Here is a 271,383-nt window from a genome sequence, read left to right as displayed (position 1 = left end):
TTTGGTGTCCAAATCTTTCCCCTGAAAGTTTTGCCTGGTTACAAGAGATGGCCTGTTCAGGCTCTATAACTCCCATTGCAAAGAGTCTTATTTAGAGTCGCCTACATATATATTCCTGGGAAATTCCTTGTCCTGGGTTTCTAGCTTATATCAGAGATGCCACCCCATTCCAGTTGTCTCTTCCCATAATCTCTCCTGCCATCCTTCCCCAACCTTGGATTCTTTGTCAAAAATCAAGTATTATTCTGTTTCTATAACTAACCCCATCCAGTGCCCCGCCCCCCATGATGTTTATTCTATGTCTTATTCTCAGCGAAATTCATGTGTCCCAGTGTATACTTGAGTCTTTATTGTTATGTAGCTTTTGGGGGTTCATGGATTATATCATGTTTGTCTTTCTGGGTCTGGGTTACCTCCCTCTGGAAGATCTTTCCTAGTTCTGTTCATTTGCCTGCATATTTCATGATGTATTTTAATAGCTGAGTAAGTAATACACCATTGTGTAAATGTTCCACATTCTCTTTATCCATTCTCTGGTTGAGTGGCTTTAGAATGTTGTTTCTAGCTTCTGGCTATTACAAAAAAATCTGTGATAAACGAAGCTGAGTAAGTCTCCTTGTGGTATGTGGAAGATTGTTTGGGTATATGCTCAGCAATGGTATATCTGGGTACTTGGGTAGAACTATTCCCAATTCTTTTAAGGAAGCACTATAATTATTTCCAAAGTGGCTGTACAAGTTTGTACTCCCACCAGAAGTGGATAATTGTTCCTTTTGCTCCACATCCTTGCTAGCATGAGCTGTCACTTGTGTTTTTTGATCTTAGCCATTCTGATGGGTGTATGGTGGAATCTCAGAGTCATTTTCATTTGCATCTCCATGATGGCTAAGGATGTCAAAAAGTTCTTCAAGTGCTTCTTGGCACATCTGTACCACATTTTAAAAAGTGGGTTATTTGGTTTGCTGATGTCTAGTTTCCTGAGTTCTTTATATATTTTGGATATCAGCCCTCTGTTGGATGTTGGGTTAGTCGAGGTCTTTTCTTGTTCTATAGGCTGTCATTTTGTCCTTTTGGTAGTATCCTTTGCTTAATAGAAGCTTTTCAGTTTTACAAGGTTCCCCTTACTGATTCTTATTCTTAGTGCCTGAGCTATTGGTGTTCTGTTGAGGAATTGGTCTTCTGTGCCAGTGTATTCAAGTGAATCCCCTACTTTCTTTTCTATCATGTTTAGTGCATCAGGTTTTTTTGTTATTGGATTTTTTATTTGTTTACATCTCAAATGTTATCCCCTTCTCTCTCCGGTTTCCCCTCTGGAAACTCCCTATCTCATGCTTTCTCCCCCTGCTTCTATTAGGCCCTTCCCACACCCACCCACCTACTCTCGCCTCCCCTACACTGGGTCATTGAGCTTTCCCAGAACCAAGAGCCTCTTCTCTCATTGATATCCAACAAGGCCATCCTTTGTTACATATGCAGCTAGAGCCATGAGTCCCTCCATGTGTACTATTTGGTTGGTGGTTTAGTCCTTGGGAGCTCTGGTGGGTCTGGTTGGTTGATATTATTGTTCTTCCTGTGAGTTACAAACCCCTTCAGCTCCTTCAGTCTTTTCTCTAATTCTTCCATTGGGGACACGGGTTCTCAGTCCAATGGTTGGCTGTGAGCATCTGCCTCTGTATTTGTAGGCTCTAGTTCCCCGGCCAGCAGGGATTTGACAAGACCCTAGGGAAGGGGGCGAAAGAATAATAGAACAAGAGACACAAAGAAGAAGCACAAGTCTGAATATCTGATCTAGTGCTTGGACTTTATTGTTCAGGCTGCAGGTATAAAGGCAAGGAGGGAGGAGGGAATCAGGGCCATCCGGTAATTGTTAAGTTCTTTGCAGGCATTCCTAGCCCAAACCAGTTTCTCAAGAGCAAGAGGACAGTAAAACATTTGTTAGGCTCAAGTTGCTAATTTTCTCTCCCAGGCAGGAAAGCCAATAAGGTCTTCCTTAACTCAGGCTATCTTCTTAACTGGCATTTGTTCTAAGGAAGAAGGCAATAAGGCATTCCTTAACTCAGGCTATCTACATAACTGACATTTGCTCTCTCAGGAAGAAGGAAGTCTTGGCTCCCAACACTCTTAGCAAAGCTTCTCAGAAAGACAGCTATATCAGGCTCCTGTCAGCAAGCACTTTTTGGCATCTTCAACAGTGTCTGGGTTTGTTGTCTGTATATGGGATTGGTCCCCAGGAGGTGCAGTCTTTGAATGGCCTTTCCTTCAGTCTCTGCTCAAACTTTGTTTCCATATTTCCTCCTGTGAGTATTTTGTTTCCCTTTCTAAGAAGGACTGAAGTATCCACACTTTGGACTTCCTTCTTCTTGAGCTTCATGTGGTCTGTAAATTGTATCTTGGGTATTCTGAGCTTTTGAGCTAATATCCACTTATCAGTGAGTGAATAACATGTGTGTTCTTTTGTGACTAGGTTACCTCACTCAAGATGATATTTTCTAGTTCCATCCATTTGCCTAAAAGTTTCATGAATTCATTGTTTTTAATAGCTGAGTAGTACTCCATTGTGTAAATATACCACATTGTCTGCATCCATTCCTCTATTGAAGGACATCTGGGTTCTTTCCAGCTTTTAACTATTATAAATAGGGCTGCTGTTGAGAGCTTTGATCCACATTGACTTGAGTTTTATGCAAGGTGATAGACCTGCGTCTTGGACATATTGAAGTATGACCAGTTTTGTGGAGGGTGATAGACATACATTCTTAGACATATAGAAATCTGACCAGTTAGACCAGAACAATTTGTTGAAGATGCTTTCTTTTTTCCATTGTATGGTTTTAGATTCTTTGTCAAAAATCAAGGGTCATAGGTGTGTATGTTTACTTCTGCACTTTTAATTTGATGCTGTGGATGAACATGTCTGTGTTTAGGCCAATGCCATGGGGTTTTTACTACAACTGTAATGCAGTTTATATGTACTATCATAGTACAACTTAAAATCAGAGTGTGGGATACCTCCAGAGGTTCTTTTAATATACAGGAATGTTTTAGCTCCCCTGGAATTTTTTCCACGTGAAGCTGCATATTGTTCTTTCAATATCTGTAAAGAATTGTGTTAGAATTTGGATGATAATTGTATTGAAGCAGTAGATAGCTTTTGGTAAATGGGCGTTTTCACTATGTTAGTCCTAGAGCTCCGTGGGCAGAGGAATTCTTTCCATCTTCACATGTCCGCTTTAATTTTTTTCTTCAAATTCTTAAGCTCTTCCATACAGGTCTTTTGTTTGCTTAGTTAGAGTTACACTAAGATATTTTATGTTACTTGTAGATATTGTGAAGGGTGTTGCTTCTCTAATTTCTTTCTCAGCCCATCAATCATTTGTATTTATGAAGGCTACTGACTTTGGGGGGGGGGCTGTTGTTAATGTTGTCTGTAGCAATATAGCTGAAGGTGTTTATCAGATGTAGGATTTCCATAGTATAATTATTGTAGACACTTATGGATGCTATCATATCATCTGTGATTAGAGATACTGAGAAATCTTCCTTTCCACTTTGTATTCCCTTGATCTCCTTATTGCTTATTGTCTTATTGTTCTAGCTAGAACTGCAATCACTGTATTGAATAGATATGAAGAGAGTGGACAGCCTTGTATTGTCCTCAATTTTAGTGGATTTGCTTCAAGTTACTCTCTATTCAATTTGATGTTGGCTATCAGCTTGCTATATATTAGCTTTATTGTGTTCAGGAATGCAGCTTGTATCCCCGATCTCTACAAGACTTTTATCATGAAAGGTTGTTTAGTTTTTTTCAAAGCCATTTTCAGAATCTAATGAGATGATTGTATGATTTTGTTCTTTTGGTTGGTTTATATGGTGAATTCTATTAATAGATGTTTGCTTGTTGAACCTTCCCTGAATCTCTGGAATAAATCCTACTTAATCATGGTGGCTCATCTTTTTGATTCTAGGATTCAGTTAGAGAAAATTTAATTGAGTATTTTTCATTAATGTCCATGAGGGAAATTGATCTGAAATTTTCTTTTTTAGTTGAGTCTTTGTGTGGTTTAGGTATCAGAGTGACTGTAGCCTCATAAAATAAATTTGTCAATGATTCTTCTGTGTTAGTTTTGTGGAATAATTTTTATACTATTGGTCTTGCTTCTTTGAAATTCTGGTATTATTCTGTGCTAATACCACCTGGCCATGGGCTTGCTTTTGTAGAGAGACTTTTCATGACTATTTCTATTTCTTTAGGGGTTATAGATCTATTTAGATTGTTTATCTGATCTTGATTGACCTTCAGTAAGTGGTATCTATTGAGAAAAATGTCCATTTCTGTTACATTTCCAATTTTGTGGAGTACATGCTTTTGAAGTAAGACCTAATAATTCTTTGTATTTCTTCAGTGTCTGTTGGTTTGTCCCCCTTTTCATTTCTATATTTGTTAATATATATCTATATTTGTCAATTTGAATATTCTCTTTCTGTCTTTTAGTTAGTTTGGCTACAGTTTCTCTATTGTGTTGATTTCCTCAAAGAACCAAATCTTTGTTTCATTGACTCTTTGTCTTGCTTTTTTTGTTTCTATCTTACTGCTTTCAGTCCTGAGTTTATTTCCTGCCATTTACTCCTATTGGGTGTGTTTGCTTCTTTTTTGTTCTATAACTCTCAGATGAGCTGTTAAATTGCTAGTATGAGATCTCACTATTTTCTTATGAAGGCATTTAGTGCTATGAACTTTCCTCTTAGCACTGCTTTTATTGTGCCCCATATGTTTGGGTATGTTATGCATTTATTTTCATTGAATTCTAGAAATTCTCTAATTTCTTTCTTTATTTCTTCCACAATCCAGTGGTCCTTGAGTAGAGAATTGTTCAATTTCCATGCGTTTTAGGCTTTCTGTTGTTGAAGTCCACTTTTAATCCTTGGTAGTCTGATAAGCTACAGTACGCTGTTTCAGTTTTCTTGTATCTGGTAAGACTTGTTTGTTACCAAGTATATGGTCAGTTTTGGCTCAGGTTCAGTGAGGTGTGGAGAAGAAGGTATATTCTTTTGTGTTTGGGTAAAAATATCCTCATAAGGTTGGCTGAATTACAGTGAAAATTCAAGTCTTAGCCTCAGAGGGTGTCAGCAGTTAAAGTAAAGGCATTAATTGGCAAAGTATGGAATTCTATAACTTGGGATGGGGTTGTGTGGGAGGACCCTGATGAAGCTGAGAACTTTGAATCTTCAAATTCTCAAGGGTTTATCTTACCTGAGGAAGTAGTACCCTCAGCCCCACCACTTGAAATAATGCCTTTTTCACAGGGGGAAAATAATTTCTCAGAGTCTGATAATGCAACAGTGACTTTCTCTGAAGAAAATGCTGGACAAGACAATACTGATGATCCTCAAGGCCCAAGTTTCTTCTACACCTATAACCTGACGCAAGGCAAAGCAGGCCTCTGAAGGAGAGGTAGAAAGTGTAGTCCATGAGGAAATGCTTACACTACTAAGGAGCTTAATGAGTTTGGTAATTCATTCAAGCAGAAGTCTAGGGAATATGGGTGGGAATGAATTTTAAGGGTGTGGGATAATGGTGGAAGGAACATAAAACTAGATTAAGCTGAGTTTATTGACATAGGCCCTCTAAATGAAGGTTTTAGGTTTAATATGGAAGCTCACACAATTTTAAAAGGTGTCAAAAATTTGTTTGAATGGTTAACTGAGCGTTTATCAAAATATAGCCTACCTAAAGGAGTTGGAGATGTCTGATATCCCTTGGCTCAGTGTTGATGGAGGGATTTTAAGGCTCAGGGAAATTGCAATGTTAGAGTAGATATGTTGTGTGAAACCTAATCCTCCACAATGGGAAGACCCAGAAGCTATGTCCTTCATGAATCCTATAAGACACAAACTGGTGAGAGGGGCACCAGTGCATTTGAAGAGTTTTGTTCTTGCCCTTTTCCTTGTGCCAGACCCTAGGGTTGGAGATGGTGCTGCTCATTTGGATGAATTAAATGCAACAGGTTTAATTGGGGCCTGAGGTAGCAAGAGCCAGCTGGGAAAAAAATGAAAGGAGAAGGAGAAGGAGAAGGAGGAGGAGGAGGAGGAGGAGGAGGAGGAGGAGGAGGAGGAGGAGGAGGAGGAGGAGGAGGAGGAGAAGGAGAAGGAGAAGGAGAAGGAGAAGGAGAAGGAGAAGGAGAAGGAGAAGGAGAAGGAGAAGGAGAAGGAGAAGGAGAAGGAGAAGAAGAAGAAGAAGAAGAAGAAGAAGAAGAAGAAGAAGAAGAAGAAGAAGAAGAAGAAGAAGAAGAAGAAGAAGAAGAAGAAGAAGAAGAAAGAAGAAGAAGAAGAAGAAAGAAGAAGAAAGGGCTAGGTGGTAGTATTGAATCACCAGAGACAAGGTGATCACAGTTATTATAATGGGCATCCTAGACAAAACAATGTTTATAATGAACCAGCCCATAATGGTCAACACAGGAGAGGTGAAATTTCTGACTCATACACACCTTTGGTATTGGCTAATCTGTCATAATGTTTTCAGGCATGAAATAAATTTGAAGCCTATTGCATATCTGTTTGATCTGTATAAGCAGAAAAAATTTCAATCAAAGGAAAGAAAGGCTACATTGCAAAAGGCAATCTTGGCCAGTGAATCAATTTCCAGATTAGAGCCAGTTTGCAGACCCAGAACCCCTTGAATGAAGGGATGGCCAGGTTCCCCTGAGGAAGGATCTTGATAAGACACCTAAAAGTTTTGCTGTTAGCCTTTTTCCAGTTCTTTTCGAGAGGGACCCATAGCCTTTTACAAGGGTAACTGTACACTGGGGGAAAGAAAATAATCAGACTTTCCAGGGTCTGTTGGATACTGGTTCTGAATTGATGCTGATACTAAAAGATCCCAAGAAACATTGTGGCTCTCCAGTTAAAATAGGGGCTTATGGAGGACAGGTGATTAATGGAGTTTTGACTGATGTCCTACTCACAGTAGGCCCGGTAGGTCCCCAGACACATCCTGTGGTCATTTCCTCAGTTCCAGAATGTATAACTGGGATAGATACACTTAGAAGTTGGCAGGATTCTCACATTGGTTCCCTGACCTGTGGAATGGGGGCTATTATGCTTGGAAAGGCTAAATAGAAGCCTTTAGAGTTGCCTCTGCCAAAGAAAATAGTAAATTAATAACAGTATCATATTCCTGGTGGAATTGCAGAAATTACTGCCACCATCAAGGTCTTGGAAGATGCAGAGGTAGTGGTTTCCACCACATCTCTCTTTAACTCTCCTGTCTGGCCAGTGCAGAAGACAGATGGATCATGGAGAATGATAGTTGACTGTTGAAAACTAAGTCAGGTAGTAACTAGGAGTGCAACTGCTATACCAGATTTAGTTTTGTTACTTGAGCAGATTAGCACATCTCCTAGTGCCTGGTATGCAGCTGTTGATCTAGGAAACACCTTCTTCTCAGGTCCACAAGGACCATCAGCAGCAATTTGCTTTCAGTTGGCAAGGCCAGCAGTATACCTTTACAGTTTTGCCTCAAGGATATATAAACTGTCCTGCCCTGGGTCATAACGTAGAATGGATCTTGATTGTCTGTCTCCTTTCAAAAAATATCACATTGATGCACTGTATTGATGACATTATACTGATTGGGCCACTGAGCAGGTAGTAGGAACCACTTTGGACTCATTGGTAACACATATGCATACCAGAAGGTGGAAAATACATCCAACCAAAATTCAGGAACCATCTACCTCAGTGAAATTCTTAGGAGTCCAGTAGTGCAGGAAATGCAGAGATATTCTTTCTAAAATGAAAGATAAGTTATTGCACCTCACTCCTCCTACCACCAAGAAAGAAGCACAATGTTTAGTGTGTCTATTTGGATTCTAGAGACAGCACATTCCTCTCTTGGGTGTTTTACTCAGGCCCATTTACCAAGTGACTTGGAAAGCTGCTAGCTTGTGTGGCACCTGGAACAGGAGAAGGTTCTTCAACAGGTTCAGGCTGCTGTGCAGGCTGCTCTACTACTTGCACCATATGATCCAGTAGACCTGATGGTACTTGAGGTGTCAGTGGCAGACAGAGATGCTGTTTGGAGCCTGTGGCAGGCCCCTATAAGTGAATCACAAAAGAGACCTTTGGGATTTCAGAGCAAAGCTCTACCATCATCTGCAGACAACTATTCTCCCTTTGAAAGACATCTCTTGGCCTGCTATTGGGCCTTAGTGGAAACTGAATGGACACCAAGTTACAATGTGACCTGAACTGTGCACCCTGAACTGGGTATTTTCAGACCCTCTAAGTCAAAAAGTCAGATGTGCACAGCAGTAGTCTATTATCAAATGGAAGTGGTATATACATGATGGGGCCCAAGCAGGTCCTGAAGGCACAAACAAGCAAGTTACATGAAATTGCTCAAATGCCTATAATTTCTACCCCTGTTACAATGCCATCTTCTGCCAAGCATACACTATAGCCTCATGGGGTGTTCCCTATGATCAGCCGACTGAATAAGAGAAGACTAGGATCTGTTTTACTGACAGCTCTGCACGTTATGCAGGCACTACCCAGAAGTGGACAGTTGCAGCATTACAACCCCTTTCCGTGACAATCCTGAAAGATACAGGTGAAGGAAAATCTTCACAGTGGACAGAACTTCAGGCAGTACACATGGTTTTACAGTTTGTTTGGAAGAAGAAATGGCCAGATGTACGATTATTCACTGATTCATGAGTTGTAGCCCGTGGATTGGCTGGATGGTCAAGGACTTGGAAAGATCACAATTGAAAAATTGGTGAGAAAGACACCTGGGAAAGAAGTATGTAGCTAGATCTCTCCAAATGGTCAGAGAATGTGAAGATTTTTGTGTCCCATGTAAATACTCATCAAAAGGAGACTTCAGCTGAGGAGGAGTTCAAGAATGAAATGGATAAGATGGCTCATTCTGTGGACAGTCAGCCTCTTTCTCCAGCCATCCCTGTCATTGCTCAATGGGCACATAAACAAAGTGGCCATGGTGGCTAAAATGGGGGTTATACTTGGGTTCAATAATACAGGCTTCCACTTACTAAGGCTGACCTGGCTACAGCTGCTGCTGAATGCAAGATCTGCCAAGAGCAGATATGAAAACTGAGCCCCAAATAAGGCTCCATTTCTTGAGGTGACAAACCAGCAACCTGGTGGCAGATTGACTAGACTTTGGACAACTTCCTCCATGAGGAGGATAATGTTTTGTTCTTACTGGATATACTTATCTGGTTATGGATTTTCCTTTCCTGCAAGTAATGTTTCTGTCAAAACCACCATCCATGGATTTACAGAATACCATCATCATGGTATTCCACACAGTATTGCTTCTGACCAAGGAGCTCATTTCACAGCCAGAGAAATGCAACAGTGGGCTCACAATCATAGAATCCATTGGTCTTTCCATGTTCCCCACCATCTTGAAGCAGCTTGTCTGATATAAAGATCGAATGACCTTTTGAAGATGCAGTTACAGTGCTAATTAGGTGGCAGCAGCATGGAGGACTGAGGCAGAGTTCTTTAGAAGGCAGTATATGCTTTGAATCAGTGTCTGATACATGGTACAATTTCTCCCATATCCAGGAGCCACAGGTCCAGGAATCAAGGAGTGGAAAGAGGAATAGTTCCACTCAAAATCACTTCTACTGACTGTCTAGGGAAATTTTTGCTTCCTATGCCCACAACCCTAGGTTCTGCTGGCCTAGAAGTTTTAGTTCCAGAAAGGGGAGTGCTCCTACCAGGAGCCACTACAAACATTTCATTGAACTGGAAGTTCAGACTCACCCCTGGTTATTTTGGGCTTCTAATTTCCTTAAACCAACAGGCTAAGAAAAGAATAACAGTGTGAGGAGGGCTGATAGATCCAGATTACCATGAAGAAATTAAATTGCCTCTCCACAATGGAGGTAAGAATGATTATGTCTGGAGTGCAGATTACTTAGAGCGTCTCTTAGTACTACCATGTTCTGTTATTAAAGTCAATGGGAAACTACAACAGCCTAATCCAAGCATCAAGAATGAAGGTATGTGTCACTCCTCCAGGAAAAAAGCCAAGACCTGCTGAGGTGTTTATAGCAGATGGAGGAAATACACAATGGGTAGTAGAGGAAGGTAGTTATAAATACCATCTAAGGCCACATGACCAGTTGAAGAAACGAGGATTATAAAGTAATATGAATGCTTCTTTTTTATTTTGTTAAGAACGCATTTGTATAGCTGTTTGTGCTTTCCTCCAACATCTTAAACAATTGATATTTAAGTTGAGATACTAAAAGAATGTTCCCAAGGAACATTGCCCCATTGTAAATTTACAAATGCATTTGTACATGTATGAGGAATAGTTATATCATGTTAGCCAGATTCACGACCTTGTTATGGTGTCATGTGGACATGAGGTATTATTTGTGTCAAGTTGACAAAGGGTGGATTGTAATAGCTATTTTTGGTTGTCAACGGGACTATATCTGGAATGAACTACAATCCAGAATTGGAGGGTTCACCTGTGATCCAGCTTTTGAGACAAAAGATACAAGTTTCTGATCTTCTGATCTGGATCTTGGCATGGAGATCTTAAGGCATAGTGGCTTTTCATAGTGGCTTTTCATAGCCGCTATGCCCATGCAAGGTAGTACACACTTTTAATACTGGGAGACTAAGGCAAGGAAAAATCCAAGTACAAAGTCAACCCGGGACAAAACAAGTCCCAGATACAGGAATGGTAGTACACACCTTTAATTTGGGCCACACCTTGCGCTGGAGACGTGTATAAGGACATTGGAAGAAGGAAGATTCACTTCACTGCTTGCATTTACTTGCCAGCACATCTGTTGGAATCTACTTCTACAGAAGACCAGCTGAAACAACCAGCCTCATGGGTCTGAGCAACTACTAGATCCTGGACTTTCTATTCACAACTGACCATTGCTGGGGTAGTTGAACTACAGACAGTAAGTCATTACAATAAAATCCCTCAATATAGAGAAACATTCCATAAGTTCTGTGGCCCTAGAGTACCCTGACAATGTGCTTATGAAATCCAACTGTAAAAAAAAAATATATTGGTGGTACCAACATAAAAAGTAACCTCCAAGCCAGGCATGGCAGCTCATGTCTGTATTCCCAGTATTTGGTAGGCTCTGGCAAATTAATTGAAGCAGGCCTGAGATCAAGCCTGGTTATATAGTGCATCCCAGACCAGCCTGGTCTACAGAACTAGATTCTGTCTCAATCAATTGACCCATTAGATCAAGCATTAATCATATAATCAAATAATAACATGTCACTATCAGAACTATAAGTAAGCAAGTCTATGCTTTCTTTACGCTTTCTGCTGTGGGCCTAGCAGTAAAAATGAATAAGCTGCGAGTATATGCAAAAGCAGACTTTCTCACCTACAGTAGGGTGAAGGATGCAGACACAAGCGGAGGCATAGATACATCATATATCATACATCACCTTTACAAACAATCAAGCCTAGGCTGTGGTGTCAGTACATTATAGGAAAGTGGTCCATGGTTGAATGTAGTGGTGATGTGAGAATGGGCAGAAGGATAAAGCAAGCTCTGCAGAATTAGTCTTATTAACTTAAAAAAGAGTTCAAGTTCTGTGTAGGCACCAGTACAAATTCTCCATGTTCAATGAACTCTGTCTTCAACAATTGGGCCTCGATGTGAGTTTGAGGAGAGCAACCTATAATCTTGCCAACAGTCTGGGTTGTTTGGGATTCTCATTGGTCATCTTTAGTCAATGACTCAATGAGATATAATCCAAACCTAGTACTGGAAGCTTGACTTGGTGACAAGAGATGAGCAGTCAGGTCTCGGTCTGCCCTATTACTTAGTGATTTCATTTAAACCACCTTCAAATGTGGCTATATTTGGGGAGCTATGAGCAGTCAGGTCTCGGTCTGCCCTATTACTTAGTGATTTCATTTAAACCACCTTCAAATGTGGCTATATTTGGGGAGCTTCTAGTGTCTTAAGTTTCTATACCATCCCTCCAATGACCATCAATTTTAGCTGTCTCTCCATACTGACCTTGAATAGGAGAGGAACCATCCCATAGTCTAGACCCCAAACTAAATAAAATAGAAGTTGAGCTGAGCACCAATATTTATCTCTGTCTGCTTTCTGATGGTAGAAGCAATGTGTCCAATGTCCCATGTTCCTGATGCTGTGCTGTCTTCACTGTTATGGACTGTACCCTAGAACTGTGAATTCAAATAACATATTCCTTCATTATGCCCCTTTTATTATTTATTATATCACAGCAATGAGAAAAGTAACTGATACAGCTTCTACATTAAAAAAATCTTCCAGAAACTTCTGCTTTACTTTATTCTCTTGATAAGGCATTCCCAGAACACTAATGTTGGCACGTGTTTACCCACATTTAACTACATTCTATGCCATGCCACATAGCTTGGGAGGAACTAATAGTACCTTACAGTCTTTAAAGGAACAGGTCAACTAGACTGTTTTTAGTCGGAGGCTTGGGGGAGAAATTAGGAGGTATTTATGTCTAAAGATGACATACTTCTGCACTGGAAGTTGTGTAAGACTACAATGCCTACAGCAGTTAACAAATTTTGCTATGAAAAAGTATCTGCCGCTGGTCTAAGTGGATGGGATATGAGTCCTTTTTCAAAACAGCATCCAGTTTAAAATAGTATCATGGGAAGAAGAATGGGCAGATCTTTCAGATGTATATTCAAAAATGGTATACACTTTATAATTCTTACTGATAGGCAATGTAATATCATAGTTACCAAATTTTACTATTATATGTTATAAGATATTTTAATATGAATGAAGTAAAATGGTATCGACTACCAATTTACTATTCACCAATGACTGAGACTTTTTCATGCTTAAAACATGAAGAATGGATGTGGTCATTAAGTTAATAGACTTCTGTTTACCACTCCTATGATAGATCCCATTTCTTTAGAGACTATGGTAGTTTGAATAAAAATAGCTCATAAGTCTCTTGTAGTTGAATGCTGTCACCAGGGAGTGGCACTGCTTGAGAAGAATTAGAAAGTCTGCCCTCATTGAAGTAGCTATGGCCTTGTTGGAGGAAGGATATCAATGGAGGTGGATTTTAGGGTTACGAAAGCCCAAGCCATCACTATGTCTCTCTCCTTGTGCTGCTTGTCAGTCTGGATGTAGGACTCTTAGGTACTACTCCTCTGGCTCTGTGTTTACCCTCATGTCACCAAGCTCACCACTATGCTCCCAGCCTTGATAACAATAGACTAAACCTCTGCAATGGAAACCAAGGCCCTGTTACATGTTTCCTTTTCTCATCATCATGAGAAGTGATTTTAATTCTGATTCCTGCTTTTCTGGTGTGATGGGGTGTTCAGGGCTTGCTCTGATGGGGGAGCTGGGTTCTGATGATGCCAAGTAACTTTGGTTTCTGTTGCTTACGTTCTTGCTCTTGTCTTTTGCCATCTGGTTAACTCTAGTGCTGCCTGTACTTGCGGTCTCTGACTGAAGCCTGTCTTTCCAGTTATCTAGCTTGTGTCTGATCTCCTAGGGGCCCAGATGTCTCTGTGATCTTTTCCAGCTGCACTGATTATAGTGGTACCTCTAGGATGCCTCAGGATATGGTGCCTCCAAGGTAGTAGTCCAGCTAGGTGTCTGCTGTTCTGGGTGCAGTGTCTCCTCTAGAATATCTCAGGATATGTTGTCTGATGCTCTGAGTTCAGTTGTTCCTCTGTGGCTCTGGGTTGAGTGGATCTTCCAGTATGTCTCAGGTGGAATCCGGGGTCCACACAACAGCAGACCTGGCAGAGGTCTGATCCAGGCCTCAGATCTGAGAACTAGTTTCTAAGACACTGTTCAAGTTAGAGCACCTGGGATCCCTGCTTCCTCTGGGTTCTTGGAGGTTGGGGACAGAGCTGCCACCCAAGATCTGCTCAGTGCTCTGGCCCAGACCGGAAGGAACCAGTGTTCTGGGACAGGAGTGACTTCCTGGGTCCTTTTGGTTCCCAGTTACTCCCTGTTTAGGGCAGGCCCTGCTGTCAGCTTACCTAAGATACTGCCTGAGTTAGAGCACCTGGGATCCCCGCTTCCTCTGGGTTCTTGGAGGTTGGGGACAGAGCTGCCACCCAAGATCTGCTCAGTGCAATGGTTCTTAACCTTCCTAATGCTGTGACTCCTTAAACAGTTACTTAAACAGTTCCTCATGTTGTGGTGTCCCACAACCATAAAATTATTTTTTTGGTACTTCAGAGCTGTAATTTTGCTACTGTTATTAAGGGGTATGTAGATATCTGAAAAGCAGGTGGTCTTAGGCAATCACTGTGGAAGGGTCTTTTGACTCTCAAAGGGTTTGAGAACTTCAGGTTGAGAACCAGTGGTCTGTAGAATGAGGCTTTGCAATAAACTGGGTGATTCAAGGATGATTCTGCCAATGGTCTCTTGACACATCTTATCTAGACAACGAATTGACCTAAGTAAATGGTACCAGGTCACATGATTTTCAAAAGGATATTGTTTCTGTCTAAATTTGTTCACTTTTTCCTTTCTTTTTTTTTATATTTTCTTTATATTTCAGATGCCATTCCCTTTCCCCATTTCCCCTCCCTAGAAAACCCCTATCCCATGCCTCATTTTCCTTTTTGCTTTTATACATTTTTTGAAATGTTAATCAAAGGCTTTATAAGTTTGGTAGTGCTCAATCAGAAGTGTAACCCAATACCCAACCTAGTTATATAAACTATCTTTGACTGGTGGAGACACGTGAACATCTGCCTCCATGCCCCCCCTTCTCTCTCTCTTTCTCTCATCACCTAGCTTCACCCTTCCTGTTAAAATAAAACATTTCTCTCAAAATGCAATTAGAGCATAATTATTCCTAATTGTACCAGTGAGGTACAAGATAGTCATAATACCCAGTCCATCATTTTGTTGACTAACCAGAACCTCTGTCATCTCTCCTAACTAAAACACTTAGTTTTGAACCTGGCTTTTTTCTTGGCTTTAGAATGAATGTCAGCTGAAAAACATCGACTCAGATCTTTTCTCTCAAAGTAAATAGCCAGGATTGGCTATGAGACTATAGGTCTTCAACCCCGTCAGAAATCCAGAATGACTGAGTTAACTGAAATTATGGGAAGCACTAAGCATAGCTTCTAAAACTAAGCCAATTTATAGAGAGACTGCTGAACACCTGAAAAGCCCCTATACTACGAACATTGGAGCATCAAATCTTCAGCCTTCTGGCCCAGAATCATCTGACAGACCTTACTGATGCAGAATTATTAAGCGCTGATTACTCTGTCTAGGCAGATATAATCAGTCAACTATTCTGCAAGTGTGTCCTTTTCTGGACAGTAATTTGTCTGTAGATGGAAAGAGGCAATTCTTGCCTAGTGGCTGTCACCGCACAACTGGAGTAACTCCAAGGATGCTCAATTTCTTCTTAGAATCCACGACAGGAAGCTGTCAGGAGCAGACAGGTCTCTAATCAAAATGAACATTAATATAGAAATATTTGTAACGTCAAATCTGACGTTTTGAAAACCAACTATCCATGTAAGGTAACCTGGACTGTTGTCTGTTAACTCCTCTCAGCTATATCTAAATAAAATATAGAAAACACCCTAACAATAAACTCAAAGCCTTGAATTTGCTATAGTCCCTTAACTCATAGGCTAACCGTCCCAAATCAGTTTAAAAAGTTAAACAAGGACTGGGTCAAAGCCTTGTATTGCTAAATGTGTTATACAGGCACAATGCCCATGAGAGTATCAATATTCATCTCACTTTTATATCAATAAGAAGCTCATACCAATGAAAACCTTAAATTTGAAATCAAAGTAAATTTTGTACCATTTAAGAAGTTATAACTTCATCTTGATAATAATTATACAGATTTCTACCAATAGGTTATGGCAATGCAATAAGTCCTAGCTAATCCCCCCTGTTCCAACAAAACCACTACTTGTCCCTAGAAAGACAGACCATTATTAACCACATTAGTCCCCAAGCTCAGGGAATAGGGGCGCTGACTCTTCTTTAACTTCTTCAAGCTGATTAAGGGCGTTGAGATTTTAGAAGAGGGGTGGGGGGAAGAGTAAATTGATAAGCCTCTGATGCTGTGTCTTCACTGAATCCAGATGGAATTCCAGGACATCAGAGGTTTGGGCAGGTCTGCTCAGTATGCTTGATGAGTAGATACACCAAGGCTGTGTATTCTGCAATATACAATTCTCAGAACAAGTTTTAGTATCAAGAAAAAAAATTTTTTTTTCCTAGAGGGCTGACATTTTTTTAAAGCTGATGGTTCTAACGACTTTTCTTTTTTTTCCCTTTTTAAAATTGGTTGTAATATTTACATTTGAAATTTTATCCCCTTATCCCATTCCCCCCACCACCTGGAACCCCTTATCCCATTCCCCCTCTTTGTGCTTCTATGAGGGTGTGATTTTCCAGTTTCTATGATGCTGTTTCCATTAACATAAACTGCCTCCTAAATTTCTAAATCCTTCCCTTTGTGTTATTAAATATCCTATTTTTCTTTTTTTCTCTTTGTTTCTTTTTTTCCTCTTTTTTCTCCTTTTTCCCTTTTTTTCATCTCTCTCTTTTTTAAATTGGGTATTTTATTTACTTTTCAGATTTTATCCCCTTACCCCACTTCCTCCCACCACCCAGACACCTCCTATCCCACCCCCCTCTCATGCTTCTATGAGGCAATGCCCGTACCTATGCCCCCACTACCCCCTCCCCACCCTCACATTCCCCCCTACTCTGTGTTTGTTTTTTTATGGGACCAAGAAACTCCTCTCCCACCTATGCCCGACAAGGCCATCCTCCCCTACATATACTGCTGGAGTCATGGGTCCCTCCCTATGTGCTCCCAGGCTGGTGGTTTAGACCCTGGGGGGCTCTGGTTGTTTGGTATTGTTGCTTTCCTCCTGGGGTCACAAACCCTTTCTGCTCTTTCAGTCTTCTCTAAAACTTCTCCATTGGGAAACCCTTGATCATATCAGTGGTTAGCTGTAAGCATAGTCCTCTGAATGTTTTAGTCTTTGGAAGACCTCTAAGTAGACAGCTATATCATATTCTTGACAGCATGCAATTCCAGCCATCAACATCAGTGTCTAGCTTAGGTGACTGTACATGGGATGACTACCCAGGTGGAATGGTCTCCTGATGGCCCCTCCTTCAGTTTCTGTCCCAGGTTTTGTTTCTATATTTGCTCCCTTGAGTATTTTTGTTACTCGTCCTAAGTAGAACTGAGGCATCCCCTCTTGGTCTTCCTTCTTCATGAGCTTCATGTGGTCTGCGGGTTGAGTCTTCGCTATTCCAAGCTTTTGGGCTAACATCCACTTAACAGTGGGTAAATACCATGTGTGTTCTTTTGTGATTGGGTTAACTCACTCAGGATGATAATTTCTAGATCCATCCATTTACCTAAAAATTTCTCGAATTCATTATTTTTAATAGCTGAGTAATACTCCATTGTGTAGATGTACCACATTTTTTTGTATCCATTCCTCTGTTGAGGAACATCTTGGTTCTTTCCAGCTTCTGGCTATTATAAACAAGGCTGCTATGAACATAGCATATGTCCTTGTTATATGTTGGAGCATCTTCTGGGTATATGCCCAGGAGTGGTATAGCTGAATCCTCAGGTAATGTTATGTCCAGTTTTCTGAGGAAACACCAAACTGATTTCCAGAGTGGTTGTACCAGCTTGCAATCCCACCAACAATGGAGGAGTGTTCCTCTTTCTCCGCATCCTCACCAGCATCTACTATTACCTGAATTTTTGATCTTAGCCATTCTGACTGGTGTGAGGTGGTATCTCATGGTTGTTTTGATTTGCATTTCCCTGATGACTAAGGATGTTGAGCATTTCTTAAGGTGCTTCTCAGCCATTCGAGTTTCTTCTGCTGAGAATTCTTTGTTTAGCTCTGTACCCCGTTTTTCAAAAGGGTTATATGGTTGTCTGGAGTCTAATGTATTGAGTTCTTTGTATATCTTGGATATTAGCCCTCTATCAGATGTAGGATTGGTTAAGATCTTTTCCCAATCCGTTGGTTGTTGTTTTGTCTTATTGACAATATCCTTTGCCTTACAGAAGCTTTGCAATTTTATGAGGTCCCATTTGTCAATTCTTGATCTTAGAGCATAAGCCATGGGTGTTCTGTTCAGGAACTTTTCCCCTGTGCCTAGGTATTAGAGGGTTTTTCCCACCTTCTCTTCTATTAGTTTCAGTGTATCTGGTTTTAAGTGAAGATCTTTTATCCACTTGGATTTGAGCTTTGTCCAAGGAGATATGAATGGATTGGGTATAGTTGTCTGGGCTGGCATTTGTGTTCTCTTAGGGCCTGTATGATATCAGTCCAGGATCTTCTGGCTTTTATAGTCTCTGGTGAGAAATCTGGTGTAATTCTTATAGGTCTGCCTTTATATGTTACTTTGCCTTTTTCCCTTACTGTTTTTAGTATCTTCTCTTTGTTTTGTATATTTGATGTTTTGATTATTATGTGATGGGAGGTGTTTCTTTTTGGTCTAGTCTATTTGGGGTTCTGTAGGCTTCTTGTATATTTAAGGGCATCTCTTTCTTTAGGTTAGGGAAGTTTTCCTCTATAATTTTGTTGAAGATATTTACTGGCCCTTTAAGTTAGGAGTCTTCACCCTCATCTATACCTATTATCCTTAGGTTTGGTCTTCTCATTGTGTCCTGGATTTCCTTGATGTTTTGTGTTAGGAGCTTTTTACATTTCACATTTTCTTTGACCGTTGTGTCTATGTTTTCCATGGTATCTTCTGCACATGAAATTCTCTCTTCTATCTCTTGTATTCTGTTGGTGCTGCTTGCGACTATGACTCCTGATTTTTTTCCTAGGTTTTCTATCTTCAGGGTAGTCTCCCTTTGAGATTTCTTTATTGTTTCTCCTTCCATTTTTAGATCCTGGATGGTTTTGTGTAATTCCTTTACCTGTTTGTTTGTGTTTTCTTGCATTTCTTTAAGGGCTTCTACCTGTTTACCTGCATTCTCCTCAAATTCTTTGAGAGTGTTGTTTATGTCCTTTTTAAAGTCCTCCATCATCATCATGAGAAGTAATTTTAATTCTGAGTCCTGCTTTTCTGGTATGATGTGGTGTTCAGGCCTTGCTATGGTGGGGGAACTGGGTTCTAGTGATGCCAAGTCACTTTGGTTTTTGTTGTTTACATTCTTACCCTTGCCTTTTGCCATTTGGTTAGCTGTAGTGCTACTCGTACTCACTGGTTCTGACTGGAGTCTGCCTTTCCAGTTATCTTGGTTGTGTCAGAACTCCTCGGGGTCCGGATGACTCTATGATCCTGAGCTCCAGCTGCTCTGGGTACAGAGGCTCCTCTAGGATATTTCAGGATATGGAGTCTCCAAGGTAGTAGACCACCTAGGTGTATGCTGCTCTGAATGTAGTTGCTCCTCTATGATGCTTCAGGATATGGTGTCCCCTGCTCTGCAGCTCTGTGGGCCGTGTCCTCTCTAGGATGCCTGCAACTCTGTGGTTCTTGACCTCTCTTGGGTCCCTCTGCAGCTCTGTGGTCCATGACCTGTGACCTCCCTAGGGTGCCTCCGGACTCAGTTTCCAGAGTGGAGCAGATGGGCTGGGAGACTGCTCCAGCCACTGGTAATCGGGCCAGGTGCGGAAGGCTTGTTTACTTTTTAAGTTTGTTTGTTTGTTTGTTTGTTTGAAGACAGGATATCACCATTTAGCTCTGGGTGGTCTAAAACTGATAGAAATTAATAGAAGATTTCCCAGCCTTATACAGCCTGACAATTCCAAACAGCAGAGATCTTTGAAGAGAATTATCTCCACAAGTTAACAATGTAAACTCATTTTAGTGAATGGTCAAAGAAACTGTGAAAGGATTTTAAAAATGATAATAAACTATTTACATTTTTATTGAAATAGAGGTTAAGAGTATTTCTAATCATTTAGATGGAAAATATGATAATTAAATATATATCTTATATTAGAGATAGAATTATATTATTAAATGAAATAACCTGTGTGTGTGTGTTTATGCTTGTAGAAAGATTATTGATACTGACAGGTGCTCCATTGTGTGGGTCTCATAAAATCAATTCTTTTCAGAAGATCATTAATTTTGACCATATCCATCACCTGCTCTTTCTCTCTTTAGCTCTTTACCACTCCCCTTGTTGTTATAGACTCCTGCTTTCATGTCATCTATGGAGATAAATACATATGGTTTATATATGTATAAAAAATCTAGGACACACAAATGAAAAAAAAGTTGACATTTGTCTTTCTGGGGTTGGCCTATTTTACTTATAAGTGGATGGCCAGCTGGAGCCATCTTCCATCAAAGTCATTCTTTATTTATTGTTAATATCATTCTTTATGAACACAAGACACTCTATTTTATATATATTCCATGTTTTTATTATCCATTCATCTCTTACCTAGGCTGATTCTATACATTCGATTTTAAATGATGCTATAATAAACATGGCCATGCAAGTATTTCTGTGGGATATTGACTTAGAATCTTTTTGGTGGGGAATTGCACTGTGGAAATGTTAATTTACAGGCCACTAACAGTGCCTTTATAATTATATATTATATATATATTATATATATATAAATATATATAATATATATAATATATATAATATATGTTATATATATATATATATAATTATATAATTGTGCCTTTATAATTATAACAGTCCCTTTATAATTGCCACTATTTGTTATTATTTCTTGTCATTCCAATTGATGTGAGGTGGAATCTCAATATAGTTTTAATTTGGACTTCCCTAATATGGGTGTAATTTTTGTTTTTTGTTGGGGTTGCTGTGCTGCTGCTTATGTTTATGAATATTTTACATAATCTTTAAATTTTTTATTCATTTTTTTTTGGAATTTTGTACAATGCGTTTTGATCATTTTCATTACATCATCTAATTCCTCCCAGATTCAGCCTCTTCTTTCCTATGGATTCTTTGTATTCTATTGGTTGTTATTGGCTGGTTGGCTGGTTGACTTTGGCATCATAGGTTTTGGTTTGGTTTGGTTTGGTTTGGTTTTTGTTGCTTATGTAGTTGGTTAGCTTCTCTGTTATTGATTATGGAGGAGAGTAGTATAAGCATACATGTTTATAAAATGCTTTATGAATACTGATCCCAGTGCAGAGAAGCCAAGGCCAATTGCATTCTTGAGAGAATATCATTATCTCCTCGGTTCAAGTTCTAGGTTCTAGTTCTACATAAATAGTCTGTCTGGGAAATTATATTTGCCTCTTTATAGATAAGATAGAAATACAAAAAGCATGTTAGGGACATGAGAAGGGAAAGAACATCCTCATCCTGAAATCTTATTGGAACCCTCTCCGGCTCAGAATGAAGAGTTTCAGCACAATTTGTTGTGAAGATTACTAGCACAAAGAAACAAATCCTCTCGAATTTTATGTTAAACTATCAATAAATCAAGCTCGGGGGCTGAACATATATGACTTTTAATAAGTCCTTGTCTGTTTGTTTCCGGACACTTTCTGAGAATATCAGATGAGTCTCTCTTTTAAAAATCTTTCCTATCAGGATGTGCCTGAACACAAACTTTCCATGGGAGTAGAAGTATGAGAAGTTGTCCCACTGGAAATAGAATTGGTCATTGGAATAAATGGGCATTGTGGTTTGAATAGGTATGGCTCCCATAGGCACATGTGTTTGAATGCTTGGCCTATAGGGTGTGGCATTAGTAGGAGGTGTAGCCTTCTTGGAGGAAGTGTGTCACTGTAGAGGCAGGCAGGTCTTATATATGCTCAAAACATCCGCAGTCCAACAGCCTCTACCGTGTTACCTGTGGATCAAGATGTACAACTCTCAGCTCCTTCTCTGTCACTATGGTCACTGCTATGTTTTCCAGGATGATGACAATGGACTAAGCTTCTGAAACTCTAAGCCAGACCCAATTAAGTGTTTTCATTTATAACATTTGCCTTGGTCACAGTGTCTTTTCACAGCAATGAAACCATAACTAAGGTAAAAAAGCTCTTCTGTACATTCTGCCTAAGCACAAATAGATGGCAGTAAAACAGGATCACATATGTCTCAGCCTTGTGAACAAATATTTGTATTCCCCACAATAACAGATGCTGTAGGAGTTTCTTTAATATCTTACATTGTTTATTGTAATATCTAATCCCTGTTCTCCATTTTCTGATGAAGCTTACATAAACTTAAATTAATAGCCCATCTGTCACTCAAGATAACAATCCATTTTATTCCTTCCTCTTAGCTCCCCACTTCACCTGAATCTGTAATAGGAACCCCAGAAAAGAACTCATGGTTCTTGGATCACATATAAGCTTGACCCATTTTTCTGTCTAAGTGTATACTTTCTGCTTTACTGTACCATAAATAAATCTACCATTTCACTACCGCTTTTCTGGGTCTTGTTCAATTCTCTGTTACCTTTACAAAGAACTTGTAAATTACATCATAGAAGAAGCCCACATCACTTGTGAAATATACGTTTATGAAAAAAAATAGAAGATAGGAAACCCAGGAAATTGAAAATTGTTGCAATGAAATATAATTTAAAATAATTTTTGAACATTTTTTCTAAAAATTTCACACCATAAACACTGTATCTGTATAACTTTCCCTTTCCCTTTCTCACTCCAATTCTTCCTCTCTTCTTTCTTCCTCTTTTTCTCTTAAACTAATTCACTGTGTCATTCTGAGTATCTGAAAATATGTAGTGCTTACTAGGATGGACTCCAACTCACAGAGATCTGACTGTCTTTGCCTCCTTGGTGCTGAGGTCAAAGATGTGCAGCACCAGGCCTTGATAGAAAAATGTTTTTAAAACATGAGGAAGGAGGTATCTTAATTAGGGTTACTATAGTTAGGATGAAACACCATGAGCAGGAGCAACTTGGTGGAGGAAATGGTTTATTTTATTCACAGTTCCATATAAGCGTTCATCATCTTTCCCATTCCCCCTCGTCATGCTTCTATGAGGCAGTGCCCACACCTACCCCCCACTACCCCCTCCCCACCCTCAGATTCCCCCCCCCCCCCGACTCTGTGTTGGTTTTTTATGGGACCAAGAACCTCCTCTCCTACCTATGCCCGACAAGGCCATCCTCCCCTACATATACTGCTGGAGTCACTCTGGATTTCTGACGGGGTTGAAGACCTATAGTCTCATAGCCAATCCTGGCTATTTACTTTGAGAGAAAAGATCTGAGTGGATGATTTTCAGCTGACATTCATTCTAAAGCCAAGAAAAAAAGCCAGGTTCAAAACTAAGTGTTTTAGTTAGGACAGTTGACAGAGGTTCTGGTTAGTCAACAAAATGATGGACTGGGTATTATGACTATCTTGTACCTCACAGGTACAATTAGGAATAACTATGCTCTAATTGCATTTTGAAAGAAAAGTTTTATTTTAACAGGAAGGGTGAGGCTAGGTGATGAGAGAGAGAAAGAGAGAGAAAGAGAGGCGGGGACATGGAGGCAGATGTTCACATGTCTCCACCAGTCAAAGATAGTTGATATATCTGGGTTGGGTATTGGGTTACACTTCTGATTGAGCATTACCAAACGTATAAAGCCTTTGACTAACATTTTAAAAAAAATTGTATAAAAGCAAAAAGGAAAAGGGAGCATGGGATAGGGGTTTTCTAGGGAGGGGAAATGGGGAAAGGGGATGGCATCTGAAATGTAAATAAAATATAAAAAATAAATTTAAAAAGTGAAAAAAAAAGAGTTCATCATCAAAAGCAATGAGGTCAGCAATGTACACAGTGAAGAAACCTGGAGGCAGGAGCTGATGCAAAGGGATTCTGCTGACTGGTTTGTTTCACATGGCTTGCTTTCCTGCTTTCTTATAGAGGAGGACTAGCTCACAATAGGCTGGGATCACTTCCTTTGTTTACTAAAGCAATTACAATAAGTAAATATCCTTGTTAATGAATAACCTTCAATGAAAAGCTTTGGGATGGGGCATGAATTTCAGCCTCACTTGGAAGTTTAGCTAGGAAACACAATATTGTCCCTGTTGGGAAAAGACTTTCATCATCAGATTCGATGAACTTTTCACTCCTTTGCATCATCCATCTCTTAATGCTTCCTCTCTGTGTACAAGAATCAGGTAACTATTTTCTTTTATGGATGTTTATCTGGAAGTGAGTGGCAAATAAATACTAGGTTACAGGACATTCACTTTTACTCCAGTAGGCAAAGAGGAATGTATGCTAGGTTCAGTTTGTTTTCTATATACCTATATAATCACACCACTAACAAATCATATAATGTGAGCATGTTTGAAGCAATGACTATAAAAAATGGAAGAATGGTGTGAATGAAGTTGAGAACACAGCTTCTGAAGTGTGCACAACTTGCTCAAATTAGATAGTTTTCTCATTATCTGCTTTATGTAACAATGAAAGTAGAAGGTCAACTAGAGACCAGCCAAATTCATGTTCTTTTTAAAAATTAAACAACTGAATCCAAATTATTCTCCCCCTTTACCAGTGTCTGTGGATTCATCCACTGCAGTGTGTCGTGAAGTATGCTCTTAATTTGCAGATTAGATTTGGTCATGATAAATGTTCCTATGAGCATCTTTGTTCATATTTTTGGAGAAAACGTGTGCACATCTATGAGTTCTATGTTATGATTACTCTTACTGTTTGTAGAGATGCTTTTGTTCATTGATAAGTTGGTCCTCAGGGTTTCCACCAAGTGCCCAAAAGAGTTCAAATTTCCTTCAGCAGTGTGTGTGAGGTGTATTATTTCTATAACTTGCCAATCAAACTCGACATTATTCACATTTAATTTAGACATCTGATATATGTAGTCCTCTGTTTAATCTGTATTTCTTTGATAATCAAGTTGAACACCTTCAATGTATAAACTATCCAGAGAGGTGTGGAATAATATATACTTTAGGTTACATATGTACATATATATATATACATTAGGATTAAAATACAGATTTGGTCATATATATGTATATGTGTGTATGTTATTTATTTTATATTGGTTAATTTATAATTCTTATTTTATGCCCCTAATAAATATTTATTAGGTAATACGTGTTTAGAAACTTGATATTCAGTGTTGAAAAACATAATGTAGTTCTCTGCCCCCTTCCTAGTTCTAAGGATCCAGTGCAGTGCCTTGAATCTATTAGGCAAGCATTCTACCACTGATAATGTATATAGAATCTTCATTCATATTCCTTTTTATTGAAACACAGTCTCACTATGTATCATAAGTTAGTCTGGAAAGCATGATCCTCCTTCCTTAGTCCGCAGGAGTGTATTACCTTCTATTGTTCAGAAAAGGCAAATAAAATGTTAATCATTAGGGAGAGAGACATGTTATATTTGAATACACCACTGTAATATGAAAATATATATCTCTTAACACTGGCACTTGTTTTCAGAGTCTTCACAGAGGATAGAGCATAAGGATCATGAGATGGTTGCCCTGGGAAAAGTCAGTTTTCTTAGTCCCAATTTGATTTGCAGATGAAGACAGAAACCTATTCATTGATATGAAAGAGATTTAAAACTTTAAATTTGTGTTTATTTAAACATAAAAAAAAAACCTAAAAGAAACTGCAGAAACTATGTTGTTTATGTACATTTCAGCTGTGCCATAATGAGTTTCTGGCCACAAACACATGACACAGTGTTTTCTCTGCTTTCAAATAGGAAGAAGTCTTCTGGATAGGATAGGGATGTGACTATTTTGAAATGTAAAAACTCCAGTTGGCGTTAGAAGCTTGAGGTTGGGGTCTTGGTTCTGGGCACATAAAAGAGTGCAATTAAGAATGATAGGAAAGTTTTTTCATTCACTCTGAGACAAATGTGAAGATGGCTTCAGAAATAGTGATTTATCTATGTACTCTTTGAAATATAAATAGAAAATAATTCAGGGCTGGTGAGATGGCTCAGTGGTTAAGAGCATTGACTGCTCTTCTGGAGGTCATGAGTTCAAATCCCAGCAACCACATGGTGGCTAAAAAACATCCCATAATGAGATCTGATGCCCTGTTATGGGGTGTCTGAAGACAGCTACAATAAATAAATATTTATTTAAAAAGAAAGAAAGAAAATAATTCAATTGAAATTGTTTAGCAGTATTATTGGGGAGTCAAATTTCATATTACTGTATTCTCTTTTGTATGAGTCGGTGTTACCTAGAGAAACAGAACCTGTAGGATGAATGTGTATATTTTAGTTTGTGACTAGTTGAGATTCTAATCAATCATAACAGTAGTCTAAGAAAATATTTCTGGAGAACTTGTGCAATGCTTTCAAAATCTAGGTCACTTTTGGCATGTAGGAGAGCACCTTATATTCTGACTCATACAAAGATTTGTGGGGGTATTTGGGTGCCTATGAGATGGAATGGGCAAAGAACTAAGAGACTGAGCACTGTAGGAGCCAATGCGGGAGTGCCTGTTACATTGTTCTCTTGGCTGAGTGAGAAGCATCCCCAGCATCATACAGCCTGATGGCCAAATGACAGGGATCATTGAAGGGAATTATCTCCATAAGTTAGCAATGTAAATCCACATAAGCAAATGGCCAAAGAAACCATGAAAGGATTTAAAAACTAATAAAGTAATATAAAGTTCAATAAAATAAAGATTAAGATTATTTCTGCCAAACCATTAAGATGGAATTTATGAGGATGGAATGTCTATCTTCTATTAGAGATAGAATTAGATTGTTCAAGGAAATAAGCTCTGTGTGGTTACATTTATAAAAAGATTACAGTTATTAGCATATATTCATTATGTGGGTTTCATAATGACAGTTATCTTTTGAGTATGCCATGTAGTCTGCCCATATTCACGTCCCATAACCTCCCCTTCCACTCTCTTCCCCTTTTGTCTTCTCACTATTACCATTCCGTTCCTGCTTTCATGTCATATACAGAAATACATACATATTCTTTATATATCTCTATACAAAATCTAGGATCCACAAATGACAGCAATCTTGACATTTGTCAAGATTGGAAGCTGGCTTCTTTTTCTTTTATGTTGATGGATGGTTGGCTTCTTTATCTTTGAGTAAAGCCATTTTTACTTTATTCTTAAGGTCATTCTTTACAAATGGGTAATACTTTATTTTGTACATATTTCACATTTTTCTTATCCATTTGTCTGTTGATGGGTACCTAGGTTGATTCAATGGGTTTGTTTAATCAATGATGCTATAAGAAACATGGATATGCAAGTGTGCCTGTGGGACATTGACTTAGAATCTTTTCTGTGGTGAGTTCTACTATGAATGTACTGGTTTACAGTCACCAACAGAGTCTAAGGATACCTGTTTCCCTGAATAATTTTAAACATTTGTTGTCATTCCAGCTAAGGTGAGCTGGAGTCTCAGTGTAGTTTTATTGTTTACATCCATCATGGATAAGGATGTTTAATATTTTTCCCATAGGTTTATGGATTTTTGTACTTCATCTTTTAAAACAGTCAATGGCTCTTTTAGAATTTTGTACAAAGCGTTTTGATCATATTCGTCCCATCCCCAAACTCTTTCCAAATTGACCCTCCTCTTCCCTGCATGATTAGTTAGTTGGTTGGTTTGGGGGTTGAAGGTTTTGGTTTCTTTGGATTCATTTGTTTTGCTTGTATTTGTTGTTTGTATGGTTGGTTGGTTGGTTTGTTGGTTTGTTGGCTGGCTGGCTGGCTGGCTGGCTTGTTGGTTGGTTGGTTCGATTTTGGAGGAGAGTATTTGAATAACATGCTCTTGAATTGCAGGCTGACTACTCATTCTAGTGCAGGCCAAAGCAAGGCCAAATGCATTCTTCAGAAAATAGCATTATTTTATGTTTCAAGGTCATATTCCAAGTTCTACATCAATAATTTATCTGGGTGATTTTATTTACTTCTGTCTAGATAAGATAGAAGTATAGGAAGACGAGTGGGAACATGGGAAGTAAAAGGAACCTCTTATCTTGGTATCTTCTCTGGCTGAGAACAAAGCTTGAGAATTTACATTTGATAGTAAATGATACATTTACTAGCATAAAGATATGATTCCTTTCCTATATAGGTATTTTATGTTGAAATGGTAATAACCAGGCTTAAGGACTGAACATATATGACTGTGAGTAGAATTTCATCCCTTTTTCTAGACACTTTCTGAGACTCTCAGAAAAGACTCCTAACATTTAAAAATCATTCCTACCATGATATGTCTATAAGTAATTTGCCGTGTGGATTTCTCTATCATTGCGAGCTGCCCTGATTTAAGAATTCAACAAATATTGTCTTATCGTTTTCTGCTCGTTCTGAGTGATTGAATTAAGAGCACTTAGTCCATCCGTTTTCTTCAGGTTAAGTCAATAATCAGTGTTTAGGTGAAGAGTCTTGAGAGGAGGTTCAGGAAGTAAGAGCTAAGAGCATATTGTGTTCTACAGAAGGACCCGTGTTCTCTCCCAAGCACCTACAAATCAATCTCCAGGGGATCTATAAACCTCTCTTATCCTCTGTGAGTACATGCAATCAAGGACACATACCTCATGTCATAAGTATAATTAAAAAATAACAAATCTCTCAAATTTGAATTCAGGAACAGAAAAAACAATACAGTAAACTGAATAGAGGGACTGAGGTTTAATAAGAAAGTTTCTGCTTACCATGAACCAGATCCTGTGTTCAATCACAGCAGCAAGTAATACACACACACTACATACATACATACATACATACATACATACATACATACATACAATGCATGATGAGGAAGACTTCTGTCAGGAAATAGCTCCAACTATTTATAGTGGACAACAGAACCTGGGGAGACATGAGGAGGAGGTGCAGAAGAGAAACTATTGTGGGATCAGGGATGGACAGAGTGGTTGCTATTTTGTTGTTGTTGTTTTGGGTTTTTGTTTTGTTTTGTTTTTTTTGTTTCTAGTTTGGGTTTTCATTTGTTTTGATTAATCCTTCCCTGAAGGCAAGAACCAAGCTACCTATGAAAACTAAAATGTTGTGGATTTATAACTGTCAGAAGACCTCTGTTGCCATTGTATTCAACGCTGTGAGTCAGGTAATATTACACCTGTTATAGAGATGAAAATGGTGAGGTGCAGAAAAGTAAAAGATTGTTAGAAGACCACAGTCTTACAAATCCTCCCAGAAAAATCATGAGCACAGAACAAGCTGATGAACACAAAGTTTCTCTAACAAGAAACTTGCCTCATACATTTGAGAGGTTCATGATGCTTTTGTAGGTCACACCTACTATAATGAAGCCACACCTTCTAATTCCTTTACTGTAGTCTCACTCCTTGGGGACCAAACATTCAAATATATGAACCTCTGGAAGCCATTCTAATCTAGAACCTGCACACACTTCATATTCTAGCTCCTTACACTATGGCTGTATTTTATTTGTTGATGACTTTAAAAAGTAAATGACCACTTAACATTTATCCATTTGCTACTGGTTCTTTAATATATTGGTAGAATTTATCCATACTTTTAGAGGAAACATAGTTCATTAAATCTCATCTTGAATGAATTCTTTTGTGTAATCGTATAATTTATTTATGCAATATAGTTTTAATATATTTTTATTAACTATTTGAGATTTTCATATGATGTGTTTTGATCATATATACTTCCTCCTCAACCTCCTCTCCACCCTCACCTCCATATGCCAAAGTTATGGCTTTAAAAAAAAATGACCTACCTAGTCTAATGTGTCCTTTCATCATACTCATAAATGTGGGCCTGTCCACTGCAATGTGTCATAAAATATATTCTTAATTTGCAATTAAGTTTTCATCATGACAAATGATGCTCCTATGGACCTTTTTATTCATGCTTTTGGAGAACACATACATGTGCTTCTATTGGGTTTATGAGTAGCATCACTGCTCCTAGGGAATTATTATACTCAGTGATAAGTTAACATTAACAGTTTCTACTGAGTACAACAGAATGTACACTCCCTTCAGCAGTGTGTGTGTGTGTGTGTGTGTGTGTGTGTGTCTGTGTGTCTGTGTGTCTGTGTTGTATTGTTTCTGCATTTTCAAATGACATTGGTTGCCTTTCATTTCAGATATTTGGTGCATATGTAGTCCTTAACTTGTATTTCCTTGGTGAACAAGTAAAGTGACTTAAGTCCAAAAAAATAGAGGAATTATACCTTCTTTAGGTTACATATGTAAACATATTTATTAAAAATGTAATAGACCTTGATTTACATATATATGATTATATGTATGATAATAAATTCATATATACAATGTCTTGTATTAATTTATAATTCTTAATTTTTACCTTTAATAAGTATTTATTGGGCAATATGTGCCAGAAGCCATTTTATAAGGTAAATATTCAATTAAACAACATACCATAGCTCTCTTTTTTCCCTGTCTTACTTGTCTCTGTCTCACTGAGTCTCTCTGCCTCTCTCTGTCTCTCTCTCTGTCTCTCTCCCTCCCTCCCTCCTCTCTCTCTCTCTCTCTCTCTCTCTCTCTCTCTCTCTCTCTCTCTCTCTCTCTCTCTCTCTCTTAGGGTCCAATGCAGGCCTTTGAATGTGCCAGGTAACTGATTGATAATGTACATAGGATATCTAGAATTTTTTTCTTTTAGTGAGACACAGTGTCAACTATGTATCATAAGTTGCCCTTGAATGAATAATCTTACTTCCTCAGATTGGACTGTGTCATTACGCATGCCTCATTTTTTACTGAGCATAAGAAGCAACTAAAAAGGTAATCATAAGACAGAAAGACAAGTGTTATTAGAATACTCCACAGAAGTATGTTACTATATATCTATATATCTCTTAACAATGAATGTCATTTTCAGAGTCCTCACAGAGGATAAAGCATAACACTAATGAGACAGCCATCCTGGGAGAAAACGTGACCCTCTTCTGCAACTTCACAAGCCTGGCAAATGTTGAGCAAATCACGTGGCAGAAAATCCGAGGCTCCTTGCCTCAAAATATTGGCACTTACAGTCGTAAATATGGAGAAAAGATTCTCCCACCATATGTAAACAGGCTGCAGTGCAAGATCCTGGAACCCAGCGCCTCCTTCATGACTATCCAAGGAGTGACATTTGAAGATGAAGCCTGCTACAAGTGTCTGTTTAACATTTTTCCACAAGGCAGCCATGGAGGACAAACCTGCCTTACCATTTTAAGTATATAACCCCTTCTTGAAGGGTTCTATGATAAGGGGTATACATCGTGGAGTTATAGTTTTTAAGAACATTGTCCTGAAAATGAACGATAATGAAAAACTGATGGTGACAGGTCCAAGTTACTTAGACAGGAGAAAAGTAACGGAGACCTGTGGAGATTTTGTGCTCAGGTGGAATCTTTTTTCTCTGCACATCATTTCTTTACATTATGCTGCACTAGCTTCCATTAAATGGAGAAAACTCCAAAAAGTATCAGAATGTTGTTACTAAGACAAGATGAACATATAAGAAAAGAGACATCATAGGAAAAAAAAAAGAAAGAAAGACGACATGAAGCTAAGGGAATTAGGGTTGCCCAGTCTTCAAAAAAGCAAAATGGCACAGTACTAGTGAGAACATCAGAGTTCCTTATTATGTCACTGTAAGATGATTATTAATATTCTGTATCTATTAATTCATGCTGGAAATTAATTTGGCAGCAGTTATTTCTTAATCAGCTGGTTCCTCCAAATAACCACACAGAGAGCTTTTAATATTTTGAAGCATAAGCCTTAGTTAGGCAGTCTCTCAGCTGGGCAGAATCTCAACTAGCTTATCTAAGTTAACCCAACCACCTAACCCCAACCAGCCACATGGCTAGCTATACCATCCAGGCCAGTAGTCACATCGGTCTCTTCTCATATCTCTAAGAGAAAGGCCTTTCTCTTTCTTTTTCCCAGAGTTCCTTTCTCCCTCCCAGGAAGTCTCACCTTCCACTTCCTGCCCAGATAATTGGCCATTAGATTTTTATTAAAGTCAATCGGAGAATGCCTTAGGTAGGTGAGGAAGAACAGAGACACAGCTTCACACAGTGTACTCCAACATGTCTCTGTGAGTATGAAGTGCTGGGATGCATGTAATATAATTTATAGATGCATGGAAGTTGAGAAAGCAGTCAGTAGGCAGAGGAAAACAGTATTGGAAGTTTTGTGACATCTGTCAGGAGGTATCAGATAGGGATATATTTTCAGCATTTGTGTGTCATATAGAAATTGGGGAAATGCCATGCTTTCACAGCAGAGGGTTTGGGACGACTTGCTTTTGTAGTAATTTTCTTTCCTTCTCTTTGCCTCAGCTGTATCTGAACTAGTAACTGAACTGCAGTCTGCCCCTGGCTCTGAAGATCTTCATAACCTCCAGTGTTCAGCTGTGGGAAAGCCTGCTCCCAGGATCTCCATTTACCCTTCACAGGTCACAGTGAACCCACCACAGGAGTACTTTGCACAGAACGCCAATGCCACAGTGACTGTGACTAAAATCTACAACATCTCTCTGAAAACTGTGAGGTCCCTGGGTCTCCGGGACCTGGTTGTGTCCATGACTCACCCTGTGAGATACGAAGAGAAGATAGTCCCTCTGCCAGTCAATCAAACAAGTAAGTAAAAGTGACAGTGAAGTAAAGGGGACAGCTGGTGCTGGGGAAACAGCTTAGTCTGTAAAATGCTTGTCATGAAAACACAGAGCCCAAGTTTGATGCCCAGCACCCACATGAAAAGCCAGTCATGGAGGTGTGCTCGTAATCCCAACATGGCCAGAATTGACAAAGTTAGAAAGCACTTTTTGTTGATCTCTAACACCTACATCACATACATTTACACACACACACACACACACACACACACACACACACACACACGGAAAAGAAAGCAATTGCAGAGATATTTATCTTTTCAAAAAAAATCTATTATATGAAATAATTGTATAAGCCAGCTAATTTTAATAACAAAAATCAATATAAAACAGATGCATGATTAAGAAATCAAACAATGAAGCCAATTGTAGGTCCTATGTCTTTAATCCCAGTAGTTGGGAAGCAGAGGCTGGATGACCTGCTCAAGGCCAGCCTGATCCACATAGTGAGTTCCAGGACAGCCATTCGTAGTGAAACCCTGTCATTAGAAACAAAAAAACAACAAAACAACGAAAAAAATTAGACAATGTCAGCATTCTTTAACCATTCATCTTGGGGCATGCGGTTCTTTGCAGACAACTTATTTTTTGTTATCCACAATTTTCTGTTGAAGCCTTTTTAATCCTACACAGCGAATTATCTTTAGGTTTTCCTTTAGTTTAGGGTTGCAGATAGATTTATTTATTTATTTATTTGTTTATTTATTTATTTATTTTAGTTTTTTATTGATTCTCTGTGAGTGTCCCATCATGCACCCCAGTCCCACTCATGGCCCCATTCTTTGTATCCTCCCTCTACCCTTGCAACCTGTAACCCAAAAGAAAAGTACATAGGGTAAAGTAAAAAAAACAAAAACAAAAACAAAAAAACCCCCCAAAAAACCACAGAACATAAAACAACGTGTCATGGAAGCTGTAGTGTGTCAGTGTGTCACACACGATATGTTTTGTCCATATATTTTTACTTGCAAGTGTTCATTGCAATGAGTCGTTGGTCTGGTTTGAGGCCTCTGACTTCTGCTACACCACTAATACTATGTCCTCCCTGGGACTCCTCTTGGATATCCTGATGTTAGCCTGTGTCATGGAGATCCTGCAGCTTTGGAAATGCAGGATTGGCCCTTTCATGTTGTTTGAGCAGTTCATAGATGGGGTAGATGTTGGGTAAGACAATGCAAAGCTCTGGAACTGGGCCTGCGTGGTGGCTCAGTTAGTCAGCTCACCAGCTGTCCTGTGCCTACACAACCAGGGTGAGCTCTCCAGCACTGCCACAGCTAGATCACTCAGTGCTGCAGTCAGCAAGGTGTAGGGTCAACTCTCCTACTCTCCTGCCCTTAGGGCCAGCTCTCCTGTGCCCCACCCCCAACCAGGGTCAGCTGGATTGTGCTGTCCAGGCAAGGTACAGAGCCTGCTCTCTGGAGTGCTGCAGCCAATGGAGGGCAAGGACAGCTCTCCAGCTCTTATGACCTCAGGGACAGCCAACTTGCCTGACTCAGGTGAGGGGGACACGGCATCTCTCCCTCACCCACATTGTCTCAAGGCAGATGAGGGTGCCCACACTCATATCCCATCCATTCCCCTGCCAGCAGAGTCAGCTCTATTGTGCTGCCCTGGCAAAGGTTGAGCCAGCTCTCCTGAATGTGGTGACCAAGGAAGGCTGGGGCCAGCTCAGGATAATGCCTCAAGGGGTAGTCCAGACCAGGGATATCTGTATGGCCTTCCATGCTAACACAGGCCTGGGACATCAACACAGCCCCCAGTTGTCATAGGACCAGAGACTCAGACATGGCTCCCAGCAGTAACATGTGCTCAGATGGCAATGCAGGCCAGTCAGATCAGCACATCTTACCCACCCTCTGAGGTAGGATTGCTCTCAGACATCCACATGGTCTCTGGTGGAAGGCAGCTCAACCACAAAAATCCACTTGGTAGTAATCTGGTTGCATTCTACCTTGGTGGTAGCCTAGGCCAGGACCTTACCAAGGCCCATTGTTGCCCAGGCTCCTCACATCTGCCTGTTCCTCACTGCTGCTGAGTCTCCAATTCCACCTTTCTCTTCAGTATACGAACATTGTCTCCCTTCCCTACATTGAGTATTTCGTCTTTTTCATCTCTCCATCACATATTTGTCCATCACTGTGGTGTCGGGTGCTTGGGTGTTTTTCTTCCGGCTACCCCGACGTTTCTATGTTTTTAGAGGAATATTTCCATAGCACTTTAATTCATGTTAGGTAGTTTTTTCTTTCTTTTGTCAATATGGTGACACCATTGACTTTCCCTCATTTTTTTAATTTTATTTTTAAATTAGTATACAATGTTCTAGATAGTATAATGACAGTTTTGAACAAAGTGACATTTTATCATTTCCCTTCTTCCAGTTCGCCCACACCCTTGCTACCCCATGCCTCCTGCCATACAGCACACTCATTCCCAATTTATTTATCTCTGCCATAACTTAACTGTCCCTGTGTTCACACTTACCATCACAATTGCTCTTTGTCTCCTTACCAGGTTTCAGACTTTACACACAGTTGTTCTTGTTGATGTTTTATGCAGACACACAGACAGACAGACAGACAGACACACACACACACACACACACACACACACACACACTAGAATCCACATATGAGGCAGACATATAGTTTTTGTCATTATGAGTTTGCACTCACTTTGATGTTCATACTTTCCAGATCTATCCTTTTTTTCTACAAACTTCATGATTTTATTCAATTATAACTGAAAAATATTATATTGTGGGTATATATTATATTTTATTATTAGTTCATCTGTGGGTTGACAGCAAGGCTGTGAATATAGCAGCAATAATCATGGATGTACAAGTGCCTCTATGGTAGAAACTGGAGTCCTTAGGGTATATGCCCAGGAGAGTACAGCTGGATCATTTCATAATTCTTTTTTAATTCCTTTCAGAGCCGCCAAACCAATTTCCATAGTATCTGTATTATTTTCATCACCACTAGCAGTGAGTAAACATTCCTTTTACCACACATCCTCTTGACCATCTGTTGTCAGTTTCCTTCTTAATAGTCCTCTGAGTGAGATGGTGTGCTTTCTCAGAGTAACTTTAATTTACATTTCCCTGAATACTGAGGACATTAAGTACTCTTAAAAAAATACTTACCGGAGGGCTGGAAAGATGGCTCACTGATTAAAAACACTGGCTGCTCTTTCAGATGATGAGATTGGATCCCCAGTACTTACAGAGCAGCTGAAAACTTCAATTCCAATCTGGCCTTTTCTCTGGCCAAATATTGTTGTAGTCATGGCATCACTTTACGGCAATGGAACAGTGATTAAGACAAATAAATAATATAAATTTAATTGCATTAAAGTTCTAGTAAAAAGATAGGAAATCCAACTCTGGGGACCTCCATGTAGCACAGAGCTGGTCAGTAATTGGAAGGCTTTGCATGGTAGGATGCACCATGTGAATGGAAGGGAGCTGAAAATCCCCAGTGCCAGCAATGCTGTCACAATGACTTCTCCCGGTTATGATGACCTTAAGCTACTCACAAGGGACTGCCACCATGACCTAAGCATGTCTTATAGGTTGCACCTTTTGATATAGTTGCATCATCTTTCCTCTTGGTGAAGTTACCATACAAAGAATTAGATTATTAGATTTCACCATGGCATTTCCGTGTGTGTGTGTGTGTGTGTGTGTGTGTGTGTGTGTGTGTGTATCATTATACTTTATTCTCATCTGTCTCCCTCTTTTGCTGGCCTTTCCCTGTTGTCTCTGTGTTTCCTGTTCACCAGCTCCATTACTATGTTCTCTAATATCCAGCTTATTTCTATCACACTTAAGGTCTCAGGGTTTTCTAAGCTTCTATTTTCAGGTAAAGAGGAGTGGGGAGTGAAGCCAGAGGGCGTGAGAATGCTAGGCAAGGGCTCAAACACTAAGACGAACACGGGACACATCCCGAGAGTCTTTCTTCTTTCCTTTCCTTTCTTTTCTTTTTTTCTTTTTCCTATTTTCTCCTTCCCCCTACTCCCCCCCCCCCCCCCGTTATTAAGTTGTCCAGGTTGTCATTGAACTCACTCAGCTCACTCTGTAGTCCAGGGTGAGTTTAAAATTTTAATCTTCCTGCCTCAGCCTCTCAAGTAGCTTATATGACAGTCCTATTCCACTAGCCACCATTTCTAAATATCTCCTGTCTGAAGGTTATAATTTTTCATTTCTTTTGGTGGGACAATGACTATTATGTCATGAAAAGATGATAGTATCCATTCTTCTTACAATCCTCCTCACTCCTGGAATACCACATTGAATTTTATTATCTATCTAATATTAAAATCATTACATTACATATATCAGAAATTCTAATATTCACATCTTTGGGTAGCTTTCTTTGTTCCTTTACCTATAAGAGTCTAATTACATTGTTTTTCACTCTTTTGACTTCATGCTTTATGCTGGTTGTTTTTGTACAACTAGACCTTATCCATGAGAAACTGCAAACATAAATTAGTCTTCAACTTTGGTAACAGCTTTATTTAACTGTCATTTATACAGTGTACAACTAACTCACTGGAAGTATACAAGTTAATTATTTTTTAATATACTTACATCATAGACATCACTAAATCCACCATAGTATTTCTTTATGAGTTTTCAGCAAAAAGACCCATAGTCTTTTTTTCCCCTTGGAACTTTGTCTTTATTAAGATAGAACTTACCCTACTAAAGCATATGATTTAAAGTTTGCTGGTATTTTCTAAGTACATTGCAAAAGTTGCTGATGTCTAACTATAGGACATTTCTACCATTCTCTGAAGAAACCAAACATCTACCAGTGGCTAAGTTTTCAATGCCTGGAAATGAGTGGTCTTCTCATTCCCTGGTAGTCAATAACTTTTTATGCTAATTAATTTATCTATTGTATATAAATGCAATCATAGTATATGTTGCTAAATTGGGTGTGACTTCTTTCATGTATCAGAATACTCAAGGTTCATCCATGTGGTAACATGTATCAATATTTCCATTTTTATATAAGTAAAAAGTATTCTATGGTATAAACATACCATACTTCATTTATCTATGCTTGGATTGGTACATGTTTGGATTTTTTTGTATTTTTAGCTTTTGTGTAAAATTCATCTTGAGCATTTTCGTACAAGGTTTTACATAAAATATAAATCCTCAGTTCCCTGGTAATAATACACCCAGAGGTGAATTTATTGGTTACATGGTAAATTGAATGTTCCATGTTTTCAAGATCTACCAGTAGTCAAACTATTTTAAGTTTCTAGCAGTCATGTAAATCTGGTTGCTTTTTCTCTGCATCTTGATAATACTTTTAATTCTATTTTCAAGAATGAGTATACTTATCATAGCAATGGGTATGCCTGCCTGATAAGTATAAAATTCACTACTGTAGTGAGTGACTTTATCATATCCTTCTCCAAAGTACATTTGCTGTAGCTGTGTCTAAGTGTTTATGGTAGACAGTTTCCTTACTCCAGGTAAAAATAGATAGGGAAGATTTGGGGCTATGGCTTAGTGTACAGTGTTTGGTTGCCAGGGGCAAGGCTCTAGGTTTGATCTCTGGCACTGGAAAAAAAACAGAAAGAATAAAAATCATTTAACATATGACCCTGTCTTAGAAAAGCCAGGGCTCTTTCTGTTTAACTCTTGGGATGTAACTATGGAGATTTAAGCCTGAGGTAGATATCACAGCTCTTTGCCCTAGCAAATATTTACCTCCAATGTTTATTGTTCAATTTTATTGCTGACATTTCCGCTCAGCTTTCAGCAGCTCAATTTTAAATTTGAATTTAGTAAGTCATACTTTTGTCAGGCGAAATATGTTTCTAAATGTCAAGCTTGTCACCTGGATGCTTCCTCCTACGAGATCTACGTCCTATAAACGCTTTATGATTTGGTAAATTGTTGAGATTTTAAAAAAGATGTTAAAATAATGTATTCACATTTTTAATAGTCAAAAACGAAGTATGGATTCAAACTAATTTTATTTTGTGAAGTTAAAGTAGCCTATATTATATAATTTTACAACAACCATAAGACTTTGGTTTTGTCTATAAATTTTTGTTACCATGTTCATCCTCAATGTGCTCTGGGCCCTGATTTCCAGCAGTTTGAGACTGTGGCTTTCAATCTTCAGACCCTTAGATACTCTGTGGAAGTTGAGGAGATCCTGGCTTACTTACTGTTTTCCAGTGTTATTCGCAATCTAAGTTTGGCTTTCCTTTCATAATCCCTTCATGTTTGTGTAAATGCTATGAACATAATACGGATGTTCAGTTGTGGTAACTGTCTTAGGAACAGTTTTATTGCTGTGAAGAGATGCCATGACCTCAGTAAGTCTTCTAAATGAAAGCATTTAGCTGGAGTTTCCTTACAGTTGCAGAGATTTGGTTCATTATCAGCATGGTTAGGAACATGGAGACGTGTAAGCAAACATGGTCTTGGGAAAGTGGCTGAATCGCAGGGCGGTGGTGGCGCACACCTGTAATCCCAGCACTTGGGAGGCAGAGGCAGGCGGATTTCTGAGTTCAAGGCCAGCCTGGACTACAGAGTGAGTTCCAGGACAGCCAGGACTACACATAGAAACCCAGTCTTGAAAAACCAAAAAAAAAAAAAAAAAAAAAGGAAAAGTGGCTGAGAGTTCTAAATTGAGATCCATGGGCAGCAGGAAGAGAAAGACGCTGGCCCTGATGTGGGCATTTGAAACCCCAAAGCCCAACCAACCCCTGTGGGTTTTTTGACAAATGAGGCCACACTTACTCCAAAAAGATACATCTCCTATTTCTTGTTAAATAGTACTATTTCCTGTTGACTAAGCATTCAAATATATGGCCCTATGGATAGTAGTATGTCAACTTGACACAAGCTAATGTTGTGTGGGAGGAGGTAACCTAATGAAAGAACAGGCCTGCATAACAGGCTGTAGACAAGCCTATGTGACATTTTAATAATTAATGATGGGTGGGGTTGGGCCTAGTCCATTTGGGTAATGCCATCCATTGTCTAATGGTCCTTAGCTATATATAAAGCAGGCTTAGCTAGTCATGTACAGTATACCAGTAAGCAGCACCCCTCATGGCTTCTGCATCAGCTCCTGCTTCCAGTTTCCTGCCACATTTGAGTTCCTGTCTTGAATTCATTTGATAATGAATAGTGAAATAGAACCTACCTAACTTACTGTTTGCTCATCGTGTTTCATTGGAGCAATAATAATCCTAACTAGGACAAGTTTACATCAGGATAATAGTGTATCATTGTGATAGTCCTGGCCATGCAGTTTTTCTGGAGAATTGTGGAAACACTTTGGAACTTTGGGCTAACAAAGCCATTGACTATTGAGGGATCAGTGGGATACTTTGTAGGATCTTGGAAGACGAGAATGTTGAAAGTAGTGCAGACAATGAAGACTGTGGCTTGTAAAGTTTCAAAGGGAACATTAAAGCTTGTATCTGGGCCATTTGCTATTTTGAGTTGAGAATCTTTGTTTCTGGTTACCTGGGACTGACAAATCAGCTGTGATTAACAAGACACCAGAGCCAATAAAGTAAAATCTTTGCATTACTGGGACAATGTATACTGGTCAGCTGGAGTGAAGAAATTAGTGATTAAGAAGAGACCAGCATCACTGAGTTAAAATCTTCTGGAAGATGTTTCCTCAGATTCTGTACAAAGAAGCTGTCTTACAAACATGGCCAAGGTTGTACTCTGCACAGTCAAATGTGGCAATGTAACAGTCTTCCAGGTGGTACTGGTTTTGAAGGCATGAAGGGGTCATGAAGAACAGCTGATGATTGGCACTGTGTGGCAGCATGTTGCTATTGGTGAAAGAATACCCCAAATATAGCAAAGGACCTCATTATTTTGGAGATACCAGTACCATGGTTTGACCACCAAGAACAGGAGCAGCAGAGGTATGGAGCCAGTGGGAGCCTAGAAAACAAACCATGTGTGCTGCAGGTGGCAGAAGCAGAGAAGCAACTGAAGACCTCTGGAGGAGCACAGATTGTGAGTGAATCCCGGTCACTGGATGTTGAGTTATTCTCCGTTTTGTAATTCATTTTTGCTGTGATTTGATTGTGACTGAGCCTTCATTCTTCTTTCTTAAAATAGGAAAGTACCTAATTTATTTTGCTTTTTAAGAGTGCATGATTTTCTTTTCCTCTTAAGCACTGGACTTAGCTACATTACACTTCCTGGTGCTTCTCTCCTCAAACTGTGCACTGTGCGTTTTCCCTTGTTCAGCTTGATCCTTTTCATCAGAGATCTGCATAAAGAGCGACTACGATACTGAAATGTTTGTCATGTCAATTCTAAGGATTTCTGATGTTTTGAAAACCAGCTATCCATGTAAGGTAATCTGGACTGTTGCCTGTTAACTCCACTCAGCTATTTCTAAATAAAACATAGAGAACACCCTTATAATAAACTCCAAGTCATGAATTTGCTATAGTCCCTTAACTCACAGGCTGACCATCTCAAATCAGTTAAAAAAGTTAAAGAAGGACTGGGTCTAAGCTTTGTATTCCTAAGTGTGTTATACTGGTACAGTGCCTATGAGAGTAACAATATTCATCTCACTCTTATATCACTAAGAAGCTCATGCCAATGAAAACCTTAAAATTTGTAAACAAAGTAAATTGGTGCCATTTAAGAATTTATATCTTCATCTTGATATTAATTATACAGATTTCTACTAATAGGTTATGGCTATGCAATAAACCCTAGCTAATCCTCTCTATTCCGACAAAACCACTACTTTTCCCTAGAGAGACAGCCCAACATTTACCACCTTAGTCCCCATGCCCAGGGAATAGGGGCGCTGACTCATCATTAGCTTCTTCAAGCTGATTATGGGCGTTGAGATATTAGAAGAGGAGTGGGGGGGAGAGCAAATTGACAATCCTCTGATGCTGTGTCTTTGCTGCCTCCAGAAGGAATTCACGGACCTCAGAGGTTTGAGCAGGTCTGCCCAGCTTGCTTGTTGAGTAGATACACCAAGGCTGATCATTCTGCAATATACAATTCTCAAAACAAATTTTAGTATCAAGATAGTTTTTTTTTAGAAGAGGGCTGACATTTTATTAAGAATGTTGGTTCTAACCGCTTTTCTATTTTTCCCCTCTTTTATTGGATATAATATTTACATTTCAAATTTTATCCCCTTACCATATTTCCCCCACCACCCAGGAACCCCTTATCCCATCCCCCCTCCTCCTGCCTCTATGAAGGTGTTTACCCACCTACCCCCAGCCTCCCTCCCCACCCTCAGATCCCCCCCCTCAGTGCTCAGCCTTCAGGGTACTAATTATCTTGTCTCCCACCTATGCCCAACAGGGCCATCCTCCCCTACATATACAGCTGGAGTCATGTATCTCTCCCTATGTGCTCCTAGGCTGGTGGTTTAGACCCTGGGGAGCTCTGGCTGGTTGGTATTGTTGCTTTCCTCACGGGGCCACCAGCCCTTACGGTTCACGGTTCCTTCAATTTACTCTCTAACTCCTCCATTGGGAACTTTGATCAGATTAATGGATAGCTGTGGGTATCTGTCTCTGGGTATGTCCGACTCTGAGAGACCTCTAAGGAGACAGCCTTATCCAGCTGCTGTCAGCTTTCCCATCCTGACATCCCTATCAGCGTCTATTTTTGGTGACTGCCTATGGAATGAATACCCAGACGAAATGGTCTCCCTACAACCCCCCCTTCAGATTCTGACCCACACTTTGTCTCCATATTTGCTCCCTTGGTTATTTAGTTACTCCTCCTAAGAAAGACCTAGGCATCCTCACTTGTTCTTTCTTCTTCATGAGCTTCATGTCGTCTGGTAGTTGAATCTTTGTTGTTTCAAATTTTTTGGGCTAATCTCCGCTTATCAGTGAGTAAATACCATGTGTGTGTTCATTTTCATTAGAGACCTGTCTGCTCCGGACAGCTTCCTATGTTAAATTCTAAGAAGAAATTGAGCATCCTTGGAGTTACTCCAGTTGTGGTGAGACAGCCACTAGGCAAGAATTGCTACTTTCCTTCTACAGACAAATTACTGTCCAGAAAAGGACACACTTGCAGAATAGTCGACTGATTATATCTGCCTAGACAGAGTAATCAGCCCTTAATAATTCTGCAGCACTAAGGTCTGTCAGATGATCCTGGGCCAGAAGGCAGAAGAACAGATGCTCCAACGTTTTGAAGTAGAGCGAGTGTCCAGGTGTTCAGAGGTCTCTATAAATTGGCTAAGTTTTAGAAGCTATGCTTTGTGCTTCCCACAATTATAGTCAACTCAGTCATTCTGGATTTCTGATGGGGTTGAAAACTTATAGCTATTTACCTTGAGAGAAAAGATCTGAGTGTATGGTCGTCAGCTGACATTCATCCTAAAGCCAGGTTCAGAACTAAATGTTTTAGTTAGGAGAGATGACAGAGGTGCTGGTAGGTCAACAAAAGGATGGACTGGGTATTAGGACTATCTTGTACCTCACTGGTACAAATTGGCATAATTATGCTCTAATTGTATTTTGAGAGAAAAGTTTCCTTTTAACAGGAAGGGTGATGTGTAGGAGGAGCTAAGGTGGGAGGAGTACTGAGAGGAAGAAAAGGAGTAAGAAGAGGAGAAGAAGGAGAGGAGAAGCTAGGTGATGAAAGAGAGATAGAGGGGGGAGACAGGGAAGCAGATGTTCATGTATCTCCACCAGTCAAAGATAGTAGATATATCTAGGTTGGGTAGTGGGTTACACCTCTGATTGAACAATACCAAACTTATAAAGCCTATGATTAACATTTTTTTAAAAAATGTATAAATGCAAAAAGGAAAAGGGGGCATGGGATAGGGGTTTTCTAAGGGGGGGAATGGGGAAAGGGGATGGCATCTGAAGTGTAAATGAAAGATCTAATAAAAAAAAAAAAAAAAAAAAAAAAAGAGCGACTACGAATAAGCACATCCCAGAGTCAATACTAGGTTCTCTTGAAATCTACTCTTCCAATCCATTAATCCAAAGCCTTTCAATTCAGCCTCTGGCAAATATTTCATCTGGCAGATTTTAAGGACAAGGGCAAAAAGCAGCCACATTCTTTCCCAACATATCATAGTAATCATCTCTAGGCCTCTTCCTAATATTCTTCTCCTCTGAAACTTCTTGAGCTGCACCTCCACATTCCACACTGCTTCAGCACCACTCTCTTCCATGATCCTCCTAAGCCCAGCTTCAAGTGGTCAGGTGATCTTCTGGACTGAAGTCCCAAGGTCTTCCCTATTCCTCTGAGAGTCAGCATGGTCAGGCCCATCACAACAATACCCTGCTCCCTAGTACCCACTTCTGCCTCAGCAACTGTTCTATGACTGTGAAGAGACGCAATGACCATGGACACTCAAAAAAGACAGCATTTAATTGGGGCCTGTTTACAGTTTCAGAGGTGTGGTCCATTACCGTTTTGGCAGGGAGCACGGTGGCATGCAGCCACACCTGCTGCTAGAGAAGTGGTTAAGAGTTCTACATTTGGACCTGCAAGAAACAATTAGAGAGAGACACTGAGTCTGGTTTGAGCTAGCCCACCCTAGTGACACACTTCTTCAAACCAAGCTACACTTCTTCCAAGAAGGGCACAACTCCTACTTCTTTTTTTTAATTGGTTATTTTTATTTTATTTTTATTGGATATTTTATTTACATTTCAGATGCCATCCCCTTTCCCCATTTCCCCTCTATAGAAAACCCCTATCCCATGCCCCCTTTTCCTTTTTGCTTTTATACACTTTTTTAAAAATGTTAATCAAAGGCTTTATAAGTTTGGTAATGCTCAATCAGAAGTGTAACCCAATACCCAACCTAGATATGTCAACTATCTTTGACTGGTGGAGACACGTGAACATGTGCCACCATGCCCACCCCCTTTCTCTCTCTTATCACCTAGCTTCTCCTCTCCTTCTTCTCCTCTCCTTACTCCTTGTCTTCCTCTCACAACTCCTACTTCTTCTCAAGCAGTGTCACCGCTTATTGACTAAGCATTCAGATATATGAGCCTCTGGGAACCATTTGTATTCAAATCACAAGAGTAAGGGACATATACTTGTTACTCATGTAACACTCTAATACTGTATAATAATCTCTCCAAGGGATTTATACATTAACTACCAGTCTACTCATTTCATATTTCACTGTCAATAAAATAATTTGTTTTTTTATCAAGATTACCATTGCCTTCAGTCTAGTTTTAATGTGTTTCAAGCATCTCAAGTCTTCATTCTGTTAGCTTGTTCCTTATATGCACTACCCAACAATATGCCATTAATGCAAATGGCATTGTCTTCATGGATAATTCAGATATAATTTTGAAGTCATTCATTAGGAGCTCTTTCTATGAACATGGCTGTGTCCATTAACTTGCTTGATTTCATCATGATGTGCTGGTAATTATTATTACCAGTAATATGAGCAATGTAATAGCATTTAAAATAATATAAAATTAGAATAATATTTGAATACATTAGGAACAGCCTAATGAAGTCTCCAATCAGAAAATTTTTACCAAGTAAAGGGTTTTTCTGAACTTTTAAAAAGTCAACCCATTCCTCTCACCATAATAGTGTAAAATTCTCAGCTCTACACTTTATAAACTGGAAGAGAGTTTGTACTTTGTTTCTAGTTCCCTTCCAACCTTTTAATTTTAATCTGTGACAAAATACAGTGCTTTCTATAGTAACTACCTAAGAATTCAGCAACAGGCAAAACAGCCTTCATTATTCTCTGTCAAGAAAAAGGGTCTTCTCCCTTCTTGAATAAACTGGAGAGTTAAGACAACAGTGGATCTTTCACAATGTAGAGAAAGCCTCTAAATTCTTTTGTTCCATAGATCGGATTTTGTTAACTACCTTGCCAGGAGATATAGCATTTTGATATGTGAACCAATTATTTGGAATAACAAATACCTGTTTTAAATAGAGTGTTTATCTGGATTGCTATTGAACATCAAAGCTTTTACTTTAATAGCCATGATTTTTTTGTTGTTGTTGTTTCCTCATATTATCTGGGAGATTGTATAAACATTTTTTTTTCAAGCTCTTTCATGGACTTTTTTTCTTCTTTCAAGAAGCAAGTTTGTTTTTTCTTTTTCTATTAATTAATTTATTCATTCATTTTACAGCACGATGACTGCCTCCATCTCCCAAACACTCCCTCACACAGTCCCTCATGCATCTCCACTCCCCTTCCCCTTTGAAAAGGTAGAGCATCCCCCCTACCCTACATTTACCCCTCAACCCTGGCACATCAAGTCTCTGCAGTTAGGTGCATCCTCTCTCATTAAGTCCAGAAAAGGCAGCCCAGTTAGGGAAGTGGATTCCACAGACAGGGAACAGCTTTAGGAACAGTCCCCACTCCAGTTGTCGGGGAATGCATATGGAGACTGAGTTCCACATCTGCTACATATGTGCCAGGGGCCTTGGCCCAGTCTGTGTAGGCTCTTTTGTTGGTGGCTCAGTATCTGAGAGTCCCCAGGGTCCAGGTTAGTTGACTCTGTTGGTCTTGCTGTAGAGTTCCTATCCAGCCCCCCAAGGCTCTCAATCTTTCCCAAAGCTAGTTCATATAACTATCTTTCCCCAAGTTAGTTATGTGAACTAGCTTGGGGAAAGTGAGCTCTATCCAATGTGTTGGCTGTGGGTCTTTGCATCTGTTTTAGTCAGCTACTGGGTAGAGCCTCTCAGAGCACAGTTATACTAGGCTCCTGTCTGAAAGCATAAGAGAGCATTGTTAATAGGGACAGAGACTGGTGCTTGCATATGGGATGAGTCTCAAATTGGGCCAGTTATTGGTTGGCCGTTCCCTCAGTTTCTGCTCCACTTTTGTACCTGTATTTCTTTTAGACAGGAGAAATTTTGGATCTTGAGTTTTGTGGATGGGCTGTTGTCCTTATCCTTCCACTGGGGGGAGCCCTGCCTGGCTGTAGGAGGTGTCTTCTTCAGTTTCCATATCCTAACTACTAGGAGTCTCAGCTAAGGTACCTGCATTGACTCCCAATGTACTTACTCATCAGGGAAATGCAAATCAAAACAACTCTGAGATTCCATCTTACACCTATCCCAATGGCTAAGATAAAAACTCAAGAAACAACATATGCTGGTAAGGATGTGTAGCCGCCAGCGGCTACGGGTAATCGGGTTCACCTGAAAGGAAGGCTGGGAATGAAAGGGGAATGGAGGGTGAGAGAAGCATGGGGCCAAGACAACGTATTCTGATCAAGGCCCGAAGTTTAATATTTTGCTTTCACATATAAAGGGGGAGCCCCACCCTCCAAAGTCTCTTCTCGGTTCTGCCTAGGGGCTGGGTGAGGAGACAGTAGCCAGAAGGTGTCAAGGCAAGCTCAGCAGGCGGTCCATTCTTCTTAGCTTGGTAGCAGACTGCAGGGTGCCAAGACCACAATGCCTCCCAGGTCCTATTGGCTTGCAGGCCAGCTCAAGGCTGTGGGGGAAGGGCACAAGCACGTGGAGAAAGGGGAACACTCCTCCATTGCTGGTGGGAATCCAAACTTGTACAACCACTCAGATAATCAATCTGGTAGTGTTTTAAGAAAATTAGAAATAGTTCTATCAGAAGACCCAGCTATACTGCTCCTGGGCATATACCCGAGAGATGCTCCATCATACCACAAGGATATATGCTCCACTATGTTCATAGGAGCTTAATTCATAATAGGCAGAATAACCCAGATGTCCCTCAACTGAAGAATGGATACAGAAAATGTGGTTCATTTACACAATGGAATATTATTCAGCTATTAAAAATGAGGACATCATGAATTTTGTAGGCATATAGATGGAACTAGAAAAGTCATCCTGAATGGGTAACCTAGACCCCAAAGGACACGCATAATATGTACTCATTTATTTGTGGCTATTAGCTATAGTGTACAGGATTCCCACCATACACTCCATAGACCCAAAGAAACTAAAGAAGGAAGTTACAAGTAAGGATGCTTGAATCCCACTTAAAGGGGGGATAAAGTAGTTATAGGAGGTAGAAGGAGGGAGAGACCTGGGTGGGAGAGGAAATGAGGAGGGGAATCAAAGTGTTTGTTCGGGATCATGCATGGGAAGAGACAGGAGAGAGCGCCAGAGAGGAGAATGAATGGAAATCTGCAGCTGGGGGGGGGGGGGGGCATCTATAGGAGGTGTCAAAGAAGCAAGAACTTTTAATTTACAAATTCTTTTTTCAACATCACAGTGCAAGTTGTTCGTTTTATGAATTTGAAGACCCCCATACTCGGGAGACCCTTCCTCAATCTCAGGATATCGCGGCCACCCAAAGATCACAAGAAACCATACCTGGATGCAATCAGCAGAGGCTTTATTAGGGAAGTTAGCCGGCGGTCAAAACGACAAGCTCTTTAGCTCCAAGAGCAAGGTTTTGGCCCAGAGTGGTGGGTTAAAGGGTCTTTTATAGCATGGGGTGGGGAAAGAAAGGCATTTTCACGTGCTTACACATGAATGGTTGCATTTTCTCGCGGTTACACATGATTTTTTTTTTTTTCAAATTTTGAGCATAGCACTGGGAAGACCAAGGGAGGGGTAACCAAGAACAGTGGAACATTTCAGAGAATCTAGCCCAAATGATCTAGAGTCATGTGGAAATCACTCTGCACACTCATTCTTCTCAAAAATGTGGTTTTTACTATGCCATTGTGTCCTATCCTGCCATTTACCAACTATTTCAGATTAACTATCTTTACTTTTTTCGGCTATAGCCCCACCTAGGTAGCAGCATCTTTATCTGTGGTCAGGAATGTGTCTTCCTGCCTTGGGCCTCTTCCACCCATAGGTGGGCCTATTGCTTGAGGCTTGAGGAATGTAATTCATCCAGCAAGTGTCCTGGGGTATGAAGGCCTGAAATCTTATTTTCAGTTCCGCGTTCTGGAATCTGCATTTTCCCTGCTCAGGTCTAAGGTGAAAAATCTACACATATTTCATAAAATGGCCTTTATAATTTTTCACTCTACAAATTAAGTTATATATTTGACAATTTTGTGTATTTATATGATGCTTTCTTTTCTGTTTCGTCTCCTCTCTAATGTCTCTCCCAGTCCTATCATCTCACCCCCCACGCCTCTTTGCCCCACAACTCACTCTCCTACTATCATGATTTTTGGTCTTTCTTTGTGACCCACTCAATTTAACCAGGGCCATCAGTGGCAATATCCACTGGAGACTGGGTGTCACTGGGGATGGGCACACAACTGCAGGCAAGGTTACCCACTTTCCCTGGATGTATCAGTAAAAAATACTTCAGCAGTGAAGGGTGGGAAAGCCCTGCTCCACCTAGGCTTGGCAGTCTTTGGACTAAAACAGCTTGTTCCTTGAAAGAATTTTCTTAATTACTTATTTGAACTTAATAAAGTTATATCTTTTCAAGTGTGTCTGAAAATAATATCTACAAAGTCTTCAGTCGTTTCCTGCTTCGTTTGTTGTTTCATTTGTTTGAAACTCCTTCTTCTGTTCGTGTTACATGTTTCTAAGTCTGTTTCCTCACAAGTTACTGTCACAGAAAGTCATGTCAAGGTTCTTGCTGTTATTCATTTAACAGTTTTTATTTTAATGCTATTTTTAAGGAGCCTCAAAAAATTAGAGCTAAGTATTTGTGTCTGTTGGTTTCCTGAAGCTGAAGTCAACCAACTCCTCTTTCTGGTCAATGTTACAACTCAAATGACTTGATTATATGAGTTAAATACCATAAGTATCTTCTATAAATCTATTGACTGCATCATTATGGTCAATTTTAATTATTTATTAAAATGCAGGTGCCAATAATAGGCAATTTATCAATGCAGAAGAAGGTTATGCCTGCTTATTTTTATGTTAAATATTAGGAATATGAATTTCTCATTCTGGTGAAATGCCATATGTAGCTTTTCTGCTTTGTTGGAATTACCTTCAGAAAAGAGTTCATATTTCTATGTAAAATTCTTCATGCTCAATATCATCTATCTATCTAAAATGGCTCTGTAGTATCTTATTGAAAATGAATAGTAAAACCTAGATAAACCACATTGGTGCAGTTAAAGGTGCCTCGCTGCAAAGCATGCACATTCCTTTTTTTTTTTTTTTTTTTTTTTTTTTTTTTTTTTTTTTTTTTGGTTTTTCGAGACAGGATTTCTCTGTGTAGTCCTGGCTGTTCTGGAACTCACTCTGTAGACCAGGCTGGCCTCGAACTCAGAAATCTGCCTGCCTCTGCCTCCCAAGTAGCATACACATTCCTAATTATATTCAAGCAAGGTAGCAACTGTCAGCTAAGATTTTCCTTTTTATTCCATGGTAATGACAAAGCCTCTTATAGAGTAAATCTGAATGTCAATTAAGCTGCAGTAAGTCAAGAAAGCTTTAGAAATTTAAGGCCCCAAGATAGTGTAATGGCAGTGTAACCAGAGAAATAATGTGTTCTGGTTTGTGTGTTTTTCAGGTACCACGAATCCTTGTTTAAGTTGGAAGATAACTGCAACTGTATTCATCTTATTGTTTTTGATTTCATGGATCATCTTTGGAGCCATTCTCTATATTCATTTCAAAAAGAAAAGGTAGTGTGTGTGTGTGTGTGTGTGTGTGTGTGTGTGTGTGTGTGTTTAATATGACAGAGAAATTAGGTACAATAGAGCTAGGTAGACGTTTTGTTTTGCTTTGTTTTAAATTTCAGGGATTCTGGAAAAAAAGTTATCTAGAAAAGAATAGTGAAGGAAAACTTGTTTCCATGTACTGGACAGTTCCTGACATTAAATGATTAAAACTTTGACTACTGGCGAGCATTTTTTTTTAATGTTATAGTGAATTGAGTGTACTATTTTTTAAAACAAAATGTTTATTTTTACATTATATATGTGTTTTACCTGTATGTTTCTGTGTGCTATATGTGTATTTGATGCCCATGGGGCCTGAAGAGAAGGCCTTATGGGACAAGAATGAAGGAGCACTGTGGAGAGACTGCTGTACTAGACAGGATAACAGGATGACATATGTCTAAAGTCAGGAGGTAGAAAAGAGGAGGAGGGATTAAAGCTGTATTCAGGATGGAATTTCCTGAGTGACAGCTGTTGGAGAAGGAGGAAGAGGAAGAACTTATCTTACTCAAGGTAAGCATTTTAGCACTAAAGAAAACCTGTACAAACATATGAAAGAATAAGAAATAGTGTCCTTTGCAGGGAGGATTAAGAATTCTGTTCCAAACATTACCATTTTAAATGTCTACCTTATACCCCAGGAACTATGTTAATTAAGTATCCACGTGTATAAACTTGGTTTTTCTGAAGCAGATGACAAGTTTTGTAATATGGACGATATGATCACTATGTAGACAGATCATAAATTATTGTTTTCACAATTTAAGATAAAAACAATAGTCAAGTTCTACCAATTTGGTCAAACTCTCAAGGGGTTTTCTGCATAAATCTGTCAAATTCTAACTAATGGTCTGCTCTTGCAATGTGCTGCCATGGAGGGGTTGGGAAGTGTTTGGTCAGTATACAGTTTATTCTTACATAAGTGTCATGGCTCTCTAGGTCAGAGAACACACCGGAGCCATCATCAACACAGATGCCTAACCCACTATCAACACTGGTACCCACACCACCATCAACAGAGACTGAGAACTTAATGAGACATCGTCGCCAGACAGAGACATAATTGGTTGTATGCGATTTTTTTCCTGTCACTACATCTTTAAATTTAAGAAGTTTCAAAAATTTGAACATGCATTCGCTAGCAGCAATTATGTTAGAAATAAGTGGAGACAAGAATTTGTCTCAAGTAAGGTTTTATTTATGTTAATGTCTTTACATTTTGAAGTTAAAATTAGATTTAACTGATACATAATAATTATAGATATTCATGGAATCTCATGTATATTTTGATAGCAAGTTAAACATATCTGTTTACTCAGACATTTATCATTTCTTTTTGCCTAAAACTTTTCAAGTCTTTCCTGTAGGATTTTAAAAATATACAGCACATAGTCATCATCTATAATTACCCGACTGTGCAGTAGCACAAAAAGTCTTACTTTTGTCTAACTATGATTTAATCGTGATCACCCTTTCTTCATCCATCCTACCCTCTACTAACTCAGTCTCTCACCGATACCATTCTACTCTCAAGTCTGTGACGTGAATTTTGTATTCCTTATCTTGATCATATCATTCACTACTTGTCTTTAAGTACCTGGAATGGTTTTTTTGGGAGGAGGGGCTTGGTATTGATGAACTCCAAGTTGCATTCACATTGTTGCAAATGACAGAATTTCTTTTTATGGCCAAATAATATTCACACAGCTGTGTGTACCATGTTTTCTTACTCTGCTCTTCAGTTCTAGACAGTTTGCTATCATCTGTTGTGAATAGTGCTAAAAAAATATGGAAGTTCAGAAGTCTTCTCAACATTTTAAACATACTGATTTCTTTTCCATATATATATATATTCATATATATATCTATATATATGTATGAATATATATATGGATATATATGAATATATAGAATATATATGTGTGTATATATAATATATATGTATATACATACATACATATATATATATATATATATGTGTATATATATATATATATATATATCCTATAATAGAATAGCCTGATTGTATAGTAGTTTTATTTTTAAGTTTTCGAGACTCTTTCATGGTGTTTTAAGTAATGGCCATATTAATTTATATTTCACCTACAGTATGTGAAGATTCTCTTCTTCAAATGCATACATCATTTTTCTTCAGTGTATTAAATAATAAATATTCCTATGGGGTAAGCTGCTACCTTTTGGTGGCTTTGATTGCATTTCCATGGTGATTAATGATATTAAGCTTTTTTCATGTCCCATTAAATGCCATTCTGTATGCCTTCCTTGAGATATGTCTATTTAAGTTTATTGCCCATAAAATCAAGTAATTTTTATTGAGCTCTTAAGTTCCTTTTATGTCCTTAAATATCAAAGCCTTGTCAGATGTGGACTTTGCAAATATTTTGCTTCTTTTCGGAATATAGTCTTTCATGGTACTGGCAGCTGTTTTCCTTGCTGACCAGAAATGTTTTAGTATTGTGTCATCTACTTGTCTGGTTTGATTTTGTTGTCTGAGCTTTTGGGGTCTTGTCTGAACTGTCCTTACTGATTCCACTTTCCTGAGTATTTTCCCCAAAATTTGTTTTAGTGGTTTTATAATTCTATATTTATAGAGTTTTATATTTGATATTTATATTTAATACTCACAATTCTATATTTATAGAATTTAATATTTATATTTAATATATGTTTGAAAGCTATATAATGCAATATATTATATAACTTTTCAAATACAGTATTTGAGCCTTCCCTCTAGCTGTATTTGATCTCTGCAGTTTCTGTGGGAGAGCTCTAGTTTCATCCTCTTGCATGTGAGGTATCCAATCTGCCGAACACTATTCATCGGCAACACTGTCTTTTCCAAGTCCTTCCGTGCTTGTGTGTGTATGTGTGTGTGTTCTTAGCACCTTTATTGAAAATTAGTTCTCTGTAGGTGTGTGGGTTTATCACAGAGTCTCTATTCTGTTCTGTTGGTCTTTGTGTCTGTGTTTTGCAAATACCATGCTGTTTTGATTCCCTGTAGCTGCACAGTGTATTTTGAAGTCAGGAGGTCTTCAGAATTCTTTTGCTATTTCTGTGTAGGACTGCACTGAAATCATATGAACTCTTTGGATCACTGAGTATTTGAGCAGATATTTTTGATGATTTGAATTCCCCCAGTCTTTTAGTACAGGATGTCTTGAGTGTGTGTGTGTCTTCTTCGACTTCTTTGTCTGATGTTTTGTGACTTTTTTTTTTCTCACTGTGGAGACCTTTGGGAGGCTGATAGCCATTTCGGTGTAATTTTTCTCACCTAATCTTTGTTATACATTTCCTCAAGTCTCTCCCCTTAAAAAAAGCTGAGTGTTTTCTCTGTATGTGAGTTGTGTACGTTTCCCTGAGCCAATGGCCTAGTTCTTTTCATTTGTTTGCTGTCATGAACGATTCCTTGTTTAGAGTGAAATCTTGGTGGCTATCAGTGGTGAGGAAAATTCCTGGGTATTGTAATATGTTTGTGTTTGTAATGATTCTTAATCTTTATAGAGTCGAGCTGGCTTGTTTTGTGTCAGCTTTTTTTATTGGATATTTTATGTATTTACATTTCAAATGTTATCTCCTTTCACAGTTTTTCCTCTTGAGCCCCCTATCCCATCCTCATCCTCCCTACCCCCTTCTATGATGGTGCTCCCCCACCCACTCATCCACTCCTGCCTCCCTGCCCTGGCATCCCTCTACACTGGGGAATTGAGCCCTCACAGAACCAAGGACCTCTCCCCCCACTGATGCTAGACAATGCCATCCTATGCTACATATGTGGCTGGAGCCATGGGTCCCTCCATGTGTACTCTTTGGGTGGTGGTTTAGTCCCTGGGAAGTCTGGGAGGTCTGATTGGTTGACATTGTTGTTCTTCCTATGGGGTTGCAAACCCCTTCAGCTCCTTCAATCCTTCCCCTAACTCCTCCATTGTGGTCCCCATGCTCAGTCCAATGGTTGGCTGTGAGCCTCAATGGAGAAAATGTCTCAATAACATTGGGCTGAAGACAAGCCTATCCTTCTTTCTTTCTTCCTTTCTTCCTACATTTTTTTCTTCCTTCCTTCCTTCCTTCCTTCCTTCCTTCCTTCCTTCCTTCCTCCCTCCCTCCTTCCCTTTCTTTCTCTCTCCCCCTTCTCTCTCTCTCTTTCTCTCTCTCTTTCTTTCTTCCTTCCTTCCTTTCTTTCTTTCTTTCTTTCTTTCTTTCTTTCTTTCTTTCTTTCTTTCTTTCCTTCCTTTGCCAGCTGTGTTTGGTTCTACCCTAGAACTCTGAGCTATCCAGTATCTGGTTCTTGGCCATCCAGGCAGTATAGGCATGCGCTCCCTCTTACAGGGTGGGCCTCGGGTTAAGCTAAACATCGGTTGGTCACCCCTCATGTTTTCTGCTCCCATCTTGTAGGCAGGACATATTGTAGGTAGAGGATTTAGAGGCTGGTTTAGTGCCCAGGTTTGTCTTTCCATAGTCTGTAGAGTACCTGCTCGCACCAAAGACTAGAATATGAAGGTGCAGTCTCCAACCTCAGCTTTACTCTCTGTGTTCAGTGAGCTGAATAAAGCTGTCCTCAGGTTTTAGAGGGCAACCTTCAGTCCGAACATTGTTTAGGGATCTCCACTGTATGTCCTCAACTAAAAACTCAACTGGCTATACCCCAGTCCACTGCTAGAAGCCTTTCCTGCCTACAAAAAAATGACCAGTTCAAATTTCATATTCTCTAACACTGGGATTCCCCACTAGGGTCACCCTTATAGATTCTAAGAAGTTTCCACTGCACTGGATTTCCATACTACCTTCCAAATGCTCCCCAATTCCTACTGTTTCTCTTCTCACTCTCTTGCCCCATCTCCCAAAATATGGTCCCTCCCTTTCCATCCCCACCTACCCCTAACCCACCCATGGAATCTATTATGTTTTCCCTTCCCAGGAAAACCCATGCTTTCCCCTGTCTCTTCTTTACCTAACCTGGGTCTATGGGCTTGACTATCATTTACTTAGCAGTCCTTATGAGAGCCACACAGGGGAGGCTCCATCCCAGTAAAACTTGTGCTTTACTCACCACCTAGTGGTTATAAAATGTAAATGGCCCGAGAGTCCCAACAAGCAACTGACCAAGACAGATGCAGATGCTTGTTGGGAGAAAGCTTTATTGTAGCAAGTCTGCAGTCAAACTGCCTATTGAATACTGGCCCTGATAGTTAATGTGTTCTTTAACATAGAAACACAGCAGCATATATATGTGTGTATTTGTTTTCAATTTCTTAAAATTTTCATTTTATATGTATAGGTGTTTTGCTTGTGTGTATGTCTTTGTGCCACATGATAACTACAGATGCTAAAAGAGGTCATTATCCCCTTGGATGTATAGTTACAGAAGTTTGAGAGCATCCATGTGTATATTGGGAATTGAACCCATGTCCTGTGGAAAGCAGCCGGTATTCTTAACCATCTCTATAGACTCAGTTTTGTTTTCTTTTCTTCTCTCTCTCTCTCTCTCTCTCTCTCTCTCTCTCTCTTTCTCTCTGTGTGTTTATATATGTGTGTGGTTTATATATGTGTACATGTGTGCGTGTTTAGATATGTGTGCGTATGTGTGTGTATATGTGTGTGTGCATGTGTATTCTTGTAGCCCAGGATTTCCCTGCCACAGATCTAACTCACAGATCATTTGACTCACAGTAATATTGATCAAGACTGACTATGTGACCAGTGGGGGAAAGACTAAACTTTAAAATGACTGACTGTTACCCTTCACCACACCATCTGGCTAAAGATGACAGGCAAGACAGATCTTTAGTATGTGAAACCATTGCCTTCTCTGTTCACTGGATCTCTATATTATACATGGATTAAGTATTCAACTTCTGGATTTTGCCTATGTGCCAGTTAACACAGACCTGATTACAGCTAAAGATCTTTTCTTTTGGAAAGAATTAATTGTATTTCTCTGATAGTTAATACCTGGTTTCTACATTGGGTTACTTGAGATAGGGAGACCCACTCCTGGAATAGGGGAGGAACCATTTCATGGACTAGACTCCAAACTGAATAAGATGGAGAAAGTGTGCTGAATGCCAACATTACCTCTGTCTACCTCCTTCCTGACTGTAGAAGTGTAACCAGAGTTGATGTCTCTGATGCTGCACCTTCTTCACCGTGATGGACCATAATCTAGACTGACAGATCAAAAAACATCTTCCTTCCTTATGTTGCTTTTCTCCTGTTCTACATCACAGCAATAAGAAAAGTAACCAATACAGCTTCCAAATTCAAAGATAACCTTGCAGAAATTTCTCTTGTACTTTATTTTCATGTTATGGCCTTCCCAGAATACTAATGTTAGCATGTGCTTGCCACCTTCTAACCACATACTAGACTGTGTGTACATAAATTGGAGGGGGGAAGACTAATATTATATTACAATATTTACAGGAAGAGGTGAACTAGTATGGAGTTAGCCAGAGGCTTGGAGAAGAAACCAGGAGGTACTTATGAGTAAAGGAGAAACACTTTTGTTTGCAAGTTGAGCAATTCTACAGTGCCTACAACTCTGTTGTATAGTTAACATTTTGCTGGGAACTGATGTGCTAGCTAAGGTTAATTGTCAACTTGATATAGCCTAAGGGGGATTTGAAGGGAAATTGAGGAATTGACTAGGTTACATGGGCCCAGGGTCCATGTGTGATATTATCTTGATTTTTAATTGATATAGGAGGGGCCCAGCCCACTGTGGGCAGCACCATTCCCTGGGAAGGTGGTTCTAGCATCTAGAAGAAACGTATCTAAACACGTCTCAATTTGGCGATTAGAAAACTCTTCCATGAACCAGGTATTTAAACTCTTGGTCCCCAGTTGGTGATGTTGTTTATGGAATCTTTTGGCAGTGTAGCCTTGATGGAGGGAGTAGGTAACTGGGACCAGGCTTTGAGAGACCATAGTCTTGCTCCTCCTCTCCCAGGTTTCTCTGTCTGCTTTGTACTTGTGGTTGAAGATGTGATCTCTCTGGCTGCCTGCTGCCATGCCTCCTAGTCACTTAAAGACTCTCCTCCTGCAGCCATAAGCCCATTAAATCTTTTTCCATGTGCTGCTGCTCTTGGTCATGGTGTTTTAGCACAGCAACAGAAATGTAACCAATATAGTCAATAGTTCCTGTAACGCTCGCATCAAGGAGAAATCTCAGTTCCAGGGCTTCCTGTAACTCACTTGATCTGTCCCTTGGTTCTCATCTGTTTTAAGGAATACTGCAGGGCAATCTGATAGCCAGAAGGAAAATGTCTGGGTTTTCAGGAAGTGAGTTCACAGGTAGCTCTGAACCCTTAGGACATCTAAAGTTCTAGATAAGGTACCTGGTAAACACACACACACACACACACACACACACACACACACACACACACACACAGGCTTTTAATATACCAAATTGTAAAATAAAGTTTTTTTTTTTTTCAGGGTGTCTGACGAATCCTCTTACCTTTTTCCAGGCCATTGCTCGGCTCTCCGTGTTTATCTTTTGCTGTACAGGACCACAGGATGCACCAGATTTCTGATTCAAATTATTATCCACTCCTTAGTTCCCACTTGGCTTTCCCTCTAGGATGGACTGTGTCGCCCCCTACTGGCGACACGTCTCGCCCTCGACAGAGGACAGTGATGAGAATGTAGAAAAAACATTCATACACATATAAAATAAGATAAATAAATCTAAAACAAAAAAAGTGGAGTGATTCTTTCGCAGTTTTGCTATATTACTGTAAAATAGCAAGCAAAAGCGAGATCCTAAATCTGGCGGGGGGTGGCGGGGGGCGAGGAGGTGTGGGGAGGAGGGAGGGCGTGGTCCACCCTAGAGGAGCTACGGAGCCTGCGTGTGCGGTAGAGGGGGCTCTCTGCGCTGAATGGTGGTGTCCCTGCTCGCAGGTGTTGCGGAGATACCCTCCACTGTGGAAGAGCTCAGACCCCGAGAAGCTGGTGTCTAGCTGCAGCCCAGAGCAAGGATGGGCAGTCCGGTGAGTGGAGTCGGAGATGCGAAGGAGGGAGGAATGGGCGATAGGGACTCGCGGAGCCAGCGGAACCAGGGAGAGAAGCAAAGCAGCTGTTCCTTGGAGGAGGGGTAACCGGGGCTTGGGGCTCTGTAAGGAGGCACGGAGCACGGAGAAAGCCCGGCAACGCTTTCTCTGGGGTGGGCGGCTTTGCTCCTTGCTGCAATTCCACTGCGAAAACACGGCCTGAGCTCCATGGCCAGAAGGGGAGGGGTAGCTCTGTGCGTCCCCTGTGCTGCTCCTTAACCTGCGGCAGGGGTGTAGCCTAGTCATCTAGCTTACTCTCTTCCTCTCCCTCCTGCTGCATTTCTGACCCTTGCCTAGGAAACCATGAAGCATCCAGTAGTGCTGCAGCGCTAGCTTCCGAGAGGGATTGTCAGCTCCACCTCAGTGGTTTTGTTGAAAATCCAAGATATTTAGAGAGGCCGACATTTTGAGTCTTTACAAAGGCAGAAATTTTTAAAAGGAAGGGTGGTCACACGCCCTATTCTTTATACACACGGAATTAGTAGAATTCGGTGAGAATCTAAATGCAATTAAACCCCCGAAGTACCTACTCCTTTTCACTGGGCTGGCGAAGACCACAGGTCAGTTATTGCATTATCTTTCTTAACAAAGAGGAATGCTGGTCTCTCAGCCAGATACTCTTAATGTTCAAACAAGGAATTGCTTTCCTGTTTTACAAATAATCGGAGAGAGGCTTTCATTTTTTCCCCACGCCCCTGCGACTGCAATGAAGTCATATACAAAATCAGACCTAGAAAGAATAGAATGGGAGCTATGTGCCTAGCAGGTGTGTGTGTAGTTGTCAGCTGAGACTCAGAAGCCAATGATCATCCATCTTCTTGATAAGAATTATAGGAGGATTTTTTTTTTTTGTCATCATGATTGGACCCTCCAGTTAATTCTTAATTGGTTAATCTTTAGCATCTGTTAAATTCTGGGCACTTGTATTCGGTGTTTTAACCGTGGAATCGTCACCACACACCTGTGATAGTCGCTGCAGCACTGACTTGCTGGGTTTGCAAGCAGACAAGCTCCTAGGATCTTTACCGTTCAAAAATGCTGTTTTAGATTTTTGAATATTTGTGTATGCACAGTAAGATCTCTGGGAGTGGGACTCAAGACTAAGCAGGAAATTCATTCATTTTTCATGTGGGTCTTGTATACACAGCCTCAGATAATTCCATAATTATACAGCTCTTTTTGATGACTGTAACCATCAGGTGATGGCAGGTATGGAATTTTTCATAACACTGTCAGTCCTCAGGAATTTCAGATATTAAAGCATTATGATTTTTCAGTTTCCCACCTATGCTTCATTTAACCCTGAGATTAGTACTGACGTCTTTCCCCAGGCTCCAGAGAGGTTAAATAATATGTCTTACCTACTATATTTAGGATTCACTCTAGACTGGAGTGGGTCCTGGTTACCGTAACCCAGCAATTCCACATCATCTTTCTGAGAAACAGAAAGCCTACCACTGTCTGGCATGGACCAGAGGAGAATATAATAAACATTATGTGAATTTTGAATAGTGAACCCTCTCTTTTGACTCCCTGATCCCCAGTCTCTGTGGTTTTGGCTTTTACCATCCCCAGGACCCACTCCTCAGTCTTCTGTGTGCATCTGCTTTTTCCCTTGTCCTACAACACTGTTATTTTTTCATTACAAAAGCCAGATATTCCTGCATTTTCTTATTAGAGTCTTTACTAGAGCCTGGGCTTCATTGTGAGAGAAGGGCATATGGTTTAAAAATAATGGTGTGGAATTAGCATGCCACGATCTGCTAGCTGGAGATAAAGTAAAATTTATTGATCCCTAGCTGCAGAACCAGAGGATACGTTTGGCGAGATTTTTTTTCCCCAGCTATCCTACATGATAAGAAAGAATGGAGAACAGGCTCAACAATATGGAGAAGAAAAATCCTGAAGTCCCCAAGGCACTTCAGAGCTAAAGCCCTTTTAGAAGGTGGTGTTGGTGTGCATGAAAAGGGAGGGGTGCATCCTTTTAGGGAGCTCCTCGCTTTTAACTTCCTAAAGGGTAGTGACTTTGTTGTGAACCTTAGACATATGAAGTCTAAGGTAGGTGTGGCATGTTTATGGTACATTTGAGTACCCACTCCTCAGACAAATTGTCTGTGAGAACAGTAATTTGTACCAAGGACCACTCGGATGATGGAATTTTAAATTTTCTGTAGCTTTAGGTTTGTAAGGAAAACCGAACTATGCCATGTAGATGGGTACCAGAGCCCACACCTTTATGGCTCTCCATGGAGTCCAGGCAGAAAGTCTGAAAGACAGGGGTGTGAAACAGAAAAACACTCAGGTATGGGGTGGCATTGGAGATGTCCACAGGATGAAACATCACCTCTTTCAGGGTGATGAAACACCACACGGAATACCAGGACCAGGACTGTGATGAAGGTTCTGGGTCTATAACACTTTCAGTGAGTGCTGGCAGAGCCAAGTCTTCTTGACTGTAATGCCTATGCCCACAGGGTACTGTTGGCCTCAAGAGAGGCCCACACACTGTTCTACTGCTCCTCCTCGATGACGCCAACCTGCAGACTCCGGCTAGGACAACTCTCCTTCTTATGCTATCTAAACCCAAAAGAAGAAAGTATTGATCTTTACCAATTAAGTTTCTTTCTCTGCTTATAAACTCACTTGTTTAGGAAAACTCAAGTTTACATAATGAGATTAATCTCTGTGACACACCATGTGTCATGAACTGGTGTGTCACTTCACCCAGTATCATTTCCTCCATTAAGTTTTAGGTCATGGCATACATTAACCAAAGCAACAATTCCATGCAGTGGGAAAGGAAAAGATCTTAAAATTGGAGAGCTCTCACTGTTCTCCAAAGCTTGGTGTGGCAGAACATACCAGCAATTCCAACTCAGGAAACAGAGACAGGAGGATAAGGAGTTCAAGGCTATCCTTGACTACATATCAAATTCCAGGACCACCCTAGACTACATACTATTCTATTTCATCTTACCCTAACCAGACTCTTCATTTTTTTTTAAAGACTCTACTTAATGCCTCTATTATCTGACCCTAACCCCACAGGAAAACAGATATCATAAGACAAAGAGAAATTTTAGGACAATGAAAAAGACTCACTTTAGAGGTGTTGTGGAAAATAATCTCTAGAGGCCACTGTATCTAAAAGGAATGGCAAAAAGTGGGCATGCCTTGAGAAAGAAAGAGTCCCTCAGATGGCAAAGAATCCGTTGACAACTGTCTTTATCCAAAACCACAAACCAAGGCCATTTAAGTGGTTATGGTCTAATGGTTTAGAAATAGGCTTTTGTTTATCCACGGTAGCAGAGGTTGTCTCTACAAAGAGGCTAACATACACATTTAGTATAGGGTGTCCACACTGGGTTTGTTGTAGCAGTAGATTAGAGCAACTTGATTTGGTGAATATTGACATTCTTGTGAGTCAAGAAAAGGGAGGGAAAAAATGGAATAACAGACTGCCTCTATAGATACAGCCTTTGCCCAACTCCAGGAACCCAGTGCTCTCTGGGGGTGGTATTTTCTGGGAGTGTGGTTTGCCACACTGTAATGTTAGATTTTCCCCATTCACAAGGAAGAAGGAAAAATAGGATAGTGCTGGGAAGGGGGAAGGGAAATGCTAGGCAGGTGATTAATATATTGGAGACTGTGCCTAGGTTCTAAGGCATATGGTAGACTATGCTTAGAAAGAAGTTACGGCCAAAAGCAGACTAGTAAGCTCAGTTAAGACATAACCATGGTAAGATGGTCTGCAAAGGATTAAGGCCACTGGGTCCTTAGGGAGGAAGCTCTACTCTGGAGCATTAGCAGTTCTAATAAACATAAGCAAGACAAGTTCTTTAGAGACAAAGCCTATGAAAATGCACACCCAAGGAAAATCAGTGAAGACAGTGCACATAGGGGTGTGCATCACAGGAAACTGCCAAGGCAGAAAATGATGTGTACACTTCAACGTAGAGAAGGTAGAGAAGGGCTATAAAAAGTTTTGGGAGAAGGATCATGAGGCCTCAACCCTAGCCAAAGAGTCACAGGCAACTAAGGAATGCTGAGAGCAAGAGAAATAATCTTCCTGATGGAAGAACATGCACTTGGTTATCTAATAGAAATTGGTCAGCCCTGAAAATATATGCAAACAACTAACATTATACAGACTGAGCATGTGTATATAACAACAAGAAAAAGAGTCCAAGAATTTGAAAGATAACAAGGGAAAGGGGAATAATTTTATACATATATATATATATATATATATATATATATATATATACATACATACACACAATACATATGCACATATATACATACATATAAGTATATATGTGTTATATGTAAATATATATATATATATAAAATCATTCCCCATTCCCCTGCTGTCTTTCAAATTCTTTGCCTCTTTTTCTTTAATTGTTTATATATATATATATATATATATATATATAACATATATATATATATCAGGGAGTATATGTATATAATATAACATATTATATATAATTTGTTATATGTAATATATTATATATAATGCATATAATATATTGTTTGAAAGAAAACAAGGAAAGGGGGAATATATTTATTATAATCTCAAAAATATTTAAATAAAAAAAGAAACTGTCAACTCATGCAACCTTGAATTCAAGGAAGATTAATTTTATAACATATAAATATGTGCCAATATGTAAAATGAGTTAATAAAGTAGGGGGTCTCTAGGTACTTTATCTATCAAAATTTTCAAAGCACTGGCCACAGTACCTAGCATAGATCAAACTCAACAGATGATGAAAGAAGCATTGCCAAAGGCTCAGTTAGGTATGCATGAAGCTTTTACAAGGAAACCTCCTCTTCTGTACAAGTAATTATGCTAATACAAAGAATTAAAAATAGGACAAAACACCCAATGACAAGAGCTGAGACCAGGATACTACAGCAAGGACTTCACATGGGAGAATTTCTTGTATAAAGTGACTAATTAAATATCTGGGAAAGAGAAGAGTCTGGCAGCCAGTGAGACTCTTGTCTGGGAAAAAAAAGTCTAAAGGAAACACTTCACACAATGAAATGATGATGAATTTCCTGCCATTTATAAAGTTGTTAACCCAGGCTGTTCAGTTTATCCTTTCAATTGGGAGCATTTTGGGTGAAAGGAGGACGCAAAGGAACTGGACTACGAGAAAGCTTGGTAATTTGAAGGGTCTGAAAGGTTGGCAAGGAAGAGCCTCGTGTGCAAGGAGGAGATACAACAGTATGAGGCCTGAGAGCACTTGGGTAGGTACTGAGCTACAGGTAGTAGGAAATACACTTCTAGGAGTCCATGGAGGATCTGGTGGGAACTTTTAGCCAATTTCATAATTCCTGTCAAATTGCTGGAGCCTAGGAACTTCATTAAATGTGATCCCCTTATCCTGACAAATCAGCAAGACCTTGATAATCCCCCACAATCGTGCTTTTGAGATAGAAGTTATAAAAATATTTTTACATTTGTGACTAATTTTAAAAACCAACAATGCTATAGTTGTCCCTGAGAGGCTCCACCAGAGCCTGACCAATACAGATGTGGGTGTTTGCAGCCAACCATCAGACTGAGCATGGAGACCCCAGTAGAGAAGTTTGAAGGACTGAAGGAGCTGAAGGGGTTTGCAGCCCCATAGGAAAATCAATATCAACTAACCAGACTCCCCAGAGCTCCAAGAGACTAAACTACCAACCAAAGAGTATATATGGAGGGACTCATGGCTCCAGATGCATATGTAGCAGAGGATGGCCTTATCTGGCATTAATGGTAGGGGAGGCCCTTGGTCCGGTGGAGGAGGCTTGATGCCCCAGCATATGGGAATGCTAGGGGTGGTGATGCAGGGGTGGTTGGAGGAACACCCTCATAGAAGCAGGGGTGATGGGATTGGAGTTTTGTGGAGGGGAAATCGGGAAGGAGGATAACATTTCAAAATATAAATAGATAAAATAACCAATAAAAAAACCCAACAATGCTTAATGCACAGAGTCAGGAATGTGTTGATGTGGTTATGACTGTGAACTTTGAAGCCAGTGCTAGAGTTTGAGTCCTGTCTCTACTGCTTCCTGGCTATGCTCCCTGAGTAAAGCTACTTAAAGTCTCTCCCTCACATTCTGCATTGTGCAAGCATTGATATGAACAGCACTTTCTTCATAGCTTCCTGAAGTGTTGGGTAAAGTAGTTGATCTCAAGTGTTAGTGACAGCACCTGGTACATAATATGTTCAATATCTGTTAGTCTTGTGGTTATTAGTAGTTTAGTCACCAAAAGCAAACTAAAAGTTGAAATAAAATTTTTGATGCATTTATCAGGTATGGATCTATTTCAGTCATTTACTCTTTCAAACCAGACAGTCATGTACTTACCACCTTAGGTATAAAGAATATTATTACTGAAAGTCAGAGACATTTCAGAAAACAAAGTTCGGTGATAGCACTAGCCTAGACATTCAAGCTTTAAAACCCCACACACTGAAAGACGAGGGAAAAGTTCATTCCGGAAAGAATTAATGACAAGCTCCAGAGTGGTGAAAAACCAAGCTTTTGTGACCCTAGGGAGATAAGGGTTTTCCAGTCCAAGAAAAGGAAAGGGCTGACTAGTGACCACAGCTACAGCCAGGCACCAGCTTGTATAAATGAAGGAACATTGTATCCTAACCCCAGCCATAGAGAATCAAACAGAATCTGTACATAGGGCTTGTGTTCCAAAAGAAGGCAGGGTGCAGTGTAACTGAGAGCCACAGGCACCTGAGAGATAATTCATAAATTTTCTTTGTCCAGTACAAGGAGAACCTAAGGTAGTTTACACAAGCACAAGAGAGTTGCAGTTGGCCTTTGAAGTAATAATTGTAGGAGGATGACCTTGGTGACTGAGAGAAATACAGCTATCTTAGGGAACACAGAGTAGAAAAATGGTTGTAATGAAAGACCAGTAGCCCTGGGCTATGCCCTGATGTGCTGTAAGCCCCCTAAGTTCTTGGATTGCAGATGTAATGCCAGAAATGGGGTGCTTAATAGAGTATTGGGGTGCTTGGAAACTAAATGGACAGAAAAGGTACTACTTTGACTGAAAGGAAGTTTCTAGCCCCAGTTGGAATGGCAACGTGAAATAAAAATGAAATCCAGTTCATGAAAATTACAGAGAAAATTGGCATGTCTTACATTCCTTTAGTATGAAAATTTTAGAATTATGGCCCCTGAAATGGCTCTGTGTTGAGGCCCCTGCTGCACAAGTCTGGTGACACAAGTTCAGTCCCTGAAACTCACATAAAGGTGAAAGGAGAGAACTGCATCCACCAGGTTGTTTCCTGGACACACCCTGACCTTCACACATAAGGTATAGCTTGAGACTCATCCATTCACATCACATACGAGAGCGCATGCGCGCGCACACACACACACACACACACACACACGCACGCGCACACACACACACACACACACACACACACACACACACACTAAGTTAGTTACAAACATAGAAATACGAGAAAGCATACTGTAGATCCAGTAAAACAATTCTGAGGCAACCATAAAGGGTAGCTGATCTGAACACTCTGTCTCCTCAGTTTATAGCAAGGCAATGCCCAAAATAACATTTTCTTAAACAGTGCCAGGACATCTATCAGGGCAGAGGATTCCTGATCAAGTAAAGAAAAATAGAACAATCAAAAATAAAGTTAGTATTAGTAGTGGCTTCTAAATATTAAAAATGGTTGCATTTTCAAGACAGTCAGCCTCAGGAACGCTCAGGGCACTAACATTTTTGAAAAATGTTTTCCTTTTGAGCTTTGTCCTTAATATTAACAGTAGCTGATTATTTGGGAAGGGTAAGCTTTCTGACATCTGTATTTTCTATATTTTTCTCTACTAGCATGAGGCAGTTTGGCTCCGGGAGCCTATGTGTTCAAGACTCTGCTCCTGACAATGGTAGCTTTAAAAGCAAGACTCACGTTGCCAGGGCTATGAAAAGGCCACACAGTAGCTTTCGCCACCCCACATCCTGAGCCCTCTAATTTCTTTCATTTATAGCCACGGGTTCTGTTTCCACAAAACTCTGGTGGGTAAACACTTGGCCCCTGAATTTCCTAACACAGGTATTATAAGGACGTTTCCCTGGCTCTGTCCAAATGCAACCTCTGTTTCTGTCGTTTGCTTTCTGTCTTCAGGTATTCAGGAGACCTTTCTCCCATCTCTCCACCTACAGCCTGATTTGGGGCATGGCAGCAGTAGCGCTGAGCACAGCTCAAGGTAAAGACACTCAGTTCTTCATCTAGAGAGCCTCTGGGGTGAAGGCTGGCCACTCCTTTGCCTATTAGACTGGCCCACTCATCTGCATGAAGTGCTTGAGCATGCTCTCAGCCTTTGAACAGTGGGAGTTGTTCTTCCCGCTTTCCATACTTTCGTTTTCAAATTTGGCACTCAGACGCGATTCCATTAGGTAAACTAGATTTAAGAAAAACAATCCCCTCCCTAGTAAAATACGATGTCAGATTTTCACCCAGAGACCTGGGGGAATATATTTGAAAAATAATTCCCTCGGAATATTTGGAAGGCCATCCTTAAAATTGAGTTCATCTATTTTTTACAAAAAGTAAAAGGTAGAAAAAAAATACTATCACTCAGAGATGCATAAGCTTACATTGTCTCCTGTATAATAATAACCTCACTTGTTCCACTATCTCTGAATTTCCTAATTTTTCTTGTCATTTTGAAGGAGGTTGCGTCCCACTTTCTATTGGTTCTTTTCTGATCACTGTGGTGTGATATCATTCATCATTAGCCTCTCTCTGAGAAAGACACTACCAATGAAGGGCCGGCAGGCCTCACCCCCACCCACAGCCCTGACGCACTATGTCCATTACAGGATTTACTGACCAACTAGCAAATTTGAAAAGGATTTCAAACAAGCACCAAAGAATTGGTAGACTTTCCCATTATGGGATATCCTTTACAGTCAGGTATAGCTTACCACATGCCTGATACTAGTTTTAATCTCCTTTCCACTCTGCAATCTAAAAGCAACATTTTTTTTCAAACACACTCTGCAAAATCTCCAAATGTTTTTAGGGAACCTCAACTTCATCAATGGAATTCTGCTTTTCATAACTGTCCTTACCTTCAAGGAGTTCCCATCATTAGATTCCCAGCTAGGTAACACGGTGGCCCAAGGCATGTTGGCTGTTATGCTCTCTTTGTTCTCTGTCACTCCAGGGGAAAGTTTGTGCAACCTTTGTTTCCTGCTTACACTTGTTAGTATTAAAGAAAAAAATTAGTGGTTTTGTTCATCCATATGTTGTCTATCATTTTTACTTAGTTCCCTGCTGTTGTTTGGTGTATGGAGAGGGAGATTTGGATGTAGGCATCTATTCATTTTCTGTTTCTTTGGTTCCCAGTAAATGTAGTTGTGTTAAATCTTTCCATCGTTGAGCTTTATAGACACTGAGTGCATTATATTCTGGTTACTGTTTGGTTCTGGTAATTTATGAATCTTGTTATGAGTTCAGCTATAATTAGAGTTTAAAAAAGAATTGAGGAATTTTTTTTTCTTTTGTATTGTGGAGAGTGTTCAGAAAGAGTAAATTTTTTAAGATCAATTTCAAGTTCAGTTTGGGGGAATATTTTGTTTTTTGAAAAGATTATACATTTTATGACTCAGTAGAATACATATCTGAGTAATACATATCCATATATATAAACATATAATGGCTATGGAAATCTTGTGTATTCAGATTAAGTGTAAGAACACCTACAAGCATATTTAAAATTTTTCTTTATTATCATATTTAAATTTTTGCCTTAATGATTTAAAATTATGGAATTGAAGATTCTGAGAGACATATATTATCTCTGTGCTTATATTATCACTATGGGTTTATAAATTGCTGTTGTAATTCAGCAGTGTTTGTTTTATATGGCTCAGGGTTAGGTTGTCAAGTAATGAGGTTTCACGGTTAGTATGTTGTCTCACATTGGATTGCTCCCTCTTCATTATCCTTTTGTTTTTCCGTTTGAAAAATGCTGTTGGGCTAGTGTTAAAATGTTTTAGCATATTTTGAGTTTTTCTGTAATCCTTTGTATACCTGTATATCCCCCTTATGTGTTTCATTCTCAGGGAATGCCAAGGCCTGGTCTTCTGGCCTACGAATTCTTCATTCAGTGAGAGTTCTGCTAAGTTGAACAATGTGTTGAGATTTTGTATTTCCTGTTTTCCAGATCTCTAATTTCTACCATTTAAAATGTCATCTTTTAAAACTCACCCATATTCATTCCAAAGTATTATCTGATTTATGATATCCGGATTCATTTGCTGTGACTTCTTGAATATAGCATTTTGTACTCCTCTTTCATTGTGTCTCTTTTCTCAAAGCACTGGTCCTTTGGTATTGGTTATTTGCTGTCACCTGTCAGAGTATAAGTGGCCTGCATTGCAGAAAAGAAATTGTTGCCACAACATCTAATAAAAATACAGCATGGTGACAGTTGGGTGCTAAAATCTTTTGATCATGCTGGGTATATCAAGTTTTCCAAAGCATCATCCTGTTTATCACTCTCCTCATTTTCCAGAGCCTGGGCACTCTGATGCTGTGTGTGTGTCTGTGTGTGTGTATCTGTGTGTCGGTGTCTGTGTCTGTGTGTCTGTGTGTGTAGCACTTTCATCATCTTTGCTTAAACTGTTCACTCTGCCTGTTGCTCTTTGACTCTTTTTTACCTGTTGGCTCAGACATCACTAAGCAGGAACTCACCTGGTGAACAGATTCCATCTGGCGCTTTTCACACTCAATCATTCTACTTATTCTCCCACTCACAAAGACTCTTCACAATTTCTAGTTACCGAGCATTGTCTTGTTATTATACTCTGCCTCTGCTTTTCAAAGTCAAACGGGCATATTTCTCTGCTAGCACACAGGCATGTACATACATTTTGTTTTCTTTTTTTTTCCTCTTTTATTCTTTTCTATATTTGAGTTTTGAGTTTCAGCAGGCATCTATTCATTACTAGGAGTGTGTGTGTGTGTATGTAATAAGGTTCTAAAATAGAAATGTTCTTTTTGGTTCCATAGTGGAAGTGGTGACGCAGGATGAAAGAAGGGGGCTGCACACAACTGCGTCCTTACGATGTTCTCTGAAAACATCCCAGGAACCCTTGATTGTGACATGGCAGAAAAAGAAAGCTGTAAGCCCAGAAAACATGGTCACTTACAGCAAAACCCATGGGGTTGTAATCCAGCCTGCCTACAAAGACAAGATAAACGTCACTGAGCTGGGACTCTGGAACTCAAGCATCACCTTCTGGAACACAACATTGGATGATGAGGGTTGCTACATGTGTCTCTTCAACACTTTTGGTTCTAGAAAGGTCTCAGGAACAGCTTGCCTAACTCTCTATGGTGAGAATCTTTGAGAATACATTCTCTCTCTCTCTCTCTTTTTTTTTCAGAAATGTAATTTCCAAGAGCATTGGGTATGTGGTTATGGTACCTAGATTTTTTGATCCATAAACATGGGCAAGTTCACTAGAAGGCTCTTAGCCTTTCATGCTGTCACTATTATTGCAGGATTTGGAGAGCTAACATCACTGTAATAAATTGTTTGGCTGGAACTATCTTCTCTCTGGGGTCTTGCCATCACCAAAACTGAAGACAATGATGAAGGTGACATTCTCTATGGCAGTGAATTCATTGCTAGCTTGGCCTTTGGACAACAAATGTGCAATATGTTATCTCTAGAGCCCTTTACAGCTTCTGGAACTAGCAACAAAGGCACAGTAGTCTAACCTGGAGCCAATATGATGTCTTTCTTGTTATAGTTCAAGGAAGCAGTTTCAAGATTTCTAAGGGTACAGCCAGCAGAGGCTTTTCATAATGAGCTGACACCACTGGGAGTATAAGAGGATATTAATCATTCTTTAAACATCCCATAGGCTTAGTGGTGTGATGAAACTATTTCTTCTTTACTAATACATGGCTTCAATGAAGCATTGGGAAGTGGGACTTAGGATGACTTTGTAACATCCAATGTGATGTGGTGGTTTTAGGAGGAAGAAGACAAACCTAGCAGAGACATTACAAATACTGAAGCAAGGCTTTAAACACAGTAAGAGAATTGGCCATGGGAAAGGAGAGGTTTACTAGGTACAAGAATGTGGGAAATCCGATGGGTGCAGGGTTCCTCTACTTACTCCATGATGGAGCTTCTCAGTGTTAGGTCAGGCTTTCTTCCTGATTTCTACTTCTTTGTCGATTTCTCTTACTCTCTTTCTTTCTTCTCCCCACCCCATATCCTTCCCTCTTGTCTTCTTTTCCTTCCTTTTTTGCTTCTTATTTCAGTTTTTATAATTTCTGCAATTTTTCTCGAGTTCTTTCCTCTCCTGCTCATTCTCCCTCCATCCTCCAAATGGGGAATCCTCCCCTTTCTATTCAGCCATACAACTTGCATCTAAGCCATTCTCTCTGTTAACGCCATAGACTATGATACACAGTCTAATCACATAAATCATACTCATTTTTCCTTACTTTTATTTCTCCCAGCACTTACTGATTCTTGGAATTTGAGCACCCATCTACAGTTCCACTCCCCCAGCTACTGCAATCTACCTATCCCTTGAACCTACAGGCACAAACAAGCTTTCACTTACCACTGGCTTCTAATTAACTCATGGGCTGCAAAGCCAGCCACAGAAGAACTGGTTTGTACAGGTTGGCAGAAATAAGGCCCACATTCCAACAAAAATAAAGTTGTTAGCTGGGGAGGCCTTTATAAAGAGAACAGGCTGCAACTAGTGGGGAAATTATATCCTTTTTTCTAAACTTTTTTTTGGTCAGGTCCCTGAGGACCTTCCAACAGTTACTCTCTGATTTTTTTTTTTATGAATTCTGAGTTCCTAGTTTGCATTTTGAGTAGGTTTTCTAACTAGGTAATTTGGGGAGAAAGGGCGAGTCTCCTCTCTATCTCATTCAGCTTTTTGAAAAAAAATTTTTTTTTTCTCTAAACAATAGGCTCTGAGAACTGTACCTTGCCTGTTACTTCTGATAGGTAAAGGGTACACATAGAGGGGGGCTGATTAGGGGATACTGTCATATGATTTCTGATAAACACATACCAGAAAAGACTGCTCCCACAAAAGATGCAGAATAGTCAGACTTAGACTATACGAAGGAGAGAAATATCATTTCTTATCTTCTCTTCATGTTTCTACCTAACCAGCCAGTTATGCTAGAGACAAACTGCAGATACGACATTTCTCATGCATGGTTTGAACTCATAGGAAGAGTTTGGGAGAAAGGCGTGTCATTATTTTAATCTGTCTACCTCCCATTGTCTTTCTGTGAGGAATTTCCCCTTGTCCTTGTAAGAAAATGGAGAACCCAGGGGAGGTGCTTAACTGACAGCAGGCCATGTGTTTTTTTCTCTTGTCGCAGTACAGCCCATAGTACACCTTCACTACAACTATTTTGAAGACCACCTAAACATCACTTGCTCTGCGACTGCCCGCCCAGCCCCTGCCATCTCCTGGAAGGGCACTGGGACCGGAATTGAGAATAGTACCGAGAGTCACCCCCATTCAAATGGGACTACGTCGGTCACCAGCATCCTCCGGGTCAAAGATCCCAAAACTCAGGTTGGGAAGGAAGTGATCTGCCAGGTTTTATACCTGGGGACTGTGACTGACTACAAGCAGAGTCTGGACAAAGGTAAGAGAGGCTGGGCAAGGTAGACAGTGGTGTGTCTATGTTTATGCACTGGGAAGATGATAATGTTCTTCAGAGACTCTCAACTGCTCAGCAAAGGCCATAGTTAGAGAGAGCATGGGGCAAGGGCAGGAAGAGCTTGAGGGAGCAAATACAAGTTTTATTGTTGTCTTTCCATCCACAGAGATGACATTCTAAGACTCCAGTAGACACATAAAGCAGTAGAAAGTATTGAACCCTGTGTTATATACACATGTGCGCGTGCGCGCACACACACACACACACACACACACACAATGCACATGTACCTATAATTGACTTGGCTTTCTAATTATGCATGGTAGGAGATTAAACAATAAACACCAATTAAGAAATTACAATCACAGAAATCTACTTTAGTTGATATTTGTATTTAGAATTCCTTTATGCAAAAAATAATCATTGAATATACTAATGAAGTACAAAAAGCAGTCAATATGAAAGTCAAGGCAGCTATTGCACAATTAGGAGAAGGATAGCACACACAGTGTCCTTACTCCAGGCAATTCACACCTTGGTGAGGTGAGATGAGATGATGTCAGATGTTATCCACCATTCACAATGGCACATGAGCTAAAATGTGTGGATTGTGTCTTTCTGGGATTTCTTTTTCATAGTTTTAGACTACACAAGAGCTAACTCAAGCTCTAGAAAGTATAATTGCTAGAAAGGGTACATGGGAACAAATTGCTTAGATACCTATAGTTGTTATCCATCAACAGGGAAATATTTTCTAGACAATCACAAAACTTTGTGTCCAATGCTCTAGTAAGAAAGCCACAGTAGACCATGAAAGTACCTAAGGTGAAGGAGGTGGGGCCTTAGCTCAGTCTGGGGATTAGGAAGATTTCTTTGAGGACTCCATTCACATTTGTGCTAAACAAAATCTTTGGATGATCATCACTGAGGAAAGCTCCATCAGAAAGCTCATCATTCTTTGAAGAAAAACTACATCACCATTGATGTTTTTCTAGCTTCACAGATGATTCCTTCCAAATGACTCTCTCTGGAACTCATGGATACATGGTTTGAGAATGGTGTGTGGATGACTAGTAGAGCACTTGATTTCAAGCATGGCTTTCTCTCTAGTCCTGGAAGTGGCACACGGTGATAAGCACCTAAAATGACAGCAGCTGTGTGCGAGCACTTTTCAAAAAATAGAACCTGGAAGAGTTGTGCATGTTACCTTTTTGTGCAGTGGCCTCCTGGGAGTAGCTCCTACAGACGTGTCTGACTGAGCTTCTTAAAACCTTAATGCCAGTTAGAAATTGGGTGTTTTGATACATTTTGGTCAAAAAGCCTTGTGTGGTACATTTGGATTTTCATAGAGAGAGCCTCGGGATCAGCCAAGGCCAAGAGCAAATGTCCTTGAAAAAGCAAGAACTTGATAATGTAAATAAGTCCTTTTCCAGGAATTCTGAATTTAACTTACATTACGTAAAGTTTTCTATTGCTTGCACAGCATTTCTTTATTCTGTGAATATTTACTAATGGCATAAAGCCCCATGTGCAGCTGTAGAACCATGGAAATTAGACAAATCTGAAGACTTTCAGTTGTGAAAAGTCTGCTACAGAGAAAGTGCTAGATGTCTCCTCTCCCTTTGCATTGTCTACAAGGAGCCAGTGTTTAGCTGGGGTCCATTGAGCACTCCTGGGAAGAGATTTAGCAATGGAAACATAGATTGGAAGAGATGTAATAGAACAATGGATGAATTGCTTCCAGTAGTCAACATCACAGGATTTATGAATTTTTCCCCTTTCTAATTTCCAGTGTATTTAATTTTAAAGAAGAAGAGATTTGAAGGCAAAAAGATCTGACTAACCCTCAGCTTTTAAATTCTCTACCCTGGTGCTGAGTTCAGCTAGCTTCCCTAGTTAGGAGTGGTTTCATTTTTAAGTCTTATAGATATTAATAACATTTAACTCCTGGAATGTATTCAGGATTAAATTAAATGGCATTGCAGGAATCTTATTATTATATGTAACTGCATGAAGTATGCTGGCTGTTGCTAACATCTAATTGTTTTATAAAACTCACTTTGTGCTTAGCACACTCCTCTTCTGACTCCTCTTTCTCTTTCTCCCGTCCTTGACACACAGGATTTTGGTTTTCAGTTCCACTGCTGCTAAGCATCGTCTCTCTGGTAATTCTTCTGGTCTTGATCTCCATCTTACTATATTGGAAACGTCACCGAAATCAGGAGCGAGGCGAGTCATCACAGGGGATGCAAAGAATGAAATAAGGTAAATATTCCTCTCTTTATAGTAACTTGGGGTTTGTTTGAATATATAAGTAAGGGAGAACATTGGTACATCTATTGTTTATAATATACATTATGTTGATGCTGTTTAAGGAAAGCTACAAGCTCACTTTCTTGCAAGTGAACATTTCGAGTTTTCATTTCCTAGTATATTTAAAGGCTATTTTGTAAGAGTAAGAACTCTTAGAAAGAAAACAGGAATCTACTGATTGGATAATAACGGGATATTGTGAAATCAAATAGAAAATTCAGGCTCCCACGCAAGGACCCCTCCACCTGTTAATGAGGCCAATCTTGTCTTCTTTTATATCAAGCCTCAGCCATCTGACCAATTAAGAAACTATGAGATTGCCCAATACCATCTCATTAAATAGCACTTCCTATGCTCCACTCTCATGATTCCTCAAACACTCTCTACATACAAGTGATTCACACATGTTGTTGTTATTTCATAGTATTCTTCCTGCCTTTCCAGGCTGAGAATTTCTCTTCACCCTCCACCACCATTTGCCACAGGATCATATACATATTGCTATATATGATATATATTGCAATAATGATATGTTGTTCAATAAGTGTTCATTTATTAAGTGAGGAAATGAATGGAACTAGCATGAATAATATATTTTCCAAATTCTCTTCCTCTTATGGGAACTCAGTACCTTATGAATACCAGCCAAGCCTTAGACAACATAAAGCATCAACGAATAAGATTGCCACTAACACAAGAGAAGTGAGCTAAATTTCAGGAAAGAAATGCACTTCTTTGGTTTCTGAAGCCTGTACACAACCTATTAAACACAAAGCTGGGATTTTTTTTTCTTTAAAATGGGAATTTCCTAGGGTGAAGGGGTAACGTGGGAGTTTCTTCTATCCTAGATGACTGAACTTCAGGGTCAGGGAAGAAAAAAAAAGTTGGTTTTAAATAATATTTTAATTTTGATTTTAAAATCGCCCTCACTCTTATATTTTTGGTTGTGAGCCTAGCCTTTAACGGCTGAGCCCACACCCACAGTGACACACCTATTCCAACAAGGACACAGTCTCCTAATAGTGCAACTCCCTGGCCCAAGCATATACAAGCTATCACAGATAGTATTTTTTGTCTGTAGATGAATAGGGTAATTTTTGTCCAGTGGCTATTTTGCCATAACTGGAACAACTCCATATGGAAGTTTTGATGCTCAGTTTCTTCTTTGAACCAAGAAGGGGGTACTATCAGGAGCAGACGTGTCTTTAGTCAAATTATCTTTAATAATAAATTAATATTAAATGTTAAAAAAATCACCCTCAAATTCTACCTTATTTTCCTTTTCACTTTATAGTTTCTGGGCTGTTTTTCATGTCCTCACAACATTTTTGATCACCTTATCTTGGCTAAACCTTAAATAAACACCAGATTAATTAATATGAATTTACAAACTGAGCAATGAGCCTACAATGTGCATGCCCCGTTTTAGAAAGCAGATGAAGGGACTTGTTCTGTCTGCAAGGTTATAGAACAGAATATCTCATGGTATATAAACAGAAGCCATAGAACACCAAGCCCTCCCCACAGTATCAAAGGCAGAAATCTCTTTGATTCTATCTTATCCAAACATTTCCACTTTTCAATTAGGTAATGTGAGCCCAGCAAAGGAAGCCAGTTTTCTTCTTGAAGGTCAGAATCAGTTCTTATAAGCAGGTTAGAACTACAAGCCTACTTTCACCCAACTCGAAAAAAACTCTGGTTATCAGTTGCATTCACTGTAAATTGTTCTATGTTGCAAACAAAAATGTCCAAAGTATTCAAATTCATTTTTAACTAAGAGTTATATTTAGGCCCAAGATAAATTTCACTAAACAAGAATATTTGCAAAGTAACAGTTCTTTGTTCATTTAGCAAATCTTAGATTTTCTGAGGAATAGAATTGCTAAATGCCAAAAAGAGACAATGTCTGTTCTAAACTTTTGCTTCACATAAAAGATAAATATTCCTGCTTCAGATGAACCTTGTGAACACTTAGTTGCCATTTTGTTGGCAAATGTTGACATGACATATGACTATATCGGTCACATTCTCTGAATGCTCATATTTTGAGTAACTTGATTTCTTTTTTAAGATTTTGGGACTTTAGCAGTCATAGGATTTGATTCTGTATACTTAAAGCTATTAAAACCAAGTGTCAATTATTTTGGAAGCCTAATTGCTCAGAGCTAAAAAACTAATGGTTCCCAAAGAACCAAATTTTAATCTATACATAACATTGTGAGAAAGAGAAAAAAGTCAAAGAATATAATAACACTTCTCTCTCTTTTTTTTCATGCAACAAGTACACACACAGTTCTGCACTTGCCTTCCATATTTCTCTCCGGTACTTCCTCCCTCCTTCATATTTTCTTTCCCTCATTTTTTGAGGACATAGAACTTTTAGATATGAAAGGAAATGCAGTCAGGTAAAAACAACATCAAGGTTCTCAAACCAGTGACCCAAAAGCTCATGCTGTGAACATGAAAGAGGAAATAAGAAAGTGGAACTGAATATGGTGTGTGTGTGTGTGTATGAGTGTGTATGTGTGTGTGTGAATATGTGTGTATGTGTGTGTATGTCAGTGGGTGTGTGAGTGTGCACACATGTACACATGCTGTGTGTATGAGTATGAATGTGTGTGGGAATGTGTGAGTATGTATGTGTATATATGAATGTGTGTGAATCTGTATGTGTGTGTATAAATGTGCAAGTGTGTGCTTTGCAGGTAGATAAAAAGAAAGATAAAGGACGCTTGTACTAACTGAATCTGAACAGACCCATCTCCATGGAGGGCTCAGAAGCCAATTTGAATGTGTTCAGTTATGTCAACGTTGTTCATTTGCTAATCCATCAAAACAAAACTCCTTTTAGATCCCAATCACAATTCATAGTCCACAAAAGTGAAAACAAATTTAGTTTTGCCCAGAAGAGCAGTCTGTAATAACTGCTGTTGTCTTTGGATAGAGGTCAGTCTCCCCTAACTCTTCTTGTGATTCAGTACAGTGTAGGACACTGTCCTCTACTGTCTTTTCTGTTGTACCATGTACTCTGGAGGAAGTTATGCTAGTTACTAGGTCACTGTCTACCCAACTCCTGGCAGGATCATCACAGTTATTCCCTGGTGTCTATCCTTATGAGACTAACAAGCCTTTCGGTAATATGCTTACTTTGTTTTGTTTCCATGAATCAATATTTTATTATTGAAATAGAAAGTGAAAAAGAATTCAAAGTTTCCTGTGGAAATTTTCTACCATCCCAAACCATTTTTCTAGTAACAGTAAATGTTGTCATAAGTTCATACCTTCTCCATATAGGACAATGAAGTAAAATTTAGACTGAGAATAATCTTGCATTTCACAACAGTCACACACCATCTATTATATAGATCTTAGAAATGATGAATGAAATTTGAGGTCTGCTATGGAGCAGATCACTGTAGATATTACCTCATGTTAGAACTCTTTGTTTTGAGTAGCTAAGTTATTTTCTTTGCTTTGGTTTGGTTGATTCAAGACTGGGTTGGAAACAGAAGAACAGACACTCAAGTGAGACATATATTCCGGTCTTCACTTCTTTTCCAAGTGCTGGCTGTTTTATATAAAAGATATTTTTGACCACATAATATTTATATTTATCTTGACTTCCCTTACTTCCTAGTAACCTGAGCTATGAATGAGCTTTTGACAATACATGATTCTATTAATAATTTACTGTTTCCTGGATAGGAGCATATACTGATTCCTATTTTAAGCACAATATTAGGTGAAGGAACAAAGATTTTCAGTGAATTTTGTGGTGATAAAATTCATCATTAGTTAGGAAGATAATCCTAAGAAGGTTTATTACTAAAGCAATTAGAATCTTTGTTGTTAAACAATAATGCTAATGATTTCCAGATTAAAGGACTGGGTGAGAATCCCTATAATTCTATCCCATAATCTTCATAATCTTAGGCAGGAATATGATGCTCTATATGAGTGAAGCAATGGGGATCCTTTAATAAACTATTCAGGCTAGCATTGCTGGGAAAAATGTACTCCAAGCCTATATGAAAAAAATGTGCATGGTTTTTCATGTGTAAAAATGCTATTCATCATTCCAAAATGGCATGATAAAATCTGATCACCAATTTCTTGGCCACCAGGCTGTCAAAGCCTGGGTTTTATTGCATGGGACTATTCTTTGTTATTCTCCAAAACTCTAAAAAAAAATCTTGCCATAAATGAATCAAATCCTGAGTTTCATTCCATAGCAAGAATATCTCTAGTAGTGAAGACATCATAATCTTTTATATAGCAAATGAATGACAGTTTCGCTCTAAAGTGGACATCTATTTCCTTAGCTGTTCGACCATGGAGATTTTTTTAAAAAGAGATTGCCTGTTCATATTAGCATCATTTATTACAAAAATTAATGAAATGACAAGGATTAGTACATTTTTAAACTGAGTAATCCTCTAATGACGTTGTTACTTTGAATTTTAGCTTATGTTCTTTCCATCCTGTCTGTTACCAGGTGTGTTCTTTGAAACTGCTATGCCCCTCACTGTTGTAGTCTACGCCTTGAACCTTGGCTGAACAGATTCGCACTTTTAGTCTTTGTTATTAGCGAAGCCGACTTTATGTTACCTAAATTGGAAGAGGTTGAGTTACTGTACAAAAGTACACAAATGGCTTAACCAAGAGAAATACTATCTTTTCTATTGTTTCTTTATCAAATAATCAGAAACTTTGTGGCTTAAAACACAGAAAATCATTTTTCTATAGTTGTTCAGATCAGAAATTCAACATAGGAGTCATTGGGCTAAAAATCAAGGGGCCTTTTAAAGCTGTCTTCCTGTCTTCAGATTTTCTAAGAGAATCAATGACCTGTGTTTATCTGGGTGTTTCAGATTGACTTAATTCCTTGTTTTTGTTTTTTGTTTTGGTTTGTTTGTTTGTTTGCTTGCTTGCTTCTACTTGTTTCCATTCCATAAATGTCCATTTAGGTCATTCTCAAATTGAATTTCTCACTAACTCTTCTTACCCTCATAAAGACCTGTGTGCTTGCAGTAGGCCTATTTATATCTCTGGGCTCTTAATTAAATCATATAGACAAACCCATTCTTCCATGTAAGGTATTCCTTCCCACTTTCCTGAAGTTAGGATGGTGATGATAAAAGACAACCTTGTTCTGCTACCACACAGGTGAAGGCGGGCTGGAGTAAGTGGAGAAACAGCTGTTACCTGGTACAAACATCCATCCAATACTTCTATGCTTAGCCTCACTTAGTTCAGAGCAATGCTGAATCAAGGGGCATCAAGCCATGGTCAGAGCCTCCGAACACAGCACTTTAATTTTCTCACTCAAGCCTTGCCTCCTTTCAACAAAGCAAGACTTTACAATATTTTTCAACATTATATTCTGTGTCCCAAGTCTTTTAACACAAAAAACGTTAACTTCTGATTTTTGTTCTTCATTAGTCATCACTGACTGTAACATTACCAACATGGGTTCTTTTCATTGGAACCTCAATTCTTGCATACTTCCTGCATCTCCCTACCCATATACCCATCACAGCAACAACTGTTACTGACCTTGTCCTAATACCTTAGTCATAGGTAAGTCCATTTGGATTCTCTGTAAGAGCAAGGTAAAATATTACACTTAGCACTGTACATCATGATATCAGACAGGACCAAACTGGTTTTTCCTATTGATTATAAGTTAATAAGACACATGTTTCTAACTAGGCATGATGGTACATGCCTGTAATATCAACAACTGAGATGTTGAAACAAAGGAATTTCAAGTTTAAAATGAGCCTGTTATATGTAGTCAAAGACTGACTAACGAGGGGGAAAATGGCGGTTTCTGAGTCTCTAATACTGAGAGAAATATATTATGAGGCCATTGTAGATACTAAATACCTGGATATTTTCCTCATTACTCTTTAAAAATACCTACTAAGCCTCAGTAGATGTCATCAGCCCATATACAATATAGTTCTTCTTTCAAAAAAAAAATCACAGGACTAATAAGTACTGTATTCTGGCATGCACATGAACATGCACACATATTCACACACACACACACACACACACAGACCTCAATGTAGCATGTACACCTATGTCCTCTTGGTGACTTTTTTCTCTCGCAACCTTCAATACAATCTTCTATTTTACAATACAGTATTATGGAAGCTTCTTTAGACCAGAGAGCACCACAATACAGCTTATTTCTCTTTTTAGTAAACAAACTAGATGGAACTCGCCATGATCTGTCAGTGCTCCCAACTCTAAACGTCTCTGTGGTCAATGATTTACAAAATTCATGACATTTATACAACAAAGAGAAAAGGTTAGCCTTGTATTTTGTAAGTCCTTTGCCGATTATTTTTACTAAATATTATTGGGGCTTTTCATCTTCAAAATGTGTGTATCAATAATTTCAACTTGATTATTTGCATTACTTTTTAGACTGACAAAACTATATTAATAACATATAATACAATGCTTTGAATGTATATGCAAATTCTGGAATGGCTAAATCAAGCTAAGAAATATCACTTCTTAATTATATGTTAAACCTTTTTATGAGAACAGTTACAACCTAAGGCTTCAGTAATTTTCATGTGCTTGATGACCTTGTTACTCGAGACACCATGTGTTACAATAGTCTCTGGAACTCATTCTCTGTCTAACCGAAATTCCCCTCATCTTTCCAGTGCTGCTTGAGATAATTCTACAATTGTATTCCTGTCCTCAATAAGTCAATATTTTAACTTTCTCTTTTAGCAAAGGAGATTTAAATGACCTACAGAGTTGGCTATTTTGTGATCATTCGTTTGTTTTATTAGTAACTACAATTACTTCTTTACCTATTCTGACAAAGCCCTATTTCTTTAAAACAAATAGCTGGGTACCTTTGGACCTATGCTCCTTTCTCTATATTCGGGAATTAGGAGCAATTACTGTAATTATATAAAGGCTGTGAAGATTTTAAAAGAAATGCATGCAACTAGAAAATGCTAAAGAGAAAGGAAGAAAGAAAGAAAGAAAGAAAGAAAGAAAGAAAGAAAGAAAGAAAGAAAGAACAAAGAAGTCAGCACCAACTAGCTTAGGGGATTGCCAGCAGAGTTGTTTTGTCAAGTTATTTAGTACAAATGTTTTCATCATTTATAATTTCAAGCTACCAGCAATTTGACCATTGGTCTATGCCACTAAAGCTCCATTCACATCACTAAATCATAGTAAGCTTCCAGTAGGTGCTGGATTCTGTTGTTATTGAGTCTATGGTCCCTTTGGTTTTATCAATTTACTTGTAATTTAAGCATTTTCACACATGATAAAAGGAGTAGAGCTTGAGGAAGTGAGCAGAGAAAAAGACATGGGGAAAACAGCAAGCAGAATTTGAGGGAACAGAACTCAGAAACTGATTTAAACACAGGAATAGGAGTACTTGGGCGCCAGAACACACGATATTCATTTCACAAGCAGGTTTAAAAGTTTGGAAGAAAGATAAGCTGAGAGGGGGAAAAGGACAGAAGGTATATATAGCAAACCCTATATATATTGAAATGAGCTTATGATGCCTAACCTTGATTTATTGGTATTGGTAATGTAAATTGTTTCATTTTGAAAATGTGGAACTATTTTGGTTAAACTGACTTGTTTTGGGGGGTGGGTAAGAGGACTAGGATGATGGGAAAGTTGGTTATTTGACATATGTATATATTATAATATATATTGTATTGACTTGTTATAGAGACATTTATATTAAACAGAGGAACCATAGATGAATGAATGGCTAAGGATACTATGAAAAAGTGAAAATGGCATTCTGAGCAAACCATATATTAGCATGCAATGAAAGGGAAGACTGGGGAGTGGGGCCACTTATTTAAGATAAGTAGTCTGAGGTCAGCTTCTCTGGGTTGATTAGACTAAGAACTTGGAAACAGAAAACAAGCCAGCCATGGAGGAAAGCAGAGATAGTTGCCCTCTAGCAAAAGAATTACAAATTTGGGATCTCAAAGAAAGAGAAACCATTAAGATTTTAGAACACTCTTATATGGAGTATGGTCTGAGAAGGGTTGCCCACCCAAAACCTACTTCTTACTAATCTGCAGTAAAGTGTAGGTTCAGACTAAATGGATGGTATAATAACAACTTGACAGGGCAAGTTCATGTCTGTATAATATTTTAAATATTATAATATAATTATATAATAGTATAACAATTTTAAAAAATCAATTACTGCATAAATTTCTTCTCTTCTATTTTCTTTTTATTGTAATAACTCAGAACACAGAAGGGTCCAAAGAGCTTCTGAGAGTACCTTTTGCCTTTCTGTTTTATTGTATTAAAATATTGGGCCATGTTAAGGGAGAAAGTGGTGATTTCATGAATCACTGATAGCTGATGCTGAAATTGTTGGCATCTAAAATATGCAGAACTCTGGAAGATCCAGTAAAATGACCTAAGAGGACACAAAATGGGAGGGAGGGACTGAGGTTAAATTCCAGGTCTGTCATCTCACTATCTACATTCCCTGTAGGGAAGCTGACTTCCTCCCATTTTACGTGCTAGGCAGTCAGTAACTCTTGAAAGACTTTCTATGTACCTAGTGATTATTCCCAGTCTGATGCCCGCAAGTTAATGACCCAGAGGGAACAGAGCTGAGGGTTCTTCTTAGTTAGAACCTCTCTGATCATTTGGTATTCTTGACCAGTGCCTTTTTTTTTTTTTTTTTTTTTTTTGTAGTCTTAGTTGATTCTCTAGTTCCTTACTAGGTCAGAAGTGTGTGATGCCACCACTTGAAAGACCAAGGAGGTAGCATCCTTGAACTAGGTCATTGCTAGTTCAAAGGCATTCTGGGCTTCACAGTGAGTCAATGAGTTCCAGGACAGACTCAGACTCCTCAGTTACAGAATAAAACTTAATATCCAAAAGAAAGAACAAAAGAAAGAAAAGAACAAAAGAAAGAAGACAGAGAGAAAGAGAAAAAACAGAACTATACACTAAGATATCTCTGTATTTCTGTGTTTCTTAATTCTGTTGTTAATTGCTTAAAGTATGTTGAGAAATTAGAAATGTCCAATGTTGACACATTTCTCTTTCTTTTATTCAGAGCTCTAGAGAAATTATACAGAACCCTGAACGTGTTTCCCTGGTCTACTTGAATCTGATGTGAAAGAAAAGCAGGAGGGAAAAAGGTCATTCTCCATGGGACCTAAAAATAGCAAAAGACGCAGAAGCAAGCCTGTGAGGGATTTGACTTTTTGCTGTTGTCCCTGGTCCTCAGTGTTTGCATTCCAAGAGGGAGTCGTGTGCCTCGGGTCTGTTGTAGGACTTGATTTTTGTAGAGCAATGCAGTGCTATGCTGTTAGAAAGGCACCAGACTTAGAATCACCAGTGCCAAGCTGTCTCTCAGACCAACTAGGGCTCCCACCAGAGGGAGGGACAAATTGTAGTCAACTTACCTCACAGAGCTTTCTGGTCCTTATACAAAGTAGAAAGGAGTGGGACCAAAAAATTTGCCATGTCTGAAATCTGATGGAATTTTAGGAAGAAAACTGAATAAGCAAAAGAAGAAGAGAGAACACAGAAGGGTCCAAAGAGCTTCTGAGAGTACCTTTTGCCTTTCTGTTGGTGTCCCAGCTCTGGTTTTGTTCTTAGGTCCACCAGTGTGTTTCCCTGTTGTTTGAGTATCTAGTCGACTACCTGCTACTGTTCTGCTGATTGTTGGCCTTGCTAGAATCCCTGATTCCCCTGCCGTTCTCTATGTGCTTCTATGAGGGTTACTATGATGAAAATAGAGCAAAATTTAGTGTGAAGTAACACTGGCAACCGTAACGTGTCCATTTAACTTATTTTTATAGCACTTAGGCAATATTGTTAGTCTTAGTGAGTAGCTCACATCTTAACAAAAGCATGCTTTCCCTGTCCATTTGGCCCACGATATCACCCTCTTTGAGGCCATTCTGAATCCTGTCTCGTGTAATGATAATATATTATGAAAACAGATATGTTAAGAATTTCCTGTACAGCAGTCAGTTGTATATGCTCTCTCTCTCTCCCCCTTAGCTTCCTTTTCTGTGATTTTATTTTTCACAAAGAGAAGGTAACTCTGGAATACAATCGCTTTGTTCTGAAGACATTGTGAACTATTAATTCTTAACCCTTTGAAAAAAAAACTAGTGAAGTTGTTTTTTGTATCTTTTGCTTCATCTGTCTCTATAGAGTGACCTAGTAATTCAAGTGTAAGTTGTATTCATTGTTGAACTGGATATTTATATACTTGGTATGCTTTTCACGTGTTATTTAATTCTGTATAATTTCCTATATTTGTATTAAAGTACTGAGCGATTAAAAGTGTCAACTAAATATTTGATGTGTACCATTCCCTTGAGAAATATAGAAATAAAGAATAACACTTGGATTTTTTTTCCTCTGTATGCAAAATCTTCAGTTGACCTTTCTGCTTGCTCATGGGGTGGTATCTGATGTGGTCTGTTGTGTAGGTAAGTGTCTTTTGACATGATTCTAGAGTTATGGAATTTCCAAGGTGCGCTCTCTTGCTTTTACTGTTAAATACCAGACCCCATAAAGGAGTGGCTTAGATGGTTTCAGGCACTACAGTAATTAGCACTCTGTCTTGCTGTGTTTCTGGTACCTCGGCTGAATCATTGCTGTGTCAGGCAAGAGGAGTGAAAGAAATACTTTTCCAATGTGTTGTTCCCAGGACTCACTCCTCTCATGATTCGAGGACATTATTGAGGCCCACAAAGAGTTTCTATGTGAAATGAGTTATGTATCTTGATAGCTACCATATCTGAGATAGAAGTATACATTTTTAAAGGGCAATATATAAGCACGTGGAGATGTCAGTGTTGTGAACACCAGCACCTGTTTATGGTCAACTCCACAGCACACTCACAAAAGATTCAGACTTAAAAGGACAAATAGTTCATTGGTGCTGATGGGAAAGTAATTTTCATTCAGCAGACCTTGTGAAATAGTCTTGGAACAAAACTAAAGATGGATAAATTAAAGGATGGGTAATGAATCTTTGTGTGCCTTTCTCCAAGCAACTCCTGCCTACATAGATATGTCCACATAACCTAAGATTTTGATCATTCAGCCCTTTATTAAGGCTGTTACCTTTCTTGGAATTCATCTTCCAAGTAAAGACTTCAGAGAGCCCTAAATTGATTTTTTCATTTCCATAATTTATTTTTATTCACTTTATATCCCCAACATAGCTCCCCTCTATCCTCTTCTCCCATTGCCATTCTTGCAAATCCCTCCCCCACTGCCCCTCCCATTCTCCTCAGGGAAGGTAGAACCCCCTTTGGATACCACCACATCCTGGGATATCTAGTCCTAGCAGGACTAGTCACATCATCTCCCACTGAGGCCCAACCAGGTAGTCCAGGGAGAGGAAGCAATCCAATGGCAGGGAACAAACCCAGACAGTCCTTTCTCCACTTGTTAGAGGATCCACATGAAGACCAAGCTGTGCATTTGATACAAATGTGCAGGGGGCCATGTTTCAGCCCATGCATGTTCCTTGGTTCGAAGCCCAGTCTCTGTGAGCTCCTATTGGCCCAGGTTAATTGACTCTGTAGGTCTTCTTGTGGTGTCCTTTACACCTCAGACTTGATCAATTTTATTCCCCACTCTTCCACAAGACACCCCAAGCTCCACTTGATGTTTGAGTGTGAGTCTCTGCATCTGCTTCCATCTGCTGCTGGATTAAGCCTCTCAGGGGACAATTATTCTAGGTTCCTGTCTACAAGCATAGTAGTATACCATTAATAACTTCAGCAGTTTGCTCTCTCACATGGTATGAGTCTCAACATGGGGCAGTGATTAGTTAGCTGTTTCTTCACTGTCTGCTCCGTCTTCATCACTACACATCTTGTAGGCAAGATAAAATTTGGATTGAAGGTTTTCGTGGGTGGGTTAATGCTCCCTTCCCTCCTCTGAAAGTCCTTCTTGGCTACAAAAGATGGCCACTTCAGTCTCCAGATCCTTATCTGGTAAGAACCGCAGCTCGGGTCACCCCTACCCCTAGATTCCTGGATGAGGGGGGATACCTGGATTAATTATTTTTGTTTCACTCATAGTTCAATTTATATCAGCATGTTGACTGGCTTATCAATTGCCTATCAAGAATATTGAGGCAGTTGTACTTAAGCCAGGTGTGTTTGATGGAGACATCAAGTAGCAGGGTTGGAGAGAAATACAAAAGAGAAAAAGAGGTCATTAAGATTGTGCTCCCTTGTCTGAGAAGGCAGATGCACTAAACTTGGAGTCTCACTTTCTCTCTGCATGCTTCCTTCTACTGTCTTGCCTAGACAAGCGCTCCCACGCTCATTCTGAAATTTCAACTATGAAGGCTCTTTTGTATGTTTATGAATTAGAAAGAGTAGTTTGAACTTTACACACTAAAGCAAAACTGGGAAAGTTGTAAAGTTTCCGGGTCACAATGGTTCAGTCACATACATCTTTGCTAAAATTTTAGAAAAATTCCACGGTAGGTAGTGGCAGCCCATTCAGAAACAAAGGGGAAACAAAAGAATTCTTTGGTGCTGAGCTGAAACTGAAGATGAGCTTTGGTTCTCTCATAACGTAGTCGCTCACCCTGAGAGTGATTCACAAAATTGATGTGTAGTCTCAAAATCTTCCAATTTGACCTCCACATTCCCTAGAATTGCTTAGGCAAATTAATTCTCAGGAGGCTACAGAGAGCTATGGTACAACTCGAGCAACTCAAGCTACACACAAGTACCATGATCCTTTGAGACTCCAGAGTAGGAAAGATATTGAATGCCATTATTATAGATGTCAAAAATGCGAGTGCAGACAGCAGTGGGCAGTTGAAATAGGGTTAACATTCCAGCTCCAACTTCTAGGCCTCTGTCCAGTATTTGCTCTTCCAACTTCCGCCCGCACCCAGAACTGCACTGTAACCCACCTCACATCGGATATACCAAGGTTTCCTGTTTGCTCTATCAGTATGTTCCGTCTCTGTTACCTACTCTAATTCTAACCCCCCCCCCCGTCTAAATCATCATCTTTCTCCTGAATCCTTGCTATAGCTTCCTAATAAATCTCCCTGCTTCTCGTTCCCACTCTCTTCAATACATTTTAAATATGACTGACTGTCTTAAGATATAACAAGTCAAACTCTTGCACAAGATTTCTTAAGTGGCTTTTTAGTTCATGTTGTATAGAAGCAAAAGTCTACATGGGCCTTTAGGATGCTGCTGACACTTATGGTCACTAGCATCTCTGGTATTTTGCCTATATTCTGGACACATTTCTACCTCTGAGCCCTGGTATTTGTCTCCATGTCTAAAGTCTCTCATATCACTTCACAGTCCTTACCTTTCTGCTGCCAGATTACCCCACCTCTTTCTACTGGCTTTCCTCCATTGCTTGCTTCACTAACTGGCATACTGTACCTGGTACATGTTTACTCTATTATCTACCTCCCCCGCTATTTCATATGCATCATGGGGAATTATTTTATTGGCTAATAAATCTTTACTGGGTTTGAGATATTGCTCAGTAAAGTGCTTGCCTAGTATGCACAAAGCTTTAAATTCAATCCCCCAACACTCATAAGCTAGGTATGGTGGTACACTCCCGGAATCCCAGAACCTAGGAGGTGGAGGTAGGCAGATCAAAAATTCAAGGTCATCCTTGGCTACCTAGCAAGTTCAAGGCCAGTTTAGGATACGAAAAACCCTGTCTAAATCAAAACAAATCAATCAATCCGTCTAACCAATATTCCTTGAGTAGTTTTTCATTCACAAATTATGGGAGGGAGGAGAAACTCATACAACTTTGCCTTCGTGCACCCTTTCTGCTCTGTAGAGGAACATGTGACTATGTTCTCCAGTATGAAACTACTTTTTTAAATTGGCAGTTATGGAGCTATGGAGATGGCTTAGTCAAGTTTACTCCCAAGCCCATATAAAAATCCATGCGCAATCGTAGGTGCCTCCAATTCCAGTTCTGAGAAGGCAGCCCTGGAGTCTCTGGATTACAATCATGCACTGCCATACCTAGGTTTTGAGCACTGGGGATTCAAGTCAGATCCTCATACCTGTAACCCCAGTATTAGGAGACAGTAAAGAAGATCTTGGGGAGCTCAAGGAACAGTGAAAGACCCTGATTTCTAAATCAATAAATAGGTAGGTAGGTAGGTAGGTAGGTAGATAGATAGATAGATAGATAGATAGATAGATAGATAGATAGATAGATAGATAGATGATAGGTAGAGAAAGATATATACAGATACATATGGAGAGAGAGAGAGAGAGAGAGAGAGAGAGAGAGAGAGAGAGAGAGAGAGAGAGAGACACCAAAAAACAAGTACATGCACAATTACAAAATTGGCAGACATATATACAGAAAATGGAGATCATCTTTTTCTCCTGGCTTTTATGGGTTGGCCACTAAATCCAATAAGAACAATGTTCAGTAAGTCCAATAAAATTAGAGCTGTAATAAGTCTGTTTCAGTGGGTGGACTCAAGGATGGATGGTGGAATCTATAACTTGTACAAGTTCTTGTGCTGAGTTCATTCTTCCTGGTGACATCAAAACCCCCAACTGACACTCCTGTGTCACATGCCTCTTGTCCTCAGTTTTGTTTTCCAGCTCCTCTAGAGCTGGAAACACAGAGGCAGAGTAGGCATAAGGTAGACACTTGAGGTATGACTTTGGGAACTGTGGTCTGACTTAGGAAGGAAAAAGAAAACCCCCTGGCTTTAGGAGGTGCTGAGTCACAGCCAGAACTGATATTTTTCTGTGCTGAGAAATAAAAGAACATGTCAAAGTTCAAGAGCCTGCTCACATTGACTGACTTCCCTAGCATAGTTTTGTAATGTGTCTGAGCCTCTTTCCTGTCACTGTGATAGAATACTCTGACAAAAGCCAAGAGAGACAAAGAGTTGATTCTGGTTCACAGCTCAAGTTACAGCCCACAGGAATGTATGTGTGCATGTGGAGGGTTCACCGCCATTGGAGCTAGAGGAAGCTGGTTACGTTGCATCTACAGTCATGAAGCAGAGCTCACTCTTGGCTTTCAATCTAACACTGCCCCAGATACCTGCCTAGGGAATGGTCTTGACTCTAGTTAAGATGGGCTTTCCCACAGCAATTAACCTTAAAAAAAAAGACAATCATTCATAGGCATGTCTAGGGCCCCATCTTCCAAGGGATTCTAAATCTTGTCAAGCAGGTAGGTATTAGGACTGACCATCAACCCATTTGACCTTAAAATCTGGACGATGTGACCTTTTCCATAAAGATAGTTCTCTGTTCCAGATGACTTAAGTAGGATTTCACAATTGACCTCCAGGGTTTTTTCTCCATAGATATATGACTAAACCAGAGGTAACACCATCAGGAGATGGCCAAAGGTCGAGAGCTCGCTGGGAACTCAATAGTTGCTTTGAGATTTTTCTTTCTGATTCATTTTAATTAAGAAATTAGAAAAATCCCACTTACACCACTTACAATTTGGATGTGACAGTCTTCATCTGGTTTTGTTGTTGTTGTTGTTTTGGTTTTTTTTTTTTTTTTTTTTTTTTGCTAAAAGAAAAGAAAACAAACAAATCAGGAACTCAACAAAACCAGTTTCAGGTTTTCTGGGAGTAGCCTTTATGTTCCAGTCTAGTTACAGAGATAGACGAACGCTCAGCTACTCCAGTACAGTCTTCGAACACCACACAATTCTGGGCGTGGTTGCCTCTGTATGTAAAAATTTCCTTAAGTTTTAGGAAATATCTTGGTTTCTCTTTTTATAAATAAACACCATTATCAATTTCTACCTCACGTAAAAAATAAATGAGATGGTGACTTTAATGAAATGATCGTAAGTAACAGATTGCAAGGCCAGATGGCTCTGTTCGCAATTCTAGGAAACATTAAATTTCCCATGAGCAACTAAACAAACAGTGAGGAGTTTGGTGGGGGCAGCAGGTCATTTCAAGTGGATGGGATTAGCCTATCAGGGCTTGTGAAATGTACCTGAAAGGTATCTGTATTCTAAGTGGGAAAGGGTATCTTTTCCCAGTGAGTTTGTAGAAGGACTGGCCAGTTCAGGGGCTGCTAAGACATGATTGAGAGCCATCCATCAGACACTTTTCCATATTCGAGTCAATGTTAATTTACTCACAAGAAGAGAACATAGTCCTCAAGGGAATTCCAATTCTATCAGATTCACACTGTGTTTGACTTGGCTAGAGCCTATCCAAGTGTCAGTTTAGCCAATAAACAGCACTCTTGTATTAGCAGAAGTTAGCAATAGAGGCTGTTTTAGAGGTTGGGCAACACACAGCCATTGGGTAAACTGAAACTTCATGCTGTATGTAGTCCATGAGGCACAGTGGCCTTTGTGTCTCCGTGGGCAAGGCTGAATGACATTTCCAGATGTTAGAAAAAAAAAAAAAACTCACAAGGATCTTTTCTTAGACCTCACTCAAGGAGTTCCCATAAGCCTTTTCTAGTATAGATTAGAAATCAGGCAGTTGAAACTTCAATGTTGTTAATGATTCTTATGTGGTCTGATAGAGCATACACTTCCAGCCCAGCTGAGCAAACTGTTTCTCTAGTTTATATAGAGTGTTAGGACCCCAGAGTTTACTGTAAGCCAAAAGCTTCCTAAACTGCTTCCCTATACAAGGTTAAAAGCTATCCCCTGTATTAGCTTTTGACTGATTTCCAGCATCTTCGGCAGTGGAAAATACACAGAAGAACAGATTTTCTCTCCGGTACAGTGGTTTTGATTGCTTAAACCAGGGTGTTTATTTCCCTTGGAAGCAAAGAGGTGTGCTCAAGTGCATTCTTAGCTTGGGAAGGAAAAGTGTCTGGAGACAACAGATTAATAACAAAATTTAAATATATATTTAAAAACCAGAAGAACCAAATCATGGAGCAAATACCTAAAGCCAGACTTGACTGAGTTTTTATTGAAAGTCCTCAGGTTTCAAAACCTAAGCATGCCATAGGGAACGTGCCAACCATGGACAAAAGAGGAAGAGAAAGAAAACAAGCTACTGACCAACTTGGGGGTCGTGGTGGTTTTGATTTTCAAGGATAGAATATGAGTACTAATGACACTTCTTAAAAAAAGGTTTTTATTATTGCATTTTATACTAAAATCATGAAAATAATTTTATATAGTTGTTAGAAGATGATGTGTGTTTCTTTGTTGTGCATTATACAATGTGTTTTTGTATTAGAATAGTGTTTTAAGTGATTAAATAAGCAATGTATATCCAGCCTTGAGCAAACCTTGAGCAAACTGTCATTCAACAAACACATAACACACTGAGCATGAGAAATAGGAACAGCAGAAGGAATTAATGAAACCCTGCTGGAGAAAATTTCAGCAGTTAAGAAAGCATAAAATAAAGCTATTTGCATGCATTCAGAGGCAACCTGTAGAAATTCATAAAGTAATGTTATATATAGTGAAATAAAATGTCCAAATGTAAGTTGGGTTTCCATTATGCAAAATGTTCATACTTGACAGCAGAAGTATTTTAGCTAATTATAATTTCAAATTTATGTATGGCATGGTTATCTTGAAACTTGTAGTAGACCCAAGTCTAAAGACAATGTTTCATATAAATCAATATATATATATATATATATATATGATCATAACTCAAGTCTTGTGAATCTTTTGCATGCTGAGACATCTCATCAGTACTCACATGACAGTTTTAGTGTGCTGCCACTGAGACAGCTGCCATATGAGTCCATCATATGAGGTCACGTGACTCACTCCCCATGTGACATTGTGTAGTCAGTAAAAAATGTTTTGATTTTTGGGACAGTTTAGATTAAGCATGTTCAGCCAGTATATCGTGATTTAATTTTCAGCATGATTTCATATAATTACAAATGTAACACTATGATCAATGAAGTATAGCTGATGGGAATTAAGAGTTGGCCATGTGTTAGTCATCACTGAAACTGAGGCCCATTCCATCTCCCTGTTTGCTTGAAAAATATCAAAACCCAAGGTCAGAAAAGGACTTGGGGACAATTTTTCATTATCTGAGAGCTTGGGAGTGTTTTTGCTCTAAGCAAGAACATTGGCATCTCCTCTACTTTCACAGTATATTCAATTTTGTCACTTTTTCATCCAAGTAAAATCTTTTCCTCCATGTCCTTGAATTATAAAACAACAAACACTCTGCACTCAGCCTTCCATAAAACATAAATGTTAAAATGACTAAAGTTCTGGAATATAATGGTAACAAAAGCAGCCAACTTATATTGTGTTTTTTATTGTCTTAATCAGGCATAGTACAGATTGCTGCTCACACAGCATGTTTAATATTTACAACTCTGTAAGAGGGACTATGATTTTGACCTATAATCAAATACAGCAAACTCCAGAGGCATACTAAGGCTAAGTTAGTTTTCTAATTATAAACTGGCAAAGCTAGTTGTTACTATGTGGAAACAGTTTTGATGTCTTAGACATTCAGAAAGTTGTGGTTTTGTTGTTGTTTTTAAAGTTTTTAAAGTATTTCTCCGGGAAATAATACCTGAATTCCTGTCTGGTTCATACCACTATCTTGTAAAGCAGTGGTGGTGGGGGGAGGTGTAGAGTAAGGTTGCATTTGGAGGTTAGTATAACTATGTAGAAATATCATTCCTCAACCAGGTGTGATGACACATCCTTGTCATCCTATTACTTGAAAGACAGAGACAGAAGATGAGAAGTTTAAGATTAGCCTATTTAGAGTTGAAAGCTACCCTGAGTTACATTATACTCTGCCTCAAAAAAAAAAAAAAAAAAAAAAAAAAAAAAAAAAAAGAAAAGAAAAGAAAGGAAAAGAAAAAAGAAGAAGGAAAGAAAGATGAGGAGATGAAGGAAGAAGAGGAGGAGAATGAGGAGGAACATCAAGGTAAGGAAATAAAGTTGGCTTTGTCTCATGGTATCGGAATCATTTTAGCCAATCACAGTGGTGGTGACACAGCTGTGTGACTCCATTCACAGGGGTGTGAGTGTGTGGTGGCTCCTACTCACAAGGCAGTGGACCATAAAAAGAGTTAGTGACACTGAGACCTGAGGAGGCAATAATCTTCAGCCCATTCCTAGTGGCCTATTGCCATGGCCAGGCTCCTACTCCTATAGGCTTCTTAAACATCAAAACAGCATCTCAAGCTGGGCACCAAGCACTTGCAACCTTACCTTCTTACCTTTGGGGGGCTTTGAAATTTAAACTGTAACACCTCTTCAAAAACTATTTCATGGGAGCTCAATGAAGCCAAGAGAATAAAAGAGGAAATAAACCTGGGTGATCCGAAGAAAGGCGGAATGGTGTAGAAAGAGAGAAGCGCTTCCACTCTGACATCCAATCAGGAAGCATATGAAAACTACCTTTGGCCTTCATGTGGCCACACATTCATTTCAACAAATTGTTTTTTTGTTTTTTTGGTTTTTTTTGCTTATTTTTCTTTTTTTCTTCCTTCCTTCCTTTTTTCTTTCTTTCTTTTTTAGCAGAGATGAGCAAGATATTCTAGTTAACTCCAACAATATAAAGACAGGGTCATTTCTCTAGAGAGGCTCTCTGTACATTGCATAATGCAGGACAGTGATGCAGTGTAGTGTGTCTAACAAATATTCCAGGAACTCACCTGTGGAACACCAAGTGTGGATAAGGGAGGAAAGCAAGAGGTAGAAGGATAAGGTGGATAGCCAGAAGAGAACAGGGAAGGAGACTGTGTTAGATAGCCCATCTGTGGAATTCAGGGAGTTTGTGTTACCTCTTCACTCTGGCTTACAACACATTGGCTTACCTTGAAACACTCTAATTTAAATTGATGAATAGACCTCACAAAGGAAATATCTGATTCATTGAGATTAGACATATTTTACTTGGCCCTGTGGCAGTGTACACCCAATTCATAAAGAGAAATTTCTTGGCTTTGCTCATGTTACACAACATGAAGGGAAAGGGGGAATTGGATGCTATTTCTAGACTGTTGTTTTTCCCACACTGAATGTGGGAAATGTTTCGTCTTTCAGCTGACAGTAAAACCACTGAGCCAAAGAAAAATCAGGATGTGTTATATCTGGCCTCCGTATGTTGAACATAAATGACCAGAATTCATTGAATAGTCTGTACACATAAGTAATTATGAAGGATTTAACTTGGGCTTGGAAGTTTTCTCAAGTGCCTTCATGGAGAACTAAGCATGTAAAAGAAGTTGACACTTTCTAACTGTGTCATCTGAGAACGTGTCCTATTTCACTGTCTTGTATGTCAGACCTGAATGTTTTATTCAGCTCATGTTGTGGAGACAAAGTTCACACAGCATTCTAACCCACTGCTTACAAACACCACTGCAGCTGTTCATGTAGTCTTCGTTCGTGAGGCTTCTAGAACTCCCCATGTCTCTATTCTGTTTATCCTCTTCCCCAAGAGCTTGAGATGTTAGCACTTTGCAAAACATAATAAGCTCCAGAATCAGTGACCATGACTTTATTTTAGAAAATGAATCATGAAGGTAGAACTTAAGATAAGGGTCTTGAAGTAAGATTCTCCTGGGAAATAAAAATGGTCTAACTCCAGTAAAAGATGATGGTGGAAACAGACACTGGAGAAATGTAGCCACAAAACAAAACAATAGCATCACCAAAATCTGGAGGAGTCCAGGGACAGCTTTCCCCTGGAGGCCTTAAGGAACTCAGACCTACCAAAACCTTGCCTGTGACTTCAAGCCTCCAGAACTGCAAGATAGTGTATTGCCATTGTTTCAGGGCACCACGTGTGTGACATTCCAAAGCCAAGAAACAAACAACCAGAACAGTAGATGACCCTTTCTCAAATAGGCAAATAAATAAATATTTCAGTATAATTACTGAGTTGATGAGCATGTATCATATTAGAAATCAATTGAGATTTTTCCCCTTTAATATTTATTATATTTGTGTATTTCTGAGTGTAGTTTTCTGGACTGACTCCGAAGGAATCCTCAGACTGTATTCCCATTATTGCACGTTCTTTCTGGCTGGGGTAAGAAATAATAGAACTAAATCCAAACACAAAGTCACTGTTGATCTGGCCTGGGAAACAGACAGATGTGGTAGACATAGTTTCATATCTGGGCAGGTGTCTCCCTAAAACTGGTTCATTTACCATCTTCTATTTGTAGGAGAGAATTCCCTATTAGCAAATGAAGAAGTGGCCATACTTATATTAATATCTTCTGTTTCTTTGGGCCACTAGACTACAAGAGAAAAAAATGTTTAAGTGATTTCATTGACTTTAAACACAGATAAATAATACTCTTTGCTCTTGAGATCATACAGAATTAATATTTTGGAGATGCTGGAGGCAAAACTCTGAACACATAGTGTGTGTGTGTGTGTGTGTGTGTGTGTGTGTGTGTGTGTACCTATCAAGTATCTACTTATAGTCAACTCAATCTAAACAGGTCTAAGGAAAAACTATTGGTTCTTCCCACATATTCTCTTCTGAATCCAAAATAAATAATTAGTTGTGAGCTCTGCTTTGAAATGTCTAACAACCTACTTATAACCTTTATACAAGGAAGAGGGGGTATTCCTACTGTATAGCACTGTGTCTCTGGCACTGGACACAGAAAGAAGAGGTGCTCAATCCAGCTTTGTTACATATAAGATTAAACACCAATGGCCAAGGTAAGAACCCATAGATTTCATTAGAGTTGTCAATGTGTGGTCACTTTCTTGTGCCTGTGATGGGAAAGAGATATGTTTGGCTCATTGTTTCAGAGGCCCACACGAGCTTGTTCCATTATGTCTGGGCCTGTGGTGAAGCAGAACCTCAATGGAGAGAGAGTAAAAGAGGGAAGGAAGCCAACGACAAAAATACAATGCACCTTCAAAGGTGTGTCCCTTGGGATCCCTATCTTAAACTAGGCCCCACCTCTCAGCTGGGAGCCCATTAACAGGGTTAGTGTCCTCATGAGTCAACCAGATCTCAATAGTATCGCCCACTGCTAACCAATCCTTAAACAGAAGAGTCTTTTAGAAAGACACTTCATTTCCTAAACCTTAGCAGACTTCATCTAAAAAGTTAAGAACTATTTTGGGAAGATAACATGACCCTGGGGAGCTGATGGCCTGGGCTTGTATAAAAGCCAGAGAGATTCCAGAGTCCTATTGAGGCTTTGGTCACAAGATAGTCACAGAAAACAAACTTCCTCTGCTTCATGCTTCTTCTTCTCCTGGAATTTTTTTGCAGTTGTTTATTTTTTAGATTGGAATTTACTTACATTTCTCCTCTCTTTATTCTCTCCAATCTTCCTACAAACCCTTCCCCATTCTTCTTCAAGTTCATGGTCTCTTTTTTAAAATTATTGTTATTGTTTGTATTCGTGTATATGTGAATATACATAATATATATACATTTATGTATATACATACACACACACAACACACACACACATATATACATATATACTTAAATATAACCTGTTGAATCCATATAATGTTATTTATATGTGTGTTTTCAGGGCTGACCATTTGGCACTTGGCCAACCAATTGCTGTGCCCTCTCTTAGAGAGTCCCACCTCTCCCCCTCCAGCTTTACCCAGTTGCCTATAGCTCTCTGTATACAGTGGAGGCATCATGGACTTTTCTCTGTCCAATTTGATGTGTTCATTGGTGTCATTATCTGTTCAGCTCACAATTGGGCAACCTGACACTGGGTAGTCAGGCTGGTGTGATGTATGGGTGTAGCTCCTGATGTTACAAAGGAGGCACAATCTCACAGCAAACTCCTTAATTGTCTAGCTCTTATTATTTTAGCATCTTCTTCTTCCCTGAACCTTAGTTGTGGGTGAATTCTGTAGATGTATCCATTGGGATCGTCTTGAGTCACTTTGCAGAACCATTCCTTTTGGAATTGTCATGCCTGTGAAGAGATTGTGGAATCTAATTTTAACAGTTAACTGCAAAATAAAATGAGTTTTTAAAGAAGTGGCAGTAAATTAGATATGTTTGTGATTTACTACTAGCCCGACACCATTAAAACCTGGCTTATCTTGCTTCATTTTATTTTTGCAAGGAATGTTCAATGTTTTACCGTTACCACAATCTACCTCAAAGGAACTAAAGAGCAGTGGACTAAGTAATCACAGTTGTTGGCGTCTATAGTTTTATTTTAAGATCTTACATTTTCAGTTTTCTTCTTTTTATTCTTTAGCGGCTATAAAATGGGGCATAACTAAAGAGACCACAGTCATGGCAGAGAGAGTCCAAGGAAAGGGTCCTGGCTTCAGCCTCTGTTTCCCAGCTCATCCCTCTGTTTGTTTTAGTGTCTGATACAACTTTTCACCTTTTCTCTCTGTTTTTTATGCCAAGACAGTACCTGGTATCACTGGTCTCTGAGACACTGGAGGAAGCTTTAGCTCCTTAAGCAGTTTTCTAAGAATCTCAGAAATGCTAGTAACTTTCTGCCTAACTGGCCAAAAGATAAAATAAACACAGAGATTTGGAGTCTGGGGGTGTGAGATAGAAACTTACCTTTGCTGATCATCACTCTTGTAGGCTTGAAGACATTTCAGTCTTAAATGCCTCAACCAAGGGGGAAAATCTATTCTTATTCCAACAAGATAGCTTTCAATTTGGTTATAATTAAGTTCATCAGGGAACTGGCCTGTTGGTAGAAAGTGAGAGAGAAAACAGACTGGGAAGGTTTATTGGACAAACCCCAGAAACTAAACTCCCTAGAAGGAAAACTTAACAGAAGACTTGGAAGTGTGTCAGGAAAATAAGTTGCAAAAGATAACACAGGTGGACCTCCACAGAGATTTTAAAACAAGTCTCCCTCCCTTTGAGCAAGCAGTTCATTACAGTGCATGCTCTGTAATTACAGTGCTTAATGTCTGCCCAAAGGAAATGCTTGCTTGTTTCCTCCTGTACCGAATTCAACTCTTTTTTATCCCATTTTTCTTTCTTTGTATTTTATTGAGTATTTTATTTATTTACACTTCAAATGTTGTCCCTCTTCCTGATCACTCCTCCATAAACCCCTATCTCATCCCCTAGCCCTTTGCCTCTAAATCTACCCACCCACTCCTGCCTTACCCTTCTAGCAAATCTCTTCACTGGGGCATCCAAACTCCACAGGACCAAGTACCTCCTCTCCCATTGATACCGCATAAGGCCATCCTCTGCTACATATGCAGTGGAAGCCATAGACCCACCCATGTATACTCCTTGATTGGTGGTTTAGTCTCTGAGAGCTCTAAGGGGTCTTGTTAGTTAATGTTGTTCTTCCACTCTTAAAGACAGTCCTGTTTTCTGCTTTGAAGTCTATGTGCCGAAGTATATATATTGCTGCTGTCTTTCAGAGGTGCTGGATAGGGCAACAAGAACCTGGCAAATGACAGAGTTGAAAATTGTGTTTCGGCAAGAGAATCTCATTGTGCAACTCAGGGTGGCTCAAATTCATATGATGCCTAGACTGCTCAGCTTCCTGAGTACTGAGGTTACTGGCATGTACCACCACACTGTGATTCAGGAAAGAAAAATCTAATCGACAGGTGTAACCAAAGAGGGTCATAACAACTGACCAGGCTTTTTGCTTCCCTCTGATTGTCTCATTTGATTTCTTCACAGGGAACACAACTCCCTGGATGACAACCGCATTTACTCGGGAGTTATTCACAGGGTAGATCCTTTGTGCGATGTTTTGGATTTCATTGCTCTTCCAGGGAAAAGTTCTATGTCTTTGATTACAGCTAAAAATAAATATTAGTTTGACTGAAAATTGTGGTAACTTTAAACAGAACGTTGTGGTAAAGTCCATTGAGGTTCACAGAGGTTACGTGTGCTCTTTGGCCTTTTACAAACTTTCGTTGTGTATGGTGTTTGCATGACCTGATCTTTGTCTCTCTGAATGTTTGTCAAGGCTTTCCCTGGGGCTCTGCTCTGGTGAAGTGTGTGCAGTTCTATGAGCAGACTCGCAAACTGTGGTCTACTGCTTTGCTCCCTCTGATCCTTCCAAACTCAATGCACTCAGTTGTATGTCTCCTTTAAGGAATGGAGCAGTGCAAAGAGCAGGAAGGACGATGAAAAGACAGGAAGGAAGTATGCAGTTCATCTCTCATAAGTTCTACCAGGCTTCTTCTGCTGCTATGTGGGGAAAGCTTTCTTACGTGTACCACATATACCTCACAGTTTGCATCCCTTTTCCCTTTACCTGCCTCCTCTGCCTTCACATCCTTTTCTCTATAGTCAACCAAATGGAAGGATCCAGAGGAAGTCAAACTCCTGGAGATTAATGGCCAGAACATGTGTTGAATTTATTATGAACAATAACAACTGGTGTTTGTTATAAAGCATTTGCTCATTAATGACCTGAACCACTAACAGATATGTTTTGTTTGATGTATAAAGTGTTCGATAAAATTTGGGAGTTTCCTATAAAAATATGAATCCCTTGATTTTGTAAGGAAAAAAACAAAAAAACAAAAAACAAAACAGTAATGCCAACCGGCCCACATTTGGCCAGGTGTTTGGCTCCCTCACAAATCCTTGGCTTCTTACAGGCAGCAGTTAGACTTTGCTGGAACAAATAAAAATTAAAATATTTGTGAGTCAGAATAGTAGCCAGAGCTCTCTCTTGATGTAGAATCTTATTTCTCCCAGCTGGGCTGGGAAAGGGGAAAGGGGGGCAGAGCAAGAGGAGACCACACTTCAGGGACATGATTACTTTCTATTTTACAGACAAGCCACTGTGCCCAGGATGTTTAGAGTTATCTTTCTGGACATGGCCCACAAGAAAGACTGAAAAAGCACAAATTCTCTTTACTACAATTAACTATGTTCTAATATATTAACTCACATGCTTCTGATGAGGACATTGTCCTTCTTAACTACAGAATTCTGCAAACAGTTTATTAACTGAGCAGACGTCAAAATCTGGTCACTAATGAACTCAACACTAGCAGATGTGTTTTGCTTGGTATATGAAGTGTTGGATAACATTTGAAAATTTCCCATAAAAGTATGAATTTCTTGATTTGGGAAATATAAAGGAACTTCACTGTGCCCATCGTGGCCAGGTGTATGGCTCCCACATAAACTCATGCCTCCCCACAAGCAGCAGTTAGACTTTTCCAGAGCCCACCACATCTTGTTGTTTTATCTATGGGAAGAAAGTCATTCCTTTAGGTTAACTGCCTGGATACACTAGAGACTGGATTTGTACCTTCTGGTCTACAGGAATTAAAATACATCTGGATTGCAGGCACTTCCTCCTCCAGGACGCTCCCTGGGAAATCCACTCCATGCTTTCAATGCTCCACTAATCTCTTCCTCTTCTCCCTTGGAGCTTGTTTATCCCCATTCCTGGCACGTCCAAGCATCTTGAGTACAGTTTTAGTTCTTCAGGACTGTATGGTACATGTTTAACATGATAAAGATACCTGGCTGGCAGATTAAGTCTTCCCCAGCTCAGTATGAACTCCTGATAGATCCCTTGCAAAATGTTTCCAGAGACTTGTTTAGTTTCTCACAGTTGAGGACAAGTGCATTACATCCTGCAATGCTCTTCAGAGGATGACTTTGGAAGCTATAGTTAGGCACTCAACAGTGGAACAATTCCACATATAAAAACGAAACAACAACAAAAAGCAAACAAAAAACCCTTTTTCCTAAAATCCAAGAAATATGACAGATGAGATGAATTGAATTCCAGAGCAATGGGAGAAGGCATTATTTATATAAACCAAATTCTCTATGTGGCTACCTATAAGATGTAAACATCTGGAGCAGATGCTTCATGTTTACACATGTTCTTCTCCCCACTCAAACACAGACTAAGCATCCTCTCCTCTCTATCCTGCTTTCAGACTTCCCAGGCTAATATGTCGTAGCACTTCTCCGATTTTGTATTTTTGTATTTTATTTAGGAATATTTGTGTGATGTTTTTCCTTCAGTGGCCTTCAAGACAAAAATCTATCTATTTTTTTTCTGTTTATCAGCAGTAGCTATCAGAACTAGGCACACAGACAGTGTTTGATAAATGTTTGTGGACTGGAGTTGCTCCAAATTTAAGACCCACAAATGAACTTTGATTGTTTCTACTAGACACAGTAGAGAAGATAAACTGCCAGAGTCACATAATGTGGTAAGGACATCTACAGATTTGTGAAAAACTCTCAAATATGTTGCTCTTGGTCATGACCTCATTCATACTCCTTCTGGGTCGTGTGAAAGAATACAAGGTGCAGAATTAAAATGTAGCTGAAAATGTTCAGATAATGTGTAGAGACCTTCATGAGGCTTCAGGATAATCAGGGATAATTATCTTTTAAAAAACTTTTACTAATGGAAAACCACAGATGGCTGAGAACAATTGAAGACCAAAGTTCAGGCTTCTTCCTCATTAGGTGCTGTGATTTGGCATGGCTTGTTTCTCAAAGGTTTGTACAGTGAAATCGTGGTGCTCATTGAGGTGGTCAGCTAGTTAAGTAAGTGAGTCTACTGGAAGACATTTGGGTCATGGAGGCTCGACTCTAACGATTAGATTAAATAATATATTAAACCTGTCTTGCAAAGGATATTTAAGAGTGAGATTACTCACACACTTTGGCCCTTATTCAAGTAGAGTCTCTTTTTTCACTTTTCTATCATGCTGTGACACAGCCAGGGTGGCCTTTGCCAGGCCACTGCTTCCATAATTTCTGGAACATCTAGTCTTCTGTGTTATATATAATCCAGGTAAAACTCTTTTAGTAAGCAAAGCATCCAGCTTTAGATATTTCATTTTAGCAACCCAAAATCAACTAAGATAGGAAATTGGTTCCAAGAGGATGGATGATTATAGTGATATGTAGAAATTTGCAATAAACTTTAGACTTTAGTAATCAGTAGAAGTAAGAAGACTTTGGGGAGCAAACCAGAAAAGGCCTGCTTGTCCATTGATGGAATGTTACAGTGATTCTAATGAGAGCTCAGAAAGCAAGGAAACTATAAAAGGGCTGGAATTTCTTAGACATGCATTGAGTTCTCTTGACCAGAACACTGATGGAAATGGGTCAGAAGCAACAAATTGATAAGAGGAGCCGATGAAATGAATATGATCCTCCTGTTGGAAATTAGAATCAAACCTGCCCTCTTTACCACAGTATTGGAAAGAAACTGGCTATGTTGTACTTATGCCCTGGGAATTTATGGAAGTGCACATTTGAAAGTATGGACTAAGGGGTGTCTAACAAGAGTCATTTCTGCACAAAATACAGAAGAGCCTACGTGGGCAGTTTAAAGCAGTTTTGATAGAGGAAAGAGATTTTTTAAAAGAGAAAACAGGACAGGAAATTTGGCTGGATAGTTTCAGGCTGGCCAGAGAAAGGCATGAAAGAAATATATAAGGATATGTCCAAGCAGCTAGTTGCTAAAGGTTAGCACAAACTAAAAAAAGCCAGGTGTTCTACATCCTATCAATAGGAAACAATATGTCAAGGTCATAGAAAGAATTTGCAAAGTCGTCTCTCCCTTTGTAATGAGCTCATATGTGTTTAAGGAAGTGTGGGTTCAAGAAATAGGCCTGATATGATTTTTACAAGTTCCTTGAACAAGGACGCCTTAGGACTTAACTGCAAGCCTTGCAGCACACTGCTCTGAGCCCTTCCAGCTGTCAAAGAGCTCAGGCTCTCACTGTGGAGGAACCAAGCAGAAACCTATACACAAGGTCTATTCTTGTGTACAAACATATAAAATGCAAGAATGATGGTGTCCTGGCAAGTTCCACCAAGACTTCAAAGAAACTATGAGAAGACTGGCAGAGCCGTGTGGTAGAGGAAGAACTTTCACAAGAGTGCCCCGGTGGTGCTCTTGAAGCAGGTCTACAGGCCAGAGTTCAGGATGATTCACCTTGATTTAGAATCCACTAAGAGACACACCTCTGGGTGTATCTATTTGGTCATTTCCAGGAAGGATTAAATGGAGGACCTACCTCCAAATTATTTGGTATCTTTCATCCTTAAATGAGCAGTCGCCATAGCCATCCTAGTTAGTTAAGCCTCTCTCTCTCTCTCTCTCTCTCTCTCTCTCTCTCTCTCTCTTTCTCTCTCTCTCTCTCTCTCTCTCTCTCTCTCTCATACACACACACACACTCTCACACACACACACACACACACACACACACACACACACACACACACACACACACGAGTCCTAAGAAACTTACCTAATGTAAATGCCATGGTTTATGGTTTGAATGTAATCTGTCGCCCAAAGTTTCAACTGCTAGTTTGTTGGTTCCCAAATATGAAGAGATTGACTTAGCAATTTCACAGTCTGAGCCTACTAGAAGACAATGAGGTTATGAGTGTTCCATCATGAATAGACTAGTGCTACCTCAGCAATCCAGAACATTAAAAAGTAGGTCACCTTTCCAAACATATTATAGTCTTACGTGTTTGGAAATCCCCCTTTCCACTCCTCTGTGCTGTGCACACACCCACTGCTGTGATTTCTAGATGTATAGTAACAAGTGTCATGGGTCAAACAAATCTCTTTTCTTTATAAAGTACACAGCCACACACACTTCATGATGGCTACACAAAACCCAGATGGGTCAGATTCAAAGTCTGAACTCTTATTCTGGCAAGAAAGAAAGACCCTGTCTAAAAAAGACTTTTAGGGTGAAACTTTCTCAAAAGCACAACAAACCCACACTACCTTTGCATTGTTACCTTGTGTTAATCACTGCAAAATACTCAGCACTGCCTCCTGGGAAATCTTACTGCTCAGACACTAATATTTATAAAGCTTTGTTAACCCTTTTGTGACCTGGCTTCCACCATTCTTTAAGGCTTGAAATCTTTTTTGTTGTTGTTGGTTTTTTAAAGATTTATTTATTTTATATATGTGAGTACACTGTTGCTGTCTCCAGATACACCAGAAGAGGGAATTGAACTCAGGGCCTCTGGAAGAGCAGTCAGTGCTCTTAACTTCTGAGCCATATTTCCAGCCCTAAGGCTTGAAATCTTTTAATTCTCTTCTTGGGACTCATGTCCAACTTATCAAGCCCTGCTAAGTCCTCAAATTGTTTCTAGAGCGTTCCTTCTGTTCTACTACTGGGTTCTGGTACCTACTGGAAGACAGTTATCTTTACAACCACTTTTATTTTTTTAAATTTTATATTAGATATTTTATTTACATTTCAGATGCCATCCCCTTTCCCCATTTCCCCTCCCTAAAACACTCCTATCCCATGCTGCCTTCTCCTTTTTGCTTTTATACAATTTTTTAAATGTTAATCAAAGGCTTTATAAGTTTGGTAATACTCAATAACAAGATGCCCATACAATCAGAACTGTAATCCAATACCTAACCTAGATACATCAACTGTTTTTCACTGGCAGAGACAAGTGAACATCCACCTCCATGTTTCTCTCTCTCTCTCTCTCTCTCTCTCTCTCTCTCTCTCTCTCTCTCTCTCTCTCATCACCTAGCTTCTCCTCTCCTCCTCCTCCTCTTCTTACTTCTCCTCTTCCTCTCCTTACTCCTCCCACCTTAGTTCCTCCTACATATCATCCTTCCTGTTAAAATAAAAATGTCTCTCAAAGTACAGTTAGAGCATAACTATACCAATTTGTGTCAATAAGGTGCAAGATAGACCTAATACACAGTCCATCATTTTGTTGACTAACCAGAACCTCTGTCATCCCTCCTAACTAAAAGACTTAGTTCTGAACCTGGCTTTTTTTTTTTCTTGGCTTTAGAATGAATGTCAGCTGAAAACCATCCTCTCAAATCTTTTGTCTCAAAGTAAATAGCAAGGATTGGCTATGAGACTATAAGTCTTTAACCCTGTCAGAAATCCAGAATGACTGAGTTAACTGAAATTATGGGAAGCACAATGCATAGCTTCTAAAACTTAGCCAATTTATAGAGACTGTTGAACACCTGGACAGTCCCTATACTACAAAACGTTGGAGCATCCAATCTTCAGCCTTCTGGCTCAGGATCATCTGACAGACCTAGTAATGCCGAATTATTAAGCGCTGATTACTCTGTTTTGGCAGATATAATCAGTTGACTATTCCACAAATGTGTCCTTTTCTGGACAGTGATTTGTCTGTAGATGAAAAGAGGCAATTCTTGCCTAGTGGCTGTCTCACCACAACTGGAGTAACTCCAAAGATGTTGTGTTTCTTCTAGAATCCAAGACAGGAAGCTGTCAGGAGCAGACAGGTCTCTAATCAAAATGAACATTAATTCAGAAATGTTTGTAACATCAATTCTGTGGACTTCTGATGTTTTGAAGACAAACTATCCATGTAAGGTAATCTGGACTATTGTTTGTTAACTTCTCTCAGCTATTTCTAAATAAAATATAGAAAACACCCTAACAATAAACTCAGAGCCATGGATTTGCTATAGTCCCTTAACTCCCAGGATAACCATCTTACATTAGTTAGAAAAGTTAAAGTAGGACTGGCTCTAAGCCTTGTATTCCTAAATGTGTTATACAGGCACAATGCCTATGAGAGTAGCAATATTAATCTCACTTTTATATTAATAAGAACCTCATACCAATGAAAACCTTAAATTTGAAATCAAAGTAAATTATGTACCATTTAAGAAATTATAACTTCATCTTAATAATAATTATACTTATTTCTACCAGTAGGTTATGGCTATACAATAAATCCTAGCTAATCCTCCCTGTTCCAACAAAATCACTACTTTTCCCTAGAAAGACAGCCCAATATTAACCACCTCAGTCCCCAAGCCCAGGGAATAGGGGCGCAGACTTTTTATTAACTTCTTCAAGCTAATTATGGGCATTGAGATATTAGAAGGGGGGGAGTAAATTGATAAGCCTCTGACGTCTGTGTCTTCACTGCATCCAGCTGGAATTCCAGGACATCAGAGGTTTGAGCAGGTCTGCTCAGCTTGCTTGATAAGTAGATACACCAAGGCTGTGTATTCTGCAATATACAATTCTCAAAACAAATTTTAGTTTCAAGATAATTTTTGTTTAAATTCTGGAATCTAGTCTTTTGGTGGCCTGCCTCTGTCATGTCTAATCCATATAATTCTGGGAGTTTCTATGAGGGTGTGTTCCCACCATCCTCCAATTTCAACCTCCCTGCTCTTGAATTCCCCAACACGAGGAGGAAATCTGAACTTTTGGGCACCAAGGCCCTCCACTTCCACTGATGCCTAACCCCTTACCCCATCCTCCCTCCTCCAATTACTATGAGGGTGTGCTCCCACAATCCTCCCATTCCTACCTCCCTGCTCTCAAAATTCCCCAACACTATGGAATCCAAATTTTTAGGCACCAAGGCCGTCCACTTCCACTGATGCCTGGTGAGACCACCCTCAACTACCTATACAGGTGGAGCCACGAGTCCCTCCCTTTTGTGTTCTTCGGCTGGAGATCTTAGAATGGCTACTCTAGCTTGTTTCTTAGGACCATTTGCTTGAAAAATTGTTTTCCAGCCTTTTACTCTCTGGTAGAGTCTGTCTTTGCACTGAGGTTGTTTCCTGTATGCAGCAAAATGCTGGGTCCTGTTTACATATCCTGTCAATTAGCCTATGTCTTTTAATTGGGGAACTGAGTCCATTGATGTTAAGAGATATTAAGAAACAGTGATTGTTGCTTCTTGTTATTTTTGTTATTAGAGTTGGAATTATTTTTGTGTGGCTATCCTCTTCTAAATTTGTTGGAAGAGAATTACTTTCTTGCTCTTTTTAGGGTATAATTTTCCTCCTTGTATTGGAGCTTTTCCACTATTATTTTTTGAAATGCTGGGTTTGTGGAAAGATATTGTGTAAATTTGCTTTTGTTGTGGAATATCTTGGTTTCTTCATCTATGGTGATTGAGAGTTTTGCTGGGTATAGTAGCCTGGGCTGGCATTTGTGATCTCTTAGGGTCTGTATGACACCTGTCCAGCATCTTCTAGCTTTTATAGTATCTGGCTAGAAGTCTGGTGTAATTCTGATAGGTCTGCCTTTATATGTTACTTGGCCTTTTTCCCTTACTGCATTTAATGTTCTTTCTTTGTTTTGTGCACTTGATGTTTTGATTATTATGTGACGGAGATATTTCTTTCCTGGTCTAGTCTATTTGGCATTCTGTAGGCTTCTTGTATGTTTATGGGTATCTCATTCTTTAGATTAGGGAAGTTTTCTTCTATAATTTTGTTGAAGATATTTATTGGCCCTTTAAGTTGGGAATCTTCACCCTCTTCTATAACTATTATCCTTAGGTTTGGTCTTCTCATTGTGTCCTGGATTTCCTGGATGCTTTGTGTTAAGAACTTTATGCATTTTGTGTTTTCTTTGAGAGTTGTGTCAATATTTTCTATGGTATCTTCTGCACCCAAGATTCTCTCTTCTACCTCTTGTATTCTGTTGGTGATACTTGCATCTATGACTCCTGATCTTTTTCCTAGGTTTTCTATCTCCAGCATAGTCTCCCTTTGTGATTTCTTTATTGTTTCTATTTCTATTTTTATGTCCTGGATGGTCAATTCCTTCACCTATTTGGTTGTATTCTCTTGTAATTCTTTAAGGGATTTTTGTGCTTCCTCTTTAAGGGCTGCTACCTGTTTACCTGTGTTCTTCTCAAATTCTCTGAGAGTGTTATTTATGTCCCTCTTAAAGTCCTCTATCATCATCACTAGAAGTGATTTTAAATCTGACTCTTGCTTTCCTGGTGATATGGGGAATTCAGGACTTTCTTGTGTAGGAGAACTAGGTTCTAATGATGTCAAGTACCCTAGGTTGCTGATGCTTATGTTCTTGTGCTTGCCTTTTGCCATCTGGATCTTTTTAGTGCTACCTGCCTCGTCTCTGACTGGAGCCTGTCTTTCCTATTATCTTGGTTGTATCTGAACTGGGTGGGGTGGGTGTTGCTACTGGGGTTAGAGCTGGAGCCCAAGGTCTGCTCAGTACTCAGGCACAGACAAAAGAAATCAGTGTTCCAGGCCAGGAGTGACTTCCTGGGTCCTAGTGGGTCCCAGTTACTCCCTGTTTGGGATGGGCATTGTTTTCTCCTTACCTAATATACTGCCTGAGTTAGAGCTCCTGGAGAGCCAGCTTCCTCTGGGATCTATGAGATTTGGGGCAGATCTGCAACCCGGGATCTGCTCAGTGCTCGGGGGCCCAGACTGGAAGGAGCCACTTTTATTTTTATTTATTTATTTATTTATTTATTTATTTACTTTTTGTTTCACAGTCTTCATATTGCTGGGGTAGGGGGTGTGGTTTTCTCCTCATTTTCCCTAGGAGTTGCTTTTTCCTCCTATTCCATAGAAAGGCCCTTCTTTTGGCTTCAAATAGCTTGATGATTTATCAACTCCCTCTCTTTTTTATATAGTCCAAGTTCCCCAGCTCATTCCTTCTTTTTCCTTCAAGATGTTGGTGGTAAACTCTACATACACAAAACATCAGTATTGGTTATATCAGAACAAAAATGAATAATTCTTTTAATTATCTATTGTTATCTAATATCTATGATTCTCAACTGAGTACTATTTTTACTCCAATTATACCAAAAGATGCTTGTAGTTTTAAAAATAGTCCATAGACAATTATGATTAGAACAGTTTACAGACTGCTACCGATACCTTGCTGATAGAGGTCAGGGTTGCTAGTAAGCATTGTGCAGTATCCCCTCGCATCTTCCATAGCAAAGAATTGTCCAGCTAGCCTCAAAAGGGCTAAGCTTGAAAATGTCTGCCTAACACTACGCAGATTCTACTTCCATGCTAGAACTGAGTACTCTAAAATAAGATGTATTCAAGTCTTAACTCTCAGGTATACAGAATATCTTATTTGAATATAGTCATTACCGATGTAATTAAGTTGGATCCATACTTCCCAGCATGGTACCCAGATCCAATATGATTTTTGTACTTACAAATTTCACATAACTGATTCTGTTCTACTCAACTACAAGCAATTATCCTTGCAAGCACAAGACTTTAAAAATAAATAAATAAATATAAATAAATGAAACAAATCTCAGAAGAAAATTGATACAATATTGTTGTTTTGCCTAGCTTTTATTTTTATCAAGTATGAGTCTCAACTTCATTGTATTTCCCTTGAAGACTTGGTATTGAAGATATTTAAGAGGAGCTACCATCACAAATGGACAACTTTGGCTAAAACATTGGGAGTTTTTCCCTGTTTGTGTCTGTCATAAATTTTAAGTAATTAAGGTAATCTCATTTACTGGATTTGTAACTCAGGTTTCAAAATGCAGAAATGCTTAAGGGAACTACATAGCCTTTATCACTATCAACTGTACTGAAATTGACTGCTTTAAGATGGTTTTTCTTTTAGAGTTTGCATATTGCTTTTGTTAGCTCTCTGAGGTACTTGAGGAAACCCATTACTCTAACAATAGTGGGGTGGAACTACATCTGGAGATGTTTGCAGGACTTAATCAGGTGGATGAAACATGTCGAGCTATTTAGGAGCAAGCAAACCGTTGCATTTCAGCATTCTCATGTTGGGTACATATACTGTAAAGTGTGAAATGTTTTAATGTTTACATGTAGTATCTGAAAATTTCCATACATTCTGTGACATATAGAAGCTAGTCAAAGAAGTATGAACTGCACTTGGTTTTAGTCTAATATTTTCTATACTTAAAAACTAGAATTATTTTCTAAAGTTGTGCTAAAGGTTTTTTTTTTTTTTTAAGCCGTTTCCAGTTTGTAGCTGCAGTGCTCTGAAAGTCAAGAACAGCACAAGCTACAGCAAGTGTTGTGATCTGTAAACAAAAGCTTCTAAGAGACATTAAAACAAAAATGTTCAACTGACATCATTTTAGGGTTAGTACAAAACATCATTCTGATAAAAAAAAAAAATATATCAGTGCCCAAAACAAAGAGTCTGAGGGAATGAGGCAAAAAGCAGATGGGCAGGGGAGATGCGATAGCAGTGGATCAGGACTGCTAAGAGTACCAGTCTTACAGTATGAAGAACAAATGAGATTTCTTAGACGAAAGCCAAAATTCCATAAGAGGTAAAGTATGCAAGAGGCAACTGAAAAACACTCCCCAATGCCTCCCACTTTCTGCAAGCGATAATTTCAAAAACATACAAACACACAAAGTGAAACCAACTGGCCTTCTCGACGTCATTTACCAGAAGTGGCTCTGATGCTCAAAATTTATAAAAACAAATGAGGCTTTTGTTGGCATTTGCTGTCACAAAGGCTGAGCCAGCTCTGTGGCTTACTTGGATTTTTCATCCAGAACAAAGGTGCAGAGGAAGGGCTGACATACCTCCATAGGTCTGAGGCTTTGGAGACCTGCCATGGCTGTGAACCTGTCAACATGTTCATATTCATAATACTCCCTCAGCATGTACTCAGCATGCTCCCTCACACTAGCTCCCTATGCACGATTCCTAAATAGAACATCCGGACACTAAAAAAATAATATACAAAGCCAAGCAGTGGTGGTGACGCCTTTAATCCCAGCACTCAGGAGGCAGAGGCAGGCGGATCACTGGGTTTGAGGCCAGCCTGGTCTACAGAGCAAGTTCCAGAGCAGTCAAGACTATACAACAAAACACTGTCCTAAAAAAAACAACAAAATTTATATATGTATTTATAAACAAACAAAATAGGGCATTGGTGATGCACACCTTTAATTTCAGTACTCTGGAGGCAGAGGAAGGAGGATCTCTGTGATCCTCTGTTTGAAGAGAATTTCTAAGGCTTTTAATAATCTGTAGGTTTACATGGCCTTATTCTTAGGATACACTTGAGGGCATAGATACAGAAGGGAGAAGTTTTTTCTAGAAAAATTTCTGTTCTCTTTCAATATGGCTGAGGTAGGCCTCTATCCAACCAAAGAGGTAGGTTTCTCTCCATTCTGAGATTATTAGCACACATTAGAAGATATGCATACCCTTGACAGAGATAGCATTTAAGCATAATTTAATTGCCGTTTATTTCCTCAGAATGTATCCATCCTTTGTACTGGGTAAAGGAAAGGAAGAGGCTTGGCTTCACATCTCTGGTTAACAAAAAGACAGGGCAGACAGGACTTTCTGACTTTGGGATCATGATCCTTTCTCCCAAAGACACAATTAACTAGAACTTTAATGTCTGTCTTTTGGGGAATCACGAATCATACATACTCTCAATAGTTTTTTCTCCTTTGCTTAGAACAACAGAATATTATATTCCCCTGGACTCCACCAGGCATTTTGGTTAGTCTAACTTTACTGGGTGCTCATACTTTCTCTGATTGTGTATAAGTAGGTTTGTCTTTAATTATGAAAAAGAAAAGAGCTATCCAAGCCATTTTGTAGTTTCATTTATTATATTGCCATAGCTGCCATAGCTTACAAGTGTCCTTGCCATTCATGTGTTACAGAATGATAGGCAAGCGAGTTGTGATTCTAAGAATGTAACCTACTGTTTAAGTGAGGGCACCAATTTTAGGCCTTTTCACTAGGCTGTGTATATGGCAGTTCCAAAGTTTGCCGGCCCACTCCCTTGACTCTGGGAAATCATACTTGTTACTATACAAGTTCACTCAGTGTGGCAAGTTGAAATATCAATAAGTCAGAGAACAATGTCCCAGGATTGGAAATATTTTCACAAGCCACATCAAGAGTTCTTCGAGATGCTTCCATGGTTATCTGCAGTCACTTAGGGGTCAACATCACCAATGAGCTCATGCAGTTTCAGTCTCTAAGAGTGAGCTGATGGTCCACCCTCTCGTAGTGGGTAGAGTATCATTTCTTACATGTTGGAACTCCTCTGGGTTAACATGCTATAGGAAGATTCACTCCTTGGATCCTATTCTATGTGGAGTTTCTCTGAGGTAGCTGGTACTTGTGTGCCAGGGGAGATGGACTGTTCCCCAGGACTAAGGTTGTGACCTGGCCTTCTCCTTTTGTTTGTGATCATTTCTCCTAGCCTTTGAAACTCTATTTTATTTCTGTCCTCAAAACCCCAAAATTTAAAAGTTAAACTGGAATGTCTGGAGTCCCACTGCCTCCTTTTTACAGCTTCTTCCAGGTGTCTGGAGTAGATGGAAGGATGAGATAAGGACCCAGCTGCCCTGGTTAGGGACTTCCTGCTGTGAACAGACACCACAGCCAAGACAACTCTTATAAGGACAATATTTAATTTGGGTTGGCTTATAGGTTCAGACGTTTAGTTCAGTTCATGGCAGTGTCCAGGCAAGCATGGTGCAGACAGAGCTGAGAGTTCTCCAACTTCATCTGAAGGCTGCTAGCAGAATATTGGCTTCCAGGCTGCTAGGATGACAGTCTTAAAGCCCACACCCACCGTGACACACCTACTCCAACAGGGTCACTCTTTCTAATAGTGCCACTCCCTGGCTCAAGCCGTCACACCAGCCAAAACTGATCAGAGAAAAAAGATGAGCTTGAGTGCAGGAAGTCTTCTTTTGGTCTCCTACTCAGTGTGGCTACACTCAGTAAATCTCTGAAAAAATAAATAAGTAATTAAGTAAACAAACAAACAAATAAATAAATCTCCTCTTTTTTTATTTTGATGTGCCCTTAATAAAAATTTACTAACATTTTCTCATAGGAAATGTAACCAACTATATGCTATCTTGTAACATTTTGTCTTATATGAACTTGTTTGTGATGTGACCAGAATTTTTTTTTTTCTTTTCGCTTTTTTGAGACAGGGTTTCTCTGTGTAGCCCCAGCTGTCCTGGAACTCACTCTGTAGACCAGGCTGGCCTTGAACTCAGAAATCCGCCTGCCTCTGCCTCCCAAGTGCCGGGATTAAAGGCGTGCACCACCACTGTGACCAGAATTTCTGTGATGGGCTTAGGTGTTCTCGATTTGTCTTTACTGATGACTGATTTCTATGCTGTTTTGGAACAACCCTCTCATAGAGGAGAAAACTGCCATCCCAAATCTCTTTCATCGAACAGTGTCTCTCATTTTCTCTTTAGCCATCTTTACCAAGAGTATATTTAATATCTATAACTTTTAAAGTTTTTTTTTTCATCTTGATGGTCCTGGTCTTATCTTTTTGTTTGTTTGTTTGTTTCTTAATAAAATAACTATGTTTCAAATAACTACACAGAAAGATGTATCTGAGGTGCAAGCATATACTGTTAACAGTCCTTGAGACATGCAAGGCATAGTTATATATACATGTAACAGAGAGAGCATGCTTTAAAAAGCTAGTACCATGCAAATGAGTCCCAAAGCCTTCACTACCTAAACAAGCCCACATGTCCATAGTAAAATAACACAAAACTCTCCACTCTCTGTGCAGTGAGGTCTTTGAGCTACTAACGCTCTCGTTTTCTGGATACTTCCTCCCTTTGCAGTGTGTCTTTGTCTAAATAAACTGTTCATGCTCTTGTTAGGAGTGGGCATCTGTTCAATTTCACACATGGGAGACACAAGAACGTTAAGCCTCTTGCTCTAATTTGCTTTTTTTTTTTTTTGTGGTTGTTGCGATAAAACACTGATCAAAAGCAACTTGGGAACGAAAGGGCTTACCTCATTTTATACTTTATATCACCAAGAGATGCAAAGGCAGGAATGAAGGCAAGAGCTTGAAGCAGAAACCACAGAGGCATGCTGCTTACTGGTTTGCTCTGCTACCTTTTCTCTATAGCCCACCCTCAATAGCAATCAAGAAAATGTCCCAGTTACAGGCCCAAGGGTTAATCTGATGGAGCCAATTCCTCAAGGGATACTCTCTCTCTTCCAGGATATGTCTAGTTTTGTATCAACTTAACAAAATTTATGCAATCCCTCTGGTGGTTCCCATCAACCTCAGATACCGGCTGATATCAATTTCAAGTGCTTATAGAGTGTAAGGAAGTAAATAAAATTAAATGGCCCGACAAAAATAAGAAATTTTAGGATCCACACAAAAAGCCCCAAACCCTATATAGTAGGGAATAGAACTGCCAGCAAAGCCAGGAATTGCACCAGGATATTGGCAGGTGGTAGATATTAATTACTATTGTTAAATGTAAGTTTTGGTGGAACTACTTAATGGTCCCAAAATGTCTTTTTTAACTGAATTCTGAGTAATTTTTTCTCAAACTTCTCAATGGAGTATCCAGCCTGGCTTAAAATTTTTGAGACCATTACCCCTTGAGGATAAAGTTGGACTTGAGATTCTTCAGTGAAGTATAAAAGGAAATTTAGAAAAGAGTTGAGTTTAGAAACCTAGAGACAAACAGGGGAAGCCATCTCTGGTCTGCTGCATGGTGCATGGACTCACACATGATCTTTGTGGGCTTCCTTGCTGATATTGTGATCTTCTCTTGGGTTTGCTTTGCTGTCCTCATCTGGGCCTCCAGAGCTGTCCTCTAACTCACCTCATGACCTTTAAAGGGATCCTTTATTTGAACTTCTTAACTCTTAACCTCACTTCCTTCTAAGGTTTGGTCTTCAATTTCCACTTTGTCTAAACAGTGGTTCTTTTGTGGACTTTCCTGTCAAACTCAGACTTGGCAAGTGACTTCACAACTCAGTCAAGGACAAAGCCCACTTAGTAGTAAGAATCAAAGTTGAGACACAGGAATATTACAAGAAAATCAAGAAAAGTGACAGGAAGTGTTAGCCCAAGTAGATTGAGAGCATTCGTATGAATATTTGAGTAGAAAGAGGGCCTTTCCAATCTCGGCCAGCAGGACTCTTTTACGCAAGTTAGGCTTGGCAGCTTTACCAGATCCCTGCAGTGACATGGTAGATTCTCATATAGGGCTAGGGCTGGGGTACCTTATTCATTGAGAAAGCACATGCACAAGCCAGGCTAGGAGCTCCAAGCATCTATCATAATCAAAACAAAAGGCTAAACTCTTGCAGGAAAAGAGGAAGGAAGTGTGGGAGGGACAAGTCTGGAAAAAGCAAATGCATGGTTCTGGTTCTTTGTTGTCCTTCTTCCGGCTGTTGGATGCCCTGGAAGAAAGGGCCCAGATGTTTCCTTTGCATGCCCTTAATTCAGTAGAGTGCTCCTGCTCTTCAGGGCTTGGAGCAATTTGTACCTGAATACAACCATCCTTGAGACAAGTCCCATGAGTTAGATTGGTCTACCTGGAATCTTGGCTTCCAGTTTTTAAGAAATGAGATGATATAAAAATAATTTATTGTCTGCTGCTCTTGAGCAAAACTACATGGGAAAAAATTTATGAAGAAAACACTAAAGTATCAGTGTGGAATTGTGTTTCTAGTTAAACAAACAAACAAACAAAAAACCTGTCCCCAGATGCATTATTTGTTAATGGAGCCAAATTCTGAAAAACAAATATAGCACTTACTGCATGCTGTGAAGCACAAAGATAAGCAAACATGATCAAACAATTCCAACACAGCAACCAATAACTGAATAACATGTGTGTTCTAAGAAAGCGGGCACCACGTTGGCGGGGGAATGCTTCACAGAAATAACAGGCTACTGGAAGGAGGAGGTGGTGATCCCAAGGCTAAATATTTTTAAACTAAGTTTAAACAAGTCTCCAGAGTGAGTAATTTCCACTTATGAACAAGAGAGCTTCTATATTAAGGTTCTTATGCATCACAAATACTCAGAATCGTATTCACCCATGGTGGAATGAGCTCACTTTGAGAACAAGATTCACCATCACTAACCCTCACAAAATGTAACCTCTTTCCAAAATAGGCATTGCATCTGGTAAGATGAAATTGCAAACTGTTAATAAGTCGGATCAAGGACTATTACTGCTATATGAACAATATAGAATGGTATGTACACCGCTCTAGGAGTTTGTAAAAAATACCACTGCTAGATTTTAATCTTCAGACCTCTATAAGCTATTTAAACTTTCTAATGAAAGGGAATAAAGGGAAATACAGTGAAAACTCCAGAAAACTGTCAAATTTCAAGTTTTAATTCAATTTTTTCTAATTTATTAAGCCCAACATAATTGTCTTTGTAAAGTAAATAAAAACCTTACTCATGGATATCTGTCATCAGTCATGCTACAGATGTCAAGGCTACCTCCCTGTTGATTTGCCATCTGCTAGAAAGGGGAATAGAAAAAATAGTTTCTAAAAGTTTCCTTTTAGATCAGTAAAAGATTTTCTACACTATTGTTTAATATTTCTATTTTATCACTCTAAATTATATAGATTCATTATTTTTCTTTTTTGTCTTTTTTTAATTTTTTTTATATTTTATTTACATTTCAGATGCCATCCCCTTTCCCCATTTCCCCTCCCTAGAAAACCCCTATACTATGCCCCCTTTTCCTTTTTGCTTTTATACAATTTTTTAAATGTTAATCAAAGGCTTTATAAGTTTGGTAATGCTCAATCAGAAGTGTAACCCAATACCCAACCTAGATATATAAACTATCTTTGACTGGTGGAGACATGTGAATATCTGCCTCCATGCCCCCCTTCTCTCTCTTTTTCTCTCATATCACCTAGCTTCTCCTTTCCTTCATCTTCTCCTCTCCTTACTCCATCTCTTCCTCTCGGTACTCCTTCCCCCTTCGCTCCTCCTAAATATCACCCTTCCTGTTAAAATAAAACTTTTTTCTCACAATACAATTAGAGCATACTTATTCTTAATTATACCAGTGAGGTACAAGATAGTCCTAATACCCAGTCCATCATTTTGTTGACTAACCGGAACCTCTGTCATCTCTCCTAACTAAAACACTTAGTTTTGAACCTGGCTTTTTTCTTGGCTTTAGAATCTTTTCTCTCAAAGTAGATAGCCAGGATTGGCTATGAGACTATAGGTCTTTAGATTCGTTATTTTTCTGCTGCTATGATAAACTATCATGACCAGAATCAACCTATAGAAACAGTTATTTTGGGCTTATGGTCCCAGACAGATAAGAGTCCATCATGGTGAGAAACATGGTGGCTAGTGGAGCAGGAACCTGAGAGATGGATGACAACTTCAACATGAAGCAGAGAGAATGAACCAGGAGTAAATGAGGCTATGAACTCTCAAAGCCTTCTCCAGTAAACCCACACCACTTTCCCAAACAGAATTACAAACTGGAAGCTAGGTGTTCAAATGCTTAAGCCTATGGAGAAACTCACACCACCCCAAAATAGCTGACCCATCCACAAGGTATGTGTCTTGCCACTAGTGGCTGAATTGAGATTTCTGGCCAGAACATTTCTAACGTATCTTGCTTCTGGCCGGAAAAGCACACAAGCTAGGACATGAATCAGTCTCTGGTGGAAACAGTTGTGCATTCTTGGCCAAGATAGGAACCAGAACTGGTTGTTTTCAAAGTCTCTGCTTGCCTGGTTTGCTTCCATCTCCGCACTCACCATTATTATCTTCTTTTCTCTGGCAGAAAAAGAGATGTTCTTCTGAGTAAAAAAGATCCATTCAATGAGGGGATTTCCCCACCCACATGTTCACTTTTTTGTTCCTAAAACCTCTTCACATCTCTAAGGCCCCCTCCTCAAGGTGGAGATTTGAGCTAGAAAATGCTTGGTGATTTTCCCCAGGCCACACTTTATGTAATATTTTTTCTCACAGTTTTCTATGCTGCTTGATATGATAACCTCAGACTACACATAAAATTATAACCCATGCGGTAGATATTGATGGATATTGGTGGTCAAAGGTACGTCCAAAAAGATTCCAGGTAATTGTGTCCCCAAGCAAGGAGCTGAGCAAACACATTCATAGAAGGAACAGAGTTTATAAGGAAAGATATACTTCCAAAGAACAAAGCAGGCCAGAGCAGAGAGTTGAGTACCTCAAATGACCCCACTTTGAAGTGTTGAGATTTTTATGTTACATCAGATAAGCACTGAGGTTCATTTGCATAGTGGTGACTTGGGGGCTCTTTTGCACAGTGCAGTCTTTCTAAAACATAGAAGCATCATCTCTCATCGGCATCTTAAATCTTCCTTTAGGGAGTATAGGTTTTAGTTATACATTGAAGTTCCTAGAAAAGAAAAAGTTGTACTCATGTTAACCATTTTACTCTACTGATTAAAACTTTAATGACTGTAGAGAGCTGGAAGGGAACAAATTAGTTTGTGCTACATTTTAGTAGCTTTTTGTGTGTAACTCATCTCAGTGTGTGACCTAATACCTTCCTGACTCTAAAGTACTTTATTTTAAATGTAGAAACACACTGCTGACTTCCACCAGCCCAAAGACTAAGAGCATCTGAAACTTCTTGCAAACACCTGCCTGTTATACAGTAACCCCCTCATCTGATATTTCCAACAATATATTTGTTTTCAAGTCCATAATGACATTAAGACATGATAAAAGTCATTTTTAAATGAATTTTCTAAAAAGCAATGGGCTTTTAAAAACATGAAAGTGGGATTGCTTCAAGAATCTCTCCATTTAATTTGACATTGGCTGTTGGTTTGCTGTATATTGCTTTTATTAAGTTTGGGTGTGGGCCTTGAATTCCTTATCTCTCCAATACTTTTAACATGACTGGGTGTTGTATTTTGTCAAATGTTTTTTTCAGTATAGGATAAGGAATTTGTTGGAGGGCAAAATGTGAGGGGGATAATGACTGTAAAAAAATTAAGATTAAAGATTAAAGATACAAAAAACAAAAATCATAAAAGTAGTTTATTTTCATTGAGCACATTCTAATCACAGTTTCCCTCCTTATTTACATCCAAGATCTTCCTTACATCCCCCCCACCTGTCTAACTCCAAGTCTCCTTTTTCTAGAAAACAGAAGGGTCAATTCTAAAATAGACAAACAAACCAGAACAAAACAAGGCAAACTGACAAATAGGAAGGTAGAAAGGGAGGGGGCACAAGAAACATACGCAAGGACAAACATATCCACATACCCATATAAACACAAAATGGAAAACCATGGAAGACAGCCAAAAGACAAGTAAGGTGAAAATGCCTAAAGCATTATGGAACAAAACATTGCTAACAATACCACTGAGTTTTTGTGTTAGCCATCTGCTGCTGGGTGAGGCCTCCCTTGAGTGTTATTTGTATACTCAGAGAGACTCCACTGGAAAACACTTGTGTTCCTTTGTGAGCTGTTGTCTGTTGGAGAAAGCTTTTGGGTTAGGGATGCAGGCACATGACCACTTCCCTCTTAGCCCTGAAACCCCACTAATGGGTTTTTAACAAATGGTGACATGTTCTGCTTCAACGTTAGTGAGTAGAGACTGCATTGCTCTTTCAATTATCCTTTTTGATTAATATTTGTTTTGTATTTTTTGGAGATTTCATGTATTCAAGAAATACATTTTAATAATATCTACCCAATTCTCCCCAAGACTGCCCCCAACATGTTCCCAAATACCTTAAGCCTACTCTCTTTCTTCTCTGTTGAGTCCAGTTGATGTTTTTCTTATATGCACATGAGTGTAAAGACATCTAATAGAGGATGGACAATCTACCAGTGGCTACATTCCCAATGAGAAATGATTCTGCTTACCCCAGCTGGCATCAACAACCAATGCTTCCTTAACAGTAGAACTTTGTAGGCTTCTGTCCTGTCCATATTTGAATGCTAATCGTCTTGATCTTATACTGGTCTTGTATAGAAAACCACAGTTGCTATGAATTTGTGACTGTAATGGCCATGTCCTGTCCAGACAACATTTCACAGTTCTCCTTGTCATTCTCCAGCTCCTGGATTCTTCCATCCCATTGTTCACAATGTGTACTGAGCCTTGGGTTGGGAGGAGAAGGGATATAAAATTTCCAGTTATGACTAAACATCTAAAAGTCATTTATCCTCAGCATTTTTTATCAGTTGGAATATCTACATTAACTGCTTCTCACTGCAAAATGAAGCTTCTCTGACCAACATTAAGAACAGCACTACTCTAGAGAAATAAACATAAATATTTAGAAGGCAATTTTCACAGCATGAATATGTAAAACACCGAACATGCAAAACCACAGTAATAGAGCCTGTGACCTGAGTTATGGCCTTTTGCCCATGTTTACAGGCAAGAACTTCTTTCTATAAATTCGAGTCTAAAATTCAATTTAAAAAGCAGTTGGTTAATCCTATAACAGTCATGCCGCTATTACACTATTACACTTCACTGCAGGTAGGTTAGTACTGTTAGGAATAGGTACCCTTCTTTCTATACAGAACTTCCTGATAGCTTCTGAGAGCCAGCAGCTGTCTCAAAAAAAAAAAAAAAAATCCAAGAAAAACCTTTATAGAGTAAAATCCTCTGGATGAATGAAACAGAAGGATGCCCCAGTAACCTATAGGAATCCTTAACTAGTTTGGTAACTGTAGTAGCAGATTTCTGCTGACCGGATTGTGACTTTTGGTAGGCTCAGGGTTCTTCCTCTTTCCTACCAGGTTTGATCCACTCATACCCAATTTTGCTATTTTTCACTTATTTTTATGCCTTCGAGATCCACTGGAGTCAGACTGGTTGGAGAAGGATGTTCCTCATGCTTGAGGCTTTCTGTTTTATAGGTAGCCTCTAAGACTCAAACTATTGCTTCAGCACAGGGTAAACATTCCAGTCTCAGCACTCAAGACTCAACGCTTCATCTACAGAAGAAGCAGTGTGAACAGTTAATCAGGAAGCCATCTCCCTATTCCCTTTTAGTAAAATTTTGAGCATCACACACACAAGATAGGCAACTAAATATTTTTGTACATTTTTATTAATGCTATTATTTTATAAACTAAACTTTAAGTTATTAAATATGTGCCAAAAGTGTAAACTGGAGAAAGAATAGCCTCTTTAAAAAATGTTACTGGGAAACTAGATATCCAGTTTTAGCAGCATTGAAGATATTCTAAAGAGAGACTTGTATTCCTCCCTTTGGCTCTCAGAATATTTAAGTAGCAGTCCTGTTGTTTTGTGACTTATCCTGGGGATAGGTAAAGAAATATCCAGTTATCCTAGAAAGGGCATCCATCAATTAGAGACCAATGAAATGACTTCATTTCTATCCACCATTGTAAGTCAGGGAGTTTACTTGAGTTACTTACAGGAACGTGGGTGACTTGCCAAAAGTCCAACACAGATGTTGGCACATGAAAGCTGTATCCTTGGAGCTCTCTGCAAGATTTACAGGCATCTGGGCTGATGGGAGAATCTCCTCTAGACCAGTTGTTACTGCTTTTATTACCTGGGGGAGGAGCCTTAAGAATCTTCAAAGTTTCAGCTTTCTGAATATAATAATCTACTTCTTGAGTTTGGTGAGCCTCTCCCACTCTTTCCAGGAAGGAATGCTTCTATTTATAGGAAATTACTAAACAGTACAACAATACCCAGTATTCTGCCAAAAGTAGGCAAATGCTAGGTAGGGGAAATTTTCACCTATTTCTTTTAACAACTATTTAGACTACCTTGAAAAAGAGACTGAAGCCAGATAATGAAAGATAGCTGATGGTTGTGACCAGAACTGCTTAGCTTTACAGATACCTAGCCTTCTATTTATCCCCAAATATCATCTCATAATCTGGAAAATTGAACTAGGGACTCGCTGTACATCTTTGTTTTGTTTCCTGATTAATGAATCTCCTTTCTTTTCTCTTCACCCTTGTCAGTTTAATTGGCCTATTGAGAACAGATGCCCAAAGCAGGTTTGTTAGAGCTGTCCAGAGCTCAGGTTCTGACCCTAACCACTCAAGACAGCATATGTAAAAGAATAAAACTAGATGACTGGATGTCTCCTACCCCAAAGTCAATTCAAAATAGATCACAAGACCTGAAACTTTGAAACAGCTAGTGGAAACTATAAAGAAAATAATTAAAAGATAATAAATAGTCTGAGCAATTATTTCCCCATTAGGACTCTATGCCTACCAGAAACAAAAGCAAGATTTAACAAATAAGATTTACATCTAATTAAAAATTAGAAGACAGCTTACAGAATGGGAAAATATCTTTTCCAACTATTCATCTGACAGATTAATAACTAGAATAGATGAGGGATTCAAAATATGTGATAACAAAAGCCAAGTAGTTAAATTAAAGACGGGCAGATAATCTGAATAGATGCTTCCTAAGATAAGAAAAACAAATGACAAATGAATATGTGGAAAATATTCACTGTTTTACTCCATCTGGAAAATGCAGATCACAACTCTAATGAGATTCCATCTCATCCCAGCATGAATGTGTGCTAACAAAAGAATAAAAAAAAATAACATTGGCAAAGATGTGAAGCAAAAAGGAACGCTCGTATACTGTTGGGGGGAAAGTAATTAGTATAGTCACTATGGAGAAGAATTCTTTACAACCTAAAAATTGAAACACCATGAGATCCAGATGCCAATTTCCTGGAGATAAATTTATCTATCTATATTTATGTATCTTTCATCTGTCTATGTAAGCTGTCTATCTGATTTCTTTATTATCTATTAGTATCTATGTATTTATCTGCATATGTATGTATGTGTGTGTGTATGTATGTATCCATCTGACCTATCTCTATTACCTATGCATTTATCTTTCTTTATTTATCTACTTATATATCTACTCATTTGTCTCTCTTTATCTACCTGTCTATGTATTTATCTAATGCTCAAGATTACTTCAGCACTATTCACAAGACCAGGATATGGAATTAACCTAGGTGTCCATCAATGGATGAATGTATAAAGAAAATAAGCCATGAATACATATTGAAGTATCACCCATTCTTAAAAAATTAGTAAAACTGTGTTATTTGCAGGATGCTGTCTAGAGCTGGAGGATGTCATCCTAAGCAATATAAGTAAAGAAAGACACAGAAAATCAAGTATTATAAGATTTTTTTTTCTCATGGTTAAGCTGATATTTTTAAGAACTGAAAGCATAAACATGAGTCTCAGGACTAGATAGTGAGCTAAGATTAAGGGGGTGATAAAAGAGGCTGAGATGCAATAGAATAAGCATGGGTAGACAACATCAGTGTATGACGTATGCAGGTATGAGGATGGAGCAGTGAATCCCATTTGTTTCACAACTAACATGTGTAAATAGTTATAGTTTTAAAATGCAAGCTTAACTTAGTAGGAAAATTACCAAAAATGAAGAAAAGTAAATGTTTGGATGGGATAATAACAACAAAAATAAGAGTGGGAATCAAAATAAAGAAGTTAATGTTACCTACTCAGCATTTACTGTACTTGCAAGGATAGCCTGAAAATGAATCCTGCCAATGTTGTGGCAGAATGAGAGAATATGCATCCATAAGGAAATCATAACTCCTTACAGCCTAAACAAGTCCACTGAGAAAATTTGCAAATTAAATATGGTTTCTGCATCGAGGAAGAAGTGAAAAAATAGAACTATCTGGAAATTTTTATGTATTTATAAGTAATACAGAGTAATAGTTATATTTATTTATGAGCTGCAATATGATAACAGCCAAAACAGGTAATGAGTACCCTGGTATCCATAAATATTTATCATTTCTTTGTTTGGGTACCATCCAATTCATCTCTTTCAGTTCCTTTTTTATTATTATTATTTGTGTGGTTAGGTTTGGTTGGGCTTGTATGAGACAAGATATTAGTAGGTCGTTTGTTGTACATGGTATTGTGTTAAATAAGAGCATTTCAAACAAGTATATACTACATATTATTCTTACGCTTTAATGTGGCCAGCTAGTTAGCATCAAGCGTATTCTCCTCCACTCTCCGCACCTGTGTTCTCCCCAACTTTTCTTCCCAGTAGTCTCCTATGTTCAATGAAAAAGTTTCATTTCTAGTTTTTAATCATACAAACATGCATGATTTTATATATGTATATATATACACATATATATGTATATATTAATATATATGTATATATAAACGCACACATTTAGTCAGTCTTTCTGAAACATTTTAATTTAATATCCATCTTCTACAAATGATATAAGTTCATACTTAATATTAGAAAAACATCAGTTTTGTACACATATCACATTTTCACATTTTTTTTAGTTTATTGCTCTCTTTCTGAACATCTCAGTTGGTTCTATACCTTAGCTCCGGTGACTAGTACTACAGTACATGTAGATGTGCAAGTATCTCCATGATGAGTTGGCTTGGCGACATTTAAGTAAACAGTCAGGAATGGTACATCTATGCCATGGGATAGTTCTAGTTTTAGTTTTTTTGAAGAAACTTCATACTGATTTCTATAGTGTCTAGACTACCAGCATTGTAAAAAGATTCTTTTCTGTTCATACCCTCAGAAGTATTTGTTTTTATGTATTTTCTTAATGACTGAGTTGAGATGGAATCTCAATGTAGCTTTAATTTTGCTGATGGCTGGTGGGGGTTGAACAATTTTCACATGTTTAATGGCCATTGGTATTTCTTCCTTTGGAAACTCTGTTCGTTTCTTTAGCACATTCATTGGTCTGTTGTATCTGATAGAATGGATGTGTCCTCTATTTGTTTCTTACACATTTTCCTTGTTTTGTTCATTTTATGCTAGTCTTCTTTCCTTGGGCTTAGGCTTCCCTCTCCATTAAAGAGAGAAAAAGCAGACACCATTAGCAAAAATAATGACTTGACAACAAACTTGTTACTGTAATAAAGTTCTCTGGGTTCAGTAAATTTGAAAACCAGAGTGAATATAGATAACATAAATATAAAGATTTTTTTAAAGCCATGCTCATTAATAATTAAGAAGTAATAAAGGAAGTAGTTGGAAAATGGAAATGGAGGAGTAAACTTGGGATTAGAAGAAAGTGTATGAACTGGAGGCTTGACAAGTAATAGAGAAAAGCTTTTTAGAAATCCAATTAAAATACAAAAGTTAAAATTAAGAAAATTTAAAATATGAATTGAAGGAGAATAAACTATATCATCAACCAGTGTTTCCTTAGTTGGGGTAAATGTGTTTTCTCCTCGGAAATTTTTGGTAGCTGACTACAAAAAAGTAGAAGATGGTTAATAGACTTTATATAATCAAAACAAGCCACACCAAAACACCTCTCCTATTGGTTTAGGTCCTGCAGAAGAACAGGATGGCCAGAGTAGTTTCTAGGTTCTCAGCATGGGTTGCCCATGACAGTCTCATCCTCCTCTTCCTTCAGCCTACTACTCTCTTGGAAAGAACAGAGGAAAAGAAGCAGACATGGAATCGGTGACATTGGGGTAGGCATTAAAGAAAGGTCATCAAGATTAACATGGAAGAAGTCAGTTCACACAGGAAGACTAGAAAGAGACCCTTCCCTGCCACCCCTAACAGAGCATACTTCGTGAAACGCAAAAGCGGGGTCCACAGAAAATTGTCCATCTCACTAGCATATGATTTTGGTATCCTTCCTTGTGTGGTTAGCCCACATCTATTCTCAAGAGTGTCTCTGCTTTGCTTAAAAAGCTGTCTCTGTTTCTATTTCAAGCCTCACTTAAAAGGAAGACTTTTCGACATCGTCCTACCAGTGACTTTTGGGGTTTTCAACTAACTTGTACCATGTTTATCTCCTACATGCTAATTAAAATTGTCTTCAGGCTTTCTTCTGAGTCTGTCTCTAATGTCTTATATTAATTAGACAAAGAACTCCACAAGGGAACCTCTGATTCCTAGAGAACTAGACCCCTCTAAGCCTGTGTTTCATAGACCTCAAATAGCTATGCCATCTAAAGGTCTAAAGGGTCTCTTGTTTTCTGTCTCCCTCACTCCCCTTCCTCTTTGTCTCTCATTTTGCTGCTTGAGCCCCCTTCCTCTATTTTGTCTGTGACTACAAACTCAGGTTAGGGTGGGGCCGGAGGATTCTCTAGTCTTTTTCTGGTCTCCACCTTACTCTTTGGTCATAATCAAGTGTTTTCTTTCTGTCTAGTAGGACATGAGAAAACGCCGCTTGTTTCTAGCCTGCTGTCTTTATTGAGAAGGAGCACACACTAGAGTTTGCAGAATCACAGCCAAATAGTCCGCCACAGGATAGGGCTTTTCTCCTTAAACACGTTTCCTATGCATTTATCCCCTTTATAAAATCCTTCAGGAACACCCACAGTGCGAACAATCTTTGGCTTAACAGTATCTCATATGTCTCAAATGACTTCATGATCTTTCTTTATGTGACTGGATTGTTTCAAAGCATCTTCTTTTAGAAGATCTTTCATCTGCCTGATCTAGGTCTATTATTGAGGCTGTCAGATATGCTCTGAAGTTGTTGTTTTCATAACATTCCTTTCTGTCTTCCTTTTTCTTTTTGTTCTTTCGATCTTTGCTTGTTTAACAGGGCCTCATATAGTCCAGTCTGGTCTTGTACTTGCTACATATCCAAAGAGAATATGGAGTTCTGGATGCTCTTGCTTCCAGCTCCTAAATGACAGGATTAAAGAAGTGTGTCACCGCAGCAAACTGCTCCTTTGAGATTTTCATCTCCTGTATCTATTTGCATCTTTTAAATGACTTAATACTTCTGACTGTTTTAGATTATGAATTATTGTAGTAATTTTGTTAGAAAATGTTTTATATTTTATCAAGTTTCCTTAAAATTCTTATTTTTATTTTTTATCTACTTTATCAGTTTTGTTTTAGTTCTTAGGTGTAGGTGTGTCTATAGCAAATTAGTGTGTTCCTTTAGAATACTATTTTGCTGTTCAGGGCTTCTCATATTCCAATGCAGACATTTTCACATCTTGTAGATAAGTTTTGTTTGTTTGTTTTAACCAATTTTATAGGGTTGCTTTCATAGTGAAACACTTTGTCTTGAAAATATGCCCTTGGGGGCTGGAGAGATGGCTCAGTGGTTAAGAGCACTGACTGCACTTCCAGAGGTCCTGAGTTCAAATCCCAGCAACCACATGGTGGCTCACAACCATCTGTAATGAGATCTGATGCCCTCTTCTGATGTGTCTGAAGACAGCTACAGTGTACTCATATATAATAAATAAATAACTCTTTAAAAAAAATATGCCCTTGGGCATTGCTGAGTTGGGGTCCATTAGTGCTGGTTTCAGCTGGGTATGGTAATAGCCTGTATAGGTTCTTCATCAGCACTGGTAATGCCTGCAGCTGTCTTAGTGGTCTAGTCTGCAGACCATTGTGGGATTTGTCAGCCGAAATGTAGCAACTTGAGACGTGATGAATTTGCTGGCAGCTGTAGGATCGACATGTGTGGATACAGCTGTGAGATTCATATCTATTTCTGTGGGTTTCTTGGGGGGGCGGGGCGGGGATGGAGATGCTATGATTGGTCAACCTAAGCAAGCTGCAGCTGGCCTAGTAATGGAGGTAAGAAGACCTCAGCATCAAATTGGTCTGGGCCCTTCTGGGTGACCCACATGCATGTGGAAACCATGCTGGCATTGGGAGTGGTTCAATATTCAGTGCCTTAGGACATGCATGAATAGGTCTACACTCTGAGTGCAAAGTGAGATGATCATCAGTGTCTGTAAGCCTCACTGGTGCTTTTATGAGCCTCTGTTGGTCCTGTTGCTCAGGGTGGCCCTGCTAGAAGCTTCAAGGGCAAATTAACTGCTTCTCTGGAGCTTGAGGAATATGGATAGGGTTTCTTGCCTGCTTAGCAAGGGACTTAGTGGGTTCATAGGTCACAGGAAGGTAATCAAGGCAGAAGAATCACGGTTGTCCACATACTTTGAGGGACCATAGGTGTTGGGTTTCTAAAGGGCGTTGTGAAGCAGGAACCTGGGTTAGAGGCAGGACAGAGGGGTTAGTTTCTGTCTTCAGGTACTTCAGGCACTGTTGCTTCCTTGGTAAAACTGCTCAACTTGTCTGTTACCTGTGAGGGTTCAGCAAATATTTTGTGGACCCATCAATTAGTGGGACCTGCTTAGACTTCCTGTTTGTCCTTTACCCACTGTACTTAGTAACTCTTGCTTCACTTGACAGGGGAGATCAGATGGTAGATACTGTATGGTAATCTTTTCACTCTTTATGGACCCATACTGAATCTCCATGCTCTGTTGTGTGTTCACCACAGCTTCACTGTACCATGGCGCCCTCTTCCTCAAACAATCCACAGTGAGACAGAAGTGGGATTTGTTGTTGCTGTTTTTGCTGCTGTGAGAGTTTTGTTTCTTCATTATTTTTATCTCTAAAATTAGCTCACAAACTATTTTCTTTCTTTTTTGGGGGGAGGGGAGGTTCGAGACAGGGTTTCTCTGTATAGCCTTGGCTGTCCTAGAACTCACTCGGTAGACCAGGCTGGCCTCGAACTCAGAAATCTACCTGTCTCTGCCTCCCAAGTGCTGGGATTAAAGGCATGCGCCACCACTGCCCAGCCACAAACTATTTTCAAGCGAAGTCTGTTTTAGTAGATTCTCCTCCCAACTTATGTCTACACTCTAGTCTCCGGATCCCTGATCTCCCCTGGTCATCTCCCCTCCAGGCCCTTTTCTCTTTCATGTAACATGTGTCCTCTCACCCTCGCACTGCTGTATCCCAGCTGCCACCTTTATACTCTCCATCAAATATCTTGTATAAATTCCAAGCCGTGATTATAGTCTCTTAGTTCCACAGTTCAAATTAGGCTTCCTGCCTCTTGACATTAACTACCAAATACTAAATATATTATTTTGGAGTTTTGAATAAATGATACATCTTGTATAGTTTTATCTGACAATGCACAAAAACTTGCTAATATTAAAAGAGAAACCTTGTTGGTGGTCGGGTTCTTCTATTAGTCAAGAGTAGAGTACTTGTCAGTCATTTGTTTATCTTAGCTCAATGCCTGGCATGGTGACCAAAGCTGTTTTATGCCTAGAACACATAAAAATCAAATCAGATCCAGGCAGCACAGCCTGGGGAGGAGGAAGACAGATATAGAGACCTTCCTTCTGCAGTGTCATGTTGAGGAAGATGCCCACAGACCTGCCCTCTACCCCTATGGAACAGGTGGGCCATAGACACACAGAGCACCGCCTACCACCATGCAGCACAGTGAAGGAGGAGAAAGACAGAGACTAGCCCTCCAGAGCATAGCACAGGCAGGCTGAACACACCCACTTGCTACCATACCATCCACTGCAAACTGAGGATGCTACCCAGGGGCCTGCCAGTGAGGCTAGCCTGCAGTAGGAGCCATTACAGCGTGCAAGTATGCACAGATGGGAGAGAAAGAGAAGAGGAGCAGCTTGAGCATCATGAAGAGAGATGGCACTGGAGACTCAAGGATGCAAAGGAGCAGGCTATTGTGAGTGACCAACCTGGGGCCATGGTGAGGTCCCAGGTTGAGCTGATGTTGAAGGCTATGTCTGGGTCTGTGGCTGCACAGCTGCAGGGGTTGAAGTTTATGGCTCATATTACCACTAGAGAACATGGGGCATCCCTGGTCAGAGCAGCTTCTGGGGACCACATGAATCGCCAGAGGCTGTGCAGAACTGTTCTTGCCCCTTGCTGTCTGTAGTGCTCTGAAAAGCTGTTCCCACTCTCACCTGCAGCAGTATTCTGGAGAGTAGACCCAGGCAGCACAGCAGAAATGACCCTGGTGGTAGGGACAAAGGTGAGCCAACCCCAATAGGGGGGTCTCTGCCATTCCTTTGCCGGGAGGTAGCCTGGGTATGGGGGTGATGCCTCTCTCTCACTCTTTGCCACTGCAGCAGTTGGGAGAGCAGACCCTAAGGTCATGACAGTGGGTGACCTGGTCTTGCCTCTCACCAGCTGCAGCAATATGGAGAGCTGGCCATGCACTTCACCTGAACAGCACAGTAAAGCTGGCTCTGGTGGCAGGCGCATGGGGGACTTGGCCCCAAGAGTGTGATCAAAAAAGATCTAGCATCACCACTCTGCTATGCTGTGGGAGAAGCCCTCCACCCTACTACCCCTCCCCACCTGAGGCAGTTGGAAGAGCTGACCCTGTGGTCATGAGAGCAAGGGTGAGCTGGCCCTGCCCCTCACCAGTTGCTGCACTCAAGAGATTGGAACCCCCTGTACCTCACCTGGATAACAGAGTAGAGCTGGCCCCAGTGGGGAAAGCACAGGTGAGTCAACCCTGAAGGTGTATGTGCAAGTGGGAGATGTGGCCCAGTCCTTTACAGGTTGTAGCACTTTGGAAATTGGGCCTCTTGCCTTGACTGGGCAGCACAGTGGCTCTGGGGGCATGGGTGTAGGTGAGCCAGGCCCCAGGGCATGCGAGCAAGACAGCTGACTCTGCCTCATGCTGGTGATAGTATTGGATGGCCTAGCTGATGCAGTGCTGGAGAACGTATCCTAGGGCTGTGGATAACGAAGAGCCAGCGCTCCGATTCAGCTGCCACCTGGGGCTCTGAAATGGCCAGCCCCCAAATCTTTATCATCTGCAAACAGTTGGGACATATGGAAGGGTCATTCTGTCTCACACATGACAAATATGCAGGATCTCCATGACACCGGGCAACAACAAGATGACAAGAAAGAGTCCTAAAGAGGATCCAATATTGATGGGGACACAGAAGCTAGACCTCAAGCCAGACCAATGACTCATTGCAATAAATATTTACAGGTGAAGATGTGTGGACAGAGGGATATAGGTATACTACGGGACACATTGTACCATACTACAACTTTCATTCTAGGCTGTGTGTGTGGGGGGGAGAAGGGTGCAAGAGAGAAAGGTAACTATGAGGGGATGAGGAGATGATCAGTACTGGGATATGTGATGTGAAACAGTGAATCAATAAAAAGCTTTTTAAAAAGCATGCTATTCTTACATCTCATTATTATTATTGTCTTGACTTTGTTATTTGTAACTTTACTAATGATGACCACCTAGATTTCATTTTGTCTAATTCTGCCTAGAAGTTCCAATAAACTCCAATGACAATAAACTCCAATGACGTCTGAAGAGGACACTGAGAATGTGGGAGGCAGTCCTCGGGCTTAGTGAATAAGCAGCTGCTCAAACGTTTGTGTAGCCCACACGCCATGAGCATTCACAGGAGACAGAAATTTTATCAATTCTGCCTCACACCTGACAATATTCTGTGATGGAGAACAGAAGAAAATATGGCAAAGACATGGAAGAAATCCTCAGAACAGTCTTCTAAAAGGCCAGTCTGTCAAATATCAGCATAAAGGAGAGGGCACATGCAAGGAGAAAATCAAGCAGCTGAATAATCAAAAAACTGAGTTGTATAATAGGAAATCAGACTGCTTCATCTCAATTGCTGCCATTTACCATTTGTCTGTTGTTCTAGTTAGGGTTACTATTGCTATGATGAAATACCATGACCAAAAGCAAGTTATGGGGTCGGTACGTGGCTTATAGTTCCACACAATGGTGTATCACTGAAGGAAGTCAGGAACACAAGCAGGGTGCAAACTTGGGGCAGAAGTTTATGCAGAGGCCTTGGCAGAGTGCTGCCTACTGCCTTGCTCCTCATGAGTCACTCAGCCTGCTTTTCTTATAAAACCTAAGATCTCCCCCTATCAATCACCAATTAATAAAATGACGTACAGGCTTGCCTGCAGCTGAGGCATTTTCTTCCTTTAGGCTCCTCCTCTCTGATGAACTTAGCTTGAGTCAAGTGGACAGAAAACTATCCAGCACATCCATGAGCAAGGAGGTGTTAGTCTGCTCCAGTAAAAACACCTCATCTGCTACACCAGCTAAAATCAGAGTTACTACCTGATTGAGTTATTGATAGTCAACTGTCATTATCAACAATCTACATGTCTTCTGTGCTGTCTAGATGGGGAGAGTTAAGGGGACATGTGGTGAGAACCACCACCCCTACATCTTTCAATTCCTTCATAGTGGTACTAATTTCTATAACCCCTCAAAGGATGTAATACTGTTTTTGATTCACTATTTTCCTTGGCACAGACAACTCCAAAGGCTTCCATTTAGCCTTTCTAAACATAATAGCCCTAATTCTCCAGTTGGGAAACCAATGGAAGAATTCTGCCAACATCTAAGTATATTTATCCCAATTATATATTCTGGGATTGGGCAAATAACCACAGAATGAATTGAGGACAAACTGGCCCTACTGTGTGTAGGACATGGGTCAAACCTCCATTAATCACCTGACCCCAAAAGGCTCCTATTCAACTGGAGGACCACTGTGTTTCTTGGAATCTCCTGGGAAAAGGGTTAATCCCAGTACCAGCATCCAATAGAGCCTGGAAAGTCTGATTGTTTTCATTGCCCTGGTGTACAGTTAGTCTTGTAGAAGGCTGAATTTCCCTCTGGGAAAGGACTGGAGAAAGGCTAATGGCAAACTTTTTAAAGTAGTTTATCAAGATCCTTCCTTAGGGGAACCTGGCCACCCTTTTTCTCAAGGGCTTCTGGGTCAGCAAACCAAGGCTCAAGGCTCAAGGTTAGAAATTAATTCACGGACCCAGGCTACAACACAAAACCCCATCTAAAATAAATAAATAAGCAAAATTTGCTGAACTGAAAAACCAGTAACTATTTTAGAAGTCTCTTCTGAGGCTCACTTCCACATTTCATAATAAGAGCCTTCAGAAATGTTACTTCTGAAATTATGCCAGACCTAGAAAGGCAATAAATCTCTATTATGTAATTAATGACATCTCATATCAAGGAAGAGATATCCAATATATACGAAGAACTCAAGAAATTAGACTCTCCCTTCCTGTCTGGGCCTGGGCACAGAGCAGATCCAGGGTGGCAGCTCTGCACCCAATATCACAAAACCCAGAGAAAGCTATTCTCCCAGGAGCTCTAACCCAGGCAGTATCTTAGGTAAGGAGACAGCAACACCCACCCCAAACAGTGAGTCACTGGGACCCACTGGGACCCACTGGGACCCACTGGGACCCACTGGGACCCACTGGGACCCAGAAACTCACTCCTGGCCTAGAGCACTGGATCCATCCAGTCTGGGCCTGAGCAGCAGATCTTGGGCCTCAGCTCTAACCCCAGTAGCAACACCCACCCCACACAGTTCTGGCACAACCAAGATAATAGGAAAGATAGGCTCTAGTCAGAGACAGGGAAGGTAGCACTAAGGAGATCCAGATGGCAACCACAAGAACATAAGCATCAGCAACCCAGGGTACTTGACATCATCAAAACCTAGTTCTTCCACACTAGAAAGTCCTGAATTTTCCATATCACCAGGAAAGCAAGAGTAAGATCTAAAATCACTTCAAATGATGATGATAGAGGACTTTAAGAAAGTCATAAACAACACTCTCAAAGAAATTGAGGAGAACACAGGAAACAGTTTGAAGCCCTTGAAGAAGAAGCACAAAAATCCCTTAAAGAATTACAAGAGAACACAACCAAATAGGTGAAGAAATAGAATAAAACCATCCAGAACATAAAAACGGAAGTAGAAACAATAAAGAAATCACAAAGGAAGACTATCCTGGAGATAGAAAAGCTAGGAAAGAAATCAGGAGTCATAGATGCAAGTATCATCAACAGAATACAAGAGATAGAAGAGAGAATCTCAGGTGCAGAAGATACCATAGAAAATATTGACACAACTGTCAAAGAAAATGCAAAATGCAAAAAGTTCTTAACACAAAACAGCCAGGAAATCCAGGACACACTGAGAAGATCAAGCCTAAGGATAACAGTTATAGATGAGAGTGAAGATTCCCAACTTAAAGGGCCAATAAATATCTTCAACAAAATTATAGAAGAAAACTTCCCTAACCTAAAGAATGAGGTGCCCATAAACATACAAGAAGCCTACAGAACGCCAAATAGACTAGACCAGAAAAGAAATACCTCCCATCACATAATAATCAAAACACCAAATGCACAAAACAAAGAAAGAATATTAAATGCAGCAAGGGAAAAAGGCCAAGTAACCTATAAAGGCAGACCTATCAGAATTACACCAGACTTCTCACCAGATACTATAAAAGCTAGAAGATGCTGGACAGATGTCATACAGACCCTAAGAGAACACAAATGCCATCCCAGGCTACTATACCCAGCAAAACTCTCAGTTACCATAGGTGGATAAACCAAGATATTTTATGACAAAACCAAATTTATACAGTATCTTTCCACAAACCCAGCACTACAAAGGATAATAGCAGGAAAGCTCCAATACAAAGAGGGAAATTATACCCTAGAAAGAGCAAGAAAGTAACCCTCTTCCAACAAACCCAAAAGAAGATAGCCACATAAATATAACTTGGTGAAGATTTGTATAGATAAGCCCAGACAATATTTTACTTTCTATCCTAACACCTATGATAAATTATTTGTTCCCTTATTATTGACCTTTGAAAAATTGTTTTATAACCTCCTGATATGTGTTCTGAGTAAAAGTCTAGTTATTTGTCTAAGAACAATTAACTGATGTTATCTGAGAGACTGACAAAATTCTTATTACAGTTTTTGACTATCAGAAAAAGGCCTAGTAATAGTCTTGTTATAAAAGAGCTTAATAATCATGGATATAATTTTAAAATTTTTTATAAGATCATCATTAAGATTTAAAAAGTTATCCATTATATAACATCACCACAAGATAGTTTTTATAGATCTATGTTTATTAATAATAGCCTGAGACAACAATTTGACATCTTTAGAGAGTATATTGGTCAAATTACAAAATTTGTTTTTAGTGTCCTCAATTTTTTTCATAATAGTGTTAATACTTGAGGATTTATACCTAATAAATTATAATAAGTAGATGTTATTAATTTTTATTTAAAAAAATTAAAATATGTATATGTGATTTGACAGCTTTTTAGGCTTTCTAGTTACAATTACTTTAACAAGAGAAGCAATTAAAAGTATAATTAGTTATTGCCTATAGTATCTTTTATGCTTGGTGTTCCATATCAGATTAAGATAAATAAAATGACTGTTACAGTCAGATATTTGAGATATTTAGTTAACAATTTATTATTACCCATATTGCTGGAATTTCTTATAATCCTCAAAGACAATATATTATAAAACAGATATTATAAAACTTTAAAATAATATCTTAATAACTCTCTGAGTATGGGGGAGAGCAGCTACTGGTGCTTCTGCCCTGGTTTTACAAGAACTCTGAAAAATTGGCTTTTAAAACAAAAGAAGGGGAACTATACCCCCAGAAAAAGTCTCCCAGAAATACTCTCCATCATGCCTTGTTCATTTTTAATTTTCTAAATCTAAAAGCTCATGACAAAACTGCTGCTGATTGCCTTTGGCATCGCTGAGACCAATAAAAACTATGCCACAGTTATGTGGAAGGACCCTCTTACCTTTAAATGGAATGGCCCGGACCCAGTTCTCATATGGGGCCGAGGATTAATATGCCTGTTTGATGCCAAAGAAAGCACAGCTATATGGCTACCAAAAAGATTAATGAAATAAATAGATAACCCTCACAAAGCCAGGCCCAATTATAAAAAAGATGAATAACAACTGACATCCAGGAAAGAGAAATCTTCCTGAGATTTCCCTTCCTTTTTCTTTCCAGGTAAAAATGAATCACCTGTGGTGTTTGCTGTTGGAAGTTCCAATCCTGATGCTGGCCTTCAGACTTATACTACTTAGACCTTCGAAGGGCCATTGACAAGGACATCAAATAGCTAGAGATTAACATCCCTCGTTTTACTGTCTGAAGTGATCTCCAAAAATTACAAAGGACTTTATTGGACTTGATTTACTCTGTTACAATAGAAAAGACTGTGTTCAGCTCTAGACTGTGTACAGCCCCTAAGGAAGAATGTTGTCTCTACATAGACAAGACAGGGATGGTTAAAGAGAACATGAAAAAGGTCAGAGAAGGCCTTTAGAAAAGAGAGAGTAAGAGAGAGAAAGATGAGAGCTGGTACCGAATTGGTTTTCAACCCCTTCATGACTGTCAACCCTACTTCCTTCCACTTTGGGACCAATAATTGGGTTACTTTTCCTTATTTCTTTTGGTCCCTGGGCCTTAAATAGGCTGACTAACTTTGTGAAACAACAGATAGATAATTTTGACAGTAAAACCTATTCAGATCATAAATTAGCTATGAAGGCCCACCAGACTCAAGATGAGGTTGTTACTCTATCCAGGGTGTTCCCAAAACCCATCTCCACCCAACCTAAAAGAGGGGACTTCCACCCATAGACCAAAAGAGAGGGGCCACCCAAAACCCCCTCTGACTGGTGATTTAATTATTGCTTAGGCTTCAAGGCTAAGCACTGCAAGGGAATATAAATAAGAATTAAAAATATTCTTCTGGGTTCCCTGAGGGACAAACCTGACTGCATAGCGGTTGATGTCAAAAATATCCCCTCTCCAGGAAAAAAGACATTGGGACAGGTATGGTCCTCATGCCTCACTGAACAATGACAGGAGGACCAGAGCAATTACAAGGTCCCCTTAAATTACTGGAGGTCAGGTCTCTATTCCTGCCTTTGCAAGATTGGAATCGCCAGGGTCCTTCTATACTTGGAGAAGGGAAGAGATGTCAGAGGCAGCCTTGCTTATACACTGAAGGCCTATAATCAGCCATAGGCCTAAGTCAGCCTGCTAACACAAAGCCTTGGTCTTCGTGGAAAAAACACTGAAACAGATAGCTATAAGATATTGTAAGCAGGCAGCTTTGATGGAAATTTACCAGCCTGGATAAGAACTAATAGCCATAGACCTTGTGGATAGGTAACCTTGGTGGATAGTACCAGCTCAGATAAGAAACAAGTGACTCATAGACAGAGTCATAGTGACATGTTCCCTGAATCTTTACCCAGCTGATACTCTGTTCTGGAAGATATCTGTACTTCCCCTGAACACCTATGTTCCTGTGTCATCCCCTTCCCCATGTCCTGCCTTTTTGTGTTTATAACCCCTGTGTGAAAAAGTAAAAATTACAGTTTGATTAAAAAAATAAAATAAAATATTAGAAAAAAGAAATTAGACTCCAGACAACCAAATAACTTTATTAAAAATGACGTACAGAGAATTCTTCTAAACAAAGAATTCTCAACTGAGGAAACTCGAATGGCCGAGAAGCACCTGAAGAAATGCTCAACATCCTTAGTCATCAGGGAAATGCAAATCAAAACAACTCTGAGATTCCACCTCACACCAGTCAGAATGGCCCAAGGTCAAAACTCAGGTGGTAACAGATGCTGTCGAGGATGTGGAGAAAGAGGAACACTCCTCCATTGTTGGTGGAAATGCAAGCTGGTGCAACCACTCTGGAAATCATTCTGGTGGTTCCTCAGAAAATTGGACATAGCATTACCTGAGGACCCAGCTATTCCACTCCTGGGCATATACCCAGAAGATTCTCCAACATATAACAAGGACATATGCTCCACTATGTTCGTAGCAGCCTTATTTATAATAGCCAGAAGCTGGAAAGAACCCAGATGTCCTTCAACATGGACATCTTTGAATGGATACAAAAATTGTGGTACATTTACACAATGGAATATTACTCAGCTATTAAAAACAATGAATTCGAGGAATTCTTAGGTAAATGGATGGAACTAGAAAATATCATCCTGAGTGAGGTAACCCAATCACAAAAGAACACACATGGTATTCACTCACTGATAATTGGATATTAGTCCAGAAGCTTGAAACACCCAAGATTCAACTCACAGACCACATGAAGCTTATGAAGAAGGAAGACCAAGTGTGGATGCCTCAGTCCTTCTTAGAAAGAATAACAAAATACTAAAGGGAGCAAATATGAAGACAAAGTGTGAGGCAGAAACTGAAGGAGGGTTTGTCTGGAGATCATTCCACCTCAATATCCATCCCATGTGCAGTCACCAAAGGTAGATGCTGATGTGGATGTCAGGAAGTGCATGCTGACAAGAGCCTGATAGAGCTATCTCCTTAGAGGTCTGCCAGAGTCTGACATATTCAGAGGCAGATGCTCACAGCTAACCATTGAACTGATCATAGGATTCCCAATGGAGGAGTGACAGATAAGACTGAAGGAGCTGAAAGGGTTTGTAGTCCCATGAGGAGAGAAACAATACCAACCAACCAGAGCTCCCAGGGTCTAAACCACCAGCCTGGGAGCACATAGGGAGGGACCCATGACTCCATCTGTATATGTAGGGGAGAATGGCCTTGTCAGGTATAGGTGGGAGAGGAGATCCTTGGTCCCATGAAGGCTGAGTGTGGGGAAATTTGAGGGTGGGGAGGTGGGAGTGGGGGGGTGAGTAGGGACACATCTTCATAGAAGCAGGAGGAGGGGGGATGGGATAGGGGTTTCCTGGGAGCAGGGGTAGGGGGGAAGAAATGGGGTAAGGGGATAACATCTGAAATGTAAATAAAATATCCAATAAAAAAAAAAGAGAAAGAAACTAGGGATCAGAGAGATGTTAGATTAACTTTCCATCTATCCCATAGCAAGGTGAGATTCTAATCCTGTTGGCCCACTTCTCAGTACAGCACCTAAAGTGTATGTAGCTGAATGCTTTGAAGCATCTGAACTTATGCTTTTCTTTTCCTGTGTAGAAAAACATCCTGACTTTTTGACTGAATAGTATGGAAAACCATGACTAATCTTGGGGCCAGAACAAAGAAATTCTTCATTATGGACTGTTGTGGATGGCCCTGGTATTGCTTGTATTTTGGTGTTAATTCCACTCTCCTGGGAGAGGGGCTGCAGACAGGGAGTGAATCACATACTCAGGTGACTTCTTGTGTGAACCATCCCCTAATGAATAAAGGAGACAATCACTGGAGGAGTAGGAAGGACTTCCCTGTTGGATAGGGGAAGAGAGAAAGAGGAGGAAGAGGAGAAAGAGAGGGCCGGTCAGGATAGCAGGATAGCGAGAGGGCAAGATGTAGCTACTAGTGTCTCCGAGCTTACGCTAAGATTCACCACCAGAGGATTTAGATTTAATATGGTTTACATGATTAGCATTCTAGTTGTTGCATCCAGAGATTGAGTTACCATTGTTTGTGAACTAAGTTTGAGTAGTGTTTTTCTTCACGGGGGGTTCCAGAGAGAAAGGTACTGTGGCAAAGCGTGGGTTTGCCTGATGTGCACCACAAAGGCTGTGGGGATTTTGAAGCATGGGGTTATCGTGGAAAATCAGCCAGTGAGAACTTAGCGAGCTGGGTGGAGAGATTTCGCGAGCTCCAGGCTTGAGAGTCTGCTGAGATGAGAATACCCCACTGGTGCCATGTGGCCCACCCATGCTGGGCATAGCACGGGAACTTGCCAATCTCTTTTTAATATTTCCTGTAACAATGGGCTTCCTCATAAGTGCTAGCTCTTTGCTCATTCATTATTCATTGGTTTCAAGAATTAAGTTTTTGAGATCTTGTTCTTCCAGAAAACCCAGGTTTGAGGCCAAGCACCCCTGTAGTTCCAGGGAATCATATACCCTCTTCTGGCTTCTGAGGGTACTGCATGAATGCATGCAAAACTCCAAAACACATAAAGTAATTTTTTAAAAGAAGAAATGTTAAAAATAGATTCCTTTCACGTTGGGTTAATGCTCATGGGGTTGAATTAGTAATTGCTAGAGTAGACTCTGATAAAGCACGGGCATCTTCATTTTGGTTTCTCAGCATGAAGTAAGGATATACTTAATTAAAGTTGCTGATCCCAACTTTGAGCACTGTGGGATACAAGCTTTTCTTAAAAATTACCCAGTTTCAGGTTATTTCCTTATAATAACAAAAACCAGAGTAGGACTGTTGGAGAGCCTTGCTATTAATGTTGCCATATCCGTTGTCTGGATGGCTTTCGGAGCTCAGTGCAAAATGGAGGACTCACTTTTTCAGTGGGGCTTCCCTTTCTCAGTGGGGCTTCCCTTTCTCTGCCTGACCCTGTCTGTAGAGTGTCCCTGAACACAGGTGGCTGGCCTTGTCTGAAAAATGACCTTGTATAGATAGCCCTCTGCAAGGGCTGCACAAGTCAGCACACAGGTCCCACTCTGGCTTCCTGCCCACATGATAATTACGTGCTGTATTGTGACCAATCAGCCCTCAGGACATGATACATTACCAAAGGGTCGTTGCAGAGCTCGACATTTTACAGTGAGTCAGCAATGTTGAAGTAGTCAAGCTTTGCTTGAAGATAAAGGAAACTGTGAGAATCTCCACCCAACTGCACAAAACTGAACACTATCCATTTCACTGCAACAAGGCTGGCATTATCCAGGAGTTAGAAATTCAGAAGCTCAAATTTTACTGGGGATTCAAATACACATCAGTCTACGTGGTCTATAGTTCACCAAGTACTCTAGATAACTGGATAACATACTCTAGATAACACAGCCAAATTCGAAAAACCCTAAAGAAGAATAAACGTAAGAAGAGTGTGTTCTAAGTGGCGGCTTTCTATCCTTGTGATGCACAATAGAGCTGTCTTTATGAATTCCTTTATTAGTAACACCCAAATTTATGAGGCAATTGAATTCAGCAAACTTATTGTTTGATTTCCTTGGGAATAAAGCATTCTATTTTTAAAGGAGGAGGAAAGTTCCTAATCAGATTTCCATTCTTTCCAAAGATTTTGCTATTGTTGTCATTACCATCCAAGGCTGTGAAGAAATGCATTTCAGGCTGGGCTATACAGAAACTTAGAGGACACTGTAGTTGTCATAAAGGGAGGGGTGGCTACTTCTTGATCTGACAATAGATCTTAGGGGTCACCCATGTGGAACTGGTTTTGCAAGAACGCAAGAGTTAAAAGGACATAAATGCTGCATCAAGTTTTTAGAAAAAATCTTGGGAAGGTAGGCAGTGTATAACAGAGTCAAATTCCCCATTGGGCCTTTGAACACCCTGTGCTGTCATTCTTAGCTCTCTGGTAGTTTCACATGCACACCTGCAGTACCATGTTATAACAATATCACTGTGGCCACTGGGTCCCAGCCCTTTAAACATTGACATGATTACCTCCATGAATAACCACTGGGTATGAATCAAGAGCTAAACTCCTGGAACCTGACACCCTGGCTTTGCCTTCAGTTCTATTCAGTGTCATGATGACACTGGCTGATTTACTGTTATTGTAACTTCTGGCATGTTGAATTCATTGTTTAAATGCTTGAGGACATCACTATCCTGACTAATGCTGTTGTAAGAACTAGACAAAAACCACAGGCAGACATTAGATGTGGTGCATTCTTATGCCAGGGGCTAGGTCCAGATTTCACAAAAACATCTAGAAAACACATGGTTAATGTGAGACCTCATCTTCTCTCTCAGTCTGTCTCATCCTGTTTCCTGCTTTCTGTAATGTCTACTGTCTCCATTTTTAGCCATTTTTTTTCCAATTTGGCCTTTTGATCTGCACAAAAAGTCCGCTTTTTGCATCAAAGAGGTATTATGTAATTTGCACGCTGTCATTATGACCATGAATTTCCTTCAATTAATTCACTGAGTTGTTTTTGTAGAGGGAAGTGTTACAAAGGCTTATGGGAAAATAAGTTATATAATAAGGCTATTCATAGACAAATAAGATAACTTTTCGTTAAATTTAACTCTCATATTGACCTTCAATTCTTTAAAAAAAATTTTTTTCAAAGCACATTTTTGTTCAAGTACTGAAAGAAGTCCATTGACATCAGATTCAAATGCCATACAAATTGGGGGGGAAATTAGAAACGGTGATCCAAGACACAAAGTTATAATTTTGTGGTACAAAAGTAGACAAGATTCTCTGTACAGGAGGGTTTGAGAAGTGAACATTGATAGAGCACTGGACAAAAATAGCAGACAAATCCCCTGTTATCTTTCTCTTGTCCTTTTCCCTGACTGCAAGCCTACCTGGCTGGCTCAATTGCTTCACTCTTAGTGAGTTCTAACCTCCTTTTTCCTGTTTCCTTCCTTTTCCTCTCCCCATTAAAGAAGAAAGACTGAGCAATGAATCCACCTGAAGTGGAAGATTCTCTCCTCTACAGGCAGGACAGCTGGAAGGAAGACATTTCAACATGCTTGTGATATGGACCATGGCAGAGGAGAACTCTGGGAGCTATGCATACATGATGATATTCATGCCTAAAGAGACCAGCTCCATCAGACACAAAGCATCAAGATAATCTAGAACCAAAAATAGATTGATACTGAAGGAAGCAACAGATGGGGCAATTATATTGCAATAAGGCATATTAAATATATTTGATTCCAGCTTTAATGATAGGTGCTGTTTTTTTTTTTTTTTTAAGTTTATGGACTCCAATCAGTATCTATAGATGCTGAAACAATTCGTAAACATTGATATGATTTTTAAGCAATAACATGCTCATGTGATGATTGTCCTTCATACCTGAACCCTCTTCATTGGAAGTCAGTGAAAGGAATGGCCAGCCCTCTGGAGCCTTTTCCTCTCACTCTGGAAAACTAAGAAAACTAAGAGCCCATAACCAACTTGCTGCTGAGTTTCAAAACTTGAATCACCCACACATCTTCCTTTCTGTGGTCAACTTTCTCTCTCACTTAAATAATTTTAACAGCTTGCTAGTTGCCTCAGTCCTCCTGTTGTTTCCTTTTGATTATCTACACACAAGCTGGTATGAAGATGTATTCAGAAACTGCGCTGTGAGAATCCTCATACACTGTGATAGATGCTTGGTGATCAGCTCACTGGCCAATCAGACGCTGATATTTTCCTTTTCCAACATGGAACACAGTCTTCATTTATTCATTTTTGAATAGGATGGTTGATTTTAACACCTTCCCACTCTAAAGCAGTAGCCATTGGTGCAGGCTTGAGACAACTGTCATCACACACCATTCCTTTGGTTCCAGGAATGAGACCCACTTGAGAAAGTTACAGTAGCAGGGGAAATAATATTATCTTAGGGGAAGTGGCATTCTGTTCTTAGTTTTTCTTTCTGATCTTTTCTTGGATGTGAGTGAGGAACACAGAACTGCTGGAAGTCCCTAGCACCAATTATTTGAAAAATTGAAACCATAATGAAGGTCCTGTTCCCCAATTTGTTCTTGATTTGTCAGTAAAGAAAGCTGGGGCCAGGACCTTAAAGAAAGGCAGGACTTCCAGTTTCCAGGAGGAAAAGGCAGACACAGGAAGAAGGGAGGAGTTTTTGCCATATTTTGGAGGAAGGAGTACACAGCAACCATGTGAAGTCTTGCGGGAGCTGGAGCATATGGCCACTCCCACAGGCAGGTGGCCAGGGATGTATGACAGGGGCTGGTGGGATTATCCACTGAAGTTTAGGGCAGGTGGAAATAGAGATAGAGATTTAAAAAAAATGGTAAGGACGTGCTTTTCTAGGTAGATGATATTAGCACCCAGCAAAAGGCAAGTGAAAAAGGAAAAAATTGTGTATGTTTTTTATCGATGGATTCAAGGGTAGCTTGGAAGGAGCTGGTAGTGCAGTGACCTCCTGGAGCAAAAGGTCGTAGCATAAAACTATATGCAACACCAGAGTACCTTGAAGGTAGCCTAAAACTAAAAAGTAGAAAGTAGAGTAGGGAAAGATATTAAGTTTGTTCCCTTTGAACAAATATTTGAGCTATGAAATGTGTTATTTGAATCTCATGTTGTTACTAGACTGTTTAACTATGAAAAACAACAAGTTCCATTTCTGAGGTAAGTCCATTTGAGAGGTTCTTTCAGCTTCTTTCTTTCTTTTTCTTTTCCTTTCTTTTTTTATTGGATATTTTATTTATTTACATTTCAGATATCATCCCCTTTCCACATTTCCCCTCCCTAGAACCCTCGTATCCCATCCTCCCTCCTCCTTTTTACTTTTATAGTATTTTAATTACATGCATGTATTAAGGTCAGTTCTAGGTTGAAGGTCTATCTAGCAATACAATAGATGCAAATAGTCAAGGAACAAGCAAGGCTTTAAACACTCCCTTGATCACTGTTTCTAAGGGCTTATCAGGATAAGCAAAATATCTGAGCCAACTTCCCTGTCCTAGTCCAAGGTCATTTTCATGTCTGGGGCCCACTTCCTTTTACTAGCCTAAAATTTAGACTCCTGTCTGAAATTACTTCTTTCTTTAGCCTAATATTTAGATTCCTGCCTGAAATTACTTCTTGGTTCTAGCCTAAGATATAGATTCCTACCTGAAATTACTTCTTTGTTCTAGTCTAATGTCAAATTCCTGCCTGAAGCCTACTTCCTTGTCCTTGGTTAATGTCATATTCCTGCCAAACAGCCCATTTTCATGTGCTTGGCCCATGTCAGATTCTTACCAAGCAGCCCTAAAGGCTCTAAGTCTCTTCCTCCTTTTTATTTCATTAACAAGACTGAGCCTGTCTTAGGTCATTCTTTCAGCTTCTTTCAACTTCTTTCCTTTCATCTTCTGCAACCTTGCAGGAGGCTTGCCAGGTTACACTGGCCTTCTTTTTTATCAAAGGGCTTTCTATGCACTGTTTTTTGGGTTTTTTTTTTTTTGTTTTGTTTTTGTTTTTTTTTTGTTGTTGTTGTTGTTGTTGGTTTTTTTTGTTTGTTTGTTTTTTTTTTTTTTTTTTTTGGTTTTTTGTTTTTGGTTTTTTGTTTTTTGTTTTTTTTCTTAAGACATTCCTTACCCCTGTGCCAGCTGTTCATTTATCTTCTCTAGGCTTCAAATTCACAGTTGGTTGCCTAATCTGTATAAGTAGACATGGGCCCTTTAAATACTTTACTTTGGTAACCGGTGTGATGCTAATTCTTGTCTACTGAGATCATTTGACCTAGAAACAGTGATTTAAAAAAAAGGGGGTCTTCCTTTGGATCTCATTTGCCAGACTCCAAAAGAGCACAATTTTTGTTTTATCTGTTGTTTGCCAGCACAGTTTTCACTGGAGCCAAGTTAAAACCACATAGTGGGCCAGAGCACTGAGCAGATCTTGGGTGGCAGCTCTGTCCCCAACCTCCAAGAACCCAGAGGAAGCAGGGATCCCAGGCGCTCTAACTTGGACAGTGTCTTAGAAACTAGTTCTCAGATCTGAGGCCTAGATCAGACCTCTGCCAGGTCTGCTGTTGTGTGGACCCCGGATTCCACCTGAGACATACTGGAAGGTCCACACAATCCAGATCCACAGAGGAACAAATGAACTCAGAGCTTCAGACAACGTATCCTGAGATATTCTAGAGGAGACACTGCACCCAGAACAGCAGACACCTAGCTGGACTACTACCTTGGAGGCACCATATCCTGAGGCATCCTAGAGGTACCACTATAATCAGTGCAGCTGGAAAAGATCACAGAGACATCTGGACCCCTAGGAGATCAGACACAAGCTAGATAACTAGAAAGAAAGGCTTCAGTCAGAGACAGCAAGTACAGGCAGCACTAGAGTTAACCAGATGGCAAAAGGCAAGAGCAAGAATGTAAGCAACAGAAACCAAAGTTACATGGCATCATCAGAACCCAGCTCCCCCATCAGAGCAAGCCCTGAACACCCCATCACACCAGAAAAGCAGGAATCAGAATTAAAATCACTTCTCATGATGGTGATAGAGGGCTTTAAGAAAGACATAAATAACACTCTCAAAGAACTTAAGGAGAGCACTGGTAGACAGATAGAAACCCTTAAAGAGGAAACACAAAAATCCCTTAAGGAATTTCAAGAAAATGCAACCAAACGGGAAAAGGAATTAAACAGAACCATGCAGGATCTAAAAATGGAAGTAGAAACAATAAAGAAATCACAAAGGGAGACTACCCTGGAGATAGAAAACCTAAAAAAAGGATCAGGAGTCATAGACACAAGTATCACCAACAGAATACAAGAGATGGAAGAGAGAATCTCATGTGCAGAAGATACCATGGAAAACATTGACACAACTGTCAAAGAAAATGCAAAATACAAAAAGCTACTAACCCAAAATATACAAGAAATCCAAGACACAATGAGAAGGCCAAACCTAAGGATAATAGGTATAGATGAGGGGGAAGACTCCCAACTAAAAGGACCAGTAAATATCCTCAACAAAATTATAGAGGAAAACTTCCCTAACCTAAAGAAAGAGATGTCCATAAATATACAAGAAGCCCACAGAACTCCAAATAGTTTAGACCAGAAAAGAAATACTTCCCGCCATATAATAGTCAAAACATCAAATGTACAAAACAAAGAAAAAATACTAAAAGCAGTAAGGGAAAAAGGCAAAGTAACATATAAAGGCAGACCTATAAGAAGTACACCAGACTTCTCACCAGAGACCATAAAAGCCAGAAGATCCTGGACCGATATCATACAGACCCTAAGAGAACATAAATGCCAGCCCAGACTATTATGCCCAGCAAAACTTTCAATCAATATTGATGGAGAAACCAAAATATTCCATGAAAAATCCAAATTTACACAATATCTCACCACAAATCCAGCACTTCAAAGGATAATTGGTGGAAAACTCCAACACAAGGAGGGGAACTACAACCTAGAAAAAGCAAGAAAGTAATCTTCCAATAACAAAAATAACAGGAAACAATATTCATTTTTCCTTAATATCTCTTACTATCAATGGACTCAATTCTCCAATAAAAAGACATAGACTATCAGACTGGATATGTAATCAGGACCCAACATTTTGCTGCATTCAGGAAATGCACCTTTGTGAAAAAGACAGACACTACCCCAGAGTAAAAGGTTGGAAAACAATCTTCCAAGCAAATGGTCACAAGAAACAAGCGGGAGTAGCGATTCTAATATCAAATAAAAATCGTTTTTTAAACCAAAAGTAATCAAAAAAGATAAAGAAGGACACTTCATATTCATCAAACGAAAAATTTACCAAGAGGAACTCGAAATTCTGAACATCTATGCCCCAAATGCAAGGGCACCCACATACATAAAAGAAACTTTACTAAAGCTTAAAGCATACATTGCACCTCACACAAAAACAGTGGAAGATTTCAACACCCCACTCTCAGCTATGGACAGATCATGGAAACAGAAACTAAACCGAGACACAATGAAACTAACAGAAGTTATGAACCCACTGGACTTAACTGACATCTATAGAACATTTCAGCCTAAAACAAAAGAATATACCTTCTTCTCAGCACCTCATGGTACCTTCTCCAAAATAGACCATATAATTGGTCACAAAACAGGCCTCAACAGATACAAAAAGATTGAAATAATCCCTAGTACCTTATCAGACCACCATGGACTAAGACTTGTCTTTGACATGGACAAAAACAACAGAAAGCCCACATACACGTGGAAACTGAACAATGCTCTACTCAATGATAACTTGGTCAAGGAAGAAATAAAGAAAGAAATTAAAGATTTTTTAGAATTAAATGAAAATGAGGACACATCATATCAAAACTTGTGAGACTCATTGAAAGCAGTACTAAGAGGAAAAATCATAGCTCTAAGTGCCCACAAAAAGAAAATGGAAAGAGCATACATTAACAACTTGACAGCACACCTGAAAGCTTTAGAACAAAAAGAAGCTAATATACCCAAGAGGAGTAGACGGCAGGAAATAATCAAAATCAGGGCTGAAATCAACCAAGTTGAAACAGAAAGAACAATACAAAATATCAACAAAACCAGGAGCTGGTTCTTTGAGAAAATCAACAAGATAGACAAACCCTTAGCCAGACTAACCTAAGGGCACAGAGACAGTACTCAAATTAATAAAACCAGAACTGAAAAGGGAGACATAACAACAGAAACAGAGGAAATTTAAAAAATCATCAGATCCTACTACAAAGGCCTATACTCAACAAAATCGGAAAATCTGGATGAAATGGACAGTTTTCTAGACAGATACCAGGTACCAAAGTTAAAAGAGGAGCAGATAAACCATCTAAACAGTCACATAACTCCTAAAGAAATAGACACAGTCATTAAAAATCTCCCCACCAAAAAATGTCCGGGGCCAGATGGTTTTAGTGCAGAATTCTATTAGACCTTCAAGGAAGACCTAATACCAATCCTCTTCAAGCTATTCCATCGAATAGAAACAGAAGGAACACTACCCAATTCGTTCTATGAAGCTACCATTACACTCATACCTAAACCACAGAAAGACTCAACAAAGAAAGAGAACTACAGACCAAACTTTCTTATGAATATTGATGCAAAAATAATCAATAAAATTCTCGCAAACCGAATCCAACAACACATCAAAACAATTATCCATCAAGATCAAGTAGGCTTTATCCCAGGAATGCAGGGATGGTTCAATATTCAGAAATCCATCAATGTAATCCACTACATAAATAAACTCAAAGAAAAAACCACATGGTCATCTCACTAGATGCTGAGAAAGCATTTGACAAAATTCAACATCCCTTCATGTTAAAAGTCTTGGAAAGATCAGGAATTCAAGGCCCATACCTAAACATAGTAAAAGCAATATACAGCAAGCCAGTAGCCAACATCAAACTAAATGGAGAGAAACTTGACGTATTCCCACTAAGATCAGGGACTAGACAAGGCTGCCCACTCTCACTTTCCCTATTTAATATAGTACTGGAAGTCCTAGCTAGAGCAATTAGACAACAAAAGGAAATCAAAGGGATACAAATAGGAAAGGAAGAAGTCAAAATTTCACTATTTGCAGATGATATGATAGTATACTTAAGTGACCCCAAAACGTCCACCGGAGAACTCCTAAACCTGATAAACAACTTCAACAAAGTGGCTGGATATAAAATCAACTCAAACAAATCAGTAGCCTTCCGCTACTCAAAGGATTAAACAGGCTGAGAAAGAAATTAGGGAAATGACACTCTTCACAATAGCCACAAATAAAATAAAATATCTTGGAGTGAATCTAACCAAGTAAGTGAAAGATCTGTATGACAAGAACTCCAAGTTTCTGAAGAAAGAAATCGAAGATCTCAGAAGATGGAAAGATCTCCCATGCTCCTGGATTGGCAGGATTAACAGTAAAAATGGCCATCCTGCCAAAAGCAATCTACAGATTCAACACAATCCCCATCAAAATTCCAACTCAATTCTTCATAGAAATAGAAAGAGCAATCTGAAAATTCATTTGGAATAACAAAAAACCCAGGATAGTGAGAACTATTCTCAACAATAAAAGAACTTCTGGGGGAATCACCATCCCTGACCTCAAACTGTACTACAGAGCAGTAGTGATAAAAACTGCATCATATTGGTACAGAGACAGGCAGGAAGATCAATGGAATAGAATTGAAGACCCAGAAATGAACCTGCACACCTATGGTCACTTGATCTTTGACAAGGGAGCTAAAACCATGCAGCGGGAAAAGGTCAGCCTTTTCAACAAGTGGTGCTGGCTCAACTGGAGGTCAGCATGTAGAAGAATTCAAATTAATCTATTTTTATCCCCTTGTACAAAGCTCAACTCCAAGTGGATAAAGGACCTTCACATAAAGCCAGATACACTGAAACTAATAGAAGAGAAGTTGGGGAAGACCCTTGAATACCTAGGCACAGGGGGAAAGTTCCTGAACAGAACACCAATGGCTTATGCTCTAAGATCAAGAATCGACAAATGGGACCTCATCAAATTGCAAAGCTTCTGTAAGGCAAAGGACACTGTCAACAAGATAAAACGGCAACCAACAGATTGGGAAAAGATCATTACCATTCCTAAATCCAATAGAAGGCTAATATCGAATATATACAAAGAACTCAAGAAATTAGACGCCAAACAACAAAATAACCCCATTAAAAATGGGGTACAGAGCTAAACAAAGAATTCTCAACTGAGAAAACACAAATGGCCGAGAAGCACCTGAAGAAATGCTCAACATCCTTAGTCATCAGAGAAATGCAAATCAAAACAACACTGAGATACCACCTCACACCAGTCAGAATGGCTAAGATAAAAAATTCAGGTGATAGTAGATGCTGGCGAGGATATGAAGAAAGAGGAATACTCCTCCATTTTTGGTGGGGTTGCAAGCTGGTACAACCACTCTGGAAGTCAGTCTGGTGGTTCCTCAGAAAATTGGACATAGCACTACCTGAGGACCCAACTATACCACTCCTGGGCATATATCCAGAAAATGCTTCAACATATAACAAGGACACATACTCCACTATGTTCATAGCAGCCTTATTTATAATAGCCAGAAGCTGGAAAGAACCCAGATGCCCTTCAACAGAGGAATAGATACAAAAAATGTGGTACATTTACACAATGGAATATTACTCAGCTATTAAAAATAATGAATTTGAGAAATTCTTAGGTAAATGGATGGAATTAGAAAATATCATCCTGAGTGAGGTAACCCAATCACAAAAGAACACACATGGTATTTACTCACTGATAAGCAGAGATTAGCCCAAAAGCTTGAAACAACAAATATTCAACTAACAGACCACAGTAAGCTCATGAAGAAGGAAGAACAAGTGTGGATGCTTAGGTCTTTCTTAGAAGGAGTAACTAAATACCAAGGAGCAAATATGGAGACAAAGTGTGGGACAGAATCTGAAGGAGAGATTGTATGGAGACCATTCCACCTGGGTATTCATTCCATGTGCAATCACCAAAATTAGACACTGATATGGATGACAGGAAGGGAAAGCTGACAGCAGCCTGATAAGGCTGTCTGCTTAGAGGTCCCCCAGAGTCTGACATACCCAGAGGCAGATACTTGCAGCTAATCATTAATCTGATCAAAGGTTCCCAATGGAGAAGTTAGAGAGTAAACTGAAGGATCCGAAAGGGTTGGTGGCCCCATGAGGAGAGCAGCAATACCAACCAGCCAGAGCTCCTCAGGGTCTAAACCACCAGCCTAGGAGCACATATGGAGGGTCACATGACTCCAGCTGTATATGTAGGGAAGGATGGCCTTGTTGGAGCATAGGTGGGAGAGGAGATCTTTGGTCCCATGAAGGCTGAACACTGAGTGTGGGGGGGAATCTGAGGGTGGGGAGGGGGATTGGGGGGTAGGTGGGTGCACACCCTCATAGAAGCAGGAGGAGAGGAGATGGGATAAGGGGTTCCTGGGTGGTGGTGGGAATGCGGTAAGGGGATAAAATTTAAATGTAAATATTATATCCAATAAAAGAGGGAAAAAAAGAAAAGCGGTTAGAACCAACATCCTTAATAAAATGTCAGCCCTCTTAAAAAAAAAAAGAAAGAAACAAGGGAAGAGAATAATAAAAATGGAATAATACAAATTGTTTAGACAGAACATCTCAACCAAACACAAAAACATATGTGATCTTCTCAGCACCTCACAGAATCTTCTCCAAAATTTGCCATATACTCAGGCACAAAGCAAGCGTCAACAGATATAAGAAAATTGAAATAATGCCTTGTATCTTAACAGATCACCATGGATTAAATTTGGACCTCAACAACAACAACCAAAAGCCTATAAACTCATGGAAACTGAACAACTCTCTACTACATAACCACTGGGTTGAAGAAGAAATAAAGAAAGAAGTTAAAGACTTCCTAGAAATTAATGAAAATGAATGAACATTATACACAAACTTATGGGATACAATGAAAGCCGTGTTCAGAGGAAAATTCATAGCAGTAAGTACATTCATAAAGAAATTGGAGAGATTTCATACTAGTGACTTAACAGCATACCAGAAAGATCTAAAACAAAAATAAGTAATCACATTCAAGAGGAGTAGACAGCAGGAAATAATCAAATTCAGGGCTGAAATCAATAAATTAGAAACAAAGAGAACAATACAAAGAATCAACAAAACCATGATCTGGTTCTTGAAGAAAATCAACAAGATAGACAAACCCTTAGCCAAACCAACTAAAAGGGAGAGAGGCAGTATCCAAATTAACAAAATAAGAAATGAAAAGGGATACATAACAATAGACCCCGAGGAAATCCGAAGAATCATTAGGTCTTACTTCAAAAGCCCATACTCCACAAAATTGGAAAATCTGAATGAAATGGATGATTTTCTACATATGTACCAAAGCTAAGTCAAGCTCAGGTAAACTAAACTATTTAACTAGTCCTATAATCTGTGAGGAAATAGAAGCAGTCATTAAAAGTCTCACAATACAGCAATAACAAAACAAACAAACAAACAGCCCAGGACCGGAGGGTTTTAAAGCAGAAATTCTGCCAGACTTTCAAAAAAGTATTAATAATCCTCAAACTCTTCCACAACAGGAGTAACATTGACAAACTTATTCAATAAAATACTTTTTCAAGAAGACAACAAAAGCATCACCCACCATGATCAAGTAGTCTTCATCACAGGGACCGTTCAAAGTATGAAAATCCATCAATATAATCTGTTATATAAACAAACTGAAAGAAAAACACACATGATCATCTCATTAGACACCCAAAAAGCCTTTGATGACATCCAACACCCCTTCATGTTCAAGACAGTAGAAAAATAAGGGATACAGGGCACATACCTAAACTAAAGCAATATACAGCAAGCCAATAGCTAACATCAAACTAAATGGAGAGGAACTTAAAGCAATTCCCCTAAAATCAGGGACGAGACAAGGCTGCCCACTCTTTCTTTATCTAGTTAACATATGCTTGAAGTTCTAGCTAGAGCAATAAGACAACTGAAGGAGGCCAAGGGGATACAAATTGGAAAGGAAGAAGTCAAAGTATTGTTATTTGCAAATGATATGACAATATACATAAGTGACTCCAAAAATTTTATCAGAGAACTTCTATAGCTGATAAAAACCTTCAGCAAAATGTATAAAATTAGCTAAGAATCAATCAGTAGTTCTCCTTTATACAATGATAAACAGGCTAAGAAAGAAATTATGTATGTCAAAGAACTTCAAGTCTCTTAAGAAAAATAATTGATGAAGGTATCACAAGATGGAAAGATCTGCCATGCTCATGGGTTGGTAGGATTAACATAGTACAAGTGGACATCTTACCAAAAGCAATCTACAGATTCAATGGAATTCTCATCAAAATTCCAACACAATTCTTTATAGACCTTGGCAGAGCAATTTTCCCAGAGCAGGGTGATAGCCAAGGGGGAGCTTTCGTTACTCTGAGGAGAAGAAGAGGGGAGAGTGGCAGAGGAAAGTGTAAGGGCAGGATTGGGAGGAGAGGAGGGAGAGGGGGCTGTGATTGGGATGAAAAAATGAATAAATAAATTAATTGATGAAGAAAAATATTCAATAAATATTTTAGTTTGAGGAACATGAATTCAATGAAAACAAATAGGAAGGAGGAAGGAGAGAAAGAGAAAGGAGAGAAGGACAAAGAAGAGGAGGAGAAAGATGAGGGAGAAGGGAGGAAGAAGGAAGAGAAGGAGAGCTGGGAGAACCATGGTTACACTCTTTGAGGTGTTCAGGGTGATACAGAAAGGTTGTTGGGTTCAGGGTGGAAGCCAGAAAACTCACTTCAAATACAGAAGTTTAAAAACGAAAGCTTTATTTTCTGAGTAAGCAGGGAGGTGGTCAGTTTGGAATCTGGCTCTTGATCCTGACGGAAGATTGTACAACATTTTTATAGGATAGGAGCACAAAGCAAAGACGGAACTGGGAGGAGCTGCAGTGCTCTCCAATTGTACTTTGACATTATGGGACAAACAAGGGAGTACCCCCTTAGAAACTGGATCGCAGTCAGGGCACCTGGCTTCAAGGTACTTAATTCATTCTCCTAGACTTTAGGTCTGGAGCTCAGAGTGATAAGGGGGCAAAGGAGCTGCATGTAGTTAATTAGGATATAACAGAAAGTTGGTTATATATTTTTACACCTTGGTTTAGATCACAGCAGTTTCTATAACCTTTACTGTTTAACAGACAATTAAGAAAACAGCTGGAGAAGTGAGATACATGAGGCCTGGGAACATAAACTTGTTTGACTATGCCAACAAAGATGGAGAAGTTGTCCTTGAGATGGCCTTTCAAGATGTCCAGACTTAGACAACTATTTACAACAGAAGCTATTCAGCTATAGGGAAGTGCCCAGCTTCCCTAGTGCCTGGGACCTTAAATTTAGTTTCTCTCTATAAAACAGAGTCTGGTAATAAAATGGTAGTTCTTAAAATAAGGGTTTTTTTTTTTAGTGTGTTCCCAACATAGTGAATATATAAAACAGCAATAAAAATATACATTATAAGTTAATGAAATACAGATATATGTACCAGGTGCTATAAGGACAGAGAAGTGGGATCTTGGGTAGATAAGACTTCCTAGAGACGATAAACTGGACCTTGACTATGGAGTAGGAGTTTCTGAAGCAGAAAACTTAGCTGCCCACAGAGGCACAGCTGTGGGGGCCTCAGGCAAGCCAGACAATAGAGAGGAGGTGTATCTGACCACATCTGGTTTCTATCTTAAATTTACTAATCATAAACACACCTTTGTCTGGGATGATTACATAAGGCAAGGGTTCTGGTGTGTTCTCTTTAGGCTTAGAAGGAGCAAAGCTGCTTGGACAGCACTGGTTGAGGATCAGCAAGATCAGAATGCACTACTGCTTTCAGAGAAGTTAGAACTTCATCAAGTTTGACACTGCTGCCCAACAGTGTAAATAGCGATGTGAATGCTATGGGAGACATTTTACTTTCTGCTTGAATTTGATGCCTGTTCCACAGGAAGAAATCCATGTCTGTCCCAGTAAACCTGGTCAAAAGCCCACGGTTCAGTAGGCTCCAGGCTCCAGGCTCCAGGCTCCAGGCTCCAGGCTCCAGGCTCCAGGCTCCAGGCTCCAGGCTCCAGGCTCCAGGCTCCAGGCTCCAGGCTCCAGGCTCCAGGCTCCAGGCTCCAGGCTCCAGGCTCCAGGCTCCAGGCTCCAGGCTCCAGGCTCCAGGCTCCAGGCTCCAGGCTCCAGGCTCCAGGCTCCAGGCTCCAGGCTCCAGGCTCCAGGCTCCAGGCCCCAGGAGAGAACCTAGTGGTGTTGTTTTGCTAAATGCTTATATTGTCTTCTAATTATTTTGCCATTCTAATTGTATTGCCTTCTAAATATTTATGCATATTCCCACAGACTAGTGCCATTCTCAAGCTTGTTCAGAAAGGTTTATTTTACATTGGGTAACAGTTCCTGCACGGACATATAATTGGTTACAGTGCTAAGAATAGTGACTACTGAGAATTCATACATAAAAGGGACATGTGTATCATCCCTTACCCCTTCCTCAAAAGTTCAGCGAACACTATCAAAGATGGAGCTGAAAGAGAGTAAAACATCTGCTTCAGGGCTGCCATGAGATCCTGACTTCTGAACATAACTGGCCATTGTACTCATATACACAAGACCCACAAAAATTGAGTCTTTGTATACGTTCCAACACGGTGGGGAGCAAGCATTATATGAGTCTTCGGCCCTAGCTGAAAACCTATAGGCAATTAATGACTGCACATCCAACTAAGCTCTGTGGGTCAGAAAACAAACACACCAAAACATGAAAGGAAGAAGGTGATGGGTCATGTTATGAAGACAAGAATTTCCAGAGGTAGTGGGGACAGGATGAGAGAGGGGAGTGCTATGACCCAAATACATAATATGAATGTATGAAATTTTTGAAGAATAAACAAAATTTATCTTAACAAACGAGCCCTAATTTTTTTTAAAGAAAAACAAGATGCTTATCCAAAGTTGTTTTCACTGGAGCATCTTGAAACACTATGGAGAACAGCTGGTCACTGTAATTTAAGAGGACACTGAAGACAAATGTCTGTGATCCTTTTGACAGGAGTAAATGTGTAACTGGCCATGGTATAGACACTGCACTGTCTCATACAATGGAGGATATTCCTGTCTCACCAGTCCAGGGAGTACGAGTGGCCACATCAACCCAGCAGAGAGAACATATCTTCTCATACACCAGCTTCACGCCCACCACTTGTGCTCCAGTTTCAACCTGGAGATTTAACTGCCTCCAACAAATATGGAAGCTATAAAGCACATTTATACTCTAGGGTTAAACAGGTGAAAACATTTTATATTTCTTCATGTCTTTGAATCACATTAGTTAATGGGTGATATAAGCTTTAAAACCTAATTTTGCTAGCTGTTTATCTCTTTGTACCTGCTTTTTAACTTGGTCAGACTCCATCTCTCCGCTCCCACCCACTCCCTGTCAAAATATCCCCTAATTATTTCTTGAAAAAATATTTAGAAAGTGTCTCAAATGTTCCTTGAGCTTAGTAGCTCATGTTTGAGAGCCTGTGAAAATGGCCTTCCCATGACCACTTTCACCATGAGAACAGGGCCTCTCTGCGTGGTCTGTGCTCTTCTGCTTTGAAGGCTTCAATCTTTGGTTTCTTAAATCACCCACTGAAACCTTGGTCTCCTTGTAATGCCCAAGAGACAAACAGTCCCCAGCAAACTCCCAAGCATATGAGTTCATTTAGGTCCATGGCTCTGAACCTAAAGATAGAAGCTTGTAAAGGCATTCCTGAGGCACAGTACTACTCACAGGAAAATGAAGAAGAAGGCATTCATGCTCCTGGAACAGAGGCATACACCACAAGATACGAGAAGCAGCATGACATACTCTCCCAGCTTTGCTGAGATGTGATTACTAAACAAAAGGTTCATATATGTAGTGCACATAACCTAGTGTGCATGGGCACAATGTGCACCAATGTTCGCACGAAGACAGGGAGCGTATCCTGCAGCTCCATAGGTTTCTTTGGCAAACCTTTTGCCTTTTTTCCATTTGTGGAAAGAACAGAGTATACTATTTACTTCTCCTTTTTTCCTGTTTTCTGTTTGTTTTATTTTTATTTTCTTTTTCCCCATGTTTTTAATTAATGTATTTATTGACTTTACATCATGATCGAAGCTTCTCCTCCCTCTTCTCTTCCCAGTTCCTCCCTCTCACCTCCCTTCCCCGCCTCCTTTCCCTTTCTCCTCAGAGAAGGGGAGTTCTCCCATGGATATCAACCTGCTTTAGCAGTAGGACTAGGTATATCTTCTCCTATTGATCTGAGAAAAGGCAGTCCAGTTAGGGAGAAGGGGTCCAAAGGCAGGCCTCAGAATCAGAGATAGTGTCTGTTCCAGTTGTTAGGGTTTCCATGTGAAGATCAAGCTGCACATCTGTTACATATGTGTAGGGGGCCCATGTTCATCACATGTATGCTCTCTGGTCGGTGGTTCAGTCCTTGTGAGCCCCTGTGGACCCAAACTAATTGATTATGTAGGTTTTCTTGTGATGTTCTTGACCCCTCTAGTCCTGCAATCCTTCCTCCTCCTCTTCCTCTGAGCTCCACCTAATGTTTGACTGTAGATCTCTGCACATTTCCCTCAGCTGCTGGATAAAGCCTCAGAGGAAAGTTATGCTAGGTTTCTGTCTCCAAGTGTAGAATATCATTAATAGTGTCAGGAATGGGCTCTCTCTTATGAGATGGGTCTCAGTTTGGGCTAGACATTGCTTGGACATTCTCTCAAATTCTGCTCCATCTTTATCCCCGCACATCTTATAGGCAGGACCAATTTTGGGTCAAAGATTTTGTGGGTAGTTGCTGTCCTCATCCCGACCATTGGAAGTCTTGCCTGATTATAGGAGGTGGCTGTTTCAAGTTCTATATCCCTTTATTAGTAGGAGTCTTAGTCAAGGTCACCATCATAGGTTCATGGGCATTTACCTTACACATAGGTTTCTACTTCATCCCAGAGATGCCATACAACACCCTTCAGAGTAGCTAAAATCAAAAATTCAAGCAACAGCTCATGCTGTTGAGGATACGGAGCAAGGGAAGGACTCCTCCATCGCTGCTGGGAGTGCAACCTGTGCAGCCACTTTGGAAATCGATTTGATGGTTTATCAGAAAATTGGAAATCGTTCTACCCCAAGACCCAGCTATACTACTCCTGGGCATATACCCAAAAGATCTCCCACCATCCTACAAGGACACTTGCTCAGCTATATTCATTGCAGCTTTATTCATAATAACCACAAACTGGAAATAATCTAGATGTCCCTCAACAAAAGAATGGATAAAAAAAATTGTAGTTCATTTACACGATACTACTCAACTATTAAAAAATCAAGGACATCATGAAATTCACAGGCAAATAGATGTAATTAAAAATATCATCCTGAGTAAGATAACCCAGACATGGGAAGACAAGCATGATATGTACCCACTTGTAAGTGGATATTAGCCATAAAGTACAGGATAGTCATATTACAATCCACAGACACAAAGAAGCTAAGTAACAAGGAATGCCCAAGAAGCCGGGCGGTAGTGGTACACGCCTTCAATCCCAGCACTTGGGAGGCAGAGGCAGGTGGATTTCTGAGTTCAAGGCCAGCCTGGTCTACAGAATGAGTTCCAGGACAGCCAGGGCTACACAGAGAAATCCTGTCTTGAAAAACCAAACCAAACAAAACAAAACAAAACAAAACAAAAACAAAAAACAAAAAAAAGAAAGAAAGAAAGAAGAAGAAGAAATAAAGTAGATATCAGGAGCAGATGGACAGAGGGGATTTCTTAATTTTTAGTCACTCCATGATTTAATTATGGGCACACTGTTATCACATATCTCTGAAATATTTCTATTTCATAACTGTACCATTATGTCCACTGAACAGCTTCTTAAATCCACCTTGCTTTATGCCCTAGTGATGGTCAATATGTTCTCTCTTTCTGTATCTTTGACTAGTTAAAATGTCTCGTGTAAGAGAAATCAGAGTATATGTAATTTGGTTCCTATTTCACCTATTTATCTACTGGAATATATTTTGGAGGCATTTATGGTATTTTTAAAGGCTGAGTAGTATTTCACTGCACATACCTGTGTGCACACATCACATCTCATCTGACAGTGACATTTAGTTTGTTTCTAAGTTTCAGCTACTGTGAATAATGCTTCCAAGGATGTACAAGAGCAGGTGCATCTTTGAGATCATGGTTTCAGTTTTTGGATATATACCCAAATGCTTGGCTGGTAGATCGTATTTCTAACCTTTAAAGTAAGCCTGCTGATGTTTGCTATAGCAGTTGCATCATTTCTGAGTCCCACAAGTGTTCTGATTTTTTCACAGTCTCGGTAACGCCTGCTATTCATTACACAATCCTTAACAAGTGTGAACTGGTACTCACGGTGGTTTTGTGCAAATTTATCTGATTATTTCCCTGTATTAAGTGTCCATTTAAAATTGTGAGTTCTTGGCATGCCTGTCTAAGCTCTGGTGCTCGTAAAAGCATGGAGTTATATTTGTGCTGTCTGTTCTGTTTCTTTTTTCTAGTTCTATGATTTGGCAGTGCATGATGTCTTAACATGATGTATCCGAGTTATCTCTTTAAGTCAGAAAGTATGAAGTCAAGATCATTTATTTTACTGAAATTACTCTGGCTATTGGATTCCTTGGCTACTTCCTGTGAATATTGAAGGTTTTTTTTCTGCATAAAATTTTTCTTAAAAATTTGATAGAGATTACATCAATAGTGCTGCTAGTTTGGCTCCACTGTGAAGGGGCCTGATGTTTTGACTCTGGCAAGGTTTACTAGCTGAGCTGTCTCATCTGATGAAGTCACTGTCTGTGTTCTGCAATTATGTGAGGCCAATTGCAATGGCTTAGGCACATTTGAATGATGTCTCATTAAACAAATTTGCCAGGGAGGTCCCTGTTTAGCTAAGGGTTATCACAACTCTGGAGTTTCTGTGCTGACATAGTGCTTGCTCAAGAGAGGCTCCCAAGTCTTTGGTCTCAGCTGCCTCTGCACTTCTAGTTATATGAGTTATATGAGTCTTGAAGTGTTCCATGGGAAGATAAAAAGGATTGAGCTTCCTGAGCAATGCCTTGAAGCACATAAGGTGGACAACCAACCTTTGTCTCTGATTCCCACATTAGAGAATCATAGGCCAGAGTCATGAGAGAGACAGGAGCCTAACAAGCTCACCAAGTCTTGCTTTCAACATTCTTTCTCTGAACACAATTCCCCAGGGGTCCTAAGACATAGGATTTCTGGCCCTCTGGAAAATATTTAGATTCGCTTATAATCTTAGAACAGTAAGTCATGTGTGTCCGCCATGGTGGTCACTTTGGATCTGGCTTTAAGCTGGGTTCAACGATCCCACCGTGACTGCAGGACCTCCTTGCATATTGTGACTCCATCAGTAGGATGTCACCTACTCTCCTAGAGAACCATTTGCTGCTTATTGATCTTGCCATTTTGCAGGAAAGTGTCTGTCATTTTTTTTTTTTTAAATAAAACCTAGAAAGCAGAGCTCTTAGTCAACAGGAGCCACACCATGTTACCAGTTTCTGTGGTATATCACCAGTTGGCAGAAAAAAACTACAGCACTTTTGATTAATTTTTAGTTTTAGATTTTAAGGAAAAGTAAAAAGGTTTTAGGGTTTTCAAATATTATATAGATACTCGGATTCTAAAATATGTATTTTTCTGAATTTAACTCTGAAATTTAATTTTGGTTTGCTAAATATGGTAGCCCACTGTCTTCTAAAAAATGTTTAAAGGAAGGATTTCTATCTTGTTCATGTGTGTGTCTCCACTCTGTGCACAGCATCTTCACATATTGAATAGTCAAATGTTTGCTGAAATAAGTCATGACATAGATGACATGTTTGCAAAATTTATTTGCAATTTAGTAACCTAAATGTAAAGTTGTACATTGGACTGAGCCAACATCAGTATGTAATCAAAATATATTTGATACTCACACAAATTTTAGGACATTAAACATACCTGAGAAGATGTCCTAATTCAAATTTGTGATAACTCCCTTACCACCAGTGTTGGGAGTGGTCTAATGGGTTCATTTAACTCTTTCTAAATGAAAGTGTTATCTGTCTGAGTGGGAGGGTGGTGGAAACTCAGTTGAGCTCAGATTCTTTCATAATGTTTTCCCTTGACACCAGTGACTGGTAATAAAGGAAAAATTGGGCTAACTTATCAGGAAAATCAAACCATTTTCCACAGGAAGTTAAAAATAAAGACATTTCGATTTATTTAAAATAACACTTTAAAGAGATTTCATCATGGAGTATGTAATATAAAGTTACTAGAATCTACTAACAGCAACAATCTAAAACTGTCTATGTGGATCACACTTAACTTCATTCGCTTACACTGGCTGTTTTCTCTCTTTCTCTTATTCAAAAAATGAAAATACTTGATTTTTATCTTTCAAGTAAATGTTTGGTAATTGACTGAGTGTTGCTTTAATTGGAGGTTAGGAAGATAGGTGTCTAACTTTTTACAGATGGTTTACTTAATAGGTACCTAAGACCCATGGTGGTCTTCTGCTTCCTGAAGCATGCTCTTTCACAACCTTTCCTTCTACCACTCTGAGCCTCAGTGTATTCAACCAAAATATGGTAGTCAGGTGGTCAGGATTGGAAGGACAAAACAGGAATGTGGATGCCAGAAGATAGATATTCCACATCACAAGTGCTTTTGTTTGCCATGCAAGCCATCTAGCTCTTGTTGAGAAAACAAAAGATATGTGGACCATAAACATAAATTATCTGGGTTTAATGTGGAGCCAACGTTAGATCTCTGTCTGCCAACATTAGACGTCTGCTTTCTAAATGCCCTGGTTTCCCATGACAGTGTGTAGCCACCTGGTTATGCTTAATTTCAAATCTGCAGCTGACATATGATGTTATTCAGTGTTATTGTGACAAAAAGAGTTAACAGTGTCTGCCTGAAATCATTGCTGATATATTGCACGTGAATAAACTCCCACCTGTGCTTGAAAACAAAAAAAAGGGGGGTTCCTCTCTCCCTGTCATTACTCCAAAGAAATGAAAAGAATCTAACAGACACAAGTCGTATAAGATTTTTTAACTATTTATTTTCACTAATTTTATTTTTTGAGAACTGCATACATGATCTATCTATCTATCTATCTATCTATCTATCTATCTATCTATCTATATCATTCCTTTCCTCCATTTCTCCTCCAAACCTCCCATGTCCCCTCTTCCTACAACTTCATAATATCTATGTATATATACTGGTAAATGTATCTTTTATTCATCAGATATAATTGTCATCTCAGAGATTTACTGCTGAATTTTCACCAGTTTCTGGCATTTGTTCCCAGGTAACTGGAAAAGCTAGTGGGGGAGGTCGCTTCTCCTCAATTTCATTAAGAGGTGGCACCACAGGTGCAAGGGGCTGTGTACCTTGATCCTTAATTTCAGTAGGTACCATAATTTCACAATTAAGCACTTCCTGTTTGTTTACTTCCTCTGTCTTTTGTCCCTCAGGCCTTTGCTATCATAGCTAATTTTTTTGTTTGTACAGCTGTATTTTCTTGTTGTACAGTGATATTTTCAATTTTTTTAGAGGAAATATATAAAGATTGCAATTGAAAGTAGGGAGAGATTTACTCCAATGGTCACAGTTGCAATAAATACTGCAATTGTTTTTCAAGTAACATTTCTATGCCTTCAACTCCTACCCTTTGTCTTATAAGGGATCTGAAATGGAGTTACTCATTTTTAATGCAGGAAAAGTCTGTCTATATAGTTAAAATTGTCTTTGGGGATGGTTTACTGTGATTCACTGTTTCAGATGCTCCTGTATCATTCCTTGCTCTGAACTCAAAGCTCCTGCTGCTCCAGAGTCTCCCAAGTCTCTCTAGGCATCCAGCTGAACTAGAAGAACTGTTGCTTCCTTTGGAGATGAACCTAGGTGAATCTCTCTTCTGTAGCTTTCTGTCATACGTCTTCTGTCCTCGGTGATGTTTCTGTCAGATGGCCTCTGCTTTCTGTAACATTGGTGGGCTTTCTTTCTCTCCAATTACATTGGATGCCAAACGTAATTGTCAGCTCAGAGGCTTACTGCTGAATAAGCTCATCTTTCTAGTTCTTGAACTCTGGCTGGCTGGTTCAACTAAGCTGTTCTGGATCAAAATTCCACTCCAAGCTCATTGATTCAATCTGGCTTCTCTGGATTTCTAACTGAATTGATCTGCCTGGCCCCATATTAACTTTGGCAATATGTTCTAACCTCTGTCTCCTCATTCCCTGGTTCATTCTGTCTTCACCTGTGTCTAGCTTGTTCTCTTTATATCCTGTCTATGGAAAACTGTCTGGTAAAACAGCCATACACATATACCACACCAGGCCACCTTTTATCTCTCTTGCTACACTCTCTTAGCCGTCTTGTAGCCTCTCTTTCCTTTCTGTTCTCACTAGAGTTGAGCTTATCTTATCTCTGACTCATTTTGTCGAATATCTCTCTGATTCATCACGTTGTCTTCTCCTCAATTAGAGGACCCATTCATACATAGTTGCTTCCTCCTATAAACCAACTTTACCTTCATTGTTTGGGATTAAAGCTGTATCCTAAGAACATGTCTGTATTCCAGCCAGATCACACAAACCTAAAAGGTCTTGGATGTGACCCCTTGCCAGAGCAACCATTTTGCTGGTTTGAAATTACTCTACATATACATGATTAGATATATATGACAGCATACACATATACATACACACATATACACATACACATATACATACATACATACATACATACATACATACATACACATATATGTGAGTGTGTCCAGGGCTGATACTTTGGGATTGCCAACCTATACAGGACCTCCATCCTGGAGAGAACTGATTATCCTTCTTTCAGTAGCTGCTGACAACTACTTGGTCTTTATCTAAGAGTGGGACTTTGTGAAACTCCCCCTGTCCACTTTGTCAGCTGGTGTCATTACATTGGTCATGTTCAGGCAAGTATATTGTGGGAAATTTGTTAGTATTTTTCCTGCCATGTCTACTGGGCCTTTGATATTTAGAATCTTTCCACCTCTCTTCCATGGATTTTTCCAAGCCTTAGGTGTAGAGGTCACATTATAATGTATCAGTTATTCTCTGCATTTTGACCAGTTGTGGATCTCTGCATTAGTCTTCTGTTGTTGTAAAGAGAAGCTTCTTTGATATAGGGTGAGACCTATATTTAACAGTGGGTAAGGATAAGTATTTAGAATAACTAACTGTATTAGAATAACTTCTAACTGTATTTAGAATAACTTCTAACTGTATTTAGAATAACTTCTAACTGTATTTAGAATACAGTTAGAAGTTACATTGGCTTACACATATACAGACACACAATGTACATTTTTCAGTAGCTTATAAATAATAGGTTTCCTTTTCACATTTTAAACATACTTAGTGTTATCTCTCCTCAGCTTCCTGTATTACCCCCTCCCACCTCCCCTCTTGAGTATGAGTACTCACATTATTTTCATCAGTCCCTTTATAGTACCTGTCTCCCACTAATCTTCTCCCTAGAGCTCTGTTACCTACTGCTTATTATTATTATTTAATCATTTTTACAGTCCATACTTTATCTCTCTCCAAGTCCACCCTCTGACTGTTCCACATCCCATACCTCTTCTACCCCAATTCTCTCCTCTCCCCCACCCCACCAGACCTCCCCATCCCTGTGCTTCCAGTCTCTTGAGGGTTAGGTACATCTTCTCTCACTGAGGCCAGACCAGGCAGTTCCCTGCTGTATATGTGTTGAGGGCCTCATATCAGCTAGTGTATGCTACCTGGCTGCCCAATATCTGAGAGATCTTATGTATCCAGGTTAGTTGAGACTGCTGGTCCTCCTACAGGGTCACCCTCCTCCTTAGCTTCTTCCAGCTTTTCTCTAATTCAACCACAGGCGTCAGCAGCTTCTGTCCATTGGTTGGGCATAAATGTCTGCATCTGACTCATCTGTTTGTTGAGTCTTTCAGAAGGCAGTCATGATAGACCCCTTTTTGTGAGTGCACCATAGCATCAGTAATAGTATCAGGTCTTGGGGCCTCCCCTTCAGCTGGATCCCAATTTGGGCCTGTCACTGGACCTCCTTTTTTTCAGGCTCTTCCTCATTTTTGTCCCTGCAGTTCTTTCAGACAGGAACAATTCTTGGTCAGAGTTTTTGGCTGTGGAATGGGAAACCCATCCCTCCTCTTGATGCCTTGTCTTTCTACTAGAAGTGGACTCTACAAGTTTCCTCTCCACACTATAGTGCATTTCATCTAAGTTCCCTCCTTTCAAGTCTTGAGAGTCTCTCACCTCCCAGGTCTCTGGTACATTCTCGAGAGTCCCCCTACCTCCTACCTCCCCTGGTTGCCTGTTTCCATTCTTTCTGTTGGCCCTCAGGGCTTCAGTCCTGTTCCCCCTACTCAATACCTGATCATGTTCCCCCTTTTCCCTCCCTCCCCCCTCCTGTGATTGCTTTCTTCTCCTTCCCAAGTGGGATTGAGGCATACTCACTTGGGACCTTCGGCTTTTTGAATTCTGGGGATTGTATCCTGGGTATTCTGTATTCATTACCTATTTTTAAGTACCACAATCCAAATTATCTATTAAGATGTAAGATCTGTTACAAAGAAACTATATCTGAAGAATGAAGGATAGAAGAGGCAAAGTAAATACTCTTGGTTAAGGTTAGCAGCCAAGTTACACTTCCCTTGCCCATTGCCTACATGAGGAAATTCGCCACTCACAATAGAAATCCACAAGCATGTGATTATGATGCCTGGGAGGAATGCTTAGCATCCCAAGGTCAGGCCCTGCCAGCACACTGTACTCCCCACACTGTGCTCCCCCTACCCCATGCTGTCTAAAAATTTTTGCCCATAACTTTGCTGCAAAACAGACAAGACAAAATCTACAGTGTAAAAGGAAAATGAGCAGGTATAATGGAAAATTTTAAAAAAGCCCACATAAAAAGTACCAGGAATCAAAGAACCCATAGTTGGTGAAACAAGACAAATTGAGAAATGTAATTATGGTTTAGATTCTTAATTCCCACACCAAGTTTAAGAAATAATCTTCAATTTAGGACAGCACATTCTAATTCAGGTCATGAAAATAAAATAAAAATTAGTCATTGAAGTGAAAATTTCAAGAGATGGTTTGGAAAATACAACATCAATAGTCAAGACTGAGTTAATAATTCAGTCATGTCAGGCAGTCCCTTCTGCAATGATAATAACAACAAAAACAAAGAGTCAAAAAGAGAGGGTCTAGAAAGATGCCTCAGCAATTACAAACGTGCCCTGCTCCTGTTGAAAGCTGGGCCCCCAGTTCTCATATTAGGCAGCTCACAGCTACTTGTAACTCCAGTTCTAATGGATTTGTTGCCCTCTTCTGTACTGCCTCTGTACTGGTTGCCCTTATCAGAAGATAACCCTATGTAACACACCACACAAATACACATGATTGAAAATAAAATCAATCTTTAAAAATAGGAAATTGTAAAGCTTTTGTAGAATACATTCAGAATTCAAAGAGTCACCTCAAAGGAGTTCCTGAAAGTAAGAATGAGCCAAGTAGAGAGAAGATGCTATTTAAGGAAACGAAATGACAACAGTACCCTACACTCATAAAAGCAGAATCTTCAAATTATAAGTTCCCACTAAAGGCCAAATTGAAAACTCGCTCCACAAACTTATTTCAGAGCCCAGAAAATTATAAGGAAGGGGGGGGGGGAATCCCACAAGTTTCTGTAGAAAAGCAAAATAACCTCAAACATGTCATAATCTATTTATATAAATCTAATTAGAAACTCCAGAGTCTGTGTAAAAAAAAATTCAAAGCTACAAGAGAAAGTCACTTTGACCCAAGAATTCCAATCATAGAAAAAGATTGAATTTACGATAGAAATATTTTAACATTCAGAAACTGAGAATACTTAACTTCAAAACAGTTTTTATAGAATTTCTTGACTATGAGTGTATGTTTCAGCAAGAAAAAGATTCTCTCCTGATTATATTAAATATTATAAACAATGGCATGGCAGACATAAAATAGTTTAAGAGGTAGAGTAGGAACTTTGGTGTGCTCTCATTCTCATCTCCAGTTAGAGTATATAGTTAGATATAAATTAGACTTAGATCTATTAGAGAAATGTGCCTTTAATTACATGGGGAAAGCAATTGAGCACAACAAAGCAAAATGAGACCAAAATGTTTAAATGATCTCAGGGGAAGGAAAACGGGAGGAGGAAAAAGAGGAGGAAAACAACTAAAGAATGTCATGTGGGAATAGTTTAATGACATCAGAAAACATGTCAAAAGAAACAAGCTACAGAATTCCAATAAGACAGAAATGCCTTTGAAACAACACAGGTAAATGCTAAGAATATCTATAGTGGAAAAATCTTGTCCCTTTATAGGGACTACTGGCCAGAATAAACTATAATGGAGCTGTCAGGGGCCATGCAGTCCACATCTTGATAGACCCATGTAGCCATATGGGCACATTTTTCAACTCAGTAAATGCATATTTTACTACTTGTAAATTTTATATTAAAATGAATAATGAATCATATTGATATCTAACTAATAATGAAATAAAGTAATTAAATATATATTTTGATGGATAAATTACTATTTGTATATTACATTAAAATATGTCCATAAATAAGTAATTAAATAAATATGCTTAAAAATTGGGCATAAAATGAGATTAAGCTAGGCACAAAGGGCCATACATGTAATTATTTATATGAATATCCAGGGTAGGCTAATTTGTAATGACAATATATTGTTCTTGAATCAAATTATTAGCTGGAGTTCTAGAGTCACCACTGAAAATGTTTTTAGTGAATAATATTGGGGGTCTTTGCTACCACTAGGTGAGCTTTTGAGTTGAGTAGAGTTAGAGTGACAGCTAGACTCAAGAAAACCAAAAGATCAGTTTTGTAAAATCCAAAAGTAGATTGGAGAATGTAGGTTTAGTAACAATGAGTTGTCTGATATTTTATTGTAAAAAAGTGAGATCCTCCCACATAGCTTTACACACATGCACTGACACACTTGTCAGTCGTGCAGACCAAAATGGACCTGGCTCAGATTCAAAGTCAGAGCTTCTAAAGTATGGAAATTACAACACATCAGTACAGATTCATAAGCCAGGAAAAATCATGCCACACTCCCAACAGTCTGTCCCTTGAGGCAAAGTACTGATGGGCCTCTGCTATCGTGGGGAAAGCAAGCTCGTCTCCTTCATCCCTTTTGCCTTCCCACCTACAAGATAACTTTATGGTCCTATGCAATGTCTGTCTCTGTGCCATCATCAAGAGTTACATGGGCTAAGTCAGGCCAGGTCACAGGTATAGATAGGATTTACTACCACTCCCCCTCATGCTATATAATGTTGGCAGCTCTCTCTCTCTCCCGATGCAATTCCACTTGAATTTTGAAGGAAGGATCTCTCTCATTCTCTTTCCAGGTTACACTATCTCAGGCAGGATGGTATAGCTCTTTTAATGTCTATCACACTGCAAAGCCCTCCCCTTACCATGATCATGAGGCTCAGTTTGAAGGGTAATCTAAGACCTCCTCTCCCAAACTTGCTTAAAACAAGAGCTACCTCAGTTCAATTCTACTTATCACCTGTTCCACGTGGCTTATGCACACTTCTGTGAGTAAAGCTCAAATCCTAGAGTTATTCTTTGTATGTCATTTCTTATTTAATGGAGTAGGGTAAAAATCCATTTCCACTTTCAGAAACATAAGAATCAGTGAGTGTTCCTCTGTCTCCACATCCTTGCCAACACATGCTGTCCTCTGAGGTTTTGATCTTAGCCATTCCGATTGGTGTAAGGTGGAGTCTCAGGGTCATTTTGATGTGCATTTCTCTGAATATTTCTTCAGGTTTTTTCAGCCATTAGAGATTCCTCTGTTGTGAATTCTCGGTTTAGTTCTATACCCCATTTTTTTTTGATTGGGTTGTTTAGTTTTTTGGTAGTTAACTTCTTGAGTGCTTTATGTATTTTGGATATTAGCCCTCTATAGGATGTGGGGTTAGTGAAGATTTATTTTTCCAAATCTGTAGGTTGCCGATTTGTCTTATTGGCTATGTCTTTTGCCTTACAGAAGTTTTCCAGGTTGGGGGAACCCTCCAGAATGTACCAGAGACCTGGGAGGTTAAAAGTTTCTCAGGACTCAAAGAGAGGGACCTTAGAAGAAATGCCCTACATTAGGGAGAGGGAACTTGTAGAGCCCACCTTCAGCAGAAAGACAGGGCATCAAGTGAGGGATGGGTTTGCCATCCCACAGTCAAAACTCTGACCCATAATTGTTCCTGTCTGAAAGAACTGCAAGGATGGAAATGGAGAGGACCCTGAGGAAAAGACGGACCAGTGACAGGCCCAAATTGGGATCCAGCTCAAGGGGTTGCCCTAAGACCTGATACTATTACTGAGGCTATGGAGGGCTCCCAAGAAGGGACCTTTCATGACTGCCCTCCGAAAGACCCAATAAGCAGCTGAAAGAGTTAGATGCAGATATTTGCACCCAACCAATGGACAGAAGCTGCTGACCCCTGTGGTTGAATTAGGGGAAAGCTAGAAGAATCTGAGGAGGAGGACAATCCTGTAGGAGGACCAGCAGTCTCAATTAACCTGGACCCCCAAGATCTCTCAGATACTGGAACACCAACCAGGCAGTATATACCAGCTGATATGAGGTCCCCAACACATATACAACAGAGAACTGTGGGGTCTGGGTTTAGTCAGAAAAGATGCACCTAACCCTCAAGAGACTGGAGGCCCCAGAGAGTTTAGAAGTCTAGTGGGGTGGGGGTCAGGGGTGGAAACATCCTTGTGGAGACAGGACCGAGGGGAGGAGGTATGTGATGTGGAATAGTTGGAGGGTGGACCAGGAGGAGAATAAAATATGGCGTTTAAAATAAATAAATAAATAAATAAATAAATAAATAAATAAATGAAAAATTAACAGCTACATATTAATAATAAAAAGAATCAATGAATAGTGAATAAATTCTCCCCATCTTTAGTTTTCTACCAAAAATGATTTCTTTGAAAAAATAATCATTGATAGATGCAAGAATGTTGTCATAGTGATCTCATTTGACTCCTATGGGGTATTTCTGAGATGCAGCAAGTGAGGGGCTCTAAACACAAAGTCTGCAAGTAAATAGTCTTTTAATTCTAAGGACCTAGAGCAAGATTTCCCATAATGTCACAACTATAGAATGCTAGATTATAATAAACGTCACTGCTGGGTAGCTACACAGTCCTTATGATCTACTTTAGATCCCACTTTCCATTTTCCTGGTAACTCTAGGAAGAGAAGCATCACACACACACACACACACACACACACAGACGCACACACACACAAACACACACTCACACATATACCACACATTCATACACACACATACACCACACATTCACAACAGTCACCTACACACACATACACACTCACACACAAGATTTAAAATACTATATGAAAAGGCAATGGTTTTAGAGCTTCTTGAGGTATTGAGAGAAATGGAATCTGAATTCTACTTCTGGCTTTGGGTGGAGACATGACATTCTAATTGGCTCCAAAGATTAGAACTTTACGTATTATTGTCTCCACCCTTAAAAGTTTATCTAGCTGGGCATATCAAGCACCTGCCCAGAAGATGTCAAGAAGACTGATTCACCAAAGACATGATAAGAAGATGAGAGGAGTAATTGTCACCTTAATTCAATGATGTATTTATTCTTCCCAGATACAGCTGTTTACAGAGCTCGTGCAAAAGTGGGAGGCTGGTGTTTTGCTCAGCTTGCCCACTTTCTGAATTCTGACTCTAAAAAGCAAAATTTCCCTGTTCTCTTTCCATCTCTTCTTTGGATTTTCACTGTTTCTCTGAAACTCACACTTCTCTTCTACATCTGCTTGTTGATCTCCACTACTGAACCTACCTGCTTTCCTGGACCATTACTTAAAACACATGGCTTACTTTTCCCCTTAGCTATCTATTCCTCTCAGAGATTTTTTTTTCAGTTTGCTGCCTTGTTATTTTTCTCACAAACTCTAATTAAATGGTCATTGTGCTTCCTTCTGAGTCTGTTTTTTAAGTTCTTTTGTCAATGAGACCAAAAACCTATAAAAGAGGCTTGGTTTCCCTAAGCATTACATCTCTTCAAAACACTTTAGAAATACCGTGCTTCAGTTTAGTGTAATATAGTCAAAAATGACTAGTGTGACAAGCAAGGAACAAACGAGTTCTGGTAATTGTACATAAGAAGTCTACTCCATGTAACTAAGTAAAACAAAAGAGTTGGGATAATAAAAAAAAATATATACTATTTCTGTGAAGGAAAACAAAAACAAAACAAACAAACAAACAAACAACACCACAGAACATTTTAGTGTCCAAAATGCACACTAAAACAAGACATACCCTGGGAAGATGCAGATGTACCAGTAATTTTTAGGTTTTAGTTCCAGTTTTAGTCAAGTTAGCCAGCCAAAAGCCACATGCTATCTTACAAAGCATGGGTTGGGGGTGTAGGAAGGTATTTAAAAGAGATTGGCATACCCCTCTACCCACAATGAGACACATCTGGAAAACCTTAAACAGCAAGGAGGAAAGCTTCACTGTAGCTGTATAGAAAAAGTCCTCTTCCTCAGTCTTTCAGCACCTATATTCTCTAGCCCCTTGGAGATGACACATGCAATTAAGATACATGCAATTAAGTTAAATATGACAGATGGTAAGGTGAGGCTGGATACTTGTGTGAGGAACTTAAGATGCCCCTCTCAAAGATAAACAGTTAACAAGTCCAGTTGGATGATCCCTTTGCAAGGAGAGAGCACAGCTGTACTCCCCAGGGTGGTGGTCGCTTAGGTTAGAAGACACTCACAACAGCAATTCACTCCCCTGTACTTCCGTGGGCAGGGGATGGTCAGCAGTAACTACCAGGGATCCATGTGATTGCATGAAGTTAAAAAGCTCTGCAGACCAAAGAAAATACCTTTCAGTCACTAGACTGAAGAGACAGCCTTCAGAATGAGGATAAAAATAATTTTGTCAACTGTATAGCAGATACAGTTGATATCTAGAATATGTAAAGAACTGGAAATACTAAACACCAATACATTCCAATCAATGAATGAGCTAGTGAACTAAACTTGTAGTTTTCAAAAAGAGAAATATAAATGGCCAATAAGTGTCTGAAAATATTTCAACATGCTTAGCCATCAGGAAATTGAAACTATTTTGAGATACATCTTAACCTTCATTTGAATGCTATCATCAAGAAACCAAACGTAGGGAAGAATATAGAGGAAAGTTGTGTGTGTGGTGAATTGTCATATAACCCAGTTATCAGTTTTGGGTAGACATTCAAAGTACTCTAAGCCTCACCACAAAAGCACTTGTGCATCCACATTTGTTGTTTTACTATTCATAACAGATAAGAAATATTACTAGACTACACACCTATTAATTTATTAATGGATAAAGAAAATGTGGTGTATAGGCTAATCGTCACAGTTTACTGAGCCCTAGATGAAGAGCCACAGGCAATTAATAGCTGAGAAGAGAATGAGACTCAGTCTTCCTATGGAGGAGCTCTTTAATGGGCTCTCAAATACTAAGTTGTCAGCCCTAAAAAATATACATATTAGAGGCATTTAAATCTCAGCAGGTTGTATTTATATGTTTACACACACACACACACCAAATGCACACACACACACACATAAAATTAAAGAAGTCATGAATTTGAGAGGGAATTGGGAGAACACAGGAGGAGTTAGAGGGAATAAAAGGAAGGGGGAATGATATAAATGAAATTAACATATTGCATCTTAAAAATACAAAAAAGGAAAATGTGCTACATAAACTCACCACTAAAGGTAAATGACATCATGACATTTACAAGAAAAATGGAGAGTTCTTGAAATCATTATGTTGAGTCAAATAATTACGGATAACCTACACTAGTCAAGAAACTTACACAAATGACTCTAGTTTTCTCTCACACAGGAAACCTAGACTTAACATATATACAAAAGGGGAAGTTATGAAACTGGAAAGGGGACCATGAGAAGGTAAAAATATGTTTCAATGGAAAGGAAGAAAAGAAGTGGGATAGACCTTTACAAAATAGACATAGAAGTTTTAAAGTTTCTGCTGGTCAATACCCTGGGAACTAGCAAGGAAAGGAGGGAGGGTAATTGTGAATAATGGATGATAAACCTAATCAGAGTATTTGTACAAAAGTATCATAGCAAAACACATTGTTTTGTAAGATTAATATATACTACTAACATTACTTCATCACTATCCTTAACCTTTTTTTCTTCAGAATGCCTGCATCCCCTGATCACTCACATCTTAAGACCACATCTTATGACATAATCTTCTGACATCTTATAGATCATTTCTTCCTCAGAATCTTGATATGTCTCTTTTTTCAAGAGTGGCTGTTAACTTATTTCCATAGTTCTAACCTGCCCTGCTCTTGCATACCATCTCCTCATTAGACAAAATATAAATGTCATCTCTCCACCTCTCCTTCCTACATGGGGCTAACGATGAGACGGAGCCAGAGCCATGTCTATTTCTCTGTGCTGTTAACATTCACAACGATTGGACGCAGTTTGTGAAGCTCTCTGGCATTCAGGAGTGACCATGCTACTCACTCTGGGCCATGTGCTAACAGAAATTCTGTTGTGAAGCTTCCTGGAAAATTCTATGCTCAGTAAATGAATCTGTGCCTTTATTTCTTCCTGTTCCAGCCATATAATAGTTCTAAGATGAAATGATGATAGAATTGATCCCTAGCCTGGGAAATACTCTTATGGAAACAATGTTATTACACATTTTTTTCTAAAACTGTGACACGATTCTAAGTATCCTTTCCATCTCTCAGAATTATTTGTTTTCCCTATCATTACCTTTTTTGGTTTTTTTTTTTTTTTTCGGTTTTTGGGGTTTTTTTTTTTTTTTTTGTTTTGTTTTTTTTTTTTGTTTTGTTTTGTTTGTTTGTGTTTTTTCGAGACAGGGTTTCTCTGTATAGCCCAGGCTGTCCTGGAACTCACTCTGTAGACCAGGCTGGCCTGGAACTCAGAAATCTGCCTGCCTCTGTCTTCCAAGTGCTGGGATTAAAGCCGTGTGCCACCACAGCCCAGCACCTTTTTTGTTAATATACACACTTTTCTTCATAGTCAAATTCTGGGGATCTGTAGATGCAAATTTTACCCACAAGACAGTAATATCTACTGTGCACATAAGTCTCTTTGGTGCCATCCCCAGGAAGATCTTATGTGATATTTTCTTCAAGGAAAGAAAGCCAATAATACCAGGCAGGATTTCAGTCCTGGAGAGTGAGCCCTTAAGTCTAATTAGACAGCTGTTGGTTACAACCAACTTATGAGCAAACTCTTACTTGCCTTTATGTTATCTTGCCATACTGGTCATTACACAGGAAACCACAACTGGACACCATGTAGAGGTCAATAAATAGTGGGGGCCCTCCAACCCCAATGGATATATCTACATTACAGCTCCCTGCATCGATGGCTCAGGGAACATCACAGATGTGGAGGCTGAAAGACTGGAAGACCCAGAATATCTGGAAATCTCTATGCAACAGTCATTACAGAAATAGCAAGATAAACAGGTTACGAACAATGGCAGTATCAATAGACATGCTAATGCAGAAGGGAAGAATCTCATGGGGCCACACCACTGAACAAGGACTGTAAGTAACTGGTGACTGCTGAGAGACAACAAATTAACCTCTCCTAGGGATGAGCCTCCTAACGGTTTGTCCAAAAGAAGCAGTCAACCTTGAAACTCACACACACACACACACACACACACACACACACACACGAAAATAATAATTAGGGAAGAAGTTGCTATCAATTTAAAGAGGGGTATACCTGGAATTAATTGGAGGTAGGGGACTTGAGAGGAGTTAGACAGGGTAAAGGGAAGAAGGGGTTAACATAATTATATTTTTCTTTAAAATGTATTAAAATTTAAAACAAAAATGCCACTAAAATGAATATATTAAGAAAAAGTTCATGCAATATATTTTTTAACAGTTCTTACTTAGTTTTTATTCATAATCATAAACTTAGCTTTGCAATCCAGCTAGACTTGAAGGGGAATGAGGAAAATATGGAACCCAAAGACTTCAGTGAGAGCAGAGATTAAAGGGTATTGCGAGCAGATGGGGTGGGAGCGCTCTCCTGAGCTACAGAAGGAATGGTTTGATGGGTAAAACGCCCTCAAGTCAAAAGAAATTAGAGTTGTCCACAGTCGGAAATGGTGATCTTCTTGCTGGTCTTGCCATTCCTGGACCCAAAACGCTCCATGGCTTCCACAATGTTCATGCCTTCTTTCACCTTCCCAAAGACCACATGCTTGCTGTCGAGCCATTCAGTCTTGGCAGTGCAGATAAAAAACTGGGAACCGTTTGTGTTTGGTCCAGCATTTGCCATGAACAAGATGCCAGGACCTGAATGCTTCAGGATGAAGTTTTCATCCTCAAATTTCTCTCCATAGATGGACTTGCCACCAGTGCCATTATGGCGTGTGAAGTCACCACCCTGGCACAGGAATCCTGGAATAATTCTGTGAAAGGAGGAACCCTTATAGCCAAATCCTTTCTCTCCAGTGCTCAGAGCACGAAAGTTTTCTGTTGTCTTTGGAACTTGGTCTGCAAACAGCTCGAAGCAGACGCGGCCCAAAGGCTCGTCATCGGCCGTGATGTCGAAGAACACGGTGGAGTTGACCATGGCTGCAGCAAGCGTCAAAAAGCGATAGCGGCATCTGCTCATGCAATATATTTTGATCATATTCTTTTTCTTTCTTATCTACCAAACTTCCTGTTCTTTAACTCTCTTAAAAACAAAACAAAAACCATACACTCATTATCAACAACAAAACCATGGACTCCATTTTGTGCTGGTCAACTAACTACTTCTAAATCATATGGCTTACCCTCAATGTACCCACTGAAGAAAACTGATTTTTCCTCTGTAATCAGCTATAATTTCATAGTGTCCCATGCTAGAGCAAACTGTGGCTCTTAACCATTGCCCAGCCTCCATGCCTGTAGGCTGCTGGCAATGAAGTGGGTCACACAGTGGGAAAAAAAAAGTCAGCTATAACTTGCAAATAGTTTCTTGGTTAGGGGCAGGACTTTGTGCTCACTTCCCCTTCTCCATGTTGGGATTTTTGTTGGCTGTAAACTTGTGTAAGTCTTGTGGATGCTGTCATAGTCTCAGAGAGTTCCTATGTGTGTTATCTTACTTTGTCTGGAAAGCACTTTCCTTTAGTCATCCACCACTTCTTTCTCTTAGAGTCTTCCACGTCTTCCACACATAGATCCTTGAGCCCTGAGGTAAGGATGTAGTCAAGACATTCCATTTAGAGTTGAATGTTCTAAAAATAGATCTGTCTCTGCACACTATCTAGTTGTGGAATTACCATCTATTGCAAACAGAAAAGCTTCTCTGATGAGAGTTGAGCTGATCTCCATAGTGGATTGTACCAGTTTTCACTCCCATCAGGAATAAGTAAGTATTCCCCTTTCCCTAGCACCACAGCTGAGCTGTCATTTGTTTAACTATCTCGGCCATTGTCACAGGGATATGATGAATCTCAAATTACTTTTAATTTGCATTTCCTGATGTCTAAGGATGTTGAACATTTCACAAGTGTTTTTTTGGTCATCTTTGTAGAACACTCTGTTTAGTTCTGTACTCCATTTTTAATTGGGTCATTTATTTTCTTAATGTTCATTTTTTTTTTTAGTTCTTTGTATATGCTAATGCCAACTAGTATTTTTTTAAAGAAAATTTAATTGGTACTCTCAAACCACTTGCCCTTCTTGCATAATCTTCACCCTCTGAGCATTTGGAGGAACCAAATCTAATCCTTCACAGCCTCCTGTTAGCACCCCAAAACAGTCTGGTTATGTACTAGAGCTAGGAAGGTTGTTAGAAAATGTAACTAACCAAAATTCTACTTAATTCTTTTCATTATCATAGCAGCTATTGCTTGATGTCTCCTCAGAATTCTGAGTTGTTTAATGTTTTATTTAAAAGGGGTCTAAGACAGTTGCAAAGGTTTTATGCAGTATGGCCAACTGAAACTGGCAAAAGACAGTGTACTTGGCTTGCCTTATGCATGTTATCACTCTGTTTATAGTCAGTCTCACCTTAAAGCGAAAGACTATACAAGACTCTTTTCATTTTCTTTTCAGTTGGCAATAGGCAACTTGCGCCTTGCTCTCAGGCACTCCCAGCTTCGTTCTCGGTCCTCTTAGCACACTGTCCATATCTCCCCATATATAATGGAAGAAGCTGTTCTCCCTACTTCTTCGTTTATTTGGATCTGAGCTACAAATACCGTTAATGGACTGCATGGGATTCATTCTCACAGGGTTTGTCCTAGAGAGATGCTCTTCAAACCAAGTGTCTTTGATATGAGGAGAAACTCAGAAAGGAGGAGAAATAATATAGTACATGATCTCACGCATGGAATAACTTGATCAACGAGCATGGGATGACAATATCACATGCATTACACCATAAAGGTTTTTCCTCCTTGAGGTGAGGTGTTGGTTCTCACACCCTAGTTGGTTTTTTGTAAGCTATGGTGGAGGAGTCAGTAATCTCTATGAAACATGACTGTCATCGTTCTGAAAAATGACTCTCCTGGGAGTGGGCTGGCAACTTGGATCCATCAACTGAGTTGATAAGTTATTTCCTGCCAGTGAAATGAGCCAATTCAAACCAGATTAGGATATATTAAATACAGATTTATTGTGAAGATGCTCTCTGGTGAGTTTACTGGCCCCATGGAAGGAAGCCAGAGAAGTTGCCATGGAAAGGAAGAAAGAGGCAGGGAGGAAATCAGAAAAAGAGAGAGCAAGGGGGAGACCAAAATGTATGAATAGATTGGTTCATAACACAGGAGAAGTTGAGTCCCGAGCTAGTGGTCCAGGTATTTACTGGACACATAGGGACCACTTCTCTTCTCCTATCCTTCTCCACTGGAAACATCATTTCTTTGGACTCTATGAGAACCCATCCCCAGCTGCTTCCTATCTGGGTCCAGAACCCTCAGGCTTTCTCTGCTGAGTGGTAGCTGCACCAGTTATCCCCATTTGGAACAAAGACCAGGTATTTTCGGGAAACCTTTGATACAAAGATGTTTGATCTGAAGTTACTGCCCTCATATAAACTGTTAGATCCCAGACTATCAAATAGGACAGACACCATTTCCATAGTCTCGGGATCTCCAGAAAGGCCTGGGAAAATGGGTGACACTGGATATAAAACAAAATTTTATCCAAATTGGTCTGAACTCCCTTTGTCCAATTTTTTGAGAACCATGCTTTTGCCCCTTTCCCTCCTTCCTCCCTCACCACAACTTAGCTTCAGCAGCTAGATGCCTCAACCAAGCAGCCGTCTGACCCACCTGAGGCACAGCAGCACACAGGGCTCCAGGTGCTGCCTAGTCTCATCCCACCCCACCTCCCTCCTGTCCATGTGTGACCAGTGATGGTGGCTATGGTAGTGGAGGTGGTGGGGGCAACAGTAGTTATTGCAATGGCGGTATTGGTGAGTGCCCAGCTTGCTTATTTTAAATCATTCACCACATCTGCTTAACTACATGCTAGCAAGCAATATGTGACTGGCCACCTTCTTGACTTTGGGATAAAGAGGGTGGCGCCAAGGCTTCACCACTATTTTGGTTAAGAGCAGTCACATGACTAGTAGCCATCTTTGTTATATGAAAGTCAGACCTTAACCACAACTCCATGTGTTCATGCTTAAAAATAAAAGAGGTATAATCAAGATATATGTTTTTAAGGTTAAGCCTAGGATGGGTAACTAGAATCAAACTAAGTTTGTCTATTCAGGTGATAGATAGATAGATAGATAGATAGATAGATAGATAGATAGATAGATAGTCCTAGAGCACTTCAGAGACCTGCTGAATATGGAATATGGCATTTAAGATGCTTAAACAAGATGCTTAAAATGACAGAGATTCCCAAATCCTATCAATGACACACCCTAGGCCTCCGAGAAAATACAGACAGAACAAGAAAGGACTTCACCTAGATAGTGGTATGATAACCACTAAGAAAGACTGCTCCATTGTCTTGCCCATTGCTAAGGCCTGGCCTGAATTGTGAACAAACAGGACAACAGACAATGCAAGGTCAGTCTCCCAAATTCCTATTCCACAGAAAGTCCTCTCATATTTGACAGGTCTGGCAGCCAAAGATTGATTCTGCCCTGGAACTGTGTCCCTAATGAAGCCAATCAACATCACAGGAACCTAGTGGGGTGGTCTTCTAGGTAATGGGTATGTGTATAATTTTAATCTACACATAAGCCATTTAAATTACAATATATCCTTGTCAGGTCTCTGAGGGGTTTGAAGACTGAACTAGTGAAAAAGTAACTTTAGATAAAGGAACTTGCTTTACAATGACTGCTCCCAGTGATCAAGCACCTGTGTCTCATTGTGAATAATTGGATAGGAAAAGGTGTAAAATTCAACACTTATGTTAAATCTGAGGATATGAAAACTTCTAAGAAAGTGGAGGTCTAGGAAGGTGTTTTGAGGTTGGTAAATGCAAGCTATAAAGAATTTATCTTTTTGTAAACTCGAAAGACTCTTACAAGTTTCAGGGAACCCACCCCTGATGGGTCAGATACACTGCAGATAAGTACAGTTGATCAACAGTCTGTTTCCCTCCCTACCTGCCTACTCCTAGGGGTGGGATCTATGCCCCTTTCCCTAGTACTGGAACCCTTCCACCCCTCCTCCAACTACCAAAACCATGGACCTAAGAGTTTCAAATATACAGCCAGGAAAAGGTTTCCTCCCTAAACTCTGTAACTTTATCGTATGCCCCTAATATCCAGGTATTTCCTCAGAGCCTGCATCCAGGAAAGCTCCAAAATTGTTATCCACAAGTGTTCCAGCCCACTGCTTCAACTGGGCCTGCACATTCATATCCCCAAATGGTCCCACAACCTAGACAGCAGAGAAACAACCAGCTCTTCTTGGACTTGGTCAACATTCTAGCTTTTGCCCACCTCCTATAAGGATGCTCCAGTGTCAGCAGGAAGTAGTCATAGACAATGTTACCCCTTATTCATTTATTATCTACAAAAGGCTGGGATGTTTGGTTTCAGGCCCTAGGCCAAAGGAGTGAGTTGCATATTTTACATACCAAGGCAGACCTGGCCTCCAGGTTTCTCCCAGCATCCCACAGTCCCTACCTTAGCATACTCTGCCCCCAACCCCGAATTTTCAGAAGTTGGGCTGCCTTCCCCCAGAGGCTCCTCTTTATATAATCCAAGTATTTGTGTCTCCCCCCCTTCTCTCTCTCCTTCTCTTCTCTCTTTCTTTCTTGGTGCATGCTCTTTCTTTTCTTCTCTTTCCCCTCTCCACTGTCTTCCCATGGAAATTTCTCTGGCCTCCCAGGAGCCAGTGAACTGGCTCAGGAGCATCTTCCCAATAAACCTGTGTGTAATATAATCTAATGTAGCTTGAATTGCTTCATTTTACCAGCAGTGAAATAACTTATCAGCTGTCATGACAGCTTTGGAGTGTATGTAGCTCCTAGCAAAAGCAATTTAGCATCAGAATCATATCATTTCAATGTCGTGCCTTACTCATAGCTACATGTATAAATAGTTTAAGAACTCTTAACTAAAATTGTGCTGACCTGAAAGCTGAAAACAGTTTAGAAATGTTTTGATAAAATAGCAGATGTACAATATCAGGAGAGTGGGTAGTCTGTCTGTGCTTCATGTTCCCTCAGGCAAGTAGACAAGAAGGGGGAGCACACCAATCAAAAAATTTTAAAATTTCTATGGCAGAAAAGCTGTTGCAATGAACTTAAATGCTTTGAACATTTTCTAGCCATTCTTTTTTTTTTTTCAAGGTTTTAAGTTTTGGCTCTTTTGAAACAGGGACTCCCGATTTAGCCCAGGCTGGCCTTGAACTTGCTATCCTACTGCCTCAGCTTCCTGAGTTCTGAGATTACCATTGTGTACACTTATACCTGGCAAGCCATTCCTTTTTAATTGCCAGTTCAAGTCAGAGATATTATAGGCTGTAACAGCTAAATCTAACACTTGTATCTATATTAAGATGAGACACTGATTTGCAATGCACACATTTGCTATATAAGACATAAACTTCATCACAATTCCCATAATACTCTTGTACAAGCTCACCGCCATGTTTCTCATGCTTTCTTGCTCTTTAGCCTTAGCAAAAGCTGAGGGTATGTCTTGGTACTTTTTTCCCAGTAGAAGGGCAATACTCTTCAGTGCACAAAGAAAAAAATAAAATAAAAAAATAAACAGTAAAGAAATGGTCTATGGATCCACAATGCTGTGCATGGAAAACATCTGTACTGTTGGAAAAGTATCATAAGGTATTTTTAGGTTTCTCAAAGAGTGCTTGTTTCTTCCTCAGGAAGTATTCATCATCATGTCTGCAAGAGGTTTCAGGTCCCAAGCTTGTATGGCTCACCCTACTCCCTCCCTCAGGCTTATTGGAGCAAGGTTTAATTATAATTGTGGCTTAATGCCCAAATGCAGCTAGGAAGTGGTAAAATTAGAAAATCAGATGTCTATAAGAATTTCCAGCCTTGGGAAAAAATTAATTTCTTGCAAAATCCCAATAATATTTAATTTCTCCTTGGACTAAAAGATTGAGAAGCATAAGTAATTTAATCTTGTAATTATAATAGAAAGTTAGAGTTATTGATGTTTCATTATAGTTGATCAGAACCTAAGAGGGTGAAAATCAAGAGTGCTATTTTTTCTAGTTTTAGGAAATTAAGTGGCAATATCAAGTGTTTCTGTTTTCTTTAAAACATTTAAAGGTAGTCTCGTGTAGCTCAGGTTGATCTCAAACCCCTGACATAACCAAGAATGACTTTGAATTTTTGCTTCTATCTCTACCACCCAAGTACTGACATCATAGTCATGAGCCACTACAACTGGATTATGCAAGGCCGAGGATCAAACTAAGGGTTTTGTGGGTGCTGGGCAGGCACTCAACCAACCAAGTTATACGTCTAGGCCTTGATTGGTTTCTTTATAACAATAAGCTATGTTTCTCATTGCCAGAGAAAGTGAAATGTATTAACGGGATGAAACAATTTTGCCAGTTTTATAGAATTTGCCTGTGTTGGGGGATTTTTAGAGAACTATTTTTGGAGTGGAAGTGAGAGCTTGAGAGGGGTGATGGGAGGGAGAAAAGAGAAGAGGGAGGTCCATATTAATATAAAAAAGATATAGATATGAGATCATGTGACCAGGGATGATTGCAGGTCCTGTGAGTAGGTTGTCAGGCTTCAAACTCAAGAAAGACCAAGTTTTGTTTGCTTGTATGTTTGTTTGTTTGTTTGTTTGTTTGAAAGGCTAAAGCCTAGTTGTTGTCAGAATCCTCTTTTCAGGAGAAATCATGTCTTATTTTATTTGAATATAAATGTTTGTAGCACTGTTATTGATAATAACTCCAAGATGAAAACCATCTAAATTTCTAGCAACCGTTGAACTGGTTAGCAAATTAAGGTCCACCAATGCAACAGAATACTGTACAACAATAAAAAGATGGAAATTATTGGTAAGAGCAGCATCAAAATATTTCAAAATTAATTATAGTGAGTGCAAGAAGATAAAAGGAGTCCTCATTCTATTCAGGCTTCCATCGACCTAGATGAAGCCTACTCACATAGCGAGAATAATAATATATGTTAATCCCACTTGAGAATGCCTTCATTGACAACCTAGAATGTTTGACTATGTATTTGGTTATTGTGCCCAACCCAACTTGACTCATAAAATTAATCACCATGTTGTACTAATCCTTCTCAAACCTGCCAAGCATTCTGGTCCTTCTCTTTTTTTAAATTCACCATATACTTTCTCTGGTTCTAATGCTGTGCCATTGTTCACTATTAATTTCTTCACTTATTTCATTTCATTCCTATTCATATATAGTACCATTTGCTTTAATGTATTTTACACATCAACCTCATCTTCCCTTGAATCCACAGAATAATCCAATTTTGTTTGTTTGTCTCCCTATGCTGACTTTTAGTCATATTTCCACTCAAGATCATATCAATGAAATGTAAAAATCACTGAGCTATTACCAACTCATTGAACACCACACCACACCTAAATGAGTTACATGAGACACCACAGGTTATCACGCATTACTAGTTTGGATAGATAGTAAGATAACATTTGGAAGATAATTACAGTGTTTTCTCATCCCAGGAGTTTTTAATGTGACTGGATTCTATCTTTTTTTTTTTTTTAGAAGTTTGAGGGTTTCTTTAATATAAATTGAATAAATTAAAGAAAGTCTTCTACTTCACTAAGCAATTTAAATGATCTGCAATGCAAACTGACTGTAAGCATCCTTAGATTGTGTTCACAGCTTTGGTCATTTTCTCTCCTCACTTGAACCTCCACTAGTCAAGTTCCAATCTCTGTATTAAGGTGCACACACACATATGAGCTCTCTCTGTCTGTCTCTCTCTCTCTCTCTGTCTGTCTCTCTCTCTCTCTCTCACACACACACACACACATACACACACACACACATACACACACACACACACACACACACACACACACATATATATATACACACACACACACACACACGAAAGAGAAAAAGAAAGTTGATTGAACTCAACTGGCTCTACCATTGAGAACCCAAAGCAGATCATTCCATAAAGTTGGTGCTGTTAAAGGAAAATAACAGATGTCAGAATGATAAGGATAGAACTTTATTCAATAACTATCTCAATGGAGAAGAAGAGCCCATATAATAGAACTCTGCTTCTCTCTGACAAAAGGACAGTGAATGTTACAATGCTGACTTACACTAAAGACATCTCGGCATGTTAGGGGAATTTTGTTCCACATGATGAAGCCATCTGGTTCACTGGTACTTACCCTAGAGGGAAAATTTCCTCAATTCTTTACATCTGCGGGCAGTGATGGGGCCAAAGCAAGATAGCCTTAAAGCTGAAGTTTGGTCCTTACCCTCTCTGGGGGCTGGAAAGAGAAAAGGGGAGGTGCTGCCCTCTTGTGTCTATTGGTTGACTAGGGCTATCAGAGTACAGTGTCAGAGAATGAGTGAGCTGAAACAATGGAATTCCTTTTTTCAGTTCAGTGAGATCTGGACCATCTAGGGTGGTATGACCATAAATATCTTCCAGACTTCTGCCAACTAGAATTCTAAGATTGGGGTTGTACTAATTCAGGGTCTGGTACAAGCTGTCTTCCTGGCTTTCCAATAGTAATCTTCTCATGCTGTGCTCACATGGACTTCCCCAGAGGGTGAGAACTGAGAAATTCAGATCTCCTACCAACCAAGATCTTTCCCTAATGACCTTATGTAACTTACAGTTTTTCCTCAGCAGGCTCATCTTCAAATGCCACCACACTGGAGCCAGTGCAAGGCTTCTTAAACTTTTCCTACTTGACATCTTTTTTTTTTTTTTTTTTTTTTGCCTGAGAAAATTTTATGTAACTCCAGATTCACCGATACATAAAATAGACATACAAATTAAATATTTACTGGTAAAAATTTGTAAGGAAATTTATTTTAAAACAATTCCTTGCATGCAAACAATTTTATCATTCATTAAAAACACAAGCAAATTTGCATACTAGTGAAAAGACTGTGCTTGTTTGTTTTGACACAGATAATTAAAACTTGGCTGCACATTTAATAATGCAGGACATGGAGCATCTTCAACATTCCTCAAGTCCATGGATATTTTCATCATCAGTCATGTTGGTAGCACTACTTTCCATAAACACATAGTAAAAGATATGAAAAGTATATTTAGGATCACTTTAAAAGTTTTTGAGAATACTGCTCTAATTCTAAGCCAAATATTATTTATTGATTTTTTATGAAACTCAAGTCAGTAACTCAAATAATAAATTTTGGAATCAAACAAACATTTTAATATAGTATTGTCTAATTATATATGTATTGTGGCCAAATAAAAATAGTAAGTCTTTGCTTTCAATAATTAAGTCACGATACTTCTATGAGATTTATATGTAAATCACAATAAAAAGCATTGTAATTCATAACATACAATAGTCTAGAATTAGCATTCTTTGGCATGATCAGCAGGACACATGCACAGTGCACTGTTTATGTTGTGTGTTCAGAGGCAAGACTGCAAATGAACTTCTACAGTGCATCCTGAGTGAGTGCAGCCAGAAACACCTTGGATTTATTACGCAATTAATTTTGAATTTATCTTGAGAATGCAGAAACGTTTAACTGTTGCCAAGATTTTGCAGCCTCCACATTCTGTATATGCAAGCCCCAGCTTAGCGAGCCCGAGGCCTGAGCTCCCACACATGAAAATGAGAGAAACAAACACTCACTTTGTCAGCCATTGTACAAGCAGTTTTAGGGGGTAAATTCAGATGCCAAAGGGCAGATAAAGAATTTGTAACTGTAAACTTGCTAAAGAAAAGGTTCCTTAAAGAAGTTCAGGGACTCACATGCTTAGTACAACATCTTAGCCAGAACAATCATAGAATTCCCCTGGTGGTACTGACGTTTCTTAAAGCAGGCATTATAGGAGACTGAAGTCATTGTAGAGACTCCAGAAACCACCTTAGTCTGGTCATATCTCTTAGTGGAGAAGTTTGTTTGGAAATGTGTTGAGAATTCTGCAGCTCAAAGTGCTAACATAATGAATTCCCAGGAACATTTGTCAGGATGATAACTCCTTGAAAAGATATTTTGCCTTGTGTAAATGTCACCAGAATGCTCTTTCGATTGCTGTAATTAGCAAAATATCCTTTTGGCCTCAGATTTCTGCATATGTGAATGATTCCAAGTATAAAACACCCAAGAATCCAAAACACTAAAGAGTCTAAAACAGATGAATATACAAGATACAACAATAATGTAATGGCATCAAAGCCAGGGCAAAAGTTGTTTATTGATAAGTGAACTGTTGTTTGTATTTTATTATTTGTTTACAGTACTGGAGATTAAACCTTGCAGCACACTAACCATTTTGGGTTTTTTATTAATTTTATTTTATTTTGTTTTATTTTATTTTATGAGAGTCTTGCTGAGTTGCTGAAGTTGGCCTTGAATTTATAATCCTACCAAAGAACAAGGATTACAGACCTGAGCCACCAGTATATGAAGCATTATGTATGTAGTCTACATTTACTACAGAGTTTGTTTTAGCAGGATTGACTATTATTAAAAAGTTAATGATTGTGGGTTTTCATGTTATTAGCTATAGTTAAAGTCTATAAAGTACTTTGCTTTATATTGACATAAATCTTGGTTTTGAGCTGTTTGTTTGTTTGTTTGTTGTTTGTTTGCCAGTCTTCCATTCATGGTATTAAAGGACATTTTAGAGGTCCTTCTACGGTTTTGGTTTTGTATCCCCTCTTGACCTGAAGTATAACCATTTCAATTTTTTTCTACTTTTCTATGAATTTTCACTTATATAATTTTTCTGTAAAACAAGACACACATATCAGAGTATTAAAAAAAAAAGCAACAAATTCAAGAAATGCCAAGCACATCTGTCTTTTCTGGAATAACCTAGAAAGTAAAAATGAGATAAATTATATAAATATTATTTATATAATTTATATAAAACTATAAATATATATTATATAAATATATAAATTATATGCATATACAAAGATTGAACAAAGATTTTCTGAATGAAAAGTGGATCATTGGAAAATGGGCAAGGAGAATTTAAAAGTTTTTTTGAATTAAATAATGACAGGAATACAGCATAAGAAAACATGTGAACTATGGCAGAAGCACTACTAAGGAGGACGTCTGTAATAATGAGTGTGGAATGCTTCAGCCCGTTAGCAGACTTGTAAGGCTCTGTGTGTGTGTGTGTGTGTGTGTGTGTGTGTATGTGTGTGTGTGTGTGTGCCTTATTTCCCTCCCTCCCTTCCTGCCTCCTTCCCTCCCTCTGTCCTTTCATTCTATTTGGACTCCATCAAACCTTGTAACTAACCAAGCTTTCCTCCTTCTCTCCATCTTTTTGGCCATCTGCCTATACCTGAAAATAATTTCTACAAGCAGCTACACCTGGAAAAGATTCAGGTAAGTGAATCAAACTATTCTTTCTGCCCTCCTCCTTTATGATCTACATCCTCAGCACAATAACCCTCCCCCTACCTCAATTCCATCCACTGAAGCCTCCCACTCTTGGTTCAAACCCTGGAACCCCTGGCCCTTTCATCTCTGTCTGTCCACACAATTCACTGCTTTACTGCAACCTACTTTCAGGATTTTCTGTTCCCACCACTCGTCCAACTCCCTGAGACCATACCACTAAGTGTGAACAGAATTTCCTGAAATTTCTCTCAATCTTTTCTCCTAGGCCACCTCTATTCCTCTGTGCCACCCAAAGACCTGCAGAAGCATTTCTAACCAGGCCACCCACAGCAATCACACAATTCTAAAATCCAGAGACAGCAATAGAAACCAAAGAATGCCCACCCAGTAAAACCAAGACTAGCTATCAACACCTAAAAACACTTTAATTATGCTAACTACAGATGTCTAGACATGAATGTAAAAATACAGTGGTTAACAACTAGGATGCTAAGTCTCATGCAGAACCCAGTAACTGTACTATTGTAGATCCTGAGAAATGTAATATAACTGAAACATAAGACAAGGACTTTAAAATAGCAATTGTAAATATGTTCAAGGACCTTAAAAAGGTTATAAATAAATTTCTTAATGAGTTTTGTGAAAATGCATACAGTGGAACAAAATAATGAAAATAGTGAAGTAGAAATAAAACCATTAAAGAACATCAAAACTCAAAACTAAGAAAAAAAACTGGAAATGAAAAATTTAGGAAAGTCAAGCCTAAAACATCATGGATTAGCCTCAACACAGGGTATCAGAGATGACAGAAGAGAATATCAGGTTTTGAAGACAAGATAAAAAGAAATGAATTCTTCAGTCAAAGAAAATGTTAGTTAAAAAAATATATAGGCACAAAACACCAGGAAACCTGGGACAGTATGAAATGATAAAATTTACTAATAATAGAAATAGAAGAAGGAGAAGGAGAAGGAGAAGGAGAAGGAGAAGGAGGGGGAGGGGGAGGGGGAGGGGGAGGAGGAGGAGGAGGAGGAGGAGGAGGAGGAGGAGGAGCAGGAGCAGAGGAGGAGGAGCAGGAGCAGAGGAGGAGGAGGAGGAGGAGGAGGAGGAGGAGGAGGAGGAGGAGCAGGAGCAGAGGAGGAGGAGGAGGAGGAGCAGAGGAGGAGGAGGAGGAGGAGGAGGAGGAGGAGGAGGAGGAGGAGGAGGAGGAAAACAACCCAGGTCAAAGGCACAGAAAATATTTTCAACAAAATCATAGAATTTTTTTTCTGATCTAAAGAAGGATGTGCCAATAAAGGTACAAGAAGCATACAAGACATCAAGTAGAAAAGATATGAAGAAATAATTCCCCTGGAAACAAAATTATTAAAACACTAAATATACAAGAAAAAGAAAGACTACTAAATGCTTTAAGAGAGAAAGACCAAGTAATTTATAGAGCCAAACCCACTAGACTAACACCTGACATTTCAATGGAGAATCTAAAAGCCAAAATATCCTGGATGCATGGTTCAAAGAATCTAAGAGACCACCAATATCAACCCAGATTACTATACTCTGCAAAAATATCAATTACACTAAATAGAGAAAGAAAATTATTCTGCAATAAGATCAAATTTAGGCAAAGCCAGCATCTCTCTACCAACCCAGCTCTACAGAAGGCATTAGAAGGATAACTTCAATCTGAAAATGCTAACCATATGAAAGAAAATACAAACAAATAATCCCAGATGAGAAAATCAGAGGAGGTGGGGTGACCCACACAACAATAACAAAATAACAGCAATCAATAATCTTTCTTCATAGGTAACTCCCAATATTAAGACCCCAATTCTCCAATTAAAACAGGGCAGGATAACAGATTGAATTAAAAAACAGGATCTATATTTTGCTGCATGCGAACAACAGACTTTAACATTGAGGATAGCTATCTCCTTATGGTAAAAGGCTGAAAGAAGACATTCCAAGCAATAGAACAGAAAAGGAAGCAGGTTTTGCGATTTTAATACCTAACAAACTAGACTTCAAACCAAAACTAATCCAAAGAGAGAGAACATGCTCATATTACATACTCATCAAAGAAAACTCCACCAAGAGGACATTGCTGTTCTTTTTTTATTGGATATTTTATTTACATTTCAGATGTAATCCCCTTACACCATTTCCCCCCACCTAGAAAACCCCTATCCCAACCCCCATCCTCCTGATTCTATGAGGATATGCCCCCACCCACCTTCTCACTCCCACCTTCCCATCCATGATTTCCCCCACACTAGGGGTCCAACCTTCACTGGACCAAAGACTTCATCACCCACTATGCCAGGCACTGTCATCCTCCCCTACATATACAGCTGGAGACATGGGTGCCTCCCTATGTGCTCCCAGGCTGGTGGTTTAGACCCTGGGAGCTCTGGTTGGTTGGTATTGTTGCTCTCCTCATGGGGCCACAAACCCTTTCAGCTCCTTCAGTCTTCTCTCTCACTTCTCCATTGGGAAACCCATGATTAGTTCAATGGTTAGTTGTGAGCAATTGCTTCTGTATATTTCAAGCTCTGGCAGACCTCTAAAAAGACAGCTCCTGGCACCCACATCTGTGTCCACCTTTGATGACTTCACAAGGGATGGATACCCAGGTGAAGCAGTCTCCAGATGGCCCCTCCTTCAGTTTTTGTCCCATGCTTTGTCTCCATACTTTCTCCCATGACTATTTTGTTTCTCCTTCTAAGAAAAGCCAAAGCACCCACACTTTGGTCTTCCTTGTTCATGAGCTTCATATGGTCTGTCAGTTGTATCTTGGATATTGCGAGCTTTGGGGCAAATATCCAATTATCAGTAAGTGCATACCATGTGTGTTCTTTTGTGATTGGGTTACCTCACTCAGGATGATATTTTCTAGTTCCATCCATTTGCCTAAGAATTTCTTGAATTCATTATTTTTAATAGATGAATAATATTCCATTGTGTAAATATACCACATTTTCTGTATCCATTCCTATGTTGAAGGACATCTGGGTTCTTTCCAGCTTTTGGCTATTATAAATAAGGCTGCTAATAACCATAGTGGAACATATGTCCTTGTTATGTGTTAGAGCATCTTCTGGGTATATGCCCAGGAGTGGTATAGCTTGGCCCTTAATTGCTATGTTCAATTTTCTGAGGAACCACCAGACTGATTTCCAGAGTAGTTGTACCAGCTTACAATCCCACCAACAATTGAGGAGTGTTCCTCTTTCTCCACATCCTCAACAGCATCTGCTACCACCTGAGTTTTGACCTTGGCCATTCTGACTGGTGTGAGGTGGAATTTCAGGGTTGTTTTGATTTGCATTTCCCTGATGACTAAGGATATTGAACATTTCTTCAGGTGCTTCTCAGCCATTTGAGTTTCCTCAGTTGAGAATTCTTTGTTTAGCTCTGTACCCCATTTTTAATAGTGCTATTTGGTTGTCTGGAGTCTAATTTCTTGAGCTCTTTGTATATATTGGATATTAGCCCTCTATCAGATGTAGGATTGGTAAAGATATTTTCCCAATCTGTTGGTTACCGTTTTGTCTTATTGACAGTGTTCTTTGCCTTACAGAAGCTTTGCAATTTTATGAGGTCCCATTTGTCAATTCTTGATCTTAGAGCATAAGCCATTGGTGTTCTGTTCAGGAACTTTTTTGTGCATCCAAGTATTCGAGGCTCTTCCCCATCTTCGCTTCTATTAGTTTCAGTGTTTCTGATTTTATATGAAGGTCCTTTATCCCCTTGGACTTGAGCTTTGTACAAGGAGATAAGAATGGATTGATATGCATTCTTCTACATGCTTACCTCCAGTTGAACCAGGACCATTTGTTGAAAAGGCTGTCCTTTTTCCACTGGACAGTTTTAGCTCCTTTGTCGAAGATCAAGTGACCATATATGTGTGGGTTCACTTCTGGGTCTTCTATTCTCTTCCATTGATCTTCCTGCCTGTCTCTGTGCCGCCAGTACCAATCAGTTTTTAACACTATTGCTTTGTAGTACAGTTTGAGGTCAGGGATAGTGATTCCCCCAGAAGTTCTTTGTTTGTTGAGAATAGTTCTCACTATCCTGGGTTTTTTGTTATACCAAATGAATTTGCAAATTGCTCTTTCTATTTCTATGAAGAATTGAGTTGTAGATTGCTTTTGGAAACATGGCCAGTTTTACTATATTAATCCTGTGAATCCACGAGCATGGGAGATCTTTCCATCTTCTGAGATCTTCTTCTATTTCTTTCTTCAGAGACTTGAAATTCTTGTCATACAGATCTTTCACTTGCTTGGTTAGATTCACACCAAGGTACTTTATATTATTTGTGATTATTGTGAAGGGTGTCATTTCCCTAATTTCTTTCTCAGCCTGCTTATCCTTTGAGGAGAGGAAGGCTACTGATTTGTTTGAGTTGATTTTATATCTAGCTACTTTGCTAGTCATTTATCAGGTTTAGGAGTTCTGTGGTAGAAGTTTTGGGGTCACTTAAGTATACTATCATATCATCTGCAAATAGTGAAATTTTGACTTCTTTCTTTCCTATTTCTATCCCTTTGACTTCCTTTTGTTGTCTAATTGCTCTGGCTAGGACTTCCAGTACTATATTGAATAGGTAGGGTGAGAGTGGGCAGCCTTGTCTAGTCCCTGATCTTAGTGGGATTGCTTCAAGGTTCTCTCCATTTAGTTTGATGTTGGCTACTGGCTTGTTGTATATTGCTTTTACTATGTTTAGGTATGAGCTTTGAATTTGTGATCTTTCCAAGACTTTTACCACAAAGGGATGTTGAATTTTTTCAAATGCTTTCTCAGCATCTAGTGAGATGATCTTGTGGTTTTTTTTCTTTGAGTTTGTTTATATAGTAGATTATGTTGATGGATTTCTGAATATTGAACCATCCCTGCATTCCTGGGATAAAGCCTACTTGATCATGATGGATGATTGTTTTGATGTGTTTTTGGATTCAGTTTGCCAGAATTTTATTGAGTATTTTTGCATCCATATTCTTAAGGAAGTTTGGTCTGAAATTTTCTTTCTTTGTTGTGTCTTTACGAGGTTTAGGTATGAGTGTAATTGTAGCTTCATAGAATGAATTGGGGAGTGTTCCTTCTGTTTCTATTTTATGGAGTAGTTTGAAGAAAATTGGTATTAGGTCTTCGTTGAAGGTCTGATAGAATTCTGCATTATAACCATTTGGTCCTGGGCTTTTCTTTGGTGGGGAGACTGTTAATGACTGCTGCTATTTCTTTAAGGGTTATGGGACTGTTTAGATGGTTTATCTGCTCCTGATTTAACTTTGGTACCTGGTATCTGTCTGGAAAGTTGTTCATTTCATCCAAATTTTTCCAGTTTTCTTGAATATAGGCTTTTGTAGTAGGATCTGATGATTAAAACTGGTTATCAACAACAGAAACAACAGGAAGTTTACAAACTCATGGAAACTGAACAACTCAATAATTAATGAAAAATGAGTCAATGAAAAAGTCAAGAAAAAAATTTAAAACATTTTAGAACTGGATGAAAATGAAAACAGCATATTCAATCCTTGGGGACACAATGGAGGCTGTTCTAAGAGGCAACTTTGTAACACTGAAGTTCTTATATTAAAAAAAAATGGAGAGATCTCACATTAGCAACTTAATGACAATCCTGAAAGACCTAGAAGAAAAAGAATAGCTAACACCCTAAAGGAGAAGATGGCATAAAATAATCAAACTCAAGGCTGTAATCATAAAAATAAAAAATAAACAAAAACAATACAAATAATCACTAAAACAAAGCAACTTAAACAAACCTATAATTCCAAGTAATTTAGAAGCAGTAATGAAAAGTCTACCAACCAAAAGAAAAAAAAAGGAATCCCAGAGTGTTAGTGTCGAATTCTACAATACTTTCCCAGAATAATTAATGCTAATACTCCTCAAAACATACTTCATTATTCCACAAAATAAAAAAAGGAACATTGCCCAGTTTATTTCAAAATTGCTCCAGTACCCAAACTATATAAAGACTCAACAGAGAGAATTACAAACCAATATTTCTTGTGAGCATACATGCAAAAATTCTCAATAATATACTTCCAAACCATATCCAAGAACACATTAAAAAGATCCTCCACCATGAACAAGTAGGCTTCACCCCAGAGATGCAGAGATGGCTCAATACATGTAAGTTGATAAATGTAATCCACATCATACACAGACTGAAGGACAAAACCACATGGTCATCTCATTCGATGTGTAAAAGGCCATAATAAAGGTGTTTTATAGCAAGCCCATAGTTCACATCAAGCTAAAAAGAAATGTAAAGCATTTGTACCAGAATCAAGAACAGGACAAGATTGTCCAATTTGTCCATATCCACTATATCCAATATAGTACATGGAGTTTAGTTACAGTGACTGAAAGATAACTGAATAAGCCTACTGAAGGAGATCAAGGAGCTACAAATAGGAATGAAGGAAGTTAAAGTATCTTGATTTGCAGCTGATATGATTGTATACATAAGTGAGCCTAAAAATCCTACCAGAAAACTCCTAAAGCTGATAAATGCATGTTTTAAAGACATTAAGGAAAATGAAATGCTGTCGTTTGCAGTAAAAAAAAAAGATAGAATTAGAAGACATCATATTAAGTGAAAAGATTCAGATGCAGAAGGAAAATTATCATACTCTAAAATACACAATTAAATAAATAAATAAGACATTAAAAAATAAAACAAAATTTCTGTTTAATTATTTAAGGCAATAGCTTAATTAACATAGGTTCTGTTGATTACCAAGCTGACAAATTTTAAAATGAAGCTATATTTATTCATAACTCAAAGAAAGAGACAAAAAAAAACAGACTAAGTTTGGCCAAAATGTGATAGAAACAGAAATAAACAATGCTTCCTCTTGAGATTCCAAAAGCAGAGAAGGGTTGAGACAGGCATGTAGTTGGACAGATAACTGTTTCAAATTTAGAATTGATTCAAAGTATAAAAATAACTTTGCAAGTGTCTAATCGTGAAGAGAAAGGGGGAGAATAAAAATCAAATACAACTAAAATGCATCCAAACTATGAAAAACTATCTCAGGAAAAGAGTTTGGTTCAATGATGAATTCTAGAACCACACAAAACTAGCTACATCATTTTGAAAGGGGAAGAGAAAAGTTACTGAAGAATTTTGAATTTAGTCAAATTATCTTCTATATATGAGAAAGAGAAAAATGCTCTGATACATCAGTAGTTTTTAAATGTGTGGTTCTTCTTACATTAAAAAAAGAAAAAGCTGGCAGCATCATTCTAGCTGCCAGAGACAGAAATCTAAATCCACACCCAAAAGAAGGGTGGTTCAGGGAAGAAGAGAAACAATGAATCATTCATTAAAGGAACTTCAGAAGCTTTTAATATGCTTACAGGTGATTTGGATGATGCTTACATATTGTCATGCATCTCTAATGGAATTTCTGAATCTCTTGTTTCCAGAAATTTCTAGCACTCTAGACAAGTGTTCACCCTGAGGGAGAAATCTATTAAGTAAAGAAATGATCCTTATTGCTGTCAAGATTGGGAGCCAGGAGCACATATAAGACCTTCATAGAAGCTCGTTCCATCCAACAGCTCTGGATATTCTAACTTCATTGTCTGCCTGTTCAACATGTACCAACATTTCCATCAGAAAATGCCAAGATCAATTTCTGTGAGTCATCCTTCTATAAACCCAAGAGTTATCTTTGGCTGGTGTTCAGGCCTTCAGTGTTATATCTCCTTGACAGAAACAGCCACAAGAATTAAGCTGCCCATTATGTCCTATGTACCCTAGAAGAAATACCAAAGGAGGACAAAATACACAGAGTCACCTTAACCACACATGTCTGAACATCCTGATAGGTCTCAACATGAGAAGACCCATTAGAAGACTAGCCTGGCTCCTGTCATAGCCCAAAGCTACTGTTTATTCAATAAGCCAATGGCTTATAAGTATAATTTACTTTGAAGAAATATTCTTTAAATCCATTTAAAAATTCTTTTTAAAAAGAGAAAGATCTTTTTTTTTTTTCTCTGTGTTTAAAAGTGCCAAAAACGTTAGTCAAAGTTTTTGGATAGTTGCGGCTAATCGTCTCCTTGTAAAAATATGTAATTTCTATTAAATCGTTGTAATGTATCCTCACAACAAGGCATATTCACACAGCAAACAAAGCACTTACAGAATAAAACATCTGGGTCTGCAAATGTCAGCATAGGTGTGGAGGCTAGAGGATCAGGATCAGGAGTTCAAGGGCAGCTTTTTCTGCTGAGTGGAACTTAAGTCAATTAAGACTATATATATATATATATATATATATATATATATAACCATATATATATATATATATATATATATATATATATATAACCTTGTCAAAAATAAACCAACCAAACCAATGAAAACTCCAAATGTAGGAATTAGAATACAACCACAATTTGTGGCAGAGAGATTTTGCTTTGAAGACAATAGCCCATCAACAGAAGGGGCATCTTGGAGTGTCGTGTAGCTTGATGTTTAGGGATCATGACATAATAAGGACAAGAATGTTTCTGAAACTACTTTATAAATCTTCATTCTTCACCTTAGAAGAGTTGCTGCTTGGGTAAGATAAAGTAAATGCATTATGTGTAAACCATGCAAACACGCCCCTCTCTCAGTGCGAGTATTTTTCACGTTTGCTAGTATAAAAATTTAAAAACCATCATAGCTTTCCCTGTACTTAGAATATAAAATATCCAAGAAAAGATTAGATTTTTACCTATTTGGAGTATAAATATTTCATTACTTTTAAATTTTTCCTCTGGGTATCAATCCAAGTATCTCATTTTTCTACAAACTGGAGCTATATCCCCCACACAAAATCAAATCAACTTCTCTCCAGCACATGTGCTGATGGACATATTGGATCATTTGTGGGGCTGTAATATGAGGAATGAAACAAAAACTAATATGAGTTAGGCAAGCAATCACTAGTCAAGATCAGAGTAGAATGTGGTCCTAATGTCTCTTTGTTCTGACTTTAATTGTAAAGGCAAGATTTGTGAGTACAGAGATAGTAAACAGTAAATCAGAACTAGAGGCTTGGATGTAGAAAAACAGACTAAGAGGGATAAATTTATCTCCTTGGTATTAGGAAATAATATTAAAGTGCACCCAATCCTTCTGTGCAGAAGGATTCACAGACTACACTTGCATTTACATGTTTACAATATCGAGAGGTAGAGCCAGAAATCCAAAGCTGGCCTCAGCTACAGTGCCGATTACAAGCCAGCCACCTTGGTACTACATGTGACTCTGCATCAAAAGTAAACAAAATCAAACCTTAAAGAAAGAAAGCAATAGGAATTAAGTTTGAAACAACCTACATGCCAAGAGACACAAATATGGGATGAAAATGGAAAGAAATAGATATTGACAGCTATGGAAGTGTAAAAAATTCATGGGCACTGGGTTATCAGTTATTGCTATAGTGACAGGATACGTATTTTCTCCTTGCATCCTCTCTTAAAGTAGAAACCAACCCTAGTTTTAAGAGTCTGTTGTTATGGATATAATTTTTAAAAATATTCTGAATGCAATATGACCACAAATATTACTTCATGAGTATTCAGTGGAACACAGTGAGAACGTTACTGTGTCAAAAAACAGATGGTGGCACCTGTTCAGTGTTCTCTACTTAGCAAGATTTGAGTAGTTAAAGGCAAAGATTTTCATCTTTTAGATAGAAAGACAATGAAGAAAATGAGGGAGATAAATCTGAGAAGAGGCTTAAGCTAGAATCAAATTGAATAGGTTTTAAAATGTTCCACAGTGGAGTTTGTAGTTTACCTTCAACTAGGCATATAAATAGGGAAATGTTAGGGGGAGAAAGAGAGAGCCTGGTGATTTGAGTTGTGCCCTCATTAATTTAATGAAGGAGGGAAGAGGACTGAGTCCATCTGGATTTCTTGTGTTCTCCATGGCAGCACCATGGCACACACCCAGATGCACACACACACACACTAAAAAGTGTAACAAAAATGTTTCAAGAGAAAAACTGTGGACTGAGAGGAGAAGAGAAATATGAGCAAAGCATGTTAACAAAACAAATTTCTGTTTAACAAAATTCAGGACATGGAGTAAGAATGCCCTGAGTAAGTAACTAATAGGAACCAGTTATCAACCAAAGTCGAGGAATCTATCCTGGCAAGTCAACCCTCAACCTGTAATCAAATCCAGTGCCAGGCAGGCATGCCTATGCAAGTCATACCTTATATCAGCAAGAAGAAAGGATCTCTACCTTTAGAATGAATTAGGCAGAGCTAAGTGTTAGAAGAAACCTTCCACAAACAAGGCAAAGAGATGCTGGGGAAAAGACTGGGGCCAGGAATATGGGCTTACCAGACTAAGACAGGAAAAGAGGCCAAGAGACTGGGCCAAGACAACAAGGCGGATCCTCTTCCTGTTAATTTCCAGGGGTAAGGGTGAGAGTCAGCTGGAAGAAAAATATTTTGTAACTAAGCTGTGTAGCCAGGTTGGCTTTTCAAGCCACAGAATTCTGGTGAGCTATTCTCTGTGTTTACAAATTCATTCCTCAGACTGTAATTAGATAAGGATGTTTTCTATTCCTCACTGAAACACTACGGGAAATTGTCTCAATATTCAACTATTCTTGGGTTCTTGTGTGCCAAAGGGTGATGGGTGGGTCACCAAGAATCCTTTGGAGCCCATTGTTGAGAGGTGAAAACAAGCAGAAGTAGATCAACTTCTTTTTTAAGGCCAAGACTGTTCTGTCCTTGGCTAAGGATGTTCCAGGCTCAAGGTCCTACTTATCTCAGGCCACCCACAAAACTTTCGACCCAAAAAGAAATGCAGGGACAAAGACAGAGCAGAGACTGAAGGGACAACCATCCAATAACTGCCTCAACTTGAAACCCATGCCATGGGCAAACTTTACCAATTTCTGATGTTATTAATGATACTCTGTTATACTTGCAGACAGGAGCCTAGTATAACTGTGCTCTGAGAGGCTCTACCGAGCAGCTGACTGAAACAGACACAGGTAGCCACAGTCAAACATTGGACAGAGGTCAGGGACTCTTGTAGAAGAGTTAGGGAAAGGAATAAAGGCCATAAAGCGATGAGAACTCCACAAGAGGACCAACAAAATCAACTAACCTGGATCCCTGGGAGTTCTCAAGGGACTGAGCCGCCAACCAAAGAATACACACAGGCTGGAATGAGGACCATGGCACATATGTAGCAGATGTTCAGCTTAGTCTGTATGTGCTATCCCCCAACCACACAGTGGAGGCTCTCCTTAAAGCGGTAGCCTTTAAGGAGGCTGTGGTATCTGTTTCCCAACAGAGCTGCTTTGTCTTGTTTCAGTAGGAGAGGATGTACCTATTCTGACTCGATGTGCCAGGGTAGGGGGATACTCAGAATGGAAGTGGGCACCCTCTCAGAGGGGAAGGAGAGGAGGATAGAGGGTGGGTCTCAATGAGTGGGCGACTGGGAGGGACAGCATTTAGAATGTAAATAAATAATAAATACATATTTTTTAAAAGTCCTATTTATAATCACACAAGCCTCCTTCTGGTCTCTGTTCATTACCAGTGTGTACACCAAGCATGGGTGCCATGCCATCATATCACACAAACTGATGTCAGCAGAAAGCCATTATCTCCAGACATGTGATGCTCAAGAATTTAAACCAAGGGAGAACACCGAAGTATCTGAAGCTTCACTGAGATCACCCTTCCTGGTACCAACATAAGCCAGACTCTCCACATAGCTCCTACCCTCTCCTGTAAACAGGCTAGCCATGCTGATTTCTGATCTAAAGTCATGTTCACATCTCTGTTCATTCTCATCTGTCAGGTGGCAGCATTGTGAGGCTTTATGCATAGAACGACTACGAGCCCTTTGACTTTAACCACTCTAGTTAGGTCACATAAAATCCAGGGGAAAGTCACATTTAATCCCTCTGGTCAGCTCAAGTTCTCCTGGCAATACAGCCCTGGCCTGTTCTATTAGAGAGGAAACATTTTTCCAGAGCACAGGGAAGCTACAGTATTTTCTAAGCAGAAAAAAAAAAATCATTGAAAAGATTTAATTTTGGTAAACAAAGTTTTTTTCTGCAAATAGGATATGTTCACTGGAGTGTATGAAAAAAAAGCCATGTTTTCATGCCCCAGGTTTCTCATCTCTGAATGGGTGTTTGAACTGGCACCCATTTATAGGGATACTAAAAGGACCAAACTGTATAAGGCATAAAAAGTCTTAACAGTCTTCTGTTGCGGCCTGCTCTGTCCACAGATTGGGGTCTAGCAAGAGAAAGAGAGGGGAGAAGAAGAGGGAGAAACTCGAAGAATGGAAAACAACCCAGAGGATCTGTAGTCAAGTCTCCTTTACTCTCTTCAACACACACAATGCCTACTCTACTACACCACCACTACACCACACACTATACCACCCTACTCCACTACTACACCACACCTTACAAGGAAATCCTGGGTATTTATAAGCACAAATAAGAGACCACAGGTGAAAACATTTTACCACGTACACCATACAGCTGGGGTCACTAAACAGCAAAACAAGCTATGTGGGATAAACAATGTATTTATCAGAGTGTGCTTCAGCTGTTACAGGCTTTTGAAAACCAAGTCTTTCATCAGGGTATATGGTTCCAGATGGCTGCAAAGTTGATCTAGCCGCTTTCTGCTTAAAGTCAGCTCCCAACAGTCTTCCTGTTACAATGACTTGTATTCAGTATTATCTATGAATATCGATTGATGTCCAATAATTTGGAAATGTCTTAAAATCAGTTTTTCACTTATCATTAGCTGTCATGCCTCAAGGATCTCATTAATGGCATTTTCAGGAACTGTAACACAAGTTACCTGTTTGTAATTCAGTAATCTTGAATCATGAGGGAAAAACTGCTTGTGATCAGACCCACTCATGCAAAGGCCAGGTCTTTTTATGTTTCCAGAGTCCTTCAAATGAACTTCCACCCTTACAACTATCACTTCATATAACAAAGACTCACATATGATTCCTTACTACATATCGAGTCACCTAAAGGCAAGGCTTCTTTAAACAAGAATGTAATACAGGACTGGACACATGGTATATTCAGATCACCACCACCACCACCACCACCACCTCCACCACCACCACCACCATCATATCATCATCATCGTCATCGTCGTCATCATCATCATCATCTATGAGTTTTGCTGAATGTGTCTATCTTTGTAGTCACATCTCCCTGTCAGGACACAGAATACGTCCACTCCTCTGAGAAAATCCCCTTGAGAATGTTCACGTCAGCATTACCACACATATATACATACCCAGTATCCTAAAACTACTTTTCCGGCTCATTTTTCCTACTGCAAAACTTCCCACAGATGGAATTACCATTTTTATGTCTACAATTCTTCCACATTGCAAAATATTTTAGAACTATCCACATAGTTGTAGGCAGTGGGAACACACTGCTTTGTATTGTTGAGTGGTCATGTATGAGTGTAACATAATTTTTAAGTTCACTTTTGTACTGAGAGAATTTTCTGATATGTATAAAACTATAATAAAAACCACTATACATGCTTTCACTGATCTTTTGTAAATATCTAGGAAAGGAATTTTGATCATAGGATATAGGCATGTTTAATTTTATAACAAAATGTGTGTTAATGTATTGACCCTCTCTTCTCTTCCACTGAAGTGTTGTCTCTGCAGAGGTCCTCAACTGAAGTTTTACTTGTGGAATGATAAATTTTCCCCCATACTCTTGATCTCCATTACGTGGGTTTTAACACTTTCTTTCAATTCCATATACATTTAGAATCAAAATTTTTCTTGCAAAACTAATGCTTGAATTATTATGAAATGTCTCCCTGTGTGATAAAATTCCTTCTCTCAAGTTGTGCTGATATTAATATAGACATTCCACTTTTATTATGATGGGTATTGGTGTGGTATACCTTTTTATATCCTTCTACCTTGGGTCTGTACATTTAAGGCATCGCTTTTATAAACCAAATATCTAATAATATTTTGATTGTTTCCGGGTATGACAATTTCTAAATATTAGTTAGCAATTAATTGGAACTGGTACTCCCTTTTCATTTTAAGAAATGAGTTGTAGTTCTGGGCTTAGATTCATATCCTAATATTTCTTTTTATTTGTCTCATACTTTCTGTCTGCTTCTTTCTTAATTTTTTCTCTGTTTGATATTTAAGTAATATTTCACTTTCATCCTTTTTGGCTTTTTAGCTACAAATCTTCAAGCACTTACTGACTGCCACCAAGAGTTCATGTTTATTTTTAATGTACCATAGTTTGTATCCACATCATGCTTCCACATACCATGCATTCCTTTTTTGCGCTGCTATATATTTTTCATCTGCACATTCTGAAGTTCCCGTATCACATTGTTACTTTTCCTTCCACTCATCAACGTTTCAAAAACTTAAAAAATAGAATTTCAAATGTCTTTTATACTTAGCTATACATTTCTATTTCCGACACTCTGTTGCCAGGACCTACTTTTCTCTCTGGCCTTACTTTCTTCATCCCAGCAAATACTTTTCAAATGCTGCAAATATTTTTTTTTCCTGAGTATTAAAAAGATTTTTGTTTTATATTCAGTTTTTTGTAATTTGACCATTTTCTAGTCATATATACTTTTTCCTTTCTTTTATTTTTTTATTTGTTTGGTTGGTTGGTTGGCTGTTGTTGTTGTTGTTCTTGTTGTTGTTGTTTTGACTGGGGGTGCTTTATTAAAATTTTTATTGTGCCTTCAATCACAATATAAAAGGCAGTTTGGAATTACTGTTCAATTTCTTTTCTCTGCTTTGCTCATTTTTTACTCTTCTCTGATACAATGCATCCCAACTATAGTTTCTCTTCCTCCCTCCACTCTTCCCAAGTACCCACCTCATGTTCTCTCTCCCCCATATCTACTCTTCCTCAGTCTTCCTTCAGAAAAGATCAGGCCTGCCATGGACATCAACCAACCACACCATAACAAGTTACAATAAGACTAGACACAAACTCTGGGTGAGACAACAAGTAGGAGGAAAAGGGTCCTAAGGGCAGGTGAAAGAACCAGAGGCATTCCCACTCCCACTGTTAGGAATACCACAAAACCACCAAGCTAACAACCATAGTATATTTACACAGGACCCACCACAGACCCATGCAGGCTCCATGACTGGTGCTTGAATCGCTATGAACCCTGCTTACTTGATTTTATGGGTTGTGTTCTGATGTACTCAACTCCTCTGGTTCCTATAATTCTTCCTTTGCCTCTTCTGTGGGGTTCCCTAAGCTCTGAGGGGTCAAACCAGGTGAAGATCTTCAATTTTGGCTCCGTCTGCTCCTAATGTTTGGTTGTGGGTCTTTACATCTGCTCCCATCAGCTGCCTGTGGAAGTCTCTCTGATGATGATCGGGCTGGGCACTGATCGCTGAATGTAGCAGAATATCATCAGAAATCATTTTACTGATTTTTTTTATTTTCCTATCCTAGGTCTCTGGGCTATCCAGCCTCCAGTTCCTGGTCATTCAGGCAGTGTTAGGCATGGGATCTATTTTTGGAGAATGACCCTCAAATTACACCAGTCATTGGTTAGCTATTCCCATAATTTCTGAGTCTCCATTTCCCCCACACATCTTGTGGGCAGGAAATATTGTAGGCTGAAGGTTTTGTGGCTGGGTTGATGTTTCTGCCCCATCATTGGAAGTTGCCTGGTTACAGAAGATGGCTAGTTCAGGCTCCGTATCCTTCATTACTAGGAGTTCTCACTAGAGTCACCTTCACAGAATCCTGAGAGTCTCTACTGTACTGCTTCCACATCCCCCCTCCCCCAAGCCCTCTAGTTTCAGTTGTCTCTTCTCATAATCACTCCCCACATCCTACCTCATCATCGGATCGCTCCTGTTCCCATTTCCACCCACCACCAGTCCACAAAAGTATTCTGTTTCCCCTTCTCAAGGAGTCCCATGCTTCCTTTTTGTTACTTAGCCTTTCTGGGTCTGTGGGTTGTAGCATGATTATCATTTACTTAATAGAAAATAGCCACTTATAAGTGAGTATATACTATGTTCATCTTTCTGGGTCTGAGTTAGCTCAGTAATGATGATTTTTTCTAGTTGAGTCCATTTCCCTGCAAATTGTATCATATCAGGTTTTGTTTTGTTTTGTTTTAACATTTGAGTTGAGTAATAGTCCATTGTGTAAATGTACTACATTTTCTTTACCCATTCTTCAGTTGAGGGACATCTAAAAAAGCATCTTCAACAAATGGTGCCTGTCTAACTGGATGTCTGCATGTAGAAGAAGAATGCAAACAAATTTATATTCATTACACTGTACAAAACTTAAGTCCAAGTCAATCAAAGACCTCAACATAAATCAGATACATTGAACCTAGAAGAGACAGTAGGAATAGACTAGAATGTATTGGCACAGGAGACAACTTCCTGAATAGAATGCCAATAGCACAGGCACCAAAATCAACAATTAATAAGTGTGACCATCTGAATCTGTAAAAGCTCCTGTAAAGAAAAAAAAACATCATTAATAGGATAAAACAACAGCCTAAAGAATGGGAAATGATTTTTACCAACTCCATATCCAATAGAGGGCTAATATTCAAAACTTATAAAAACCTCAAGAAACTAGACTTCGGCAAATCAAATAACCCAATTTAAAAATGGGGTACTGCTCTAAATAGAGAATTTTCAATACAGAAATCTCAAATGACTAAGAAATGCTTAAAGAAAAGCTGAGGAGGAGGAGGACAACCCCATAGAAAGACCAGCAGTTTCAAGTAACCCAGACCCCTAAGATCTCTCAGACAGTGAGCCACCAACCAGGCAGCATACAGAGATGGTCTGAGGTCCCAGACACATATACAGCAGAGGACTGCCTGGTCTGGCCTCAGTGAGATGAAAAGTTCCTAACCCTTGAGAAACTTGAGGCCCCAGGGAGTGGGGAGGCCTGGCGGGTGGGAGTGGGGGTTGGAAAAATGGGGACATCCTCTTGGAGACAGGGGTAGGGAGGAATAGGATGAGAAACTGTGAGCGGACATACCAGGAGGTGGGTAATGACTGGGCTGTAAAAAAAAATAATAATAATAAAAGTAATAAAAAATAAAATAAATAAATTAAAAAAGAAAAAAGAAATGTTCAACATTCTTAGCCACCAGGGAAATACAAATCAACACTACTTTGAGATTCCATCTTAGACCTGTCCAAATGACTAAGATCAACAGCACAAGTGAAGGCTCTTTCTGGCAAGGATGTGGAGGAAGGGAAACACTCTTCTATTGCTGATGGGAATGCAAACTTGTACAGACATTATGGAAATCAATATGGTGGTTTCTCAGAAAATCTACCTGAAACCCAGATATTTGTTCCTGGGCATATACCCAAGGGATGCTCCATCCTAACATAGGACACTTGCTCAACAATGTTCATAGTTTATTCATAATAGCCGGAAACTGGAAATGACCTTGTTTTCTTTGTGCTTACCTTCTTTGAGACATTTGAGTTGATAGTTTTCACCAAATTTAAAAGTGATTTTAATGTTGTTTCTTCAGATACATCTTGTCTGCATTAGGTTCACTGTTGTCTTTTTGAGGCCAATATATCTCCTTAGTATGTTTTGCTTGATTCTATTGACTTGTTTTGTGGATGCCCTGTTGCTTCACATTTGATAAAAATTAATTAAAGGCCACTTATCAAAATGGTATAAGAGAAATATTCATGTCCTTTCCTTTAAGTTTGTTTTGATTCGGTAGACAAACCTAGGAAAGAGTTTCTAGAGAGGAAAAGTCATGAATTTATGAGTCTACTTTCAATTCAGAATTGAACTTCAGGTTCTTATTTAAAATCTTCAGTTTATGATTTCTTTTGTGTTGCACAGAAAGGTCTTGTTTTCAACCAACTGTGTGCACACAGACTTGCTGCACCTTATACTCTTCATATGCCATCCATATTTATTTTGGAGGTAATGCATGGGGTGGCGTATACCTGCATACATATTCTGATGTATGTATGTACATTTGTGTGTATGTACGTGTGTGTGTGTGTTTATGTGTGTGCGTGTGCATGTGTGTTTAGCAGCCAGAGGTTGATGTTAATATCTTCTTTTATTGTACTACATCCTTGTGTTCAGAGACTAAATCTCTCATAGCCTACAGATTTGGCAAGGCCGACTGGCCAGCAAGCCCAGGATCTTGCTGTCTCTACTGCTTCTATGCCGAGATTGAAGGATACTATCTTTGCACTTGGCTTTTAATATGTACTCTAGAGGACTGGATTCAGAACCTCCTGTTCGTGCAACAAACACCACAGTGACTGAACCATCTCCTTAGATCTTCAGGTATATTTTCTAAACTACAGTGTTAGTTTTACTCTGAAAAAAATGTAGACTAAAATATCTTTCCACTTTGTTTTTCTTATAGTATAGCAGATTGATTAAAATATTTAGAGATAATTATTTTATTTATCTAGCTATACCATCAACCCAACATGAATTTGAGATTACTATAATTTCTTTTTAGTTTTAAAGATTATGTAAAAAGCATTGTTAGTACCTGACTGTGCAAAGAATTCCCATGATTCCAAAGTCAAACTTTACAAGATACAGTTTTAAAAAGACTTGTTTTTCTTTTTTCTTCAGTTTTTGAGATAGAGTATTTCTATGTAGCCCTGACTGTCCTGGAACTTGCTATGTACTCTAAGCTATGCCTACTTTTGTCTTGGCCTCCTGCCTCCTGCTCCTGCCTCCAGCCTCCCCTGCCTCCCCTGCCTCCCCTGCCTCTCCTGCCTTCTGCCTCCTCTGCCTCCTCCTGTCTCTGCTGCCATTGCCGCCTCTGCCTCTAAGCTTTTCCCAATGCTGGGATTAAAAGCCTGTAACATCATGTCCAGCAAGATGCATTTTCTTCTCTGCTTATTCTACACTTATTTCTCTCCATCAAGAAGTAGCCATTGAAAAAAATTTAGTTTTCACTTTTTGAACTAAATTCACATATGTATCCACGAAAATATCTCTGTGTATCTATGTCTGAATGAGTACAAATATGTTTTATATTTTGATAATATTGTTTGTTAGGGTTTCTGAAATGCTCAAAACACTTATAGCACAGACTAAAGTATATTACAAAACAAAACAAGCAGGGTTTTTTTTTTTTTTGTGGTTGTGTCTGTTTCAAAGTTGTTTGGATTTCCATGGAACCATATACCACAAGACCAGAATTTTTAGAGTTGTCAGCAAAAAGAGGGTAAAATTAGGCAATCATAAGACATACGGAGTTTATCAAATGGGTTACCCTCTGATTTTCTTGAGACCACAGGAGTTCATTTTTAGCTTATGGGCAGTGGGACTTACCCTTAACCATACACTTGATTCAGCAGCTTACCATGCCCCACACTCTCCTTCCTTCTTTGGTATTATTGTTAATTCAATTTTATTTGTTTTTCCAACATATTCCTGCTCACTGGGGAGAGAAGAAATGTGGTACAAGCTGTCAGTTATGCCTGTGAATTGTGTTTCACCCAGGACTATGACTGGAAGCATCTACCTTCTCTCATCCCACAATACTCCTCTCTAGAAAAGCCTGGAGTGGCTTCATCTTCAGACTTCAGTCCTCTTTAGTCTGCAGCTGGGTCTAGGTAGGAAGTATGTTAGGGCCCCACCCTCACATGTTATTGGTCTGAGCTCTTGGCAAATGTTTTTGAGCCATTTGCTTTGTCTCACATCACCCTTATTTGGATCATAGATCTCCCATTTAGAGTCTTCCCATTTGTCTCCTCCTAAGCATACCCTAATGGCTATCTTATGATCTGCCCTTTCCTTCCACAAGCAAACTGCCAATACCAATGCAGTGCCATACACTTCTCTTGGCAATGACTCCTTTCATCCACTGATGCACACTGCTGATAAGCAACAATTGCAAATATTACTGATCTTACATAGGACTCAGCAAACACTCCTGTCAGCTTCCACAGACAGCTCTAAGGCACCACATCACTCTTAGCTCTTGTGCAACTACAAAGCCCAGAACAACCAGACTCCTTTGATGCTTCATAGGGTGTGGTGGTTTGAATATGCTTGGTCCATGAAAAGTGGCACTATTAGGAGGTGTGGTCTTGTTGGAATAGGTGTGGCCTTGTTGGAATAGGTGTGGCCTTGTTGGAATAGGTGTGGCCTTGTTGAAGAAAGAGTGTAGGTGAGCTTTGAGGGCTCTTCTTCCTAGCTGCCTGAGGATGTTCCTTCTCTAGCAGCATGTCTGCCTGCAAGCTGCCATGCTTCCTGCTATGCTGATAATGGACTAAACCTCTGAAACCTTAAGCCAACCCCAATTAAACGTTTGCCTTTATAAGAGTTGCCTTGGTCATGGTGTCTCTTTATAGCAATGGAAAAACACTACCTAAGACATGGGGCCTGCAACAAGTCCACTAGTTTGCAACTAACTCTTTAAACTTATTAATGACAGGACCATGGGTAAGTTATTTGATCATTGTGTATCTAGGCTTTCTAACCAGTAGAATGAGCACAGTGAGTACCTATGTAATATGATGGATTTGAGACTTAAGTTGTATACATAAAGTTCTTAGAACAGTGTTTTATGTGTGAAAAAACAATAGTCAAGTGATAACTTGTAGACAGTAGAGCTCATAAATGCATAATTATGCACCATAGAAAGCCCTAAATAGTATATATCTCAAATTAATATCCCACTATTGATCAAAATAAATGTATTATATTATTTCTTAAGTTTAAAAGAAGGTACACTGAGAATTTATAGTTAAAATGAACTTGAAGATCACATTGGCCCAAACTCTATAAAGAAAATCATCCAAAGAAATGAAAATTATTTAGAGTTGGAAAAACAACATAATCTATAATAGGAGCCATTATTTTAGCCGTTTTCAGTAGCTTGTAAATAGTAAGTAAGTGTGAAGGATTTTTTTTGTTGTTAGAATTTATGGAGATTTGAATAAAAATGGTCCCTATAGGTCCACAGGGAGTGACACTTCTAGAGTGTGGCCTTGTTGGAGTGGGTGTGGCTTGGTTGAAGGAAGTGTACTTGTAGGTAGCAGTCAAGCTCAGTCTTAATGACCCACTGTTTCTTCCTGCAGCCTGAGGATCCAGATAGAACTCCTAGCTCCTTCTCCAGCCATGTCTGCCTGGACACCACCATGCTTCCCAGCATGCTGATAATGGACTAAACTTCTGAAACTGTAAGCTAGCACCAATTAAATGTTTTCTTTTATAAAAGTTGCCATGGTCATGGTGTCTCTTCATAACACTAAAACATGAACTAAGACAGTAGTTTTATTTGTTTCTTAGTTTTTGTTTTGGTTTGGTTTGCTTTGGTTTGGTTTATGAGACAGCAGCTTACTCCATAGCCGGGACTAGCCTAAAATTTATGATCCTCGTGCTTCTGCTTTCTGAGTACTTGGATTACAGGTGTGCACCATCGCTCCAGGTTTCTGAGTGTGTACTTTTTAATCTCTATTTGTTTACCATTTTACAGGGCTTGATAGAATTCTAGTCATTCTTGCCCAATAAAATTATCAACTACTACGTAATTTTTAAGACTTAGATAAGCTCATAGCATTGTCGTAAGTTAAAGTAATAGTTATTATTATATAGGTATATCAACTATGCATTTTTGTGTCTGTCTATATGTTCATGAATGTGTACATGCATATGAAGGGCAAAGACCAATGTCGGGTGCTTTCCTCATTTACTCCCTACCTTAATTTTTGACATGAGGTTTCTCTCCAAACCTAGAGCTCAATGATTTGACTAGACTGAATGGCCAGCAAGACCCTGGGGCCCCCCTATTCCTTCCTCCTGAGGGCAGATAATATGGGTATGCACCACTGTGTCTCACTGCTGTTTTACATGGGTACTGGGGAATCAAACTCAAATCTTCATGTTTGTATTTCTGGCACTGCCAATATGTGCCATACTCACAGGAGTAACTTCAGAGTCTCCTAAGTGGTTAAAGTCTTCAGAGCATGTGATTGAATACTCAGCCATGAATGACTCCACCATTATTCCAACTTTCAGGGAATATCACAGAAGAGGGGGAAAAATCAAGACCTGGAGTAAATGGTAGGGCATTGTGGAATGCAGACTTCCAGGCGCAATACGACCACTGAAGTATTTTTTTAAAAACTAGATTTTACTTTCTTTATTGAAAGGAAGGGGATATGTTTTCCTCTCATATTTCATAATGCAGAGGTCAGAGGGCAAATTGTAGGAGTCAACTCTTTCTTTCAACTTTATGGGTCCTAGGGATCAATCTCAGGTCATCAATCCACGTGACAGGCAGCCCTACCCACCGAATCATCTTGTGGGCACATTTCATTGCACTCTTAAACTCACAGCAATGTGAGTACCTGCACAGTACTTCCAAAAGATTGGGCCTGTTAACATTCCATCACGGAGCACAGGAATTGCCTGAGGATCTATAAGCAGTTAATGCCTCTGGAAAGGGAGAGACATTTTCTTCAATGATACAACCAGTGGTAAGGTGTCTATGCTCCTGTAAGCAACCTTCCCACCCATGCTCTTATAAGTAACACTGTCAAAAATCACTGGGTCACCAAAACAAGCAAACAAATCCAAAAAATAAACCCACATGATAGTAGTAGGGGAACCAGTTGGGAAGAGAATCAGAGGGTAGATATGATTAAAATACATTATAGATTTGTATCAAAATAGGACAATGACACCACTTAGTGTGCACAATTAATATATATGCACTAATAGAAATAGAAACAACTTTATAAAATTCCTCCATGTCCTTAGAAATGGCTATCTCTAATTAGAATTTTCTTTCTTTAGTCTGGCTAGAAGAGAAATCACAAATCCTAGCTCTTTGATTGCCCCCAAAGAAGTACACCTTTAAGTTTATTCCATCCAGTGATTGGTGTAATATGCTGTTCATTCTTATTATAGACTCAAACAAGCAAGAAATCTTCCTTTTGATTTCCTCATGGCTTTAACTTGACCACAAAATATGATCTTTGTGTGGCTTCCCTCTGTGCAGGCACGCCCTCCAGAAAGAGGATACTCAGCTGTCTGTGACAGACAGGGCTCTTGCCCCTTTGACGACATAAACCTCAAGAAAACAACTCTTGCATTAAAGGTCAAGAAATTATAATCCTGTCTCTCTGCCTGTGGCTGCAATCAAAGCATGTAGTCAGCGGGCACCCTTTGAAGGTCTGAAGCATCTCTCTGTAGATGAACTCTATCTGCAGGTAAGTCCCAAAGTGAAGCAGGATTTAGAAAGGAAATCATGAGATTTTTGTCTTTGGGCCTGAGCCATGCTCACCAATCTATTTTTTAGTACTGATATTAATAATTTCCCTGATCTGACTCCCCCATTTCTTATTTGGTTAAAAACCTATAAAGATAGAGGAATGCAGTGAATTGGGGTTTCTTCATAACCCTCCAGGCAGTTTCTAGGGAATGAAGATTCTAGTAAAGTAAGAAACAAGCTTTACCTTTAAGGAACTTAGAGTTGCATGGGATTTCCACATGCTCTGCATTATTTCTATCTCCATTTGAAGGCAATATCATGCAGAAATAGGATCTTGGTCTGTCATGTAGTCTCAGAAGCCAGCAAGCCCGTAGGTGCTAGTATGTGTTCTTGCACTCAGGTGAAGCAATGCACACAGAATGTTTACTCATTCTGACTTCTGAATGGGACCTCATTTTGAAAAATCAACATCTATAATTTGCTTTTGAGTCTGAAAGCTGATTTTCAGCACAGAACCTTCAGTTCTCATGTTCTCAAGTTTTTTTTCACAAGCTTCTGAAAAAAATGTTTTCTTTCTTACTTGCCATTTTTACTTTCTGGGTGGAGTGTTGAGGCCCTTCCTGTATCTGCTTAAAACAGAACTTTCCAGATTAGTCTATCCTATAAATGTACTTAGCTTCCTACCATGCTTGTCTGAGAGTTGGAAGAGATGGGTACAAACTGGCTAAATGAATTGTAAAATCCATGGAGTGCATTCTACACATTGGGGTCTTGTTCAAATGGAGATTCCTGTTTAGGGTATGAAGTTGTGATTTTACATTATTGATATACTCCCAAAAGTTTCTATGTATCTGACATAAAGATCATCCTTTGAGTAAGAGAGAAGTGGATGGTTTACTTACAAATATCCAACACTTTCTAATTATAATACATGCCAAGCACTGGGTTGTGAAACTAATTGGGAATGTAACAATATTTACCCTTAGAAAGCCCACAGTTGGGAAAGGAGACATGGCTCAAGTGTTAAAAGTACTGGATCTTCTTCCAGAGGACCAACCCAGGTTTGATTCCTAGCACCCACATAGCAGCTAACAACTGTCTGTAACTCCAGTTGCAGACAATCTGATGCCCTCTTCTGGATTTCTTAAGCATGAGGCAGCAGATGGTGCATACACATACATACAGGCAAGAAATATAAACAAGTAATTTTTTAAAGTCCCCAGTCTAATGTGGCAGCCAACAGAACAAGTAAATTCTGTGGTTGTCATGAACATAAGAAAATGAATTGTACATTGGGATGAGAAATTTGAATACATACCTCACCAAAGAGGATACAGAGAAGGCAAATAAGCCTCTAAAAGATGGTGAGGGGCACTGACTCTTCAATAACTTCTTCAAGCTGATTATGGGCATTGAGATAATAGAAGAGGGGCAGGGGGGAAAAGTAAATTGATAAGCCTCTGACGCTGTGTCTTCACTGCATCCAGATGGAATTCCAGGACATCAAAGGTTTGAGCAGGTCTGCTCAGCTTGCTTGATGAGAAGAGTCAGCACGCCTATTCCCTAAGCTTGGGGACTAAGGTGATTAATATTGGGCTGTCTTTCTAGGGAAAAGTAGTGGTTTAATTGGAACAGGGAGGATTAGCTAGGATTTATTTCATAGCCATAACCTATTGGTAGAAATCTGTATAATTATTATCGAGATGAAGTTATAATTTCTTAAATGATACAAAATTTACTTTGATTTCAAATTTAAGGTTTTCATTGGTACAAGCTTATTATTGATATAAAAGTGAGATGACTATTGATACTCTCATAGGCAATGTGCCTGTATAACACATTTAGGAATACAAGGCTTAGACCCAGTCATTCTTTAACTTTTTAAATTGATTTGAGATGGTTAGCCTGTGAGTTAAGGGACTATAGCAAATTCATGGCTTGGAGTTTATTGTTAGGATGCTTTCTATATTTTATTTAGAAATAGCTGAGAGGAGTTAACAGACAACAGTCCAGATTACCTTACATGGATAGTTGGTTTTCAAAATGTCAGAAGTCCACAGAATTGACATTACAAACATTTCTGTATTAATGTTCATTTTGATTAGAGACCTGTCTGCTCCTGACAGCTTCCTGTCATGGATTCTAAGAAGAAATTGAGCATCTTTGGAGGTACTCCAGTTGTGGGGAGACAGCCACTAGGCAAGAATTGCCTCTTTCCATCTACAGACAAATTACTGTCCAGAAAAGGACACACTTGCAGAATAGTTGACTGATTATATCTGCCTAGACAGAGTAATCAGCCCTTAATAATTCTGCATCACTAGGTCTCTCAGATGATCCTGGGCCAGAAGGCTGAAGATCGAATGGTCCAACGTTCTGTAGTATAGGGACTATCCAGGTGTTCAGCAGTCTCTACAAATTGGCTAAGTTTTAGAAGCTATGCTTTGTGCTTCCCATAATTTCAGTTAACTCAGTCATTCTGGATTTCTGACGGGGTTGAAGACCTATAGTCTCATAGCCAATCCTGGCTATTTACTTTGAGAGAAAAGATCTGAGTGGATGGTTTTCAGCTGACATTCATTCTAAAGCCAAGAAAAAAGCCAGGTTCAGAACCTAGTGTTTTAGTTAGGATAGATGACAGAGAAGCTGGTCAGTCAACAAAATGATGGACTGGGTATTAGGACTATCTTGTACTTCACTGGTACAAATAGGCATAATTATGCTCTAACTGTATTTTGAGAGAAAAGTTTTTTTTTTAACAGGAAGGGTGATATGTAGGAGGAGCTAAGGTGGGAGGACTACCGAGAGGAAGAGGAGTAAGGAGAGGAAAAGAAGAAGGAGAAGATAAGCTAGGTGATGAGAGAGAGAAAGAGTGGAGGACATGCAGGCAGATGTTCATGTGTCTCCACCAGTCAAAGATAATTGATATATCTAGGTTGGGTATTGGGTTACACTTCTGATTGAGCATTACCACACTTATAAAGCCTTTGATTAACATTTTTAAAAAATTGTATAAAAGCAAAAAGGAAAAGGGGGCATGGGATAGGGGTTTTCTAGGAAGGGGAAATGGGGAAAGGGGATGGCATCTGAAATGTAAATAAAATATCCAATAAAAAAAGATGGTGAGGACCGCATATCATGATGGAATTTAAAGTATAAACAGCCATGAGAAATTATCGCTAAACATTAGCATGATGATATTCCAAACATGACATCATGTGCTGGCTAGAAAATTGGTGGGAATACAAAATGGCACAACCATCATAGTGGTTATTACAAAAGTAAACACACCTCCAGGCCAGTAGTCATCTCCCTTGGCTTTTATACAATAAAAACAAGAGTTTATTCCTACACAAAGACTTACACACAAATGTTTATAGAACTTCAAAATTACTGGAACTTGGAAGCAACTGAATTTCTCAAGAAGAAAAATGAATAAACTATAAGATGTCCCAACAATGAAATGTTATTCATCACTGAGAAGAAGTAAACTATTAAGCTATGGAAGACATGAAGGAACATGTTACTGCATCAAAGATGCCAGTATTAAAAGGATACATAAGATATAACTCCAACTGTCTGGAAAAGGCAAGGCAACAGACAGTATGTAGAGGACACACTTTCCAGGAGTTAAGAGAAAAGAAGGGTTGAAGATGTGGTACGTGAGAACGGGAGGAGAAATAGTTAGGTTCTTCTTTATTTTGCCCTAACACTGTTTCCAAGTGATGTTACAAATGAAAATCCCATAAAAACGACAGCACCAAGAATATATCCTAAGACAAACTAGAGACATGGGTTGGTAATGACATCTCAGCTTTGGTTCTCATTTGACTAATAGTCTTCTATCCTGCAGGTTGTCAGGGGTAGGGCATATAGGTGTGAGTATTGCATCAAAGAATACATGGAAAATGTTTGTATTTTCTTCTTAATATTTTTCTGCTAAAAATTAATTTTTAATTATTTTAATCTTTATATATATATTAATAAAAAATTTTCATAAAATATATTCTGATCATAGTTTCCCCTCCCCAAATTCCTTCTCCAAGATTCTGTCCACCTACTCAATTCTATACCCTTTCTTTCTTTATCTCTTTAGAAAACAAATAGGAAAACAAAACAGAATTAAAAAAATTTAGAAAATAACAGCAAGAAACAAACACACATATATACACAAACAAAACCCATCAAAAAATCATTAACTATAATATATAAGTAAAAGACCCAAACAAAGCAATATGAGGCAAAAGTCTACAAAAATGCCAGTATGTTTTGTGTTATCCATAGGAAAAAATACAGAGACTCACAGGCAAACACTAGGTACAGTGTGAGCGATCATAGAACATTTGGTGCTAAATGGTATGTCTCCATTGAAACCCTCTCCTCGGGGTTCAGGGAATTCTGCTGGAACAGGAGGCAGATCTTTGTAAGAGCCAGAGGATAGAGGACAAGGTTCTCTCTCTCTCTCTCTCTCTCTCTCTCTCTCTCTCTCTCTCTCTCTCTCTCTCTCTCTCTCTCTCTCCCTCCCTCTCTATCTCTCTCTCAATCTGGTTTACTTTTTTAAAAGTAATTTAATTACTTTATATCCAGATCTCACCAGCTTCACCTCCCTTGTCTTCTCCCAGTCCCTCACTCTAATCTCAACTTCCCTCACCCTCCCATCCTCCCTTTCTCTTCAAAAGAGAGGAGGCTTCCCATGGATATCAACCCACCTTGATATATCAAGTTGAAGTAGGACAAGACACAATTTCTCCTAGTGTGGCTTGGCAAGGGAAGATAAGGCCTTCTAGACACAGTAAGGCAGACACATGTACAATCTCACAGAGATTGAGGCAGCATGCACAGGGTTTCTAGATCTACACAAGACGGGGTTCTAGAGCTGAAAACAATAGATACAAGCCCCAATCCTTAATCTAGAAGCTATTTCTAATTAATTACCACTCACAAATGAAAACTTAATTTTCTTCAATGGAGTCTCATTGGATCTACGAACCACTCTTAAGGGCAGACCCTATTCCTAGCAGTATATGACCACCACTAAAATGAACTCAATGGCAACTTTGTCTTGTCAGGGCATTTTTTAAAAACTTACAGGCCCTTTGGATTTATATTATGGCTTCTGATTCTGGGTTTTCATGGGATTCCTGTGCATATGTATTTGTGTGAACATGTGTGTCATTGCATCTATCTGGTATTCTTTATTTTGTTTTCTTCTGTTTGTTTTGTTCTATTCAGATTTGTTTGGTTTTGTCTTATTTTATTATTATTATTTAGATGCTTATATGTTTTCTAAGCAGAGACAGAAAAGGGTGCAGATCTGGAAGGAAGAGGAGGTGGAAGGGTCTTGGGGGAGTTGAGGAAGGAAAAACTGCAACCATAACATATTGTATAAAACATATTTTCAATAAAAGAAAAATTACAAAGAAAGAAAATGCTCAGTAAATTGTCACCTGGTCGTGCAAGAACTGGAATATTTACCTTTATACCATAGATCTGGACTGTTCTCAGCCTTGGTCAGAGATGCTTCTCACTATAGTAGGTGTGTTCAATGCAGAGACTTACAGCAGGTCAAGGGTGAAGAACAAGTGACAGTTGAGTGCTTAGCTATATATGTGACATCTGTACCCACCCCCTTCCAATGCTTAAGGAAGATGATTGAAGAGGAAGGGGGAAAGAACCTGAGAGCTGGGACACAGGAAAGAGTGTTGTAAAATACCAGCTTCTGGACATGGTGTCAGTGTTGCCCTCTTGGGCTCACAGCAAGCAGCTAGGGTTACTTGTACAAGACCTATACCAGACTTGTGCCATCAATGTCCCTCATGGATGGATAAGGGACTTATGATGGCTGCTCCTACAGGGGAGCTATTGGCAGTTTATTTCTGGGGGAGAGGGGGGAAGAAAGGGTCTTCTCCAGTGCTTCAGCTACTGACTAGAAAATTAGCATTTCCTCAATTTCAGGTAAATTTTAACAATTTTACTGTCTTACTGTGAGCAATTGACAATCTTAAAGTTCAAGGAGATCATTAAATTATTTACCACCTGTAAATTAAGTAAACATGAAATAACACTGGAACAAATTTATTTGAAGATATATACATATTTACTAAGTAGGAATAAGAGCATAAATGATATGTGATTGACAAACAAGGTCATTCATTGAGGTGAAATCCCGAGCAGTGTCTTTCATTGTAAAAAATATTAAGAACATGCTTAGCAAATAAGAGTGCTTGCTGGACAAGCATGGGGACCTGAGTTTGGATTCTCTACATCCTTGTAAAGAGCTGGGCAAGAGCAAAGATAGCCCTAGCAATGTGGGAAGCAGGAACGGGAGGATCCATCACTGGCTTGATCCCTGCTAGCCTAACTCCAGGTTCAATGAGAGACCTTCCCTTAACAGAATAAAGTGGAGAGCAACAGAAAATGGCACCTGGCTTTCTCTTGGGGCTCCTGCACACACGTGTGCACACACCACACACATATACCATACACACACACACATACGTGCATACCCAAATATGCATGCACACACAAAGTTTTTCAAAGATTGTTTTAAACAGAATAGTCAGAAATATTTTGTTTTTAAAGCCGGAGACAACTCTGAAAGAGTTGCTTAAGTTGCCTGTAGATCTGATAAGAAGGACAGAGAGCAGTACTCATCCCCCTCCCATACTTCCTGTTTCTATTTTGAAGATGAGCTGCTATTCTAAGATCTTTTTTGCATAAATTCCCACAAAGGTTCCTGCCTGAACACGCTTAACTAGAATTGGTTGCAACAGTATCTGAAAACACTGTCCGTTGTCCCAAATTCAGGGAACTGAAACCTGAGGTGAACAGCAGGTGAAAAAAAAGCTGTGTAGCAAGGCCTCTTCGTTCACTGTTTGTAGATACATTCTCAGCTCCTATTCTCACCACTTCACCTGTTGTTTTCTATAAATAACTAATTTTCTCTAGTACTTTGCACCTTCTAAGCAAACTAAAAATAGAGCGGCAATAGGACTGGTTTCTCTTGTCTCATTTCCGGACGTCACACCTTGCATTTGCATGCTAGCACTCAGATGCACAGGCACCCCCACATATGTGCACGCAATTATATAGGCCACATTCACTCATTCAACAGTTCATGTGTTTGCTCCAGTGGATTCTAACTCATGCCCAATCCACTGTATACTAAGACTATGACATTATTCAGTTTCAAGGTCTGAGAACTCAAGCCTCAAGCTGATGAATAAAATTATGAGCTACTTTTAAGTAATTAGACTCAATCTGGAAATTCAGAACACCTGAAAATCTCAATCATCTTCCTGAGCAGCTGCAACATCAGAATTTAAACCTGAGTGATCTTTGTTTGCCATACTTCATTACAGATGCATCATGAAGACTCACTTCACAAGAATCAAAAAACAGATGTTCATGAATGTATGCCAGCCCCTACTGATCAACTCATTCTTCAAGACTCTCCTTTCATCAATTGCCCTTTGAGTTTGCTCTCAGGTAAAGCAAAAGGTGGGTTAAAAGTTCAACCTGGATTGATAATATCTATTCCCATGGACTCTTGTTCATAGGCCCATATGTATATATTAGTTCAGCAGTGTTAATTACATTCATGGGCATTATTCTACTTGATCCAAACACTACCATTTCAATTACAAATACACTCACTATACATTGATGACTCCTTAACGACCTTCCTTTCTCAAGCAAGCCAGGTGAAGATGAACATCTCATTGGTGGGAATAATGAATATTGGCCCCACATCTATTTGGCATATTCTGTATCTGTACTGTACTAATTACCCTTTCCAATCTTTTTCTGAATTGAGTCCAAGATAAGTTTCCTTTACATTAAAAATAATAATAAAGCATTATCTATAGATTGACATGAGAAATTGTCTTATCATGACTGACTGAGAACATACAATCATTACTGTATTTATGATTAGTTAGTCAAATTGGGCCATTCTTTTTCTAGAATGTGTAGTGAGCAGATCCAAATAATAAGCTTCTTTCTTCCCTGTAAGTCTCTTTAGTAGTTCCAAAGAAAATATTGAAAAACATTGGGTATGACATGGTAAATTTGAAATGTCCTATTATTCAGCTATTTGTAATATGAGTTTTCCCAGGGAAGAGTCTGTTGTTCAAGGCTCTTGTACAAAACTCTCCCAAAGTTTTCAGGAGAAATTTGGAGTAAATATTTTATGGACCTTTAAGATACAGCACCAGGACAAAGCATCTTAATTGAAAATTCCCAAGTTGAAGGTTATTTGACATTGACGGTTCAGACCAAGGTATTGACATGTGGTCATGCAGTGTCTGCCACCTGGCTCAGTGGGAAGTTTAACTCCTCACACAAATGGATGCATATTCTGTGGGTGCCTCCTGCATGCTGCTTGCCTGTCTTGGGTTCCTTCCAATAACAGAATGGTTCAGAGAAGCATAAACAATGCCCTGTTTGTTTCTCTCCAATTGTGAGCTAATTGTTGATTCAGATTCTTCCTGCATACTGGACCAGGGATCATTATCATAAATTCTAGTTTCTGTTGGTAGTTCTTGGTAATTTGGCCTGGAACTCACTGGAATATCAACCTAGAAGAGAAAAGAGATGTACCATGTAAGAATGTGACAAAACATGGTCATTATTGAACTATGAGGAAAAGGCTACATGTGTCATGCATATTGTCCTTCATATAAACCACTTCGTATCTACACTTTCATTAAACTTTGTATTATTAAACGGTGAAAGTGTTGGATTTGGTTTGTTTGTTTTTGTTTTTGTTTTTTTAATACTATGTCTAGATCTACATGTGTGTTAAGCAGATATTTGACCACTACGCTCCAAAGGCCAAACATCTGAAGTCCACTATAGTCATCCCAAACAATTGTTTTATGCTTTATCATGGGTGATTGGAGGCCACAGAACATACACACAATCCTCATTCAATAGAAAATCACAGTCCAAGTTCACAAGAAAAGAAAAAAATCCAATGAAAATGCCAGGCAATTTATAACACATTTGGCATATGGAATATAGAATAACAAAAAAGGAAGCACCTGCCAAAAAGACCTGAGACCTCTCCAGGAGACAAGGGACAGGAAGATTGTGGGTCACCCAAGACACTTTATTATGTATGATCTGAGAACAAAATTGTAAAATAAAGACAAATTTTGAAAAAACAAAGTTTCGATGAGGTTCTAAAATATTATTCTAGTTGTTATTTCTAATTGTCATACTTTCAAATGGTGTCGGAGACCTAAATCATATGAGCCAAAGAGGAATTTGTGGAAATTAAAGTGAATCCTGGTGTTTTCTTTTTCTCTCTTTTTAGTTATTTGCTGTTACTGGTTATACACAGCATGCAGATGGTAAAAACGTTAATGTTGTATTAACTGTAAGAGTTTTAATTTTCATGTGCAAGAGTGGGGGGTATGAAACTTGTATGTGGGTAGGTATGCTCACCTGTGTGTGTGTGTGTGTGTGTGTGTGTGTGTTTGTATGTTCACCTATGTGTGGGAAATGGGTGGGTGGGGTACTTTCACCCACCTGTGTGTGGAGGGTGTGTGGTACATGCACTCCTCTCTCTCTCTCTCTCTCTCTCTCTCTCTGTGTGTGTGTAGGTGAATTCACCTGTATGGGGTGGTAGGTAGATACGCTCATCTCTTTGTGTGTGTGTGTGTGTGTGTGTGTGTATATGTGTATGTGTATATGATGTCTGCTTTATATTGTATACTTGAGCTACATTTGTTGGGACTCTATAGAGAGAAACACACCAAAATCTTCTGGTGGTACATTATAGTTTCTTGTCACTTCTGTGGACTTGGGCTGATTCGATAGAGTGATGTCAGCTGAGATAGATTTACGTGTTGAGACAAGACATATGTTGAGGGAAGACATGTGCTAAGACTGTTTGACTATACTGAAAATGGTCCCCAAACCCCTTGAGTTATTAACTGCCCTGTTATTTTTTTCCCTACTTTATAACAAGATGTTTATGGGCCCTATCTTACAAGTATTATGCAGGCAATCACAGCCAATGTGAAAGTTCGTGTGTGTGTGTGTGTGTGTGTGTGTGTGTGATGTCATATAAACTTACTTAAAAAGTACATATGGTACAATATACAAAAAATGTGTTTGTCTTAACAGATATTTCAAACATACCAAATTAGTTTCCCTTCCTGCTAAGTCAGAAGGCTTCTTTTCTTTCCCTGAAAGATTATAGAGAGAGGAGGGAAAAGTCAATCAAAAGGTGTTAAGAAAGCAAAGTGAACTATCTTCCTCCCATGCCCAGCACACTGCATGTTAGCAGTCACACTCTTAACTTTACCTTGCTAAATGTCTTGTCTAGCATGTACCATGCACAGCTATCTCAGTATGTACACATACGCAAACCCACTTCCCTCCTTACTTCCTATTTCACATAACAGTTTTCATATGCAAGAGGAAGGAGTATGGCCTAGTAAAACAGTTTCAGATGGTTTGTAGTCACTGAATATTCTATGCTAAACCAATGCTAAAAGTGCTTCTGTTGGCTCTGTGATATATGGGACATCTATATTACACTCCTTTCCCCCAAGGCTCGGATAATAGTGACAAAAGATTGTAAGAGCCAAAGGTTGGAGAAGACTGGGGGAAAAACTATCTTCTGGACATGACTACACTGTTGTACCAACTAATTCCTAACACCTGTTATTTCTTGCACAGACCTGTGCAAGATTAAGCCAGCAAGTATCCCAGTACATGAGCCCTGTAACCCTTAGCTGATGATAGATGATGGCTGTGAGGGAGGGAACAAAGAGTCAGTTCTTTTAGGGGTGTAGTCTCTGGTACTATAAATATAATCTCCCAACAAATCTCCATGGCCATATGTATATGAGCAATACTAATTGGACCCAGCAGATTATAATATATTTTTTTAAAGAACATGCAATTGGGGAGAGGGCATAGGGGATTCAGGAGGGATAAGAGAAAATGAGTAAGGTAAATAATATCAAAATACAGTGTATGCATTATGAAATTCTCAACAAATAAAAATATAAAACTTTCACAAATGCTCCTGTCATATATACATAATCTCAGTTTCCTTTGGATATGATGGCCAATCAAAATTCTCCAAGTTCCTTGTTCGATATTCAGAGAGATGTCCTAGCAGCCCTAGGAAATATGAAGCTACAGAAAGACCATGGAAAGGGCTTCATGGTAACAGATGCATGGAGGGATTCCTTAGAACTGTAAGATAGCTCTGGGATCCAGAAGCACTTACTTCAAAATACCAGAAGCACTTCCGCCCAGACAAAGCTTTTTCTTGTAGCAGCCAAATAAAGGGATGCTTTGTCTGGTTCAGTTTCTACAGCTACATTGTGGCTGGTATTGTAGAAAAGGGGAGGGGAAAGACATGGGAAAGAGCAGAGAAATAGAGAATATAGATGGACCAGATAAACATGCTTCTCTTGCTGAGTTTAACTGCTCAGGGGTGACAAAGAAGACATGACTTCAAAGGGGAAAAAAACCAGCTGTTTTCAAAATATCACATCTCTGACCAGAACTCTTGGAGGAGTTACCAGGGTGTGGGGCAACATTTGGAACAGAAATAAATAAAACAATTTTAAAAATATATCATGTCTCTCATTATAGACAAGTCACCTTCTCAAATGCAATGCTATTGAGTAAAAGACGGACTCAAGCATGTGCTTATGATAGCAATAGAAACTACATACACACATGAATTCCTTTTGGAACAATGATTCTTTAATTAGATAGGGTGTGTAACATTGGAATTATGTGGTATAGCTGTGGAAAGGGCACAAACAAAATAACTCAAATTAGACATGTTGAATCAAGATATTACTTCAAACTGTCCTTTGACTTGCTAAAGTTTAGGAGAATGCTTTCTTGTACACAGTTAAGATTGGTGTGTATAGAATGAGAAAGTTCCCGCCCAGAGTATGCTTAGTCACAATCCTAGGCTAGCACTGTGTTGCAGTAAGTATGATTTAGTCTGGTGGGAGCCTACATCAATCCACTCGGTTTTCTAGTGGAAACCAGTAGTTCCTCAGGAATCTTTATCTAGAAAGAAACCAATAACCAGCTAAAAATCTATTGTCCCTAGAAAAAAGAAATGCCAAATGTGTGGCACATGGGGCAAAGGGAAATTGCAACCCACCTTGGATCCTTTTCAGAAAGCAGAGCAGGCAGACACAGGCAAGGAGCAGAAGCAATGCCCCCAAAGTAAGCAAGGTATAAAACAGCCAGGTCCTGCCTGGCCTTTCTTCCATGTGGAATGGTCCTGAAGCATTGGTGGCATCTGTGATGTCAGGTACTGCTGAACACAGTTAAAAAGTCTGAGAAACATTAGAGTTGGCAACATCCCTTGTATTGTTGTGATTTGCATGATGCAATTTGCAGACTAAGCCTGAATTTCTCCTTTGGTGGTCTCAGAACCCTCAACCTCCTATTTTTAATCTTTTGTGATGACTTCACATTCTTCTTGGATGAGTCAATTGTAGAAGGATCTCCATGACAGTTCTAACAAACCGTGCTTCCAGGCCACTTTGTTTATATATTTATTTCAGTACCTCGGGAAGCCATTTTCCTTATGCAGTTTTATAACTTGCGATGAATTTTATTGCTCTAAAAATTGCCCCAAGTCAGATAGCTTATGGATGGTGGCTGGGACACATATCAGACAGCTTTCTGATGCTGTACTTTTGCTTTCTCTCATAAGCTATTGCCGCCAAACAACAGATGCTTTCATTTCTACCAAGGATGTTCTGCTTGACACTTGGTCAAATTTTATTTCAGACTATCAGTGTTAACAGTCACCAGGCCACTGTATGATCAAGGTTGGCTGAAACATAGTTTTTTTATCCACAACTCAATCAAAAATAGTGGGATTTTTTAATGTATAAAACAAACTGGAAAATATATGAATGCATAATACAGGCTACTGAAGTGGTTCTCAACCAGATAATTTCCATCCCCTAGAAATGTAGTAGTTTCTGGAGACATTTCTAGTATCACAAGGTGGGAGATGACCTACATCTAGTGAAGAGAGCCCAGGGGCTTGCTCTCCTTGAATCACACAAGATACCCCTCCATCACCATAGCACAGAAATCAAACAACTCAATCATCTACGAATCTTGTGAAACTGCTTTTAATGTGCATGTATTCTGAGCTGCGATGTAAGATGTATTTTTTCATTTTGGGGTCCCTGTTCACACAGTATCAAAAGCAGTGAAGTATAGTATTGGATTACATGAGTGATTTTCCCCCTAGATTCTTTCTTTGAGGGTAAAAACAATCAGGGGAAATGGGGAGAATACAATGGGCATATAGTTTAGCAGCACAGAATGGTGGCAAATGTAGTACAGCTGCTCTTCGGGTTGGCAAGCAGCCAGAGGAAACACAGCTGTCTTGGGGGAGGCAGTTGGATGGCAAACAATAATATAATAATCTAATACAAACAAACTCATTTAAGAGGACCTTATTCCCATTATTTATCTTTCTAATTTTGATTAATTTCATACTTACTTATTAGTGGGTGTTCTGAACAGTTTTGATGCCTTTCTGGAATAGAAAACAAGCTTGAGTATTAAAATGGCTTGAGAAAACACAATGGTGGTACTCAAAGTTACCTCTAAAGTCAGAGCAAATTAGAAAGGACTCTAGTATTGGCACATCAACGGAGAATCCAACAATCGAGACGAGATTCAGTTTGCATAATTCACAGATCTTTACCTTGAGATCATGGTACACAAAGCAAATGTGTTCTTTTCACGCCTAAGGAAAGACTACTGGCAACAAAGTACGACCTTCATCTGATTTGTCTTTTCTTCTTCATTCCTTAAATATAAAGACACACAGACTATGTGTGATCTCTGACACCTACAATACAACATAATATACAACCAGCAAGTGCTCCAAGAGAGTGTGGATGGCCACAGGGAAAAGATGCTCTGGGTGGCATTCCAGGTACAGAATCTTAAACAAAGCTGGTGGCTCTCCTACTTCCTTCCTTCTCAACACTCATCTCTCTGAACCCTCTGTATTTTTGTGATGTCACTGATCAGAAACTTACCTGGGACAATTAAGAAGCAAAGAATATATATGTGTGTGTGTGTGTGTGTATTATATATATGTATATATATTTATATAATATATTATATATTATGTACATGTGTGTATATTAATATATATTTATGGAATATAGTTTAGTGGCACAGAATGGTGACATTCCCAATATCACCTCAAGAGGGGGAAAAAACCAAAATACTTATATCTCCAAAATTTACTGATGACAAGCAAGGCCATAGTTCCAGGACATATTTCTTTCCTCATTTCATAAGCAGTTCCCTTAGCATTCTCGGGTTCAGAAATAAAAGGAATATTTTTACTCTTTCCTGGTAAGCACTGTTTTCTTAAAAGATTCTACATATTCAGTTAAAATTTAAACTAATTCTAAAAGATATGATTTGACCTCTACCAAAGAAAAACAACCCCCTAAAACAAGGCATGATTTCTATTTTGTAAGGCACTATAACCTTTTATGGGTTTTGGCATATTGTTATATAATGCAGTGGGGATAGGAAATGTCTGATAAGTGACCTTAAATGGTAAGTAAATCAACAGACTGTAGTATAAGTGCATGGATGGTAATCCTGGAAGCTTCCTGGAGAATTTGGGCAATAAGCTGGGCTTGAAAGAAAAAGTATAGCTGTGACAGATGTAAAATGGATACTCTGGGATGAATGACAATGGTGTAAAAAGGACAATGATAGACATATGACAAGGTTGGGTCTGGGGAGATGGGTTACATGTGTGATCTTGAAGACCTACATTGAATCTTCAGTGTCCATATAAGAGACAGAACACTGTCCGCTCCTGTCTGTAATCAAATGCTAAAGAAGAAGCAACAGGAGCATCTTGGGGCGATCACTAGGCAGCCTAACCATTCAGTTGAGTCCTAAGTTCACTGAGATACCATGTCTCAAAAAAGTAAGGGAAAGAACAAGTGAGGAAGACACAAGATGTCAACCTCTGGTCTTTGTATACACATGTGAACCAACACATACATGTACACATGAGTATACACGTACACAGATGAGGCAATGGAAAGTAGGGCTAATGTGGGAAGCGGCTCCACTCTCACCATTACAAAGTGGCACTTGGCATAGGCATTGCTTGAGAGAAAAGACAACTCCATATATGGAGTTGTATGTGCTGAGAGGTGTGGTTACCCGATCACCCCACCTCACATGATTGAGAGTGGCCAATTAGTGACTTCGTGGCAGCTGCTGATAGGATCAAGGCAATGCATATAAGGGGCTGCGGGAGCTGGGGGAGGGAGAAGAGAAGAGAAAGAGAGAGGAAGCGTGCTGTACAGGGATAGCTGAATAAACCGCTTGAAGAAGAACACGGTTGCCGTTGCCTTATTCTGCAGGTCGGACGTGGGTAGCAACAGGCTAAAGTCCAGCATAGTCTACACCCCAACTTTAGGCCAGCCAAGACTACGTACTGAAACCCTGTCTCAATCACAAACAAAAATAAACAAAAAATGTAACTGAGGGGCTATAGAGATGGCTCAGTAGTTAAGAGCATGGTCTGTTCTTCCAGAGGACCCAGGTCCAATTCCAAGAACTCACACAAAGATCAGAAACATCTGTAACTCCAGTCCCACTGGCACCAGTCATATACATAGTACATAGACATATATGCAGGCTAAACCACCCACACACAGAAAATAAAAATAATGTAAAAAAAATCAATTTATCATATACAGAATTTTATTCTAGACTATCAGTTCTATGTTGATCTCACCACAGTATTTGAATACATATATTTTAATAAGTTTTGAAATAGAGAGGTCTTCCAACTCCCTTCTTTATCAAGATTATTTTGGCTACTCAGGTATATTACAGCATGATGTGGATTTTAGAATTAGCTCTTACATCTCTTTTAGAAGGTTTCTGAAGTATGAATTAATGGAGATAATGATGGATCTTGGGAACTGTCATCTCCATATTAGTAAGTCTTCTAAACTAATGTGGTGGATTGTGGATGTGATGCAAGTGTTCCAATTTCTTACTGAAGCACCTAAAAGTCTGAATTTCACAGAAACATTTCATTTAAAAAAAAAAAGCTACAGATGGTCTGGGGTAGATCACTTACCTGTCACATGGATGGTTACTGCGTGGCTATTAACAACTTCAGAATTTACGTCTGTAGAACAACTATACATGCCATCATCACTGAGATGTATTGGTTCAAAATGGAGAACGAAAACTGAATTCTTGTGATTTTCTTCCCAACTAGTGTGTAGCTTAGGTCCAACTTCAAGGGGTAAACACCTTGTTCCTCTGTGCTTGCACCAAGTCACATTAGGTCTCTGATCACAGTATATCACAGGACATTCGATTTTAAATAACTCTCCTGTCCAGGCAGAGTGTTCGGAATTCCTTTTAATTTTAAGTTGCACTTTACACTCATCACCTAAAACATGAAAGCAAAACTGGAATCAGTGTTCTCTCTTAGAAGGATCATAGATACCACTGCAATAATTTCTACCAAAGTTTTCCTCATGCATAATTCCATAATTTGCTTCAATGTTCTCCTTTTTCTATACTTTACCTTCAGTATCCCAGTGTGGTACACAGCTGGCACATAATAAATGCTTGCCTTAAAAATAAATTATTTTACTGGGTGATGGTGGCGCATACCTTTAATCTCAGTGCTCTAGAGGCAGAGCCAGTCATATTTCTGAGTTCAAGGCCAGCCTGGTCTACAGAGTAAGTTCTAGGATAGCCAGAGATACACAGAGAAACACTGCCTCAAACAAACAAACAAACAATTTATGCTTTCCAAAAATATAATATCATAAATTCTGTTTTACAGATGAGGTTGCAATACTAAAGAGAACACCCATGGTTATATGCTAATAATTATATGCTAATAATTAGGAAATTTGAGACTTTAAAGTCATAATGAATCCATTACTGTGTAATTTACTAGAGTTGTTTTGTTTGTATTACTTCTTAGCTAGTAATCACATTTTCTAATACCAGCACTCCTACAATCCACTAAGTGAAATAGGGATGATTTTACTTCCCTATAATACTGGGTATTGGTAATTTTCTTCCTTTGTTTTTTCTTCCTTCCTTCCTTCCTTTCTTTCTTTTTTAGCTTTGTTTGATTTGGAATTGATTTTGTAATTTTTTCTTTATTCTTCTCTTGTATATCCCAGCCACAGTTTCCCCTCCCTCCACTTCTTCTACAGCCCCCACCACTCCCCCAGATTCACTCCTCCTCCCTTTCCCTTCAGAAAGGAGCAGGCCTCCCAGAGACATCAACCAAATGTGCATAGCAAGATACAATAACACTAGGAACAAACCTTTATGTCAAGGCTGAATAAGGCAACTCTGTAGGACAAAAGGGGCCCCAAGAGCAGGCAAAGGCACCTTCACTTCCAGGGTCAGTAGCCAAAAAAATGCCAAGCTAAACTATTGTAACAATAATGCAGAGGACCCATCACAGACTCATGCAGGCCTGGTGGTTTCTTCTTCATTCTCTGTGAGCCCTGCTTAGTTGATTCTGTAAGTCATTGTTCTCCTGGTGTCCTTGACCCCTTTGGCTCCTATAATCCTTTCTCTCCTTCTTCTAAGGGGGCTCTCTAAGCTCCAACAAATGTTGAAATGCTGAACTTCTCTTATTAGCTGCTGGAGGAACCCTCTCCCATGACAATTAGGCTAGGCACTGATCAGAATAACAGAATATCATTTTACTGATTTGTTTCAGGTTTTTTGGGGGGAGGGGAGGGGACGTCTCATTATTCTACCCTAGGTCTCTGGGTTATTTAACCTCCAGTTCCTGGCCATCCAGGATGGGCTCCCGTTCATGGTATGTATGGTTAACTCACTCTCTCAAGTTAGACTAATTTCAGAACTCCTATATTGCCCTAGCACATCTTGAAGGTAGAACAGATTGTAGGTTGAAGGTTTTGTGGCTGGGTTGTATCCCAGTCTCACCACTGAAAGCTTTGCCTGGCAATTTACAGCAAGCCTATAGCCAACATCAAGTTAAAGGGAGAGAAACACAAAGCATTCCACTAAAATCAGGAACAAGACAAGGCTGTTCCACTGTCTCCATATCTATTTAATATAGTACTTGAAGTTTTAGCAAGAGCAATAAGACAACTGAAGGAGAGCAAGGGAACACAAATTGGAAAGGAAGAAATGAAAGTATCATTATTTGCAGATGATATGATTATATATATTCATATATGTATGAATATATATATTCATATATATATATATATATATATATATATATATATATATTCTCTTGCTTTTCAGTGGCCTTAATACTGTCTTACAGTCTTTTCTATGAATTTGTTTTGTACTTTACAAAACAGAAAGAGAGCTGGGCAGTGGTGGCGCACGCCTTTAATCCCAGCACTTGGGAGGCAGAGGCAGGCGGATTTCTGAGTTCGAGGCCAGCCTGATCTACAGAGTGAGTTCCAGGACAGCCGGGGCTACACAGAAAAACCCTGTCTCGAAAAACCAAAAACAAACAAAAAAAAACAAAAAAAAAAAACCAAAAAAACAAAACAGACAAAAAACCAAAACAAAACCAGAAAGAGAAACAGCACCTGACATCTTCAGAAATTTCTGCATACCAGACAGATATTTTGGAAGTATGCTTCCTTTTGTTTAGGCAAATCAAGCTTTTCTCCTGGAAATGTGTATCCCAACGACTTATAACCCTTGAGTTGGTAACTGGCAAGGGTTTATAAAACTGGCTTCACAAACCAGGAGTAGTCACTCATATGTATAATACTAGTACTTAAGAGGCTGGTGCAGAAGGATTATTGCTAGTTTTAAGACAGCCTAAATCACATGGCAATTTTGAGACCAACCTGTGCTATGCAGCAAGACACTGTCTTAAAAAGAAATACAAAACAAACAAACAAAAAACAAATACAAACAACCTATACCATTAAAAAGAAATTTAAATTTTCTGTCATTAAAAAAGTTATACTATCATTAAATGATGAATTATGTTTATCATTAACTTATGATTCTTTACCTTGTAACATCAACACACAAAGTAAAGCTGAAGCCAACACACATGAGAAAAAAAGGTTTTCTTTAAGCAGAAAAAAAATAGACAATGTAAGATGCCAAATTTACCCCATTTTATACACAGCTCTTACAATTTCATTATTATTTGATAATTAACCTATAGTTGTTATATAAAAAACAAAAATAATAAAACTTAAAATTATGTTTAATTACACCCCTTGCTTGAAACAAACAAGTATGCAATTTGGTCTACAAAAGATTCTACCAGCACTGTTACTTCAAACCAGAGACAGGCTTCAAAAACTCAAGGTTCAGTTGCTCAGGGTGCAGTCATCTGTAAGGGTTCCTTCTCATAACTGAAGGGCTGCGTTGCTCCTTTTGCAATCCACGCATAAAAGGACTAGAGGAAAAGGCATGCTCGTGACAACTTTAGAAGTCACTGGGCATCAGTTACATCATATAGCTTGTATGTCTAAAGCATCTAGAAATTACTGGATTGGATTCCTTTAGCTGGTGACACAAAATAAGCAACACAAGTGAAGATTCCTTTTTATTAACTACTTTGTGGCACTTTCATCTTTTTCTTTTTATATTAAAGGTAAGGCTAGGCACAGGGTCTTAAAGTATTTCAAGTTTTTTCTTCCACCTTTATGATTCTTTCTTGGTTTCTTTTGTGGTTGTTTTATTGTTATTTTGTTTTGTTGTTTTGTTTTGAATTTTTAAGACAGGGTCTCACTGTAGCTCTGGCCATCCTGGAATTCACTTATGTAAACCAGGCTGACCTCAAACTCAAAGAAATCCATCTGTCTCCACTGCTTAGGGCTGGGATTAAAGGCATGTGCCACCATGCCCAACTTTTTCTTGGTTTTGAACTATTCATGCCAACAAACCTACTCTGCCTCCTCACTAACTTCCATCCTTCAGTACTTTTTCTGAAGAACTTTACAGAATTATGGGCTATAATGATGCCTAAATGAGATTATAGACAAAGCTTCCATTAAAAATGAAGAATACTGATGCTATGGAGTGCTCACAAAAAGACATGACTACACTCCAAAAGACCAAACAAACAGCTAAAAGAATCAGATGCAGATATTTGCACCCAACCAATGGACAGAAGCTGCTGACCCCTGTAGTTGAATTAGGAGAAAGCTGGAAGAAGCTGAAGAGGAGGGTGACCCTGTAAGAAGACCAGCAGTCTCAATTAACCTAGAGCCCCCCTCCCCCGAGATCTCTCAGACACTGGATCACCAACCAGGCAGCCTACACCAGCTAGTATGAGGCCCCCAACACATATACAGCAGAGGACTGCCTGGTCTGGGTTTTGTCAGAGAAGATGCACTTAACCCTCAAGAGACTGGAAGCTCCATGGAGTTTAGAGGTCTGGTGGTCTGGGTTGAGTCAGAAAAGATGCACCTAACCCTCAAGGGACTGGAACCCCAGGTAGTTTAGAGGTCTGGTGGGGTGGGGGTTGAGGGTTGGGGACATCCTTATGGAGACAGGGGCAGTGAGGAGGTATGGGATGTGGAACAGCTGGAGGGTGGCCTGGGAGGGAAATAAAATCTGGAGTTTTAAATAAATAAATAAATAAATAAATAAATAAATAAATAAATAAATAATAAAAAAATAAAGAATCCTCAGGGACTTATTTTAAATACTTCCTAACATTTAATAAATCCTCACTGTAACCTTTGGCCAGATCTCATCAACTCTTGCATTGAATAACTGAAATTTGATTGAATTTTCAGGAGTCAAGTAGAGAGTAGAGCTTGCAGAAAACTTTTATCATCTCTGATTATTGACTTATTTAAAACTATATTGAATTCTCAAACAACTTCACTTTAAGACTTCATAGTTGAATTGCCTCAAATTTTCTAGAATAAACATGAAAGCAAGTTAAAAGGTAAGTTATGAGGGTGAGGTTTTCAAAAACTTGAAGAGAAAGGGTAAGGCTGCTACCCAGGAGGAAGCACCTGACAATACAGCACCTGATGTGGTCAGATTTATGGCAAAGGGCAAGGAAGTCAAGGGTGGAAAGGCCAAGTGAAACTCTGTCTCCAAAGTCTGTTCCTCTCTCAGGTTAAGAGACCTCAGCCAGCTCATATCCGTTTTCATCTTCATGAGTACATTAGAACACGGTGGCTGTGGACAAATATCTATCTTCCTCAGTGAGCTTACTGCTCAATTCATGAAACAATTATGTAATGATAAGTACCTTTTCTAAGTAAATCTACTAGGTACTACTCTGTTTCCCTCCAGAGGTATCTGAGCTTGAAAGCAAGGTGGAGATGAGTCTTGACCTCATTGTTAGAGGCCATAGGGATTGGGAATGAGGTGTGCCTTTGTGGAATTCGCCTTCATATGGAAAAGAAACATGCACAATGATGGGCGACTACTACTGTCCCTGTGTACAAAGCAGTTGGCATGGGATTTAAGGATGATTTGCTGGAGGCTGGGCTGCCCTTTGGTGAATGAACCACCTTTGACCATCAGAGCAGAGACAGGTGAGGTACTGAGAATGTGAAAAGCTAAAAGTTCTGTTAAACCAAAACCTCACAGCAGTTCAGGGAACAGATGCATAGCAGGATTGCAGTTTTCAGGAAGGAACAGAGACCTTTGGTTATTTCAGAATGAATAGAAAAAGCACAACTGGGGGACACTGAAACTTGTCCTATCCAAGGAAAAAAATAACATGATGTCCAACTTGGCTAGAGAGAAGGCATGAAATTGGTGAAAAATGGGAATATTTACTTAACATAGCCATTTCCAACAACACACAGTGTGTCTACTTGGAACAGACATTTAATCTTATTGACCCTCAGTTTCTCTGTCCATATTGTGATGGATTACCCTCCCACTCAACCGGAGATCTGCCACCTCATGCTAATAGCACAGTTAAACATACTGCTCTTGTTTAGTGTTCTGTGACTACATGCTTGAGAGGAGCTCATGAATTACATGCAAGAAAGAGGTAGTGAGTGACCTGTTCTGACTACATCGCTGACCAGGAACCAGATGATGGAAACATGGCAATTTCTCTGAGTATTCTTTTCCACAGGATAAGGGTCACATAAGCTGGCACAGAATTTTTTTCTTGAATGTTAAAATGCATAGAAGATGAATGCTTTTACGGAATTCAAAATCAAGATCAATCCCTCTTTGTGCAAATAAGGCGGGGTTTTCTTATTATTATCTTCAACACCTATACCTGATGTCAGTGGGTCAAGAATGATCCATTAAGTCAGATGTCACAGTTCTAATTTTTATCTGACAAGCACATCAACAATTCCTTCCTGCCTACCTCAAAATATGCCAGTCAACTGTGTGACACTCAAGATGCAGTGTCTTTTCAAGCAAACATTTTCTGAAGAGGGCATAATCACAACTGGTTTAGCTCTGACTTATCTGCCAACTCCTACTCACTCTGTCCTTGGTATAACTGATCCTGATACTTTTCTCAAACATCATATCTGATAAGGAAATTTTGATGTTAAAAATGAAGATGTATATAATAAGACAAATAAATTAGCTACCACCTTCAGGATTTCATATACCAATATATTTCTTTGTGAACCTCTAGGAATGGAGGAGTTTTTTTTTAAAGGCTTTCAAAAGTTACTTGTGTGTTCTATTCTACATGAAATATGTATCCCGATTCTAATCTAGGTAGAGTATAGCAAATGTGAAATCTGGGTTGCATTATTTTGAACAACAGCTATCTCCATATAAAAAAATACACTTTCAGAAATCTCAGTAGGAAACAAACAATAAAATGTCCAGAAGTATTAAAAATAAAGTCAACAAACAAAAATGTTTTAGGAATATGTGTTATCACAGAGAATGTGGGGACACTGGCCAAAATCAAACTCTAGTGATTCTGAGCACTATAATACAAGCTCATAATGAGCAGAAATTGAATTCATCTGTACTCAGGGCCTGCTCTAGAGTTTGGACAGGTCAATGAGTTAACTTTCATGTAGAGTAAAATTTCTGCTTGAGGATAAGTATTACAAACATATTAATTTACAAATCATATACATATCATTAAAACTCAATAACATATTAATTAGTTAGAATTTAAACCAAAAATGTTCTCGTGGGGACTGTTTTAACATGGACATTGTTCAAAAGTTCTAATATATAATGATAGTCAACAGTGGATAGTATGGATACTGTACCTTTTTACTGTCCATATTCTAAAGATGTAGACATCCCCCTGCCTATGATCATTTAAGAACGTGATGGTTTCTAACAGAATTTTATAATGAGACTTTTTAAAACCTTAGACATGACATAATCTCCTATCTTTCAGATCCTCAAAAAGGGGAAAATACCTCTAGTTGAGATGCTTAAGAAATATTTCATGAAAGAAAAAGAATCTGAGCCCAACTCCACTTCTAAAGAAATCTAGTCCTCTTGTCATTACAGTTAATACCATCTGCACTGCTTAAAAAATGCCTTATGTTATTCTATGATTACTCCAACTGTTTTGTCATGATTATACCTATTGTAAAACAAATCCCAACTGAAAAGTCACTAACCCTCCATTGAAAAATTCTTACAAATAAAAACTTCAAAAATGGTTTCACTCATTGAGTGAAATCAATTACAAAATTGAGTAAAGATTAATTTGAGTTACAATACTAGAGATAAACATAGAAATGTAAACTATTTTTAGAAAAATAAAATTATTATCAGTGACCTATTAATACTTTCATTATAATAGTCAAAAATCCCTTTAGCTTCTATCAGGAGATGTTGTGATACATAATCAACAAAGAAATGCTTCAGAAACATGCTGGAAAGACTACAAATATAGAAAAGTCTTCATAATCTGGAGAGAGGAGATGGTCTCTAGATAGCATTCAATAATATAGTCTGCTTACCTTCAAGGGTAGGGATAGTGAAATGCAGAGATTACACTCACTGAAAAAGAAAAAGAACTACATTTTCCATAGAAAATTGGCATGTAGGAATCCTTTGAGGTAGTACCCCACACCCAGCCAAGACCAGTCCATGAACAGCCTTGTAATTACACATTAACAATCCTGAGACATCAGGGCAAACACTTGAGAAAATTATAGGCACTGTATCAGAAAAATCAAAGAATCATCTTTCCATCATAAGCTAGCTGTCACAGTAACAAAATTAGAAACACAATAACTTGAGACTGTACTGGGGGATCTGCACTCCATTCAGAAACTACTCATTTAATGTTTTGTAGTTTTGGTTAAATGTGTTACTTTATGGTAAATGAGCCTATTCCATAAGTCAGAGATTCCCAGAATTCTAGAAATACTTAGAGAAGTGAGAGAGAGTGTGTGTGCGCGTGTGCGTGTGTGCATGTGCGTGTGCTTGTGCGTGTGTGTGTGTGTGTGTGTGTGTGTAAATCAGAACTGTAATTGTGAAAGACTCACTATTGGAAGCAACCTTGTGTCTTGATGTCAAGAACAAAGAAATCAATGAAAGCTGAGTTTGCTGTCAAATGGAACTGGAAAGAATTGACTCCATGTGAAGCACATGGCATGAATTCATACACCACCACCTAAAACACAGCAGAGACCACAAAATAAAAAAAATTGGAAGGTTTCTCATAATCACTTATTATCTTCCACTTAAAGCATATACATCTTTATAGTCATATATGAAACATTTAAATGTGCTTTCATATGGTGTTTTTTTTTCCCCAACAGGGTTTCTTCTAGGTCCAGAATTTCTTATACTTAAACTATGATATTTTGGGAAAAATTTTAAAGACTACCTCTTACATTTAGATGTATATGATTATCAGAGACATTAAGCCAGACATCTCTTATTTTTACCAATAATTTTGAAATTTTTGGGTTTAAAATACTATGGTATTTTCTCTTCTAGAGATGCTTAAAGTGGAACAAGCAGAGATCTCGAGAAGTTATCCATAGAGCAGATATGTAGTTTAAGCCATGTTTGGCAGATAATTTCAGAACCTCATCTAACTTATTCATAACTAGTTACCCACAAGGGTACCAAATCTTCCTTATCAAAGTGTCATACACACCTCCCAGGTCTAGTACAAAAGCAGGCAAATGGAGAGATGACTAATAATTCTTAAGTTCTTACTATGTGCTATGCATTTGGGACATCATATATACAAGTGATCTTTGGCTTATGGTAAAATGACATCCTGATGAACCCATCATAATTTTAAAAAATATTTGAAGTCAAATTGCATTTAATAAACCTACTCTATCAAGCACCATATATTAACCTATCTTACCTTAAACTTATTCAAAATAAATTAGCCTACAGTGAGTCAAAATAAACCAATATAAAGTCTATTTCATAATTAACTGTTGGTACCTCATATAATTTTAGAGTATAAGTTAACCAAAAAATAAAAAATGCTTCTGAGATGGTTTGCTGCACAGTGTAGGTCATTTATCTTAGCAATTGCACAATTGAGTAAGGCTAAAGTATTGCAAAAGACTATCATAGCATATATTGTTAGCCTGGAAAATATCAAAATTTTGAAGTGTACCTTTACTGAATTCCTATCACTTTTGCACCATTGTAAAATTTGACACTTTACAAGTTGACTGATCCTAATTAAGAAATCATACATATATTGTTTCAATACACCACCACAATGAGTTTATAAGGTAGTTACTAGCACTGTCTTTTTATTTAAGTTGAGTAAACTGAATTTGAGAACAAATAAGCCACCTTCCATAGGTCATGTATTGGGAGAAAGATTTGGAACTAGAATTTGAACCAAGATCCTCTGCTTACTCCAAGGCACAGGCTGTGATCCAAAGACGCATTGTGAATGAGAATATGTAGAAAAAGTTCTTATCACTACTTATTATACTCAGCAACAATAAATACCAGGTGTTTCTATTTTTAATAATAATAAAGATTTATAAAACTGACACATAAGTAATGGTTAAAAGCTATAAAGCCAGTGAGTGTCAGAAACAAAATAGAAATTCAAAGGCCTTTCCCAAGTTCCTCTGTTCTGAAAAGTTAATCCTAATTGCTTTCATGGAATTAACAGTGGTGTGGAATAAATGGGACCTGGGACAGGCAAACAAATAATAGAGATGGAAAAGGGACATGCTGTGCAAAGCTGTAATTCCTTTATGTAAATAAAAATGTTATGGAATTACACTGACCAACAAGGCTTGATTGACATAGCCAAAACTACAAGCTAAAAGGCTTTGGCTTTGTCTGTTTTAAAGTTGGCTCTTGATACTTCATTATGTGTCTATTAGGTGGCAGGTGTCTCCTTATGCTTCTACCCTATTGTTCACTGCCTTTGCCCCCCCAGGTCAGAGGCTTCACATGCATCCCACTTCATGGAATTCCTCGTCCATTCTATGTGTCAAGGGTGAGGTTCTGGCTATTAGTTCGGTAGATAAGATATAAATATCTCCAGTGAATAACAGAAGGTTTTGGACAGTTTAATGGCTCCAAGGAATGATGATTCACACTGATAAGCTACTGAATACTTCTGGTCAGGGGAACACTGACCACCCATTATAGGTGGGTCCTGACTTCCATAGATGCTAGGTCCCCTACCTTGGTTACATAGCTCTGAGGAAGGGAAGCCAACCTTAACAGCTGTTGACAGAACTGGAGCTGGTCCCCCATTCTATCAGAAACCAGAGTTTTTCCAAGTGTGGTCAAAGGAAAGTGTTGCCTTGTGATGCTCAGTAAGAGTATGTTACTCAGTAAGAAAGAAAGGGGCAGGGAAGTCCACTTTCACTTCCCTTCAATAAATTTTCTCACATCCCCAGTAGTCTGCTAAAGAGATGGCACATTGAGAGCTTCACTGGATCTCAAGCCCCAGATATGGTTGACTATATCTCTGTGGTTAAAAAAAATTACCAATTGTTCCCCAATGTTCACTTTCCTTTTCTAGTATTACAAATGAAAATGAACCAAGCCACCTCCATCCAGCTAAAAGCTGAACACCTCGGCTGCTCCTACTGATGACTTCGGAACCATGGACTATTTGTGATGGATGTGAACTCCAGGTTGTTCATTAGATGAACAGGGGAATTAGGGAAGAGGCAAAAATGTTAATGAGACCTACCAGCTCAACTTGATTTTGTCTTTCAGGTATCCTGAGGAATAGTGGTTTATACTCTACTTCAATCAGAAGAGAAATGACGTTCTTGAAACTGGGGAAGTTTTTCTCTGTATTTTCCCCACTCTTGAGAAACACAAAAGCACACCTCCTGAGCATTTCATATTACTATAACTGTGAGAAATATTTTTAAACCATCCTTAAACAAGGTGAAAATATAATGTTGTAAAGAATTCCATAATTACTGAAAGTCATGGGAATTCTTCAGGATATAAAGGCTGCTTATGTCATTAGTATAATTTTAAGGAATGTATCCATTATTGATTTTGTCCAGAAGAATGCATTTTTCAAAAGATTACTTTTTACATTCTTTTTGTGAAGCGAGGGGGCAGCAGGGTGCTGAGGATAGAGTCTAAGCTCTCATGTATGTTAGATGAATGCTCTACCACTGAACCACCCCTTCCAACATTTATCAAACATTCCTTTCTTAACCTATATTCTTTTAAAATATTTTTATTACATTTATTTAGTGTGTATATGCACATGTGTGGGTGCATGTGTGCATATGTACTGGAGTGTGTGTGTATGTGTGTGCATGCGTGTGTGCATGCGTGCATGCGTGTGTGTGTTGAGGGGGACAACACATGTACAGGGATTAGAGGATAGCTTTCAGGATTCAGGGCTTGGTTCTCTCCCTCTACTATGTGGGTCTTAGGGATTGAACACAAGTTATCAGATTTGGCAGCAAGCACTTCTACCCACTGAGCCCCCTACCAACACCCAGTCTATGTTAGTAATTCAATGTAAGTAACATTGTTATCCACTGTAAAAACTGCTGAATAAGACACCTGGCCTGCGCTTATCTAAATCTTTCCATTTCATTTTGTGTGTGTATATATATATATATATATATATATATATATATGACATTTGGAGATAAAAATTTCAAACAAAATATTAATTATTTAAAGCAAGTATTAGTGAGACATTAATAAAAAAGCATGAAATCAGAGCTAGACATAAGTAAAAAGTTTTAGTCACAACACAGTGACTTCAGCTAATTATTTTAAAATTAAGATCTGGGTAAATTTAAAATAATGAGTCTGTAAGGTGATAGGCAAGTTAGTTCAACTTATTTAAACATTCTACAATGTATGCCTGTATTATAATCTTACTTCATGCATATCTATAGTATTCGACATTTTTGAAAGGATGAAATAAATAAGTTTAAAACTAGAGCTACTTAAGATGTTAATGTTAAACCTAAGTTCTCATTTAATTGGATTTTGTCAGAGGTACTGAGGGAAAAAACCTATTAGCAAAGATCACCATTAACATTTATGAAGCTTTAATTGCATCTACTTACCACAGCTAGACACTATAGGAATAACAAAAGTCCAACGATTAGGATAATTATATACTTTTAAATGAAGAAAGGAAAGCTAAGAAAGGAAAAGAAACTTAACTGAGTTCATAACGTAAGCAGCAGAGAGAGTAAATAATCCAATCCTGATAACCAAGTTTCTATGCATAAATACTAGATTATAGCACACTGGGTAGAAGAACATAATATAGAGTTCAACCCCAATTGTAATGCAAAATTTAAAAACTTTGTTTCGCAGAGTCCAGTCTACAATAGAGCCCTTAGAATTAAATAGGTTCCATTTAATATTTGACTTCACTTGTCGCTCAGGGAAGGATAATGATAAACAAGGGCTTGGATGCCTGAGGAGAGGTTCTACTCTGCTCCTGACTAGGTGGTCTTGTGACATCAGAGCTGAATCCTAAATTTCACAGTTCTAGATTTCAAGATGCCATCCCACAGGACCTCAGTGGTTACATTTTTCAGTTCAGCACGAATGTGGCCAGTTGCTACATGTGTTATGGTGGAAGATAATGTCTTAAAATGTTTGAGCCCAGAGTTGACTGAGCAATAAGAAACTTGTGTTAATCATTCACAGGCTTTTCCCCTCTACAGTGCTTGGTTCTTGTGCAGGTGCAAAGTAGCGAGAGCCTTCATGATAGAGAAGGGATTGCAAGTTTGGCTAACACAAAGGCTTTGTGGGGATGAGCCAGGAAGAGTTCCATAAATAATCCAGGAGTCCCAAGCATTACAGACAGTGTCTTCATAGACGATGGAGAATTATTCTCTTGTTCACCTGGCAACCATTTAGGAATCATCCTGTCCAACAAAACTGAAGCAACACAGGAGCTCTGTTCTTCAGCCTCACAGCGTGAAGCCCGCTCAGTATTCTCATAGTACACCCCACAGAAACAAGGAGGGAATTCTACTTAGATTGAACATTATTTGAGAGTATCCATGGCTACAGCTATAAACGCAAATATCCAACAGCTTTCCCACCCCAGTGAGCACCACAGCATCCTGTTGACACCCGTCTAGTGAGAACATAACATGTCTTTCTCATTAGCATTGCACCCACAGAGATTTTTGTAATAGTGACAAATCTGTACTTAAGTGAAGTACAGATTTTCAAGAAGCAAAAGTGACTCGCCACTCTGAGCTACACCCTGGACATAAACATCCCTCTCAACAGAGCAAGATCAACAAGGAAAACTATCACTGACAGGAACCCTGAGGAAGAAAACCAGTTTTTTTTTTTTTTTTTTTTAAAGTAGGTCCCTTACCAATCTTCTTAGTAGGTTCCTTACAAGAGATGCTCCAGAGGCTCAGATGGAGGATGAAGAATTCCCTAAATAACCCAAGAGTCCCAAGCATGGCAGGCAGTGTCTTCATTCCAAGCACATGTCAGGTAAGGGGAAACTCCTCACGCAGAAGGCTTCCTCTTCTTCCCTAGAGATCTTCAGAGCTGGATCATAGTATTCACCCTAGCAGCATCTTAGGCAAAAATAAATTAATTAAAATAAAATAAAATCAGGAGGTGTGGTGGGAGAGAACAGGGTGAGTAGCCTGAAGGATTTGTGAGAGCAAGAGGCCCCACTGTGGTTTTGTTTCTGATCCAGTCTGCTCTTCTCTTTCCTGTGATGTGCAAAGCAGCTGGCTCCTTGCTTCCGCTCTGCCACCGTTCTTGCATAGCCTTGAGGTTTTTCTCAAAGTGAACAATTATACTTAAAAAAAAAAAAATCTAAATTGTTACAGTCTTTAGCTTTAGATTCTGATCAAATCAGGGTCAGGAAATTCATACTAAAAGTACCTATGGTAAGTATACACTTCCCCTTTTCATAGCTTGTGATTATGATACTCCATCAGTGTAATGAATCTTACAACCCTCCCCCCATGCTCCCATCATGGCACAGTAAGATGAGAATGTTTCTTGTCATGAAACCAATGAAGACCTATCTGACGTTATGGAGAAAATGACTGACAGGGTACATTTCATCAACAGAAGAGGGAAGGGCCTCCTCCTTCAGTCTGTAGATGCCAATTTACAGAACACGATAACCGTTAGCACTGGCTACATGTTCTTTCTAAATATTAAAGTTCTAAGCAAAATGAGATCTTGAGTACCAATTAAAGGAAACTTTCATTTTCCATATGCTTTATGTGGTTGTTGTCTAGATGAAGCAGTGAAGTAAGAAATGGAAAAAGTTCAAAAGTGGATAGCTCAGGGTTGCTGAGAGGCTGTAGGCTCTCAGCCCACATTTAATCACTAGATTATAACAACAGGAACTTGGTAATTCCAAATGAAGAGGTGGCACCTGTGCATTTTTACTCATTGCATGGAATTGAGAAATCTTTCCCTCAGAGACTGATGATACCCTTCCAAGGCCAAACTCCAATTAGTATATGTTGTGTTTTATAAAAAAGAAAAAGAAGCCAGGGATATGTTGGGTGAAGGCCAGGGGTGCCTCTGCAGGCCCATGTTGAGGCATCCATTCCGCCTGAAATACCAGCCACACGACAATATTTACAAGATTTAGGACATTGGGAGGGGAGTTGAGGTGGTAAAGACAGAGAAAGGCAGAGGTGTGTGGGGGGGGAGAAGGGGAGAAAAAGAAGGAGGAGGAGGAGGGGCTCGCCTTGAGCACATGGAGAGAAGGGGGAGAGGAATGGAGAGAAAAGGGATGGAGAGGGAAGAGAAGAGAGCAGGAGAAGAGAAAAAGAGACTGAGGAGTGGGCAAGCAGCTCCTTTTATAGTGAGTCAGGCACACCTGGCTGTTGCCAGGTAACTGTGGGGCAGAGCCTAGAAGTAATGCCAACAGTGTAGTTATTCATTCAGGCAGATAAGCCACAGTGGCTGGAATACCAACACGAATGAGCACTGCTCCTTAATTTAAGAAATTCAGCCAACCAGTGCTGATACCCATGTACCCCTGGCATGGCAGTCAGGTCTTAGCATTCTGTCTAAACTCCAACCCCACAGTTACCTGGCAACAGCCAGGTAGACCTGGTCCACTATAAAAGGGGCTGCTTGCCCCCTCCTTTCTCTCTTGATCTCTTGCTCTTGCTCTCTTGATCCCTCTGTACCCTTGTCCCTTCCCCCTTCCCTTTCCCCTCCCTCCACGTGGTCATGGCCGGCCTCTACTTCTCTACTCTCTTTCTCTTTGCCTCTCTCTGCCTCTGCTACCCTCTTAACTCCCCTCCCCATGCCTTGAATAAACTCTATTCTATACTATACCAGTGTGTGGCTGGTCCCTCATGGCGAAGAGATGCCTAGGCATGGGCCTGCTGAGACATCCCCTTCCTCCATACCTCTCCACACACCCAAAGAACAGATTCTCTTTGTCTCTTTATCTTTTTATAAACACATCACCAGGTGATACAGTCTGTCTGCAGAGCTTCTAGAATCTGCACTGCTGACCAAGGAGGCACCCTGCTCACAGTTCATTTTATACATCTCATTCCCCTTCCCTGACCAGAATGGGGTGCAAAATTCCTGTTGGCAGTTGAAGCAAGGCTTAATGTGCCACTAAAATGGCCTGAGAGATTTGGAAGAAAAGCCTTGAATCACCAATCCTAAAGCTTGAGATATCAGAACCACAAGTAAACTCTCAACTTCAGACCTTCATAGTTCTCTGGTGGTTGTTTTCCTCTCTCCACCTTCCCCCACATTTTCTTCTTCTTTCACCCTTCTCCCCCCACTTTCCTCCTCCTCTTCTTTCTCCATTCTCTATTCCTCCTCCTCTTCCCCCTCCCTGACCCCCTCTTCCTTCTCCTCCTCCTCTTCCTTCTTCTTTTGGTGTGTGCGGGTGAATGTAAATGTTTATGTCGATGTATGAACATGCTGTGTGCATTCTGCTGGATGTGCACAGGGGCCAGACCTCTTTCTCAATGATTCTGCCCCTTACTTTTTTTAGATAGGTCTCTCACTAAACCAGGAGCTCATCCATTTGGCTAGAGTAACTGGCAATGAATGCCAAGAATCATCTATCTGTCATTCACCCCCAGCAGTGGGATTACAAATAGGTTCTATCATATCTGACCTTTTATGTAGTTACTGGAAATCTGAACTCAGGTCCTCAGGCTTGCACAGAAGGGGCTTTGCTGACCGAGCCACCTTCCCAGCCTCATGGTTTTCTTTTCATATAAAGGAATCCATACTAAATAGATAACATTTGGAACAATCTTATGAAACGTCTAATGAATTTTAAGTAATATCCATTCTGGTATTTTATCAGTGCATATGGCTATTTATACCTGCATGGCTGCAAGTGCCATTGGCCAAGACTTTGACTCAGAATCTCACTCCTGTCTTCATTCTAGTGAAGAATTGAAAAAAAGCCAGATTCAAAACTGCATTGCTCAGTGATAAGTCTGTCTTGCTTTGTGTTTTTATAACTTATCCAGGAGCTAGTTTTTTTTTTTTATCTCGAACCATCCCATTATAATCATGTACTGTTTAGTCTAAAACTTGTAATTTCCATGTCAATGCACAAATTTAACAAGTTTACTGCATGCTTAGAAATGCTTTCTTTGTATAGTAGGAACAGTCTTAAAAACACAAGTCTGTAGCCAGTTTTATGTTGAATGACAAAAAGTAAAATAGAATTTGGGAAAATGCAAATTATCTTTACAAAAACCCAAGAGCTACTAGCATTGGAAATTAGTTCACTCATTTGCTGACTCCGTTACTTTCATGAATCATAAAGCAACTTTATTTCCTGTAATATTTTCTCCAGGTGATCAGAAGAGCAGCCATCACAAACTTAGATACAACAATGTTAAACAGAATCAAACACTCCTTAGTCCTGATTTTTTAATACCAAATAATATTGCATACCAATATTGGTATGCCCTTACATACCAAATAATATTGCATAGCTTCTCCCAGAAGTACCTGTCTATATTTAAACCCACCGCCATGCTAATGCATGTGCTTTCCTCACTAATGTTACTGTTAGCAGTGCTGCCTATAAAACCAGCCAGAATACATGTTACAAAATGACTATGAACCCTAAATCCTGCCCAAAGCCTACGGAATTCAATTCCACAGAGATGCAGACAGAGTCCTATTTTGAAAAACGTACAAACATGGTTCTGACAAATTGGATTAAAAAGATAACTAGAAACTGACTGATTGGTAGAAAAGGTGAACTTTTGAGATGTGGCATCACATATATGATACTTACTAGTTGTTATTTTGTTTTGTTTTGTTTTTTTATTCTTAATACCCAAAGTACACCCACAGATGCCTCCCACACATTGCCCTCTACAATGCTTACTCTTAGCCATGGAAGTGGCGGTTAACATAAGCCTCAGAGGTTAACTCCCTCAGCATGTTCTCCATTTAGAGACACCTTATCCTAGGCCCTGCTGTTCCTGATATGCTGCATGCAACAAAGGACCAAGAAAAGTGTGCAAAGGATTTGCTATTTCCACCCAACATGGGATGTTGCTATGAAGTTCTTGATCTAGAATCAAGAATGGGCCAAGGGTGTCAGGCCTGCAACACACTTTAATTTCGCCCTGTCCCCAGTCTTGCTTCACCTCTTTCTTTACCTGGGTATGGATCCCTAGTCATCTCAATACCTGCTCTCTTACAACCTATGCATGTGCAAGTGTGTTTGTTACATGCTTTTCTTTGTTTAATCAAATAATGTCTAACATTGATTAAAAATTTTTTTCATTGAAAATAGATCCTTTCTTCATACAATGCATCCTAATAACAGTTTCTCCTCCCTCCCCTTCCAGTTCCCTCCTCCACCTCTCCTCTCCCCAGATCCACTTCCCCTCCCGTTTTCTCTTCAGTAAAGAACAGGCTTTCCAAGGATATCAGCCCAACATGCCATAACAAGATACCATAAGACAAGTCAAATGCCCTCATATCAAGGGTGGACAACAGGAGGAAAAGAGCCCCAATAGCAGGCAAAAGGGTCAGAAACACACCTATTTCCACTGTTAAAAGTCCCACAAAACCACTAAGGTAACAACATAACATATACACAGAGAATCTGGCGCAGACCCATGCAGGCACCTTGCTTGCCGCTTCCGTCTCTGTGAGCCCTGCTTAGCTGATTCAGAGGGCTACTTTGTTCTGGTGTTCCCCATCCTCTCTAACACCTACAGATTTTCCTTTTACTCTTGCAAGGGATCCACTGATCTCCAAGGGGAGAGACTTATAATTTAGACTCTATCCTAATACTGTCTGGCTGTGGGTTTCCGCACTCACTACCATCTGCTGCCAGAGGAAGCCTCTCTAATGTCTGATGACAGAGTACCCACCCATGTACTGGACAGAGTGAGTACCCATCTGTGAGTATAGCAGAATATCATTTGGAATCATTTCATTGATTGGTTTTTGTTTTGTTGGTTTGTTTGATTTTTTTTGTATGCTTTGTTTTGTGTTGTGTTGGGTTGGGTTTTGCCAGTTCTATTTGGTTTCACCTTTGGTCTCTGGGCTCTCCAGTCTCAGGTTCCTGGCCATCCAGGCAGGGTAGGGCAAGAGCTCCCTCTCATGGTTCATGGCATGGGCTTTAAGTTAAACCAAATATTGGCTGTTCACTCCCATAACCCCAGCACATATTGCAAGCAGGACAGATTGTAGGTTGAAGCTTTTGTAACTGGGTTGATGTCCAAGTTTCTCTTTCTGGAACCTGTAGAGTACCTTTCCACACCAAAGAGACTAGAACATAGAAACAAAAAGTCCATGTGGGTACAGAATTGACCTCTTTATTTTTAATGAATCCTGTGGAAGTTGTCCTCAGCAATGCCTTCCACCACTGTCAGTATTCAAAGAGCAACCTTTTTATCTAGCATCAGCCTGGGTTGTTTAGGGATCTCCATAGAGCTCTCTCAGCCAACAACTCAAGTGAGTACAGACCAGTGCCACTACTGGAAGTCTTGCCTGGCTACAAAAGATGATCATTTCAGACTTAGTATCCTCCATTTTTACTAGGAGTCCCCAGTAAGGTCACTGTCATATATTCTAAAAAGTTTCCACTGCACTAGTTCCCCCTCCAACCCCGGCAAGTGCTCCCCAATTCCAGCTGTCTCTCCTCACACTCTTTCCCTCCATCACACACACAACCCTCATCACTGTAAATCTTTATTTCACTGTCCCCCTTGTGAAACCAACATTAGGACTAATTTGCATACTTCTTCATCTCTTATGGATATATATATATATATATATATATATATATACTGACATGTCTTAACTTTGAGATCTCAGTAAAATACTAGGGTCTGAAGCCATGAAATTATCTTTGAGGAGAACCTTACAGAAGGAAGTTTTCACAGGATTGGCTCAAATATAACAAAAGATTATACTCAATTTTTTTTGCAAGAGTCCTTTTCAAATGTAAAGTTTTCTAAATTAGTGTACAATACTTCAAACTTCACAATCAAAGTTCTAGATTCATCCACAATGTCACTTACTTTCAAAAGTAAAAGTATATCTTAGTGTTAGTATAAAATAAATTGAAGCCTGAATTGGTGGTACAGACCTGTAATCCCAGGACTTGGGGTGCTGAGGCAAGAGAATCTAAGTTCAAGGCCTGCCTGGGCTGCATAAGAAGACTATCTGAATAACATGAAAAGAAGGAGGAGGAGGAGGTGAAGGCGGAAGAAAAAGGAGGAAAAAGATGAGGAGGAGGAAGAAAGACAGAAGGAAGGAGAAGGAGGAAGAGGAGGAGAACGAAGAAGAGGAGGAAGAAGATGAGGAAGAGGAGGAGGGAGAAAATTTATCAATGAAAGGATGTTAATTGAGCAAGGGACTCCAGTCTCTGGACCCTGACAATTCATCAGTCTTTCTGCTAAGCACAACAAAGATTCCTAAGCCAGCAGGCTCATTCCTGGGAGATGACTTGACAAGGCTGTTTTTCATAGTGGTCTTGGATCCCTACACTCACAGTACTTCCTACTTTTCTTTGCCCCAAATTAACTTGCCTGTGATTGGATAGTCCTCCTTCTTCCCATTTCTTTCACACAGGAATTTCCCTATGATAAAATCTTTGCATATGTGACCCTGTCTTGGCATCTCTCAGTGCAGTGATATTGAGCTAGCATGCTAATTTCAGCATACAATATTTCATTCAATGCCCCTTTATTGTTTGTTCAACAGGTAACATTTTCACAACAGGCATCAGTTTTATAAGGGGTAGGAAGGATTAAAGCTAGTTAAAAAATATGATTAAATTAATTATTTAGGATAAGCCAAATATTAGCCAATATACAAAACAGACATTAAAGCAGAAATATGGAGAGTTCATAATCTTTGAACTATAAAAACAAGGTATCTAGTGGCATGATGGGAATTTAATAAAATAAAGTGAAAGTGTGCATTTCAGAAACACTCTATGCATACTATCACATTGTCTTGGCAAGGGATTCTCTTATTTTTATTGTATTTTATTTTTATTCAGGGCTTCCTATAGTCCAGGCTGGCCCCAAACTCACTATGCTGCCAACGATGACTTTAAATTTCTGATTCTCTCTTCTTCTGCCTCCAGAGTGCCAGGGTTACAAGCATGGACCACCATGCCCTATTTATAGGGATCAAACCCAGAGTTTCTAGGATGCTATGAGAGCACTCTACCAATTGAGCCACATTCCCAACCACTACAGGGCTTAACAATAAGACAAGGAACATGCAAATGACAGTAATTCAGTGAAAAATGAAATGGAAGGGGCTTTTTGGTTGGTTGGTTGATTAGTTTTGATTTCAAAGTTTGGTATTTGTTTGTTTGTTTGTTTTTGCAGAACACAGGAAGATCAAAGAGCTGGATCATTCCCTCCGAAAGAGTATGGGGGTAGTGGTGATAAATATACTTTAACATATAATAGAGGCCCTTGTGAGATCACATGAAACCCAGAGCCCTGGAGCAGCTTCCTGGAAGCTGAACGAAGGGCATTTTAGTTGCTCAACAAAGAGGCTAATCATAAGGAAGCTCCAAAGAAAGGGCCCAGGGAAGCCAAGGAAGCAGAGACTACACAAGGCCTCAGAGCAGCAACTGCTGTCATCAGCTGACTAGTTCAGAAATACAACTCTGCATATATTAAAACTTGGCAGAGTCACAGCAGTGTTCTCTGCTTGAGCTTCAGACATGTTTATCCCTTTGGTGTTATTTATGGCCAGTGCCAACAAACACCAATAACCATCAACCATCTACCTAAGTCACCATCACAAATGCAGTTTGAAGGACTCAGAAAGCCCAGGTGTGGGTAGCATGCATCCTTCTCTCTCTGTAGATCTTAACTGCTCCGCTGCCTTGTCAGATTCATCTCTTGCCCTTGCCATAGGCCTTTCTAAATGAAAACATGCTCTCCACTGGTGCAGATGTGAATAGCTGGACATTTTATGATCCTAAGATTTCTTTTCTCTTTGTAAGACATTAAACTTTTCTAATATTTGACATAAGTACTTTCTTCTACTGTGTTTTAGTCAACTTCCCCAAAATAGAATCCTCCAAATAGATTGAAGATAAAAACATTAAAAAGTATTCTATTGTGTTTATGAAAAGATAAGAAGAGAAAGAATATGTTTGGTGGATATGTAGTCAGGTATGTGGGAAGGGGGTGCCTTTCGCAGGCCCATGCTGAGGCATCCCTTACCACTGAGGGACGAGCCACAGGACAATATAGTATAGAATAGTTTATTCAGTGCATGGGGAGGGGACTTGAGAGGGTAGTAGAGATAGAGAAAGGCAGAGACAGACAGCAGAAGAGTAGAGGCTAGCCATGAGCATGTGGAGAGAGAGGGGGGAGGGTAGTGGAGAGAGAGGGAGGAGGGGAGTGGAGAGAGAGGGGGGAGGGAATGCAGAGAGAAGGGGGAAGGGAATGGAGAGAGAGGGGGTAAGGGACAAGAGGACAGAGTGAGAGCAAGAAGACAAGAGAGCAAGAAAGAGTGGAGGGGGCAAGCAGCCACTTTTTATAGTGAGTCAGACACAGCTGGCTGTTGCCAGGTAATTGTGGGGTGGAGCCAAATGCTAACAATACCCAGTATGGTTTGCTTTTACTGGAAAGCATTTTAATAACAAGTTTTGATTTCCAGAAATTTTCTTCAAAGTAGATATATCTATCAAATTTCGTTGCTTCTAAACAACGAATTTTATATTATAAAATTATATAAATTATATAAATTATAAATTTATTTTATAATTTATAAAAACCCTTATTTTAAATTATAAATTTAAAATTATAATTACCCTTTATTATAAAAACCCTTCTCTAAATAATTTGTAATCAAGAAGTAACACACACACACACAACACACACCCTACATTAGGGTTTTACTGCTATGAACAAACACCATGACCAAGGCAAGTCTTATAAAAGACAACATTTAATTGGGGCTGCTTTACATGTTCAGAGGGTCAGTCCAGTATCATCAAAGCAGGAACATGGAAGCATCTAGGCAGGCATGATGCAGGAGGAGCTGAGAGTTTTACATCTTCATCTGAAGGCTGCTAGTGGAAGACTTGCCTCTATGCAGCTAGGATGAGGGCCTTAAAGCCCACACCCACAGTGACACACCTACTCCAACAAGGCCACACCTCCTAATAGTGCCACTCCCTGAGCCAAGCATATATACAACCATCACATTCCACTCCCTGGTCCCCAAAGGCTTGTTCAAACACATGAGTCCATGGGGGCCATATCTAGCCATAGTATAATAAAAAGTACATTTAGCCCAACTTCCAAAAGTCCCTATAGTTGATAGCTTTGGACACTGTTAAAAGTCCAAAGTTCAAAGTCTCTTCTGAGATCCATCCAATCACTTAACTGTAATTCCCAAATCAAGACAGGAAACCAGCTGGGCAAACTCCAAACTCTGCATCTTCATGTCTGATGTCAAAGCAGTTTCCAGATCTCCAACACCTTTTTCATCTTTGCTGATTGCAACAAACTTCTTTTCCTGGGCTGGTTCTACTCCCTGTTAGCAGCATACCTCAGGAGATATCCTATGGCTCTGGCATCTTGAAAATCTTGGGGTCTCCAAGGCAGCTTCAATGTAATAGCTTTTTGTTTCAATGTCTGAAATCCACACATGATCTTCTGGGCTCCTCCAAAAAGCTGGCATCACTTCTCCAGCTCTGTAGATTCTAAGTTCGGGTTGATTCACTTCATTGCTGCTGCTATTCTTGGTGATCATCCCATGGTATGGGCATCTTGAATACTCTGAGATCTTCTACTGCAACTAGACTTCACCAATAGCCTCTCATAGGCTCTCTTCGTGGTACCAAACCTCAACTCCTTTGCATGACCCCTTCAATTCTGAGCCATCAACTACAATTGAGGTTGCACTTTCACCAATGGCTTTTCAAGGCCTCTCACAGTGCTAAGCCTCAGCTGCTCTCCATCACCCCTTCATGTCTTCAAAACCAGTACTACCTGGGTGACTCTTATACATTACCAAGTACAGCTCCTGCAGGATGTACAACCATGGCTATCTCTGGAACACAGCTTCTTTGTGCTCTCAGTAAACACTTCCCGGATGTCACCTCGATGATGCTGGTCTCTTCTTAATCACCACTAATTTCTTAGCTCCAGCTAACCACCATCAATTTTCCCAGTAGTTCCTTGTATTCTGGACTTTAAAGCCATAGCCATGTGGCCAAAGCTGCTGGGTTCTGCTTCTTGCTAAGACTGGAACATGGCCTCCTTGTTCTGTTACCTTATTACCAGCTTTCTGTTTTCTAACTCCTTCACTGCCTACACTTGGCTGTAATCTGTAGACTGATTTTAAAGTACATGCCTTTCTCCTAAACACTAGGATTAAAGGTGTGGTCCACTAAGCCTGGATTTAATCTTCACCTAGAACTTGTTCTAGGCTGGCCTTGAACTCAGAGATCTGCTTGTCATTGCCTCCTGAGATTAAAGGCTTGTACTACCACGCCTGGACCTAAATTTAGCTGGATGGCATCTTGCTCGAAAGTCACTACTCCCTTAATTCAATTTAATATCCTTGAACACAGGATTCAGCTCCATTTCACTTCCTGGTACCCCTTTAATACTCAAACCATATATTTTATATTTTCCCTTCCTCAGCTTGCTATGTTTGTTTAAAATGTTCTTCCTTTGTCAATGCAATTAATATAAACCTTAGACTTGGGTAGAGTCTTCAGACAAGGGCAAAAGCAGCCACATTCTTCACCAAAATACCACAAAAACAGTCTCTAGGCCACATTCTGAAATTCTTCTCCACTGAAACCTCTTGGGCCAGGTCCTCAAAATTCAAATCACCCTCAGTAACAAAGTCTTCCATCTTCCTACTAGGATTGCCCATTAAGCACCATTTAAAGCATTCTACTGCTTTCCAAATCCAAAGTCCCAAAATCCACATTCTTCTAAACAAAAGCATGGTCAGGCCTATTACAGCAATTCCCCAGTCCCTGGTACCAATGTCTGTCTTAGGGTTTTACTGCTGTGAACTGATACCAAGGCAAATCTTATAAAAGACAGCATTTAATTGGGGCTGGTTTACAAGTTCAGAGATTCAGTCCAGTATCATCAAGGTAGGAACATGGAAGCATCCAGGCAGGCATGGTACAAGAGGAGCTGAGTTTTACATCTTCATCTGAAGGTTGCTAGAGGAAGACTTGCTTCTAGGCAGCTAGGATGAGAGTCTTAAAGCCCACACCCACAGTGACATACCTACTCCAACAGGGCCACACTTCCTAATAGTGCCACTCCCTGAGCCAAGCATATACAAACTATCTCACACACACACACACCCCCGTATATATGAATATATATAGAGAGATATATAGATAGAAAAACATACAGATATACAGATACACAGATATACAGATACACAGATATACAGATATATAGATACATAGATATAGATATATTATACTTTATGTACACACAAACACATTTTAGAGATGAAAATAACTTAAAGGCCTATGAAAATCAGGATGAAGGTTTCTCAAGAACATAAAAATATAACTATCACAGCTATAGCTGTGGGCATCTACCCTAGAATTCATATCACAGAGATAATTGCATATTCTTATTTATTGTAGTTGTAGTCAGCATAATAAGGAAATAAAATGGGCCTGCATGTCCCTCAAGTGATGAATAGATAAAGAAAATACATATGCAGTGGAGCATTGTTAGCCATAAAGAATGGAATTTTCAAGAAAATGGATGGATCTGGAAATTATTGTATTAAGTGGGGGGCAGGGTACCAAAGACACGTAGCACGTGCCCTCACTCACATGTGGATCTTAGCTGTTCATTTTTAATGTGTGCATGTATATGTGGGTATGACTGTGGGACACTGAATCAGAAGGGCTGGGGAATAAGAGATCACACGTGAGACTAAAGCAGAAATGAAGAGACTGGGTATAGAAGAGCAATAAGAGGAAAGGAGAAGAGGCCAGGAGGATGAACAACAAAACCAAACTGTGTATGAAAGTAGAAGAAAAAACAAACTATATATTTTATGCCAATTACTAGATGAAAAAAACAAAGCAAATTGAGGTTAGGTTACCTTAGACTACTCATGTAGGCCTGATGAGCTTTTAGCAGTCTTTATAAGAGGGGCATAGATTCCTACACAGGGCTGGAGGCACAGGGGCTGTGGCAGTAGCCGCCATATATCTAGGGCCACCGACACCCTCTCTAAATAGAAAGAGAAGAAGAACATATGTTTCCATAGACTACCCAGAGAATCCGCTGTGGCACTAAATGTTATTTTCATAATATTCACTTGTTTTCTGATCTCAAATAAGTTATCAGACTACACTTAATTTTAAGAAACTAAATGTGTTGGTATTTGTTGCCATAACAACCAATGTCATACAATGAGTGATGTTATTTTATACTCTATCACCAGAGTCACCAGTAAGTATCCAGTTCTCATTAAATGTTCCATGAGATACATGAGAAAATGTGTATCCATTCAAACATTTTGCGAGATTAATTTTAATGTGTGTAATATATAATTTTAGGCAAATAGAAAAATAATATTATCCCTTGAGACTTTATTAAAGAAGTTTGGTGTTATGTGACCTTCCCCCATGCTGCTATTTATCTCCCACCCTCCCCCTCAGCTGTAGCCCTCTGTAACTGTTTCCCTTCATATCGCCTGTATTTTATATCCTCCTCCCAAGCCTCCCCACCATACACCTATGATCAATCCCTATATACTTTCCCAGTTTTACTCCATGTCAGAGTAGAGTACTTGGAGCTGGGAACCTCAGATGAGAGACAACATATTGAATTTGCCTTTCTGGGACAATACAGCCTTTTCTAGGTCAATCTGTTTAATTGCATGATTTCAGTTTTCTTTACTGCTTAATACTATCCCACAGTGTACAGGTGCTACAGTCTTACCATCCTTACACCAGTTTAAAGATTGTAAGGTTTTTTCCACTCCTAAGTATTTCGAGTAGGCCAGCAATGAGCAATGCTGAGCAAATATCTGTGGAATAGGATTCCACTTGGGTTGACAATGCTCCCACAAGAACTATAGAGAAACAAAACCCCAGTACTAGGTATGAGAAACATCCCTTAGAATGGTTGGTCAGAGTAGTCAAGTGACTTACAAAACAACATGTTACAGATGTAGTCCTGGCTGTCTCTCGGAAGTTGAGACTGGCTCCCTATTGCTGTAGACACAATACACCTAAGACACAGGACTTGGGTGGTTAGATCTGGATCTGACTTAAAGCCCTCACTCCCCTTTTTTTTACAACCTGCCTTGCATGATTGCAGAAAATTCTATGCAAGTAGCTAGAGAAGGAAGCAATTAAATATTCCTACCGAGCTGCTACACCTATGAATCACAATAATTTCCATCATAGCAAGATATGCATAAAGGTGTAAGGAATGGCAATCATATATCAGTGGCAACCAACAACTGTCAAATTTGATTTAATTCCCACTCAACAGGAGGGAAACCATTCCTAGTACTGGAAACCTAGCCAGTTTTCTGGGGCTAGTGAGGTTATGGACCTTAGAAAAGAATCTACTGTCTTCACTTTGCTGAACTACCATATTGCTTGCGACATTCTAAAACTCATCTTCACACCCACAGATAAGTGAAGCTATGATCCCATGCCAAAAATAGTATCTCTTTACAGCAAATGGAGATCATTACAGAAAACCCCAACTGGACACATTGCAGAGATCTACAGATCCTGAGGACTGAGCCCCAGTGGATGCATCTGCATCATATCTCTTACATCTACTGCTTAGGGAACATCAACAAAGAGGGGGAAGAAAAACTGCAAGAACCAGAATATTAGGAATTCTGCTGAAACAGTCTCTCCTAAAAATGGCTGTATAAACCAGATCAGGACAATGGCAACATGGAACATGCTAACATGGAAGGGAAAAAGTTTTGTATGGTCCCATCCCTAGATAAGGAACTACAGGCAACTAATGACTGCTGGGAGAAGGAAAATTAGCATCCTAGGCACGAGTCTCCTTATTGGATGCTCAAAGAAAATTTGTTAGACAAAAAACCAAAAAATCAAACAAACAAAAAAACCAACCCACAAACAAACAAAACAACAGACTCAAAAGTTTGTATGTGTGTGTTCCGTGTGTGTTATTTGTGCAAACAGATACATACATATTTTTATTATTGATATATATCAATAATAAAAAATGGTTATCAACTTGAGGAGAGGATTGGAGCAGGTTAGGAGGAGGGTAGCTGGGAGGGGCTAGAATCAGGTAAGGGAGGAAATAAAATGGTATAACTGTGTTTCAATTAAAACATCATTTTTTAGAATGAAGACAAAGGAAGGAAGGAGGGAAAGGGAAAAGAGAAGAAAGGAAGGAAGAAAAGGGGTGGGAAAAGGGGGGCAAGGAAATGAGGTAATGCCATAGATGGTGTGAAATTCTAACACCTAATTAACCATCAGCAAAGCTCAGGTACCTGACAAGTACGGAAGATGCCAGGCAGTTCATGCCAACCTTTCTATGGAGAATTAATAACATGACTACTTTAGGATAGTATTGTAGTGACAAATTTGGAATTTTAGCTTCCTTAAAAAAATAGCAGAGATATTCTAAGAATATGTTTTCATTTTAATCCCGAGTATGGGATATGGGGCTACTTCAGATTGTCCATAGCAGCTATGATTTGTCTCATGCTCTAGGAAGTACATGATTTTTTTTTTTCCAGCGGCATATAGTTTCTGAATTGTGTGACATTTGGAATTCTTGGGAGTTTCCAAAGGACATATAAATACTATGGACCCATGAGGCAGGGTGTGTTGCTGGTTATTGGTTGGTTGCTGTTGATCATGGCTTGTTAAGCATTTGTGCTCAAAGAAGAAACAAGAAGAAATCTGGTATCTTGACAGTGAAGATCAACTTCCCCCCAAGGAACACAACACCTCTAATCAGCAGGCAGTAGTCTAACAATAACATCACCCTCTTTCTTCTCTATCCTTTTTTCTGTCTCTCCTGTCTAATTAGGGGGTTGAAAAGGTGGATGGAGAAGGGTGGAAGAAAGAACCCTCAAAGTAGCCTAAATCTGGACTCATAGTGTCATTTGAATTTTATGCTAGCTTGGATAGCTGTATGTAATGAAATATATTACATATAGCTGTATATAATGAAATAAATGCAAAGCCATGACAATTTAGATAGGGTTGAAAATGTTTCCTTCAAATGAAATAGAGACAGAGATAAGCAGTATGGGGTTGATCTGGGGGCTCCTTGATGCTAAGTAATCTTGTCTTTTTATGTCTTTTTTGATTTTCCAGCTTAACTCTGAGATCCATCCTTCAGGGTGCTTTGTGGTCCAAAATGAATGGTCTCAACTCCAAGAACCTCATGTGAGTTGTTATGTGGAAGAGGCAAAAGAGAAAGATGGTGGCCCTCAGCGATGCATAGCAGTCATTAAAGAAGCTTTCTGAAAATCCTATCCTTAAAAGTCACTAAGCACATATGACTTAACTACATCACTTTGCTGCAAGGAATGGTTGGAAATGGACTTCTGAGCAGGCAGGAGAAGTACTATGGGAATATCTAGTTCCCATTTCATAAAAGAACCAATAACACACACACACACACACACACACACACACACACACACACACATCTTCTTGAAGAACTCACTCCCTTACACAAAAGAAAATACCAAAACCTCACCTTGCCAGTTTAACAAAAGTATATTGCAAGGCCTAGTCTTTTCCTACCAGATATGTATGCAGTGTCACATGGTTCTATGACCTATGAATTGTAAGATAAGTGGCACACTCCATTACTTTAACAGTTCCATCAAGATTTTAAATTTTTCTTATAACCAGTTTTTGGCTCCCAGATGAAGTGTTATCTGCAGTAATAAGGATGTCATATGAGACAATTTCACCTTTAGAACAACTGATCTCCTAAAATTAACTTCCAATTCTTGAATTGGAAGTTAATTTTAGGAGAATTTTAGGAGTTCTCAGTTCTAACTAGAAACTATTTTTGTCTATTTTAATAAAAATAACTGCTAGATTTTAAAATATTGGTGTATTTAAAACTATTGGTACTTAACTCTCAAGGTGATGTTAATAGGAAGTAGGCCTTTGGGATAACTGGGATCAATCACCTTACAAGTGAGGCTTCGGAGATGAAGCCTGTCTCTGCTGTTATGTGAGGAGAGGACATGGCAAGAAGTCATCATTTACAAGCAAGGAGTAGCCCTATCGGATACTGAATCTGCAGGTACCTTATCTTGGACTCCCTAGCCTTATTTTGCGTTTTTCTTAGAAATAAGAAAAACGAATTTCTATTCTTCATAAATCCCCCTTCAATGTATATTATCACACCATACCAAACAAAATGAAATAAATTATGTCTATCTTCTCTCACAATGATGCATCTGTGCTAAACATTAAATAAGAAGCAACCTTTAGCTAAAGGGAAAATGTCAATATGACATTTCCAGTTTTTAGGAAATGTACAAGTGCACATGTGTGCATGCACATTCGTGCACATGCATGCATATATGTGTGTGTGTGTGTGTGCACAGGCATGCACATGCACACCTACCTCTTCAGGAAAAGGCACCATGGAAACAGAGATACCATTGGTTACTAACTAGCCTGCCATAAAACTACATGAAATTTTCTAAGCCTCCCAAAATTGTCTAGGCTTCTGCACTCTGGAATGTCTTTCTTATTTTTAACATAAATTAATTTTAAAAATTAATGGGTTTCATTATGACATTATATACATCATGATCTTTGATCATATCAGTCCCCATAATCCTCTTTCCCCTGCTCCCTCCTGCAATTGTCCTTTCCTCTTCTTAAATAGTCCTTGTTCTGCTTTCATTTCATATGTATAGATTTGCAGATGAAACTAATCACATGGCTTCTTGTTCCATTTGCCTTCCTAAAAATTATATAATTTCAATTCTTCTTTATGGCTCAATAATAATTGTGTGTGTTCCATATGATCCAGCTATACCTCTCCTGGGCAATACTGCAAAGAATCAAACATATTATAACTGTATACCCATGGATATTTTGACATTATTCACAGTAACAAGGAATAAGATCAATCTAGCAATCCATCAGTGTATGAACAGATAAAATGTCTTACACACACACATACACACAGAGAGAGAGAGAGAAAGAGAGAGAGAGAGAGAGAGAGAGAGAGAGAGAGAGAGACACAGAGAGAGGAGAGAGAGGAGAGAGGAGGGAGGAGAGAGAAAGAGGTATGTGCACTAATATACATGAACAGCCATACAAGTAAAGTATGAGTTTTATTCTTGAGGATTTTTAATCTTTTAAGAAAATGCCACACCTATTTCTAAACTGACTTCACTAATTTAAATTTCTACCAACAGTGTGTACATACTCCTTTAATTCAGCAACTTCCCCTGTATTTGTTGTTTTATTGATGGTAAATCATTCTGACTAAGGTGATTGGTCATTGGTATTTCCTTTAGGAAGTATATATTCCATTATCTTGCACATTAATTTATTGAACTATTCATTCTTCTGGTGCTTATTTTTTAAAAATTCTTTACATATTCTGGAAATATATATTACCTTATTAAATTAATTACTATTATGTTAATAGCTGGCAAATGTTTTCTCCCATTCTGTGGACAGTTTCCTCACTCTGGTAACTGTTTCCTCTGGTGGTCCAGAAGCTTTTAAGTTTGATGCAATCTTATTTGCTAATTCATGCTATTACTTCCTGAGCTATTAGATTTGTATTCAGAATGTCATGGCTTATTTCTACACCTTGAAGTGTTTTATTTGTCTTTCCCTCAAGTAGCTTTACAGTTTTAAGTCTTTCACTTAAGCCTTTCTCTTGAGTTTATTTCTGAGCACAGTTCCATTCTTCTGCATGCAGCTGTCCAGTTTTCTTACACCATTTATTAAAGATGCTATTTTTTCACTCATGATAATGCAAGCACTTTAACCACATTACCCTGATGATCCATGAACACCATTCCATGGAGTCTTCTTCAGCTGCTTTCTTCAGTATTTATTGGTTTCATTAGAGAGGCTTTCCATCCCTCTGGTTAAATTTATTACTGGGTGCTTTATTTTGAGGCTATCTTGAATACAATTTATTGTTCTTATTTCTTTCTCAGTGTGTTTCTTACTGGCATATAGTGGACTACTGATTTGGGAGCTGGGCAGATAACTCAGTTGTTAAAAGCACTTACTTCTCTATCAGCAAACCAGAGTTCTGATGACAGCATCCACATCAGAAAACTAAAAAATGGCAATTAACCTTGTTTCCAAAAAAATCTGACACTTCCTTCTGGTCTGCATGAGCACCTATGTTCGTGGACAAACACACACACACACACACACACACACACCATACACACACACACACACATACACACACACCTATATATCTTTATATAGATAATCATTATCTTTAAAAAAAAAAAAACCTACTTATTCTGTTCTATGGTAACGTGTACCCCCACTAAATTGCTGTAAGACATTATCACTCTAAGAGTCTACTGATAGTGTCTTTATTGAATAAGATCAATAAGAGTTGGCACTCGTGTCTTGTTATTAATTTTAGAGGTAATTCTTTCAGTTTCTTCCCCTGATTGCAATGCTATCTGCTTATTGTATATACATTTTATGTTGAAGTGTATTCCTTCAATTTCTACTCTCTTCAAGGCCTTTGTTATAAAGGGTATTAGGCTTTGTCAACGGCCTTTTCATGCATGTTTAAGTTGTAGACGTTTTCTAAACACTGTGCTGTCCTCAGTCTCTTGTTCCCATTTTAGTAAGAGCCAGCTGTCATTTTGTAAGTAGGGAGGTAATTCTTAAAATGGTCTTTTCTCTTAAGCTAGCTGCTATTATTGTTAGTCAAAGAATTTTGGAAGAATTCTTTTATAACACGTAACATCAGACCTTCTGTCCTTCTATGTCTATAGCTGTTCAGTTTGAGAAAAGCAGTTGAGTATTTAATAGAACTTATTTACTAGAGCAGGTTTTAGGGTCTGAAGGATCTGGAAGCTTCCAATGAAAACCTATGTATTTGCCTTTGCAATGTCTAGTAGTCACCTATATTTCTGAGCAGCACAGCATTAATTACCATGCTTACCTTTGACTATGATGACCTTCATCAATTTACAAGGGCCCATAATAAGAACTGAGCGCACATGGATAATGCAGACTATATATACATTTTAAGGTTCAGAGTTCATTCACATCTACCAAGTATCTGTAGCCATTAAGAAAACATCTTCAGAGTTTGAAGGATAAGTTTATGATCTTCTTTGGGTAGACCATTATCTGTTCTGCATACATCTACTCTCATTAGCTGAAGGTTAATCCCAGAGGAAGTATTATCACTTCAGACTGTGCTTGGGGAGGTCAAGCAAGGTTGTGACCAGAGAAGATGTCAGCAAGTAGAATTTGAACATTTGTTAGAAAGTAGTGGGAATGGGTGAATATGGGTGGGAGTTGGACACAGTCTGTAATTCCTCTTAGATGTAAGTAAACATTTGGAAGACATATTTGATCCTTAATTTAGGTTTTGAATTAAGACAGGAAGGAAGGAATGAAGGAAGGAGGGGCAAACAGACAAAACTACCAATTGTATATAAAAATAAGTCTCTCTCTTTCTCTATCTATCTATCTATCTATCTATCTATCTATCTATCTATCTATTCATATAAAGGTAGAAGAGGGACACTAAGTACTTTAAGCTGTGGAGGTTTATTAAACATGGTGCTCTCCTCCACCATATTTTTAATATAGGAGAAATGAAGGATGAGAGAAAGAAAGAAGCATAGAGATATAGAAGGGGACGCTGAAAAAAAATGAATGGAATTTCATTCTCTTGAAAGAGATTTATGAGACAGAAGAGAACATCGTATTTTTTGGTAACCTTATGCTCAGTATTTAATACTTCACTATTTATCTGATGAATATGGTGGTGGCAGTAACAATGTTTTTCATATATTAGTGCATATTTATAAGTATTGCAGTTTTTCTCTTAACCTGGCTAGCTCACAAATAATTGAAACAGAACTATTATGTTTATTTAACAGCATCAAGGCACAACAACTGAGCAGTATTAATCTATTTTAATCCTCTGTGCTAATCTGGCTACTTTCCAGCCCAAATCCTTAAGACATTTGCATTTTAGTACTGATCTAGCTTTCTCTGCCCTAGGCATTTTTTCACTGTGTTTCCTGGACCCTCTCCTCATGGCGAATCTCCCACTTCCTCTCTATTTTCCCACTTCCCCTAGCTAGGAGGAAGTCTAGCCCTATTCTCTCCTTTGCTCAGTCATTGCCTGATCAGCTCTTTAATGGCCAATCAGGGAATAATTGGGGAGCAATGTTTATACAATTTAAAGACAGGAGGTTCTCAGAATAAGGACTGCAGATATGGGAACACAGAACTCAGCATTTGAATAGTACAAGGATAATCTTTACAAAAAGCACAATAACATTATGCCTACATTCATGTTATCAAATCCTCACATGAAAACATAGATAGCAATTGCTATAACAAAATTCAAAGCTCATAACCAACATTTACAAAACTAAGCAGACTACAACCTACCATACAAAGCCCAGACCAGTGAGAAAAAACTACCAACACTATAAATCTATGTGTCTGCCTCCTGACAAGAAAACATGCAGAGAAAGATATCAATGGGACACTGGATACAATAAAAGGCAGGACAAACCCAACAAGCCAAAAGAAATTCACTGAAGAATAGTATATGTCAAAGACAAACAGAAGCTTAAACTGGGTAGTTTGCTCACTCCATTATCAAGTAATTCTTGAGCATTCTATAAGAACTAAAGGGGCTAAAAGGGGGCGCTCACCATATTCTTAAAAATTGAGCTACCATGGCTGCCTTCTAGGGCTAGAACTTACCTATACTGATGTGAAATTAACCATAGTTATCAAAACAGAATAGGACATGGAAAATAAAGATTATGGGAGAAGGGGGCTTTATTTAAAGAAAGAAGAGAGAAATCATTGAGAAAGGAAGTCATGACATTTTAGGGAAGAAGTGAGAGAGGAAAGGATGGGTGAGATAGGAAGGAAAAGGAGAAAGAGAGAGAGAGAGAGAGAGAGAGAGAGAGAGAGAGAGAGAGAGAGATGAATTTATAGGATAATTTGATCCACTCTTCATGCTAAAAGTTTGGTAAGACTACCAGGCATGTTGCCTTACTCTGCAGTCCCAACATAGGATGATCAGCACTATAAGGCTAGCCTGAACCATGAGACTCTACCTCATTGCAAATGTTTGGTAAAACTACTTTAGTGGCAAGAAAGTATTGAGGTGCAGTCATATACAAAATTATTATAAGAAAAAAGAATAAAGTACAGAATAATTCCTTTATAAAAATAAAAGCATGTCCAAAATACACGTATACAAATAGATTTTTTAAAAAAGACATGGACTCCCACAATAATTTAGCATTAAAAAAACTTCAAATTAGGTAATAATTTAAAAATATAGAAAAATAATAGCTTAATTCAGAAGCAAAATCCAAATAAGAGTACAAGTGTGAAATGACATAAAGACTATGCTAGAACAAATGAAAATGAAAGATAAGACAATTCTATAAACCCAAAAGAAGGAAATAATAGAAAGGATTCATTATTATGACTAACCATTGGATAGTCCAATGCAGAAAAACACTGCAGAACAAATACTTTTTAAAAAATCGACTTTAAAATTATTTCTTAATAGAAGAGCTCTCCCTGTCAGCTAGATGTCATAGTACCCAAAGGTGTTATGCAGCCTATTGGGAGAAAAAAAAAAACGCATCAACCATGTCATTCAACCTTAACTGTGATCCCAAATTACTAGAGGAGCTGTGCCTACTTGTGTAATTGTGATGCAACTGCAATTGTGGTGACCAACTGCTCTCTGATTAAACTTGAGGCTTATTCTTCAAGACTGAACTCATACCTATACTATAAGCACACTCAAAAGTATGGTGCAGTGTGGTCATAGACCCTAGTGAGGGAGCGTAGTTTTATGATTTAAATTTTAAATGATTTATTACATCCACAGATAATTATCTATTTTCAGCTTTAATCAGAGAAGACTCTTTTCAGTGATCAGTAAATACAGAGACTCATGACTGCAAAAGGTGTCAGTTGAGTGTTTGGCCCTGAACAAGAAATTTATTCCATCCTCTCTAAGGCATGCTCTTGGGAAAGTGAGCAGAAAGAATGTAAAAGTTGCAACATAGGAAAAAAGATGTAAAATGCCATCTTCCGGCCGATACACAGACATTAGAATCATGAACTTTCAACTGCAGATGAATGTACTGGGTGTACCAACAGAATGGGCCCATCAACAAGGTATGGATGGAGGAGGGATTCAGTGAGTCATACCTTTCACTGCTGAACTATTTCCTACTGCTGGGTTCAGGAAAAGAGAAAATTTTTGCCTCTACTTGTATATCCACTGGTGACTTCATCAGGCCCCAATGGACAGTTACAATCAAAACTCTGTAGCCCAATAGAAGTATCATTTGTATTGAACCAGGAGACAGGGGTGGAGAAGAAAGAAAAGAGGTAACGTTGTTCTGCTCATGCGAGAGTCTTGGTGTGCTACAGCTGGAGATGCAACTAAGCCAGCTAGACCAGCCTGGACAGCCAACAAGACACTCCCTCAGAGACTGCACTACATGTATCAGTGCTTCACTGCACATGTGTAGAAAAGAATCATTTTTGTCGTCCCAATTTATTATGTTCAATATTTGTGTAAAAATCAATAGTGGTTGATAGAAAAAGTGATCTTGTTTTTAGATCACTATAAATTTTTCTGCAAACTCACTTTTAATTTTTATGTTTTCATTTTAGTTCATAAAAATAAATATAAATACACTTCAGTGGCACTCAGTGGCAGTGGATTAATGGTGGCTTGATCATTTATTTTGTCAGTGATACTATCAACCCTTTGAGTTTCTCTGAATTTAAGTTCCATTGTTCACAAATAAAAATTAGACATAACCTAAAACTTTCTGCATTTCAGGTGCTTCCAACTTTGTAAGTCCGACTAAATTATCATTCTGCCCATGTCCTCTTCCTTCTGCCAGAGAAGAGTTTCCTTCTTCGGAGTTTTTGAGTTCTTCCTCTCCAATACTTGCAGTATAAGGCTACAGATTGAGACCAGAAGTTTACTGAGGTCTTGAAGGGGCCACATTTTCTGGAAAACTAATCTAAGCTAGCCTGTAATCACAGTGGCCTAAAAATCACAGGAAACCAGCAACAAAGCATCACCTTGAACCACAGACCCCAGCTTACATTAACAGGATCTGTGACTCATTCCAGATGCCTAGGCGCCAGCATCTTGAACAAATTTGTCCGTGTTTCTGCCATCCTCCGCACACTTGAGGGGCCAATGGTTATTTATAATACTGTTTTTCTTATACAAGCATTTGAACTGTTTCAAATGAGTAGATGAATGAATGAGAACAATTCACTTCCTTCAAAACCCTTTATGTCTAGCTGGACCTCAGTAAGTTTTTCTTTACCTTTTGTCTCTCTGACTCCTATGAGAACCACCCTAACTCGTATGCTTGTAATGAAAGAGAAAACATGGTACAAAAAAATATAAAGTTTTGGGTTTCAGTTTTAACGTTTTGAGTTCAGATTCAAGCTTCGTTTTTTAATCAGAGTATGTTAGACTTTAATTCAACTGCAACCTTCAAACTGCAGTGGCTTAACATGTCTGTATCCCTCACCTTTGAACCATCTTGTATAACTCCAAATGAATAGAAGGCAAGGCTCATTCAGCAGGGACATGGGTATTCAGGAGTTTTTTTCTATCAGGACTCTCATTATCACATGAGGAGAGCAGAGAGACAAATGACTGAGCCATGGCTTTTCACTGCTTCATTATCTCACTGATGAGAACTAACAAGTGGTTGACTTAATTGCAAGGAGGATGTGATACAGAGGTTTTGTGCCTAGGAAGGAAGAACACAGCAAGAATGCTGGACTGTAATGAGAGTGATTTTAAAAGTATTGCAATCACAAAGTATATACTTTTATTTCAATAACTTAGAAATTTTTGTTTGTTTTTGTTTTTCGAGACAGGGTTTCTCTGTGTAGCCCTGGCTGTCCTGGAACTCACTCTGTAGACCAGGCTGGCCTTGAACTCAGAAATCTGCCTGCCTCCCAAGTGCTGGGATTAAAGGCGTGTGCCACTACTGCCTGGCAACTTAGAACAATTTTAAGAGATCTGAAAAAGCCCCAAGTTTAAAAAATAAATTAATAACACAACATATGTCTCAATGGTTGATGGGTCAAGAAAATTCTACCACGCATACCCTCTAACGCGCATCCCCCGAGACTTTACCATCCGTGGAATATAAAACACAAGTCGGGTGTATCTGCAGAACGAGGACTTTTACTCTTTATCACACACGCAGGAAAACGTGGAAGGGGTGAGCTGAGGAAGGGGCTTGGCTTAAATACAGTCTAGAGTGACGTATTCACTTCTGATTGGCTGTTCGCTCACCACCCAACATTCAGTGACTATGGCACGCCTCTCTGCCTAGCAACTGTGCAGATCAATGTAGCACCAACTTGGGGTGGCAGATTATATTGCGGCTCCTAACATTTCCCCCTGTTTAAATTATTAATATGAAATAGCCTTTTGCCTATAAATGTAGCACCAATTAAGATTCGAACTCAAACCCGATCAAGCAAACTCCATCGTGGGGGAATAAGCGATCAAGAGCTTATAGCCCGAAGATTTTTCCTTACCCTTCCAGGTGCAATGGAAACCAGTCCTCTGGGTGCTAGGGCTAAGGAGATATAAAGAGAATTGACACCCATTTCTGTGCAATGGAGTATAGCTCCCAGGAGTGCAAGGGCTGTCAACCTATTATTTAGGTACCACAATTATTTAGGCAAGAGCTGGCTGGACTTAGACCTCTCATCTAACCCAGTGCAATGGGCTGAGCCCCTGGAGTGCATAGACTGAGAGGGTCTCTGTCATAGGCTATTTTCTTAGCCTAGATAGTCAAATTTCAGGGAGAGACTCTTGCTCTAAGGCTGCGAGTGCTTAGGCTTTAAGCTACCTTGTCACGTTTTTGCTGGGCTCTGAGCTTACAAACCAACCATCTATGAATACTACTTCACATCATAGGGCTGTACCAAGCAAGCCTATTCCCGCTCTTTAGAAAGAAAGAAAGAAAAGGGCAGAAGAAATTTAAGAAGTAAAATCTCCACGGGAAACAGGTTCCATCCACACTCCATCAAGGCTGGAAATCCGGATTTGCAATTGTTGCTGTACCTGGTCCAACTTCCCATTACACTTTCCTTTTAAATAAGCAGAAAGATTATGGCTTTAAATAAATGCATCATTCACAAATCTCAGAGGTGTAACACCTGGATGTGGGGCTGCTGACACACAGCTTATTTGAACCACATCTGTGAGCTGCTTCACATGGGCTCGGAGCCAATCAACTCTCTGATTGACCAAAGTCTATTTTAAGTCTCCATAATGATGTACTGAGATGGGCACAAAGGTAGGCACATGCACAACCAAGGCTAGGTCTAGTGATCCATTCTAGCCTTGTGCTAAAAGCATGTAACATTTTTACAATCCAAGGTATCAGAATTATTCTGAAAGTTGGATAACATAAAGAAAAATGAAGGGTCTACACACACCAACACCGGTTGTGCAGATGTATTTCCAAACACCTTATTAATTTTAAATATTATTTAAATGACTAGAGATATTAAATCTTGTAGCTGAAACATTTTGCACTTTATGAAACATATTTAACAAGACAAAGGCAGATATACCCCTTTTTAACATTTAAAACAGTGGCTACAACACATAATTTAATTGTGTTGAAGCAGCGTAAATTCAAGAAAATATACATATGATTTAATTTAGGACTTGCAACTCTTTGAAAACATTAAACAGAGGTTTTAAATCCTCTATGTTAAGCTTAAAATGAGGTTTTAGTCAAATAATATCTCTTAACAACCTTTAAAAATTACTAAGAGCAAATTAAGATTAAAAGTAAACTATTTTTCTTTGCATGTACACTCACAAGCCAGAAGATGGCATTAGATCCCCACCACAAATGGTTGTGAGACACCACGTGGCCGCTAGGAGTTTAGCCTTTATATTTTTAAAATTAAGTCCAGCCTTTAATGGCTGAGCTATTTTTAAAGCCAAATTGACTCAAATATTGAAAGACACTGTCTTTGAATCTTTTTTTTTGAAGTAACAAGTATTTTAAAAATTTTTTAAAGCTCGTTATATTGAAGCAATAGCTTGTAGACAAAATTTCTTTAGAGAAATCCACTAATAAAATATCACATATGAATAATACACACCAAAAGATTTAACCTCTTAACCTTTTTGTATTAAAGCAACAACAAAATTTGTATAAAATGTAAAACATTACCCATTTTTTGAAGCAATTATTTTTAACAAATATCGCTCCATGGGCTCTTAAACATTATGAATAAATTTATTAACTGTAAACCTTTTACCTCTACCAGAAATGTAAAGGAATGGTATAAAAATATTTTTTATGTAAACAGTTATTGAAATGGTAGCTGGAGAAGACAAGTTATGCTGTATAAAACATAAATTTGAACTTTATTTTGGATTAATTTAATAACCAATCTTTTTTGTCCCATGAGAATATCGGATAAAAGCCAATCTTATTTTCTAATAATTGTTACACATATTAAAGGAATTTAAGGCATCTCGTTTTTAACAACTTTGAATATAAAGGAATTAAAATAATTTGAACCATATTTTATGGGCACATTTCTAGGATTTGGTCTGTGAAAACTCAGAAAGAAAGGAACTCCTGGCTTCTGAGCTGCAGAGCTCAGTCTGCCTTCTTAATTTAAATGTAAATGTTCTTAATCTCCCTCTGCCTGCCAATTTTAGGCACTGGCCTGGACTGTGTGAATTTGTTTTTATTTAAAACCTTAAATTTGAACTAAAAGCCTCTGGAACAGTTTAAGATCTGACCAAAGGCCCACAGCGATATACTCATTCACAAATGGCAGGAGTCAGAGCCGAAATCTTGTAATCCCGCTCCTGCAGGCCGGATGGACTGAAGTGGGCCCACCCCGGGCTATAGAATCCGGCTTCCGCCGCTGAGAGCTGCCCGCTGCCATTTGTCGCCGCTGGTGCCATGTGCCACGGGCCCAAATTAAATTGTTTTCACCTGTGGAATAAGCACAAATAGCCCCTCTCCCCGGCCCGCAAAACGCGCCTAGGCAATCTCGCAGCCTCCCGTTTCCACAAGAGGCGGCTGCACGTTTCGCCGCGGCATTTTCGAAAATCCTTTGTTGTTTTAAGCTCGAACTATCTCTCTCCTCTGCTTGTCTGTGCCTCCCAAGTGCTAGGATTAAAGGCGTGTGCCACCACCAACCGGCTTGCTTTGTCTGCAACCTTCTCCCACCTGCCGGTGGTTCCATGGACTCTGCAGCAGTCCGTGTTCCCTTTGAACACTCCCTTTTATCACCAGGCCTTTTTTGTAGCCTGCCAACACACTTTAGTTCTGATATGTCCGAGTAGCCATAAAACAATTGCAATATGAGCAAGAGTTTAATTAATGAAGTGGCCGCGGTGGATTTAAATCCGCTTGTCAAGATTTCAACTCCGGCCATACCTTCTAAAGGTGTACCCCGCCCACCTTCAGTCTTTTTAACCCTCCTCGAGTCTCGGGGTCCCTCCGCTGCGCCTAGAAGTTTCCACGCCTAGAGGTTCCTGCGCGCCTGGAACTCTCACAGCGCCTGGAAATTCCGGGGTTCTCGGCACCAGATCTAACGCGACCCCCTGAGCCTTGCACCCGTGGGAGAGAAAGCACGAGACACAGAGATCGGGTAGTTACTGCAAAACGAGGCTTTTAATCTGTCTCACACACGTGGGAAAACGCGGAGAGGCGCGGAAGGGGATGAGCTGTGGAAGGGGCCTGGTTTAAGTACAGTCTAGAGTGATGTATTCACTTCTGATTGGCTGTTCGCTCACCACCCAACATTCAGTGACTATGGCACGCCTCTCTGCCTAGCAACTGCGCAGATCAATGTAGCGCCAACTTGGGGTGGCAGATTATATTGCGGCTCCTAACAGAAAATCTTAAGAGAAACTAGAAGTCCCTGAAATGTTTGAATTTGAATAAATAAGTTCATTCCACAGATCTACTATAAAGAATGGTGATTCCCTTGAGTAAGTCAGTTGGATAGTTTTAGACTGCCAAAAGAGTGACACCAAATGTTCTCAGAGCAAGAACCAGGGGAGTATATAATGTGAGGGGCATGTTTATGAGTCTGACTTGATCATTTCATTACAAAGAAATATGTCAAAACCGAACTGTACAGTGTAAATATATATATATATATATATATATATATATATATATATATATATATATAATTTTATCGTCAAAAATACCTAATTTAAGCCTTGGTGAAGAAACCATTATCAATTGAATGACAAGTAAAATATAGCACCTCAAAATCAGTGAATGAAGCCACAGCAATGCTTACATGGAGATTTATAAAGATTTATTTTATTTTTAATTATGTATCTGCAACCACAAGTTGGTATATGCACGAGTGTAGCTTCCCTTGGTGGACTAAGGCATCAGATCCCACAGAGCTAGAGTAACAGGCTGTTGTGATCCACCTGAGATGGGTGCTCAGAACAATCCTCTCTGAAAGAGCAGCAGCAGACACACTCCCGTCCACTGGGCACTCTTGTCCAGCCCTGAGACTTATACGTTAAATGCTCATTTTAGAAAACAAGAAAAGTCAAAATTAAAATGAGGTATGTTCAGAGTAAAAATTTAAGAAAAAAAAAAACAGAAAAAGTCCACAGTAGAAGAAAATGATAAAAGAAAAATAAAAAAACAGACAAAAAGAAAACCAAAGGCATAAAAGCCAGAATCTCAATCTGTTGCAAAGATTAATGAAACTGATTCATCTGGCACCAAGAGATTAGAGAGTAGGGCACAAGGAATGAAAAGGAATGTGTGCCAACAGCTCCCACATAGTAAAATGGTAATAAAATATAGTGAATAGCCTTATGCAAACATATTTGACATCTTTTAAATAAGCCTAAAAGAGATTAAATATGTAACAAAAATCTTCCTGGAAAAAAATTCCCAGGAACATACTGGATGAAAAAAAAAACTGAATAACACATTGCAAACAAATAGGGTATATCCCAGAAACATCAAAGCAGTTTAACATTCAAAACTCAATATACTTAGTAAAATATTTTTAAAGTAAAAAGCATCTTTTTAAAAGCATTTTTTTTTCAATAAAAAAGCATGTGGCAGAATTCATTAATTCAGGATAAAACCTCTCACTAAGTTGTAATTAGAAGGGACCTTTTTCAGTCTGAAGAAGGCTGTTGTCAAGAACTGAGTCTGAAAATATGATAGTTGTTCTGTTTATAAGTTAATAATTAGTCTATCACACCTCACAGATGCTGGCAGAAGACATAAGCCTTATGAGGCAACTGTAAGGACATTTGTTTTGTAGAAAAAGCAGTGTTAATTATATTTTCCTGTCAGAGTTCCAAAGCCCCAGTTATCAAAAGGTAACACAAGAGCCAGAGAACATTTGCATCCCAGGTGGTTTATATTACAGACTTTTGAACTAAGGAAACTAGATTTTCTTAAGATAAACAATAACTGAATATGCCCCACCCTGCCCAGAGGGAGAGATATTGTCTTTATTATTTGGGGAAATAAACAAAACCTCCTTATTCTTTAGATACTGTTTCTTCCATGGCTTTTCAGTCTTTAAGTGTCTATAGTCTTGAAAAGATAGTCTATAGCAAAGAGTGATTTATGCTTGTGTGCACAGATACAGTAACATGAAACCTCACAGAGAACTGTCTCCTGGATAATAATGAAATAATGAATACTCTTAACATAAAATTCGAAGAAAATTATGTAGTTATATAATTTCAACTCAACATTTGTGTTCCCAGATGTCCTAGTATATCAGTTACTTCTCTGGTTCTGTAATGAAACAGATTGACGAAAGAAACTTATATGAGAATTTAACAATTATAATTGAAAATATTGCAGCAATCAATTAAATAATTCTAAAAATATTTAGAAAGAGAAGAATTATCAAAGTAAATAAAAGTCCTAAAAAATGAACTATATTGTTACCAGTCTTGAGGTCAAGAAGCCAGGTTTGCCATTCATCCTCAATAAGTCAATTAGAATGGCCAAATTTAATAGTAAAAGCAGAAAAAGGAGATGCATTCAATGTGGCTACACTGGGAAGAGGAACAAGATACAGTGATATCTTCCCCCTACAAGTCCATCTTCTGCATTCTGAAGTGAAAGCCAAAGGTAAGAGTATCTAAGCAGTCCTGGTACTGCACGGCTCTATTCACCATTGACACATCGTTTGGTCAATGACTGTGTCATGTGTAAGGTAGTCTAACAGTGCTAAATTTCTTTCTGCTTACTTTCTAGTAGACACTTTAGGCTTTTTTTCTCTTCCCAGCATGAGATCACTGGGAGAATTTCAGTTTCTTGGGGCCTATCATGTTAACAGTCCAGAAGCCAAAATAAGGTACACCAGTGTTTCTTCAAAATACCTATTTCCCTGTCAGGCCCATTTCAATACTGCATTCATGTAATGAAGCATAATCTCACTGTTTGTATGTTACTTCTCTACCAAATATATTTATAAATACAAAACAATCTCAATTAAAATCTAAGGGGATAAGTTTTATAAAAAATTATTTTAAAAATTAAAAATATTTATTTTAAATCACATGTGCATGTATGTGTCTATGGGTGGGTTTGTGCACATGGGAGCAGGTATCCTTGGAGGTCAGAGAGGATGTCAGATGCCCTGGAAATGGTATTACAGATGGTTGTGAGCCACCCAACATGGGCACTGGAAACTGAACTCCAGTCCTCTACAAGAATAGGATATGTACTTAACCACCGAACCATCTCTCCAGCCCATATTTGAAATTTTATATGAAATTGAAAGGACCAAAAATATCCAAAGTAATCTGGGGGAAAAGGATAAATTTGAATGGTTTGCTATGTGCTGTCAAGTCTTCCTATAGAGCAATATAATCAAGGCATGGTGTCAGGATAGACAAACATATCAAAGGGACCAAAGGAAAAAGCTCAAAGGTTCTCTCACTTTTCATTCAAAGTAAGCCAGTAAAGAACGTCTTGTAAACAAAATGTGGGGAATATAGGCATGGACTATACCTTGTCCACACCAAACACGAACTTAACAGTTAAAACTTTCAAGCAGCTGCATATGAATGAAACATTGATTTTATTTCACTGAAGGGTGGGATCCTCTTCTGGGTTGGCACATGCCATCCTTTTCTCCCTTAAAGGTTAACCC

General features: G+C 39.1%; 3 protein-coding genes, 2 long non-coding RNA genes, 1 other non-coding gene and 1 pseudogene across 10 annotated transcripts; 4 read left to right on the top strand and 3 right to left on the bottom strand.

The window, feature by feature from the left end:
• The first annotated feature begins 24,033 nt into the window (after positions 1 to 24,033).
• Positions 24,034 to 57,765, top strand: LOC117718281 (OX-2 membrane glycoprotein-like). The gene is made up of 6 exons (XM_034515857.2): positions 24,034 to 24,144; positions 30,853 to 31,191; positions 32,306 to 32,605; positions 50,091 to 50,205; positions 51,181 to 51,310; positions 56,960 to 57,765. The coding sequence occupies exons 1-5, from the start codon at positions 24,081 to 24,083 to the stop codon at positions 51,302 to 51,304; spliced, it is 942 nt and encodes a 313-aa protein (XP_034371748.1). The 5' UTR covers positions 24,034 to 24,080; the 3' UTR covers positions 51,305 to 51,310; positions 56,960 to 57,765.
• Positions 57,766 to 58,051: 286 nt separating this feature from the next.
• Cd200 (CD200 molecule) lies at positions 58,052 to 84,757 on the top strand. Its single transcript, XM_034515890.1, has 6 exons — positions 58,052 to 58,250; positions 66,486 to 66,567; positions 69,381 to 69,707; positions 71,739 to 72,011; positions 74,148 to 74,291; positions 83,431 to 84,757. Exons 1-5 carry the CDS (start codon positions 58,239 to 58,241, stop codon positions 74,288 to 74,290), a joined length of 837 nt encoding a protein of 278 aa, XP_034371781.1. The 5' UTR covers positions 58,052 to 58,238; the 3' UTR covers position 74,291; positions 83,431 to 84,757.
• Positions 84,758 to 116,553: 31,796 nt separating this feature from the next.
• LOC143444062 (uncharacterized) lies at positions 116,554 to 202,313 on the bottom strand. 4 transcript variants are annotated; one of them, XR_013113592.1, is made up of 4 exons: positions 202,025 to 202,313; positions 152,113 to 152,188; positions 119,720 to 119,956; positions 116,554 to 118,231 (listed from the first exon to the last, which is right to left on the bottom strand). It is a non-coding gene; the product is annotated as an uncharacterized LOC143444062 (long non-coding RNA). The 4 variants fall into 4 exon arrangements; XR_013113591.1 differs by lacking the exon at positions 152,113 to 152,188 and having other exon boundaries at positions 116,554 to 117,621; positions 118,040 to 118,231; positions 202,025 to 202,310; XR_013113590.1 differs by lacking the exon at positions 152,113 to 152,188 and having other exon boundaries at positions 202,025 to 202,308.
• LOC117717895 (peptidyl-prolyl cis-trans isomerase A pseudogene) lies at positions 174,657 to 175,420 on the bottom strand (annotated as a pseudogene).
• LOC117718391 (small nucleolar RNA SNORA42/SNORA80 family) lies at positions 175,558 to 175,716 on the top strand. The gene has a single exon (XR_004608073.1). It is a non-coding gene; the product is annotated as a small nucleolar RNA SNORA42/SNORA80 family (small nucleolar RNA).
• A 5,585-nt stretch (positions 202,314 to 207,898) lies between the features above and the next one.
• Positions 207,899 to 217,565, top strand: LOC143444061 (uncharacterized). Its single transcript, XR_013113589.1, has 3 exons — positions 207,899 to 208,032; positions 209,856 to 210,066; positions 217,430 to 217,565. It is a non-coding gene; the product is annotated as an uncharacterized LOC143444061 (long non-coding RNA).
• Positions 216,123 to 240,332, bottom strand: Btla (B and T lymphocyte associated). 2 transcript variants are annotated; one of them, XM_034515552.2, is made up of 6 exons: positions 239,848 to 240,332; positions 226,225 to 226,545; positions 223,588 to 223,623; positions 222,220 to 222,378; positions 220,218 to 220,264; positions 216,123 to 218,647 (listed from the first exon to the last, which is right to left on the bottom strand). In XM_034515552.2, the coding sequence occupies exons 1-6, from the start codon at positions 239,954 to 239,956 to the stop codon at positions 218,399 to 218,401; spliced, it is 921 nt and encodes a 306-aa protein (XP_034371443.1). In that variant the 5' UTR covers positions 239,957 to 240,332; the 3' UTR covers positions 216,123 to 218,398. The 2 variants fall into 2 exon arrangements, with proteins under 2 accessions (XP_034371443.1, XP_034371444.1); XM_034515553.2 differs by having other exon boundaries at positions 222,220 to 222,375; positions 239,848 to 240,330.
• Positions 240,333 to 271,383: the final 31,051 nt, after the last annotated feature.

The sequence above is a fragment of the Arvicanthis niloticus genome, chromosome 12 (assembly GCF_011762505.2).
Source record: "Arvicanthis niloticus isolate mArvNil1 chromosome 12, mArvNil1.pat.X, whole genome shotgun sequence".
Lineage (NCBI taxonomy): Eukaryota > Metazoa > Chordata > Mammalia > Rodentia > Muridae > Arvicanthis > Arvicanthis niloticus.
The sequence above is the reverse complement of the archived record's forward strand: the minus strand, read 5'-3'. Positions and strand labels throughout refer to the sequence as shown.

Coding starts and splice junctions, on each gene's coding strand:
- LOC117718281 (XM_034515857.2), top strand. CDS start 24,081: ATGAACTTTTCACTCCTTTGCATCATCCATCTCTTAATGCTTCCTCTC. Junction 31,192..32,305: donor AACCTGCCTTACCATTTTAA/GTATATAACCCC, acceptor TCTTTGCCTCAG/CTGTATCTGAACTAGTAACT. Junction 50,206..51,180: donor ATTCATTTCAAAAAGAAAAG/GTAGTGTGTGTG, acceptor ATGGCTCTCTAG/GTCAGAGAACACACCGGAGC.
- Cd200 (XM_034515890.1), top strand. Junction 66,568..69,380: donor AGCGCTGAGCACAGCTCAAG/GTAAAGACACTC, acceptor TTGGTTCCATAG/TGGAAGTGGTGACGCAGGAT. Junction 72,012..74,147: donor CAAGCAGAGTCTGGACAAAG/GTAAGAGAGGCT, acceptor CTTGACACACAG/GATTTTGGTTTTCAGTTCCA.
- Btla (XM_034515552.2), bottom strand. CDS start 239,956: ATGAAGACACTGCCTGCCATGCTTGGGACTCTTGGGTTATTTAGGGAA. Junction 226,546..239,847: donor GGAACCTACTAAGAAGATTG/GTAAGGGACCTA, acceptor TTCATGTTTTAG/GTGATGAGTGTAAAGTGCAA. Junction 218,648..220,217: donor CAGGAAGGGAAACTAATTTG/GTATGTTTGAAA, acceptor TTTCTCTTCTAG/GTTGATATTCCAGTGAGTTC.